Raw genomic sequence first — 288,358 nt, 5'->3', positions numbered from 1 at the left:
ATCTCTCGAAAGTTGTCCGAGGTTACCGAGAACGGGAGGTAAAGTGGGGGTAATTCAGTCGACTTGGCCAGCTTCGAGCGCTTCCGAACATTGTCGGCAAACGGACCGAAGTCAAAGGAACCGAAGTCGGAGCTGCTCTTTCAAGCGTGAGCGGCGAGATACTTCCCCTTTTGCTCTCTCGCATAAAGTGACGAGAGTGAGAGAGATAATGATATGGTTTTTCGCAAACTGAGATAGAACGAGTAACTCGGTTCAATTTCAGTATGCGCGTAGGCGTCCTATGGTCAACACGCATGACGAGCGCTGCATCGTGGTCACGTGGTCAAGTAATAATACCACATGCTTATCGGGGACTGCAACAAACTCTTACTGACATCTTTGAATATTTTATTGCACCAAAAGGGATAGAATTTTATTTTTGATGGTATATTCTTCTAATTGATATCGTTATTATATTTTTTTTCATATAAAATTAAATAATTAGTGGTACTTGATTTTGTTAAAAAAAATCGTTTCAAATATCCTTATGTATTTTCCTAGATCGGTTTATATAAATGTCACACCATAACGAATTCTTATTTAGAATCGATTACGACAAATTCTAGGATAGTCACAGATGTGGTGTTCGTATTCTGAAGTATAATTTTTATGCCTTATGGCATTTTGCAAAAGCCGACAAAGATTTTGCGTAAATTGAATATTTACGACCGAAAAGTTTTCACTGATATTGTATTGGTGAGTGCCCACACAAACTTTTATAATTATCAGTAGCGTAATTTTAATAATATGACAATTTAAAAATTGCGATTATTTGGCACATTTTTCGATCGCGCGCAAATATGCCAGCTGTACGTGACAGCAGCCGCCGCGCGGACGTCATTCACGGCCGCCGTCCGTACGGTATATGAAATTTGTGGCAGTGTGGCCGCTACTCGGAAGTCGCCGAGCTCGGCTGACTTCAGTTGAACTTCGGTTCGGACAACTTCCAGAGGGTGTAGTGCAATCATTAAAGTAATCATTTCAGCAAATAATATTAAATTGAGTTCAACAATGCTGTGTAGCACATATTATTTATTGAATTTTAACGAGTGTATTTGTATTGATTTCACTATTTTAAGTATATTTTTTTAAGTAAAATATATTATATTTTAATTTTTTAGTCAAAATCCTTTTATTTAATTTAATAATGTGATTTTGATAGTAACATATCATTAGTATGTGTGTGTATATAAAAATAGGCATTTTTCTAAAAATACATTTTATATGTATGTGTAATAATATCGACACTAAATGTAAATATAACTACCATTTAATAATAAAATATGAAATTGAAATGAAACAACTGTCAACTTACTAAATTATCAAACTTTTAATTAAGTTAGTAGCCAAAGGAAATAAAATTACTGACCTAGCAAATACACGTACATGATATTAAACTGTGGCTAAGACAGAATAATTATATAAGAATATTACAACGACTTAGATTTTTTGAGAGACATAAATATCATACATACATAGTATATATTTACAAATTTTATTGATTTAAAAAAAAAAACCAACACCAAAAAGCCTGATATTTTAAGTGATATTTTTTGCTAATAGCCTTTGCAAATATATGGGTATTAATATAATTGTTTCGGTGCATTGCAGTTGTGGATAGTTATTCCATAGAGCATCCACATCAACATCAGAAATTTCCATGTATTGCACGCTTCGTCTGACACCGACACAACAATTCTACGAAACTGTCTATCCATGCACAGATCAATAACTAGAATTGATATTTCGAAACCATCCATGAGTTGTCTTCGTTGCCAATGGCAGCTGGTTACCAGGTGATTCGCATCACCCCTCAAACTATGGGAACTGTGGGGTTGCGAGCGCCTAGCAGCACGCAAAGTCTGAAAACCAAAGCAGACTAGACAATTTTTCCCATGAAGGGAGACCCTGTTTCGTGTCACAGGTCATACGCACCCAGCACTTCTTTAGAGCTCGTGTGATTAATGACTATCAACTAGGAATAAGAACATACACATATCGTATCCTATTTCTCTCGATTGCAGATTCTTGTTTTATTTTTGGAGTCTGAGGATGTTGACTCACTTTAAGGGATTTCAGACAATTTCCTGTTGGTTAATCTTTTCGCTCACTTCATATAAATAAAATTAACCAGATGAACAACTATTCACAAATGTTCTAGATTGTTTTATAATGGTCTTAAAATAAGCAGAAAATAGAAATATGTTATTCAACAAAAAAGTATGTCGTCTAGACATGTGACGTTTACTTATGTACATTTGAGGGAAATGAAAAATAAACGATTGTACATTATTGGGCATTAAGTATATGTATATGTGTATATTTGTTTGCATTATTTCATTTGAAGTAAACTTTCAGTTTATATTACTAGGCTATAGATGCTCATTATTTTACATTCATATTAAAGTAAAGAAACAATACATGTTTCATATAGTTTATGAATATTATTTTTATTGTAGCATCGCTCCAATATAATATAATGACACAAATCTCTCTTGAGATTAAGAAAAGCTAATAGAATAATTAATTTGCATTTCTATCAATAATCAAATTACGATTTGCTGCCTATTTAAATCCAGTCCGTGAACTAAAAAGAGATTTTACATTTTCAAACTCTCTAAAATTTCAAAATATGCGGTATAACGATACGGTGGTACGCATGTGGTACTCCTATTGCTTCGCATTCCGCTGTGACGTTGCACAGATACAATTTTTATTACATAGTTACATATAATTACACTTCGTAATTACCAGACTAAGCACTCGAAATGATATACACAACTTGCAGAAAAGTTTAAAAGACAGATGTTACAGAATTATTTGAGCACATTGTGAATAACATCAATAGCCAATTTATTGGCAAAGCAAAATATTTCAAAAGATAATTTAGCTTCACCCAAATATTTTTTATAATTAGAGTGTAACATTAGGTAATCATTTTTAGAGGTTTATGCAAACAGTTAGTTACTGGTTTGCATCATATTGAATTAAAAATATAAATTATGAGCTTATGCAAATTTTATAATAGCGGCGCCCCTGCAAAGGAAGCCGCGACATATCAAGGCACGGTGGCGTATAATTTAGGAACCACTGGCCTTAAATATACTGCTTAATTGCTGGTGTTTTTGATTCATGTGACTGAAGAATTAACTTATATGAATAGTCTGCATGCAACAACTACAAATGAAAATATTTTTAATGAAGCTGAGATAACATTAACTTTTATTGAAATCGGCTAAAACATGTCACGTTTGATGGTGATAGTTTAAAAAAATATGAGTCTTGTGAAAATGCAATGTGTTCGAAGCTTCTGATTATTCACACGCAGGTGCTTCGTGGAAGATATTTCAATCTATCACGTGTTATTGAACCAGTTGTGTCAGCTGTGAACTTAACCGTTTTTCATCAGAAATGCAAGCCAAAAATTCTGACTATACAGCAGTTCGGTGGATTAGTCATAGTAATATTTTATTGATAATTTTTTAAACTCAAACTATTATTGAATATTGCCTGGCTTTATAAATTAGCTTTTGCTGCAAATATTATGGGATTTCTTAACGAATTTAACTTAACACTACAATAAAAAAGTGTTTATATATGAAAATTACATATTATTATTGAGTCACCATTAAAAATGTATAAATAAATTAAATCTCTATTCTTACAAAAAAATACGGCGGATATATTTTCCGAGCTCGAACTGTAAGTGAATCTTGATGTAAGTCTAGAGTACCTTCAATGGGAAATTATTAATCTGAAAAGTAATGACATGCTAAAAAGCATGTTAAATTTGTCCTTCATGTGACGATTGTGATGAATTAAGATCATATGCTTGGGGATTTATATTTGTATTTGGTAGCACCTATGTGAAAAGAAAAGATGAAGTACATAAAATTCCAATTTCCGGTTAGCATTAACAGCTGACTATTTGTAATAAATTTTGACGATAGGATATGATGTACCTTGAACCTCACTTTGATGAAGTGTTATCTCAAAAGAATCAATTACATTATTTTTATAAATTAAGCATATTAGCTAAAATATAACCATAATGCTAAAATTGTAAATTGTAAAAAATACGTTTTTCACTTTTTTTGAAACTCACTTAAATTTTGCTTACTGACTCGTCGAGTTTAAATTATTTCTGATTCGGTCTTTAACAAAAAAATATTTCCGACCCCTGTTCTAGATATAAAGCGATAAGTTTTTTTAATATTTTTGATACTTTTGATAATCGCGCGTGATTAATGACTTAATACACGTCTTTCGATTTTCTTGGCGATTCTTCCGCTTAGCATATGGCGTAATCGCTGTATTGTTATTAACAATAGATAAGCAAGTAATTTTGTATTTTTTTGCAGACTCTGCCGCCTCCCAAGCAACGTGACATTGAAGCAACAATCGTTCGAGTCGTGCGTCGGCACTTGGTACGTGCTTGCGAAAATGTCGGTTAAGCATAAAGAACAAAAACCTATATACCTATGCGCGAAGGATCCCAGACGTTGCGAAAGAGAAACTCGCGGCTTCGACGCATTGAAATTTATTTTTAGACTCTGTAAAATGGTAACTTCGCCCTCAGCGAGGTCCTTGTCGCGATAAAGGTTTTTGCCTCACTCAGAAAGAGGCAAATAAAAAAGCTTCGCGCACGGGTTTTGCCGGCTGTTGATTTTATTTGATTTTTGGGTAAATATGCATATGAGCGAGAAAATTGCTCATTGTTCAACGCGTTTGTCGGCTTTGAAGAGTGCAAAAGAGAGTGCAAGGGCTGAGCTTCAATGTATAATTAACCTTGATTATCAAAAGATTCATACGCATAAGCAATCCATATAGATTGTATTCGCATTACCAAAATATAGGTTTGTATATTGAATATTTAAAAATATTCCTGCTACGTTCATAAAACTTTTTAGTGATTGATTAATGTCAAATATTTCAATAAGTCAAGTCAATGGCACTTCCGTATATAAATAAATATGCACTTAACCACTTAACATTACTTCATTGCAATCTTCCCGTTGACAAATTTAAGTGCTTTGCCCTTTTAAAAACACGTAAAATTAAAAAAAGTATATACAAAGCTGTTCAATAGAAAAATCAATGGAAAGTATTTTCATGAATCCTTAGACTAAAGTTGTTAGCAAAAGTTAGTTATTAGCTTAAACTCTATATAAAAATTACTTGAGAGTAAATATAAAATAAATTTATATTGAAATTACGGTGCTTCTGAATCACTATTCAATTCATTAATGCAATACATGAATGCCTTATTATTATTAAAACATGCATATGCGATAATTAGGCTACTACAAACTATATTGTCACTGAGGGTCTATGTAATAAAACGAAATTAAAAATAACTTAACTTATACCTAACACCCTTATCGGAACTCTGGCTTTAATTAAAATGTATCCATAATGCTTTCTAATTTGGAAAACAGTTTGTCATTACTAAAAATCTTCCGTTGCAATATGCAATGCGTTACAACGATGTAAACACAATCAACAACTTTAAATAAACGATAAGACACCAGACTAAAATGAATATCTGTAAATCAATGACATCTATTTTAATAATGATAAATTATTTTAATTATTCATCACGATGAAAATCTAGGAAGCCCAAATCTGTGATGATTATTATATTATATTACAGTTATTATCAGTTTCATATTATTTATGTGCTGTTCAAAATTTTATTATTAATCAAATATACCGTTACAATCAGCAACTACTAAATAAATACCGAGACACCATACTAAAACCTAAGTATGTAAACCGTAATATATTTTTTTATTTAAATTATAATCACAATAATCAATAGACGTTACTATGAATAACCTGGCTTTATTTTAATTATTCATTATGCCTGAACTAAAATCTCTCAGAAGTTGTCCGAGGTTACTGAGAACGGGAGGTAAAGTGGAGGTGATTCAGTCGACTTGGCCAGCTTCGAGCGCTTCCGAACATTGTCGGCATTATTTCCGAGTCAAAGGGATCGAAGTTGGAGCTGCTCTTCCGAGCGCGAGCGGTGAGATACTTCCCCTTTCGCTCTCTCGCGTATTAAGTGACGAGAGTGAGAGAGATAATGATATGGTGTTTCGAAAACTGAGATAGAACGAGTAACTTGCTTCAATTTCAGTATGCGCGTAGGCGTCCTATGGTCAACACGCACGTCGAGCGCTGCATCGTGGTCGCGTGATCAAGTTATAATACCACATGCTTATCGGGGACTTCAACACTCTTACTGACATCTTTGAATATTTTAGGGCACCAAAAGGGATTAATTATATTTTTGATAGTATATTCTTCTAACAGATATCGTTATTATATTTTTTTTCATATAAAATTAAATAATTAAAAAATAATTAGTGGTACTTGATTTTGTTAAATATCCTTAAGTATTTTCCTAGATCGGTTTATATAAATGTCACACCATAACGAATTCTTATTTAGAATCGATGGCGACAAATTCTAGGATAGTCACAGATGTAGTGTTCGTATTCTGAAGTATATTTTTTATGTCTTATGGCATTTTGCAAAAGCCGACAAAGATTTTGCGTAAATTGAATATTTACGACCGAAAAGTTTTCACTGATATTGTATTGGTGAGTGCCCACACAATTTTTTTAATTATCAGTAGCGTAATTTTATTAATATGACAATTTAAAAATTGCGATTATTTGGCACATTTTTCGATCGCGCAAATATGCCAGCTGTACGTGACAGCAGCTGCCGTGCGAACGTCGTTCACGGCCGCCGTCGTGAACGACGTCGTGTAGTGCAAGCATTACGATATTCATCCGTGAGATTAGGAACATCTAGAAAAGTTACAATGTAAATTATATAGTTTACACTATTTCCGATCATCGAGACATGATATAAATATAAAAATACATTCCATGTGAGATTAAAACCCAGATTTTTCAGGTATTATTCATCTACCACTGGTCTTTTATGCTGTTATATACAGTAGACCCCCCAATAACAAGGTAAATTAAGGACGTGCTATTTGGATGTGTAAGCGAGCCAAAGGGAGAATATCTCACATGTAAAGTTTTCTGTGGATGCGTTTGTGTATTCCGGACGTCGAGTCGAACTAGGGGGTGCGAAGAGAGAAGCGGTTACTTCTGCAATTTTTGAAGGTCTGAAGTTGGGTAGGCTTTTTCATGGTTGAATTCCATACGAAAGCTCTCCACACGCTAAAACTGGCTTTAACATCGACGTTTATGATTTAATATGAAAATATTTAGATTCTCATACCTGTAAATTTTGTTAACCGTTTTAAGACCTCACTGATCACATTTAATTGGATGTAACATATGCCAAATTTAAGTAAAATATCAGATAATTGCTTAAAGTATTCATAGAAGTTTTTTTAAAAATGTAAAGGTTAATACAGAAAGAAAATGGTTTTAAATAGCCGTTTTATTGATTAAATATATAAATGCTTTTTAAGCTCCCATTTTCTTATGTCGTAAAATAAAGGCATTTTTATGAAATTTAAATGTACCTAATTAATAATAATACTAATAAAGCTAAACGTATTACTGTGACGTTTTTTAAATACAGCTTTAACGATAAACCTTTCAAGAACAATATAAAAAAAGTCAAACATACAATTTCATCGATTTTTTACTATTTTTTAAAGCGCTTTTCGTTTCAGTTTTGACCCCATAAATACTTTTACGGCTTTGAATTAAACGAGGGCTGAATTTACTTCCTTCGTACGTAACGAGCTTTAATCACGCCAAGTTAAAAAATATACAAATCAAAGGCTGCTGTTTCAGCAAAAAGATGGCGTTGGATTACGAATTAAAGGTAAGTATACATTTCATTTGGAGTATATTTTATATTTTTTTATGAAATGCTTAATCATATTTTTCGAGATTTTTCAACTGGAAGTTGAACTACGATCATTGGCAATAGAAACGGATCCATAGAAACCAAACTAGCTATATTTATATTGATATCTTTTACGTTGTGGACCCTTTAAATTGTAAATCATATCAACTGATCGCATCAATTTCAGGGCTGATCACTTTCGTTCCGCGGCCCATACCACACATGTGCATAGCAAATCGGCCCAAGGGCCAATCGGGTGGCCTCAGATAGGAGAGGATTCATGGTTTAAGGCAGGGGTCGCCAAACTTTGCGCTCGTAAATCATTCGCGCGAAATTAATACGGCGGAGCGTTGGAAAAGTTGGCGTTGGAGTTTTCCGCGGAATTTCGCGAAGGCTCCGGGCCGAGTTAATATTGCGACGTTTTTAATAAATTCTCTCAAGATGCAAGAGAGAGCCGAGGGTAATTAAATCGCTTTTTGAACTTTAGGACGCCTCGGGGTGGATGAGATGAGAAATTAACGCCGTATAATCATAATAACAGTTACATAATTTTATATAATAAAAAAGCAGCGTTTAAGAAAATCTTAACAGGCTATAAAGTGTATTATTAGAGCTACTATTAAATAAATTATATACTTTACATATAAACATTTGGTTATTGTTTAGTTTTTTTAATATTTTTGTTTAATAGAAATGAAAAAATGTATTGGTGAAACAAATTTACGAGATTCCTATTTTTAATTAATATTAAAAATAAAAAAAAATAATGGGCTAATACTAAATGCGACATATATTACCTACATTATTATAAACTATTATAAAAATGTGTTTTTATTGTAATGTTGCTAAGAAAATATGAAAAGCTTTTTATCGATATGGAAATGTCAAAAATACAGTGGAACTTTGGATTGGGGGTAACTTGATTAACAAGCAAATTTCTTAACAAAATACGAGGTATTTTGACTTTATAAACGAGCGATGTCTATGTCATATCTTTTCGAAAAGAATTTGTCCCTTTGTTAGTTATAAATAATGCTCCTGCTTATCCTTCAACGCTTTAGGGCGATTTACAGGAAGAATTCGAGTTCATTAAGATTCAGTTTCTTATTCTATTATTCTAGCTCATTGATCAGCAGATCATTTTGAACTTCCTTTCAGCAATGTGACCGAATTAATACAAATATTATCAATAGAGATTTCCATATCTTGAGCTGTGAGATTATCGATAAAGATGGGGTGGAGTTTTCAAGGGAACCCTTTTTCAAATTGTGTCTGAGAAAGAGCATGGGATCTGGAGGTACATGGCCACTGAAGAACTAATAAATCTGCATCGCAAACAACAGCACAAGGCTACAGAGGAGATCTCGTCTGTGGAGGAGTAGAAAAAGGTTGAGAAACCTGTCACTTCAAATGAGATTAGGGATATATAAAAAATATGGGAATCAGTGCAAAACTTCGTGGAAAAGCAACACTCGAGTGCTGTAGCACTACGAACCATAAATCTATTCAATGACAATGGAATGTCACATTTTTGCAAAATCCTCAAAAGAAGGCAAAAGCAAGTGGCAATAAATATGTTCCTAGTTAAAGTTCCATATAAGTAAAATATTTTATTGAGCTATCAGTAATAGACAGAAGTGATTCGGATATGATTAATTATTATAGTTGAGTTGAGAAATTAAAAAAAAAATGTTTATTTATTGTAAATGTGTCGAGAAAGGTCTGAAGTATTCGATTAAAAGCGTTCTCAGCTTCCAGGTTTATTAATCAACTTGAGTGACACAACTTAAAATAATTATAGTAGCGACTCGGATATTTTCCATGAGGGTCCTGACGGATTGCTTTTAATTCTGCTAATGTAACACCTGAGAATCCTTCATTTATCAGATTTTTCTGCAATATAGATATGTTGCAATTACACCACATGTTCAACAACAATATGTCATCATGCAAATCTTCAAGATTGAACTATTGTATGTAATATATATTAATTAACTGATATTTCAATTAAAATCCAAACAGTTTAATAGCTTAATAAACTTGACGCTTATTTTTTATTATTAATAAAGCGAAAAAACGTGTATGTTACAAAAACAAGAGGTAATAAAATCGAGAAATCGCCATTTTGCCGACAGTCATTTCGTAATGAGAAGTTTTCCTTTGTTGAACAGAAACAAAGAAACGCTACAGAGCGGAAATGCCGAAAACGATTCGCAAGCCGCAAGAGAAAAAACGACGCCTTCCGTTTGTCAAAAAAAGCTTCTCTTTATACAACACGCTTCGTGACGTGTGCTGCCATCGAACGGACACTTTGAAAATCAATATTTTACTAGTACATTTTCATCCGAGTTTCAAACCATTTTATTTAAAAATTAATATATATTTTTTAGCCTATACATAGATGTCTGTATAAATATATAATTTAGTGCAAACAAGCGTTATAATATTTAATAAATAGTAATATATGTAAACATCGTTTGACCCACATGAGATAGTACAATCGCGCAAATGTGCATGTTTTTTTTTGCGTTAACCAAACGCTGATGTTGCCGATAGCAATTTCGCAATTTAATCAGAGTTAAATATTTATTTGCAATCGCAAGCACAGAATTAACGTTCTAAATTTGTTCAATGCACGATCGAATAATGAGTTTGCAATTCTATTTGTTTTCAGTCAATATATTAGTATTGGGAAAGTCCCATTTAGTGACTCGTTTTTCTTGGCATTTTTTGTATTAAAATTTTAAATCAGTTCTGCCAGAATATATATTATACATTAATTATTATAGTAAGATATTTACCGAATACGATTATATTTATAGCTAATGAATCATAAGCTATGTTTACAAATATTGGCAGCAGTAAAAAATAAAAAGCAGGTGTAGAATATTGTGAAATTTACATACAATATATAAAAATTGTAGAAATTTATAAGTTCTACTTTACAGAATTATTTAAGTGGATCAAAAATAAAAATAAAATTAGCGGTTCTATATTTTTATCAAACGAATAACCATTTTTAAATATATATTTAATATAAATAGATTTTATTTTTTTATAGCATATACATATATCAACAGTTCAAGAAATTTATTTTTAGTTAATTTTTTTTGGTGCTCTATTTCAAACAGCTCATGTATTAATTTCAATCTTGACATTGATTTAAATTTAACTTTTTTATGATTTTATTTTTTATATAATAATATAACTTTATTACATATCTTTTAAAATTCTATTAACTTATTTTTTCTAGTAATGATCAAATTTTGAGTTTTTTAAATTGCAACATATGTATATATATAATATATAAAAATATATTTAAAGTGGAATTGATTTATTCTTATAATATAATATTTATCATTCATAAAATATTTTATTAGAATATTGTTGTTTTAATTCAAGAGAAAAACACGCATTAAACACTGCGGTTTGCCATAATTAGAACAAGTTTAAAATAAAATTTAAAATTAAATTTTGAACTGAAAAATCAGTAAACGTGAAACTGCAATTGGGTAGCAAAAAAATGTTGTAAGCCGTTCCTATTTTAAATAGCTCGAGAGCATTTCAAGTAAAAAAATTAGTGGCGCTATAAAACAAGTTAGAGCTTAATAAATGTGCGTATGAAGGACGATAGATGGTGATGGAATATAATAATAAAAAGCTGCTTGAAATGTTTATTATCTAAGATGAAGAGAAAGATTTTTAACTATTTTAGTTAGTATGACATAAGTGACGTATTTAGGCTAAATAAATAGCAGTTTATATGCAGTTAAAATAAAGAAACATTTATGCAGTTATATATTTAATAATTCATTTTTTTCAGCCTTAATTCTGGTTTTTCAAAGACCTCACATCATGGACAAAAACTAAAAATCATGTATAGGAAGGACAAAAAAATGTGAGCTTACGTCTATTAGTCTATGCATGTATTTCTTAATGCTTGAGACAAATATATTTCGTTCTGAGCCTATCATCATCACAATTGATTGAGCTCTCACAAGTCATGAGTCAGTCGCTCATATGCATATTTTTTTCCATGAATAAAAAAGTAATATAATAATACGAGAAGCTTTATTATGCACGGCTAATAATACATTCTCAGAACAACTAGAGTAGAGATGTGTGTTTTTTATCATTATATGTTTAGGATTATCTGCTATTTTGGAGATGTGTAATTATCATATAATATGAATCAGAATGGGGGGAGGAGGTGGCATTGTTTTATATCTCGTCGAAATTATGTTGTTTTTCTAAATAATCGCATAATATTCTAGCTAGTGTCCTACATAGTGGTTTACTTAGGAACTTTAATTTTAATTTAAAAAATATATTTTAATATATATTGTACTAATTTTATAGATTAGATTTGCTGAATTATATTCATTGAGAAAAAAAATTAGACAATTCATATACATAGGAGAATAGTGCATTATTTTTATAGTGCTTTGTTAATATATAACGTGATATAAAAGTTCATTGTCACTTGCCTTGAAACTTCAGGATGAGGTTCGGCGAGTACGTGTGCGAAAAGAGAATCGATGCGGAATATTTAGTGGCTTATTACCATAATGTCGGGTTGGAGAATGTCTTTTTCCAAAAAAAATCTTATGAGAGATTCACATACCTGAAAAAAAGAAAAATTGGTTAAATAAAAATTGAGTTATGACGCAGAAGCACTTTGAATAGGTACATATTTCAGTTCTTCTTACTATTTTTTTTGTAATTAAATTATTTTACTTTAATGAATAAAGTGTGCCTAATATATTACACGCTCTTCATAACAAGGTCGCAATTTTCGTAAACATCTTTTTATCATTCGCAAAATCAAACGAGTCTCGTGTTTGCTGTTGAGACAAAGAAAACGTTGCGCACTGTTACATAATGTTGGGAAAGAATGCTCGTGTGCTTTTTTCTTCATTCAAAAGCAAGTTACGTTAGGGGTTGTTGTGAAATTTTCGCTCGCGGACGTTATTTTTAAAGCAACTCAAGGTTAAAAATAGTGTCGCAAAATGTCACAACAGCGTTGATTTGCATAATTTCTTATGTAGTGAAATACATTTTAAATTAAAAGATTATTGAAGTCAATCGAACGTGAATATTCATCGACTATGGTAAAAAAGCTCACACGCCAACGTCGAGCAAAACACAATTTAATGGAATTTTATATTTATGCGACGACGTCGAACTTGCGCCGATAAGTCACGTTTCGTTATAAAATTACGAAGCTCTGAATAAAATATGTCGCAGATTACAAATTAAAGTCTGACATTTCTCTAAGCCCTGTAAGCTTCTAAAGGGCTACGTTTCAACATTAAACATTTAGTGCAATGTAACCATGTTTTTTATTATTGATCTGCGTTTTATTTTGACATGCCATCGACTTTCTACTTTTTTTACAATTATAATTAATTCAATAAATCGATTACATAGTGTTAACGTTTTTAATTTATTTTTAATTGGGTTTTTATTTAGTCTTACACAAAAAAATAGTAAGTTATAAAATATAAAAAATATTTCATCAAATTAATTTCTTATTCATCTGAAAATCTTGAAAAAACAGAAAAAGATGTAAAGAATATTTAAAAAGTGCAACGCGTACAAAAACTATGGATTATTATATATGGAAAGTTAATAAAAAAACCTCAGCAATTCATAGAGAAAACAAGGAAAAAGCTAAAACATTAGATAAACATCTAGAAGAAACTTTTAAACCTTTCCCTCTATTCTAAATCGGCCATAATTTTATCAACACAATTAATCTTGTAAATTTATTTTAGAATAGTTATTTATTTAAATGTATTCGCTTATTGCCATTTTGGGTGACTTTATGACTTTGCAATCAAAAATATATTATAATAAAAAAGTGACATACTATAACAAAATGTTTTATTCGACACTGCTTCAGTAAAAAATTCGGATGACTGTATTGAAGTGGTAAAATAGTATTCTGTTCTAAATAGTTTCATTTACAAATACATGTATGATAAAAGTCAGTCGTAGACGAGTACAAAAAAGGTATCGTCCTTGTCTCCCGTTTTAACAGATAATCTCCAAAAACGAATTAGAATTTAAATAATATATATAGTGCTACATTCAATACTGATTTCACTGCTATTGCTTGTGTTGCACAAAACTGGCGATACGTAATGCTATTTAGAGTCATACATAAATACAGTGATGAATATAAAATTAATGTCTAGATGAAGTTTTTGATAATAGGGTTGTCTACTAGAACTAAGTTTAAATAAGTTTAAAGTATTCAATGCTGTTTTGGAGCTCTTTAAATGTCAATAAATTGACATTTCCATGCTTAACAAATAATATAACCTCCCAACGGCAAGATAGATGAAGTGAATTTGTACTGCACCCTTTGTTTTCGCCTCATACAAATCTACTTTTAAGAGTGTCTTAGCGACTGCCGCGTTCCTTTATTGCTGACTAGAATCGTATTGTCCTACAAAGGTTAATTGAACTCGTAATTGCAACGGTGTTTTTCGAAAAACGAAAATTCTCGTCTCCCGCAAACAAACTATTATAATATTATCCATTATTAACTGTGATATTATCATAAGTAAATTTGATTATTTTAAGATTATTAATGCAGTAATGTTTCAGTTGATTTATTTATTTGTAGTTGTTCAAGCGTTAAGGTTTATATTTATATACTATAAAAAAATATGTAAAGGTTGTTTAGTCGTATAGAAAAATATGTACCTATATAAGAATCAGCGTAGTGAAAAAAATGTGTAGATAATAAATATCAGATTAGGGGTTACCAACCTTTTCACAATTTTTCAAAATATAATTCCCCCTTCCTAAGAGAGTATTATTCTAATTCAAAAGATACATTCGAAATAAAAATGATTATTTTTAAGTTTTACAAAAATAATAGCAATAGAAAATGTTGAATAAAATATTCATTAAGAAATATTATTTTTTAATATTCAGTACAAATTACTTAACAGACTAAAGTTACTGAAGCATACTTCAATGAACAAAAAGTTCAGTAGAATTACAGGTTAATTTAGTTTATTTTAGTCAATGAAGATTTCAAACAATGAGAAAATTGTGATTGTTTTTTCTTTGCCAATACTTTGATTCGCCTAGAATGCTTGAAAGGGTACAGCGCATATCATTTTCAGCATCCAATCTACTTCGTTGCTTCGTTTTCATTTGCAATAAAGTTGAAAAGCCTGACTCACAGTGATATGTTGACTCAAATGGAAGTAATATACGAATAGCTCTCCCTGCCACTTTTGGGTGAGAATTGCACATATTGGGACAAAATTCTGCGATTGATTTCGCATCGAATATTACCTTTCTATTCTTTTTGACAATCATCTGGAAACTTTACAACTGACTATTCAGTTCAGGGAAATAGTGGCTGAACTCATTTTCTAATACTTCCAAGTACTACAAAATTTCATTTCTTGCAAATTCTGGAATAACTATTTTCAGATTGTCAGATTTTTTGTTTCTTTTTGGTGCTCTCGTGAATTATAGTGTTGATAAATATGAATGTATCATGTTTTGTACGAGTTCAAACTGAAAAGCAATGCGGCAAAATTAATAATTTAGCGAAGGTACTAATAGTCAGATAAGTAAGGTGTTGGTTAGAGAAATTTCGCACTGGCGACATTCACCTTGAATTAATAAAGATTGAGAAACATTATTGAAGCTAATCCACAATAACTATATGGAAACTCGCAACATGCAACTGTTTCACAACATATGGATGCCATAGAAAAATAAAAAAAAATATGGACAAATAGGTACCGCACGAACAGCACGTTTCAAAGAATGCTTTTTATTAGTTCTAAAAAATAATGGGACAAAATTAATAATACCCGCGATAATAAATGCGTTCATTAAAAAAAAATATTGTGGTATTCTGAGGGAATTATTCATCAATCCTTTTTTCAGTAAAGCGATATTATTACTGCGCAGTCATATTGTAGGGAAATTGAATCCATTCATAGAAAATGAACCAAAAAACATTCGATGTTGGTAAATAGACTAAAGCGATATTGCTCCATAATAATGCGACAATGCAACTTCATTACTACTATTTCTAAATTAAACGATTTAATATTTAATTTCATTGCTAATATTCCCCTGAATTTTACAGATTATCACATTTTCTTTACTTCGAAGTAAAAAATTAAATTATAGTGGTATTATAAAAACGCTTTGACGACTTATAATGATGATATTTTAAACAAGCTATATAATTAGCTGTAAAAATATTTGTATAAATAGGAAAAAAAAATTACTAAGAAAATGTACATTGGGTAAATCACATTTTTTATATTTCGCATATTATGGTAAAAAACATAGATATAAAAAATACAAAATGTGCTTATTATTGTTAATAAATTTAAATAAATATAAAAACATATATGTATTAAATATTATTATATAATAATATATAATAAATTATTAAAAACATTAAAAATTCATTGAGACTAAGCCGACTTAATAATAAAATAAAATAAATGTCGATAGCTTGAAGCAAGGTTACCATTCTAATTTTATTTTATAGTTAGAAGCATTTATTTTGTATTTTTTGATTAATTATAAATCTCATATGTAAGTATAGAACTTGAGACCATTTACTACTAAATATTATTTTTACTCCGGCAATTACTAGGAAGTAGGCAACTAAAAGTTACTTCCGCGTGACGTTAACTTGATACAAGTTCTCAAAGTCTCAAGACAATAAAGTGCGTGATTGAAACATTATTATTACTAGTACATGTTAGGTACGTATACGTTTTTTATTGCCGTTGTTAACACACCATTAATTATATATTTTGCGAACAAGACCTTCAAATTAAAATTGGCAAAAACTTAAGTGTATAAATGCACTTGAAACTCGACAATAGTTTTGCCGACAGACCATTCACGTGGGCTTATGAATGACCAGCGATGGTCAAAGCTTGCGTTTATATAACTGCGGAAGTTAATGCTATATGCTCTGTTGGTTTACTACAAGGCCTTCTAAATTCATGACGACAAAGTTAAAAGAACGAGGAAGAAAGAAAATAAGAATATTAATTAATTGTTAATAGTTTAGGTAAAATAAAAACTAAATAGTTATTTATAAACATAATTATAATATTTTTTGCAACAGAAATTACTTTTATCACAATACATGTTCATCTAAATGTTAAACAACTCGTTAAGCACACATTATTTTATTTATTTTATTTTATTTTATTAATTTATTTAGCTTAATAGCTAATCTTTACATCTAACAAATTTAGTAAACATATACAAAAATATATAAAAAATACATAACAGAAATAAAAAATAAAAATATACAATAATAAAGTCTTAATATTATAATTTATTTCTATATGTACGAAGGTGTTTTTTTATTCCATTTATGAAACCCGTTATATTTTTGCTGTTTCGGATTTCTCTTGGAAGACTATTATATAAATCAAAACCTCCGTACATAATTCCCCTAGCCGTACTCGTTTTCTTATACTTAATTATCTTTAAATTTTCTCTATTTCTAGTATTATATTTATGTACATCTTTATTTCTTATTAAATACTTATTAAAATATTCTGGTAACATATTATTTTCTAACTTATATATAAATACTAAAACATTCATACTCAATATTTCTTGAACATTCAACCATTCTAATCTATCAATCATACTTTTACAATTAGTTAATCTATTTTTATTTAAAATTACTCTCATTGCCCTATTTTGTAATTTTTGCAACATTTGTTTATCTAATTTATTTAACATATTTAATAGTGTTGCACAATAATTAAAATGGGGCAATATTATACTATTATAAATAGAGATAATTACAGTATTTTTCTACTATTATTATACTTTTAAACACGATTGCAATATGACATATTTTTTAATATATATTATATTTAAAATTTATTTAATTTAATGTCATAATAAATATAAACCATATGTCTCTGTGATCTGACGTATAATTATTAAAAATATATTACGAGTCATAAATAGATATTAAAATAAAAATGTATAGTCGGTAACGAATACAACATGCGTTTAAGAGACCCGAATTAGTTATTATTATATAAATAAAATTCCGATCTAGCATCAAAGTTGAAGTTTTTCTAGATTTTCATAATCTTACGAATAAATATTTCATTTAAAAAAAATAGTAACACGAGTTGCTAGTTGAAGCGTCTTTGCCACACAATATATAGCATTGAATTGAGCAAAATCGATTAATTTGTTTTAGATTGTGAGTTGAAAGCAATGCTAAATAAGCTATATGGTGATTCTAAAGAGTAACATTTGGAGACAGTTGTCTTCCGTCATATTTTCTATTGACTTTTGTAACAGAAAAAAAGTTTTTAAAATCGCATTGATTTATGTTTTATTTCAGCCAAAACTAAATACTATAAATCGAAAATTTTATATTTTTGAGATGTATTGTTAAAATTTATTCTAACCACTGAGTATCAGGGGCGTATATTCAGGGTGTGCTAGGTGTGCGGCGCACACCCGCAAAACCATCTAAAATATAAATTTAGAAATTTAGAAAATTTAGGGCGTAAAGCGACATCATTTTGCATACAGTAGTATGCAAAATTATAAAATTTTAATATGCAGTGTATAGTATGCATTGGTATTTGTCATTCGCTCTGAACGTTTTCGCGCGAGCGATCGTTTTGGAACAACACATATAACGCGCCGACCTTGCGCGCGGCCGCCGACTAAAGTAAATTGTTCCGAGATTTAACGGCTGAAGTCGATCTGTCGGCTGGCAGCGCTCAGTAGTAAAATTGGTCTCGAATTTGGTGCACGTACTTGCGTCCGTCGCTGCTTTTTTATTACATTATATCACAATAACAGGTCACTCATTTTTTTATATTTTGGCGTAAAATAGTTTATTATCTTATTTACATATGATCAATATTTAATTTTCTATTCTAGATTATATTTTTTTATTTACCCCAATAATGATGAAGAATACTGTTGAAGATATTTTGAATAATCCATTTTAAAAAAGAAGTTATGAAATTAAATTGAAGATAATATTAAGGAAGAAGTAAATTCAGCAAATTTTGTCGCTATTATTCTTGACGAAACTTCAGATATAATGACGAACTCACAGCTCTCAACAGTTTTGCGTTTTGTTTATGAAGATAAAGTTTACGAGCGGTTTATTGGCTTTACAGACGTTAGCTCTGATAAAACAGCCGATGGCTTATTTTGCCACGTTGTAAATATAATTGAAGAATTTCAAATTCAAGAAAAATTAGTTGGACAGACTTATGATGGGGCGAGTGTAATGAGTGGGCATATTAATGGTTTGCGAGCCAAAGTACTCGAAGTTTATCCACTGGCCATTTTTACACACTGCTATGCTCATATGTTGAATTTAACATTACAACAAGGTCTTTCCAATATAAAAGTGTGCAAATCATTCTTTCAAACTTTAAATGGATTGTCTGCATTCTTTTCGAAATCTTCCAAACGAATAAATGCTTTACAAGAGTTTTTAGCTAGAAGACTTCCTTCTGTTACACCTACAAGATGAAATTATACATCACGGTTAAGTAACACAGTGCGAAAATACAGAAATGAATTTACGGACTTTTTTCGAGACGTCGTGAAAAATTGTGAACTATGGGACCCCGACACTGTAATAAAAGCACGAGGTTTTCTTAGCTTTTTGGAAGATTTTGAAACAAGAAAACTTCTCCACATATTTTCAAACTTTTTTGGAAAAACTGATGTGTTATACAACATTTTACAATCCAAATCTTTTGACATATTATATTGCTGTAAGAAAGTTACCGAAATTTTGCAACAACTCAGACATGAACAGGAAAATAATTATGAAACATTATGGGATTCTTATGTAACGGAAGAAAATTATCCAAGACTGAGTAATGATTTGCTTGTTGAAGAAAAGCACGCGTTTAGCCAACTATTTAATACAATAGTTGATAATATATGTAAGCAAATTGAAAACCGTTTTTCTTCAATGTCCAAATTGGAATATTTTCCCCTTCTGGAGAAAGAAAAATATGAGCAATATAAAGAAAAATTTCCAAATGAATTACTTACCAAACTGCAACAATTCTATGGAGCATTATTTGATTATATAAGTTTAAAAAATGAGCTTGCTGTTCTTTATCATTTACCTAAATTTGCAGAGAAATCTGTTCATGAGCTTGTACAATTTATGAACACAAATAATCTTGAGTCAGGTTTTCAGGAAATAGATAAATTAGGAAAACTAATATTAACTCTTCCAAGCAGTACTGCTTCAGCAGAACGTTCATTTTCTGCTCTGAAACGAATTAATAATTGTTATCGAAGTACCCAAGGCCAAGAAAGGCTATGTGGCCTTAGCTTGATTTCAATAGAAAAAGGGATCCTTATGGATATTAAAAAGAAGAGCACTTTTTGTGACAGCGTGATAGAAAAATTTATGATGAAAGAAGGAAGATTAGATTTTATATATAAATAATTATAAGTTTATGTTTATTGGAAATTTGATATTTTTATATAATAATATTTTAGATTAAGTTTGATGTTTATTTATTTATTTATATATGGGAAAAAGCTGTAAGTTTAGGCATGTCAAAACCTCGGCTAATAAAAATGAAAAAATGTACGTTTTTTTTATTTTTTATAGCACACCCAATATTAACACCCACCGTACGCCACTGCTGAGTATATAATAAGTACATCTGTCTCAATTACATGATGTTTTATTGTCGCACGTATTCAAAGAAGTAGGGATAAATAACGTCCTTATAGAACACGAATATTTCGAAATATGTATGCATATTTTATTTTAGCCAAAATTTGCACGCTTGATATTTCGCCCAATCCTTTCCCTAAATCCACTTTATTGCATGAACCGGTCCCGACCTTGTACGAGAATATCGAAGGTAACGGTTTCATCTTACAAACCAGCTTTTCCAATAACTGTTGATAAATAAAACCTAATTATATTAACGAAGTAAATTTGTTTTTAATAATACGTCTGAAACAATATTTTTTTTATAATAAAATATTAATGAAATTCATTAAAAATATTTTTTCAAGTATAATAGAATACAATAATATTGTCTTGATAATAACATGTATTAGGTCATAAATTTTGCTGCTGTATTATTAAATAAATTATTTTTTAATTAATACATATAAAATTCATGCATAAGTATTTTTTTGGTGTTTCGTTTACATTTTGTAAAATATAGTTCATATAGATATTTATAGTCAAGTTTCATAAAAACTTTCACAATCTTTTTCAATACGTGCGATTTCTTTCTAGAGCATTTTTTATGATTATATGCAAACTTTTGTATCAAATATAATACATATATATATATGCTTTTATGAATGACACTAAGTCGTTAAAAAAGTTAAAGAGGCTCAATTCAGCGGCTATAATATGTTAGGAGATAGGGGTAAAAACTAGGTTGTGCTTGTACTAAATAATTATGTAAATGTGTGGATTTACATATATAGAAATATAGGCGTGTTAAAGAATATTAAATAAATAATTGTGAACTATTTGACTACCGGCTAAAAAACACCAAATATTATGAATATAGAAAAGTATAAACACTATAAACCATTACAAACAAGTCCATGTTTTATTTTGGTTTACAATATATTGGTTATAATATATTACAATTAGGTCTGCCGAGAGAGGAAGGGAGAGAAAACGAATTCTCGGGGCCCAACTCTGGAAAAAATCATAGCAAGAATATATTCATAAAAAAGTAAAAACTGAATTAAACTATAATTGTATGTACATATGTATATACTGAGGTATTTCAGCTATAAGCTCCTTTAGTCCTTTTTTATATTATACATATTATACAATAATAAAAGGAGCGGAACATTGCCTTCAAAAGCACACACCTTCACAATAAATATTATTATTCAAAGGGACAGATTGTAGATTTTTGACGCAACTCCATTTGTGTTAAAATTTGTTTGCCAATAATTGTTGTCTTTATTGCTTTTTGAACGCTTAAAAATATTAGACATAAAAGCAGATATTCAACGATTGTAAATTAATAGCAGTAAATTTAGGTATTTGATCTGAAAATTCTGATCAAATACGAAAAATCAACAACAGCACCAGCTGAATTATAAAAATTTAATGTTTTTTATAGATTGTATTATTGGTAATTTGATAACTAGATATAATGCAGCAAAATAAATAAATAATACATTTAGTTTCATGTGGTTATTCTAAAAAGAAAATCTAGAAAAAACTGTCTCGAATCTATCCCGAAAATATTTTTTAGAATATGTCATTTCAGTAAAATCATATCGCAAACTTATCTTTATTTATTTACATCCGATGTATAAATGTTACAGCGAATGTGTATTTTTTAGTAAAGTTATATTTTCACTAGTTAAGTCTAAATACATTTTTACTGGTAGATATATATTTCTACTAGCGAAAATATAATTTAACCGATAGGCGCTAATATAATGTTTTAAAATGTCTATGAAACTCAATTTGACAGTTGCGAAATGTTCATTTGCTGTTCAAATTCAAAGTTCTAAAACTAATTATAGTTTTAGAACTTTCATTCGGTTCAAAATTCAAGCTAAGACAACTCATCTCTCAGAAGAAAATAAGCGGAAAAATAAGTACAGACAGACATCGCATCTCACATATTGCTTCACAGTTTGTCAGCATTTCGATTACACTATGTTTTAAATGATAGGTATCCTTACCCATATTACTAATATAATATAAGAAGGCTGATTACAGTATTTTCAAACCGAATTTTGGTCAATAGGAGATCGCAAAAACAATTATCACTTCTCAGAAGGCAAAAATTCACGTCAAAAGCAATATTTTTTTGCCAAAATTTGGTTAAAATTAATTATAATTCAGGTATTTATTACCAATATATACTACTGCTCTATGTCGGCGATTTTCTATACAACCAAAAGATGTTGTAGTATTTTTATTTATATAAATTTCTTCAGAAAGCATAATAAACAATTATTTAAAAATTGCAGATGACTACTTTTTGTCACATTTCATACTTCTCAGCATCAAAGTGTTAGTTGAACTGGACAATTATACGCAAATTGACGATTAAACCTACTCACGAAAAACGTGGAATTTTTATTAATTTATAGTCATTAGTACAATGTTGAGTGTTTAATTTAAGTCTTAAGTTACATTTCAATTAAGACGAAAAATATTTCAATTAAAAAGTTACTATGCAAAGCGTTTAGTATAATATTACAAAGGTTACGAATAATTTGATTTTATTGTTTTAATAAATGTAAATGTCTTCGAGAATCGCCCTGTACACTTTTGCAATGAAAATTGCAACATTGATTTTAAAATCCTGGCAAACGAATCTACAATGCGACCAAAATCCATAATTATGAATCATGAGATATACAATTCGCCTACACTGCGCAGAGTTAAGCCGGTTTAAACGTTTCGTAGGCAGATTCCGTTTGTGTGCAACAATTTTCGGCACAAAATCGCGTGGGCCTGAGATAATACGTGTCTAGAGGTCAAATCGAATTGCAAAACTCAGTTAACGCAATTATGAGCCAGTTGCGGCAGATCCAGTTTGTCGTAAAAAATCAATTAATAATTTAATTAAGATAAATCTTTTTTATTACTATCTGAAGGTAATTTTTGATGTATGTATATGATGTACAACTATGGCTTTGACATATTATACTATTCAATATTAATTATTGTCTTGCTAATGGAAATATTTGATTTATTTAATCATTAAATATGTTATCTACGATTTTATTAAACGATAAAAATACACATAAAAACTGAGCACAGTTTTTATCAGCGCAACATTTTACATATAAAAGAGCTTTAAAAAGTTTTGTAACATTGCGAGAGTTCGTGTGACGTTATGAAGTTTACCAGACTCAGTTGCAGTGTGTTTAAAATACTTAAGCGAGCTTTCGCTTCAGTACACGTGGACTGAGGGTAGGTTTGACCCCCTACCTGGGCTGTTGCGAGTGACTGTCGCTGTCAGATTAACTAGCGCAAAACTATTGATGGTTTCTAGCATCACTAATCAATTTAATGAGACAGATATGCGATAGCAAGAATGAAGGAAGAAGAGGAATTAATCTCATGAAGAGAACGAAAAAAAAATATTAAAACAAGGTTTGTTTTGATCTTTTATTAAAAAAAATGGTCTATTTCTTAGTCGTATTGTAACATGCATTAAAACTGAATTTTTTACGATGACAGAAAGTGGCAAAAGCATTTTTATATTATTATAAATTTATCCTAACTGAAAATTTAAAGGCAAAAATTTGACAAAATCTACTAATAATTGCACTTTCATTGGTCCAATTCTCTTGCACGACAATGTGCGATCACACATCGTTCAATTGTAACCTAATAATCTTTTATATTCACCAGACATCTCCCCTTGAGATTATCATTTGTTTATTTAAATTAAAACTCTAAAACCCTTCTTTTAATATTATACGCTACATATTTTATTTTACTTTTAAAATTTGCTATGATAGGACTCTGCACACATAAAATAGATGAGCATCATCCACATATTTTTTTCCAGCTCCTCATAACTATCACCGAAAACACCATTGTGTTTGGTAAGCTCGTTGAGAAGCTGGATGGCTCGTGCAAGAGGAGCGTCCTCAAGCGCTGACGTCCTGACCGCAACGGGCAAGAATAAGGGATGTGAATGCGACTCTAGGACACTCTAAAACTCATAGCTGAAAGTTGCAAAGCATTGATGGGTTGTCAACACCGCCCCTTAGAAACTTTAAAAAGTACTATAAGTAGACGCTATGCCAAAAATAAAATAAATTGTATCCTAACGCTTCTAGCAAAAGCCACTAATATACAAATACGAACTCGATCCGTATTCTCTATTGTGGAAAATTTTGTGTATAATTTTCTCTGAATTTTCTCCAACAACAAGAAGTACTCCGCTTGACTTCCAGACAATGTAATATTTGAGGACGCTACGAGCTAGCGTATCGTACAGAACGCGAATCGGCAATAAATTATTGAGCAAAGTGACATGAGCATCCTCAATCCATTATCGTAAATATTAGTGATGTGCATAGAAAATCTTCACTCCTGCTCGAACGTCACTTTCAATACATTAACGGAAGTATTTATGTAAATTAAAGTTAAAATGTGATAACGTGACACTTGGCGATGCTAAGAAGTAGTCAATTGTCGATCGACTACCTTCACAGTGACTCCAGATCTTTCTGTAAAGAGTGTGAATCAGAATTTAAGCGCGTTATTAATTGCCGCATGTATGTATGTCGTTAATAAAGAGAAAAAATAGCAGAGGGTCCATATTTTAATCCGGTACTCCAACTCATCAGAGCGATGATTGCAAATCTCAGAAAAAACTAAATTTAAAAATACCGTTCAAGAAACTGAAGTTGTTAAACTTCTAAAAAAAGTTTTTTGAAAGTCGGTATAGACTACATCGACTTGAATTTTAGGCGTATAATATACATCGGCCTTCGGAAGGCACAAAAGGACGCGGACGAAACCTGTGTTGTTGGTCTACTAGCGCTTGCCAACAGTGATTATGGATATATATGTATATAATTATATTAGACAACAGTAAAACGATGTCATGTAAATGATCCTTGTATTAACGCCTTTATTAACATAACTGGCTCTATCTGCATGCCGTTAGTTTTTTCCTAATAAATTACCAGGAAGTAAATAAAATTATTAATATATAAGTTATAATTATTATATATGACTTATGAAAAAAAAGAAAAATATGAAATATTTTAATTATCATAGCATAAATCAAACGATTTCTTCCTAAATTTATTTTATTGCATATTCGGAATTCAGTCAAATTAATTACTCTGATATTACCTAAATATTATAAAAGCAAATAATTGATAAAAATTACTTCTGGCATGACTTAACACAACATTAGTCTAAAAACCACTCTGTTTTTATAAAATTCACAATAGCATTTATTGGAATGAAGCAATTTTCATCGCTAAATATAATTTCAGTGCTCAAACACAGGTTCTTAAATTTCATCATTACGCAAAAAATGTTATTGAGAAACTGTAACGAAACGAGAACGATCAACTAGTTTTGTTTGGTTAATATGTATACACAATGGTTCAAAACATATCAAAAAACTTGCAATAGGATGTACACATTTGCTCAATTGTGTCAGTAATTTTATTGAAAAAAAGAAGAGCAGTATCATTATATACATATATGTATTTGTTTATATAATTTTAACATTCATATTCAGCATTGACATTAGACATCGATTAAATTATTTACATTTTTAACGCGGAATTACCTAATGAAACTAATTTAAAATGCAAACAACGAAACCGTAACATTGACCGACTTTTCAAAGTTTAAACGATGCATTTGCTAATGTTATCAACAAGTTCAAGAATAATTAAGACATTTTTAAGCTGAATTATTAATTTGTGTTACATTGTCGTTGTTTATGAGGGGAAAAAATAAAATATAATAATATAATTAACGCCTTGGCCGGTATGTTACTTCGCCGTGATTTCCTCGTTAGCTATACAATGATGTATTATTATTTTTTTCACATTAATGTTATGTTATCATTAAATAAGTAGCCCATAAAATTTATGTAATAAAACATATTTAAAAATATATAATGGGTTATTAAAAAAAATAACTAAAATTTATCACATTCTATTATTATAAAATGCTTGAATAGTATGTATAATAAATTAAGCATTAAAAAGGAGATCTACGATACAGTATTAAACGATGATAATAATAACAGTATTTGATACATTTAGTGCATAATCATAGAGTTTTATCATTTCTATTGCATCTGAGATTACTGATTATTATATAATTTTAATTCATAATTTCATGGTTGAATATCGCAATTAGTTAATAAAATAAAACTGATCTAGGTTAATAAAATATATGTCACTTATTTCAATCTGATATCTCAGTACTTAGTAGTTGTTGATTGTGTTTACCCGGTTGTTATGTTGTAACATAATAATTATTTACATTTATAGGACCTGATTATGTAAATTTTATTCTAAGCTATATATAAGATACTATATTTTTTTGTTAAAATACTTAATGGACATGAAAATGATTTACTGGTGTCACTTTACTTATAAATAAAAACGTTACATCTCTAAAAGTCTTTAGAAAAGTGTATAATTCAATTTTAATTGACCTATGAACAAACAAAAGAAGTAGATATAGTTTTTACCCTCCCTGTAAATTTGACATTTATACCATTAATAAATTTAGTACACTTTTTTATTGATTTGTTTTTTTTTTAAATTACAGCAAAAGTGCAATCAATTTTCTCTAACAATATACTCAATGGTTATAAATAATTAAATAATGTAACTTTACTCATACCACTCTGAATCAAATGCTGTAAAATTCTCTCATCTACAAAATAGCAAATAATCTTAATCGTCCCTACTTTCGGGTCTAAAGGCCAAATGATGTAGACGCTGGAAAACCAGTTTATTTTCAGAAATATATACAATTCACCACATACATAGATATGTGTAAATGTTGGTATTAGACAGTGAAGTTTAAACGTTATAAAATGGCAGGTATCATAGCTTTGACTAATAACTGATAAAGATAATTGAGAACCAATTGCATTAGCTTTAGAAAAACATCTTTATCAATTCACTCTCATCGGAAAAGAGCAGCCAAATTGTACTATTATGACCAAGAGGTGCGAATAATAATAGCACATGATTAACGCGTGTTAAGACACGCGTTAATCATAAATAATGGCTTTTGAAAGTTTGTGGTTATTGTTCAATACTTAGTGTCATACACGATTTTTATATCAGCTGTTGCGCTTCATTGCTTATTTTCATTCATCATGAACGGCAAAGGTACTGCCGCATTCAAGATTTTTTTATTAATGGGATCTCTAAATTAATCATTGAGACATTAGAATGCAAATTAAAGTACACAAATTATCAACAAGAATCTAGCCAGAAATTTCATTATTAAATAAGATACACGGAACATAGAAGTCATATTTAAATTGATTTCCACAAAAAAAAAAACAAGTAACGTAAAACCAGATTCGTTGATGGTTGTGCCACGTTACAGTCAATTAAAGTATATCATTAGAGATGCCGCAAGACCGATAGTGGTCTTATCTGCGGTAAAAGTAATCGACACTATCCCTAACAGGTCTAGACGACGTCAGTGGATGTTTTGCAAACGATTTTTATAGCTAGATGTGAGAGTGTGCCAGATTCGCAACGAAGTAAAGTGGGTGAGCAGGCAGCGTTCTCTAAGACAGGAATATAAACTTGTCTTGTCTATAATAATGAAAATAAATGTTCATGTATACAAGTAGAACGTAACACTTGACCCCGTAAAAGCGATTATCATTTTATCACATTAAAAGTATACAATAAACAACTATTTCATATGAAAATAAAAAAAAGTTAGAGTGTAAAACTATCAATTTGTAAAAGCTGTAGAAAGAGTGGAAATAATGAATATTTATTAATATAACTATTTTTTTATGATATGACAGTCTCATAAAGAGCAACATCTACTAAACATATTCATAGTGAATATTAATAAAAAAGCCAAACTAGACAGAAAGAATTAAAAAAAATATTAAAGTATGTCGCTCAATATTGACCTGAAAGACCTTAGTGTTTTTCAATTTCTGTCGTGTTCGGGAGATAAGAATTGATAATTATTATATTATTATAATTTCTATCGATCATCACAGATTATGTTTACCTAGATTTTTTTAATCTGATGATTAATTAAAATAGAGCTAAAAATGATCTAATAATGAACTATTTTATATGTATTCAACAACAATAAAATATACATGTGTTACTTTAACTTATACTACAGTAGACTAAATACAGTCTTCTGAAAGCTACGGATAAGATAACTTACACGCTCGATCCTTCTGCTCATCGTTTGAAATTAAAGAACTAGTCCTGAAGACGCCTTTCAATTATTTCTACGGAACTCGCAATACAAGTTCCGTGATTCGATTTATTTTCTGGACTTCAAAGAAAGAAAGGTTTGGTTTCATTATATCAAGATATTCGTAGCACAATAAATTACAAATAATAGTTAAAAAAACGGGCAATGGAAATATATACCAATGGGTTGCTTTTTCTAGATACAATACGATCCTTTGATAATTAATCGGTAAAAAATATATGTAATAATACAAATAAAAATATCTTAGTCAGATTATGCAATTGTAAGGAATTGTGTAATATTTTAATGTGTGCTCCATTAGTATTGAATATTATTTATTGGCCATCGTTTTTAGTATTGATTTGTGATACTGTTTTATTTTTTTCAGTTTTATATTACGTTGCCAGATCAGAGAAGAAGCAATTGAGAAATGAATTATATTTATTTAAAATAATTTATTGATAACTAAATGTAACCCAGCTTCAGTAACGATTTTATACGAAAGCGAAAGTCAGTAGTGAAAATTTGAGAGAGAATAATACCACTATGAAAATTGTCGCAAAGTGAAAGCAAACGTTTTTACTCACTCCACTCGCCATCAATATTAAGCAACTTTCAAACTTATCTGTGATCAAATCGAATCTAATTGAAAATATTGATATCGCACACTTCCTGTCACACAGTGTTCCTTATCGCTTTTCGACCTTTCGTAGTACCACACGAAATATGATAAATAAAACTTGGTTTAGATTTATAGCAAAATAGCATAAAATTCACCAGAATGAAGCGTATCGAACTGACTTGATGCAACATAGAAAATTCTCACGACATTATTATTTTAAACTCTGTTGGTAACAATGAACTAGAAATTCGATAAATAACTGTGTGAAAGTGTTGCATTGGGTATGCATTTGTAATACTAGACACACAACGAAAAATATATAATATCAATTGACGATTAGATGATGTTAATGGTAACGATTTTGCACTTGTGTTTTGTAATAAAGATGAAAAGATATAGCTGCAGGACTAAAATATTCAGGCGTATATCATTACTGGCTTTTTTAAAATAATGTGGGTAATTCAGTAATTGAATGGCATGTCAGAAAATTGAAGAGCTACAATAGCAACAAATGATAATCCGCATTCTGTAGAAGAAATGTGCTATGAAAAGTTTGATGATATTGATAGGATATATAATATTAAATGGTTTATTATTTGCATTATCTTAAAAAAATATTTCATTTAAATTCTGCATATTTTCACATCGATTGTTATTGCAAATAAGACTATGAGCTAATTTCATTATTTTATATTGTATATTTATTCAACGCAAATAATGTACAATTCTATTGCGATAACACGTAAATGGTTATCTCTAAGTTGCGCAGATAGGTCGAAACCATTCAATTTTTGACCTAGTTGCAATTCCACTGCTGCAATTCTAATGCAATTCTCTGAGCAATACTTCTCAAACATTTTTCTGATCGAATTTTGACAGTGTACATTGTTATTTCAGTGACTATATCGAAGTTTGTATTATATATTTAAAATATATGTACCTATACCTAAAATAAAAAATAGTAAAAAAGTTGAAGAAATGAGACCAATTAACATGCTACCGTGTATAGAAAAAATAATAGAAGAAGTAGTAATCAAACAATTAAAGGAATTTATTACTTCTCAAAACATAATATGTGAACAACAATCGGGATTCAGAGAAAAGCATTCCACTGAAACTGCATTACAAGTAGTGATAAATGATTGGCTGTTGGCTAAGGATACAAACAAAATCATTGGAGCAGTTTTCTTGGATTTCAAGAGAGCCTTCGAAACAATAGACAGAAAAATAATGTTAAAGAAATTGGAGAGTATAGGTATAAGTGATATAGTTTTAAGATGGTTTAATAATTACTTATATAAAAGAAAACAAAAAGTTAAAATAAATAATGTATATTCTGAAGAGAAATTAGTGTCTTATGGAGTACCACAAGGGTCTAAATTGGGACCATTGTTATTTGTTTTGTATATTAATGATATAGTTAATAACGTGAAAAAATGTAAAATTCATCTATTTGCGGATGACACATTAATGTGTTGCATAGGTGATAACATTAAAGAAATTGTAAATAATTTAAATAATGAATTAAGTATATTAGAAATATGGTTAAAGAATAATGTACTTAAATTAAATGAGAATAAAACTAAATGTATGTTTATTAATTATAAAAATGTGTTAGATAATAGTACCAAAATAGAAATAAATAACTCTAGTATAGAAATAGTGGATAATATAAAATATTTAGGAGTAATTGTAGATACAAAATTAAATTTTAAAGAACATTGTAATTACATATTAAAAAAAATTAGTAGAAAAATAGGTTTATTATCTAGATTAATAAATATATTAAGTATAAATACAAAAAAAATAATTTACAATAGTATAATATTGCCCCATTTTAATTATTGTGCAACACTATTAAATATGTTAAATAAATTAGACAAACAAATGTTGCAAAAATTACAAAATAGGGCAATGAGAGTAATCTTAAATAAAAATAGATTAACTAATTGTAAAAGTATGATTGATAGATTAGAATGGTTGAATGTTCAAGAAATATTGAGTATGAATGTTTTAGTATTTATATATAAGTTAGAAAATAATATGTTACCAGAATATTTTAATAAGTATTTAATAAGAAATAAAGATGTACATAAATATAATACTAGAAATAGAGAAAATTTAAAGATAATTAAGTATAAGAAAACGAGTACGGCTAGGGGAATTATGTACGGAGGTTTTGATTTATATAATAGTCTTCCAAGAGAAATCCGAAATAGCAAAAATATAACGGGTTTCATAAATGGAATAAAAAAACACCTTCGTACATATAGAAATAAATTACAATATTAAGACTTTATTATTGTATATTTTTATTTTTTCTTTCTGTTATGTATTTTTTATATATTTTTATATATGTTTACTAAATTTGTTAGATGTAAAGATTAGCTATTAAGCTAAATAAATTAATAAAATAAATAAATAATAATATGAAATGACTTTAGTCATTAGTTGTTTCACTCAATTTTGCCTAGAGCTAGCCTATTTGTGTTAACATAAATTTGACGTGTGGTACTAATATTTAAAGAATACTTATTTCACAAATTCAACAAAAAAAGATTCAAACTTTAAACATGAAAACAAAGTATTGCCTAAGTATGATTGTATTGTGAAATTATGATTATTGGTTAATTTTGCAATTGCATATTATTTAAATAACATTACATTATTACAATTATGGAACTGTCAAGAAGATTCGAAATATTAAAAAAATACAATGGATCGTTACGGTTAAAAGAAAGACTTGAACTTCCGTGACCCAGACCTTAAAGTTAATTTATACAATACCATTTTTGCAATACATAAAATATCCGAACGACAATTTGCTAATATCAGAACATTGATTGAATACACAAAATGCGAGGCCATAAATCACGAGTGGTTCTATACACAATAATTTTCATATAAAAAATGAACTAATAAACTGAACACGGTTGATGACCTTATCATTGGTAATGTTTAGGGGCGTTATTGTTTTATCAGGAAGCATAATATCGAAGTGAATGTCTAAGCTTACAAAAAAAAATTGATTTCAATAGTGTGAAGACTTATTTTTAATTATGAAAGGTATAACTTGAAAGTAGTAACATTGTATAAATAAATCAATAAAATGAAAATTTTAATACTGTTCTCACTAACGTAGATTAGATATTACCATAAAAGGTAACGAAATACTATGGAATATAAATGTCTCGCCTGTGAAACAATAGTATAGATTAACTAAATAAGATTGGTGTTTTTTCTCAAGTATTTTTCGAGAAAAATGCCAAATTAAGAATTTTCATCGAACCGTTATTGTTAACAATTTGTATTAATATTTAAAAATGTTTTACAATCGCTGCATTTTTTCATACTGTTGCATAAGAAAGGGTGGGCTTATGTCAGATGCTTAAAAATATGTATGGTTTCTTGGAAGCTTTTAATAGAGGTCGGAAGTTTTTGAATTGCAAAAAATTTTACTCTTTGCTTTGCTTTGGAATTACATTAATAATCAAATAAATGGAAATAGCTCCGCGTGGGAATCAACAGATTACAAAAATGAACGGGGGCTTTTCACAGAGTTAAGTCATAAAATTTGCCTGTCAGCGAACTTAAATCTCGTTTTTTCGATATCCTTAAGAGGCTTAAAATATTTATTCTGTTCAAAAATATTTTTTTTAATATGCGCGTGCTTATTCCTAAAAAAATTTAGATAAAAACAGTCTTGAATTTATCCCAAATTTTTTTTTTAAAATATGCCATTTAGTAAAATCATATCGGAATACATTTTCACCAGTAGATATATATTTTTTCAGTGAAAATATAAATTATCTGGCAGGTGCTAGTAAAATTTATTATTTTCACTTTTCTATATGTAGTAATATATATATTTACATACATATAATTATTTATTTACATATGATGTATGAATGTTACAATGTATATGTATTTTTTGGTAAAGATATATTTTTATTAGTTAAGTCCAAATACATTTTCACCTATAGATATATATTTTTACTAGCGAAAATATAATTTAACTGATAAGCGCTAATATGCTGCTCTATGACTAAGAAATTTAATTTGACAGTTGCGAAACGTCCATTTTCTGTTCAAACCCAAACCTAACCTAATGAAAGTTCTAAAACTATTTATAGTTTTAGAACTTTTATTAATTCAAGTCCAAAATACAAACTAAGCGAACTCATCTCTCAGGAGAAAATAATCTGAAGAATAAGTACAGACTTGCTCCACAGTCTGCATTTCGATATTACACTATGTTTTAAAAATATGATAGTTATCCTTACCGATAGAGGGCTAATCAAAGTATTTTTATACCGAATTTTGGTAAATAATATTCAAAACAATTATCACTTCTCAAAAGGCAAAAATTCACGTCAAAAGCAATAAATCGTGTCCGCGCCGTCGCAGTGGGAACGAGCGTTCTCACTGCAACGGCGTTATTATTATCTTATTTTAAATTATTTTTAATGCCTAATAAACATATTTCGCATAAAATATGATTTCAGAAAAAAATAAAAAGGGCGGAACATTGCCTTCAAGAGCACCCACTTTCATTCGGTTTTATGTGATTATTCCTAAAAGAAAATCTAGAAAAAGGCTTGAATTTATCCCGAATATATTTTTTAAAATATGTCATTTCAGTAAAATCATATTGAAATACATTTTCTCCAGTAGATATATATGTATATATTTACCTGTGAAAATATAAATTATCTGGCAGGTGCTAGTAAAATTATATGATTACACTTTCCTCTTTTGAATGTGTATTTTTGGCAAAGTTATATTTTCACTAGTAAAGTCCAAATATATTTTCTCTAGTGGAATATGTTTTTACTAGCGAAAATATAATTTAACTGATAGGTGCTAATATGCTGCTCTAAAATGTCTATGAAACTCAATTTGACAGTTGCGAAACGTCCACCAAGAATAACTACAGACAGACTTCGCATATCACATTTTGCTCCATAGTTTGCATTTCGATATTACACTATGTTTTAAAAATATGATAGTTATCCTTTCCGATATTACTATGGACTTCTAATATAAGAGGGCTAATCAAAGTAAATTCAAACTGAATTTTGGTCAATAGAAGAGCGTAAAAACAATTATCACTTCTCAGAAGGCAAAAATTCACGCCAAAAGCAATAAAATCTGGTCAGCGCCGTCGAAGTGCGACGACGCTGACCTGATTTTTGACTTCTGAGCAAGGATAATTGTTTTTTTGTGCTATCATATTATGCAAAATTAGGTTTAGATCTACTTTATTCGATTCTCACTCGTATTATTGTTATAAAAAGTCTTTAGATTTTATTGTTTTTGCCCTGGACTGGAAATTCAATATATGTCAACACTGAGCAGCAAAGAAAACACGACTAATTATCAAATAAATATTTTGAGTAGATATTTTTAATGCCTAATTAAAATATTTCGCATAAAATATGATTTCAGAAAATATGTCGCAACGGTGGCTAATTTTTATATTTATTTTTGGCATAAAAAGGGTTAACTCGTACCTATTATTATTTATTCAATAACTAAATTACGATGTTAAAAAATATATAAAATGCCATTTTTGTCATGAGAATTATTGTTTTCGCATTTTTATTACAAAATTTTTATATATATTTTTAGTTACATTTCGTTATTCAAGCGGTCGTTATGGTGATCGATTTTAGCTGTTTCATGCTTCCCATAATAATTAAATATGTCATTTTTATCATTAGGCCCGGAATCATTGTTTTTCTAGGGCCTGGGTTCGCTTCGATTATAAATAGCATAAATGTAAGAAGATTAATTTGACAAAACATAAAAAGGGACACAATTAGGTTGTATAAAATGCAACTGTACATCAGAGAAAGAAATCAAAAATGACTACCTTAGTTGTTGTTAAAACACAGCGATTAAAGAAATAATACACAATTGAATTTTTAGATTTAGTCGGTTTTTTGGTGCTTTTTGAAATTTTAAATTTCAAAATATTTTACTACAATAATAAACGAAAACAAATATTTGAGTAACGAATTTTTAAAAAACGTACGAATATATTTGGTATCCGAATATTTAAAAAATGCCATTAGAATCTCTAGTTTTACTAAATTATTATTCTTATTTTAAAAAATCATACATATTTAGGTATATTAATTTTAAAAAAAATCATAAAAATGATCTTTAAGCATTTAAGTCAATGCGAAGATATTAAACATTGTATTTATCTAAAAATGTGTAATGCTATATTTTATTTTGGTTGTGTTATTTAACTGAAAAAATTATGTTCATAATATGATATAGAAACAAGTAACAAACTGTCTTTAAGCACAGCAAATAGAGTATAAACAATGAGCTAAGTCATTGTGAAACTATTTGAAAAGAAACTCTAATACTCACAGCTTTCTTTTTTTTTTAAAGTATGTATTATCTTATGTGTACCCTCTAATGGATTAATATATAAATATGTAAACATATTTAACAAACGTAAACTTTTTAATGTAATTTTTATTTAAAAACGTTTTTCTACGTAACGTTTGCTTGGAAAATTTACAAAATTTCCTCTGTACACAATACATTATTGTTAAACGCTTAACGAATTCATAAACGTTCGTTGCACAAGCCGTTGTTATATCACACACAAAGTCTTGTCACCTCCGTTTAAAGATTCCCAATTGGAAGCGATTTCGTCACACTGCTGGTGTATTGACAGGCGTTACGTTACCGTAGTAACGTTATTTTCGCGCATTTGCGACAGTTTCCCATTTGCGCAGCTATGTCATGTTTATTTTTTACAATCAGTTGTTCTCATGACAATAAATATATCTTACACCTTGTCATATTATTTATTATGGCTATTACGACTAATGTATAGTAGGTACATATTAAATAAAAATTACTTTGTAGATATGCAAGAGATACTCTCAATGTCTAAAAAGTCTAATTAAAACGTAAATTCTTTGGTAAATGTTTCCGACAATAATGCTCTATACTGGCATAACAATTATCTAGAATTTAAAAATTAATCAATAAATAATGCGCGCGTTGGGTGCCGATAAAAAAATCATAGGCTAGATTTCTATGACGTTGTAATCTATAAACTCATTTCTAGATTTACTATATAGGGAAAGTACAGCCAAAATAAAATGCTTAAAAATAATTTCAGAACTTTTGAAATTATGATCCATTAAATATATTCAATAATATTTGAAAAATCTGCTAATGCATAAATATAGTCGTGATTGACACATACTGTATAAAATAAATATATAAACAGATTGAATTTAAATACATAATTTATATTTTTTATAAAAAAAGTGGGTCATGAACGTGCAAGATGAACACTGGTAAGAACGCAACATGCACTTTTGAGGTTTGCATTAAAAACACACGTAATAAATTATTTATGTCATAGGTCTTTGTTTAATACTATACAAGGTTGTTTTTAATATGCTCATATTTAAGAACTTTATATGCAAATATTTTTAAAAATATATTATAGCACAGTAAAAATATAAATATCACAGTATTAAACCTGTAGGTTAAAACTGGTTTTACCATTGAAGGGCGTCCTCTAAAGCCCACCAAAAATGGCTCACAATAGTCGTATATAATAATTTATGTAGCAATCCGTTTTGGCAGTGTTGAATGGCGGATTTTACATATTAACGAAGCCTGACCATTGTTGTTATACATATGAATCGTGTGTCGAAATGTCATTCTGGTCTAGACTCTTAAAAATGTATTGACAGAAACACACATTTGATTGACGTTTGAACACAATGAATTAGATCAATATAATAAAAAAATCTGCTTCAAGATATTCATATTAAGAAAATTGTATAACTTTAATTAATATATCGCAATGAACCAACTGTACATAGGGCCACGTATTTAACGTGCCTAATTTACACACTGAGTTAAGTCCAAAGATTCGTTATGTAAAATGTCAAAATACATATTGACAATTTGTTTAGGTGTTGCTACGTGCAATTGCGTAACTTTTATTTTATAACAATAATACGTACACGTGTAGATAATGTAATATAATACATAAACTAATTATAAGGTTATTCGTTATCGACGAAGCAATGTCAATTATTGATAACAACATATTTAAAATCAATGCTTCTCAATCGCCTTATAATAAAAATACAATGTTATTGTGTATTAGGAAATGCATTTAATGACGTCAGAGCAAAATCTACATTTGATAATTAATGCCTCAAGGTTATGCTTTGTAATATACTATATGCAAATAAAATATTTAAATTAATGATACTATTATAAATAAGCAGGATTTGATTAGTTTCATAATCGTGTCGTTGATTAATCATTCTGTTATTTTACAGGATTAGATTAGATTATATGTCATCTCCTCAGTTTCCTAGTTCAAAATTTATCGCGTTTCAAAATTTAAAAATAATTGAAAAATACTTATGCACACATAAATTATTAACTGTTGTTAAAAAACAATAAGAAAGTATCAAAACTATTTCTTTACATTTAAAAAATAAGCGTTTTAAACTTTAAATCAGTGCAAAGTTTTATTTTAATTATTCCTGCTACAGAAAAGACCCGGTATGCTCAAAAAATATTACTTTATACGTACATAATATTAAATATTATTCGTATTGATGTACAAGAGAAATTGTACTCCAGCCCTTTAGAAAGTCTGCAGATGAGCAATTTATGGAATTTCATCAATTACAGGGTGTTTTTGTTCATTATTTTAGTTGTTATGGTCATTGCAGTTATAAATAGAATATAGGTAAAAAAAATAATTTCGAAAAACAAAAAATAAAAGCAGAAGGAAAATGACTACCTGCGTTGTTGTAATATACAAAGACTTAAAATACACAAAGAAATAAAACACAACCGTATTTTTAGAGTAAGTCGGTTTTTGGTGTTTTTAAATTTTTTTTTAAATATTCATGGACACGAGTATGAAATGTGTTTATGCCTTAAAAATAAACGGTCCATATGGCGACTCTACGAACGTTAACCAAAGGAGAGAAAAACAATAGTATTATGCGCAGGGTAGAATGTATTGTCTAGCTAGCATTCTTTGCGCAGTATTTATGACTGATTAACGTTTCGAAGCAGATATGCTATTAGGTGGTAATTAAAGCAATTGTTTAGTCACGAGATCTCTTTTCTATTATTATGAAAATACTTGAAGCCTTACTTTCAAGACGCGTTTTCGTTTGTTCGAAATAGTCGTTGAATGACCTCTAAATTATAACAAATTGTGCAGATGGTTGAAACGCTCATGGTAAAAAACGTACTAATATATTCGGTTGGACATTATTGATCGATACTACTAGTGTTCTGATGGACCGCGTGGCACAGAAAGTTAATACCTATAATTTTTATAATTTTAATGTCAATCATTGCTTAAACTTCGAATGACCTCAACATAAGTCCACATAAATCATATAATAATACAGATAATAACAATTTGTAATAAAGTTTTCTCATATAAATTACATATAAAATAGCAAAATTATTATTTCTAATAACTAATAAATAATGTCATAAGCAGTTGATGTTATATATTATAGTTATTTATTTATTAATATTAAATATTATAATTTAGATATATATGAACATTTTTTTTAGATATATCTATGAACAAAAAAATAATATGGATATAGTTGCTGAATATATATATTATAAAAATAATTTTAGTAAATAATAACTTCATATGTGAATCACGGATCACCGTGTTTATAGTTATAACAATAAAATAAAATAAAATTTCAGTCATCATTTTCACGAATACAAAGAGGAGGTTTAATAAGATTAATTTTCCAAAACTTTAAAGCATGCATTATATTTTTTACTTGATAATAAGGAAGCTTATATTTTTTAATCTTAAAATCCTATTTCTTCGTCTAGTATCAAAAACCAGTTTTCAGTCATGGTCAACATTACGCACGGCTTGCACGAATGAGATCATTTCACTCTCTAATGAGGCAGATTAAGATGGAACGGAAAACTTTTCGGATGGGCAGATTTATGATGTAACGTAATATAATAATTTAACTACGTATTGGCAAACGCTCCGATTCGGCGCAATGAGGTTAAGTGTACACATAAACTATTTCTCTAGTTATTTTTGAGTTAAAAATCGCTACACAAATACATAAAACGTGTTTACGATATTTATTATCAAATTTATATTTTTTGGTAATGGCAAGGTCACAAGAAAACCGGTTGATTCGTGGCTTTTTTAACGTTGTGAAACACTCAAATAATATGAAACATTAAGACACACGTATGTAAATTTACACGACCGAGTTTGAATACTATACCCGAAATTTCAAGAATAGAACGTAACGTGGCGAGACGGTGAATAAATTTTCACGGTTACGTTTTCGAAAGACCGTTATGTAGTTGAACTATTGATTGGTTTTTGTCATAGGTTATGCTGCTTTATATTTTGAGTATTTGAAACGTTAATTTCATGTTTTTATTATTTTTGTGTCATCAATGACTTCTGTGCTTATAATATGATTGTTATGACCTTATCTTGGCACCGATAAAAAGAGCTTCAATTGGATTGTTGATTATACATATATAAATTAAAAAATAAACAACCAGCTAAAGGCATTCAGTTTTCACACCTTTGGCATTTTCATTGACCATCACAGGGACTTTAATAATATTTGTACTTTCTAAAACAGGTATTATAATTTTAAAAAATATACTAACATATGATGTTAAAATATGTACAGATTGTGTAAATTTTAATAATCATACCGTTAATATGAGCTATTTCTTTCAAGTTTCAAATATTATGCTAAGATAATAGGAGAATTATTAATATGTTATGTAGTTGAAAGATTTTGGCATTGATTGCTTTATGCTATTAATATTTTTTTACAAAAGTTCTTGAAATGAACTTTTAATTAATGTTTTTCTTATATTGTATTTTAATTGAAAATTAATATGTATACAGTTAGTATAAACTGAATGCCTTTTTTAAACGAAACAGACATTTTCCTTCTAAATATACTTTCTCCTACCTCTCAGAGATTTTTTTATTTCCATTAGCATTAAATGTTGGAGGTTTTGATGCAATATATTCCAATAACTCATTTTTTACTGATTTAGTATTTTTTTGTTCAGGAAGTATTGCATCGATTAAAACAAATATAGACGGAAGGAGCAGGGTATGGAGAATAAGGTGGATGAGATAAAATTTCGAAGCATTGTAAAATTATTCAACTTCTGTTGACAAATGCAGGCCTATTATTTTTAAATTCCTTATGCAAACGATCCAGCTGATCACAAGATAAGCTTGGTGTTATTGTTTGGCCGGGCTTAAGAGTTTCACAATGCACAAGTCATTATACACATACAAAACATATTTTTTTTTATAATGAGCCGAGGCTTTGAAGTAAATTTTGCAGCTTGACCTTTGGATAACCACTGTCTTTTACGACAATTGTTGTCTTACAACATCCAATTATCATATCTGGTTATCAAATGATCGAGAAAAGGCGAACAGCTTTGGATATGCGGATGCACTCCGACATGTTTAATTCGCTCATTTCGCGTGGAACCTATACACATTGTTTCCAAGCCTTCCCAATATTTTTAATATGTCTATGCACTATTGAAAAACTGGTTTATTTTCTTGGCCAGCCGATGCATAGTTTGAGTTGGAATTGTTTTCATTACTACATCCAGAACATCATCGTCTATCTTTGCTGGTCTCTCACATCAAGGAGTATAATTAATATGAAATTTACGGATATTAAATAAATTACCCACCACTTCACAACTGTTTTAAATGGGGGCAGTTGCCGATTTTTTTTAAATAAATGCATATAATATGCAATTTTGTAAAAATTTTGCCATCGTAAATTATGAAGTCCATTTTTTTAAATATCGAATAGTGGAGTCTTATAATTAGCTATCAATGGATTACCTATAATTAGTAATCCTAAATTATTTATTACATTTTTAACCGATCTTTTTTATTGACTGATGAAGGATGAAATAAGGACTGATCGTAAAATAAGCTTTTATTCTACGTTTCAGCGATTTTCATTTTGTGTTATACACTTTTAAAGCAATAGTTCTTAAAAAAAAATGCATTTAATATATTGAAGTAACGGATAAAATTAATTATTAATTAATAATAGTTGTTAGAATGTAAACTCTCATTTGTAAAAAAATAATCTAATGTGTATTATTAAATAATATATTAATAATAATAATAATATAAATTTAATCTAATTGTAACTGAAAATATTTTTTAAAATACACTTTAAAAGAGCATTTCAGCTACGTTAAATAATATTTTGTATTATATAATTTATTATTATATTATATAATAGATTGCTTATCATTATTATTGATTTCGTATGTAAACAAGTTTTTAGTAATTATTTGTTATTTATGTATTTTACAATCAATAGTGGGAAACTAACGGTATTATTTTATTAATTATCACTATCATTTATTTTATAAATCATTCGGTAAATATATAATAAAAAATAAAACACATTTATAATTGAAATGTATTGAGTTTTTCTAATAAATATATTATTTTTTATACTAACATTTATACAGTTCATTGACTATTTAACTAGCGCTTCTTGGTTTATTTTTATGTCAGTTGTATAACACAATCGGTTAACATTGACTTTGATTTTCCTCGTATGGATAGTCATATTATTTGACATGCAACTGAAAGATCGAGAACTCGAATTAAGATAATAAGCGGACAGGCTCACCTCGACACGTATCTTAATGAGAGTATGGTATCTCAGATATTGCAAACCTTTTTGAGATTGCATAAATGTGAAACATCGAACATGCAAATTTTCCTGGTGTACGGACCGCTTTTAAAGTAGATAAGGCGATGCTAATTAATGTTTTTAGTTACTTGAGTTATAAGCCACGAATAATAATTTTAAAAAAGTAGTATGAAAATTAAATTTTGACATCATTACTGACTTCACTGCGTACAATGGATTTATACTAATAGTGAATTAATAAAGGTTATAAATTAAAATCGTATTCACTACTCCTGACAATCGTAAACAAGCAGGGACAATCGCCAGCTGAGATTGTCAATTGAAATGGATGGACGTGCTCTCACTATGATTGTGGATTATTAAACAGATGCCATAATGATCGGGTGTTTCTAGGTTGTAGTGCACATACAGGTCTTTTGCAAATGTCATCATACGCCAGTTATATAATATTTTGAGCTCTAGTAACTAGGAATGCAGTATGCACTAAAATAAAAACATACCCATACTCGGAACGAGTATTTCTCCGTTGCCGTTCAGCGTATAAATTGTGACGATATTGTGTCATCAAGAAGTCTAATTTCTACCGTGAAATTGCAAAGCGAGTTTTATGACTATTGATAAACATAGCTACATACCGCAAAAAGAGAAATAAGTACACAACAAGCAACGTGCATACCAATTATAATGAACGCAGTTGAAAAGTGAAATATACATGATAATTGATATTTCATAATCAAAATCGTGCAATTTATGTATAACATGTTATTGCTATATCGTTTCTTAAAAGATATATTTAAAGTTAATTTTACGAATATTAGAAGAAAAAAAAATATATCGTTTCTTGTTAAAAAAAATTAATATTACAAAAAACTTCAAGTTTTCTTCTAAAATATCTTATTTTTAATTCCTTGATTTTATTTTTTAAAGACTTTGTAATATCTATCATTTTAAATATTAAAAATTATTTGATTATCATAAATAGTACAATTTACATTTAAAGTTTTTGGTTTAATGTTAGAATTATATTTTATAAAGATCATTTACATTTAAAGTTTTTGGTTTAATGTTAGAATTATATTTTATAAAGATCAACATAAAAATGTCTCAGTAATATTTTAAAAGATTATGATTTTTTATATGATACTAATTGTGGATTGTAAATTAGAAAAAAATTAAATGGTCCATTTTTTTTACCTTTAAATAAAACTGACAAAATCATTATTATTTTGTGGACAGTAAATAATCATATATAGTCAGTAACTTTGTCATAAATGTCAGAAACTCTAATAAACGATCAATAAAGCTCGTTCGATTGCTGCTATTAGCTGGTTATTGCAACTTTATGTACCTATATACAAATTTTACAGAGCAATTTCTTACGCGATTTAAAGTTTACAATAATTAATGCTTCGTTATTTTTGAAATGGATTCAAGTAGTCTTGATTGTTTTTATACCAAAGAATGATGTGTGTGCAGTGGCGTAGCGTAAGAGGGGGCAGAAGAGTACATATGCCCTTGGGCGCAAAATTGAGGGGGGCGCCAAAACGAAGTTGGCAATAATCCATATTCGAACAATTTAAGAATTAAAAAAAAGCTTTACCACTGACATTAAAACGCGATTTGCACAAGAATAGAAGCAGTCACAGCTATTCATCGTTAGTCGAAATTTTAGAAAATTTACCAAAAGATCAAAATATATCGTTGAAACACAATTGCTATAAATTTTAATTTCATTGTTTAGCTTAATTTCTGGGAAGTTATTTTAAAAAAGCAAATCAAAAGCGATTGCAAGATAATAGGGACGTCATTTTAACTTTTTCCAGGAGGTGGGAGGAGGGCAAAATGGGCCATGTAGCGTTTATATTAGGATTTTTTATAACAATACTATGACTTAAATCAAATTAAGTATATCTAAACAAAATTTCGACCAATAGGAGAGCGCAAAAAACAATTATCCTTTCTCAGAAGTCAAAAATCCACGTCGAAAGCAATAAAATTGTGCGAAACTGCGACGGCACTGACACGATTTCATTGCTTTTGACGTAGATTTTTGACTTCTGAGAAGTGATAATTATTTATTGCGCTCTCCTATTCGTCGAAATTTGATAAAAATGTATTCCGATATAATTTCACTGAAATGCCATATTTTAAAAAATATTTTTGGGATATATTCCAGATTGTTGGGAATCAGTGACATGTATATTATTAATTATAAATATAATTTATAATAAATAGTTGTCATTGCAGCTGGGGCCGATTGTTTAGTAATACCATTTTTTTATACTTAAAAATTTAAGTGCCACTGTCGGGGCTCGAGCCCGCTACTTCAGAGATACTAGTCTGAAACGTTATTGACTGCGTTATTCCGTCCGTCAATTTTCTAATTTTTTTATATCTAGATGTGATGCATCCACTTGAATTAAACTGCCAACAGCCTAATTTATATGTTATTTATACATTTGAAAAAAATATATAAAAACCCTAATTTATATCAGATTATAATTGAATAGCGCAATTGGTAATATGCTCAGCTAAAATAAATCAAATTGAGAATTCGTCACCTTAACATTTTTTCCCGTTAATCAAAGTAGCAAATATTAATATGCATAAAGCCATTCTACTTCAGAGGCAAATGAAAAAAACGTAAGGTCATATCCACATGAGGGTAATCGACAACGTCACAACTGCTAAAAAACATCACCTGACGACATCCAACTTATCTGCTGACCCGTGACCCTTTTCACATTCAGCGATAAAACGACCCGTTTTTTATAAACCACGAACTGTTAATTTATTATTAATTATCCTATCGATGATATTTTATAGCACGTTTCGTACAACCAGTTATTTGCACAGTTTCGATGCAGCAGCAGCCCTGACCAATTTAGTCTGGCAAATAAATTATCTTTCGACACAAATGCAAAGTTTTTTCACTCACCTTCAATCTCGTCACTGCCGTGTCTGCGTCCTGCCTTCAGGACACAAGGATGCTACTATAACGATGCACGATAATGATACATCTTAAAAACACACGTCACTGAGGGTCATGCGAACATCACAACAGGCACTGTCACAATAATTCGAGTTCTAGTTATATAACACATCAGTTTGCATTGACTTAGTTTTTTTTAAGATCTAAAAACAACACAAATAATTATTAAATATACTAGTTTTGACCCTAAGCTTTAACCGAGGCAATCATAATAACCATATTTTAAAACGTTTATGAATTTAAAACACGTGCGGCTGAAGTTTATATTTCATTGTACAGATGGCGAAATATTTAATTATTTAGTATCCAGATACTATATTTTAATACATAACTTAAACCTTTCAAGGAATAATATCAAATATTGTGAAGTTAATTCTTATAAACTTCGCGGACATACAGATATAATATAGATTATACCGAAGGGAGAAAATAAATAATATTTAATACAATTCCAACACATAAACGCAGAAGTAATATAAACCAAAAAAGATTTTATCTTTAAATAACAACTAACTATGAAGCGATATTCAATTATTGTGGAATTGGTAAAATTCATTTTATGAAATATTATGAATGGTTGTTTATAAGTTAAAACAATCAACATATGTTTTATTGATGTATACATCATATAATAAAATACCGTTTAATTTTATAAAATACAACAATATTATAGAGCAGCTCAGAATATTTTTTCTAAATTACTTATTAAACGCCTATAATACTATTTGATTCATTTGTGACTTACTATGAACTTTTTTTTAGTTAACTAAATTAATTTGAAAAATTCAAAAGAATGCGAAGATCTACATCTATAGAATCACGTTATTGCTTATTTTAATCAAATACTAAATAAGTTAATAACAACTAGTTTGTTTTTACTCCAAACTATCGCAATAGTCAAACCTGATTTCATTTAAATATACATTCGCTGTACCACATATATTAGGGGTACCCAAAAAAAGGACGTTTTTATACTAAATAATTTTGACAGTCAGTTGTGACTTATTTGTTGTTCATGTCGCATGTCTTTCTTTTAGTAATGTTTGGATTAACATATGGAGAGTGCGTTACAAACATTACAACAACAAAAAAGCAGTCCAAGTTTCAATAGCAGATTTTGTTCCAAGTAAGATGTTTTTACGCACTTGTATGCTGTATGAATTTTACAAAAAATTGACAACCACAGCAAACAAAAAAACTGAATCGTACACCCGAAAATTTTTGTTTGAAAGACAAGCCTAGAAGTTGGACACCAGAAATCATCGATGACACCAGAAAATATCGATTCAGGAGTTAACAGATAAGACAAGATATTCAAGGTTTAGCATTCAAAGAAGTTGAAAAAATATTGTGAAGGCGTGGAAACAAGGCGTGCGAGTTCCGCCAGCACTAAGCGACGAGAACAAGGCGACGCGCCTGCCTCATACTGCGAGAATCACGCATGAAAAAATTATTACTCTCGGACGGAAAACTATTGCTCACCCTCCGTATTCTCCTGATTTAGCATCATCAGATTACCATTTATTTAAGTCTTTACAACATAATTTAGATAGCAAAAAATAATATTAGTGAAGTTAAAATATTTCTTTTTGAATGTTTTAACTCAGTTTTTACAAATATGGGAGTAAAAACTTGAACTTAAAACTTAACTTAAAATAAATTTATTAATGAAAAAATACTTTGCATTAAAAAAACGTCCTTTCTTCTAGGTATCCCTAATATAATTGTAAGGATTTTAAAATTGCTTTTGAAGCTGTTGTGAATTTTAAAATAATTTAAATTAAAAACTAGCAATAAAAGTAAGTAAATGCATCGCAAAGTACGCACGTATTACATTTTTTATTAATACTGGTAAAAACTACTAATATAGGAGCATTTTAAACATTATACTATTATAAAATAATATGCAACAATATTTTACAGCAGTTTATATTAAATTATATATTTTAATAATATACATAATTTTTGGTTAATAATAAGGACAGAAAATTTAATTAACTAATAATATTTTAAAGTAACTCAAAAGACAACTAGCAGGGCTACATTTAAATGCTCCAATATTCATATAATATATGTAGTTTGTTCTCTTTCAAATTAATATTCGCATAAATATGCGTTTCTCAATCGTATTTTAATTTTTTTTAGAAGGTTATCAGTGCAGGTTAACGTTATTTATTTATTATTTAATTCGTTTCACAATATAATTATATTTACGTTCTATCTACATTTTTGTGCTTAATTGAAGATTTTTCTCATAATAAGCCGTTTATAAAAATAAATATTTTTTAATGAAAACATGCAAAACAATTACGACGTAAAACAAAATAAACAAAGAAAGGCGTAAGCCTATTAAGAGCTTTAAAGCTAAAAAATGTTTGTTCCATCGTTAATAACCAAGCCGGTCGATATTTATAATATCTTAAAAATAAATATACATAAACATGGTTTTAATACAGTTTTAGCTTTAACTACACGTGGGATCGTCGCTCCCTAAAAAGCCACATGTTTTCAAATGCTATTTCCGTCCAACTTAGTACAGGGTTTGACAATAAATATGTAAGATCATATATGTAAATAAATATTACGAAATGAATACTCTTATTTAAAAAGGTTCTTCTTCCAAATTTGGTAAAATATCTAAATTTCAATGCCATATTGATTGTTCAGCCATGATTACAACATTCAACGATGAGGATAACTACTATTGAAATTAAGCAATGTATATTTTTAGAAAGAAGTTCAAGATGTAGAGAAAATATGAGTGATGTAAATAAATAACTTAACTCCTCAACAAACAGTTATCGAACATCAGATAGGGGCGAAATGTTTGGAAGGGTCAAAGTTTGTTGAATTCGAAATTTTGAACCATAGATTCCATTGAGAGGTCCTTCAGAAGTCGAAGCGAGCGGAAACTCGATAACTACCGTTCAGGTTAATAATTTTGTTAAATGTGCACGCGAGTTAATGGATTTCTAACCCAAGATCGCACATATGCAAATCTAAAATAGCGCAGTGTTTGTTCGAGTGTTGGTGAACCAAAAATACCGGTAATTTGGGCTTTAAACCGCCTGTAAAATGTATGCACAACTCATTCACGGAGAAAAGATAAATGAGTTGGCGCAAGCTGATTGATTTAGGTTTTTTGGTCTTATTATGTTAATGCACGAATGAAATATGAGTTTTGGATTAAAAGTATTTTTTTTGCTGCATGCAGACTGGTTATATTTATGTGTATATTATATAATTATGTTCATATTTGTATATAATATAATATATGTTATTAAAAATGCTTAATTTTTTAGGCATGTTAAAAAGTATTTAAAAATCAAACAGTTCCTGTAATTCAGTTACTAGTAAATATATGTATTAAAAGAGTAACTAAGTACAGTTAAATAATAATAAATATACTTGTGTTGTAAAAAAAATAATTTTCTAAATTATGTAGTGGCATATGTACATATATAAATATCTATACACTTAGGAAAACATATTGATTTCTACTAATCTAATTCTAGGTAATTATTATAAAATAACCCGTGGCAACTAAGCCGATTCACAATCAAAATTTTCTAGAGATTTACTATCAATATAAAATCTTTAACTAAGCTCAAAGGCAAAAATAGTACGTGAACATAATTATACAGTGAAACGAAATTAATAAAAATAATAATATTAACCTGCATTAATAACCTTGAATATATATTAAAAAGATACTATCGAATAAGATTTATTTATGAAAACATAATATTTAAATTACAATAATGAGTCTAAATTAGTGATCTCAACTTGAGTTTCCAAATATTCGTTATTTTTAACTATTCGAATATCAAATAATAATGCCTGCACCTACGACTTCGAGTAGGCGACCACACTGTCGCAAAATTTCATATGCCGTCCGGACGGTGGCTTCTGTCACGTACAGCCGGCATATTTGCGCGCGATCAAAAAATATACCAAATAATAGCAATTTTTAAATTGTCATATTATTAAAATTACGCTACTGATAATTATAAAAATTCGTGTGGGCACTCACCAATACAATATCAGTAAAAACTTTTCGGTGAAAATATTCAATTTACGCAAAATTTTTGTCGGCTTTTGCAAAATGCCATAAGGCATAAAAATTATACTTCAGAATACGAATACCACAATTGTGACTATCCTAGAATTTGTCGCCACCGATTCTAAATACGAATTCGTTATAGTGTGACATTTATATAAACCAATCTAGGAAAATACATAAGAATATTCGAAACGATTTTTTTTAACAAAATCAAGTACCACTAATTCTTTTTTAATTATCTAATTTTATATGAAAAAAATTTAATAACGATATCTGTTAAAATAATATACTATCAAAAATATAATTAATCCCCTTTGGTGCCCTAAAATATTCAAAGATGTCAGTAAGATTCTGTTGAAGTCCCTGACAAGCATGTGGTATTATAACTTGACCCGTGACCACGATGCAGCGCTCGACATGCGTGTTAACCATAGGACGCCTACGCGCATACTGAAATTGAACCGAGTTTGCGAAACACCATATCATTATCTCTCACTTTTGTCACTTAACACGCAAGAGAGCGAAAGGGGAAGTATCTCACCGCTTGCGCTCGAAAAAGCAGCTCCAACTTCGGTCCCTTTGACTCGGAAATAATGCCGACAATGTTCGGATGCGATTGAAACCGAAGCGGGCAGAACCGAACTCGACCGAAGTAACCCACTATATTTTCCGTCCTTGGCCAACCTTGGCCAACTTCCAGAGAGTGTAGTGCAGGCATAAAGGATAAAATATTAGAATGTTCGAATATATCCGTAAAGTTATGAAGAATAAAAAATACTGGTTTATAAATACATACATAGTTTAATGTTAATAAAAATGATCAAGACTATTTATTTTAATTGATTATTTAATATCCCATCCTTTAAACATGTAAGATGTGTCGTTTCAATTATTGTTTCTGCCGAAAAGGTTAATTTAGTTTCTTTAAACGTGGGCTTAATTGTAACTACAACTCGAGATTCTTAAAAATTATTACCATAATAAATTACTTTACATTAAACATTATTCGAATTGATTTAAAAGAGATTTTTAATACTAGCTAATGAAAAACTCCACAGCTGTAAAATACTAATTCAAAAAAATTGGTAATTTCTGATATTTCGGCAGTTACAAAGTATTATATTTTCCTGCAATTTTTTGTTATGTCTGTGGGTCTGAAAAACATAAATATTATACATATTTGCAATCTGCCGATTCTCACGCGAAGCGATCTCTTCTTAAGTATTTTTAAGATTAGCAAATCAATTTTTTTGCCATTCGAATACTGTCGGCTTCCAAGAAAGCATGTATATTTTCAAAGGTCTGGCACGGATCAACCCTTTTTTATGAAGCGGTATAAAAAAAGAGCGGTTGTAAAACATTTTAGGCGCTATGAAATTCCTTAAGAAATCAGAAAATTTCTCGAGAAGTAGGAATACTTGAATTGGCATTTTTTTGAGAACAAAAAATAAGTCTTAGAATTATTTTAAACGTATCTCTATGTTTATTTTAATATACTTAATATGCTTTTATTGTCCAAAAAAATATGCAAAATGACCATACACATATAGAGGAGCAATTTTAGAGCAAATTTAAGTTACCAGAACTTTACCTTAAGATACAATTTGAACGGCTATCCCTGGAGTTTTCAATGAATTGTATTATTGATACTCTTTGAAATAACATAAAAACTAAGCAAATCTTTTTATGACTATTCTCAGGACGAAAAATCTGTATCTTATACATATAACATGTTGTTAGATCTCAAGCTTAAATCATTGAACTAAGTCACTTTGTGGTCGATATTTGTATTGATTAATTAATTGTATTTACACAAAAGTTGGACTCTCAACATCTTCAGCGCGCATCACCGCATTATCAATTACATTCCAGCAATTAGCTTAAATCGCAGACTTTCAAACTTTTCCCGCATCGATCGACCCAAACTCCATGTAGCAAGTGGCTTTCGAGTCAAACTGCGGCAACCTACAAATTTGTAGTTTGGCACCGCGAATTTGCCTTGATGACGTAACAACCCACCCGTTTCGGGGTCAAGGTGTGCGAGCGGCATCTGTGCCACGAAATATTGAGAACCGCTTTTGCTTGCGACATGGCGAGTCAACGGCTCTTGTGCTTGCTCACTACATGTGTCGTAATCGAATGTCAATTTCTTGCAGACGGAACGAGTTACTAACCCGATTGCTAACTGCACGCGGCCAGCGTGCGCTTCGAGCCATAAACGATTGGCATGGTCTGGCCAAAAGCGGCCAATAGGACTGTGCAATCTGGTAATAATCCCAAAAATAACGCCTACTATGTACAGACAATTAGATTTAAGTGGGTTGTGAATTATTAGTAATAATATGCACGATGATGTTGGCAATGGATCTGGACTTAATTATAGGAGTTTTAACATTTAATCATTCCGGATTTAAGTTTATATGAATATCAATGGCTATAATGGTTACTTTAAAAGAAAGACAAAAAACTTAGTTGGCTACTTTTATTCTAGAATTATTAAGTAGGCGACACGTTAGCATTTTTGTGTTAGTTCTGTATAATAAATTCAAATAATGAATCTGAACTAAACTATATATACTGATGTATTTCAGGTACAAGTTCCCTTAGCCTTTTTTTATACATATTATAGAAGAAATAAAAGGAGCGGAACATTGCCTTCAAAAGCACCCACATTCTAGGTAGTACTTTCACAATAAACATTATTATTCAAAGGGACAGATTGTAGCTTTTGGCGTGACTCCGCTAGTGTTAAATTTTTTTTGCAAATTATTGCTTTTTTAACCTTTAAAAAATATTAGACATGAGAGGAAATATTTAACGAATGTAAATTAGTAGCAGTAAATTTAGGTATTTGATATGAAAATTCAGATCGAATACATAATACAAAAAAATCAACAACAGCACCAGCTGAATTATATACATTTAATGTTTTTATAGATTGTATTATCGGTAATTTGACTACTAGATTTAATGCAGCAAAATAAATAAATAAATAACTCAGTTTCACATGCTTATTACTAAAAAAAATCTATAAAAAAAGAGTCTTGAATTTATCCCGAAAATATTTTTTTAAATATGTTATTTCAGTAAAATTATATTGGAATACATTTTCACTAATAATAAATTATCTGACAGGTACTAGTAAAATTATATGATTTCAACGTTTATATATGTATTAATATACATATTTACATACTTATATAAATGTTACAGCAATATTTTTAGTTACATTTTAATAAATTCAAAATACATTTTCACCAGTAGATACATATTTCTACTAGCGAAAATATAATTTGTGTATGACATAAAGAGAACAAGCTTCGAAATTAATGTATATTACCAAACAAATAAGTAACCAATTATTATATATAATTAAACTATATTACTGTGGGCAAATTTATCGCCTTATTTGATACACCTGAACCTCAAATCAGATTGTTTTACAACGATACAATACAAAACAAAATGCGCATTTAAACGGTCGATTTTATTACTTTTTAGCACGAGTTTACATTTAATATAACTCACTTTAAGATTTTAAAATAAATCTATGTTAACACCCAAGCTCAATAGTGACAACATCACCTGCGAAAATGATACGTGTGTGTGTGGCCTTGCAATTTAATAAATTATTACTTGCGTTACAAAAATTGCGATTTCGTTAGTTTTCGCGATGTTTGCTCAATTCATCATTATAACAATAGAATAATAGGGAAAATTCTCATATATATAATTTAAAACGAAAGTGCCGTGGTATTTTTCTTTGCTAATCAAATGTTTGTTGTTATATACATATGAGGTGAACACTCTGCAATCTGCCATTTCATTATCTGAGCGTTTTGTATTAATCTCATTTAAATCTGTTAATTAATGTAGTGTAAATACACTTGCAATATTTAATATGTACATAAGTTCTAGAACGAGATCGTAAAAAAAAAACATAATAAACAATAGGGAAATTCAAACGAATCGCAACAAAGGAGAGAGAGAGGAAAAATTAAACGTATTTTTAAGACAGATCTTTGAAGATGGGATTTTAATTACGTTCGTTCAAATACTGCTGCGTAAAAAAGTTTTTTCAGAAATTCGGTTTTTTATTTATATTTAATATAAAACAAATAAAAAACATTGATATAATATTTTATCATTTGATTTTCACAAACTAATTAAAAATATAAACTTTGTACAAATTTACTTTCAGTTTAACGATTTATATTAATTATTTGTTCAAGAATGTTAATATTAAAATGGTTTAAAATATAATATATTAAATATTTGATAATTTTCTTAATTATAAGAGTAATGTGAATTTATAATGACCTGAAATAAATATTGCTGTAATATAATTTAAATAACATAATTCATTTATAAGATATAAAATCAATTTTACATTTCATAAATGAAGTTAAAATTCAGTGTAAAAAGAATAAAAATATTACTATGATGGAAGTATAAGTTTAAAAAATGTAAGTGTAAGATTGAAAAACACACGAGGGCAACATAATTTACTATAATTAAAATATCATATTACCGTAATTTAATTAAATAAAAATAGCATAATCTCACAATAAAATATTTTTTATATTATTTAATACATAAAATATCAAATAATATTAATTTAACCTTTAATTTAAATTTAAATAAATATTACAGACTAAAGTAAAAATAGCCTAACTAAGATGAAATAATTTTACATCTTATAAATAAAAAGCCAAAAAAAAAATACCCCAAAATTTTTTTCATAAAGTTATAAAAAATAAATTGAACCATTTCTATTGAGCTAAAATAATTATTACCATAATTAGTAAAATATATTAAGATAAAAATAGCATAACTTGAGAAATTCTACATCTTGTAAATATAACGTCAAAATTAAAATAACTAAATAAATTGAAAAAGTTCAGTTTAAGTTAAAAAAAAATAATTTATCTAATATTAATATTAAAATAATGTGAGAAAATATATTTTTAATTAGGTAAATATGAGTTAATATAAATTTACTGTAGCATAAGTAAAAGGGTAAAAAGATTTTTTAATTTGTAAGCATTGAGCCAAAAAATTAAATTTCTTAACTAATAAAAATTGCAATTTAAAATTTTAATAAAAAAAAATAAAATCGAGAAAAAAATCACGATAAAATAAATTTTAAATAAAGTAAATATGGGTATAAATAAATATTATCATAATTCAAGTAGGAGGTTAAAGTTTAAATAGCCTTATAAAAATTATACCATGATTTAATATGAGGTTAAAATAAAAATTAACTAACCTTATAGTATAAATATGTGTGAATGTTAATTAAAAAAAAAATATGCGGTTAATATAAAAATAATTAAAACCTTTATTATAAGTTAAAGTAAATATGACCATAACATAAGTAAGAGGCTATAATTAATATAACCTAACTTGAGAAAATTAATTTTACATCTTATACATATCAGAGCAAAACTGAAATAAAACCATGATTTAATATGGAGTTAAAATAAGAATATCCTAACCTAATATTAAATTAAATTACCATAAATAATACAAAGTTTTATTAAAAATAACTTATTCCCACAGTGTAAATTTGAAAGTATGAGGTTTAACTAACAAAAAAACAGAATAATTAAGAAAAAGTATAACCTAATATTGTGAGGTTAAATTAAAAACAGAACTGTAAATATGAGGTTAAATTTAAAATAACTTAAGAAAACATTGATTAAAAGTGTGCTTAGAAAAAAATGGCATAAAAAAATATTAAAAATAATAGCAAGGTTAAATAAAAAATTCAAAGATCATATCGCTCTTTTTTGAGAGCCAAACTTTAGTATTCTATTGAATTAGGGATTTTTATTTATTTTATCGCTTTTAAATACATAAATATGTATAATATAATATGCATAACCAGATACCGTAAGTTTTAATATATAGACTACACTTTTTATCATGTGACATAATTTTATAATTTAAAATATATATACATATGTATATTATGATTTAATTTATATGTACTTTCTGTTAATGTGTTATAATTATAATATTTTATATTATATAAACTAGATATTATAGAAGAAAATAATGGCATAGAAAAAATCGTCGCATTATCGAATAGAATGGCGAAATAGCAATAAATCCTTGATCTGATAGTCCATTGATCAAACACATAACATAAATATAGATTTGATACAATTTATTTATTTAATAAAATGTTTATTTGTGCGTTTGCGCTCTTTGCTGAGAAAGTATCCCCAAGTGAAAACATGCGTGGCTTCTTTTGAAAAATCCATTATAACTTTTCGCCTTTCCCCTTGAACATTTCTGCGCATTTTCCGGAAAAAATAATTTAATTTACAAAAAGAAAAAAAGTATCACATTGCAACAGAAAGAAGAGAATGCGCACATGTGCGATTTAGTATTGTATTTTATTATTATTTAAATTTTAATTTATGTTACATCCCTATTTACGACACTGGTCAGGCTTCGTTTATTGCCCCTCTTTTAAGGAGTCGGTATTAGCGCGTGTAGAAATTTAGACGTCTGCACACCCAAAGACCCGCATAACACCGAACGTCTGCGAAATTGCTCTCGATCAGCCGAAAATTCAATCCCGGATCGGGTTTATTGACACCCAGGGCAGACCCAGAGGTAATCAATCGCGTCTATCAGACCCTGGTAGTAGTGGTCTTACCTTCGTCTCTGAGAGAACCCATCCACTTTTCCATTAACCGGTTGACATTTTCGTTTACCGGGCGCGGTGTGAAAAAAACATCGAAAAATTCTCACTAAACGTCACATATCAATATATTTTAACATATTGGTAGAAATGAGGGGAGAATAAAAAATAATATTATGATCTATGAATACATTTAAGCATCGTCCATATTTGTTAATATGGATATTGAAGATAATACATATCTTTAAATATATTTTTCTATCATGTCTATTATCTGTAGACATTGTTTTCAAACGACTTTAAAATATGCACTTCTGTTCTAATGATCTAATGAAAAATGCATTAAAAAGGTTGTTAATTACTGGAAAAATATTTAATTCCACATAATAAAATTTAATATCCGCGTAGAAGACATCTACATACATATGTAATATATTCACAGTATATATTTAAAATTTAAATCCAAGATAATGATTACCGAGAACCACTGTCTGAATAAGATACTGTTATCATTGCCTCCAGGATATATCGATTTTCTTACGGCCGAAAAACGAATATCAAACTTTCGATTCTATTTATATATTTTTTATTATAATTCGATTTGCAACAACCGAACACTTGCGCTGGTTTTAAAATAAGCGCATGCAACTTTCACTATTATGACGAATTTAGCGCAATTCAAATGAGTTAAGACCGTAGACAATGACTGACGTTGCAAAAATATGTATACATAATATGATAATGATACATGTAAAACAATTTTAGCAGTAGTTTCCTCAATTGAATTTGCGTAAAATTAAAAAAAATAAAAGCGTTACTTCTCGTGAAACATATGTTGAGCATACATGAGTTTTTGGAATAATAAGGGATTATTGTAATAAAAGTAATAATTTTATTATTCTTACATACATATATGTAAACACCCTTTGAGGATGAGATGAAATTAGTTACAATGAGCTATACAATTAATTGTTTTATTTATGTGTAGCTTTTAAAGAACAAAATATACGCATAAATGTTTCGTCTTTTTTTATTCATTGAAATGATACAAGCACGCGTGCTGATCGCATATTTGGGCGGATTGAAAAACACTATAAAAATTACGTAAACAAAGGATAAATTCGGTCTCGAATGCACCTACAAGATTCGCATAACATCACTGCCGAATCTTTTACTGTTTGAGTCATCGCCTATACGCAGAAAAGCTAACTTGATATTTAATATATAGTAAGAAATAGTCTGTTTCCGCCTCGAATCATCGCATTGGCCAGACGATCTAGAATAGGAAGAGCAAAGGACCTCTCAGAATTTTTTGAGAATGTATACGAGTGTACACGGCATTATTTATTTTATTTATTTCTAAGAACATACAATACATATATACATTATCATATTTGAGCAGACATACATTTAATGGTCCATAAGGACCTGATCAAAGGGTACGGTCGGTGCCAAACACAACATATTTAATGTACTAAGTAGTGTCTCTTAAAACGTAATTTCATAGAATTACACCAGTGCCAATCTTAATCGATTTTTATTTATTTATTATTACAAATCTGACTATTAGGACTTGACAGCTTCCCCAATGAATCATTATGGCCATTATATAAACAAGTTTTATTTAAAATTTCACGTACATTCACTTGAGCAACTAAGGGTAATTAACTTTTGAAAAATAAGCTCATCACTGCCTTTGAATGGCACAAGCGGTTAGTGGCCGTAGAACGACGAGCCCAAAAACCGTTTTTATGAATAATTATATTAAATAACTTAGTACGTGCCAAAAGTTTAAGTTTTCGAACTCTCTGTGGATCGTACATCTCCACGAAATCATTGTATGCAAATATTCTAACCATTTATTTATGAGACAATAATATATATTCTGTTTCCGCTCAAAATTGGTGCATTGGCTAGACGATCGAAAAATAGAATAGCGTTGCACCTCTAATTCTTAATGAGTACATAACCTACTTTTACCAGTAACTTCCATCAAGAATTCATTTCAGTCAGAATTTGATAATTTCACCACTTCGCTTTCGATTTGGGAGAGACGAGAGTGAGAGTTGAAGACGCGTTAAGTGAAGCAATGAAACGATCTTTAGAAGCCCGATAAAGCAGTCGTTCTACACATCAGACCAGGTTCAGATAAGCAGTAATCGGAATCCAAGAGACAATAATACACTCTAATTCTGAGAGAGTATGTAAGAGCGAACAGAACAGACTAAACTCAAACAATTTTCATTGATACATTCAACACTTCGCTTCCGACTTGGAACAAACGAGTGTTCAGTTGAAATAGCAAAATTGGCGAAATCCAATAAATAGTGCAACTTGGAAAAATAAAATAAATAGTGAAATTAGCAAAATAAACACGTAATATATTCTGATACTAATTTAAAGAGATTTTGATCTATGACATTTGACAGCCATTTCTTATGTTATCGAAGATTTTAGATAATTTTTAGTAAAATTTAAGAAAAAAAAATGATAATACTGTAAATTACACAAATATTTTTTGTCCCGATTTCTTTATTGAATATTTAAACCTAATCCATTACAAAGAAGAAAAACGAAAAACTAGAGTGAGAAACTAACAAAAGTCACCTATCATCTCTTCATCCCAAAATCTCTGATGGCAAAGTTCCATGGCATTCATTTGCTGGTGAAAACGTTCACCATGTTTATCACTTTCATCGCCAGTATTTTCAGGGAAGAAATCCAAATGGGAGTGTAGAAAATGAATCTTTAACACTTTCACCGCGGATGGCTTCTATAGAAGTCATCAAGAAAATGCCATAAACCATTGCGCCTTATAATATGGTTATGTAGCATAAATTAAAGCTGTAAATCACCTGAATTTATTGAACCATAATATTTTTTAAAATATTGCATGAATAGGTGCCCCCCCACATATTAACAAATTTCGAAATAGCGCAAAAAACTGTCGCGGTGAAAGGGTTAAAGACATCTTCACGCCTATTTCTATAAAATGTAAAGAATAAGAATAAAGTAAGTAATGGAAGTGATATGGGAATCATGTAGTATATATTTTATCATAGTTCGTAATCAAACGTTCGATGTAATTTACAGTACAATAAAAAAATTCTTATGATCTAAAATCGTCGATAAATTTATAAATAGTGCTTAAACCAATAACCTGATTGAAAAGTGTAGAAAATTTAATTACCTTTAATTTGATATAAAATAATTTGCAATCGGTCAATTTAAACAGGAGATATTTGCAATTAAGTAAAAACACTTTTTTCAGAATGAAAAATACGTAAATTTAAATCTCGAAAACTGTGCTACTTATGTATTAATTTTAGACATTTTCAGATTCAGCGCGATTTTACATATTAAACGACTGTCAAATGTTATGGGTCAGATTTTTTTTTAAATTTATAATATTGTGTAAATATACAAATTAGTTCACTCGCGAGTTTTCTTATTAGGCTAGAAAAAGTTTAGTTAGATTTGCTTTTTTATTTGTTGATGAAAATCTACATAAACTAGTCAATTTAAGTTATAGCTTAAAATAAAACATTTTTTTGAACTAAGCATAATCAATTAATGTTTTAAGATACGTCGCATTTTATATATCATAGTTTTGTTATCGGTCATGTGCCGCAAATGTCACTACGTTTCTACATACAATGGGAATAAAATTCGGAGTGGTCATGACCGATAAGTGCACACTTATCTACCGAACCGTTTTCATTAACTAATGGCTCTAAACAACATACGTATATTATAATATTTTATAATAATAATTGATTATTGATACCTAAATTTAAAATGAAAATGTTGAGAGGTGTCGGTTAAATTTATAAATTATAACACAAACCTTTGAGTTAAATTTTGTTAATATTGAAGTGTGTAATGTTTTATGATATACATGTTAAAACATACAGGATTTTATGGTGTCACTTATAAGCAAGAATTAAAAAATGATCACTATAGTCAATTTATGTGAAACATCTGAGAGTGAGGCGTTGCAGGTCGGGTGCGTTCATTGCACTCGATATCTCTCTTTGCAGTTGCACTTCACGTGCCACGTTGAATCAGCTTCCAAAACCCTCCTGAGACTATATTGTTATATAACAGACATACAAGAGAATCTGGATCGCTTCGAAAACAGAAAATCATTTGAATTCCAAATAAGCCGATAGAACATTAATTCAGAAACAGTAGCCGCCGGCTGCACCGCCGCGGGCTCTTTTAATGTATGTGCATGTGTTATTTTTTTGTACTCGAAGAACGGTTTCTTGTCGAGCCAGGGGTGACCAACCAGTGTGACGGACGGCAAGGACGACGTTCGCACGCTCATTCTGATAATTAGACAGCGGCTGATATGAGAATATACCAGAATAACATTTCCCACAATACACACACTTAAATATTTTTTTAATATTCAGAAACATTTGAGAAACGTCACTTTTGTCATAAATTATGCATATTTAATACATATTCATAAGAAACGCGTTTTGCATCGATATAAAAAATGATGCATATTTGCATGTTATGTATACGCTTACAATGTGGCCCTAGAATTTTTAATGTTGATATGAAAACTATAGAAAAATAGTTAAAATCATGAATTCAAGGTCAAATCAACATTATAATATGCACGATAGCTGTATATATATAAAAAACATCAATTACTTTATTATATTGCTATTTAACTATTTTAGGAACATAATTTATTTAATGTATCTCAATAGAGAAAAAGTCCTTTCTATTGAGATCTGATTTATTTTCTGTAACATCAACAATTTACGAAACATCTTTTTACGTAATTTTTTCAATCGGTCGTTTTAATATTACAAAATTTTTTGTAAGGTTTTAATATGACCTTATTTTTTCCTACAGCATTTTTTGTTCAATTCATAAATGTGATAAAATATAATAAATTCTGCAGCAGCAAAATCTCAAAATTATTTCTTAGAAGCAAACTTATTACGCGAATTATCTGCCGAATATAAACACTATTAAAAAAAATTCTGGCCTACTATTACTAACACAGCAGAACTTAATAATTTATTTCCAATGCATTTTCAATAGAAAACGAAAGTCAATACTGTTTTCGATGTCTTACTAAGTTTGCATTTAAAATATTTGTATTATAGTAATTTATTATCTACCCATAGTATTTAAAAACATTATCATAGGTTATTAAAAATGCAATAGACAGCATTTAATAATTGTAACAAAATATCTATGAAGCTGCAACATTATTAGCGATATAATAATTGAGCAATAATTATTGTAAATTATCAAAATGACACTACAATACGAATCGACAAAGCGAAAGTTAAAGCAAAATTACGAAGACGATTGCAGTCGATTCTATAGCCTAAAGGTTAATTTACACTAATTATATTGGTCAACGAGGAAAAAAATAACTGAACTATATATCACTTATTTATCAGTATTGTTGTGCCTTATACAAATGCTAATAGTTAATTGGTTCAGTACATATTTAATAACCATCTATATATATATCTATATATAAATATTTATATTATTAAAAATAATAAACATGTAAGCTAAGTCGAAAATGTGTCAAGACTTCAAAAATAATAATGTAACAATAACATCCACTTCTAAGAGTATTTTACACCATAAATGTAAAATAGTACATTTTAACACATTCACTGTATTTGTTAGTTGTACTGTACATATTATTAGCATATAGTAAAAAATGCGCTTTTTAACGATTCCACGCACAAATACGTACTAATGCGTATATAAATATACTGGTATTTTATAATTATGATACACTGGTCACCTGCGGTTTAATAGTATACTGGTATAAATTATTTTATACCCCCGAACGCGTGCGGTACGGTCGCGTATCAACCGTGTACTGAGCCAGAAGTAAAGCACCGGTACAAAAGAGCCGTTATGCGCTCCATCCACCAGCTGATGCCTTGACAGCATTCGTAGTTTCACTTTCAGAGTTTACGACCCCTTCATTTGAAATGTGGATAAAGTGCTGTCAAAGTTATGGGGACGAGGGATGATCGCGTGGGTCTGTGAAGGACCCTGAAATTTTATTATTTATTCCAGTGGTTTCCATTAATATATGAATGCGGCTCGCAAAGTATATTTTCAGTGGAAACATTAGTTGACAAATACATAATAATATTACACCGTTTAAATTTAAAGGAATCACTTGAACTGAGCACTGATAATTAGTTATCTCGGTCCGTTCTTCCTCATTATATACACTAAAGATATTAGTATTTAAAATAAATTGTTATAAATATTCGTCTCAAACTAATTGCAATTAAAATACAAAACCATTGTGCAAACCCCTTAAAAGTAACAAAACTACATAAAATAGAAAGTGAGCGTAAAATATTTGGGTATACATCTCCAAGGACTGCTAGTATAAATTTAATGAATATATTACGGAATTCAGATCTTAATGCCTTGCTGCAATTGCAGCTGAAAGACTATTACTAAACATTATAAAAAAAAATGTCGGGTTCATCGATCATAAGCGTATATCAGCGACAGGACTCAAAAGAAAGTTTAAGCACAAGCGCGAAAATCTAAATATTACGCTATTAAGTCATACGCGTAGGCGGGTACTTGACACAAAAGTAACCCGGCAGGAACGTCTTTAGTAAAAAGCATTCGTTATACTACGATATTTGAATTATAATATATTTGGCGTTGCATAAGATTTAGATTATTGTACAAAAATACTTTTTAGAACAATTTCATCAATCATTAATTGTTGCTCTTTAAAGTAACTATTACGCAAATTCTGCAGCGTTTGAATATATTTTAAGAATTCTATTAACTTCAGAATGACATTGGTGCGAATACTTATGAATAAAACATTTCAACGTGAGACTTTTTTGCAGTTTATAAGTACATTAGCATAATATTTAAGAAGTCAAATCGGTAGAATTACGCAAATGCCATTCGCTACTGAGAAAATTAAATTTATTTTTTACAAACCATCTTACGGAGTGACGATGTATGGAAAAATTAGCGCAGACAAAGCAGTAATGTTACAGTAAAGTGCAATACCAGTTTCAGTAAAATCATTGCTGGATACAGTTTTACCTGTATATTTATATTCCTACTAGCTAAAATATACTTTAACTGACAAATTATATGATACTGTAAGCTGTAGTTAAAAGTCCATTTTCTAAGCAAACTCAACCTAACCTACATGAATTTCCCAGACCCAACATAACCTAATCAAAGTTTTAAAACTAACTGCAGTTTTAGAAATTTTATTAGGGCATGTTACGTTATTTTTTGTGATTAATGTTCAATTTATTCAATGGAGTTGTGGATTCTAAATATTATATGGACCCTCGGGAGTCCATAGAATCCATGGAGATATTAAATAGTCTGAGAATAATTTCCTTACATGTTCATATTTTAATTATTTAAAGATTCTAGATAACATTAAGTTCATGTCTTTTCGCTTATTATTTATTTATTTAATTGCAATCTGAAATTTCGAGCTTAATCAATATTTTCTGTTGCTATTTTATATGTCAATAGTCGAATGTAAATATTACTTAATAAAAAGTCCATCTAAGAGTCTCATTGGCCGCGAGGTCAACCACCCCTAGGGCTACGCCCCCTAATAACTTAAAGGTAAAAATATCTATTTTGTATATTGAAAAAACGAGATTTAAGTTCACTGAAATGCAAATTTTATGGCATCTCTGTGAAAAGCCTCCATAGATTTTTTCAATCTGCCGATTCCCACACAGAGTGGTTTCTTCTTATACAATCATTATTATAGTTCATAGATTACCAAAGCAAATATAAGAAAAAAATCGTGAACAATTTTTCGATATTTAAATACTTCTGACATATATTAAAAGTTTTCACGAAACAATGCATATTTTCAAACATCTGGCATGGAGACACCCTTTCTTATGCAACGGTATTGAAAAATGCAGTGATTGTAAAACATTAAAATATTCGTACAAATTCAATTTTTAACAAAAAATAGCTTTATGAAAATTTTCGAAAAATCAACAAATTTCTCGAGAAATAAGTATTATTGATTTTGGTATTGTTTGAGAATTTTTTTTAATAAAAACACTTATATAAGTATAATATAAATAAACTCGCTAAATATATTTTTGTATTAAAAGTATCCAGTGTTAATAAAATACCACTGGTTCATTTTGTATAAAACCTAAGTAATGCAGTGGATTAAAGAAGTTAAGATATTTAGTGGCCAAAATATAATGATTGATATGGTTTACATTTTCTTTGATATTAAGTATTGAATCATATAAACATTGCAATGTCCCTTTAAAATGTATTATAATGCCTGCACTACACTCTCTGGAAGTTGTCCGAACCGAAGTTACAACTGAAGTCGACCGATATCTACGACTTCGAGTAAGCGACCACACTGTCGCAAATTTCATATGCCGTCTGGACAGTGACCGTGAATGACGTCCGAACGGCGGCTTCTGTCACGTACAGCCGGCATATGCATATACATATGCGATCGAAAAATGTGCCAAATAATCGCAATTTTTAAATTGTCATATTATTAAAATTACGTTACTGACAATTATAAAAGTTTGTGTGGGCTGTTACCAATACAATATCAGTGAAAACTTTTCAGTAGTAAACATTCAGTTTACGCAAAAACTTTGTCGGCTTTTGAAAAATGGCATAAGGTATAAAAATGATACTTCAGAATACGAACACCACATCTGTGACTATCCTAGAACTTGTCGCCATCGATTCTAAATAAGAATTCGTTAGGGTGTGACATTAATAGAAACCGATCTAGGAAAATACAATATCGGAAAAGATTTTTTTAACAAAATCAAGTAACACTAATTATTTAATTTTATATGAAAAAAAAATTAATAACGATATCTGTTAGAATAATATAATATTAAACATTTAATTAATCCCTTTTGGTGCCCTAAAATATTCAAAGATGTCAGTAAGAGTTTGTTGAAGATTGAGTTTCATAAAAGCATGTTAACAATCAAGTCCTCAATAAGCATGTGATATTATAACTTGACCACGTGATCACGATGCAGCGCTCGACATGCGTGTTGACAATAGGATACTGAAATTTAACAGAGTTACTCGTTCTATCTCAGTTTGCGAAACAACATTATTATTATCTCTCTCACTCTCGTCACTTAACACGCGAGAGAGCGAAAGGGGAAGTATCTCACCGCTCGCGCTCGAAAGAGCAACTCCAACTTCGGTCCCTTTGACTCGGAATATAATGCCGACAATGTTCGGGAGCGCTCGAAGCTGGCCAAGTCGACTGAATTCTCCCGTTCTCGATAACCTCAGACAACTACCGAGAGATTTTAGAGCGGGCAGAACCGAACTCGACCGAAGTAGCCCACTATATTCTCCGTCTTTGGCCAACCTTGGCCAACTTCCATAGAGTGTAGTACAGGCATAAAGGTTTATGCGTCGTGAACAACCAAACCATTTTTATGTTGTATTAATCTATATATATATGAGTACATATTGAGAGTGCAATATTTAACTTACAAACTAAGTTCATGAAACGCATAAACTATAATAGTAAAAGATCGTTAAATCGCTGAAATAGGCCATTCGGATGAGTCGATAGTCAAATGTTTATGTTAAGATGATAGTAGAAGGTGAAGTAGTGAAAATTTGATTTAAGTGAATTATATTTATGTTTAAAAATTTACTATGTTATCATATAATATAAATATTAAAAATACGCAAATGTATTTTATAAGCCTTGACTGTTGAATAAACAAAATTATCAACATAATTTTATGTTTAACGTTTTTTTGACATTGAAAATAAAAATTAGTTTCAACATTTTTTTACACAAACAAGACATGAGATTATATTAAAAATTTACCCAATTGTTTGATAATCAAATATTATATAGGAAATTTTCACAATTCCAAGAACGATATTCTTTTTAATGTAATAGGGGATTTTTATTCAATAATTTTCCGTATGTTCTTAAATTTTTATCCTCAAGCAAGATATTATGCGTAAGTGCCGCTGAGAACACATACAACTTAATATGTTTATCTCATCTACATATAATTAATATGCACAAATTTGTTTAACGTTCACTTGAATTTTGATTTATAAGTATACTTATAAATTGTTAAGTAAATGAAATTGGATCAAAGATACACACAATTAAAAAATATAGCATTCCTATACAACGCAATAAATTGACCCAAAAATACATACAACATAATTAATTATTTTTTAATAAATTAATTAAACACAGCCTTGAAATGTCTTGCAATTGGAGCTAGTACATTTTTATTAAAGCTGCATCGATTATTGCAATATAGCACGAAAGCCATTTAATATAAATAGCAATACGTCATACATAACAGTTACTGACAGGCGTACTAATTACCGGCTTTTATAATCAATCTTTTAAAATTTACCTGTGCACTCAAACGTGACACATTTAACTGAAATTTAATTACTTTTTACCGCTATATTTGGATAGCTATCGACTGAGTTACCGCCCTAGAAAGGGCTTCGACCTCTCACTTAAGTTATATGACCATTAGTGTAAAAAACTTAACCTTGGTCAATCAAAAGCTTATTATGCATCGACCGAAACATTTCTGGTTTTAAACAGCATATTGATAATATCCGTTTTAATACTAAGTTAATTTTTCAAGAGACACGGTTTTATATTTATGTACTCAATTCGAGTCATTAACCTATGTTGATTACAGCTGATATTTATTTGCTCTCGTTTTCTTCATTATTTAAGTTTTAATTTTAAGAGTCGCTGTTCTAAATCATTTCTGTTTATTAAAAATATTTATATGCATACGTGAGAACAATAAATTATGATAACAGATTGTTTATAAAATAAGTTAATAATAAATTATTCTACGATAAAATATTTTAAAAACAATCTTCAAGATATGTGTTAATAAGTTTTACACGTGTATGTTAAATTAGCACAAATATTTTTATCGCAAAATATAATATAAAATGTATGTTTTGCAACCTAAATCTTTCATGTGTAATAAATTATACAGTGGTTTTTAATTAAATAAGTAAAAACATTCTTATATAATATATAAAATGTCGACAAAAGATTATAAGGTAGTTGATTATGATCCCTCGAGCGAAAATCTGCTGACTTAATGGGAATTCAAATTGCGTCATTAATAAACCCTTTAGGTACCCCAGATTGAGATGACGTGAAAGATTATCTTCTTGGCATATTTTATAATATAATACACATGCACACATACAAATAAACCTACATAAACGTTTGCTAGGAACAAACGTTTCTAAACAAGTCGTACAAAAAAACTTTTAGCAAAATTACAAAAGCAAATAATACATTGTAAACATCGATGTAGATTATGGTGTATGTATGTTCCACAGTTTCTCAAAGTGTCGGCACACAATAAAGCGTGCAACGTTAGAGGCAAACATTGGCACAATCGAGTGAAGGGACTGCGGCTCTAAGACATTGAACTGACTCAGTATTGCAAAATGATTGTGTGTTTGTACACTATAATGTAGTTTTAGAGATTTATCTTGGTCAAGTACGATTACGATATGTGTGCGTTTGACAGCGTTGTGCGAAATTTGAGATGACTTAGAACGCGTCAGAAAGCATTGCCAATTAGTGCTGAAAGATTTATGATATAATACTAGAGACAATGAATAAACATTTTTACTATCTATAATACATATTTATTTTTATATATTCTAAAATAAATATCCTGCAAATTGTGAAAAATATACTTTTAAATATACAAAAGTTTTCCTAAGTTAAAATTTATAATAATTTCTTAAGCGCTGATTTATTCTCTAAATATGTTTTTATTTTATTAAAATAAAAATATAATGATACAAAAAAGATTTACACAATTACTAAATAAAACTAGTTTATACAATATGTTGTCATATTAAAAAACAGTTTTAAATTATAATATATTTAAAATCAGTATTGTAAAAACACATGTTTTTCATCAATATTTGTTATTATTTTATGTATTTATTATACGACGCATCGTATGTTTGGAGTTTTTTTATAAACTGATTAAAAAGTCGTCAAGGTTCACTTATCGTCGATTTTTTTAATACATATTAAAATTGTCGTAATTGGTAAATTCAGGGATCAGATTGAATAATACAGATTGAAGTCGTTTGGGGGTGTAAATTAATATAATAAAAATCCAGGACCCCATAAAATGCACAAAATCATGAATATACATATATTATTAATGGTTTTAAATTTAGCTTTGTTTAGATAGTGAATCTGTATGACTTTATAAAATACGACAATATTTACAAGCGGTAAAAAATATGGTTACGACTGTATATATAATGTTATACATGGCATCCTTATTTGTTTTTCAATAGAGTTAATAATATAACTATGTAAGAGAATTCAATTCCTTATCATTTAATAAAAAAACAGATCCAAACTGCATGTCAATCGTTGGTTAAAATTAATATAATAAACACAGATCCATGTAAAACGCACGAAGCTAGTCGCGAGTGAAATAATGAATATATTAATCATGTTTTCAATAAAAAACAGTTTTGGATACTTATTGCTTTTGCTCATATAGTTCATAGATTATTAATAAATATTATAAGCAATTATTAAAAACAGATGTTTTTTATGCCAAGCTTTGAATATTTGTCTGAAGTATTGTTACACTCTGTAACGCTTTGGCTTAACACCTGTTATTTACAACAGTGTCAATCTAATAATATATTTTTTAAATAGCTCGTCAGTCATGAGTAAATAATTAAATATGATAGAGCAGCATTGTTCAACTTCTCTTAGTTATCAGACCAAAAAATCATTTGCTGTTAAGAGCTAAATTTGAGCTATGATATTGAGATTTGCTAAATTACATTTATGCTATTTATAATAGCCAGGGCCGCAGAGCGCGAATTCGGGCCCTGGAAAAACAATGATTCCGGCTTAATGAAAAAATGATATATTTAATTATTATGGGAAATATAAAACAGCTAAAGTCGATCATAATAACGACCGCCTGAATAACGAAAAGACAGATCTCCCGCAAATGCAACTAAAAATATATATAAAAATTTGTAATAAAAATGGGAAAACAATAATTCCGGACCCCATGACAAAAATGGCATTTTATGTATTTTTAATACCGTAATAGAATTTCTTGAATATATAATATTAAGTACGAGTTAACCCTTTCTATGCTACAAATAAATATAAAAACTAGCCACCATTGCGACATATTTTTTTAGTCATATCTTATGAAAAATATTTTAAATAGACATTAAAATTTATTAAAAATATCTATTCTATCCGAGCGTTCCCACTGCGACGGCGCCGACACGATTTTATTGCTTTTGACGTGAATTTTTGCCTTCTGAGAAGTGATAATTGTTTTTGCGCTCTCCTATTGACCAAAATTCGGTTTGAATATACTTTGATTAGCCCTCTTATGTTAGAAGTCCATAGTAATATCGGTAAGAATGCCTATCATATTTTTAAAACATAGTGTAATATTGAAATGCAGACAAACTATAGAGCAATATGTGAGAAGTGATCTATATGTCTATACTTATTCTTCCGCTTATTTTCATCGAGAGATGAGTTGGCTTAGTTTGTATTTTAAATTCGAGTTCTAAAACTATAATTGGTTTTAGAACTTTCATTAGGTTAGGTTTGGGTTTGAACAGCAAATGGACGTTTCGCAACTATCAAATTAAGCTTCATAAATATTTTACAGCAGCATATTAGCGCCTATCTGTTAAATTATATTTCCACTAGTAATAATATTACATCTACCGGAGAAAATATATTTGAAATTTACTAAAATTTACCAAAAAATATACTTTCACTGTAACATTTATACATCGGATGTAAATAAATAATGATAGGTATGTAAATATATATATATATTATTACATATAGGAAAGTTAAAATCATATAATTGTATTAGCACCGGCCAGATAATTTATATTTTCACTAGTAAAAGTATATATCTACTAGGGAAAATGTGTTCCTATATGATTTTACTAAATGACATATTTTAAAAAATATTTTCGAGATAGATTCAAGACTTTTTTTTTTATTTTATTTTAGGAATATCCACATGAAATTTAGTGTATAATTTATTTATTTTGCTGCACTAAATCCAGTTGTCAAATTACTGATAATACAATCTATAAAAACATTAAATTTATATAATTCTGGCATTCGATCTTAGTTAACAATAATTTGCAAACAAATTTTAGCACAAACATACCGCGTCAAAAAACTACAATCTGTTCCTATAAATAATAATGTTTATTGCGAAAGTACCATCTAGAAAGTGGGTGGTTTTGAAGGCAATGTTCCGCTCCTTTATTTTATTGTATGTATAAAAAGGGCTGAAGGAACTTATACTTGAAATACATCACTATATACATCTCAAACAATTAGTTTAATTCAGATTCATTATTTGAGGTAGGTTTTTACTTTTCCCAGAGTCGGGCCCCTTAAGGAAAATGGGCCCCGGGAATTTGTCTACTCTTCCCCCTCTCCTCTCGGCAGGCCTGAGTATAAATACGGGTTAAAACCGCAAGCCGCTAAAAATACATTCTTATACGAACTAAAACATATTTATTCGAGAAGTACTATTTGGAATTAAATTAACAAAGTTATATTTCCGTAACTAAATATAAGCATTTTTTATATTAAAATATTTGTATTGACGATTACGATTGTATTTTAATGAAAAAGGTTAAGAATCAGGTGTTTTACAATGTTTAAGTCATTTATTTATATATAAATGATATATATCATAAAATTCAGAGGTGAAAAAAAACAATGAATTGATTCGTACATCTTTTATCTGTAGGTGAGATAAATATTAGAGAATCAAAAAATATTTCAGGCACTTTCTGAATTCAGTGAAATTATTTAGTTTCATAATATTCCGCTGTAATAGAATTTGCATCGAATAATTGAATGTTCACAGCGTTAATACAGTGCAAATATGAAACATAGTTTGCGTTTATAATTAACGATGCAACCTAAGGCAAAGTTTGGCGAAGTTTTCGCAATAATTAAGACAACAGCGGTCGATAACGTAACGGGTTGCACAAAACACCCATGTGAGGCTGAGATTATCATGATACATACCATAAATATTCATTACATAATACATTTCAAATTGAGCGTATTTTAATTATGTCGAGAGCTTGAATTTATGATCGAAGATTTTAAATACGATTATGATCCAAGAATTTAAATAACCGCTCGCAATTTTCTTCGCGCACTAAATTATATTTTATGACGGGTTAAATTCGAAACACTCATAAATATAACAAACGAAAACAATCCGCAAAACGTGCGATACGCATGTGTATATATATAATATAACTTATTCCTCAGGGATGCGGCTTATGTGTGACTTTTGAGAATCCTGGCTTTGAAATCACCACGAATTACGTGGCGGAGTGAGAAATTGTTTTCTTCGCCGCGAAAGAAAAGCGCTACGTGAATACTGACGAAAAGACGTGACACGTCGTCGTACATACGTACACACATATGTACGTCGAAAGCGATCACGCTCTGAACGTGAACGAAATGATGAAAATGTCGCAAAATGCAACAATGGAAAGTAAGAGTGTGTATGTGCAATCAAATGACCCATTCAAAGTAATCGATCGATCGATGTGATGTCGGTTAACTTTATCAAGTGTTGTGATTTTTTTAAGAATTAACTAAATGACGTATTTTAGAATTCTTCCTTCTACAAACATTTTAATTTAGATCAATTTTCCGGGTTACTAATGCCGGGGAAAATGGGCATAAATAAGCGATAAACACTATTTAGTTTTAAAATATGTATAATATAATTACGATACAGATTATCATTGTTCATATAAATATTAAAAAGATCTGTGATTCTCGTTTGCTTTTGAGAATCTCTCAATAACTTTAGATTATCGATACGATTTTTTTTCAGAGCTTTTATATCGATATATTCGAAGCCCCTTTGCTCGATGTAGTCCAATAAAGTTTCAACAGAAATCAATGCTGTCTTATAACTTATGTAATTATTAGTTTTTCACTCACTATCACTCACTGTTTGAGTGACAATAAGTATTGAAAACCCGTATCATTTGAATCGCATTTACAATTTTCCATTATTCTGCGTATTTATAATAGATATATCAGTTATCTTAGTCTCTTCAGAATCCAATACACAATATTTCTTCACAATCGAACAAGTGTTACTGGCATTACTTTTGACCAAGATTGTGCTTTTCCATGTCATTTATTTCTAGAAATTGCTTAAGCCATCATCTTCTTCAGAAAGAGTTTTGATAGAAACAGTACGGTAAAGCAGTTTCATTAATGATATAACACCTTGATCCATGGGTTGAATTAAACTTGTAATAGTACGCGGTAAAAGTCGTTCATCTATTGCAAATACTACTTTCTGTGGCACCTTTTTTAAAATCTCTCACTTCATCAACCCATTTATTTTGAACCAATTTTCGAAGATATCCATCCATGTTAATTTTTGGTTATATTAATTTTTTTAACGACTTTTAGATGCATTTACACAATACATGGCTGTATTGTGCATTATTAATAATATAATTAATTTAAAAAATTGATTTGATTTTAATCATTAACCCTTGATTATAAACTAAGTTTTCAATGCAGATTTTTCTGTATTCCAAGCATTTTCAACACCAAAATACCAGTATTTTTACGAGCATCTGGAATATTTTATATACATATATTCCTAGAATAAAGAATGCATTCATTAGCAAGATTGAGTTTATAATTGGTATTTTTGCTATATATTGTAGGATAGCATAACTAACATCCATAAGTAAACAACAGCCCGAAATTATTTTACGCATCGACAATTGATAATAAATATATGCTTTATAGATAACGCGCTGTTTGGTTTTGGAATGTCAATATCATACGCGAATTTTTTACAAATATTGTCGAATGTTATCTAGAGATTTATTTTGCAATGTTTGCTTTTTATTATATATGAAATATTAAAATATAAAACGTTTAAAATACAATACTTTTTTTTATACGAAAAATAAACATTTTTCTGATCACGAGAGCCACGATTAAAATTTAATTTTTGTAACATGTCTGTTTTAAAAATCTCGCAGCACTCGTTCACTGGACACCATTGAATATCTTTCCTATTTCCTGAAGGTCAAAGAAATGAGTTTTTATATAAATTTACAATATTAAATTTATTAAGATGTCCCTTTAACTATTTCATTATTCCATCTTTAGATCTCTAATGTCTGCATTACACTCTTTGGAAGTTGTCAGAACCAAAGTTACAACTGAAGTCGGCCACTGTCGCAAATTTCATATGCCGTTCGGATGGCGGCCGAGAATGACTTTCGGATGGCGGCTTCTGTCACGTACAGCCGGCATATTTGCGCGTGATCGAAAAATGTGCCAAATAATTGCAATTTTTAAATTGCCATATTATTAAAATTACGCAACTGATAACTATAAAAGTTTGTGTGGGCACTCACCAATACAATATCAGTGAAAAATTTTCGGTCGTAAATATTCAATTTACGCAAAATCTTTGTCGGCTTTTGCAAAATGCCATAAGGCATAAAAATGATACTTCAGAATACGAACACCACATCTGTGACTATCCTAGAATTTGCCGCCGTCGATTTTAAATAATAATTCGTTATGGTGTGACATTTATATAAACCGATCTAGGAAAATACATAAGGATATTCGAAACGATTTTTTTTAACAAAATCAAGTACCACTAATTATTTTTTAATTATTTCATTTTATATGAAAACAAATATAATAACGATATCTGTTGGAAGAATATACTATCAAAAATACAATTACTCCCTTTTGGTGCCCTAAAATAATCAAAGATGTCAGTAAGAGTCTGTTGAAGTCCCCGATAAGCATGTGGTATTATAACTTGACGACGTGACTACGATGCAGCGTTCGACATGCGCGTTGACCATAGGACGCCTACGCGCATGCTGAAATCGAACCGAGTTACTCGTTCTAACTCGTTCTATATATAAAATGTTAAATTGCAATGATTCAAACCCAAAATTTTTCAAAAATAAAATCTGCAGCATCTAAAATTTTACAAAATTATAATTTATGGTTAGAAATGGAAACTGTTGCATATTATTTTTTTTAGGTAGGTATTATAAAACATTTAAATTAGCGATACTTAATAATAAAACAGAACATTTATTATTGTAATATGCTATTCTTATTATTATTGTTTAGGCCATATTTTGTATTACAATGTGGGAAAATGCGAGAAAGGGTCCCGTCATAATTGCCTTGCAAAACACTGTTTATCACTCCCTTTTACACGCTGCCAAACGACGTTAGTGCGTATTATATCATACAATGTAATAAAACTCTAAACTGAATCTTTCAAGAGCACGTTAATAGTCGTAAATTTCATCTAAATTATATTTAACTACGCGAGCTTTCTCGTTTTCAAAAGAGAGATTGACAAGCGACAATGTTAAAGCTTTTTCAGATTGTACATATTATAAAATAGAATACAACATAATATGCAATTAGGCAGTTTTAATGGAGTACAGCATTGCATAAAATTGTAAAACACAGAATTAATTAAATAAAAAATGCGTGTTATGCGAAAACGCTATCCGGAGTTTTCAGTATTTATTTTATTTTCTGTGCTTATCCACAATTGTTATGAAATGTAAAATTGTAATTCCTATGCATAAGAGCTTCGTATGCACTCATACATAATATAAATATAACTATATATTACATACATTTGCATTCATTTGTACGAATATGATTAAAGATTATCTCGGCAATTGTAAAGTGCCTTAAGTGATTAATAATGTTTATAATTAAATGGATTCCTTGAATTATTTGTATAAAATAACTAAAAGTATACTAAATAACTAAAAGTATTTGCAATTAGATGCATAGCATACAATCAATAGTTTATGGTCTAATAATTCGTCAAGGATCCCTTTTGTAAAATGAATAATTATGAATGTATATATTTTATATTTCTTATGTAGTTTATTAATAAAGATTTAATGTAGATTATACAGATTGAAAAAATATTTAATAAATATACTTATAGTTGCTTTTTAGTTTACTACGTACCTGTATACAAACTACAAAATAAGTAAAACCTGTATTTCCAGTACCTGTATTTCTAGTACCTGTATACAAACTACAAAATAAGTAAACCTAATAAATACATTAAATTGTACTAAATGGATATGCCATTTATTGTATATCTATCGTTATAATATGACAACAACTAAATAAGTAATGAGACACCAGACTGAAATTATGAAATCATTGACATCTATTTTATTAATTATGAAATATTATAATGCCTGCCTACACTCTCTGGAAGTTGGTCACGGTTGGCCAAGGACGGAAAATATAGTGGGTTACTTCGGTCGAGCTCGGTTCTGCCCGCTCTAAAATCTCTCGGAAGTTGTCCGAGGTTACCGAGAACGGGAAGTAAAGTGGGGGTAATTCAGTCGACTTGGCCAGCTTCGACCGATCCCGAACATTGTTGGCAAAAGGACCAAAGTCGGAGCTGCTTTTTCGAGCGCGAGCGGTGAGATACTTCCTCTTTCGCTCTCTCGCGTGTCAAGTGACGAGAGTGAGAGAGATAATGATATGGTGTTTCGCAAACTGAGATAGAACGAGTAATTCGCTTCAATTTCAACATGCGCGTAGGCGTCCTATGGTTAACACGCACGTCGAGCGCTGCATCGTGGTCACGTGGTCAATTTATAAATACAACATGCTAATCGGGGACTTTAACAGACTCTTACTGACATATTTGAATATTTTGGGGCACCAAAAGGGATTAATTATATTTTTGATAGTATATTCTTCTAACAGTTATCATTATTATATTTTTTTTCATATAAAATTAAATATTTAAAAAATAATTAGTGGTACTTGATTTTGCTTAAAAAAATCGTTTCGAATATCTTTATGTATTTTCCTAGATCGGTTTATATAAACGTTACACCATAATTCTTATTCAGAATCGATGGCGACAAATTCTAGGATAGTCACAGATGTGGTGTTCGTATTCTGAAGTATCATTTTTATGCCTTATGGCATTTTGCAAAAGCCGACAAAGATTTTGCGTAAATTGAATATTTACGCAAACTTTTAAAATTTTAATAATATGACAATTATCAAAATTGCGATTATTTGGCACATTTTTCGATCGCGCGCAAATATGCATTCACGACCGACATCCGGACGGCATATAAAATTTGCGGCAGTCTTCAGTTGTAACTTCGGTTCGGACTACTTCCAGAGAGTGTAGTGCAGGCATTACAATTTACAAGCAATAAATGTCACTGTGTACGATCATGAGATTCTAAAATCTGAGAAAATTTAATCGATTAATTATATAATAAACCCTAATTGGGACCATATGGGATTCGAACCTAGGTTTTTGATTTATTAAAAAATAGGGTCATTTTTTTATTATATTCAATTCTTACATTATATTATAATGTTATGTAAGAATTAAATATATTCACTAGAAACACCTTGTAAAATATACAATGATTATACCTATAACTAATTATAAATTTATGAGATAATAATAAACGTAATTAATTATAAAATAATATTTATTTAAACCGTTTTGCATTACGTTTTATTACTTGTATTTCATTAATCATACCGTATTAATATAATTGGAAGACTTGCTTTGCTACAAAGATGAGACTTATTTTATATGCAATAATTATAATAATAGCAGTGTTTTTTACATAAAACAAATAATTTTCTACTACATAAACACCAAATATATAGCCTAAAACAAACATAATTATTCCTCTTTAAAATAGGCAAATGTGAAAGATGCTTAAATTGTCAAAAAAAAAATAATATCAATATAAATAGTATTAATTGAACGCAATTAAACAACTTTAGAACCAGTTTAGTTCATTATAACGCTTTTGAACAACTTTAGAAACAGTCTTTTAAAATCAGAATAATTGATTATTAAAAAAAATATTTTAAGTGTCCAAAGAAAAGTTCTATTATACAAATCAGAACAGCGCCCATCATTAGGTTATTTACTCCTCTGATTAATATTTTGATTAAGAAAATTCCAGTAACGTTAATTTCATTTTTAGTATCAAATTAAAACATTTTAGAATACAAGATTTAGAAATACGTATAAAAAAATCATCGTAAGATTGATTGAAAATTGCTTTATTTTCGAGACGAAATCGTCATGAAAATGGTTAAGCATAACCCTTGAAATACCTACTTAAAGAAAGAGATAACAATTATAGTGATGAGACACCACTTGCTGAACCCTATGAACATAATTTTCGTGTCATTTCAGTATTCTAGACAGAGCAATTAATATAAATAAAAATATATTTAAAGAGGTTTAGGATTATGTTTAATTTTTTTATATAAAATTGACAGCTTTAAAATATTTTTTCACTGTTACAGTTTTAGAGTTAAAGCTTTTTGAATAATTGTAATTATTTTGTGGATTAGTTTAACTGCAATGTGTTTTAGCACACCTGTAACTAGTGTGTATGATTTCTCTCTACGTTTATTAATGTCACATTGATTTATCAAAAAAAGTTTTATTAAATATTTTTTAGGTTATAAGAGCACTATTTTGTATTTGAATGGCACCACCTAACAACATTTGCTTATGGTCCATTTGTAGATAAATTTAATCTAGGATCGCTACGTACGTCAGCATATTATAGTTTTTTATTATATAAATGAAAAAAAATACTTGACTTGATTGTCAAAAATAAAATATTTTTCTATAATGCACGTATTCCAAATGGAGATAATTTAAATACTTTTTCCATCTTCTTAATACACGTGAGTGTTTTTTGCTTCTGGATATCTTTGACCTCTATATTTTTAAAATCAGAGTCGTATTCGTTATTCACATATAGTGATAAATAATCCTCAGAATCGTCATCTTTAGTAAATGCCAAGATATTATATATATATATATATATAAATCGACTACAGACTCTTCTTTGATCACACATCATGACGTAAGGCAGCGGTCTTCAAACTGAGGGGAGGCGCTTATTCCTATTATAATTTTTTGACTAGTTACAAGAGAAAATATACTAAAAATAAAAATACTAGTGGGAATAGAACCATAAAATACGATTTATCCTATTGATCATCTGGGTTCAAATGTATACTAATAATTAGCTTTGGTTTGTCATCAAAATCATATGCAAGAAAAATTGTTGATATATTATATAATTTTAATTATTGTGCAACACTATTAAATATGTTAAATAAATTAGATAAACAAATGTTGCAAAAATTACAAAATAGGGCAATGAGAGTAATTTTAAATAAAAATAGATTAACTAATTGTAAAAGTATGATTGATAGATTAGAATGGTTGAATGTTCAAGAAATATTGAGTATGAATGTTTTAGTATTTATATATAAGTTAGAAAATAATATATTACCAAAATATTTTAATAAGTATTTAATAAGAAATAAAGATGTACATAAATATAATACTAGAAATAGAGAAAATTTAAAGATAATTAAGTATAAGAAAACGAGTACGGCTAGGGGAATTATGTACGAAGGTTTTGATTTATATAATAGTCTTCCAAGAGAAATCCGAAACAGCAAAAATATAACGGGTTTCATAAATGGAATAAAAAAACACCTTCGTACATATAGAAATAAATTATAATATTAAGACTTTATTATTGTATATTTTTTCTTTCTGTTATGTATTTTTTATATATTTTTATATATGTTTACTAAATTTGTTAGATGTAAAGATTAGCTATTAAGCTAAATAAATTAATAAAATAAATAATAAATAAATAAATAAATAAATATCTGTATCTTTGCGATCAGTTAATTTATTGACTGCGTACTTCAAAATTAGCAATACAAGTAGATGAGGCATCATTTGTAGCTAGAGATGCTTATTTAAATGCATATGTTCTAAATTATTTTGCAACTTAATTGCAGGAAAAGCCAATAACTGAATAACTGCATTGGATTCATAGTCAATGCTGGGATAAACGGCAGATCTTTAAACAATAGTTTAAGATAAAGCACCCGAAGCTATATGGACTCACTCTTGTGGTAAAAATGTGAGCGAGGAACCTAAGAATATTTTTACAAAAATTATTTATTCCACCAAAAACAGTCCTTTAAAACTAAGTTGTATGAAAGTTGTGTCAATATATGAGAGATAAATACATATCACGTCTATTCTATTGTGAAGTGCTTTGGCTATCTCGTGCAATTGTGATTCATCAGAAATTTTCAGAAAATTTTCCTTGATGAAAATCACAAGAAATGGGTAAATTTATTTTTAAGCTAACCCAATTATTTTATTTATTTTTAATGAATGATTTTAATTATTCAATGCAAAGACCATGACAGATATTGAAGTGAGCAAAATTATTTTTATTTCACATTTTCAAGGTTTGATAATGCATTTTTGACATTATTTCAATGATCTTGATTACACAATGTTCATACTGTGCACATAATTTATTTGTCGATAAACAACATGATGCATTTGGATTGACAACTTACTAAAATTAACAACTCATAATTGTCATGCGATACTTTATTGAAGCAAAATACTCTACCTCAATCAAAGTGGCTTTGTCAAGCAAAGTGTTGTAGCCAATTATTACGATTTATTAATGCGAAAATGGATTTTATGCATAATAAGTATTAACCACGTTTTGTAGCGAAAAATAACCCTGAGAAGTTCTTTCATCGATAACATTACAATTTTATTTACTTTGTGCTGATAAAATTTATCCATTTCATTTAACAACAAATTTATTTATAAATACTATATTTATGAGTAAACATTATTTTTATTTTTCAGACATTTTTAGTATTTTAAAATGTGCCTGAATAATTTTATGAAATCAAGATTTTTTTCCTAAAATAAGGGGCATATTTACATCAAGTTTGGAAACCAATGACGTAAGGGTAAAATGGTCTTTTATTTTTTTTCATTGAAGTACTATTTCAATTATGACACTAAAGGGTAAAAACCATAATTTTGATAATAATAATAAAATTTATGGAATATTTAAAAAATATATGGCGATATATAATGTGCGAAAAAATGATAAAACATACCATTAGGATTCGATTACATTAATATTTTATTGATCTATTTGCATTTACATAGAGAAATGATATCACTGTTTGCATTTTACTCCAAAGTATGTATACATACGTTGGATCTGATATTGATTTTAAATGTCACATTATATTTATATAAAAAAATACATAAATAATTTGATAGACTTTCAGATATACTTTTATCGTAAATAAATGTTAAAAACACAATAAAAAAACATGTAATTAAATTAAAACTTTACACCTACCTACTGTTGCTTTTTTATTGCCAAATTATGTCGAACGATCAATCGTTTTAATTGGCAATCGTTACGCGGGTTTTTTGCACAAACTCTGCCCGTATTGCGCAAACTTTAACGCGATTATGATAATCAACCCTCATGTGTGCAGTTAAAATATCGATTCGCGTCGTTCAGCGCTTGTTCAATGCTATTTTTGTATAATTTAATATATTTTTCTGAAAGTGTAATTACAACGCGACCGGAGTGTGCCAATTTAACCGAGTAAACACAAATTTAATTAACATACAAGGGAACAATTTGCAAAACGCAAGCATATATGTATAATTAAAATAATAAAAAGGGGTTTCTTTTGACTACCAACGTTTCTTAGATTGAGTAACGTAAATATGTGTGCTTTACATGCACGCTTTAATGTACATATTTGTGAACATTTTAGTAGACATGCCATTTTTGCTAAAGGCTACTTCAAGGATAAGTATACTATTGAATATCAAAGGTTATAAGTTGAATGTTAATTGAATGTACCAAATAAGCTATGCGATATGCGATGAGTAACCAGCAATTTATAAAAAAACGATTATTGTATCATATAATATTTAGATATATGTATTAAATTATTATGCCTGCACTTCACTCTGCGGAAGTAGACGATGGATGGCCAAGGACGGAGAATATAATGTGTTAATTCGGGATTATTTCGGTCGAGCTCGGTTCTCCCCGCTCTAAAATCTCTCGGAAGTTCTCCGAGGTTACCGCGAACGGGAGGTAAAGTGGGGGTAATTTAGGTCGACTAGGCCAGCTTCGAGCGCTTCCGAAAATTCCGAGATCAAATAAATAGTCGGATTGTTTTTTCGAGCGCGAGCGGCGAGATACTTCCCCTTTCGCCCTCTCGCGTGTTAAGTGACGAGAGTGAGAGAGATAATGATATGTTTTTTCGCAAACTGCGATAGAACGAGTATATCGGTTCAAGTTCTTCACGATCGCTGCACTTTGTGGTATTTGCCCGATCTGAATATATGATTTTATAAGTGTTAAAAAATACATTATAGAAAAAAAACTTTTTTTAAAAAAAACTAAAAATTTTTTGAAAAAAATTAACTTTTTTTTTTATTTTTCATGAAATAATTCATGCAATTTTATTTTAAAAAGTATTTAAAGTATTTCTTTAATTGTAGGCCCGAGGAAGAGGAATTCCGTGTTGAACGGACGTGCGAATTTCGCCGCGTAGCCTAAAAAAAATTGTATATGTCACAAATTTGCTGTTTTTTATTAGGAAAAAGTATTTGACTAGCATTTTATCATACTCGGTATCGTTTTTTTTAAATATGTGTATATTTGGTGATTCTAAACAAATTTTTATTTTATTTTATTAGTACGCGATCCACAATTTGACGTTTACTGATTTACCACGGTAACCATATTATTAAAAAAATACAATCATTACAAAACTGTATTTTAAATTTGACGTTAACGCGTTACCTATTTAAAAAGTTATAATGGTTTAAAAGGTTTAGGTCCTAACTTTCGCGACTAAGCCCCGTCCCATTTTTAAGGTATGCAATGTATTAAAAACCGCAAAAATCCGCAGTCAATTTTACATGTATCATAAAGAGAAAGACCTAAGCTATATATTGTATATAAAATCTAGATTAAAAAGTGGTGGGAAATATAACTAATAAACTCAAAAAAAAAAAAATATAGGAAAAAGTACTAAAAAATGGTACTTATTCAAAATAATATTGTGTGTTTAATATGACAGCTATTGCAAGAAAGAGCTATGAAACGTAGAAACAATTACCTGCTTTATCACAACCAATGGTTTGAATTTTTCACTGTACTCAAATAAAATAATAATAATTGCTCAATGTACGAGTTGCGAAAAATTATCAGCTTTACAGAGCAACTTTTTTTTTTATTTGCGCTTAAATTTTCATAGTCGATTTTAATCGAAATACCACACCGTGCGCAATTTATACATTTTGGGGGCAGTGTGGACGCTACTCGGAAGTCGGCGACCTTGATCATATTCGGTAGACCTTTGGGTTCGGTAACTTCCAGAGAGTGAAGTGCAGGCATTAGAGTTAACGTGTTGCTATGATTTTTTCCAGAATTGAGCCCCATTGAATTTGTCCCCTCTCGGCAGTTCTGGTAATACATCTAAATGGGTCAACTAATGATTCACACAACTTAAAAGCTTTGTGTCATTTATTATTAGACCAGCTTTTAAAGCCGATAAACTGTACGCGAGCGTTTACATACATACATACATCTATTATAGTTTTAGATTCGATGTATAGTAACTAAAATAGTACCCAGGGAATATCAGAGGAGATGAGGCCCTGTGCCTCATCTTTGTAAATCAATATGTTTTTAAAAAAAATAGATCCCATATGAAATTCGATTAAAATTATTTGTACGATATCACGAAAGTTCTCTTACACATTTATAAAAAAATGTTCAGCTGATAGGAATAGAAAATCTGATTCCAAATGAAACTAAAGACCAGAACAGCTGCTGGAGCGCTATCTTGGTATAATATTTTTTTCTGAAAAAGGGCTAGTGTTTTTTAGATCTGATGCACATTGGAAGTCAACATAGCAGTTCTTGGATTAGTTGCACTGATAAATAAATATGATCTAATATTAGCTGAGCATGTTTCTATTTGCTGTTCGTCTTTTCAAAACGCGATCATTGAGGAAGTTAAGAAGAAAATTTTTGACATGGTATTCCTAAACATATTACCTAAAATGGCGATTGTGCTTAAATTTATAGCTTTGTCTGTGAGTGAAGCAGAAGGTAAGAGATCATTTAGTGTTCTGAATAGAATTAAAAACTTTCTGTGATCCACAATGAGTCAGTAGCGACTGAAATATTACTATTCTGAAACAATACCGAATTTGTTAATCTAAAAGCGTGCAAAGCTTCTGTGAAATAATTAAATGTTATAGTTGCCCAAGTTTTTTTTTAATTCTAAAAGGCCCCGGGTCTCTTTGAAAGACCCTGATTGTATATATTAAAAAATCAATGAAACGTATATCTACATATAAAAGTAGTATACATAAACCAAGAATATTTATAAATTTATTCATAATCTATAAGTATTTTTTTTATATAAAGCACTCCAATCAGAAAAAAATCTTTCTGTTTACATCTTAAATATTTAAGAATGTACTACTCATTATAAAATGCGAAGAAAAAGACAAATAATATAATTAATCTATTGTCAATACACACGCATTTGATAATTAAGTTGTAAAGGAGAAGCTAACGATTTTTTTAATATTAACTAAAATGTTACATGTTTATTTAACGTGTAACAATATTGGACGTGTATTTCATATTTAACCCGGTCCAAATTAACATTTGAGGACCTAATGCAAACATTTAATTTCGCTTCGTAAAACGCCCGACAATGGCCGTTAACGACCTGTGTGCCATTTTCGACGGGACCAAGAAAATTGTTGTCGGAAAATTGTCAGGTGGAACGACCCGGAAAATCATTTTCCACTTAATCTAAATATCATAACAGCAGCGAACCTTCGTTCGCAACTATTGTTGACGCAGTAATGTGCGAATTCCGACACACGTAGTGAGCTTAATGTTATTATTTTTATATATATATTTTACAGAGTTGCCTAAAAAAAATTGCAACGCAATTTTAAATGTTAAATTGATAAAAAAAATATCGGCATTCACCGAAATTTTTCTGTATATTTAATAAATGCTTATAAAATGAAAATTTATTATTATTAGACATATACGTATTTTTTGGGCTTCCTGCTTATAAAAACACTACTACATATTGAAAAATCAATGAAGAGTACATAAAAGTAGTATAAATAAACCGAGGGTATTCTATATACAATATAGTATTTTTCATAAAAATACATTACTATATTTTATAAAATACAGTCGACTATAAATAATGATAACATATATGTTGTATTTTATAATATATTGTATTTTATAAATATATACAGTATATTATAAAATAATATATATACAAAAATAGAAGCGGTTGAATGGTAATGTATCGGTTAAACGCTGCTGTCTATTTTTTTTTAAATCTGACATTAACCCAATGCGTTACAACGGGATAAACACTAGCAAAATCTAATCTTTGATGATAATAATAATGATTATTTCCGATCTTCAATACACAATATATTTTTATTCGTATAAGTATCGTCGAATATAAAAAATACTAATATTAATGTTGTATTTTATAAATATAGATAGCGCTGCTATTTATTAATTTACTTTTTGTAAATCGGACATTTAACCCAATGCGTTACAACGAGATAAACACTGACTAAGGTCAGCGAACCAGTGATGTAAATTTTATAAATATTAAATTATTATTACAGCTTACTATCTATGTATGTAACTATGCACGATCTAACTCAATTTTATTTTTCTTATTCATAAGTGAGACTAGGAAAATCTAGAAAAACCTAATCGTTGATGTATCGGTATAATGATTAGTTAATAGTCACTAAATCCGATCGAACACTATAGTTCATATTAGATTCAAGCCCAGATCTTTAATGTATTAGTCACCGACTTTACAAGGAATAAGTTGCAGCAACGATATACTTGCAGTGTGTATTTAAAATGGCCGATATTCCAAATCTCGTGAAGTGCAAGGTTTTTCTTTGAAGAATATCGCCGTACATGTACGGCGGTCGATATTTCACTGTTTTTAGGTACCCAGATAGTTAAATATTTACATATATATATAACTGAAGAAATAATAAATAAAAAAAATTAAATTTGTTTAAATGATTTCTATAGAAAATAATTCAAAAGTACGAAATGAATTAACTTAACAAAAAATATTTTGTATTATTTTTATAAAAATATTGAAAGCTTCTGTATTGATTTAAAAAATCTCAAAAGCCGAATAATATATAATAAATATGTAAAATAAATTAACGAAAATTATATGTACTAGAAAAGTGTTAAAATAAATTATTAAAACATACTAATAAAAAAATGTTTTCCATAATTTATTATATAAATGCAACATAAAATAATAATAAATAAATAACGAAAAAAAAAATACTAACAAATTAACAAATTTTTATAAATTAACTCACTACTCAAAGGGTTAAAGGTCAAACTGCTATTAAAACACCAGTTGTGTATATCGATGATTAATACATTAAATACCTGGGTTCAAATTCCATATGAACTTTAATGTTTTTCAATTTACTAATGATTATTATAATTATATTTTTAATAGATCGATCAGCACAGATGTTTTCCTAGCTTTGCCCACTCTCATGGATGAATATCGAATTACATAGATTTTGCATATATAGCATAAAAATATAGAATATCATATAAGTAATAAAAAAAAAGTTTTTGTTTATAACAATGACAAAATGGTTTTATATATTTTTAAATTGAAAGAAGTGAAAGCCATCCATTGTCACTGATGCACTTAATTTAATATTTAAGGGATAAAAAATAATAGACTTTCCGAATTCAAGCTGTTTTCGATATTTTATAAATGATTTTATGGACCTTAATAAGAAACCACTTTAGCTAATTAAATATTTTCCTAAAACTTTGATATCTACAAGGATATAAATAGTTAATGGAACATTATTTTATATCTTTGTCATATGAAAACTTGGTTAATAAGATATTTCTTTTACATTATTATGTATCTACCGTTTTCTTTAAAATTTATAAATGACTGATTTAACAATTATTTCTATAAAATATAAATAACATACATAATAAAAAAAAAAAAAGCTAATATTTTTCATGGATACAAAGAATACCTATAAGTAAGTATTGAGTCTGGGAGTTGGCCATATCTATATAATAAACTATAAATGTAAATTTTAATTTACATTATTGTAAATTTTAATTTACAATCAATGTCACTTTTCAGCTAGGGCCGATTTTAAAAAATCGCGAATTTTTACAAATAAATATTTGAGTCTGCTGCATGGAACAGAACCCGTAGCCTCTGGGTTAATAGTCTCGGCCATGCGGACTACGTTATTCGAAACATTATCAAGAAAAGAAAAGGAAGCGTATTATTCAATAACATCTTGATAAATTTATTGCATTGCATTATAAAATAAATATTTTACATTACTCTACATTCATACACATTTCAGAAACATATTACAGTTGGGAAGTAATTAATTCAAAGATTAAAATATGCATTACTTCACTCGTAGATAACTTAATGCGTTAGATGCGGATTTTTGTGTTCATATAAATATAATTGGATACATAAGAGCTGTTTTTAGAATGATATTTAATCACTAAGTCTTTCAGATAAAATATATTTTTTCATACATCCGTATTGGTTCAGAGTTCAAAAAATGTTTCCTAATCCTAGCATTCTAATATAATGTATCCAATCTCATGATCTCGGATGATATACAAATGATTGATTAATCAAGTTGAACTTTGAAGCAATTTAAAAGATCGATACACCTGCACTTGTCATGTGCGGAATAGCCGGATGTTCACAGGTAATAAATAACTCATTAATGGTGCAAAATGCAGTTAAAACAACCACAGAGATTTTATTATGAAAATCAATTTAATACGTAAACAATTTAATAGGAAAAAGAGAGGTCATTAATAGTAATAAATAACGTTTTAATATACTTCGCGCATATCATACAAAATAAAATTGTTTAACCTTCACATTAAGAATTGTCAATCTTATGATGTAATTGTATATCTAAAAAATATTTACGTGTATGTATATAATAATTCAAAATAAATTTCAATAAATATTGTTTTTATTAATGTTATAAAAATTACATTATATTTGTTTTTCTAATCGAGCTAAAATTTTATAACATAACAGATCTATTCAACGACTGTCAACGTAATAAATATCCTAAAATAATATAATGAATACACCTGAAATAGAAACCCATTTCCAATATCAATAAAAGCTTTAGTAATCAAAAATCACTATACATATATATGTAGATCTAAAAATAGAACATTTTTTGCCATAAAATAGATTTGTCGCATTTCAAAATGTGATATATTTTATTTCACACACCAGATTTGTTAATCATATACGAAATGGAGTGGGATGGACACAATATATGTTCAATTTAATATTTGTTCGATATTTTTTTATAATAAATTTTAGTTACAGATAGATATTTTAAAATATAATATAATATTATTATATAACTATGCAGTAGATTGATATCTCTAGTGGAATTCGTAGGAACCAGGTGCAAGGGATGTAGCGACCCTTTTCGATCGTTCGAATGACCCATTTCGTTCGAATGCAACTGCATCCCTCTATAGCTCTACATATTTTGCATAACCTCAAAACGATTCAACAGCTATTATTTAACAAATTAGATATTATTGTTGCATATATAAATTACATATGTATATATGAAACATCATTTTTTCTAACTGAAACGCTAGAATCGAATAAAAATGGAGACGCCGCCTCCTGACCTACCCTTGTGCTAAATTTTCGCAAATTATTTTCAAAAGGCGAGTATTGACGTTTCGTGAAAACTACGCTTAAAATACATGATAATGAAATTTTTGTATGTTCATCCCCTACCTTCGTTTTCGCGACTCCACGATGCCGTGTTGAGATCACAATGTTGATTTCGGGGCGGTGCGCGGTTGTTGCATTTTATTTTGCACTTTTACGCTTCCGGGTACGCGCGACGCGTCAAGAATTGCGGAGATGAGATCGTTGGCGTTTTGGAAGCGAGACGACGATGCAGTTGTATTCTAGCGTCGAGGATGTGTCGCTCGCGACGGGAGCGCTTCCCGACGAATATAAACAAAACGAACTCGACGCATGCGTGTCCCAGACAGGATACGAGGGGTCGATTAGTTTCGCCTTTTGCGAACATCTGTCGATGGGGTGCAAAAAGAATTTAAATTTATTATTGGTTCAAAGTTTTGCTAGATTAAAAATATTTTATAAATAGATAGTATTCAAAAACTGCCATCTATGAGAATATAACATAAATATTCTAATTATTGGTAATAATTTTTTTACCTGAACGCTAGATGTCAAAAATTGAAATTGAGATATAATACATTTATTTTATGCTAAATTGTACTTAAATACTAGTGTTATCTATAGTAGCGTTTCTCAATTAAATTTATTTACGAATCATTTAAGAACTCCAATATGTTTAGTGTGAAACATACTCACTACCAGGGTTTTTATTTAAACAAAAAATATGCCGGAGCTCACTTTTTATCAAGTTTTTGAATAAAAAAAGGTATTCAAATATCATTTAAATGAAATTTAAATATGGTTTTCCTATGCCACGAAGCGCATAAAAAATAAATTTCTCTTTCGTTTATGGTAGTCTAATTGACATGTTCCTAAATTCCATTTCTCAAGTGTCAACTAAACATTAATATCTTCAGACCAATATTTTTAATCAAGTATTTTAAATTGACTCTTTCTATATATCATCCTTTCGAATCAAATGAAGGATCATTTCTTAAAAAAATCGTGGTGTAAAATATACAGCAGCTGCAGCACATTTATAATGGGGTCCAAAATCAGGGACGCCATTTGTGTGGGGGGATAAGTAGAAGCACTTATCCCTCCTTGAATTTAGCCAGAAAAATCCATGTCATTTAATGATATACTATGAATTTTAATTAAATCAAAATATTAAAGAAAACGACTTTTGCCCGCCTCTCCCTGGAAAAAGCAGAAATGACGTCCTTAATTCCAAATCAGAAATTCTCCGGTTTTCTCTCAAAGAAACATTAGAAAACGAATTTCGAATCTATTCCGAAAATAATTATAAAAATATGTCATTTCAGTGAAATCATATCGGAATACATTTTCACCAGTAAAAATACAATTTATCTGGCTGGTGCTAGTAAATTTATATGATTTATACGTAGTCATATATAAATGTACGTACTTATTTATTTACACCCGATGTATAAATAGTAACGCGATGTATTTTTCAGTGAAATTTTATTTTCACTAGTAAAGTCCAAATACATTTTCACCAGTGGATATATATTTCTATTAGCGATAATATAATTTAGCTGATAGGCGCAAGTGAAATTTTACGCTGTTCTAAAATGTCTCTGAAACACAATTTGACAATTTTAAAACGTTAATTCTGCTGTTCAAACCAAACCCTAACCCAAACCAAACCAAACCAAATCTCGCATAGATTGTCTGCTCTTTTATACTACACCATGTTGTAAAAATATACTAGTTATCCTTACCGATATATAGACTTTTGATACGAGAGTATATATTTACAAACTTATCTTTATTTATTTACATCCGATGTATAAATGTTACAGCAAATGTGTATTTTTTGGTAGTTATATTATCACTAGTAAAGTCCAAATACATTTTCTTCAGTAGATATATATTTCTACCAGCGAAAATATAATTTAACTGATAGGCGCTAGTGAAATTATATGTTGTTTTAAAATGTCTCTGAAACACAATTTGACAGTTGTGAAACGTCCACTTTCTTTTCAAAGCCAAAAGTCGAAAATACAAACTAAGCCAACTCATCTCCCAAGGGAAAATAAGCGGAAGAATAAGCGCAGATAGAAATCGCATCCCACATATTGTTCCACAGTTTATCTGCATTACTATATTATACTATATTTTTAAAATATAATAGCTATCCTTACTGATATTAGTGTGTACTTCTAATAGAGTGCTGATCAAAGTATTTTCAAACCAAATTATACTTAAATGCCACGACCGCACTGAAAAAAAACACAGGTGAAGCTGACGAATAAAAATACTATGAATAAACGTTAATAATTGCGTGACGAAAATATAAATAGATAATATAAATTATAATTTATATATGATTGAAACTCAATTTCATAATTTAACTAGCAACTTCTGACATCTGTGGGCATATGGTATAAATATTATAACAGTTTATTAACTATTTTTTCAGTAACTACTAAGCAGCTGGGAGATAAAATAAATATTTTTTAAAAGTTATGGTTCACAAAATAGATAATATGTTAAAAAATAATTTTTACTTTATTATATTATATTATTTTAGATACAAGAATAATTAAAATATATTTTTTTATATTTTTATAATAATATTATAAACACTGTTCTAATAAAAATAAAATATACAGTTAAATAGATCATACATTTTAAAGATATACATTGTATATTTTAAAATAAGTTTATTTAGTTTCAGAAACCATTAACAGATGTCTCTAACGCATATTTTGCACCCAGCTGAATTGTGAAATAAATATAATATGTACAATACATGTATGTATGTACATATTCGGAAGGAAAGGCAATATAAAAAAATATTAAAAAAATGGTTTGTACCAGAAATTAAAGACAAGAATAATTTTACATACCACTTTCTGTAAAATGTATTTTTTTTTAAATAAAATACACCTATACCTACATTTTATTTATTTTCTTTTACCAAACATCTTTAATACCACTAGTTTATCTTGTGATTGACGTATGAACGTCGTTTGTTCATTATGAGTAAAAAAATCCATAGCTTATCTTAATTTACTCTAGATATTAATATGTACTACATAGAAACATTCATATCTAATGTTTTTTAAATGATTTCCAGCTGAGAAAATGGCTGAAACGCAACCGGCATATCGGAGGGTATATTTTTCTCGAAGAAAACTTTTCCCACCTGCGATTATGTATATAAAAACGTCACAATCGGTAAGGTAATCGCATCCATCAAGTGCTTAGCTTTACCATGCACAAATATTGGGCCGAGGAAAACGAAAGTGGATATTGCCGTCAGAGATGGTAATTTAGATCTAATCTAAGACATTTAATCATCGTTACGGCGCAACACCGCTTCCAAAGTCTCAACATCATGCTAATGTATACCAATTACTGTTATTTATCGGCCAATGCTAGGATTAAGGGCGATTTCGGAGCTTTTTAAAAAAAATACCGATTAGAGAATTTAACGTTAACGAAGGCAATGGCAATTTGGCGCATTAAAACTGCGTATTATATATACATACTTTAATGACACGAATGCGTATTTTAAAACGTATGTAATAACATAACAGGTAAAAATACAACCTATTACATATATGTAAATATATCATTGCCTTTTTTCTGTAGTGATTATTTTCATAAGAACAGACCTTCCTATATTTAGTATTACATTAACGTTGGTTATTTTATTAAAAATATAATGACAATAAGAAAATGTTAAAAATGTTATGCAATTAATCCTTATAGACATTTTATTATTTTTATGTTTTTATGGCTAAATTATATATATGAATTCATGTTTTAAAGATTGTAAGATTAAAAAATCTAGGAAAACCATATCTGTGATGATCGGTCGGAATTGTAATTAGATCATTTTTAAAATTAAGTCCAGGTTTTACAGGTATTAGTCATTGACTATACCGCTCTTTTATTGTGTTGGTGATTATTACAATTATTAAATATTGAAGGAAAAAAAAGGTTATTAATTAACACACGAAACACCTTGATCCGAGTATACGCAGGAAGCTAGACTTGGGTTATAAGCTTGGCTAAATTTATTTATCAATTTTATTAAATTTATAGATATTGTACATATATAAATTTATATTTTTCTAAGATACGATTATATTCGAGCAATGATTTAATACTTAGTTTTGGATTAATATTAATAATTTTTTTTATAAATAAATACAGAAAGCATCCATATTATTTTTTAATTCAATTTTATTTTGAGTTTAAGAATTTAACTGATATCTGATAAGCTTTTGATTAATACAATTACTACAACAACTACAGTTGACAAATATAAACACACTAATAATTCAAGTGATTGCCGAGAACAGGGCTGAATCAGAGAAAATATTTTTTTAATCATTTGAGAAAAAATAAAATTTAAAAAACACAATCTAACTTCGGTAAATCGTTTTCAAATGTGTTTATCGCTAAACTTTTTGGGTTCAAAAGTGTTCGCAACAATAAACTAATACTGCCCTGTGTATTTACACGTACCGACTCACCCCTCACGGCGTTCCACCGATCACATATCAGAAATTTAAGAGAACTTGATGATTGCGCATTATACTCTTGAAAATAAATAGACTAGTAATATTTTTTCTTTTACTACAATGGCGGTAAATCTATACTAAGGAAACTGAATAAGTCAATCAGACATAATGAATACTTACTATTAAGTATTAAAACCATCAGACTTTTAGACTCGGAATCGGTGACATCTATGTATATAATTAGTTTAAAATTATTTTTTGCTTTATAATTTATAATCAATATATATAACTTTGCAGCTGAAGCGTAATTTTTATTAATAAAAATACGAGTCTGTTGCGTGACTCGAACCCCCGGCCTCTGGGTTACCAGTCAATACCGTATGAACTACTCTATTCTGACCTTTTCATACTAAAATGAGCATGAAAACTGTCCTGTTTAAGAACCTCTTAAAGTTGGAAAACAGTACATATAAATCAATATTGAATTAAAAAGACTAATAAACAATTTTTAGTTTACGAGCACCGAATATAATTAGTTATAACCAATTACCAACGAAGCGAAACGGAAAGTCGCGGAGGTCAATCATTAATAACAAAATAACAATACTGAGAAATATAAAGCTATTTATTAAAAAAAGTCTAGGAAAAAATGAAAATGCTTAGACCAAGTGTAATGCCTGCACTACACTCTCTGGAAGTTGTCCGAACCGAAGTTACTACTGAAGTCGGCCGAGATTTCATATGCCGTCCGGACGTGAATGACGTTCGGACGGCGGCTTCTGTCAAAAACAGCCGGCATATTTGCGCGCGATCGAAAAATGTGCCAAATAATCGCAATTTTTAAATTGTCATATTATTAAAATTACGCTACTGATAATTATAAAAGTTTGTGTGGGCACTCACCAATACAATATCAGTGAAAACTTTTCGGTCGTAAATGTTAAATTTAAGCAAAATCTTTGTCGGCTTTTGCAAAATGCCATAAGGCATAAAAATTATACTTCAAAATACGAACACTACATCTGTGACTATCCTAGAATTTGTCGCCATCGATTCTAAATAAGAATTCGTTATGGTGTGACATTTATATAAAGCGATCTAGGAAAATACATTAGGATATTCAAAACGATTTTTAACAAAATCAAGTAGCACTAATTATTTTTTAATTATTTAATTTTATATGAAAAAAAAATATAATAACGATATATGTTAGAAGAATATACTATCAAAAATATAATTAATCGCTTTTGGTGTCCTAAAATATTCAAAGATGTCAGTAAGAGTCTGTTGAAGTCCCCGATAAGCATGTGGTATTATAACTTGACCACGTGACCACGACGCAGCGCTTGACATGCGTATTAACCATAGGACGCCTACGCATACTGAAATTGAACCGAGTTATTCGTTCTTTACAAATCTTTAAGCTCGAAAAAATTAGTCAATTGTTAAAGTACGGGTATAAAATGCTCGGGTCTAGGATAGGAATAAACAAAAGAGCAGAAGCAAGTTAATTCCTTCTTGATCGAACATTAGATCGGCTGATATCCGATCTAGTAAAGTACAAATATCTCTCGAGCGATATGGATCAATCAGTACATCAAAACAGCAATTACTCCTATATGTTCAGCGAGCGTTTAGGTAGTCAAATATGGAGGGTCTAGAAAAATGTATAAAATAATAATAATAGAAATAATTTTCCCGAAGCGAAAGTCCGCGTTCCGGAAGCGCGAGTAAGCGTGGCGTGCCCGTCGGATGGGTCACGCCATCTTTATTGGCTACATTTATTACTAAGCTCCTTTTTATTTTTTCCTTGTTATTGTGCACCGGCCAGAAAAGATTTTATGACATCGATAAGAGCTCGTGGAAAATATATAATATCGGCTCCGTTATGGACGTATACTTTAATAGCTCTAACCCAATTATTATTGCGTTATCACGATGGCAGCCGGCTTGTATCCCATCGGACCAAGGAGCCTATCGTTCCTACCACGCGACCGTTCGTTTACATACCACATAAAATACGTAAACTGATCGTTTGGTCACGACGCCGGCCGTCGAACACCTCTTCAGGGGTCGGAGGGAGGACTCACCCTTAATGTGCGGGCTCTCGAGCGCAAATCTTTCGAGCTGGTCACGGCCGTGCATCGATCAATATTAGAACCAATCACGTGACATAGCATCGTATCTGTGTTATGATTGTAATGAAACAGTATTCAAGGTCATATAAATCTTAAGATAAAAATGACCAATGGCCAAGGTGTGTCCAAGGTGCAAAGCCTTAACGGTGTGATTCTCGACTCCGAATATATCTACCCAAATTTATGACTTACATTGCTTAGTTAGTGTCTTTTGACGCGAAGTATTGGATTAAATACACTATTGGGAGGAAGAAAGAAGATATTCCGCTCATTTTCTATTTATAAAAATCCGTAAAATATCGATCTATCTATAAAATGCACCTGACGCGAAAGGACTGTTTATTTGTCGCTACATAATTAATACATCGCGGATGGCAACGTACGATTTGTGTATGCAATTTTGTTTGAGAGAGTTTTTTATGTTGCAGCTGCGCTTCGAAATTTCGTAATTAGTTTTAATTACATTAAACAAAGTTATTTATTTTTACTAGCTTTATATCCTATTGTGGGATATATTATTTCTACATCCTATCTCAAGAAGGATGTCCGAACAGGCTCGGGTGCGTGTCCCGCCGTTCTATTTCTGCCCCCAGGAATCCGCTCACGACCCACATATATACGAAATGTTTACGTCGAAACGTTTAACATTATTTACGTATTTAGTGTGTTTCATCACGCACGTTTGCGGCAAGCGACATGATCGTGTCGGCAATCGCCTCCCTCTTCCACTGCGGACTGGCCCAATCTCAATGGCCGAAAATCTTGGCCATTCGCCGCTGTGTCAATGTAGTCACGCTATGTAGTGCCCAAAGTCGCTACTGGCCGATTAGGCTTTTCAGCTAATTTTTTAGGCAGTGTTAAATTAATTCGCGTCTTCAGCGAGCATGCCGGAAGCCTATCGTTTCCAACCCTCAACAGAGGCAATCAGGCCTACCAAGAGGAGGGAGGGAGAAGGGACAAATTCCCGAGGCGCAACTCTGGAAAAATCATAGCAAGAATATATGTATAAAAAAAAGTAAAAACCGACCTCAAATAATGAATCTGAACTAAACTGCAGTTGTTTGAAATGTATTTACTGATATATTTGAAGTATAAGTTCCTTCAGCCTTTTTTATACATACAATAAATAAAAGGAGCGGAACATTGCCTTCAAAAGCACCCACTTTCTAGGTAGTACTTTCACAATAAATATTATTATTCAAAGGGACAGATTGTAGTTTGTGTTAAAATTAGTTTCCAAATTATTGTTGACTTTATTGCTTTTTGAACGTTTAAAAAATATTAAACATTAGAGAAAATATTCAAGGAATGTAAATTAGTAGTAGTAAATTCAGGTATTCGATCTGAAAATTCAGATCAAAGAAATAACGAAAAATCAACATATTATAGCTATCCATACCTATATTACTATTGACTTCTAATATAAGAGGACTGTTCAAAATATATTCAAACCGAATTTTGGTCAATAGGAGAGCGCAAAAACAATTATCACTTCTCAGAAGGCAAAAATTCACGTCAAAAGCAATAAAATCGTGTCGGTGCCGTCGCAGTGGGAACGCTCGGTAACGAGCGTTCCCACTGCGACGGCGACGGCACGATTTTATTGCTTTTGACGTGGATTTTTGACTTCTGAGAAGTGATAATTGTTTTTGCGCTCTCCTATTGGGCAAACTTCGGTTTAGATGTGTTTTATTTGACTATCATTCGTAATATTGTTATAGAAACGCTTGAAGGCACGATTTTATTACTTTGATTGAACTGGAAATTCACTATATGGCAACACTGAGCAGCAAAGAAAACACGAATTATCAGGTAAATATTATGAGTAGATATTTTTAATATTTTTCTAGATAATATATCTAGTCTGGAATACTTTGTTATAAGACTGTTGCTAAACAAATAATGTAGCGTTTCTTCTGAAAAATTATGATTTTTTAGAGTATTCGCATAAAATGTCTTCTGTTAAAGATTATATTTATACCAATATTTTGAAAACAAGTAGTGGTCCAAATCCAATAAATTCACAGCTGCATCCAGAACAACTTCGAAAACATGTTTGACAAAGTAAGTTTTATGACCGACTCTAGGAATTACGATTAGTAATTATTATTTAATTTCGATTTCCTCAAATATTGCCTGATCTACAAAAATTAATAATGCATGGATCAATGACTAAAGAATGATTATATTATTAAGTTTTTGAGAGTGATTCGTTCACTGTTTAAAATATACAAAAGTCAATGTTTTCATGTAAATGCTATATATGTATATATAAATTATCGAAACTCAATTCTAAGTAATATATGACATTAATTTTCAATTACGCAAATACTGTTTTTAGTAATAAAGAATTTGTCCATGATTATAATATAATATTTAGCTTCAAAAGCAATTATTTTACAAAAAATAATTCATAAAGTGAGATAACATGAAGTGAGCTTAAAAAAATCAAGTTTAACTACACATGTGAAGGAAAATATCACATATGAGAATATTTTATAACCGAGACAAAAAATGATAACCCTTCATAATATGCGTATCCGAGATTCTACGTATTTAACATAAAATGTTGCAGCTATTTTATAGCTCTTTTGCTCTTGAAAGTCATAAAATAATCTCCATTATCATTATGAATGGTGTCTTTGTTTATTAGATTTTTTCCTATATTATAACATATTAAACCCAATCCTCCCTATAGCGCTTATAATATACGTACTAGCTTATAGGTACTTAAGCCACTTTTAAAAAAAATATAATAAATATCATATTAAGATAATAAAACAATAAGCTTTCGAGACGCCCGCCTGTCACTTTTATGATATTTACAAAAAATATATAATTGAGCGCAAAAAATTCATTAAATAAAATGTTAACTTTAATAAAAATTTGACAAAAACACCTCTGCTCTTGCATAAGAAAATATAAATTTGTGAAAATATGTATTAAAATTTTCGCGACCAATTAACCCTCGACATTTTATTTAAATAAAGTAACACAGTTTATAAGTTAAATAAATAAATTGTAAGCGTTACGTTTCTAATTAATCATTGGCATTTATTAACAGCTTAACGCCCGAGGACTCGTATACGAGTCTTGAAAGAATATGCGTTTTCTTTTATTAAAAAAATACTGGAATACCATCAAGTTTGCCTCTATATGATAATCAGAGATAGTAGTATGCTATTTCTACGTACTATAAAATGAAAAATAAATTATATTTTACTTCAAATTTTATTGAAAAGAGTCGTCTTATCCCATTGTGACGTCGTCTTTTTGGGGCACATGAATTTTTTTATATAATAAATGAACCATAATTATTTAATATATTTTATGTTAAATTTCAGGGTCAAACTGTCTGGCTAGGTAAACATAAAACTAATCAAAATAAATCGAAACATCCTGGTTGATAGTAGATTAATTATGTTGCAAAATTAAAAAGTAAAATCGTTACGGTATATGTGGATAAATTAAATAATACAGCAGACAAAGAGCTTCCAAAAAATATCATCCATTCATTTACGAACATTTTTACAGGGTGTTTGTTATTTTGAAATTTCCTCACCATTTGGAAAACTGCAATTATTCACAGATTAAGAAACCAGGGGGAAAAGCTACAATTCGGATAAATTATTGCCGTATTAGTTTATTGCAAAATAATTAGCAAAAAAAAATTTATGGCACTTCTAAGGATCTCCGAGGGATAAAATCATGATCAAATAAATATGTATTTTTCATTCCTAATATTTTATGTAAATTAAAAATGGTTGCAATGGTCCTAAACCAGCTATTTATAATTTAATAATATGCATGTTTAAATGCTTTTATAATTTTTTGTGTAAACAATTTATAAAAAATATCCGTTTATAATATAATATAATTTGCACTTACCAAAATTTCGGCGTCCTTTTTGCTGCTTACAACTGTCACTGACACATTTATTTTAATCACTACACTTATAAACCACACTATATCACTATTTATATTTATTTTTATTATTTACACTTTTTTGCCTACTTCAATATTTTTTGATACGTATAAAAACACTCGTCAATATGAAGAAGAATTTCACAACTTCTGCACATGTATGCTGTATCTTTCCTTATTACATGTGCAGAACAAACACTACATTTTCTTCTCACATTTATCCCGACACTTTTTATTTTTATTGGCTAACGATTTTTCAGCTTATCCGAAAGCTTTTCTAGTGGATCGACAGCACTGACAAGACAAATTATGGTAGAAATTCGTGTAATGTCGTCAAAATCGATAAATTTCACTGAATTCTGCATCCATCATTTAGCCTTACTCAAAAGAAAATCTTATGAATTTAATTTAACCGTTACGATTCAAATTTTACCGTGAATCAGGCTGACTAACACACTAAGTCATTTATAAGGTATATTTTCAGAACAAGTTTCATTTCGATATATGTTAAAACCACGGCAGTTATCATCTCCTCAAATTTTGTTACATCTCACATTTTTTTATTTTTAGACAAAATCGAACTTTTGTGTAAATTTTATTGAAACTATTGATAGTATTAATATTAAAATTAAACTTGCGACGATTTACCCCAACCGCAAATGTATCAAATGTGAATTAAAAGGGGTGGATCTGATGCGCACAGATAGTAGCGCATCGTGGGCGGTCTTTTGGCTGTCTTGTCCACGCCTACAATCTTCCAGCCTGAAATGATACAAAATGGCGGATCGGATCGATTCGATCGTATCATATATTTTTTAAGGAAATGATTCTGACATGACAAACTTCTGATGATCACGACACTATCGTGACTCTTAGTTATTTCCACGTGATGTTATCAATTTCGCTGATTATTTATTACTGTATATAATTCACCTTATTTCCTTATTAATAATAATCGCTTTCAGTCGCGTGCTCGCTGAATAGTTTTATGTGTGCGTATGACGTATTATTGGGCGCATATATATTTTGCGAACACAAAAAAGTACACACGCTCACTGTGAGGGAAAAAACGTTTATCAGATCGCAGCGGACGTATTTATATGTGTATTTGTCATTTTTATTTTTTAATGCTTAGATTTAAGTTTACATGGGTTAAAAATTATTTTAATATTAAAATTTTATATTTATTTCAACAATTGTTTGAATAAAATATTAATTTTATTAAAGTAACGTATTTTGTACACGATACTCACCGGGGGCGTAGCTCAGATGGTAGAGCGCTCGCTTAGCATGTGAGAGGTACCGGGATCGATGCCCGGCGCCTCCAAGGTTTATTTTTTTTTATTATTAATTATATTTTGATTATTTTAGTAATAAACCATATTTATTACATATATATAAAAAAAAAAATAATAAAATAAAATCTCTTCTGAGACGATTGTTCATTATCTGTCGAAAACATCAAAGGGCGGTTCGCGAAGCGAATAAAATTAGCCGGCTTCAGTATACTGATGCGGGATGTTAATTTTACACTGCGTTAATAAATGTTTGTCGGCTCTGTTGCTCGCAGACATCTGTTTGAAGCATCGGAAATATCCGGTCCAGTGCTTCTCAATATTTTTCTTATAAAAATATTTTTAGCTAAGTTTCAATCCATTAAAAATATGTTTTTTCAGTTATATATTTTTAATAATTTAAAATATTTGTAAGATTTGAAATATAAAATAAATATTAATTATTATAATAATAGGAAATCGCTTCGAAAGCTGGCAAAATATTATCAAAATATTTCATTTTTCCGGCTTACATATTTTGTCAATTGCAATAATACTGAAATTTTCAATACCGGTATTGAGAATATTATTTTAATTGACATAAAAAATAATCCAAGTATCGCTCACACGATTCACCATGTTTATTGATTAGCAACACCAAAGCGTTATCCAATATTTTAATTACAAATTATTTTAATTAAAATAATTATTATTTATAAAAAAGAAATATTAAAATATTGATAATTGTGATATTTTTTTGATGGAGAAGTGATTTATTTATATTATTTACATTTTGAACATTTAATTTTGAAATATCGCAATAACATTTATTTTCGAAGGATTTATCTCTCGTATACTTATTTATTTCTACTTATGTTAATAGTAACATTAATTAAATTTGCGTTACAAATGTTTATGTAAATATTATAGAATATAAAATACTGCATAAACCTTTTAGCCCTAGACAATTTGGACATATGAGATTTTTTAAATCATTGATATGTATTTTCAAATGAATATTTTATACATATGTTTTAAAAATTTGCAATAATAATATTTAGTTGTTATAACAAAAAAAAATTTTTTTTTTAAATAAAATATAAATCAAGTTTGATTTAAAAAAATACACCGTCAAACACATTTTAATTTTATCGCTTAGTACAACCTATCTTTATTTTCTCACAAAAATATAACATTGCATTATTTACCAATAAAATCATTTTTTTAAAAAAAATACATTTCGCGCAATTTTTTCAATTACGTTTTTTATATAAATATAATCTTAGAAACTTACTTATTGCTATTATTTAACACCAATGTTTTGTAAAGTATATTCCATGAACTATTTGGAAAAAAATATGTCTGAATGGATATAAAAATGTACAAATAGTATGCAATACCCGCTTTTGTTTTCACTTCGCCAGCCATCCTTATCATAAAAAGGCGCGGTTATTTCTCTGTTACATAACAAAATTACTAGGTACCGTTAGGTACTTTTAGATTTGCATGAGATAAAGCAAATATATTCCTTTTATTTTTACACTTCGCGCATATACAAACATATCGAACATGTTAAATTAAATTTAAAAAGTTTTCGCTAAAATATTTTTTGCCGGTGGGATTTTTCGCATAGATAGGGATTGATAAAACAAATAAGATGGACGACTTTAAAAAAAATTTTTTTGGTACTACTGATATTTTATTTTGTAATACCGGTAGTACTGAATATCAATTTTTGCCCCAATACCGGTATTACCGATATTGAAATCTCGTCAGGAGTCGTTGATTGTATATTTTTTCAACCTTTTAAAACGGTAACTGGCAAACAATTGTTTTTAAATTAGCATACTCAAGTTTTTATTTTACATTTTATAAAAAATATTATTAATTAAAACTAAAATATTCCTCCTCCTCCGGTTGTTATGGGATGCATTAGACTGTAAGATGACATGTCATGACATGGAAAAAACTGATGGGGTATGCGGATTTTTTTTGTGGGCAAAAAAATGGCGGATTGCGATGGTGAACTGAAAAATTGGGTAAAAGATTAAAAATTTAATGAAAATGTATTTATAATAGTCAAATGAGACATGTTTTTGACTTATTTGTGATTCCATTTTTAGTACGTGATATACCCCTAATTACATTTCATTACAAAGCAATGTTGTAATCTGACTTATTGTTCTCTTAAATAAAAAAAAATTAATAAAATGAATCTTGTTTATATATTTTATCAATTGTAAGCAAAATAATATTTATTAAAATAATTTAACCGTTATTATTTCAGTGATGCATATTTTCTATTTCACAAGTAGCAGTTTATGTTATAGTTAATCATAAAAAAAAACAATTAAAAATATTTGATGAGTATTTTCCTAAAGCAAAATTATTAAAAGCGGTGGATTTTAAAGAAAAAATAATAATTAAATAAAAAAATAATATTAAAAAATTACTATTTCTTTGTTATTATTACAAATATATTTTATCTATAATATTCACAAAGTTTTAGCACTACGTTTGTTGACTTTGCGTTAAATTTACACGATTTCATGGCACACATGTTTATCATATCGGAGATCAAAATGTTATAGAAACGGGAAACATCCGCGTTAGTCATGCATCGAGCAAAATTCGTTACGCTCAAAATTAAGTAGGAATAGGGAGTCACATGACATATCGGATATAAAGCTCCTTGTGAAAGTTTTCAATTTCGGACTTCTTTTCCGGATACAAATCACTTTAGTTCGAGAGTTAGTTGGCGGTTCCAGATGTCCGGATCTTTCGCGCGAAAGACCATAAATTACCAAAGTCGACCGGGGAATTGGCCAAAATGTAGTACATACATTCGGATAAAAATATCCGCATATGTAATATTATCTAAATAATTAAAAATTAAATATAATATTCGTATTGTATCAAAATACAGGTTTGTCCGTCTCTCGTATATGTATAAATGTCGTAAAACGTGAACTTTCATAAGTTTGTTCTGCGGAATGTTCGCAAAACATAATATATAAGTAGTTCGTAGGTAACAAAGGGGTGTCGAAAGTTGTGGGGGGGTGGAAACCAGCAGGTGCTTTTATCAATAAACCGACCCAGAACACCCGCTGTCCTTTATTGGTTCTCTTCTGAACTTTTGGACACGATTCTTTTTCGGTTTTTGGTCAGACGGAAAACTGCGACGACACGATTTGTCACGACCTAGGTATAATGATATATTGTATAGAAATATGATGTTAATAATTAGCCAATTTAAATATAAAGGCACGCTTATAATTCAATATGCAAATAATACATTAAACATTTGGTCAATTGCTTAAACGCAAACATTTTTACTGCTTTAAAAAATCTGTCATGTTAGGGTAATAAATAGAAACTCTATTTAAATGTAACATATATTAAATATGATAACTGTGCGTGTCAAACTTATACACATAGTATAAGTTTTACAGTTTTTACTAGGTCAAAAATAAAAATTAATGACAATGTTATTTGAAAGCATGTAATCAAAGTTTGATATTAAAGTATAATGTATTTATTATTGTATTATTGAATTGTTTATTTTAATGCAATTTAATAACGCATGATATTCTTCTTCTTAGAATGCTTTCACAGTCAATCAATCGAGTTACAGTAAACTAATTTTGTTTTCTTTAAAAAGGTAATGGATATTAAGAATAAATTTCCAAAGGGAGAGGCATTATTGTCTAACGAAGTTCTCATCTCCTATATTTTTAAAAGCTATTATTTAAATAAACTAAATGTTCCGCTAGAAAAATTACTGCGCAAAATCTCCTTTTTGGTCTTTCCTTTTATTCATCTTTATATAATATTAGACACATGTACTACATTCTTTAAAATAGACAAGTAATATGATTAAACATAAAATACGTTAAATTTCACATTCTTTCTTACGCTCCTCCAAATTAATTTTTCGTTCAACATTTATCTGACAGAATTTCGGATATTAACAGTTTTTCATTGTTTCAGGCAAAGAAAGCACATTGGCTAAATTATTGGAAGTAAGGTTGCACGCGTGTAGATCTTTTCAATTTTTAAGAGATTTTTTCTCTCTATCTTTGTCTTACAGTCAATGCAATTTTTCAAAAAAATATCTTAGTTTCAGTTAAAGAAAACATGCTAATTAATTTTTAGAAGTAAAGTTGCATATGTTTGGTTTTCTTACATCTTACATCGGTATCTATCAGTGTTCTATTTTTTTAAATTTTGTTGCTATATACACATTTTTTATTGATACAGATAAAAATCGGTAAGAGGACCTCTGATATAAATTATGTTTGATCCGATACTAGGATGTGAAGTATTATTTTTAATTATTCCCAGTCGCGATAGAATCAGGGATTTGAGGCACGTTCCTACACTTAGTAAGCAATGATTTATAACAGTGATTTATCATACCGGTCAATGTTAAAATAAAATATTTATTTTATTTCATACAACAAGCCCACACAAACTAAATCTACCTTCAATAAAAAAATCTGCAGCACAGATATCCGAAAATTGCTATATTTTATTCCTGTCACAGAGCCTCACTGGGTGGGGCAAGAGGGCTATATTGCGGCAATAAAATATATCAAAACGTGTGGGGTTATCCTGGACGACCGTGTATGGAGGCAGATCTGGGGGGTTAGAATAGGAGTGGGCACTTTCTTGGCGAGTCCTTGAAGCAGGACATCGGCGATATTTCAACCACCACGCGTGTCCAACGGCCATTGTTGGCACGTGGTTCCTACGGACACGTGTTCCTGCGGCCCGATTCGTGCAATGCTTCTCTCTTATTAAACATTTTTACGATTACCCCCCCCCCCCCCCTTCGTAACCTTATCCCCGGCGATAAGTAGATATATTATATTGTGCTTTTTGATGTCACTTGAATTTATTTATTTAAGATCTTACCATCATGGCGTTACAGGTTTTTAATACATACTTATATGATGACTATGGTGGATCAGAATTCATTCAACTTTCGCATATTGTCGTGCAAGAGAATAGTACCTTTTTGATTTGCTTGTGCAAGGATCAAACATACCATATGTAATGGTCAGTCAGGATTAAAAAAAATTAATCGAGTATATACTGAGCGTTTTATTTTTGCTTATTACTTTAGGACTTCATTTTTTAAAACGTACTACGCGGCTCACGAGCCGTATGCGGCATACAACACCCGTGTGTGCGGCCCGATTAGCAATATTGTTGAAATTAATTTAATATTAAAATTTCATAAATTATCATTATTTTTTGCATGGTTTTTCTATTACCTATTAATAAAACTCATAAAATTAAAAGGTAACATATACGAAAAACAAGCGTTTCATAAAAAAAAACTGACGACTATTTTGTGTTGAAAAAATAAGGCATTATATTTAATTGCATTTCAAATTTTCTACATAAGAAAAGGTGGGTCCATGCCAGATGCTTTAAAATACGAAAGCATTAATTAAGGTCGAAAGTATTTGAATAGAAATAAATTGTTTACGTTTTTTTCAACTATTATAATCGGCATTATTTTTGCATTGGTAATTTAAGAACGACCTAAACATAAAAAAAACTTTTTGCGTGAATTTCGGCAGATTGCAAAAATGTGTGGGGGCTTTTCACAGAGTTACGCCATAAAATTTGCCTGTCGGTGTACTTAAATCTCGTTTTTTCAATTTTTTAAAGAGTTTTTTTTATCTTTATCGTGTTCGAAGTATGAAATTATAATGTAGCAATAGATGTAGTTTGTATAAGATTTGCATCCTTTACTTAGTTCAACATTTACTTACATTTGTAACTGCGTCCTAATATAATCAAATTGAATATTTATTTTTAAAGTCTCTCTTCAAACCACTTACAGTTGGTAGCATTCACTATACTTGTGATATTTGGCCAATTTCGCAAATCCCTCTTGATTTTTTTTATATATATATTGTTCGACTGTATTCCGTGGAGTAACGGTCTTGAATTTCCAGATAGCATCCCCGCAAGTGGTCGGTGAGCTGAAGGACGCCGTATCCTCTGGAGCGAGATAATTGCCAGGGGGTGGTGAAAGCTTTGAATCCTCGTCGGCTAATAGAAACGTTAGACACCGGCGGCCCACCCCGCTGTACGTCAAGTTGGGTACGTGAACGTACATAGAATGTACGTGTATATATAATCCACGGGTATGTATGTGTATACGCTTCCCTGGTCCCTACCCACGTTTCTCCAGCCTTCTTCTTCCCCATCCTGCAAAAAGCTAACTTTCACGATTCCATTTAAAAAAAGGCACATTACGCTCCAAGGAGCTTTGAGATCCCACATCACGTCTGTGCTTTAGTGATCCAAAGGCAGTATTACATCGGTTAATAGCGTTTATATTTTTAATTTAAATATAGTAAAAATATATGCGTTTGAGAGATATTAGAAAAGTCCATGTCAATGGTTCGATTAGTGATCCATTTCTTCTAAGCGAAATGAGATACTTTTCTTGCCATTTTTTTTGTCAATGAGTAAAAAGAGACGTTTAATACGAAGAAATGAGTTGAAGGTCATTTGTTGTCACTAAAAACTGATATTTAACTGGATACTCTACGCGCGTTGGGTGCTGATAAATAAAGTAGGCGTAATTTCTGAATACCGTTGTAATCAAGAACTTTGATCTCATATACAGGAGGGTGGTATATATATTTTAAAACATAAAAAGATTTTAATTCTATCTCAAAAAAATATTATTAATTAGATCGTTGATTGTGTTGAATTATTTCTGTACATTTAATTTAAGGTGTCATTATATATATTTAATTTAAAAAAATATGAAAGAAAATATTTTTAATGCGATTTCTTATTCTTAAAACTCTTAAATTTCTGTTTTTATATATTATTTTCATTTTATTAAATTTCAACACGCCAAAGCTCACTGTACAAGAGTTTTTGCCGCTTCATATTTTTCTTATTCTTTTTTTCAGAAATTTTAAATAATCTTTTTGTTGATATTTTTTGTTTTTAATTTATTGCATTTACTCAATTGACAGGATTTTATTGCTTTTGCCGTGAATTTTTGCCTCTGAGAAGTGATAATTGTTTTTGCGCTCTCTTATTGACCAAAATTATGTTGGAAAATACTTGTATCAGCCCTCTCATATTAGAAGTCCATATTAATCAGTAAGGATAGCTATTATATTTTTAAAAATACTGTAATATCGAAATACAGATATGTAATATGTAAACGTTGCCTTCAAAAGCACTCACCTAAAAAGTTAGTACTTTTGAAGGCGATGTTCCGCTCCTTTTATTTATTGTATAATATGTATAAAAAAGCGCGGAAGGAACCTATACATGATATACATCAGTACATTGGTACATCTTAAACAACTGTAGTTTAGTTCAGATTCATTATTTGAGGTCGGTTTTTATTTTTTTTATAAATATATTGAGTTGGGCCCCTCAATGAGAACGGACCTCAGGAAATTTGTCCCCTCTTCCCATCCCTTCTCGGCAGGCCTGTGTATAATTCAAGAATTCACTCTCGGCGAACTCGCGCCAGAGACCAGAGAGATTTTCTTATTTGCCACCGCCTCTCGACACTGATACCTGCATTTTTATTGTACATATATCGGTATAGATTATATATTTGTAATATTCCGAAGAATGATTTATTGTTGGCGATATCCAAATGTATGATATTGTAAATATAATTATGGAATTTTCCTATAAATTATGACGATGGGAGAAAAAATAGGGGGAGTTTTGTTCTTCTCGTTGGGATTTTAGTATACGAAGATTCAGTCGAAGTTCAGATCTTTAGGCAGATATTTTCGGAGTTCGGACATTGGAAGCCGAACCTTCTTTAACATTTGATGTAGAACTACGTTACGTAAACATTTAAATACACAAATAATTGTAAACAATTACTCAATAAAAGCTTGGACAAACATTCATAGAGCATAACATTTTTGGAAAATGGAATAGGAGCTCCCTAAAATGTTATGAATAGCTACAGTTTTAAAACAATTTTCATTATTCGTCAGTATGCTAATACAAGTTTATAGCCTTTTTATGTATAAAATATTGAAGTAGGGTTCAATACAGTTTTTTCATGACACTTAAAGTTTCTACCAACATAATAAAATCTAAATAATTCTCTATATATTTATATACATTTTGCAACTGATGTAATACAGGCTTTACAGCGAAAATGCGGATAGAATGACAGATATATAAGAGTACAGTTTACCCTTATCCACTCGGTGGGATTCGCTCGCAAAATACTGCGATGTTTGCAACACTAGCACACGACCTCCCGCACATTTTCCTAGGATCCTTTGACTTTTCAGTTTAAAATCCTATATATCAGATTGAGGCGTTTACGACGTTTCAAAATCGCTTTAGTCGATATCCTCTTTGCTCTTCGAGCGAGCAAAAAGCCAGCAGCCGATTCCACCACGAATGTATGAAACGCTCAAAAAATTATCCATTACCGCGAGCTTCTGACTAACCCTCAACATGGCGGCGGTTGTGCCGAGAGGTAATTTAATTATTTAATTCAATAATAATAATTAAATAATCAATAGTTTCTTGCGGTTTGTTTTTTATTTTTATATTTTTTTACACACGATACGCTGTGGTTAATTACTGGACTATATTTATCTATTATGTAATGAACATTTTATAGCATCCTATTATTAAAGTTTACGCAATGTTAGCATGATAGTAAAAATATAAATAAATTAAACCATATACAGTGTATCATGTACATGAACTACTCAATACAAGAAACCCAGCTAAATCGTAAAACCAATACACTCTCTTTTTAGGAAACATGTTATAAAGTGATAATAAAATTGGGCTAAAAATAGGTAAGAAAAAAATTATGAGGGATATTCGGAAAGTAAAGATACAATCCAGGAAACGTCATTTAAGTTTTGCGTCTACTCTCTTTTAGGCACCCAACGCACGCAGAGTTATTGAAAAGCTATTCTTTTCATTACTATTTTATTTTTAGAGCACTCTTCAATACACCTTGACTTCTTTCTTTGCCATAAAAGGTAACATGATTTGGCATGTTAATTGCTATAAATAAAAACAAGTTGGTAGAAATATTTATGTATCAGTTTTTAAAGACTTAAATTCTTACTACCCGGATATCCCAATCATATTATGCTAAAAATTCGTTTAATATGTACATATATAATAAAATTAATATTTTAAATAATAAATTTATTTTAAATAGATATCTTTCAGCAATAAGAAGCAATATTGATAAAGCTTCTGAGGGCAGTATGATTGACAAGAAAGAAAAAAAGGGCGAAGAAAGCTCGGCGGCATGAGAAAAAGGGGGATGAAGGAGACAAATGGGGGCTGAGCCCCTCACCAGGAGCGGCCAGAAGACGAATCGATGATGCCGGGAGATGAGAGCGAGACAGACGCACCTCCTGACGTCTGGTCTCCATGGCAACACCGGCAGACTGCTCTTCCCGCATACATACACACACACGTACAGATACCAAAACCAACACACACAACCAAGCATGCCACATACATACACGAGCAGCGAGAAAATGGGAAAGCGGCCCGGGAAAATTGCTACGATTTTAATACGTCAACTTGCGGGAATGGTGTGGGGGAGGGGATCGAGGCGGGGAGAGGGAGTGAGAAAAGTGCGCGTTTACCAACGCGTTAATATATCATCAGATACGCGCTTAGACTTCAGGTAGGTGTGTCTACCTGTTAATTGAATAGAATATCTTTTATAATTTTAGATACTATAGGTTATACTTCCCTTTTATATATTACAAATATTGTTGAGATTTAAGTTAAAATTTAATTTGTATTTTATCAGTTATATATGATTGTACAATATATATTAGAACCTTCCAAACCTTCCAAAAATATTGTAAATTACAACGAAAACTCTCGAGAAGGATATCACTAAGAAAGCAAATCACCTCAAAAAGTGATTTGCTTTCTTATTTCAAGTATTCTGGGACGAAATATAAAGAAAAAAAAATCGCTTTTTAGTGCGCAGAAAAAAAAGTTTTATACCTTTTCAATCGTCTTCCTAACATTATAAGAATCGTAATTCCCCAATTTTTTTGCCAACTTTTTTGTATAGGTGTAATTACTTCTTCATCATTTGGTGATTAATTTATGCATGTACCCAGGGCTTTTTTTAAATAAAAAGGGTGCCTGAACTCAATTCTTGTCAAGCTTTTTACTAAAGAAAATTATATTAAAATATTTAAATGAAATTTAAAGCAGCTTTTTCTATGGCATAAAGCGCATAAAGAATAAAATTTATCTTTTGCATATGGTAGTCTGATTGACATGTTCCTAAATTTCATCTCTCCAAATGTCAACTGAACATCAATAACTTCAAGTATACGAGCCCAAAGTGCAAACTCAACATTTTTTCGATTTAGCATCCTATTTTAAATTGACTCTTTCAATGTGAAATAAAATCCTTTAGAGTCAATAGGATCAATTAAAAAATGGTGTAAAATGTACAGTAGCTACAGCACATTTATAATAGGGTCAAAAATCAGGAACGACATTTGGGGGGGGGGGGGGGGCGGGACAAGTGGAAGCATTTGCCGCTCCTTGAATTTGACCAGAAAAATGCATGTCATTTAATGATATATTATACATACTATGAATTTTAATGAAATCAAAATATTAAAAAAATTAGCATTTTGCCCCCCTCCACTATAAAAAGCAGAAATGAAGTTCATGATTCTAAACCAGTAATTCTTAGATTATCCCTCAAAGAAAGTAAAAAAAACAATTTCGAATCTATCCCGAAAATATTTTTAAAAATATGTCATTTCAGTGAAATCATATCGGAATACGTATTCACCAGTAAATATATATTTTTAGCAGTAAAAATGTTATTTATCTGGCAGGTGATCATAACTTACCATACATTTACATATTTATCATTATTTTTTTACATGCTATGTATAAATATAAAAATTAAATTTTCAGTGAAATTATATTTTCTTCACAATTTGCTTACATAATTTCTATCCACGCTCATCTGTTGTAAATCAATATGTGATCAATTTAATTACACACATCTATATAAATTACGACCCTTAAATTTATTATTCGTAGTAGTATTTGTATTTTAGTTTTATGGTATATAGTTTCTAGGGTGTCAGGATAAAATTACACAGAAAAAATACTCGTGATCAAATTACAAATTAAAATAATTACACAAGAAAAAAATTACACACGCAAGTACTTTCACATTCTCCAGTAACATGCTTAGCTCTTTCGATGTGCATATAAAATATTTTATTTTATAATATTTTTATTTATTTACAATTACCAAAAAAATGTATATTTTTAGTTTCACTTTTAATGTTTTATGAAATTACTCAAATATGAAATTTTTGCGCGTGTAATTTTTTCTGTGTAATTTTTACCATGTGCAACTTATTCCTTGTGTAGTTTTATCACGTGTATTTTTACCTTTATAATTTCATTATGTAACCAGTTTATAAAACAATTATAAATATTAGCTGTATTGTTCTTTGTGTATTGTTTTATTATATTTTTTGATATGTCATCTACACATTATTTGTTCTAAAAATGTGATGATTCTTGATTTGTGAGTAATAAATTTACTGTAATGCCAATCAGAAATATATTATTAGGTTATAACGACGTTATAAACCGTATAAAATAATTTAATTTTGTATTGCTTTGTGGAATCAATTATTAGTATAATTATAATTCTGATCGATCATTACAGATTAGGTTTCACCAGATTTTCCTAATCGCAAAGATGAATATCGTGATGATTAATGAAAATCGAGCTAGTTTCTACATATTAGATATCAAAAATTCTTTAATAATAAGCTACTTAAGCTCATATAAATATATTATTATTATTTTATAGTTTACTAATATAAATGCAATAATTATATTAGTAAACTATAAAATAATTCAAGGGTGTATTTCAAAAATATACACACTACATCACTTTTATTATGTGCACAATTAAATATAGTAGCATTGTATCAAAAAATTCCTTTACGCATATCGTATCCACCAATTTGACGGGAAAAATCTGGAAAAATTACATGTAGTTAGCTCATAATATTTTTTGTAATAATCTTATATTGTTGTGTATACATTATTTATATATGATACTGAATCGCTGAAAATATATTATTTAATTTGCATTTATTATAATAATTACATATATGTATTATATATAAATATATATAAGGTCAGAATAGCGTAATCAGTAAGATTTAGACTAGTAACCCAGAGGTCGCGGGCTCGAGCCACGACAGCAGACTTATCTTTTTATTTATAAAAATTCGTCATCATTAAAAAACTATTGATTATACATTTTAATACACATAATATTTTTTAGTTAATTATACAGATGTCACTGATTCTTGTCTTGTGGTTAATACTTACTTTTATAGTCATTAAGTCTGATTGACTTAGTTAATAATAAGTTCATAGTGTCTATCTATTAGTTTGATATAAATCAGTTACTTTCCACATTTAATATACCTAAGTGTGTACACGTGTCAGGTTCGATTTCATCGAACGTTGCCATTAAAAAGGTGGAATTTTCATGACTGGCAATACGTAAATAGCTTTAGTAACAAGCCAAAGAAGTTGTATGATTGCCTCAATGAAGACCTCCTACGACCCGTGAAGGGAAGCGTACGTAAAACCTTTATAGAGCTTTTTTGGTTTCCCTTTGAAACGGCTCGCCTTTATGTTGCCATGGAATTGGAGAAAATGGCTGTTTTGTACTGCTCGTGTTGGCAGATGAACTGCGTCACGGAAAATTGTGTCCCGGGCTCAAATCGATTTTAGACGAGGGAAAAATTCGGATTTGATCTTGCGAAGGTACTAAAAATATCATAACTATATTATTACCCGTAATCGTTCGACCAAACGAGCGGAGAACATATCCAGTTGCTTTAAATTTTCTTATAGTTACTGTTAAAAAGTATACTTCCTGGTGACTTATTTAAAAACGATGAGTAAAAATACTATCTCACGCCTCGATAAAATGTTATCCAAAATGTACTCGACGTGTAGTGCACGGCAAGTTCAATGCATGTCATTAATCATGGATGTCAACTGCAGTCTTTGCACAGCCAATAACATCATAAAGCTGGGGTAACCAACTTGCGGACGTCGAACGTCATAATAGCAGTTAAACACATTCAAACTTTCCATCGTCTATTCTATGAACGATAGTGCTTTATGACACCTGTCGTTAATATTTGAAATAAATAATATACTGAACATTATCAATAATTAATCAAAATTAAATGACTATCGTATGGAGACATACGTTTAATTGCTATTGTATATTTTTCCTCTTCCCAATGCATTCTAATTTATTGAAAATAAATTAGTATGTTTACATTATTATAACTAATTAAAAATAAAAAATTAGAAACACTCGTCTAAATTTTGCAGTTATTTTTTTTTATTGTTTGCCTTAAAAGTTTAGAATGAAAGTAGAATTTAAATGTATATAAATCTAGTAGATCCTTAAATTTTATTTATTAATTGTAGAAATATTTAAAATAAATGTGTACAATCATTATTTAATGTAAATGTTTATCATCCCTTACTTGTATGTAATACAGTTTTCAAAGGGTCATAGTGTCAAGTATTGATTTTCATTATCATAATACAACAGCTGTGTTTTATTTTATTACAATTTATCAATTCTGTATTAAAATACTATTGTAAATGTATTTTTTGAAAAGCCAATAACAAAAAAACAATTGGATTTGTCGAAAAAGTGACACAATTAAACTTAGGTAGAAATCTGTCAAAATGTCAGGTACTAATAAAAGTATCAAGACTATTTATTTTAAATTAAAAAATAAAATAACTGTTTTAAACATTAAATCAATACAAAGTTTATTAATCTCAATTAAACTTTCTGCTGAAAAATGGTAAAATATATTATAACATACGTAAAAAATAAATATTATTCGTATTGATTTAAAATAAATAAAAAATCATGCTATTGAAAAAGTCCAATAGCGATTTTATTGCTTTTGACGTGAATTTTTGCCTTCTGTGAAGTGATAATTGTTTTTGCGCTCTTCTATTGACCAAAATTTGGTTTGAATATAATTTGATCAGCCCTTTTATATTAGAAGCCTTCTTATATAATCAGTTAAATTACATTTTCGCTAGAAGAAATATATATCTACTGGTGAAAATGTATTTTGAATTAACTAGTGAAAATATAACTTTACCAAAAATACACATTTATACATCGGATTTAAATAAATAATGATAAGTATGTAAATATATATGTATATATTACTACATATAGAAAAATTTAAATCATATAATTTTACTAGCACCTGCCAGATAATTTATATTTTCACTGGTAATAATATATATCTACTAGTGAAAATGTATTCCGATAAAATTTTACTGAAATGACAATTTAAAAAAATATATTCGGGATAGATTCGAAGTTTTTTTCTAGATTTTCTTTCAGGAATAATCACATGAAACTGAATGTATTATTTATTTATTTTGATGCATTAAATTCTCAAATTACTGATAATACAATCTACAAAAACATTAAATTTATACAATTCAGCTGGAGTTGATTTTTCGTTATATCTTTGCTTCTTCCCTAGGTATTCCATTTGAAAATCCAGAACGAATACCTAAATTTACTGCTACTAATTTACATTCGTTGAATATTTTCTCTCGTGTTTTATGTTTGTCAAAAACTACAATCTGTCCCTTTGAATAATACTTTTTATTGTGGAAGTACCACATAAAAAGCGGGTGCTTTTGAAGGCAATGTTCCGCTCCTTTTATTTATTGTATGTTTAAAAAGGGCTGAAGGAACTTATACATGAAATACATCAGTACATACATATCAAACAACTGTAGTTTAGTTTAGATTCATTGTTTAAAAGCAATTTACCTTTCTTATAAATATATTCTTGCTATGATTTTTTCCAGGGTCGTGCTCCGAGAATTTATCCCATCTTCTCCCCCCTCTCGACAGGCCTGATTATGTTTAGGAAATTTAAGGATTCAGCTAGTAGTTCGTCGTCTATTATATTGTCGAAATGAAGCAGCTACAACTGCCATAATCTCTTGAACAAATTTTTTTGTTTGATCGACTTTCACTTAAAGTATTCCTCATTTTTTAAAACCACCCAGAAATTCTTATAATTTTCTTTGAATTTCAGTGAAAGATCTAAAAATCTGTCATGCGGTCCACTTCCTGTTTTTTTGTAAAACTACCTGATTTAATCAATATAAATAATTACTGTTAAGCTTCAAATCGTTAGATGTTTTGACCCATTTTTTTGTCGGAGCCAAAGAGTCACGCGTGTTAACGGTCACTTAGCTAATTCGAAACGATCATAACAATAATTCACAAATTGTCAAATGCTACAAATTTAACAGCGCTATATATTGTTCATGTATGATATTTATTCAACGATTACTGCTATTAAATACGCACTTAACTGCGAAAGTGTTGTTCAATTCGCGATTATTATTACCTACGTATACTCGTATCGCATGAGTGAAAGTCGCGAGGTGAGTGAGTTTTATTTGGTTCAAAATCTGTTACAAAATTAGCTGTAACTGTTGTCTTGTCAACGGGGGCGTAGCTCAGATGGTAGAGCGCTCGCTTAGCATGTGAGAGGTACCGGGATCGATGCCCGGCGCCTCCAAAAATAATTTTATTATTTTTTTGAGATGGAATAGAAGTCCCTTATATCTCGGAGCCTCGTTGTTTAGCAGTAATTGAACCATTTTTTTTCAAGACTCTAGTGTAACCTGACAAACATGGTTTTGAGGTTAATATATTTTTGTAAATATGCAATAAAATTTATGTTTAGTTGGTGAGGAAACATGGCCAGAAGCTAACCAGTAGATAACTGATCGATCTGCTTTGCATGCAACAGTACGAGGCTTCATAGGAAATTAGAAGAGGAGGAGAAAGAGGCTGAGAAACCCCTTACTTCAAATGAGATCAGGTGAATAGGGATATCTGTAAAATGTTGAGCACAGTGTAAATATCGTAGAAAAGCACAACAATGCAATGTCACATTTTCGACAAATATCAATAGGAGGTAAAATATAGGTTCCAAATTAAAGTTCCACGGAAATAAAAATATTTCTTAAAGCTATCAGTGATAGACAGCAGTGATTCCTATATATGAATAATTAATCAATTTACTTATTTTATAATATATTTAAATAATTAAAAATATACCTGTATTTTGTAATAATCATTTTTATATAAATATTTGAAGGAATCAACTTACTTACAGAAAATTTGCTTTGATATACGAGTGTATTGTAAGACGAGTACAAATTATGTTCGTATTAAAAACGTTCATTTCAGTGTACATGGTTTATATTTGCCTTATAAAAAAAAAATGGCAATTATTGATTCATTTTTATCAGCATATATGTGATTATCAGTTATAATTATAATATAATTTAATATAATAACTGGTATCACGCAATGTCAGTCAAAAACGTCAAATGATTATGAACGAGGAATTAATAGTTTTAAACTCTCCTTCGCTATTGTCGAAAATCGTGTTGTGGGTTAAAGCATTTTCGCGTTTTCTTCCCAAAACGCCACTATCTGAACGTTAAATCAAAGGATAAGCGATAACCCGCGACATGACTAAGTAAATTCCGCCGATAACGCCCCTTTGAAATTTCACAAAAAGCATGTACGATAAATAATTACGTGTAATTAGCGGTGTGGCGACAGTGACGAATTTGGTCCCAAAATCGGTCTTATCTGCGACCCTCGCGTTGGCCGCCCCTGGTGGAAAGCCGTGGCCGGTAATTAACTCTAATAATCGACGGTGTTCGCATTTTCACCGCTGAATCCGGGCTAGAAAGGAATTAACCGCCTTAATAGTGTCCGTGTATTAGCATATTAATAAATATTTATATACATATATACTTGGCTTTGTAGAGGTTGTGTTGGTTTTCGTTTTCAGACCTCATTCGTCTTTCGTTTTAATTATGTTTAATTATACAATTCGCCGAAATGATAGGCGCTTTTTTGAATTACGTGAGCAATTATGGAGCTTTTGATATATTAGGAAATAATACCAATAACCAGTTTTTCCATTTGTCTTTAAATATTCTTTGTTTTGTATATATAATGTATATTCGTCTTTTGCTCAGTCGCTTCCTTTTCTTTGTAATTAATATTCAGTATCAAATATTAAGAAATTTGTGCTCTCAGATATTACTCTGAGAAGTTGAAATTTAATGTGCTCCTTCAGTTTTGAGTCACGATAACGTATTTTGATGATCGTTGGCTGTCCCCATCCAGCTCCTTAATTTAAATTTAAGCTACGAGGAGCTGGTCCGTTTCGTATTATTTATTTTAATGTTTTATGCCTGCATTACCCTTTCTGAAAGTTGTCCGAACCGAAGTTACAACTGAAGTTGGCCGAGACCTACGACTTCGAGTAAGCGACCACACTGTCGCAAATTTCATATGTCGTCCGGACGGCTGCTTCTGTCACGTACAGTCGGCATATTTGCGCGCGATCGAAAAATGTGCCAAATAATCGCAATTTTTAAATTGTCATATTATTAAAATTACGCTACTGATAATTATAAAAGTTTGTGTGGGCTCTTACCAATACAATATCAGTGAAAACTTTTCGATCGTAAATATTCAATTTACGCAAAATCTTTGTCGGCTTTTGCAAAATGTCATAAGGCATAAAAATGATACTTCAGAATACGAAAACCACATCTGTGACTATCCTAGAATTTATCGCCATCGATTCTAAATAAGAATTCGTTATGGTGTGACATTTATATAAACCGATCTAGGAAAATACATAAGGATATTCGAAACGATTTTTTTTTACAAAATCAAGTACCACTAATTATTTAATTTTATATGAAAAAAAACATAATAACGATATCTGCTTAAAGAATATACTATCAAAAATATAATTAGTCCTGCTTTGGTGCCCTAAAATATTCAAAGATGTCAGTAAGAGTCTGTTGAAGTCCCCGATAAGCATGTGGTATTATAACTTGACTACGTGACCACGATGCAGCGTTCGACATGCGTGTTGACCATAGGACGCCTACGCGCATACTGAAATTGAACCAAGTTACTCGTTCTATCGCAGTTTGCGAAACACCATATCATTATCTCTCTCACTCTCGTCATTTAACACGCGAGAGAGTGAAAGGGGAAGTATCTCACCGCTCGCGCTCGAAAGAGCAGCTCCGACTTCGGTCTTTTTGCCGACAATGTTCGGAAGCGCTCGAAGCTGGCCAAGTCGACTGAATTACCCCCACTTTACCTTCCGTTCTCGGTAACCTCGGACAACTACCGAGAGATTTTAGAGCGGGCAGAACCGAGCTCGACCGAAGTAACCCACTATATTCTCCGTCCTTGGCTAACCTTGGCCAGCTTCCAGAGAGTGTAATTTTTTTTATCTATTTTATTTGTATTATTTTTATCAATTTTTTTAGTTAATTTCAATAAGTACATATGTATTGTTTTTTACTATCGTGATGCATTAGGGGTAACTTGTTATGTCACGATAGCCTTGATTTAAGTTTTTTAAGAATGTATGTATGTGTTGCGAACTCACAGTTTGGAAAAAAGAGAATGCGCTGGCTTTGACGTAATGATTTGTTTGAAACTCGCCCTATAGAAATATATTTTTTGTTACCTACATATTTATGCAATTGCTAATTCCTTAATGTAGCTAATTTGTGGCTTGATTGAAAATTAACGATTGTCTTCGAGAAAGCTTCTGAATACTTTTATATTTTAGTAATTATGAATTATTTTTGGCTTTATTTTATTCATATTAATAAAATACCTTTTATGCTGGCAATTTTTTTAATTACAGGCTCCAAAATGTTTGCAAAACTGATGCTAGATCAATTAACATACTTATCGTATTTTATAAAATATAATAATATTTAGGAAATATAAATAAATGTAAAATATCACTCAGTAAATTAATTAAATATGCATTATAAATAAATTATATTTAACGTAGATAATTTAAAGTATCTTAGCTAATATTATTTACCATCCGTTGATTGATCAGAGTTTATAATACTAAAATAGAGTCATTGGAGTTTAAACGTTAGTTAACAGTATTTTTAATTTAATGTATGGATTATTTATATATTATACATTAAGCTGAATTCAATGTATTGAAGAATTTTACAAAAATGTGTATTTTTCACTCGTTATTGTAGACTGTATAATTAATTACTGAGTTATAAATTTTCCACATTGAGTTAAGTGATCAATGAAGTTTCGATCGACGATTCGAGTAAGCTTGTCACATTTTTTTAGGGTAAAAAGATGTCGGAATTTAGAGGTATGAGGTGGAGATTTAGGGGGGGTTGTCAGGTCAGATGGGGGGTGGGTCGCGGTCGAATTTACATAAAAAAGCAATGTAAGAAGGCAGTAGTCCGTATGTCGTGTGTCATAAAGAAGGCGGGCGACCAATCGCGTCACCTGCGCTCGGGACATTAATCATAAACGTAATGATAGGCCCGCTGCCCGGAGAATGTGCACACACACACACACTCATGACACCCTTAACTCCCACCCATAAAACTTTTCCACCCCTTCTTACCCCCGAGGAGCGGTCAAGATGACCAACTTTAAGCCAGTGATCGTCAAATATAGATATTCTGAAGAGCTTATATTTTCTTTGTAAAAAAATATGTACCCGTATTTATGATAAACTTTAAAAGTAGGTGTCGCATTAGCTACTTGTAGCAACGTATCTGTCTTAAGAAATTTTGCTGGGACATCTGCGACAGCTGGAAAATTCTGCGTGAGTCTTGTTCCTAAAAAGAGCAGGTACTGTATTTTTAAGGCAGGCAATATTAAAATATTTTAATAATTCATTATTAATTAATCCGGTAGTTTACTTCAAAATAGTACTGATATTTGTTTCTTCTTTTTATAAATTCAAGTTTTATTTTATTTTATTAAAGAGCTATAAATTATGAAGGTAAACGTTCATGTTGCTTAATTCCATTTGGAAAATCATGTCACTTATCGGCAAACATAAAAAATATACATACGTACATTACTATAATTTTTCCATTGTAATTCTATGACGTTTTGAAATCACTGTTTTGATTTTAGCACATCGCGTGTCAGCTCAGGTTTAATAGTCACGACACTATTGAATGTGACAATTCTTACGGTGGGCCAAAATATAAATGTGTGTGTGTAATACCTGTGTACGTGTAGCAAAATTTGACCTTAGGAGATGACAAACTTCGTGATTGTATATTTTAATAACATGAGCAAAAAAGTAATAAAAAACGATATGAAAAATGTCATGTTAAAATTTGAATAGGTATTGAACGCATTATAAAATTTTACATACAAATACATATGTATATAAAGTAGGGTTTCTGAACAGTTTATTTCGATATATTAATGTTTTAAAAAATATAAAATAAATATACAATGGATATTTAGAAGGCAAATATACAACGCCCAGAAAATATTTCTTACGCACTATATTTTGGAATGACGTATAATAAATACTATTAAAATACAAGCTTTTATTTTTTTATCCTTATCACATTGCACAATTTTAATGTATTTGGTTAGTCAAGAAAAAACTTTTGATTCCAACATGTTTAACTTCTGTTTTAATTTACTGAACCTAGCGCGTGCAGTTTTTCAGTAACTTTTGTATAAATAACAATTCTGGAAATTTTGCAATATTTATCTTAAATTCCATCAATCGTTAAACACATTATAATTTTTTATTTATTTTGTAAATAAATTTATTAGATTTGACATTTTTCTCGAAAAATAATTCTAAATACTAAACATGCTTTTTTTGTTATTGATTTCTTATTTTTACAATCACTTTTTTAATAATTTGGTGAACGATACCTGTGACTACGAAAAAAAGTTTTTTAATTAATGATAAATTTCAGATGGGAATTATCCAAAAAATATTTATATATTCGCAAAAGCTTCGTAAAAAATCTTAGTAAATCGTTACAATAAACGTATATGTATATTATAGAAACATTATTTATATTACCTTCAGTTCACTTAAGTTTCAGAACAAAAACTCTTAGATTGTCTGTTTTTTAATTGCTGAAATCTTTCTTATATAAACACGATTCTTTCATTGCTAATTGGGAAAAATAATTTTGATAGAGTTTAGATTTTTATATTGCTTCAGTATAAACCGTGGCTTCTTAATCGTATTTTTGTAGTCTACTTCTTGCTTTTCTAATTTAGTTTTAACTCATTTGCCTTGAAAATTTCAGTTGCAATTTTATTTTGAACAATTAATATTGTCAAGAAGAAATTTCATACCTAAATAACAGTAAAGTATGACACAGGTTTACTCATGAATGCTGTACTTATTTTCTGACTTTATAAATAGACTATCTGACATATTCCTCTCTTATAATTAAAGCATTGCTGTTTTTCCACTCAAGCCAATCGTAGCATCATCGACGTGACGCAGAAAGAACAGGTCCGCAATGGTTCAAACGCTTTAAAGAAATACTATATCCAGAGGTCCAATCAGTAAATTTTAGCAAACAGCGTTTAAAATATTTTCGCCATAAGGACGACCGACAAATAAAATATGAATCAAGTGGAATCATCTGAATTCAATGGAAAAAGTTTTGAAGTTTGGTGTATGGTGTATGGATCTTTATGTGAGCATGAAAATGGTGCTTTATGTGAGCATGAAAAAGAATGGTAATATAAAGACCAATAAGAAAATCTCCGGGTATGTTTTCATTTTGACTTTAATTAACTATCTCTTCATATTTATTAGCCAGTCATTTTATCAATGTGGCGATTTGTTCTATATGTTTATAATTAATCATATTACATTTTTCATAATGTAACTTGACTTCACAATATATCATAAGACACTAACGAAAAACATATTAAAATTCCCAATAATGGTTTGATAAATTTGTGAATTAATAATTATTTGTCAAAAAAGTACACGATAAAGCTGCTTGGTATAGAATAGTTATTGGTAACATATGATTATTTTGATAGTACCTTAGATATTCAGACGAAAACATATGTGTCTTTGTTAGAAACAAGAGAGAACTCCACAAATTTCAAGGTAAAAAATACTCTCCGATCTTGTCCTCTGCAAACATTGTTCCACTTTTTGTCATAAAATATGACAAAAAGTGGAAGAATGTGATTTTTTATTAAACCGATATACATGTAATTAGAAATTTAATTAACAGTAATTCGATGATGAAATTTATGATGCCAGTTTACCGAAAATCAGTAATGTATACCTTATTTAGTATGACTTGTTTCAATAAAAAAACTTGAGAAGCACTGATGTATTAGATACTATATGTACCTGTTTATGGTTACATTTTTTAATTACGGTCGGTTTTTTTTCGGCGCCCTCATTATAAATGTAATTATCTACGCTATTCCACAATTGTGTCCACCCCCGTGTCCGTAAGGGGTGGCGTCACAATGGGTTCGTGCCGGAGGTCGGAGGACAGCAGGAGGGTAATTGCCTCTTTCTTGCCCACTTCCTTATGGTCACGTAATGAGTCTCCGACCGCCTCACCTTTTCGCCCCCGGGCTGACACCCCCACAGTTGATTCACCCACCCCCGTTGTAAACACAAAGGACATATTCATTTACGACACGACATAAACGTCTTCCTGTTTGGCGTTAAACCCTCGCCTAATGCCGAGATTTATTTTACTGCTGCCGCTCAGTTAACGACGGGATTTGAATTAATTCCAAACCAGTTTTAGTGTCAAAACAATTAAACCGTAATCGCAAGACATATAATTGATTCGATTCTTTGAAAATGTGGCGGCAGAGGCGACTGTGAAATTGGTGTGGGATCGTGAGAATATGAAACTACTATATATTTTTTTATTAATTAGGAAATTGCGGTTTTGAGAAAAAACATACAAATTTTCAACGTAACAATGAAAAATTATTTCGTAGTGAATTAGTTATATTATTTTATTATCTTTTCTCTTACTTTGCGAAGCTTTCAAAATAACTGATTTTATTTCGGGAAAAAATCTGGAAAATTTAATAGATTCTAATTGGAGTCTATTTGAAATAATTTCCAATTTTCACATAGATCTTTATTATGTATATCTAAATATTAGTATAAGCTGCGCAAATAAATACATGTAAAATGTTAAATAAAATTAACATTTTACATTTATTTATTACAATAAATTCAACATTTTACATGTATTTATTAAAATTTAAAATTCTATAATTTAAAGCAGGGATGACCCAACCATTTTTTAATAATGGCTTACAAAATCATGAAAAAATCTGAAATAATATTTCGGATAGTTTCCTTTGATGTAAATAATATTATTTAAAACAAAAACATTGAATTAAGTAGCATAACTTTTATTTTTTTAACATCTTTACTATAGCTATACGAGTATATGTAGGTGCTGTTATTGCGGGGGTGCGTTTTTGTATCTCTGTCCTCAAGAGGATGATGTAGCCTAGACTCCTGTCTGACCCTATAAGAAAGGCCTCGCTACTCGCTCCGTTTCAGCAAAGGGTGCCACTGAGGCCCCTCTCCGTATGATGCCTTAAGTGGGACAGCCGGCCAAGGACTAAAGATTAATAAATGATGGTCAGAAATCCGTAGTAATATCGGTAAGAATAACTATCATATTTTTAAAACATGGAATGTGATATGGAGCAATGTCCAAAATTTAACATCTCGTTGTACCTATTCTTCCGTTTATTTTCTCCTGATAAATTGGTTTAGTTTATATTTTGGACTTAACCTAATAAAAGCTCTAAAATTATAATTAGTTTTAGAATTTTCATTGGGTAAAGATGGGTTTAATTAATTCGTGTACGTTAGGTTTTGGTTTAAACAGACAATGGACGTTTCGGAATTGTCAAATTAAGTTTGATATACATTTTGGAGCAGCATTTAATTTCACTAGCACCTATAAGTAGAATTGTATTTTCACTAGTAGTAATATATATCTACTGGTTAAAATATATTCAGACCACTAGTTAAAACGTATTAAAAACAATAATAGCGAGTATAGAGAGTATGCATAGAAGAGATATTATATTATGTTACTAGATACTATTTTTTTAAATTAAAAATATGTGAAAATAAATTATTATTTATGTCAAAGTATTGTTTTTTTTTAAATTACATTAAAGTGTGTATAAACTACAAAAATATGAAACATTTTGTCAAAATTAAAAAAAAATATTGTATATTATTCAGAGCTATTAATTCCGAGGCTATCAATATTTTTTATAAAATTAATATAAAATATTTTTTGTTATGTTAATTTATTTCGTGTTCATTATTTATTGTTATTATTTTCCATAAAATGTATTTATATTAAATCAAATTTGAAAAATAATGTATTAATATAATGTTTTTTATTTATTACGTTGATTTTTTTAGGGGGTTACGCTAATCATGACTACGCCAACAAACCCAAAACGTTGAAGCACCTAAAAACCAACATCCGTCAAGTGATAGCAGAGATATCGCCTGAAATGTGTGAAAAAGTCATCGAAAGGATCAGCAAAAGGTCCACCATTTAATTGATATTATTTTCCATAATTAATTAAATACTACTAATGTTAAATTAAAAAAAAAACATTCTTAATTTTTTTCTTATGTTCGGTAACTGAAATTTGATCAACCTTTAGAAAGTATTATAAAAATAACAAACGCACACTGAACGTAAACACAAATTGTTTTGAAATGACACTCAATTTCGCGTGAGTCCGAGTAAGGGGGGTGGGCGTGGTTGGCGTCTTCTATCTCGCTCTGACTCGTTCGGCGTGTATGCTTCCGTCTCTCTCACGCGGCTACTTCTCGAGACACTCGCCAGAGACGTGCGTCGCATCCGACACGACTGCGAAGGAACGTAACTAACATCCGTCTTTTTCTTTTTGACAGCGAGAGAGCGAGACGGACGACGCGCTGTCCGCGTGGTTCTTTTTCGCTCGGCGGTAGCGAACGCATATATACTATATACACAGCCTGACAATAATTAATTATTAATAATATTTTTTTGTTCAAATATGCGTTTTGTATTCGTGCAGAGAGAGAAAAAGAGATCGAGAATATTTCTCGCGACCGAAGCATCCATCTTTCCATGCAATGAAAGTCGAAAGGTGTGTATGCAAATGTGCGTATTTGCTCTAGTCGCTGCACGCTATTTGATGCCTTATGGTATATTGCTCTAAGGTCTATAGTGGGTTGAATAATTTGGTATACCTTCCGAGTTATGTTTCGTGCGGCGAGGTGAAAAACAATCAGCGCGTTTGTTTGACGCCTCCCGCGGGGCCGAGAGCAGCTGGCAGCACCGTCGCTCTGCGTATCACTCACTTTTGGCGAGCACGTGCTCGTCCGCTGTCAGCTTTCACTAGATTTGTCCAAATTTCGCGAAATTTCCGCTCGTTCCGGCTCGGGGGCGACCGTGTTATAAAATGCAAATGAGACATTTGAATATCGGACGCGGCAAGAAAAAATATGATAAAAGACCTCTGCGACACGCGGGGTGAGGTGACTCGTACCTGTGTTTGCGTTCGAGCCGCTCGCTCTGCATGCGGTGGGGTGGCGCTCCAAGTTTCTCCACGTTGCGTGATTTTTCTTCCAACCTTAGTCAAACCGTAACATCACCTTCGACAGAAATGACGTTTATGTTTTGTAACAGAACACTCGCGTCACATTTTGACAATCGCGTTTTGTTATTGAATTGAAAAGTGAATTGCGATTTCAATTTGTTATGAACAAGTGTTAAGATCGTCTGTGTTGATAAACATTTCCGCAAAGACGGCTCCGACGTGGAAGATGAGATCGAAACCTGTCGCCAGGAGGCTGCCGGCACAAGGTTAGTAGATACATACATATATTCAGTGATGTGGCTAAATAAGTGACTTTATCTACCCTCAATAAATTTAATATAGAACGTTTTTGCTTAAGATGGCTAGCAACATTCCCGATATATTTACAAAATAATTTAAATATTATTTTTTTAATTTTAATTTCTATTAAAAAATATTTTTGACCTCTTTATTTTTTTCTTTAAGATTTTTGTAACAAGATAGCGAATCAAATTAGCTAAATAAGAACAAATTTGCACTTTCTACAAAGTTTGAGACAGGTTACATATTTTTTAATAATAGCTTTAAAACAATGTTAAATTATTAATTCTTAAAAATATTCACTATTATTTTTGAAATATGTTTATAAATTTTTGAAGTGTACTTGATTCTAATTCATTCTATCTTTGAATTCAAAGTTTCCCAAAATGTTCCTGTATATGTATTTTAGTGAGCGGATTATTGCACACACGAAAATTCTGATTGTTACATTGTCGAATATATTTTACTTTTATTTACAGCTTTATATATTTTTCTATTTTTAAGTATTTTATTTGTGTTATTATATAAATATAAGAGCTGCATACCTTCCAACGTAAATTACTAATATAATTGTAAAATATTTTTTAAACATGATATTTTTAATTACAGTCATATCAATAGATGTTACATATATACATTATTTTTTATTTTGATGTATTCTTAAATATAATGTATGTTATATAGAATTTTTGCAATTTGAAATTTTCGCTGTGCGCAATTTAAGTCTGCGCAATAATAACAGAACCATGTATTTTGTACAATAAATTAAGGCTGCTGCTCTCTCAAATTCTAATCCAGTTATTTTACAATACATCTATAAGGTCAAATTTAATATTACAGTGGCCATTTCAAAATAATGCGTTTTTATATTTATATAAAAAAATATTAATTTGCTAAGAATATATTCGCGATTTATTGCTATCAAATTAACATACATTTTTCTTTACTAATAATTAATTTTATTAATAAAATAAGTTTTTTAATGCTTTATTTCTAAAGATCCAGTCATATCATAAGCGGTCGCGCCTTGTCGTGCAAGAGAATTGTACCCTTTCAATTTTTTTTTGTATTATTTAATCGATTTCTTGACAATTCTCAGCTGTAGTGATTTCGCTAAGATTCAAAAATATTATTTTAATTTAATTTAAGCTTCATTTTTGACAGCCTGTTGTTGCCATAAAGCATGGGTTGTGATTATTTTTACTGCCTGTTTTAAAATGGCTGATATGTTTTCTATTTTGGTCAGAACCAAATGTTCCTTAATTAATGTAATTTTTTTTTTTAAATGGACCTTTTCTATTGCATAAAAGAAGCACAGAATATTTTGTAAAGGCGATTATTTCGTGCGGTACCCATTTGTTATTATTTTTTATTACTAACACCCGTGATCTTTATTTTCAATGCTCTCGTACCCAGTACGAAATTTTTAGAGCCACTATTGCTTTGTTAACGAGCGGTTTCTCTAATTTGCTTATATTATATGTATATTCAAAAATTAAATTAAATAGTACTAAACACAATTAAATGCCATTTTTATTAAATTATATAAATAAAAATATTTTGATTGTGACTGGCAAAAATCTAAAAGAACTGGGTTCGAATCTCAAATGCACCCTTTAGTTTTTTAATATCTATTGTGTCTGTGGATTGGGATTAGTGATTATTATATAATAAATTTCCGATCGATCATCTCAAATTAGGTTTTTTTTAATCTCACGGATGAATATTGTAATACATATTTTAAATTAAATAGTGACACCTTGATTTCAACTGTCGTCTCACTACTTAGTAGTTGTAAGTATTGATACTCTATATACACTCTAATTTTTTTTTTAATAATTATTGTTTTTTTTACATAAATTTGTCGATTATTTTGTATGCTAGTTTTTGTCAATTCCAAATTATTGCACAACTGTCATAATGGGTTTTGAAAATATAAATAGCGGAAATTCCCGACTTTACTCAGACCCTTTGTTATTGAAAACTGTATAAAAATAACCTATAATGATTTTAAATAATATAGTTTTTTAACCTTTTAAACGCCAGCGACTTTTTAGTGAGTCACTTGTTATTTCTCTATACGCGTCAGTATCTCTTTCTAAGAACATATATAAAATACTTGTTTAGTGATAAATATAGCTAGTACAATAATATTTATTAATAAATAAAATTGTGAGTAATTCGTTAATTTGTTTTAAAAGAATATTTTGTTTAAAAAAATATCAGCAAGTGACTCACTGGTGAGTCGCTAGCGTTTTATTGGTTAATATATTATATATGGCAATACATCCCATTTATTACTATTTATTGTAAAACAATTACAAAAATAACACTTTTTGCTTTGTTATCTGTAGTAGAAGTTATTAATCCCTTGATACGTATATATATACATATAGGTATAGTTAACCATGAGAAAAGCAAAGTGATTCTAAATTTATTCCATCATTGAGAAAGAAAGTCTTACTGAATAATGCAATATTTTGAAAGTAAAAGGCATGTCAGTTAGTATTAAAGAAATGTGAGGAATGAAAACATATTTGCTCCATAAAATAATATTAAAATGTATATCGATGGGCTTAAGTGTAAATTTGTTTACTCCATTTTTCGATTACTACTTTTAAATAGGTGCTTTGAAAATTTGTACTCCAAATTAACAAGTATCATAAAATAGGGTCTCATTTTAAAAAAAATTATGTCACTTAAAGTTAAAAAATAAAGTAAACGTCAATAAAAATTGTGTGTAAAATGATCAGAATACTATTATATTTTTCAATAAATTTAAATAAAATAAACATTTTATTTTAATTTTTTTCTTTACAAAAAATTACGATTTATAATCTCATGTAGCGTACTAAGTACTGCTGTATAATTTTCGGTAAGCATTCTGGATTTTCAATGATTTTTATTCCTCTAGAAATGGGATTTATTCTTTACCCAAATTGTAGAAAAATTAACTTTGCATTTTTTATATTTCGAACAATATAAATATAAAAAATATCTTTGAAAAAACGAGATCTTAGTTCGCCAACGTTCCCATACAATTTTGCAATCTGTCGATTCTCACGCGGAGCGGTGTCTTCTTATTTGCATATTTATGTAGTTATTCGATTGTTAAAACGAAAATAATGCCGATAATAGTAGTTCTGAAAAATATAAAAAAAAAATTGCCATTCAAATACTTCTAACTTCTATTAAAAGATTTCAAGAAAGCATGCATATTTTCAAACATCTGGCACAGACTCGCCCCTTCTTTTGCAGCGGTTGTAAAACATTTAAAAATATTCGTGCAAATCTATTTTTTAACAAAAAATAGAAATGTACTGATTACTGTGAAATGAGAATTCTCGTTCTGGCATTATTTTAGGTTACTTATAAATAGTGTAATATTTTTATTATTTTCAGTTCTTAAATTTATTATTTATAAGTTAATAACTCTATGAACTGTAGTGATATGCAAGGTTATAGTTTTCAAAGAGACAGTGAAACTTGAATATAAATTTTATATTTATTCAATCCCAGTGTCAGATTTTTGCTTGTTACGATCATATGACAAAACTTTAAAATATAAATTAATCTTTATTTCACGCTACTGAATTTTAAATCAATGTTTGAATTATACGTTATATGTTTGTAAATTTCATAAATTTAAGTATATTTATCTATTTAAAAAAAATTGCTTAGATAACAATATAAATTTGGAAAAAAATTCACCTATTGAAAATTAAAAAAAATATTGCGAAATATATCAATTAAAGTTTTAGAAGCGCGTATCTGATTTTTTAGGGTGAATAAAGACACTGATGCGCGCGTGCCATCAAGTGTCTTCGCTCTTTCCTGATTGGTAGAGATTGTTCACGCCCTCACCAATGACAAGATAGGACAGCAAACAGATAACAAGCACATCGCACGAATTTCACCTTAATACCCACCTACATAAATATTATTTTTGCTTGAATTTAGATTAAAGATTCTCAGCTCGTCTGCGCATGACTTTTTGAATCTTTGATAATAATAATAATATCAAGAACGTTTGTATTGTACAGGTGTACCACGATGAGTAGATGTCCTGAGCTCAATAAAGAGGTGCGCCGGCGCGGTGCTCTTCCAACATCTCTGGCAGGGCGTGGTTGTTTATCTGACGGGCTCAAATATAATACAAAAATGTTTTTTTAGCGATTGTTGCAGCGTTATAGCAACAATGATAATACAAATTATATCTGTAGATAGGTATAGTTGTTTTACAAATTAGTTTTTTGATTGAATCTTATATACAACCATACATTACAATCAAGCCTTTGTGGTTAAAGGTGTTTATCGATAAAGTTGTTGTTCTGTGGCGAATTTAATGGCGTTCTGCATAATTGCAGCGCATTGTGTCTATATGTTTAGAATGGAGTGACTTTTTTCGCATTGTGTCCCACAAGGCGAGGGTTTACTGTTCTATATATACTTTAATACGAAAGCTTCTACTATATAAATATACATCGTCTGTATTTGAAGTTTAACGTGTATTTAAACACAATTTAGTATATATATTGTATACATAATAACAATTGTTCATTCTTCAAAGATGTTATGTATATTATATGGGTTTATTCAGAGGTCACGAATTTGAATGTATGGTTATTTTTAAGACGAAATGCCTTCTCCTTGTTTTAACACATTCTGATTAATATACTGTTATTTAGTACATATCTGGGAGCATATTCATATAAAATTTTGTACCAAACAGTAATAATATCAATCTTTAGTAGAGTCGCTCATAGATCGTAGAGAAATTATTTTATATCTATAAACTGGAAGCTGGAGTCACTATGAGCTTAATTAGAATATTCCACACCGCCACTTTTGTGAAGATATATCCGTTTCCTAAAAGTGTAACTATTTATAAACTTAGCTTTACATTTTATAAAAGTGTTTCTTTGAAAACCAATACATTTATACAATTTTTTTATAGGAAAAACAAATATCTCATATTCCAATTTATGCCAAATCAATGTATAAATTACTGACCCATATACTGAATTAATCGAATTTCTATTATGCTCTATTTAGTTTTAGACACGGTTTGTCTTTAATAAAAAATGCACACCATTTAACCGCAAATACTATACACATCCAGATAAAATTTGATATCCCTGTGCCCGGGTGAATTTCCGGCACATTATAACTGAAAGGATCTCTTCCTTCGGCCCTTCATTGTCGATGATGTGCTTTTGTGCGTCAGTCGAAAGATGATAAAGGGACGTCTGCATCCGAAATATAGAAACAAAGCAAAAAAATATTCGCAGATTCACCGACAGATAGTACAGCTTCCCGCATCCTCCTTCCTGTCGATTCTTTCGCGCGACAATACCCGGTTCCTTGGCCCTGTTGAATTAACGATGATGAATGAGAGGATGAATGGTAGTTATGCAGGGGAAAAAGGTTGATCGACCATAATGAACGACCCTGCGCTGCTCTTCTTACAATATACTGTATGTATTTGTGTTTTGTGGGTCGAATAATGGCGCTCGTTTGTTCTTGCGGTTTGTGTACACTAAAATGTTTGAACGATACGCTCTTTGTATCCGACATGAAAATCCGATTACGCCAGCAGTAGAGATTCCTTATTTTTAGTTGATTCCTAAATACTAAATATATATATGATAATTTTCATAATAATCCAAAAATTTATATTATATAATATATCCATGAGCAATTATAAAATATAGCAATATATTGATACAGAAAGCAAAGCTTCAAAAAAAAAAATAGAAATGCTCAAAATACGTGTCTGGTAATAGGTGTGCTTTTTTTAATAAAATTTCATCAAACTGGTGTTCGAAGTTCGTTACTTCCTATCTGTTAATGCTACACTTGCATCAATATTCTAAAAACGTTGTTAGAACTGCAGAGCTCCGCCGCAATTTTTTTGTAGGAATAGAGATTACATTTATTTTTAAAATTTTATTACCATGAGAAATATTATATATATATAAAGCAGGTTGACATGAATGATGATTCAATCAACGCCAGTTGTCGTCGAAATGACTTTACATCAGTGTAAGTTTGATATATGAGCCCTGTTTTAATCTTAAGTTAAATTCGTTGAGAAGTCCCATGATATTTGCAGCAAAGTCTAATTAATAAAGCCATTAAGTATTTGATAATAAAAGCCAAGGGCGGATTTTTTCGTTCAGAATTTTTTTTATCGCTCTTCTGAGTTCAAAAAATATCAATAAGACAATACTTATTATATATATAATAATATATTTATAAATTTATATGTTTAGATCAAAAGTTTATTATCTGAGTGCAAATCATTATATTGTTATTCGGGTTGCTTTTATTAAACATTTTAAAATAGGAATAGGTATGTAACAATTCATTTACAACAATGGTTTATTTTTTCTTGGAATTCTATATATCACAAAATATTATATAATTCTGAAATTTGTAATATTTAAGAAGAACGGACATCTTATAAAGTCAATTTTTATTCTTTCCTCCCTTTGTGTTTTCGCTCAATGCAATGGCTTTCTTTGATATTTTTTCTATGTATTTACGCAATTATTTGACAAAGATGTTTTTTTATGCTACGCCTCTGAATTAGATCAAAAAATATTTTCTTTAATAATATTTTTGGATCGGTACTAAATATACACTTTATTATTATTTTTAGTACACAATCTATGTCCAATATTGCTATTTTAGAGATTATATTTATGTATTATCCAATACGATTCTGAAGCGTTTTAATTAATTTGTGAATTTATTTCCGCTCGCTCTTCGTTCCGGTTCGTCCCGTTTTTTAGGGTCCATATCACCGGGTTTCCTTTTCCCAGGAGCTTCGCCCCCTTCGGCGGCAAAACAATGCTCGGTGGCCGTAACAAAAACATTAGAAACAATAACTCGAACAAAACTTCGATCGCCTCGCGTCGAGCTCTTTCAAATTGAAAAAGTTTTTATTTGAAGGAATCAAGATGGCCAAAGAAGAAGGAGCCTCTCTCCTGTCGGTGAGGGGAGAAAAACGGTCTCCACAAAGGGTCTCCTTGTGTTGCGTGACTTTACGGCTTCCCACCGCCTATTAAAATTAATTTGACATTTTTTTAACCCCGCTGGGGAATAAAAGCTCTGAAATTTTATAAATAACAGACAGGAATGTGAATAAAAAGTAAATGAAACAATAATATAACAACAAAACATATATAATGTAAAAAGGCTGTTTATATAACAACATCAATGGGATAATTATTGCTCTTGAAAATAATACACAGCTTATTATTATTGGATATTTTTAAAACCTTACAAGTCTATATTGAAACGTTTATTGTTTATTGTTTGTCATCTTGATTATTTGTATTAAATGTTATGAGTTTTTATATTTATATTGTATGATCTATATTTATCGAATCTTGACTTTTACAATAGCTTTATATTTTTTTATCCCTTTCTGAATTACACAAAGTTTAACTAGGATTAAAATTATTAGTCATATAAAAATAGCGATACAATAATAATATATTTTTACTAAAATAAAAGAAAGACAATAATAAAACTTGCACAAGCTTTATATCTCAATATTATGGAGATCTTAAAATGAGCTTTAAAATGCTTATATGTATATATATTTTAATAGAAATACTACTTATTACAAAGAGTCTAATGAAAGCACAAAAAAAAGTTCAATCCCCTCAGAGACCTCAAAATCACTTACAGTCAATATGTTTTACTTAAATTTCTATTTAAACTGTTTTTTTTTAAAACAGTAGTTATTAAAAAAATCAAAGAAAAAAAGTTGGGATTTAAAAAATGTTTCATAGCATATTTATTAACCAAATAAAAATACAAGTCTTTCAGCATTTGCAACTAAGAATTATTTTAATGATCTAATTTTTATTGTATTAGTTCGAGGGTTTATTTTAGAATAATTACTTTTAAAGGCAGAAATTATTTTTTAACAGCAATTTTATAAAATAAAAATGACGACAACGAAGTGTTTGAGTTGTGGCTTATTTAAATATATTAAAGGAACTAGAAAGTTATTATTATGCCTACTTTTTGCAATAATTATATTTTATATGCATTATTGTTGCAACATGAAGATTACCATCTGATTACTCTTAAGTTTTGGCAAGTCCTTTTTTGCTTTTATACATATGCTATATCTAGATCCATCATAGTATAAGCAAAATCAACAACTATATAAGTAGTGAGACAATAAACTGAAATCAGCTAATTTGCATATACTTTTTGGTTGTGATAATCTATGTTTTTTTTTGCTTTTTCAATCACAATCATAAGATGCACTTTTGCAACATATGACTGTAATTATGCATTCCAATATAATTGAGTGCTTATTATGTTATTGTACTTATTTTTGTATTACACAACTTCTAACTGGACAATTTTTCTTCTTCCAAATATCATCATTGTTATTCGTATTAGCAATGATCTCTATAGTTTTAAAATCATTGTCTTGTTCGTTATTATATTCCAACTAATCCATATTTTATTTTAATATGTTTTGAATTATTAAAATTGCATATATTTCGGAAAATTTATCAGGTATGAACACATACTGGAAAATAATAAAGAAAATTTTGAAGAGTACAGAAGACTGAATGAATGCATGATTCTCGGAATTTTGCCTGAATGCAAACAGTTGGTAACCACTGTCGTTCTGGGAGCATGACCCGTCGTCTCTGGTTGCTCGGGTTACGACCCATTGTTCTTACATCGACAATGCTCCATCCAGCCGGAGGGACACTGCAGGGCGATGTAGAGTCGTAAAAGTCAGCAAAAATGTCGAGGTGGCCAAGTTGGAGACACGATCCGTTCTTTGACATGTCTCGAGAAACAACGCCAGGCGAATAAAACAAACACTGTCGAGTCGCGAGATGTATTTCCGTCTGCGTTTATTGACTGCGCCTCGTCGGGCGCGATCGATTAACCCTCGTCGCTCTGGCGACTTTTATATTAGCGAACGATTCCTTTTCTTCTTGGCACGTCATGCAGATGGACATTCCTCGGGTTGCAGCCAACCGTTTTATAATGCAGCCCGGGAGGAGTCAGGTACGGTACGACGGTCTTATTTTATTTATAGGAGCTCTGTAGCATTGGGTCATGCACTTAACAGTGAAAATAAATATGCGAGAACCATTGCGCACATGTCATAAACATTTTCTCGGTTGTCACACACGTTCGTTGCATTGTTTGCAAAGAAAGTTCAAGGATCTGCGTTTACGCGCGACTTGGCCGCGAAGAAACAATTTACACTTAACAGATTTTGTGTTGGCAGAGCGAAATGTGTTGACTTACTATTGTAGATTCAGCAGCACAATAATCTAAATAATAAATAAAATTAAATATTATTAATTTTACATGTTTTTAATATGATTTTCGGCAAGGTTTTGGTAATATCTCAAAATCGAAATTTGATCAAAACCAACAGTTAAATATATCAACTAGCTTAGAATATTGCCTTATTTTTTTGCGTAATCACTCATTCGTAGCTAAACTTTGATTAACTTTAAATATATTTAATATGGTTATTTTTCAGTATTGAGTATTGACTAGTATTTTCGCCGTGTCTCATTTGGTATATATTTGTGGTTAGCAAATAATGCAAAAAACTTTAGATTCAACTAAATTTATGCTAGCATACTGGTATATGAATCTTTAGAGTAGCGTTGACGTGCATACATGGTTAAGTACATTTTCAAGCTACTGGTAGAGAAGTTTTTTAAATGTCTTCTTGTACAAAAACCCTAGAATTAGTGGTTAAAAAAATTATTATTATTTATTTATTTATTTTATTAATTTATTTAGCTTAATAGCTAATCTTTACATCTAACAAATTTAGTAAACATATATAAAAATATATAAAAAATACATAACAGAAAGAAAAAATAAAAATATGCAATAATAAAGACTTAATATTATAATTTATTTCTATATGTACGAAGGTGTTTTTTTATTCCATTTATGAAACCCGTTATATTTTTGCTGTTTCGGATTTCTCTTGGAAGACTATTATATAAATCAAAACCTCCGTACATAATTCCCCTAGCCGTACTCGTTTTCTTATACTTAATTATCTTTAAATTTTCTCTATTTCTAGTATTATATTTATGTACATCTTTATTTCTTATTAAATACTTATTAAAATATTCTGGTAACATATTATTTTCTAACTTATATATAAATACTAAAACATTCATACTCAATATTTCTTGAACATTCAACCATTCTAATCTATCAATCATACTTTTACAATTAGTTAATCTATTTTTATTTAAGATTACTCTCATTGCCCTATTTTGTAATTTTTGCAACATTTGTTTGTCTAATTTATTTAACATATTTAATAGTGTTGCACAATAATTAAAATGGGGCAATATTATACTATTGTAAATTATTTTTTTTGTATTTATACTTAATATATTTCTTAATCTAGATAATAAACCTATTTTTCTACTATTTTTTTTTAATATGTAATTACAATGTTTTTTAAAATTTAATTTTGTATCAACAATTACTCCTAAATATTTTATATTATCCACTATTTCTATACTAGAGTTATTTATTACTATTTTGGTACTATTATCTAGCACATTTTTATAATTAATAAACATACATTTAGTTTTATTCTCATTTAATTTAAGTACATTATTCTTTAACCATATTTCTAATATACTTAATTAATTATTTTAATTATTTACAATTTCTTTAATGTTATCACCTATGCAATACATTAATGTGTCATCCGCAAATAGATGAATTTTACATTTTTTCACGTTATTAACTATATCATTAATATACAAAACAAATAACAATGGTCCCAATTTAGACCCTTGTGGTACTCCATAAGACACTAATTTCTCTTCAGAATATACATTATTTATTTTAACTTTTTGTTTTCTTTTATATAAGTAATTATTAAACCATCTTAAAACTATATCACTTATACCTATACTCTCCAATTTCTTTAACATTATTTTTCTGTCTATTGTTTCGAAGGCTCTCTTGAAATCCAAGAAAACTGCTCCAATGATTTTGTTTGTATCCTTAGCCAACAGCCAATCATTTATCACTACTTGTAATGTAGTTTCAGTCGAATGCTTTTCTCTGAATCCCGATTGTTGTTCACATATTATGTTTTGAGAAGTAATAAATTCCTTTAATTGTTTGATTACTACTTCTTCTATTATTTTTTCTATACACGGTAGCATGTTGATTGGTCTCATTTCTTCAACTTTTTTACTATTTTTTATTTTAGGTATAGGTACAATAGTAGCAATCTTTAAATTTTCAGGCATTTCTCCTAAGGAGAGTGCTTTATTTATTAAATAATTTAATTTAGTTCCTATTATTTCCCATGTTTCTTTAATTATATTTATATCTAGTTCATCAGTACTAGTTCCTTTTTTAAATTTACATATTATGTTATGAATTTCATCTAATGATACTGATTTAAATTTACTAAATTTTACAATTATTGCTTTATTATTATATTGTACTAAATTACTAATCCTTGGTATTGAATTCACAATTTCTTCTATGCTCTCAATGTAATATGTATTCATTCTTTCTGCTATTATATAAGGATCTTTTTTTTTAATAATATATTATGACTAATATATTATTACAAAAATCTGAATAGGGTTAATATACCCCGTTTCGCTGGAACTATGGGTTTTTTTCGTTTCGTATGGTAATGGTTAATATAAACTTAAATTAATAAAATACACAGTGTAGATAGAAAAAAGTATAATAAACAAATTTAACCTCCTCAGACCTGAATTTTTATTTTTCGTAGATTTTTTTTATTAAATTATTTTTTTTAGTACAATATAGATGCATAATTTTTTTTTAATATTTGTAGAAAATACAGCAATCAAATTGTAATACAATAGAACTTCAGTGGTACAAATTGCTTTTATACTCTTTATTTGCAGCAGATATACTGATTTAGTTAATTGACAAACTTTTCTGAAAATATCGCCCATATAAATAATAGTTGAAAAATATATCCATATATATATTTTTTAGTAATAATAAATAGTAAATGATTACTCATGATTTTAATACGTATCATTTCACGTCTGAAACGAATCTGAAGCCATTGTTACGATTGTATATATACTGATAATTAAGTTTTCGTTTTACGACTACGTGAGTAATAGCTCGAATTTTTGCGGAACGAATGGAAAATAACGGCGATGGACAAACTTTAGATTTAATGGTTTATAAGCGACTTTTATTCGACTTTTCTTCAGGGTTCAGCCACCCTAACCTGACCGATGATGACGTCATACGTAGACACATAATCGATTTTCAGCCAATTAATGTGTCACGCCGAGCTTCATAAAAATAAACAGCTTTTTCAGTTTCAGTACAACATTTTTTTTATATAAAATCAATATTCAATGCAAAAATATGAACACGTATTTATTTTCTCATCTACTTTATAGATATTTTTACGACTTTAAAATATTATCAAAACACGTGCCAATCGCACGGAGCGCGTGCAAAATAATTAAAATCCTCTACGCGAGCTATTTTATCGTATCTGTGCGCGCTTTGATTTATAGATTGGCAAGGCGAGACTGCGCCATTTGCGCCAATTTATTATTCTATATTATTTTACCAATTTCGTTACGGTGTTTGGTGAGTATAATTGCATTATTTGCACACACCATGCAAGCGGACAAATGCTTGCTTATCGTAGCTTTTGATAACAATAGAATACACGCGCATTGATAACGAAAACTTGAACGGGAAATAAACTTTTGTTCTGGTTTATCAGCAAGCTAGCATGAAAACACAGTTGACATTTACGAAGAAAACGCAGGTGATATTTGTATATATTATATATAGTCAGGCCTGCCGAGAGGGAGGGGGAGAGGAGAGGACAAATTCCCGGGGCCCGTTCCCCTTGACTCTGGAAAAAATCATAGCAAGAATATATGTATAAAAAAATAAAAAACCGACCTCAAATAATGAATTTGAACTGAACTACAGATGTTTGAGATGTATGTACTGATGTATTTCAGGAATAAGTTTTTTCAGCCCTTTTTTATACATATAAAAAATAAAAAGAGCGGAACATTGCCTTCAAGAGCACCCACTTTCATTCGGTTTTATGTGATTATTCCTAAAAGAAAATCTAGAAAAAGACTCGAATTTATCCCGAATATATTTTTTAAAATATGTCATTTCAGTAAAATCATATTGAAACACATTTTCTCCAGTAGATATATATGTATATATTTACCTGTGAAAATATAAATTATCTGGCAGGTGCTAGTAAAATTATATGATTACACTTTCCTTTTTTGAATGTGTATTTTTGGCAAAGTTATATTTTCACTAGTAAAGTCCAAATATATTTTCTCCAGTGGAATATGTTTCTACTAGCGAAAATATAATTTAACTGATAGGTGCTAATATACTGCTCTAAAATGTCTATGAAACTCAATTTGACAGTTGCGAAACGTCCACCAAGAATAACTACAGACAGACTTCGCATATCACATTTTGCTCTATAGTTTGTCTGCATTTCGATATTACACTATGTTTTAAAAATATGATAGTTATCCTTACCGATATTACTATGGACTTTTAATATAAGAGGGCTAATCAAAGTACATTAAAACTGAATTTTGGTCAATAGAAGAGCGTAAAAACAATTATCACTTCTCAGAAGGCAAAAATTCACGCCAAAAGCAATAAAATCGGGTCAGCGTCGTCGCAGTGCGACGGCGCTAGCACGATTTTATTGCTTTTGACCTGGACTGGAAATTCAATATATGGCAACACTGAGCAGCAAAGAAAACACGACTAATTATCATATAAATATTATGAGTAGATATTTTTAATGCCTAATTAAAATATTTCGCATAAAATATGATTTGAGAAAATATGTCGCAATGGTGGTTCATTTTTATATTTATTTGTAGCATAGAAAGGGTTAACTCGTACCTTTTATTATTTATTCAAGAAATTATATTACAATGTTAAAAATATATAAAATGCCATTTTTGTCATGAGGCCCAGAATCATCGTTTTCCCAGGGCCCTGGTTCGCTTTCGGCGGTCCTTAAGTTTAGTTTAAACTACTGTTTTTATTTGAAATACAAAAAACATGCACTTTAAAAATTAAAATACATGAAATTACAAATTTATCTGTAAACTTTATATTTTAGTAATAAATTGTAAAAATATAGGTACATTTGTGAATGTCTAAATATCTTAACTACGCTTTAAATTGTTGCTGTTGAAAAGTTTTGGTTCAATCACTGCAAAGCATTGAGAGTGCTTCATAGGCTTTTAGTTCAAGTCGATAAAATTTGAAAAAATGAAGGCACTTGGTATCAGAAAAGGTTTGGTTCGATCGCTACAGATCATTTTAGGGGCTCTTTGTCTATCTTGATAAAATAAAAAATAATAATTGGAGGCGCCGGGCATCGATCCCGGTACCTCTCACATGCTAAGCGAGCGCTCTACCATCTGAGCTACGCCCCCGGTGACAAGAAAAGAGTTACAATTAAATTTGTAGCAGATTTTGAACCAAATAAAACTCGCTTACCTTGCGACTTTCACTCATGCGGTACATATATGTATCCACGTAAGTAGTTACAATTTTCGTATTTAACGATTTTTAGATATAATATAAGTATTAAAAACAGACCGCAATTATAAATTTAGAATTATAGAGATGCTTATGAATACACAAGATAGAATTACATTTTAAATTTCTTGATCAGACATAATACACTTTGCCTAACATTTCTTTTAATCTTCATACATATTCTTAACAAAAAACGTTAAAACTCGGCAAGTCATGATGATCATATTTGTATTATAAAAATAAAATTAAAATAAATTATTTATACATACATTTGATTTTAAAGTACTTATTAAAAATATGTAGTTCATTCTTAAATATATGTAATGCTTACCTTGTAGTCCTTTTCTTCCTAAATAAAATAGAGCATGTAATAGGATCATTATTTCTATTGACGCTATCTCAAATAGTTTCCAAGCATATTTAAATATTAAGCTATCTCTTTTTTGATGCATATCTTCTTGCAGTTCCGAGTATTTTTATAGTTCTGAAATTCCATCAGAACATCGATGCTCTTTTCCATTGAAAACATAATTCTCTTCTTCCTGATATTCTATTTTTTTTGCCATTTTAACAGTTACAACTAAATTTGCAAGAGATTTTGAACAAAATAAAACTCACTCAATTGATATTTTTGGCCAAAATAAAAAAAATAGTGGTGTAAAAACTAAAACCTGTTTGCTTACAATTTTCATCATTTTTAAGACAGATTTGCAACTGATTTTGAACCAAATAAAACTCACTCAACTCGCAACTTTTACTCATGCGATACATGTATACTCATGTATGTATTTATAATCTTCATATTTCACATGGATATCAAACGATTTTTTGATACAATATAAGCCTTAACGGAAACAATACTGAAAGCCGAAAAAATAGCACGCGAATATGCATTTAGAATTCTAGGCTATATGATTGTTTTGATTTCACATTTACATGTAGTATTTCACTGCAAATTAAATTATAAATAAATATAGTAAATATGATTTTGATCTTGTAACTTAAAAAATGCTATAAAAATATTCATTAGTCTTGAAAACTATTAAAGTAATAAGAAATATTTTTAAGAGATTTTTATATGATATCTTTTTAGCAATAAAATCTGCAGTTTAAATGTTAACAACTAGCTAGATATGATGAAGGAATAAAATAAATATCTGAGTGGCAAGTGATTAACACAGCAGCTAAAATTTTGACTGCAGATAAGTATAAGCTAAATGCATTTCTAAAGAAAAATAATAATAATACTCGAAAGTGACTATTATTTAAATATGACGATTTTAAGAATATGTATAAAATATTATTATATAAAATATGTTTTTATTACTAATATGTTTAATCATAACTATGCACAGCAATTCGATAACGTGCACAAAAGTTAAGCGTTAGTAATCAAATAGTTTTTAATCACGTATAACGACTAAAAAAATATAAAAGCAAATGGGTACCGCACGAACTGAATGAAAATAAAAAAGTCGTCATTGCAAAATTTGATCTGCGCTTTTTTTACGCAATAGAAACGGTCCATTTATCGACATATTGTAACATGTGATGAAACGTGGATCCATTAAAAAAACAGAAAAAAGCCTGAACAATGATGAAGCAATTTAAAAGCACCAAAAAACGAAACATTTACATTTTTTTTGTATACTCGTTTATTACAAGATTAAAAATACATGCAATATAATTAAGTACAAGTTGCTTGTTTATAACCATGTTCTGGTTTACAAAAGAAATACCATATAGATAAAATAAGACTAATAGTAGAAAAAAACATAAAATAAATAAGAGTAAATTTACAAAAATCTTTAAAAATAAATAAATTATTTACATAACCTGGAGCTACTAAATAAATAAATCTGTGCTTCTAAAACAAGCTGTGTTCAAGTATTTTATGTTTATACTTAAACTGATTCTGGAGAATAATGGATTAATATGGTCTCGCGTAATATTTTTTAGTATTTTACGCTATGTTATGGCAATGTTATCTAATTGTCGTTATTACAAACTATTATGAAGTGTTTAAGGTTAGTGTAAGAAACTGTGTTATATATTATTTTTACCGCTTTATTTTGAATGTTTAGATACATTTAAATTACTAGTGTTACTCTATACTATTATTAGTTGTTTATATAGTAAAATTTTATTTCTTCCTGTTAATGCGCTTTTTCTGTTAAATATCGGTTTTTCAGCCGCAATAGCAGCAAGTCAATTAAACGATATATGTAATGAATTTAAGCTTATATACCTATATATTTGATACTCGCCCTCTATTTAATGCAGTTGTCTTGCTTACTTTTAAGAGATGGAAACAAGGGTTGTCTGTGTGTTGTAAAGAATTATGCTTTATTTTTTTATTTTAATTTTTCATTTAAAAAAATAGTTGTCAAGTTTTGTAATGAATTCAGAGCATATGTTTAATTATACATATATATTAAAAAATATTTTTATTTTGGTATTTGTTTTATGCTTTATGTATATAATTGTATTTTTGTATTAGAAATAAAAAAATATAATATTTTAAAGCACTATAGTTAATCATTCAATCAGAGTCTGATTGTCTTTGTCTCCGACTCGCTGACATGGTGTGCTTTGTTTGAGAAGGAGGCTTCTAAGGTGTTCCTCCCTTCGGTCACCACCCTGTCGTGTCCGATATGAGTTATGGCGTCGGAAGGCAGTGGCGTGTCCGTCCAGCGTGTGTGATGACGAAATTGCATGTCATTCTTTTCCTTCGAGATTCATGTGACCTGTTTAAGGCAGTGTCGTGACGGACGACCGGAAGGTGGCCAGCTCACACACACATGAGGGTAATTTTATTGACGATTATGTCTGATATGTTCAAAACTACCCCTTCGTCTTCAATACTCCATAAATAAAATTCATATACTATGTACATAGGTCTCCAAGATAATTGCAAATGGTTGTAAATCTTTACCTGGAGACGAGGCTATACATAAACTGTTTTCAGAATGTAGTGAAAGTTAAAAATAGCAAAAGCTGTGTCAATTTGCTTGAGAGCGATATTCATGAGTAAATATATTCGCATATACCTACATTTTGTAGTATGCATTTTAAACCTGAGCACAGCTGCTAATAAAGTTAAGTTATTATGTTACCAGTATTTTTAACGGGACGTTGATGTTATAGGCAATGGCAAAGCAGCAGATGACATGATTTGAAAAAATGGAATTCGCAGGAACAGTCCAAGAATACATACACTGAATACATATTTTTTATTTATTAAGAAAATCTATTATTCATGTGTGTTTATGAGAATCTCTCAATAATTTTCGAATAGCAAAACGAATTTTTTCAATAGATTTTATATCGTTATATTAGAATATTCTTTGGTCAATGTAAAGTGCAGAAAAGTTTAAACATAAGTTAGTGTCGTATGCGACTAATGTAATTGTTATTATCTTCCTTACTTGTATTTGCACTACCACTCCCTTCCTGTTCTTTTTGAGTGACAATAGAAACGATATCCCGGAAACCCCGGGTCATTTGAATTGTGATTAAGGCCACCGAGAGCAAACCCGGACCCTACGAAAACAATGATTCCGGGCCTCATACAAAAATGCCACTTTATATATTTTTTGATGTTATTGCAGCAAGAGCTTTAGTTACATACCTGAACATATTGGGAGTTGCATCTAAAGTTCTTGGTATAAAAAATCTAAATTATAATGTATTTATTTTGACAATTTTTACATATTTATTCCATTTTTTTATTTAATCTTAACGAACTGTGAACGTAACATCGATTTAATCAATTTCATTGAACAATGATTCAACATATGTCGATCCAAAAAATGACGGTAAGTTCATTGATTGATTTAGCTGATTTATGTATAATGATTCTTCTACCATCTCAATTAAATATAATTTAAAAGTACACGTTTTAGTAATTTAAAACCATAGTTAATCATATCGATTTCAAAAAAATATAATAAAAATTAAACTGATGGTTTTTATGGTATTAAATCAGCAAATCATTCAACAGGTTCTTAAATTTTATTTGATAGTTAATGAAACGCCATTTTAAGCGAGGAAAGTGATTGAATGTCTTTTCTATTATATTCTTTTGGAAAAGTTGTATTTTTCTTTTTAATCTAAAAATGCTCTGACTTAGTTCTGAAATATTCTTGTTCCTATCTTACGGTAATATTTTTTTTATAATAACATAGGTTTAGAAGGTTGAACCGGGTCGAACCGAAGAATGTCGAACGATCGAATTAATCATACTGTATGGCTCGAGTGTATATAACAATATTCAGAAATTAAAAAAATAACAAATATTTTTTATTTATTGGTTGAGCCGCATGCGGCTCGCGAGCCACAGTTACCGTCTTATAAAAAATTAAATCTTATTTTTGTTATTCGTAGAGTATATCGATCGTTAAACGCATAGAATTGCCATGATAAAGTCTGCTATTGTCATGTGGAGCAGCGTTGCCAATAATATGTAAAAATTCCATTTTTACAGCCGTTCTGAATATCCCTCGTGCATTATAATAGTATAACAATAATCCTGAGAGGTGACCGTGAGATTTCGGTCGACTCTTAATGACACAATACAATAGTCAATCTCCAAACAATTAACTCTATATCAATTCCATAATCAAATTCAACCCTTCGTCCAATAACGAAAGGGTCAACTCCATTAAATCTGGTCAAACAGTAGCTCTATGGAGTCACGCAGATACAACCATCGATTTAGTGTCACTCTCCATAAGCGGTCTAGCGCATGGGTGGTACCACCCACGCAACCACCCTTATTTTCCACGACGCCGCGTCGGATTCCGCAGAAACAATAAAAAATATGAATATAAGGTTATTATATTCACAATCTTATCACTGGACGTTATCACGGCCATTAAGGCAACCCCTCCTTGTGTTGCCGGACAATATGACCCCGTCGCTTTCTCACCCTTTTCCACTTCTTGCACACCATAGGATTTGAATAAGCCACAGGGCGACTAGGAATCTCCTTATCGCCCGGTTCAAATCGTACGGCACGGGCCACTCGAAAATTGGACCGCGACACTGCCGCGTGGTAATTATGAACCCGAGTTCGTGACTCGACGGAATTATCTGAAATGATAAAAGTTACATTAGGCGACATGACAGGGCGGTCCGAAAGATCGCGGCTCGAATCTTGAAAAATGAAATGGCGAAAAAGGGTGGATTTGATATTTTTATTTAACGTACTGTTAGATGTCTTATGAATTTATCCGTTCTAAAATATTTAATTGCATTGATCTTATATATTTAATAACTTATCATATTAATCATATTACGATCAAGTATTTAAAATTATTCATATTAATAATAAATAATATTAATTATGAATTAATTTGCTGGCTCTTTTTATTATTGTGAGGTAATACTTTTAGGTCTAAATCCAAACATTTACTACTATAAATACTTTTGATTGATAAAATTTTGAGAAACATTCAATTTCACCCATATCTCAAATACATTAGCGATATTCCTGGAAGTCATTTCTGTCAAAGGGACACACCGTTTGAAGTAAGCGGTCTTCTCAGTGACTCTTCACATTGACATTGGTTCCGGTTCCTCAAACGTGAGCGAACCGTTGCAAATTTACAAGAGCAATACGCTATCTGAATGGTTATTTTCAACTGAAGTTATTTCAGTGGTCATGAGTCGCATTACCAATTGTCCACGGTCTGGTGCTCCACAACCGACGCCGAATATGAATTTGTTTCCGCTAGAATGTCGTTCACTTCACTACCCCTACACGAAGGGGTTGCTAAATTATCTAGCACTGAAATTGAAACATGAAAAAAGGCTCTTGTGTTATTTCATCATATTTTTGTTGTAAATTTATTTCATATACATATATCCTCATACATATTTAGAGAATAGTCAACAAGTATAAGTCGTGAATAGGGATTCCAATCCCGGGCCAAAATTTTGATCCCAGGATTTCGGTATTGCAATTAGTCGATCCCGGGATCCCGGGACCAGTCCCGGGATAATTTTCATGTTATTTTATCGATAAAAATAATTTAAAATGAATAATACAATATATTTTTACATCTGTTTTTTATAACGTACAATGTATAAAGTACGTATAATTTTAGTCTTGGACTTAAAATAAAAAATAATATAATAAAAATAAAAAAGGGAAGGTCTTATATATTTATTTGAGAAGAAAAAAATGAGCTTTTGACAATGTATGTACATACCTATGTACATTCATAGACAATTAATTGAAAAGATTATTTTGAATAAAACTCACGAAGTAACATCAAAGCATCAAGTGTTTTATCATTTAGCCTTGATCTGATTTTGGTTCCTAAGCAGCCTGCTGCTGAAAAAGCACGTTTAGACTCACAGCCTCAAAGATTCACAGATGACACGTGCAACTCGCGCAAGTTTGTACACGAAATATAACGATGTTGTCAATAATAATTCGATTGTGCTTGATAAATCAACCAATCCGAAAAATTCGGGATTATGTTTTATAATCCCGGGACTCATCGGGTATTGAAAATCGTTCGGGATCCCGGGATCCCGGGATTCGGGGATCCCGAAATTGGATTTAAATTCTATTTAAATCCAATTTATCATCATAGATTAGATTTTCCTAGATTTTTTAAATCTCACAGATGCATTTGCTGATGTATATTTAAAATAGTTATAATTAATAAATTATATATCACTGATTAACTTAATCTTAACGCATTGTTACAACATAATATGTAAATGTACAATAAATTGATTTAACGTAAATCAATTTTATTTTCGTATCAAACGGAAACAGGTGATTTTTTCTTTGACGCGTCTATAGATTTAGCTCACCAACTATATCCCCTTTTTCCTTATTCGTGCTTTTTCCATCACCACCCCCTATGTGCTTTGGTTGCGAGTCGGGTCCGACAAAAGGACATGCGAACTGTCCATTTCAATCTAGGCAACCGAGAAAAAAGGCCCGGTTAAGATTAGATAGCCGCCTTTGTTGCTCACCCCTATACCGCTTAGCTCGTAAACGCTCCTATCCACGCTCGGAAAATCGAAGGAAAGCCATTGTACACATCCATTTTCTCTTTTACCTCTCGTTTCATTGTCGATCGGCCTTTGTTCTGCAAAGCAGTGAATAATATCATTTCGGTTTATATTAACACATAAGCGGATCGGCAGTTAATTGATTAAAACCTTAACAACTTAATATCATCATGAAAAATATTTTTTTTTTACGTTGAGTCAAATTAATTTTATTTATCTTTTGCTCATTATGATTTAATTTAAAGCTTAGTTTCAGCCTTTAGAAGTATAACAATGTAAAATCTTGATACTCATTTATACCATAAAATATAAAATACATGTCTGTCTTTCTGTCACAAGAACTTCTCCCAAACGGTGAACAGTAGCGACGTGACATTTGCACATACCATTCTGGCTGTCATTTCTGTGGGTCAACTATGCTATTTTGAACTTTCAATGAATTTGAATCTAAGCCGGTTAGTATGTAAATAAAATTAATAAAGAAATTTATAAAGTAGTTTTTTGTAAAGGTTATTATTTTATATGATTTATACTAAAATTGAGACTTATTACTGAAAAAATAGTATTATCATAAAAATTCCAGTTTTTAAATGCCATATTTTTTCAGAACATGTTGTACTGTGTTAATTATAATTATAATATAAATAAACCAATACTATCATCGGAGAAAATAATTTCTGGTAATTTTGTCAAATGCAGTATTTGTTTTAATTTATTTTGCCGAATTAAAAAATAAAAATTTCCGACGATATATAAGTAATAAAAATAAACTAATACTGTCATTAAAATCAGCGATTATAAATTGTATGTCTTTGTGGCAAAAAAACAATAAAAAAATATTTTACAGTATTTTGCATAGTTCTTAATTCTATTATATGTATATCATTTGATAATAAATGTTTTCTTTTTTGTCTGTTATTTTTAGATGTCACGTTAGTTCTTTAAGCAGTTCATGAAATTAAGTAGTTTAACTGTTAAATTAGTTAAAATAAAGCTTATAACTGTCTGGTCTTTTTGTCAAATTTAAAATAATAAAAATGACGAATTTTACCGAAATATTTTTTTTTTAGGTAAATAGTGTTGTTGTATCTTTGTGTAAACCGCAAGTGAAAAAAAGTTTATATTTCTTTATCATGAAATGTTTAATGATATTTTTTGCTATTTACTGTATACTAAGAAGTGATATTTGTTCTTAAAACACTTATTTTATACAATAATAATTATAATTATAACACAATTTAAAACATTACGAATTCATGAATATAAATTTATTTACTTAACTATCTAAATTTAGTTAAAATAAAGTTAAAAATCTTAAAACGTTCTAATAAACTATTAAATTGAATTAAAAATAAATTCTGTTCATCATTCTGTAGAATCCAATTTTTTTAGTTCGTTTTTCATTTTTTTAGTTAGTCAATTCTTGGCATAATTGTAGATGATGCAATTCGAAGAGGTGCCTCTAATTGAATGCGAATTTTGGTTTTTATTGACACCATTTTCAAGAATATTTTTTCACAAAGATAGGTTGTTTGGAATGGCCGAATTCCGGAATTCCGTAAATTCCTCATTATCACCCATTTTGATCCAAAAAACATCCAATGATTCATTCTTAAATATTTTTTTAAAAGTGATAATTTCAGCTTAAAATCATAAGGAAAATGATTTCATGCTTCTTAATCTAATAGCTATTAAGGTGTCTATTTTCATATTATCAAGATAATGATTTAATCCAACTTTAACGGAATAAGTGATACCATCAGCGATATTTTAAAATAAACAACCTTCAAATTAAAAATAATAGTAATCAAAATAATCGTTCCAAACCGTTATTAAGCACCACTTACGCTTGTACAGATAAAAAAGCCAATTTCATACGAATCGTATTAATGCTAATTTATTCACATTAATTTCAGAGTTAATTTTTCATCGTACACATTTATGGGTCAAGCACACGTAATGTGTAATTATTAACGTTATTTCATATAATATATAAAAAATACAGGGCTTGTATCTAAGAAGACACGAAGGGTGTAAATCGTGAAGGCCCGTGGGCGTCGGGGTGTTGAAGTGGGCGCCAAGGGTCGTGGGTTGGGGGCTGGTATTTTGTGGTGCCCAAGATAAGCAGTGTCTTGCGTGACTCTGTGACAACAGGCACTGCCTACCTAGGATGTAAGTTATATCACGGCTATTGGCCGAAAAAATATAATATTCATTAATGAAAAAAACCTCGGTGGAAACATTAAAAGTGACAGGGGCGCATTTCGCATTTTTTAATTAACCCCAATATATTTTGTCCGGTGCTTTGGAGGGTGAGAATAAAAACTGCGGATATTGAGCGGATTCTTTTTATTTACTCTTTGTTAATATTAATGTATCGAAAATAACTTTTACGAAGTGTTGATGAAAATGTAGCTGGATGACGCAATGTTGATGAAAATGTAACGCGAGCGTAGGTTTAAAGGGTGGTTAAAAAAGACAATGTCACGTAACGAGTTATAATTTTTTTTAGTAAAAAAGACGGATTTACCAGACGCATTTAAATTTGAGGGATTATAAAAAGGACAATAGATTTATTTTTATAATTAATTAAAACACATTTTTTACAGTATATGTATATATTTATTTACAGTGTACAGACCTTGCTTAATAGTTGGATAAGGTTTAAGAGTTTAAGCTCACTAGCAAAAACTATCTTTAGTTGCGATTTCATTATAGTACACTATGCAATTAAGGCTAGACTTTACCTCCTACCTGGGCTCTCGCGAGTGACAGACGCGGTCGAATTTACCGGCGCGAAACTATTAATGGTATCTTAACACAGCTAGCCAATTTAAGGTGGCTGGTGTGATACAAATAAATTATTGTTTCCAACATACATAGATAGTGATGCTGGGAGACCATCAATGTTAATCGACAATACGAAGTCTGCAGGATATTCAATCTTCTGGTTATTTATGGGCCGGTGGGTAATGGCCTATGCTCGACCGTTGGAAGATCCGGGCTTTCTTATTATTTTGTTTTTGACCCCTCTGCTTACAGTTTGTGATAAAATGGATTGCCTTCGCTTGTAAATATATTATCAGCTAGTTTTAAATAAGTGTTGCTCTGATTCATTCTTTGCAAATCTGATGTAAATATGTATTAGATATTGGTTCTCTAATCTCCACTTAAATTGAAATATATTAAATGTTTAAAATGCGTATTTAATCTCAAAATAAATTATGCATAATGTTGAAGGGTCTTGCTCAGTTATTATTTAATATTTTCTGTGTATGTATAAACAGCGTGATGATACAAAACACAGAACATATTTATGGTATTCAGTTAAATAGCGCAAATAACAAACGATGAATACAAAGCGGCAGTGGGACATTAATAGGGGACATCTGCTTATAGAACGCGTTACCCCCATTATCCCATTGTCACCCATCGACCCTTGATTGCGCCCTCGCAAAAAGGGACGAAATTATACCTCAACACGAAAATTAGACAGCGACGCACGCAGATTTAGACGTCAGCAAATCTATATATATGTGCAAATATATATATATATATATATATATATATATATATATATTTTTTACACTATTGCGCATTTTGGGTGTGAATTTGATTAATTTGTCCCAGGGTGTGCGATGGTAAAATTAAGGGCGCTCGCTGTTCAATAATGGATTGTAAATAACACACAAAAGTGGCCCTTTGTGATAGATACGTGTCGATTTCACGGTAGTCGGGGATGATGCAGGCGACACATTGGATCATATTGACAATCGTATTGGTGGCGCAACTGTTCGTAGAATTCTGTTTGTTGTTGCGATTGTTGCATACACCTGGATGTGATCGATAACACTGTACCCATTTTGCACATTTTTTGGCACAATGATAAAAATAACTCGTTTTATATATAAAATGATACATTGTTCGATTATTTAATTTTATATTTTTTTTTTAATACAAGTAATTTTTTGGTTGTGGATTATAATTATAAATTTTTAAAGTAAAAAAGCTAAAATTTCTGTATAAAATCGCTCCATAAAAATGCTACGCATTTTTATATTATTTTTAAATGATTCAAGTAATACGAGGTGTGATCAAAAAGTACGGTGAATAATTTTATTACGATCAAAGTAATAAGCTTAGATCTAATTTGCATTAAGTACTCTCCTTGGCTAGCGATGCACTTATTCCAACGTTGATTCCATGATTAGAAGTATTTTTGAAAAGCTTCTTTCGGAAGGACCTTCAGTTGCTTCGTCGTGGTACTGTCAATGTTGGGAATGGTGGCAAAACGTTTTTATTTTATTTTTTAATTTAATAATTTTTATGGCAACTTGTGGCGCAAAGCCATGATGTCCATTACTTTGATAGGTATCTTTTCTGACATAAGTTTTTTAAATACCATTTATATTTTCTTAAAAATCTTGAAATTTTGTAATGTAATGACGAAAAATACAACCGTAGATTTTAATTGAAACATTAAAATAGATTTATTAGATAGGCTATTGAATCATAATAGCAATTATTATATAAATGTAACCTCATCGAAATATTAAAAATATCTATGTATAGAAATAAACCGTAAAAACTTACTATAACAATAAAATCACTGATATAATAAAAAATGTAGTTTTATTTATATGATTCTAATACAGAAAAGTATGATTTAATTTGTATGATTCAGAATAAAGTACATACGTTCGATATTCTAATACATAGTTTCCCAAACTATGTTCCGCGGAACACAAAATTGGTGTTCCGCGGAGCCTAAATAGATATTTCACAAAAATTTATAGTAAATTAAAAAAATTTAACATATTCTACTTCATAATGAAAGGCGAATGACGGTTAAACTTAATTGAGATTTATGACGTCAAGAGAAGGCGAAGATTTTAGTACCTAGAAGTTGGGTACAGCCAGTGGCGTAGCTATGAGGGGGCGGGCCGCCCCAGGCGGCACTTGCTTAGGGGCGGCATATTCGCGATGGGATCGTCTAGTATGGTTCTTAACCCTTAATGCACTAAAACATATATAAATCCACAAATAACAAGAGCTTAATAATAACCAATTTATTATTTTAAGAAATGCTGATTTTATGACTGCAAAAAATGTATAGGGGAGGGGGCGGCAATTTTAAGGATCGCCCTGGGCAGCACATACCTTAGCTACGCCACTGGGTACAGAAAAATAAGCTAAGTGTTCCGTCAAAATTTTCGGATTTGCCAAGTGTTCCGTCGCTGAAAAAGTTTGGGAAACCCTGTTCTAATATATCAATCATAAAAAATTGTAATAATTTGCTGTGTATAAGGAAATTTTTGAACTTATAATTATAATATAGAATCCAAAAACTAGCTTTAAATACATAATTTTTTTATATATATATATATATAATGATTTTGTCAAAGCAATTAAAGGTGTTGGAAAAAAAACCCCACTAGAATCGATTTACATAATTCAGTTAGTAATTTATTTTAATGTTTAGTTTTTTAATTAAATAATAATTGTTAAAGAGCCAGTTTTTTTATAATATTTTTTACCTTTTTTATATTAACCAATTACGTTGTATTGTATTTTTAAAATCAGTATTTTTGAAGGTCGAATAAAAATATGCCTAATAAAAAACTACGTGTAACTATTTTTCTATGTATCTGAAAATTATATGTATAATTTGTATTTATTTTATTATTTAACTTTTATATTTTAATACAAAATAACGAACATTTTACATCAATTGAAGATATTATATCTTTACCCAAATATTTAAAAAAAATTAGGATTTTACTGCACTATTCTTTAGCGCAAAATTTTTCTCGAAACTGTTTGTATTAAAATCAGGGCTGTGGAGTCGTTAAAAAAAAACACGACTCCGACTCCGACTCCGATTCCGATATTTACCAACAACACGACTCCACTCCGACTCTGACTCCGACTTCGACTCCGACTCAAAAAAGTTTAATTTTATCAGGTATTTTTGGTGTTTTTCTACGCGTTTAATATTCATACGCTATACACATTCATTATTACGCAATTAAAAATTCATAAATTTCATAATTTAAAAAAATGCTCGGAGTCGCTCATTTTTCACGACTCCGACTCCGACTCCAACTCCGGCCAAAACACCACGACTCCACGACTCCAACTCCGACTCCGACTCCGACTCCACAGCCCTGATTAAAATAATAAATTGGTAGTTTTGAAACACTAAACGTTTGATGTGTTGTTATTTTAAAAATTGCAAAAAAATTAAAAAATACTTTCATCTTGTTTTCTTACTTTAGATTATATTTAGTATATTCGAATATTTTTTTAAGCTTGAAAATTATTCGATATCTGATAATAGTTTATAATATCGAATAGCTGGAGTCTTTAATTTTTTTTTTTAATTAATAAATAATATGAAACTGTAAGAATCAATTAAAAAATATTATTATGTTAAAAACTTTAGTATGTGTATAAAAATGAAATTAGTTTTACTAATAGACTATTTATTATAAAAATAACTGTCATGTCTGTCTGTGTAATTATTTCTGTACACAAACGTCTTACACCTTTGCGGACATCGATTCGAAATAACATTGTTTATAACATAACAGTACATATATGAGTCCTTAATAATATTCTGTACATAAAAAAACTATTTAAATGCTGTTTTATTTCAAAATCTTTAAATTATACTAATTTTTAACAATGATTGATTCTAGAAAACGGATTGGCTTTTTGGTTTGTTTCATATTCATATAGGAGCTTTTGAATTCTGGGGTACTTACCCTTTTAATATGGTTCGACTGTTATTCAACGGGTGCTAGTTATTCACAGTGACTTTCTATTATTGTTCACAGATCCATCAACCAGATCGATTTCCCATAAATAAAGATTTACAAGTCAACCGCTGCCGAGTCCTGCGCGATAACGTCATATGGACATACGCAGGCACACATCTCTTTTGTGTCCTTTCGAGAACAAATCGGCTGGTTATGCCCGAATCGTGTGCCCGATGTTGATTCAGGGATTACGCCAACCTCTAATAGTGGCGACACGGGGATGGCATTAAAAGCTCGGTTCATCCGTTTGTGCAGGGGCTCGTTACATCACACCCCTAAAGGCCCTCCTGCTGTGACCAAAAGGACGTCTCAATCAGACGATTTTGCTTCAATGGGCATCGGATACCTCTCGGCTGGGGATTATCTGCGTCATTAAACAATGTGTTCATATTTGATAGCAACGGGAGAAGCTACCTAAAAAAAATATTTTTGATATCAGCTGTCAGTCTTTTTTCATTATTTGCTTAAACATATTTTATTTAAACTGTACCTACTGGGTGAGTCAATCAAATATAATAAACCTTCAATAAATAATAAAAACTCAGACAACGTCTAAGAATCGGTGACATCTGTATAATTATACATTATTGTATGTATTATAATTTATACACTTTGCAGTTTACATATATAAAAATTTGAATCTGCTACTGTGAATCGAACCCGCGGCTCTGGGTTACCAGTCTGGACCTTTCGAACTATGCTATTCTGACTTTATACATTTTTCATTTTAACGTTTAATCATCCTTTATTTTAGTGCCTAGAAATATTAAATAATTTCCTTCTTTTTTTTCATATATTTTCTTGTCATTGTAATTTTTTTAAAACTAATTTTTTGAACATTATTTTTTAATATATTTAATTTATTATTATTATACATAACCTAATTTCATTATTTTTTTAACTTTAAGCTGTAACTAAAAAGCATTATATATCGCATATTTTGTACTCTTAGATTATGATGATTCCTTTTGATATTCAGATGTGTTATGTGTGATTGTGATTTGTCCCGCCACTTGTAACAAGTTGGTAAATATTTTTGCTATATACTATTTCTTCGTTTTCTCAAATTTATTACACATAAATTATTTTTGAATAGGAAAATTATATATGTATGTATAAAATAATATGTAGATAAGTCTACCCCATATTTTCTACATACACACATAATGAAAATTTACTACTTACTAACATGTCAATCGCAAATTGGCCACAATTTTTGATTTGTCACACGATTCGTGCGATTTTTTTTTCTCATCCCACTGTGGCCTCGATACTTCGAAAAATTAATGACCACACGGCAAAAAAATACGACGCGTTAAATAATAAGCACTTTTTCATACTGAACTTAATCAATTGCTTTCGTGTAATGTCACGATTTTAACCCATTCTGACACAATCTAACTCTTGCCGAATCGCTGGGGTCGATGTCTAATCATCGCTTATGAACACGCACAATTCTGGGACTGTGTCCAAATACGGCAATATAAAAATTATACACACATGCATATGTAATAACATAAATATTTTTTAAATAAAAAAGTAGATCTTATTTATGTGATATATATACATAGAAAAGCTGTTACTATTAATTAATCTATGTATCTAAAAATAATTATTTCTGCATCTATAATGAGAGCAACCTGTACATAAATTTGTAATATATAGCTCAAGATACACGCCTGCGTTGCGGATATTACATTAATAATTTACATGTGATGTAAATTAAATCAGGACACAGATTAAACGTTGCGAGCTTTCCATAGTGGAAAACCTCCCACACCCTTATCTATTTGAAAAGCGTAAATTATTTCGGCGGATAGATTTGTATCAGATTTTGTGGTATATAAAAAATACACACACAGTTATACATAAAAATATATATAAGATTTTATCTTCAAAATAGAAAGTAAACTGAATATTAATCATAAAATGTGACTAACGTGCTTATGCCGCACAGCATGGGAACTTTTCCGTCCACCTAACCGCCTACCCTTACAGGGAAACACCCTCCCACGAAAACCACTTCAAATACACCTTCGGCCCTCCCTGCCACCTTCCAGGTCTGTGTCGAAGCCCTTTATGGACGTTAAAAGGGGGTGATTTTACGATAGCGAGAGGAAACAATTCAACCGCAATCGTTGTAATGACATTTAACTTAATATGCTGAGGTTTTGTTCGAAAGTCAACAGATAACGATAGATGAGCCAATTGAGCTAAATATAGTATATCTGGTTTCTGGTTTTTCTTACTTTATATCAATACAATAATTTTGGGTAAAAAATATTGAATCGTGTCGTATTTAGTAATATGTATATTATGTATCTTTCTTATTCGCACGAAGTAGATTTTTTTATTACAATAATATGATCAATTTGAAGAAGTGTGTAAAATTATTCTATTGTATATAAAGCTATTATCTAATGATTAGGCTATCGGAATAAAAAATGTAAAATGCGTGAGATTTCTAAGTCAATGGAAAAATGCAGGTTGAAAAGGGGGTATTCTAAAGCTTTTATAAACCAATACAAAAAATATGTTTTATGGTCTTTTAAATAAGCAAAAGCTTTTTTAGTATAATTTACATTGAAAATTAAAAAAAAATCTATTTTTGTATTTATTTAATATGAAACGCCGATGTTAAGATAATTTTACAATTATTACCACTTGCTCCACCGTCATAAATTCGTCTATATCTCAACACATCGATATGACAACAATATGCGCAGTATTCGCAATTGTCTGTCATAATATCATAAAGTGTTATTTTGAGGGTGTGATGTAAATATCGGTCATTACGGGGGTGATTTTCACCCCTGACCCCATGCGAGGCAGCACCGTGACGGCGAGTGCCCCGTTCCGTTGTCTATCTGCGATCTTTCAAATTTAATTAACAATAATTTTATGTAAAAATAGTATAATACACTGGCATTATATATAATACATCAGGGTTCCTAAATCTGTATTATTATTATTATAAAAAAATTTCAAAAATCAAAGAATATAAATAAACTATAATAGCTATTTTAAAAATTAATTTTGTTTTAGTAAAAATATAAATTTTAGTGCATATTTTTTTATTAAAACCTGATAAGAAAAATGGTGCTGAAATTCGATTGCTCTTATGAATGTAATATTATTTTATTGCTTAATGCTTTAAACGTAAATATAAAATTACGATAACAACGCCCCTATCTAGTCTCAACAATGTCCTTTGATTAAGTCACCCCCGTGTCGGTAGCCTAAGGGCTACAAGACAGGGGACAAGTGCAAGTGTGCAAAGTGCATGCCCTATCCCACCCCATCTTTCATAGTTCACAATCACGATATCATCAGTCGACTGCAATTGATTCCTGGGAACTGCTGTAATCGTCTAGGAGGGTTATACCTACACCCTTACACTGTGTGACTCTCGATTGCCTAATGTCGATGCCTACTTTGCCGTTTTGTTGCATGCCAAACGCGTCACGACTCCCTTCCTGTCACGGAAGACATCGTTGACTCGACTTGACCAACTTTCCAGGCAATCACAAGTTTTTGATTACATGATACAGCTATCATAGATGATAGAGCAGGCGGTAGGTGTGTTCACCCACTCGCTTGCCAAGTGGCTCGTTATGGTAAACTACCCCGCAGTGGATGGTTCGTGGATATATAGTTGCCTGAGGGGGGTGCTATCAGTGCCTGGCCGTAACGCCAAATTATCTATTATTGTACGTTACTGTTTTGTGCTTTCGCTAGAAAAGTAATTTTGTTTTGTGAAGCCCCTTATTTGTTATATTATTCGGCTCAATTTAAATACGGATATGGAAAAGTGGGCGATACAAAAGTTTAGACGATGCATGAAAGAGTTTCATATTGATTTATTTACAAGATTGTTTTGAAGTATTCTTTTGGTATCATATCTTAATACAATCATTTTTGACCACATTGATAGTTTTAAGTATTGCTACACGATACTTTTTCGACTGACATCTCCAACCAAGACATCTTTTTACTTAAATTTTCCCCATTATTAAGGTATGTGTGCATCTTCCATTAGGGTACTCAATCTTCTTCTATTTGATAGTCAAAAGAAGTTCTCGATCGTATCATATCATAAATATACTCTTAGCATATGCTTATATAGCCACATCTCAAAAGCTTTATGTCCAAGTATCGCATCTATACTACAGCACTAATACAATATCACTTTATTAATTTAAAGTCTAAAGATGTAAGTGCTTGTTTATGAGACTAGCTTTAAATTTTATAAACTGACTTCTAGCACTTGTAGCCTCTTCGTCTGGTGTCCATTTCACAGTTTAACCAACTACTCAAGTATTTGAAATGGTTCACCTTTTTAATGCATTCTTTATTTACATTATCCAGGGATCTCTGAAGGTCATCAACGGTCTCAGTAAATATTGCAATGCATTGCAATCAGCATAACGAATGTTGTTAATTGCCTCACCACCGACTTTAATTCCTTTTTGTCAGTGGCGTAGCTAGGGTATGTGCCGCCCAGGTCGATCCTTAAAATTGCCCCCCCCCCATACATTTTTTGCAGGGTCATAAAATTAGCATTTCTTAAAATAATAAATTGATTATTATTAAGCTCTTGTTATTCGTGGATTTATATATGTTTTAGTGCATTCAGGGTTAAAAATCACAGTAGATGATCCCATCGCGAATATGCCGCCCCCAAGCAAGTGCCGCCCGGGGCAGCCCGCCCCCTCCGCCCCCCCATAGCTACGCCACTGCTTTTTATCCCTGGAGTGCTTCTTTAAATATGGTTTTGGAAGTAACATAGAAAATCTCAAATACTTTTACGTACTATTTTTATTATATATATATATTTAAGTAAGATTTTACATGCTAAAGTAATTCTTTGTTCGCGATTATTCATGAAATATTATTAATCTTACATTTTCTGAAACAAAATTGATTTTTCAGAATAGTATTTTTCGCTATTGATGTCAAACATTTACAAAATAGTGGGTGTTAAGGTATATTTAGTTATTATGATTATTAAAAGTTTAAAAAGAAAATTTTCTTATTGTATGTAGGGATGCAAGATTTATTCATACATGAATAAATTATACATTTGGGATAAAAGGGGTAAGAAAGACACTGAACTTGAAAAAATATTTTTTTATAATCTCTTATTTCATTATAAATAATAAGATATATACTATATAATCCAACTTTTTGTGTTGCTTGACAAAAATTGCAAAGGTAGATTTTTAATAATTTTTCAAGAGTTATTAATAATAAAAATTCTATATGCACTAAATACGTTTATTTCATCATTTCTTTTATCTTTAGAAAGAGTTTTTGTTAAGATATTTTACTAGGTTTTGTGATAAATAATAATATGATTTTAATATCGTAATTTCTTACGTTACTTATGTATCTACAGATAATCAGTATATTTCAAATATAATATTTTTACTGGTTTTTATATTTACTTTCAGAATATTCCTTGCATCTACGATATTTATTCTTATAATATTACATATGTAAATATAAATATTATTAACCATTATTCAACAAGTTTGTCAAAATACATTCCCAATCCTTCTTCTAAATAATCTGCTAGTCGAAATCTGCGGGGTTTTTTTTGCCGAACTCTAGCAGAATAATAGCAAACAATTATCTTTTTTAGTAAATTTCTTATAACTTGTAGCTTCCTTATGATTTTTTTCATAAATATATTGAGACATACTTTTTGAATGCAGTATATTAAGTGTCTTCTGAACGATCGATCGAAACGTATTGCGAAAATTGCTCTTCTCTCTTTTGTGATTGATTTTTAATTTAAAAAAATATTTTCAATCACTCCAAAATGGACAGAAGAGATAAAACCTTTTTGATTTTTTTTGATAACGCGTTGTCCAACGCCCCGTGATTGTGAACATCGTGATATGAGCGAAACAGACCGCGTGTGATAAATTATTTTCATCCAGTGATGGTGAGTGTGATAGTAATATTATCCAAGAAGATTGGAGTGAATTTGATCCAACAAGGGATAATCAAGATTTCGAAGATATTCCAGGGGTACAAAATTTTTCCAACAATAGTGAAAGCATCGAAGAAGTGGCCAATTTATTTATTGGCGATGATTTTTTCGAAATAATGGTTTCGGAAACAAATACAATATTATAGAAAAAAACCGCACAATGGAACGATATGATAGTAAGTGAACTGAAAAAGTGGTTTTCATAAGGGGCGTTTAAATGATAATTTGGCAACTAATTGAGACGCAAATATTAGGAAAAATAATATCAAGAAATAGATTTAGCCAAACTATTTCAAATAGTACATACCTTTTCATAACAGCTAGATGATAGACACGGAGAAAAACCAGAACGACCGACCTTACAATGTATAAGCCTCAATGTATAATGAACTGTAATAAATATATGAAAAGTGTTGATCGCACCGATCAATAACATACATAATAATATTTCGAAAAACAATTGAATAAACAAAAAAGGTTGTTGTTTATTTATTTCAATGCGCGTTGTTATTTGTTCAGTGTTTATCTAAATTTGAATCGTAACGGCAAAATTAAATTCAGAAGATTTTCTTTTGAATAAGGCAAAAGGATGTATGCAGAATTCAGTGGAATCAATCGATTTTGAAGACATTTCACCAGTTTCTATCATATTTTGACGTGCCCGTGCTGTCAATCAACTAGAAAGGCTTTCGGATAAGCTGAAAAATCATCAGCCATTAAAAATAAAAATGTGGAGATAAATGTGAGAAGAAAATGTCGTGTTTGTTCTGCACATGGAATAAGGAAAGATACAGCATACATGTACAGAAGTTGTGAAATTCTTCTTCATATTGACCAGTGTTTAATACGTATCAAAAAATATTGAAATAGGCAATAAAGTGTAAATAATAAAAATAAATATAAATAGTGATATAGTGTGGTTTATAAGTGTAGTGATAAAAATAAATGTGTCTGTGACAGTTGTAAGCAGCAAAAAGGACGCCGAGAATTTGGTGAGTGCAAATTATATTATATTGTAAACGGATCTTTTTTTATAAATCGTTTACATAAAAAATTATAGAAGCATTTAAACATGCATATTATTAAATTACGAATAACTGGTTTGTAATCATTGCATCCATTTTCAATTAACACAAAATAATAGGAATGAAAAAACATATTTATTCGTTAATGATTTTATTCTTTAGAGATTCTTTTAAGCGCAATAATATTATTTGTTTCCAAATATTTAACTTAAAGACGGCAATAAAATAATTTATCCGAATTCTAGCTTTTCTCCCTAGTTCTTTAATCTGTGAATTATTCCGGTTTTCCAAATGGTGAGGAAATATCAAAATAACTAACACCCGTAAAAATGCGATGATATTTTTTGGAAGTTTTTTGATTATTGTGTTATCTAATTTATCTATAATACATATCGCGGTTCTGATTTCTTTTGATTGGATTGATTTTATGTTTACCTAGCTAGTTTTGCCCATGAAAACTATTTCTGTTCAATGAATGTGATATAAAATATTATTTTCTAAATGAAATAAATAATTGTGGTTATGTAAAAATAGTATACTAACATCTCTAATTTTCATTTAGAGGCAAACTTGATGGTATCCTAGTATTTTTTTTAATAAAGAAAACGCATGACGCAGAACTCATACCTGAGTTCACGGCCATTAAACAATGTTCTTTCAAGACTCGTACACGAGTCCTCGGGCGTTAAGCTGTTAAAACAAAATTCTTTGCTTATGATTATTTATAATAAATTATTAATCCTACACTAGCTACAACAAAATTGATTTTTCACTATAAATAAAATATTTTTTTGCAGTGTATGTCGACTCAAACACTTTTAATGTCTAAGCTATATTTATTTGTAAAAATATATACAACAGACTTAACAAGCATTTTATGATTGTTCTAGTGTAGTTTTTCTACAAAAAATTGTAAAAATGAATAAAATATTTGACCGCCAAATATTTTTACGTTTCTTAAGAAACTATTCAGTTTTTTTAAATAAATAAGAAGTAATTTTTAAATAAAATTGTTGATAATATTATTTATATGGCCAGTTAATAATTATAATGACTCAATAACTTTGTCATAAACGTGCAGTAACAATACCATAACTAATTTATTTGTTCATAACATATACATCTAATATAATACCAGTGACTTTTGTGGCAAAATATTTCATATTAGATTTTTTTGCATCCATTTATTTCCATGTTGTAGTAAAGCATATTATTGTTATGTATTTAAAAAACAATATTGAAATCCATTCAATATAAAAACATACCCTTTAATAACCACTGACCGTTAAAAACTGACTATTTAATAAATTTACTTACCATATAATCATGTTTGATCAAAATAAAATAATGGGTGATCCAAAATATATATAAAAAAAATTAAATTAAAACAAATTAGGTTTTCCATTTATGTCTAATTTTCTTTGAAACGTGCTAAATTATATTGTTTTATTGAAATGATATGAAGCTAAATTAAACCCGTTGATAATTTCTTTGAAATCTATTTTTTTTATTGCCATTGAGTTTTGAGATATAAGACATGTTTTCTAATTTTGTTTCCTTGTATAGCTTGTAAATGAAAAGGATTAAAAAATACTTTAATATTATTGCTTGTATGTATCTTTTACAGGATATATTTAAAGCTCAACTTTTTTATGGTACTTCTATTCTTTTTTAACGGTGATGAGATTGCATTAATATTTCATGAGATATCAGTATTATTTTATTATTATATATTTTAATTTTGTTCCTCTTCTAAGGCATAGTTATTGTGATGACAACACATACAAGCTCGATCGAATTATATGACCTTATATATTACAATTATTCACGCTGTTATTATGAGCATAATTCGATTTGATATCCTCCGCACTTACCCTCGGCTGTATCAAAATTGACGTGAAAGGCAATTACAGTCACGTGAGCTGCGTGAGGCAAAGCAGTCAATGTGAAATTGACGGTTCGAGTGCCAGAGGGCAAGACACCGATCGACCCTCCTATCTGTTTATAAGTTATTGCATATTTACCTGCGCCGCCTTTGTTTGCCGTAGTTTAATAGCTAAGCCGGAGGAGGCTTCCAATTTACTCGAGTCGAGGCTAAAATGGCGGCGGCTCTCATTAAAACCGGCGGCAGAAGTTCACGCCCTTCTGCAACCACATCACATCATGATCATCGTCAGCCAAACGTAAAGTTGAATAAAAGCTTCATCGTCAACCTGCGCCTCTCACGCAGCAGCTCGTTATCTTAATGATTTATTTTTCGAACCATATTACTGTGTGAGAAAAACGCAATGATGATGAAGATCTCCGAAGATGTTTTGTCTTTGAATTCGCTCACATTCATTCCGTATTTAAGTTCCCACGGCATTGAAGAGCATAGGGACAGATAAAGACGATTTTTTTGGCGTTTTGTACTCGTACGTATTCGTTGGGTTCGATAGACGGATGGTTCCCATGCTAATGAAGACACTGACGTGTCTCAAGAGCTCCAGAGTCAACTCAAAGATGAACGATATTATTTTAGTTATCTGTTCTATTGAGCGTGTTTTCGAATGAGAAGTAAACATATGAAAGAGAAACATACCTAAATGTCTGGCCTTTCATATACGCTATTTATGAAAAAAATAAGAAAATAATCCTTACTGAATATTCAACTACTGTAGTTAGCTTTCTTTCCGGTTTTATATTTGCGCATTGTAATATTCAATTAGGCACATATGAATTACAATTGTATTCAGTGATGAATTATTATATTACTATTAAAAATTCCTGGAATGTGGGCAAATGATGGCCCAAATGATATAGCGCACCTGTTGTCTCTTCTTTTTTTAATACATCTTTCAGTTCAGTATGAGTAGTTTTTAGAGGAATTAATAGCTTAGTTTAGTGGTAGTAGCTGTAGCACATCATATTTTAGCAACCGCGTCAAATGTGACATCAACGATGATGTATTTGTCATCAGCTTGCATATTTTAAAATCAAAATTTTTCTATCTGAGAGTCGTATTTTTTTTCACAAGCTTGTGATGCATTTTCAGTAGTATAATAATATATCAAAAATGTTCACCCCATGACTTTCTGATAGCAACAAACACTCAGCTTTGCAAAGTAAAGAAAATGAGACAAATTTAATATGTATTTTCTCATTTCTCAAGAATTCTCGTAAAACATGTTTTTAGTAAAAAATATATTTATACCGATATTTTCAAATATATTCATTTTTGAAGACAAGTATTGATTTTAATAAATAAATAAAATTCACAGCTGCATTAAGAGCAGGTAGTACAAAAAGGGACACAAAATTCCAAATAACACTACGAAAAACATTGTTTCACAAAATAAGTTTTATGACCGACTCTAGGAATTACGATTAGCAAACAATTTGTTTCAATTTTCTTAAGCATTTGCTGATCAGCAAAAAAATAAGAATGCATGTTCAATTATTTAAAAATGACTTTATTATTGTATTTGGCAAAGAAAAAATTTTCATATTTCAAGATGTCATTTTTGGAAAATATGAGGAAAAATATCATGTGATGGAATGTGACTGGTAATAAATATTTTAGTCAGACTAATAATATCGCATATAACAATTAGAAATAAATACATTTTATATTTTAATTGTTAAATTGTTGTTAATATAATCAGTAAAAAGGTTTTCTATATACAAACAAATGTATTGTAATAATATAAATGCGTACTCGATTATACATATGTATGACTAAATTTCTTGAGACATTTGGATGAACTTCTCACATCTCGAGAATTATAAAACATCGAGATAATGGAAACTAGTCACAACTTATTTCAACACAAAAAAATCACGCATTAACTAAAGGGCCGGTTGTAACATGTGCAGTTGAGATTTGTAAATTGATAGTAAGAATGTCATGAAACATTTCAACAAAGGCTACTATGTAATACGACTCGCCTTTATTCATCTGACGAATAAAGTTTTAAGCGACAAAGTTTCTCTACATAAGATCGTTGCATGCGACAATTGCATCTCGGGGACGAATCTTTAGCTATCGCGAAAGCAAAGAAAATTAATTTGCACGTCAAACAATGTCACACGTCGACCGAAGTAACAACAAAATATTGAAAGGGCTTTGTGACAACAGCTCTCTCTCTCTCGGTTGTTTCCAGAAACAATATTTCTCCTTTGTGGGGCTTCACCACTCCTCCTCCTTCGCTCGACTCCCAATTGCCTTTTGTTTGACAGATTGTCACTTTACTTTGAATTTATGGTTAGGGGTTCCGCCATTATCGCCGCCGAGTTTCGGATACTCAGATACTACCGTACTGACTGCCAAAGGGGGCTTCCGGGGGTGGCGAATAATTATCAAGGAGCATTGTGTGTGTCTTGATAACATAATAAAACGATTCGAGCGTCAGATGCTAACTAATTGTCGGAGACTTTATAACCGTAGCGGGTGTGAGGGTGCTGGGAAGTAGGCTCCTTTATGCGTTCCCAAAAATAAGACTTCGCAAACCTTAGCAATACCTTACTGTGATTTATGAAAGTGTGTTTGTGTATCAAAAGAATTTATGTATACATATGTAGCTTTGATATTTCACGTATGTATGTAATATATTCGATACATATTTTTTATTCTTCTTCTACCTATACGATAATCAATCTATATCGGTTGTGGATAAATATTTTAGACTCGTGGGACACATTTGACTAGTCGATTTTTTTTATTATTATTACTGACTTAAACATATTTCACAAAACTGGACAACAAAATTATTTGTAACCCAAACCATTTTTATTGAAAATATTTTCTAAATTTCTGAACAAAAATTTGAAAAATAATATAATAACGCAGTTAGTTAACAATGTCGAATATATTCTGCTTAATAGTTATTTTAACGAGTTGTAAAGCTGCCATTCTATTTTTTTTTAATATTATGTTGCCAGGCCTAAACCCAATGCGTTTCAACTGGGTAAGCAGGGCTGTGGAGTCGGAGTCGGAGTCGGAGTTGGAGTCGTGGAGTCGTGGTGTTTTGGCCGGAGTTGGAGTCGGAGTCGGAGTCGTGAAAAATGAGCGACTCCGAGCATTTTTTAAATTATGAAATTTATGAATTTTTAATTGCGTAATAATGAATGTGTATAGCGTAAAGCGTGTAGAAAAACACCAAAAATACCTGATAAAATTAAACTTTTTTGAGTCGGAGTCGAAGTCGGAGTCGGAGTCGGAGTGGAGTCGTGTTTTTTTTTAACGACTCCACAGCCCTGTGGGTAAGTCACTATTAAACTATTTTTTTCAACCTTAAAAATATTTTTTATTTTTTTATGTATTTCAAATGTTTTTATTTAATTATAGATGTATAGTTTATTATAAATTTTAAATAAAGTAAAAGCTTTTTGCACGTACTAATTATTAAAATATATAATGTTGCGCAGAAAAAGTTTTTAATTAAAAAAATATTGTAAATCAAAATATTTTTTAATAAAAATAGACAAAGGTCTAAAAATTATTAATATTTTTAGGACGCATATTATGCTTACTGTACACTTTTGGTCTAAAGCAACAGATAATATGGTGGATATTTTCAGTTTCTGTTTTTTTTTCTAATTACCTAGTAAATGCAATTAAAAACTGGCTTTTACATATTCACATAAAAGTTGTAGCGTCAGTAAGGTGTCACAAAATATTTTTTTTATGACAGTCATACTTTTGATGCTATTTATTATTATTATTTATTTAAACTGCAAACCTACTTTTATATGATACAAAATGTTACGTTTTAATATTATTTTTCATGTTTTTTTCACATTTTGGTATTTTTGTTCTATTACCATTTAATTAAGTTGCAAACCTATTTTAAAATGTAATACAATGTTTAGTTTTATTATTATCTAGCTAAATTTTAAACTTAATCTTAAATGATAAACAATATTTAGATTTATCATCAAATATCCAAGTTTCAAATCTAACTTTAAATAATATAAAATGTTTTCTTCTGGAAATATTTAGTTAAGTTGTTGTTTTTTTAAATGAATTGAAAATGTTAAGTAGTTTTTTATAAATTGAACCATTTTGACTATCATTGAAAATCCTAAATATTCGTTTATATAGTGCGCAAATTTACGCAGTAACGCGGTAACAGTAAAAAATACACTAGGATCAACTGCATATTTCTCGGACCATCTCTTACCTTTTATATTGTCACAGCTACATAATGGTTTTAATGTATAATTTCAACCATTAAATTTAAAAATAGATTTAAAAAAATCAGAACGAAGCAAGAATAATATTTAAAGCCCAAAAAATCGAGGGTCCGGTATACGCTCACTCGCTAGCTTTGGTACCTCATGACAGTGAGGTACTGACAACTAGTGTAAAATAAATTAACGTAATTTAATAATAGGCCTGTATTAAAACAAATTATCTGGTTCTAATACAGGTGCATTCACTTTTGAACCTATTTTTTACATCTTTATTCTTTTTTTTTCATCTTCTTCTTTTAATTGCTCTCAACTACATACAAATGTTCAATCTTCGTTAGAGAACTCTTCCTTAACACATTCCACTATATGAGATCACAATATTTGTAATAATAGTATTAGTATAATTATATTGACAAAAAAATAAACAGCGGACAGTTAAAATTAGCAAATTAAATTTCACATTTTCCCCTAAAAATGATCCTGTGCTCATTGCAGCGACAATATCTCAGAGGGCTTCGGCGCAAAAGAGGCAATTTTAATTAGCGTAACGATAATTAATACATTTTACACGTGATCCACCCATTACAAACACCCTGCATAAGTTATAAAAGTCGAGCAATTAAAAAAAAGTGCCGAGAGGCGAGAATGCATCCGCAATCGGAAAAGTTGTCGTCGCCAGAAAAAGTGCCGGCCTAACGCCGAGATGAAACGGCTTAATTAAGGAATATAAAAATGCTTATAAATCCCGGTTGATATTGCTTCGAGGAAAGGCAAAGGCAGCAGCGCCCATCTGTCCCTGGGCAATTAAAAAACACATTAGCGCAAAGTTGTCGGGTATCACGGCCCTGGCGCTTAATGAGAAAAGAAGAAATTATGCTCCCGCCGGGGGTCAGACCCTCGACGCTCTTCTTATATCAAACTCGAGTATCAATTAAATTTCTGCCACACTCTCGCGCGAACGCAGCCGGAAGGGATGTCGGAAACGACTTAGGACTTTCGGATTACGACTGTGAAATTTATTCCTGGGCACGGTTGTAAAGTCTATGAAATAATTCGCAACGCGGCCTAAACGAATAAGAAAATTATGTTTCAATAGCGCAATCAGTACTTTTCAAGTTTAAGTCTTCTGCGCTAGATAAAATATATTTGGTTTCCATTTCTATATTTAGGGAGCAGTATAGTAAATATTGTACTTTGATATCCTATCCCGATAAAAATACTTAGGTTAATCCCCTACAACGAGCATCATTTTATTCTGCGCTTCTTCTTTTTAGCAATATGGGCATGTTCTAATCCAGTGTTTCTTAACCATATTGAAAAAAATCGCCCATTTTACTACAGTAAAATTATCCAGCGCCCTCCTCTCGCACAAAAAAATAAAAATATTTAATTACACTCTTCTCTATATACATATATTTCATGCAATGCATTTCCTATTACAAATAAAAAAATATAAGAAATACAAATAAGACATAATTATTTAAAAAATATTATGTATTTATTGCTATTTATATCATATTAACATTACATACATACATCATTATAATATTATATCAATAAAAAAGTAAATAATTCAATAGGAAATGTGAAATTTTCATTAAAAAATAATGAGATCCTTGAGCCTCATGTGACCTCACTATTTTCGTAATATTAAGTTCAAGTTTAGTTAAATACAGTCTCAAATCTCCTCTTTGGTTTATCTGCTATCGATTTTATGATTTTTTAATAAATGCATTACTACGCTAAAACCCTTTTCTACTAAATACGATGAAGGAAATGTTTTGATGGGTAATTTTACCTCTTTCTACAGAAGAGTGTATTGATGGCGAAAATGGACCCAAAAAACATCATAATAATACATATTTATTGAATATTATTTTAGCTTCACAGACATTTTGTAGCTAAATAAACTGCTCTTTTAAAGTTTGACTGACACTTTCTACGTCTGATAAATCCAATCTAGTATTAAAAGTTCATGCAAGTCTTTGAATCGTTTTATCACATCTTCGATAAGAGCTATAGTATGTTTCCAAATCAGAATCCTTTTAATTGTTGTAAAGTTCTCGCTGACAAAGACTATTTTTATATAATTTGAGTTTGTTGATAAAGCTCAGTTTCAATAAGGGTGATATTGTTTCCTTGAAGCTTCAGAAAATTATCATTTATCTTTCATTGTTTACATCCATTGTTTTCATTGTTTACATCCAAAAACTTCACAGTTGTATCAAATAGTGCATAAAATCATTTTAAACAATTTCCTTCCGATAGCCATCTTACTTCTGTATGTAAGATAAGTCGTTAGAATTCTTCATAATTTTCTTTACACAAGATTTTATGGATTGATAACATTTATAACAATACTCATCGATTTGTGAAGTCTTCCATTAAGATGTTTTGCGACTAAATATTGACGGTGAATGATTCAGTGAACATTTTTTATCTTGATACAAAACCACGATGCTGACCAACCATAGCCGGTGCTCCATCACCAGCACAAGCAATCACATTAATGAAGGGATTATTTTTTCGGCGAAAAAGTTTTCAAGGGTTTCAAATACTGACGAACCATTCGTGTTAAAAAATCTAAAGTTTAGATTTTTTAGATTCTAGACATATTTCATGACAACCCATGTTATTTAATTGTTTTTTTTTTTTTTTTTAAATGTAAATTTCACCTTGATAATGTGTTTAAATGTTTTGATTTCTTAATTTTTATTTATTTAAAATGATATTTTATGTTTATTCACAAAAAATTTTTTTCTGGAAAAGCATTTTTTTTTACTAATTTTTGCGTAAAGAGATAAAAAAAATGAATTGGGCGCATTTAGTCGATTTCCGCGTTCAAAGAGTTAAAGACCTTCTCAAAGTTCGTATATTTGTTAATACGATGAATTTCCGCATTGATTGATTTTGTCAACAGTGGGTCCATCCTGTTGGTCAAACAAAACTTACTGAAAATGATATCACGTATCTATGAATAATTATTTTGAGAAATTTATCAGGAGCTGACAACACTGTGATTAGTCTGTAGTTATTTATTACCATTTTTATGTTTTTTGTGCATTTCCAACATATCAAATATTACATTGTTTTTATCATTTTCTACTTAAGCTATCATTTTCGATAAAGAAAATCCTGAAATTTAATTACACATTTAGTACAAAACTTTGTTTGACCTCAAACGTGGTATTTAAATATACAAATTATACACGGCACTTTAAAACTGAACTACCCTTTTATTAAATATAAACATTAGTTATATAATCCTCGACTTCTACTCATACTTTGTTCTCGATCGTTTCCACTGCATAACCGTAAAACTAGTTTCACACTTCATATTTTGTTTAATTTCGTATCCTTCCTCATATACAATATCATAAAAGCTTGTTTTAGTTCTAAAAGGAGACTTTCCTAGAATTTTCTGAGCGTCTTTGATATTCATTTTTACGCTTCATTAAAAGTGCATATTAAGCGTCAGAAAATATCACCTTATCTCAACCATAAAACAGTTATGCCATGTCATCTCGGATGAAATAAGTATGTTTTTTTACTGCGAAGGCAATTATATTTCTTTACGATCCCTTTCAGCGCTGAGGTCGTAAAAATAACATAAAACCTTTTTGATACTCGAGTATTCAATTACAACCGCATGGTTCGATTGCGATTTAAATCATGTGATAAAGGTGCAATATGATTATGCGATCGAATTATTAAGTATAAATGTGTTTAGATCAGTTAGTTATCTATTCGTTTGGCGTTGATCGAAATTCAATCAATTTGTAAACATATTTCTATGGCGATAGACACATTTAGGTCGTTTGCCAATAAAAAGGGCCTATTATGGCTATGGGAATAGATTCTGTAATGGCACCGAAGCGAGGGAGACACGTGGCACACACGCGAATCATACGGAATAGACCAATTACGCTTCGGATAGCACGTGCTCTCGTCACTAGACACGAACTATAACATCATATATGCTTTAGATTAGTAAACAAAATAATTATACATTCATGAATACAAATAAATAATAATAGAGTAGTAAGAAATAGTTTGAAGAGTGCTGAGACGGGTCGTTGTGCCCGTAAACTTGACCCAAATTTCTCCGACATCGTGACATATGTTTTTTTTATGAATGAGTCGGTCGCCTTTATAATTTATGCGTTCCAGTATTTTTTCTGAGAAGTCCTTAAATAGATTTTATTGTTTTCTCTTAGTGTAAAGTTGAACATCTTGAGTGCAAGGTTGGATTATACGTGTTTAGATGATGTATTTTATTAACGACTACATGGGTCACGTTTTTGTAATATTATTCAAAATTACACAGTAAAAGATTTGTACATCATATATAATTCAATTTTTAAGTAAAATTAAAGGAAAATATATAATATTTGAAACCATTGCATAATTTTACAGATAAATTAGCAACATTTCTAAATAAGTTTAATTGCAACAAAAATAATGTATAATTGTAACTATACCAACAAATTAAATATGCTATAAAAAACTGCAATAAACTAATAATATATCAGTTTTTTATTTATAATATTGTTAATGTATTTAATTTTTTTTATTAAGAATTTAAAATATGAGATTAAAGTAAAAAATTTAGATAACCACTACATGATTTACATGTCACGTTTCTATTGTATAAAAATATTCAAAATTATCTTTCCACTTTTGCAATACAGATGATCGATCAAACTTGACTATTAAACATTCAAAGTTGCGTAATCCCGATCGTCGTCGTCATGCCGGATGATAAATTTGATACACGCGTCATAATCGCCGACGAACGAAAAAAATATCCACCCCTTTCATCCCTTTATTAACGCCATAAAACATCCGCGGCCTTTGTGCTGGATAATATCCATTATTCGTGACGTCATTTGTTAATCGACACAATTTATGAATGGGCGTGTACGCGACAAATGACGAATTACTTACGAAGAAGACGTTGATTGTAGTCATTAGGTTATACATAACTGGGGATAGGAGTTAAATTTATGTCCTCGATCATTGCTGTGTGGTGCCACTTTTACACAATAGTTAACACTTTATTATTTACCTTATCTATTATTTATATAAAATATAAGAATTCACGTTGAACGTATAAAGTTAAAATAATAATTTGTTCTTATTATAGATATCTTTACAAATGGCTATATTTATTTAATAATTATTTTATAATAAAATAATTAAATTCTATAAAATCTTGCATGATAAATTGGCGACTAATTTATAAAAAGACATTTATATATAATTTTAATGCGGATCGATCATCACAGATTAGGTTTTTTTTTATTTAACTAATCTCGCGAATGTATATCGTAATGCTTGTATTACACTCTCTGGAAGTAGTCCGAACCGAATGTGACAAATAATCGCAGTTTTTAAATGTCATATTATTAAAATTACGCTACTGATAATTATAAAAGTTTGTGTGGGCACTCACCAATACAATATCAGTGAAAACTTTTCGGTCGTAAATATTCAATTTACGCAAAATCTTTGTCGGCTTTTGTAAAATGCCATAAGGCATAGAAATGATACTTCAGAATACGAACACCACATCTGTGACTATCCTAGAATTTGTCGCCGTCGATTCTAAAAAAGAATTCGTTATGGTGTGACATTTATATAATCCGATCTAGGAAAATACATAAGGATATTCGGAAAGATTTTTTTTAACATAATCAAGTACCATTAATTATTTAATTTTATATGAAAAAATATAATAACGATATCTGTTAGAAGAATATACTATCAAAAATATAATTAATCCCTTTTGGTGCCCTAAAATATTCAAAGATGTCAGTAAGAGTATTGAAGTCCCCGATAAGCATGTGGTATTATAACTTGACTACGTGACCACGATGCAGCGCTCGACATGCGTGATGACTATAGGACGCATACGCGCATACTGAAATTGAACCGAGTTACTCATTCTATCTCAGTTTGTAAAAAACCATATCATTATCTCTCTCACTCTCGTCATTTAACACGCGAGAGAGCGAAAGGGGAAGTATCTCACCGCTCGCGCTCGAAAGGGCAGCTCAGACTTCAGTTCCTTTGACTTCGGTCCGTTTGCCGACAATGTTCGGAAGCGCTCAAAGCTGGCCAAGTCAACTGAATTACCCCTACTTTACCTCCCGTTCTCGGTAACTTCAGACAACTAAGATTTTAGAGCGGGCAGAACCGAACTCGACCAAAGTAACCCACTATATTTTGGCCAACCTTGCCCAACTTCCAGAGAGTGTAGTGCAGGCATAATGAATTATCAATATTAATTAATTTAAATAGACCTAGGTCGTGCATAGTTACATATATTGATAGCAAGTATTTATATTATTAATAAAAATTAGTGGTTGTTGATTGTGTTAACCCTGCTGTAACGCATTAATATGTTGCAAGAAAATATATTTATAAAATAAATTTATATAGTCTGATACATTATAATGGTTTAGTTAATTTATACTAATTATATGCTGTTAATTTTTAGCTGATACTTATTATGAATACTAAATATTTTTTATTCAGTTTTTACTTGATAAATAAGCGTTTCCTTGCTATACAAGATTGCGTCCCAACTGAGCCAATAATTCTTCTTGACTCTCGATGATCTTCTTACAGTTAAAACATACTTTTTGAAATAGAATTTGTCACTCAACGCCTCGTTGGTTATGGATAATACTTCTGCTCATTTTTCAGAGCTTGAGTAGGATTTACATGAGAAATTTGAGTTCATTAACATCAAGGTTCATTCTACCAACACTACTCCATTACTTCAGCTCATGGATCAGAAAGTAATTTTGAACTTAAAAAGCTTTATAACAAAATTATTATTTCAGCGATGCTTTGAAGTGATCTAAGGAGCAGGTCTGATCCTCAGAAACTTTCGAAAAAGCATTCGTGAGCTACCTCAAGATAATAAATAATAAAGCATCGGGTAGAGTTACCAAGGTAACCAGCAATTCTTCTTGGGGAAACTGTAGCCTAAATACATTGACGAGTTTGCTCATTGTGTCTTGGGAACGAACATGAGAGGTTAATGAAGACGATATTAAAGAGTTGGTGAATGAACATGGCCAATAGCTGACACTGAAGATACTGAAGAAATTTGCTTTGATATACGAAGTACATATGTTCCTGGAACAAATTATGCTCGTAAACTGAGGTTTCACTGTGTCATCTTTTCTACTTGCAATTTGTCGAAAGTACTAATATTGATTACATTTAATCGATCATGATTGATTGCTCCCGACAGGTAGCAATTGTCTAATGTTTGCGCGAGTTGCCAGTAATATCCATATACACCTAATTGCCACACGTGTATTGAATATTTAAAAACGACCGTTTATACTTCAGTTTTAACTATTTATTCCTGACAGACCATTTGTCATTTGGTAGTCAGTCGGTGTGATCTGAAATTCGAATTGTCAATAGATAATTCTACATTAGACATATTCAGTGGTGGTTCTTGAAAGGGGCACCCCAGTAATTTTCTTAAAAATAAACATTCACCCTCTCCTCGGTATTTATTGATTCAATTATGATCGATCATCTCAATTAGTAAATTAACCGCAATCGAATTCTTAATAAAACTTACCACACGCTCCCAATCAGTGATGCTAATCTATTAACCCCAAAACGCCCACCGAAACATCCACGCGACACAATAAAAAATAGAACTCTGCCATTCGTAATTTATACATCTGCCCCCGTGCTTACAATGGAATATTATTTAATATGTGTGTGACGTATGAACTATCATTTTTTTCATTTCGCAAGGGAGGAATAATCCCTTGCACATATTTTTACCGAATGCCTTGGAAAAAAACACATTAATACTCGTTTAATAGAGACATTCGCGCCTGCCATACAATTCGTTCCGTATTGTGTTACGATTCACCCCAAATATTATTTTACACGATCCGGCTTCTGTTGCACGGACAACTATAAATATTATTTATGCCCCCCCCCCACCACCACCCCCTTGCGCAGAAGCAAGATGTATGATTTATGTGTGTTGTAATATTTTTCGTTTTACACACAACTACAGTCGTATAAATGCGGTTCTTTTTAACCCTACCGCATTAGTTACGGAAGCATAGAAAAAATATGTTTTGCGTTTATTATATAATGATTTGACCTCTTTTTAAAAATATATTTTTAATATAATATAAATTACAGCTTTTATAAACTTCATTTTAATCTCATGGTTATTTAAACAAAGACATTGTTAAAATTGATCAGTTTAATATTTCTGAAAAAGGCTGTTACATTACATTATTTAATTTATCCATCTAAAAATGAATAAGATATACCATATTTTAACTTAGCCTATTAATAGTTAAGAGGAGAGTTAAAAAATATTTGCATTACTTTTAAAGATAGAAAGTAACAAATTTGGTTTAATATTTAAAAAATGGGTAAATATATTATTTTATAAATTGGTTTTATTAAAAAAAAAAATGGTTTCAGAAACCAATAATATTGTTAAACTATTAAAACGTTAATATGCCAATTTTTTTGTATTATTTATTATATATTTGTATGCATTTGAGTTTTGTTGCAAGTATAAAAATTGCTTCTATATTTAAAGTAAATATTTGCTCATTAATTTATATTTTTAGTTTAAAAAGAGGTACATACTTATTTTGAATACAATTAATATTTAATTAGTTTACCATGAATTAATTATTAGGAAGAATAATTGTTTTACTTTTTTAGAAATTTTTGACACATTATGGTCCGTTCCCGCATTTTCGCGTGATGGCAATACTTTGCAACCAGTGCGCGCTTTCGAGGGTAAAAAGATGACTCTTAAACGTGTGAAAATATCGTGCAAATGTAATAAATATTTAAAATTTTATCTAGAGATTGCACTATATACTTTTAAATCGTGAAAAAATTTTCTTAAAAATACATACAAATAAAATTCCTTGTAAATAGCAAACCGTAACATGTTAATGATTTTAAAACATTCTTACGATTTTTTTCTTAGTACTATTTTGTCATTATATTCATACAGTGTATTGTAGTGAACTTAGAAATCGAGACTTGATATTTTGTATATACACGTGTGAGTAAAAAATAGTTGAAAGCATATTTTTGTCTTATTTATTTATTATTCATAACAACTATAAAAAAAAACAATAAATATAATATAAAATAATAATAATATATATTATATTTTTGCTGGGCAAAATAAGTTTTTAGACAAATCAGTTGTATTTATAAATTTCGTATGCGAATATTTCTGCTTTTGAGAATACTCGTTCGCTTTCAGTTAATGTTGGCTTAGTTGTGAGCAATGATTTATATAAAAGACTTAGATTTTGAGCCTGATCTCTGGTTGGTTGCTTATCTTCAATTAACTTCGTCGACTTCTATTATTATTATTTTTTATCAGAGAAATATTTTGATGGTTGATTAGTTGTTTGCTTAATTCTTATTCGATTAGCAACGGCATCTTAAAATCATAATCAGTTAGTATTTTAGTATCCGATTCTGATACATCTAGATTAGAAAAATTAGTTTTAATAAATCTTCTTCATTATCCAAAAATAATATATATTTTTGGAAGCAGAAAACATAGTTTAGCTATTGTAAAAAATATAATAAACCAATGAGCTGCTTATTTTTTCGTTCCATAACTTTTGATTTTAGCGATACAATTGTGTTAATTTAGAACTTTTTCAGTAGAAAATCAAAATGTTTTTCAGTAGATTTCGAAAAGTCTCGGATTAATTGTTTTAAAAGGAATTCCCGGGTTGTCTTAGCACAGAATCCTTAGTGCCGTAGTTTCTTCTTTGAACGTATCATAATTATTATGACCCTAATCCTTATGATAAATTGAAACCCTGGACCATTTTAATAATTCCATGATATACTGATTAATTTGCTTAGATATTTCCCTTGCTTCACGTTTGGCGAGATCACTTTTTACATTATAATATTTTTTTCTCTAAGATCCAAGTGTCATTGGCTTTACTTTGGACCAAAATTCAGATACTTTATAACAATATTTTTTCCCAGAATTATATCAAGTTGTCTTATTCGTAAATAAGGATGGGTCTTATGAAGAACATTACGGTGTCGTTTCGTTGCTGAAATAATGTCCTGGTCCATGAATCAAATTAAAGGTGAAACATTTGGCGGTAAATAATTTTACAAACATTGGCATAATTTTACAAACAATGGCGGTCACTTCATTTTAATCTACTTCATTTGAATGATAAGCAGCATTATCTAATAGCACTTACTAGTTTCTGTTGTAACCCTTTACTATTTTTAAATAAGTTTATGTATAAAAATTACATTTATAACATCTTTTCTTTGTAACTATCAAGTCGTATTTTTTGTTAGCAAAAGTTGTAAAAATACCAAAGCGTACGGTATTGTCGTCTCATTGATTAAAAAAAGGTTTTTACACAAACATTAAGCAGTAACTTTAATTTGGATGTAAAGGAGCATTACCTAAAATAAATTCTGATTTATATTTAAAACATATTCGAAGTACCTTTTACCTATCCTTGATCCTCTCTGGCTGTTTTAATCAACAGAGAGATTTTTCATATCAGTTTTGCTGCTATACCAATAAAATATTTTATTATATATTTTGGAAAATGAATGCTACATAATTATCTTTAGTCGATAAGATTAATTATCATAACATGGGAGTCTCTTTTATTATGGAGGGCATTAGCATATAACATTTCGTACCACATGGTCTAACAGAATACTGATCGAAATTCTTGAAACATTCTGCGATAAATTTGCCGAAGAGTCACCGAGTCTCATGGAAGACTAGAGTCTTTTCTAAACCTTCATATTGACATGATTTAATCGAGACCCGAAAATTTATAACATGTTTTATATATAATTAGAAAGCTCTCAAGACGCTGAGATTTAATCTTTGCTAGTTTAATTAACTAAATAGCTTAAGGAAATTGTGTGCCATATATTCAATTACTCTGCTGGGTTTATAGAAATAAGTAACTTGTCTGATTGCATAGATAAAAAAAGCGTGTTTTTTTAGTTCAAATTTATGATATTCAGTCATAAAAATAACCATAATTAATTATTTGATTAATATTATTATTATTATTATTATTATACATAATAGTAGTATGAGATAAGATGCAATAAAATAATAAATAATAGGGTTTGAGGTAAACAAATAAATGGTTTAAAAAATCTCAGCGTTGATTTATGTAAATCCAAATATAATCAACAAATGACAACATATCTAAACAGTACATTTAGTACATAGATTGTATTTATTTTGATTCAGCACCGTTGCGGTTTTATCGCAATTCTATTGCAGTTTTATCAAATTTTACCGCAGCACTCTGACTAGCGATTAGATTTTAATTGTTACTATAACTTCAGTCGATCTACACACATACAACACCGCACACATCCACAATAAAACTTGCGGTTTAACGTAGATTGTCACGCTATTCCTAGATAGTTACTAACCCTCGAGCACTATAAATAACCATCTCAGGCCCTCTTCACGTCAACGCGTCATTTCACCAAAAAAATAATAATAATACATTGAAGCTCCTAAATGCATTAGCGGGAGTGCGCTGGCTTTTTCTTGGGCACGCGTCCATTGTCTTTGGCCCTCTTTTCTGGGACAAAACAAACTCGAAATTCGAGTTCTTCCACGCTCCTTGGGCGGCTCTCCCGATCCTTTTTACCTTAATGATAAGGGACAAGCATTCAAATCCCGGTGGAAGATAATGACGCCTCCAGCCCTTGGCACAATGTCCAGGAAGCGGGCGGGACAAGGCAGCTGCTAAACCAGATGTAATGCACCACTCCAGTTCCTTGATCTTTTTTGATACCGTTAAGCGATATGTATATGCTGCAATAAGGGGATTGAGAACTAGATGCACTTATGATTGACCCCCAGTCATTTACGAATGAGGTGCCCATTGTGTGTGGTATTCGATTGGTTGCGGGGCGAAAGCGAAAAACCATTGAAATTAAACGACAAGCGCTTCAGAGAGATTGGAAATTGAGACAATGAAAAATGCGATTGAAAAAAATTGCTTTAAAAATATAAAACCAGTAACTTCAGATAGACAGACTAAATAAGGGATAGTTGCGATAAATAGAAAGTTTTGTCATATAGATTTTATCATAGAAATATAGACTTTCAAAAAACGAAAAGATAATTTTATTATATATTAAAAAATATAAATACATATTTTATTTTTTTAATATGAAAGACCAAGGCACTTGGGGACGAATCATATTTATTTATAAATTTCATAGTGAATATTCCTGCCGTTGAAAATACTCGCTCGCTTTCCGTTGATGTTGGCTTAATTATTTTTTATAAAGGACCTATATTATGAATTATGTAGTATTCTGGTGGTTTATTACTTGTTTTTTTTAAATTCTGATTTAATTTTCATCACCATATTAGTTAAATTTTCATCAGTATTCTGTCCATTAATTATTTCAGTATTCGATTTCATCTATCTAAATAAATCAAAACGACATGATATCTTATAATCGTTCATATTTGCAAAAATGCTTTCCAAACACATAATTTTTGCCCCTCTAAAATTTGTTTAGAATGTAATTCAAATCACTATCTATATAGCTTCAAAATCGAGAAGTATAATAAGTCAATGAAATCAATTTTTACATTCAGGATTTTTTTACGTTAATTTTACACAACTAGCATATGCAGATAAAGAATATGCAACAAATTATACAACTGAGTTCTTAAATTCACAGATTACTATAGTTCAAACTAACCTTTTAGTTCGGTAGCCTTATGATGCTGAGGAACTTAGATACACTTTTTTCTATAGAAGGTTGGCTAGCATATTGGCGATTGTATTCCGCTCATTTTTTCCTGGATTATCAGTTGGTTTAGTTTGTATTATGGTCCTCTCGAAATATGGCCAAAAGTTTTCTTGTCTTGATTTTCAGCAAGACCTTACTTAATATTCATTATTCTATTCACACAGAAAATTTCGGATATACGTCTATAAGGTCTCTACTTTTCGAATTAATTATTGATTTAAGGTCCATACCTCCACTATGTATAGGAGAATGACGAAAATATAACAATGAACTATGTGCTTTCAAAACTGAAGTCTTAAATCACATTTAAAGAATAGAGGTCTTTTGAGAAATGCACTTCTTGCCATTTCTATTCGAATAAAATAAACTTTCTCAATTATTTTATTTAACATAATATTATTTACAGGTGCAATTGATACAATTTAACTTTAGCGTATAGGTAATATAAACTTTATTACGTGAATATGAATTTAGTATGCTATCTATGTATAAGCAGAAAAAATTTTGACAAAAACCTATTGAAAATGTTATCATAAGTTATAAAATTACTAACTTACTAGAAATAGCATTTATTGGAAGAGTCATTGGAGAGTTAAAAGTGTCTTCTTCACTCTTACACTAGTTTTATAACAAATTATTTACAATAAAAATGCGACTGCTTCAACTCTCCAACCATTTTTATATGGTGTCTTACTTTTAGTCTTTTTCTATTTTAAAAAATTTAGAACTTTTATTAGGTTAAGTTCAAAATACAAACTAAGCCAACTCATCTCTCAGGGGAAAATAAGCGGAAGAATAAGTACAGACAGACATCGCATCTCACATATTTCACATTTCACACTCACATTACACTATGTTTTAAAAATATGATAGCCATCCTTACCGATATTACTATAGACTTCTAATATAAGAGGGCTGATCAAAACATATTCAACCCAAATTTTGGTCATTATGAGAGCGGAAAAATAATTATCACTTCTCAGAAGGCAAAAATTCACGTCAAAAGCAATAAAATCGTGTCGGAGCTCGGTAACGAGCGTTCCCACTGCGACGGCGACGGCATGGTTTTATTGCTTTTGACGTGGATTTTTGACTTCAGAGAAGGGATAATTGTTTTTTGCGCTCTCCTACTGGGCAAAATTCGGTTTAGATGTCTTTTATTCGATTCTCACTCCGTAATATTGTTATAAAAAGTCTAAAAAATCTATTGTTATTTATTGGGTAACTATTCACTAGTATCCCCAGAGTACTCTTATCTATAGCTTCTTGAAATATTGATTCTGAGTAAATGTTTTTTATATATGGCTTTTCGATTTCGATTAAGGCAAATTTAGTTCGCAAGTCGTTTTTCTTCGACATGACAATGAAAGTTTGCTACAAGATTAATGCTTGAAGCTCATCTTTAACACATACTATGTTTATATGAATTGTTGAATACAATTTTACTGAAAACGTTAAATATTTTATAATTAATATAAATAGCTCTGAATGATCGTTTAGAATTAGAATTTCTTTGAGCTACGTACCTATTTTTTATTATATAACTTGATACAAAGTTTTTGGTTTATATATATAAATTATAGTTCGATAATTCAATTATTATATTTATGAAAGCATTACTAAATTAGACAAACAATGAAAGTTACATTATAATTCTTATTTAAATTTTATTGTTAAGATAGATAAATATAAATGTTTTTGAACGTACTTAAAAAAACATTAACTGCGAAGTTAAATTGATGTAATAAATAGAGAAACCGCACTTTACGCAATCGAACCCATAGCTAATTTTATTAATTAATTTGCAAAAGAAAAAGTTCCAACGAGCTTGATATTGTTATGTTCAGCTTTTTTAATCATACGCGTAAATAATTCACAAAACATCAAATATTACTTTATATAAATATATTTGCAATATAAATTTATGCAACTACGTTACCCGTGTTTTTAGACATTTTATATAACTAAAACCAATACGTAACATATTTTTTTAATAGGTAAATATTGGTGTTGCTTAAGTTCTTAGAAACTAAACACAATTAAAAACTTTATAGCAATTAGCACGTTTCATACCGCAAATCAGAGTTGCGTCATTTTTGTGGTTTACTTGTGACTTGTTGACGAAGCAGCGTTAATTGGGTGTACTAAAGAGTGATAGGGTACTGACTGAGGTACTTTATAAAAAGATAGGCATCTAAAGCAGCTGGCGCGTGCCACTTCCTCTTTATTGTTGCAGGAAGGAGAGCTAGGTGATGAAAAGAAAACCAGTTTTGATCCTTTTAAATAATGACCGCGACACAATGATCTTGGCTTCATAATAAAACCGTTAAAGACCGAACCATTCGATTGGAGTATATCAAAATACATTTTTGTAATTTGACTCATGTCTATTTGTCTTTTCTAATATTTTCAATTTGCGATTGAAAATATATATATGTATATATTATAAAGATTATTTAATTGCATCTAAGAGAATGCTTTGTGCATATTTTTTTATCAACCCCCTTATATTTTTTTAAATATGATATTATAAAAAGGTTGTTATTGAATCCATGCAGTTGTTCTTTTTTATTTACTATATAGCTCTTATATAAAAACATCGTTTTGACGTGTTGAGGAGGTTTTCCCGAAATGGGCGTAGCCGTATGTTTGGCGCGTGCAGTTGTAGTTAAATAGGACTTCCTCTCTCTAATGACATGTCATATGAGATGCCATCAGCTGCATGCGCTTCCAGGTGACATTGCAATATTGTCTTGTAGACACGCGTCTTTTGCTACACCTTTCATTGAAGGGTTGATTTTTTAGAACAAAGCAAAATTGCTATTGACATATTATGATACACATCCTTGGAATCACCTGGATGAATTTAATATAATATTACTATATGGATCTACATCATAGGATCGTTCTAATATGATACTTACAGAGAAATCTCGGAATTTTATTTTATAAATTCTCAAGTGTGGCCATTTAAAATACTGTGTGATTTCCTACAAGAAATCTTAAGTAGAGCATAAGATAGGATTTTTACTTTGCTTTATTAAAACTTATCTTATTTGATTGTTTGATTATGCACTTATATTAAATCTCTTATTATTAGCTGTTTTGCCATAAAGTACTAGTATTTTACTTTTGAATTTTAATCGTTAAATAACAACAGCAAATAAATATCATTCTTAAAATTTCCGTAATTTTACAAATACAAAAAAAATGGTATACAATGTATATGTTACAGTAAATGTGTATCTTCAATGAAGTTATATTTTCACTGGTGTTTCGGTGAAATCATATTTGAATACGTTTTCACCTGAAGTCTAATGCCTGCACTACACTCTCTGGAAGCTGGCCAAGGTTGGCCAAAGACGGAGAATATAGTGGGTTACTTCGGTCAAGTTCGGTTCTGCCCGCTCTAAAATCTCTCGGAAGTTGTCCGAGGTTACCGAGGGGGGTAATTCAGTCGACTTGGCCAGCTTCGAGCGCTTCCGAACATTGTCGGCAAACGGACCGAAGTCGGAGCTGCTCTTTCGAGCGCGAGCGGTGAGATACTTCCCCTTTCGCTCTCTCGCGTGTTAAGTGACGACAGTGAGAGAAATAATGATATGGTTTTTCGCAAACTGAGATAGAACGAGTAACTCAGTTCAATTTCAGTATGCGCGTAGGCGTCCTATGGTTAACACGCATGTCGAGCGCTGCATCGTAGTCACATGGTCAAGTTACAATACCACATGCATATCGGGGACTTCAACAGACTTACTGACATCTTTGAATATTTTAGGGCACCAAAAGGGATTAATTATATTTTTGATAGTATATTCTTCTAACAAATATCGTTTTTATATATTTTTTTCATATAAAATTAAATAATTAGTGGTACTTGATTTTGTTAAAAAAAATCGTTTCGAATATCCTTATGTATTTTCCTAGATCGGTTTATATAAATGTCACACCATAACAAATTTTTATTTAGAATCGATGGCGGCAAATTCTAGGATAGTCACAGATGTGGTGTTCGTATTCTGAAGTATCATTTTTATGCCTTATGGCATTTTGCAAAAGCCGACAAAGATTTTGCGTAATTTGAATATTTACCACCGAAAAGTTTTCACTGATAAAATATTGGTTAGTGCCCACACAAACTTAATAAAATGACAATTTAAAAATTGCGATTATTTTGTACATTTTTCGATCGCGCGCGCAAATATGCCAACTGTACGTGACAGAAGCCGCCGTCCGAACGGCATTCACGGCCGCCGTCCGGACGGCATATGAAATTTGTGGCAGTGTGGTCGCTTACTCGAAGTCGTAGGTCTCGGCCGATTTCAGTTATAACTTTAGTTCGGACAACTTCCAGAGAGTGTAGTGCAGGCATAACCCAAACAAAATAAGCAAACCCAACTTGACATAATAAAATTTCTAAAATTAACAATAGTTTTAGAACTTAATTCATTTTTATTAGGTTTGGGTTTAGTTTAATTTATTTTAAATATTAAAGTATTTTGTGGAATGGTGTGATCGATGTGGAAAAACGCGTGCTGGATTATCCGTTTGTAAATAAATACAGTTTTATTGATACTAAGCAGTGAAATCTTAGTTTTGAGATTAGTTAAAATTAAATGTATTAGTGATTCAATAACATATATAAAAAATATTTAATATTAAACAATAAATGGAGTTAAGCCAAACTGACACATCGGAAACTGCTGCCTTCGGGCGGAAACGGATGTTCAACAGATTTGCTAACATCGCCCAAAATACTTGTTTGGTCGATTACCTTGTTATCCGTTTACTTGTCTTCCTTTTACTCATTTTGTATCCCACATACATGCATCAGTCATAAAAGATTAAAAGGACCCACGGAAGCGACGAGATAAGCGGAGGATGAAACACAACATGGGTTGATAATGACAACTTGCAGCACGTATCAATTTCCTGCTGAAACCATACTGACATCTTCATCACTATGTGTCATCCTGCGTGTGTTATCTCATAGATAATTGTTATAAACGCATTATGGCTATCTGTAGTGAGTTTAGATATAGCATTTTGTGTGCATGACACATGAACGTATATAAATAATATGTTTTTATGAGTGGATAGCGCACATGTCTATTGTCTGGAATACACGAGAAACAAATCAAAGGATTCATTCTAACGTATTATTCCAATGACCACTCCCATCGATCTATTGTTCTTTCATGTTATTGTTTTTGGCATTGTTACACGCCCACTCACCTCTGCGCAAATAGTTGCAGGAGTTCAGAAATGATTCATTCCTCATTAGCAACGATCGGCGTTGTCGAGGAGAGAAAAAGAGCATTCAGAGAAAGGCACTTGTCCCAAAACGGTTCATTGTCTAAGCCCATGGACGTGAGTGGTGAGCCTCTTACCACCCCTGAATCCCATTACTGTCCTTTATGTCCCATGCACCACTTTATAATATAATATTTCCATCGCGAACGGCAGTACTAATTTGAGTGCCGAAATCTGTATTTGTTGGGTTCTTTTTTGGGATCATGGCCCACTCGTTGAAGGATCGTTGCACCGTGTTTCATTGTGAATATGAGCGTTATTAATCCTTTACCACAAGGTGACCAGATTTCTAAAGCTTCAATTCGGGACGTATAATTTTGCATATGTATATCAATTTTAAGTTATAATTATCTGACAAGCAGTCAATTTAACTACTTATGGTATTTTTTTAATATTCCACAAATTGACGTGAGAAGACGTGTTTTTTATCTTGTAATTTATTAAATGAAAATATGCAAATTTACAAATTACCGTTTTTAATACTTCTATCTTACCTTTAGATCTATAAATAAAGTTATTTATAGATAGAATTATTAAATAAAGTAATAATATTATGACGAAAGTGTACCGTTGAATTTCTAAAAACGGTTTGCTAAATGCGCACACAACCCCCCACAGTTTAGTTTATAAAATAGTATTGAGATTTAAAACCCTTGACGCCCTCCTTTCAAACGCGATTGCCACCCCATCATATTGCAGTAATTGCGCCGTTTAGGTATGTGAAAAATTAAACTAATATGTTATGTACGTAATATGCATATGTGAATTTCAGTATGCTGTGATAAAGTTTATTTTTGCTTCGGAAAGATGAAATTCTCAGCGCCAACAATCGATTCTCGAAGAGTAAATATGTAACTTCACATCGTCTATTTATAAATGAAAGCTGCTGTGGGATTGTTATGATTCAATGTGAATGTTGTTGGTTGTTAGCAAACATAAGCAATTTGCATTTGCAAAGTATTGTGTGTGACTTTCTGAGAATAATAAGTGCAGGTGTGCTTACTGGATGAGTTACCAATGTAATTTGTGATCTAGAACTTTAAAGTAAATTAAGTCCAGTATGATATTTAAAATTCCGCGAAATGTTCTCAACCGAGAATTTTGCGAGCTTCCAAAGTCCATGACCATTGAGTATCAAGTAGGGATCGCAAACCAATGAATTTTTTCTATTTATATAAAAAAAATACAGCATCAAAGTTTGCTTAATATTGAGCAGTACATACTAAATGGTGTTTTCAGATTTTTCTTAATAAAATTTATTTTATAAAGACAACAATGAATAAATACTAATAAAAAAAAATCCGAATCTTTAGTGGTAAAATAGGATATGTATATTCGAGCGATGCTTAAATTATCTGTTATATATAAAGACTCCAATGTGAGTTATATTGCAATATATACTAAATTAAGTTTTGTATGCTTTTTGAAATTTGATTTGTTTATAAATGCAAAGTACTGGGGAATGTAAAATTTAAAGTATATGAAACTTTTTGAAAAATAATTTTAAATAAAGTGAAAATCACTTCTGTTGAAGAAAAAGTTCTCTGATTATACACTAATTGGCTCAGTAGGGTAATCAAATGTTATTGTAAATATTTTCTTTGATTTTTTCTTCATTGAAGTACAGTGCAACATCGGTTTACAAAACATTCGTATATCAAAGCAAATTTCTCCATAAAAAAATGAAAACTAAGATTCATTCTAAAAAAAATCATATAAAAATGATTAATATACGTATATTTTTAATATTTTAATTTAATTTAAAATATTCAAATTTAGAAATAATTCATATCGGAATCACTGCTGTTTGTATATCACTGATGGTTCAATGAAATATTTTTACTAGAAACCTATTTAACGATACTTGATGATTTTGAGGATCTGGCGAAAATGTGACATTGCATTTTTATTTCATAGATTCATAGCTCACACTACTTAAGCTTTACTCGAGTGAGTCTTTTCCACGAAATTTTGCAATGTCCCACATTTTTTATATATATCCCTTATCTCATTTTACTTGGAAAATTTTTCAGCCTCTTTCTCCTTTTCCTCCATCTTCTCTGTAGCCTCGTGCTGTTTCTCACGATGCAGATCTATTAGTTCTTCGTTGATCAGCTTCTGGCCACGTTCTCCACCAACTATTGAATATCATTCTCATTTACTTCTAGTCTCATGTTCTTCCCCAAGAACACAATTTAATAGATTGTTGGCGAATTCCGCTCACGAACAAACCCGTCAGCACAATTAGGCCACCATTTTTATTCAAGCTTTATCGCAGATTTTGAGGCAGCACACGATGTGGAAATGATTTTTTCAAAACTATTTGAGCGTAAGACTTTATCCTTCGGTTACATTAAAACATCGCTATTGAGTGTATAAAGCTTCGAAAGATTGTATTAATAATAGTGATTTGGTGGAAAGGTTTTTGAAGTTAGAAATGATCTGTTGATCCATGAACTGTAGTAAAAACTTGATCTTAAAGAACTCGAATTATCCTAGTAAGTCGTCCTCAAGGTCTGGATGATAATATTTTTTTTCAAAATATATGTCTTCACTGCAAAAAGAATCATCGGCTCAGTTTGAGAGAGTGACGCTATACGTACTAGTCGTATTGCGAAACATCGCTCGTTTATCAAGTCAAAATTTCCGTTTTTTTGCTCGTATTGCGAAACACTCATTAACCAAGTTAATTATAATTTGATTTCCATTGTATGCCATTTCTCTTCTTACAGTATTTGGCCAAGTTATGTGCCAAATATTATTGATAGCTTGATTTTTTTTATTACATGTTTTGGCTTATGAATTACAGAAAGTTTTACCTTTATTAATACTTTAGTTCCTGGAGATTTTTATTGCCTAATAAATAACAATTTCACTTTGTTTTATATTAAATATCTCCGCGTATTTACCAACCAAACGTTTTATCAGATTGATACTTTAATTCATGATTTTATTTTTACTGTGTAGGTTAAATTTTTACAGTTAATAAAATTGCAATGAAACAAATTAAACGTTACTGGACTTGACTAACAATTAGTTAATGATGGGACATGTAGTTTGTAAATTAAAAATTATTCGGCAAATAATTATACGCTAATATATTCATTATTTTTTAGGAATACAGTAGTAATTAGTATTGAAGCTAAGCTTGACCTGTAACTTTTATTAGTCTCCTGGATTTCCAGAATCAAACATCTGTGTCATTGACAGAAACAAGTCTGTGAGAAACCCATAAATTTATATTTTTTATTTATATTAAATTAAGACCATCGTAACAGGTTACCCCAATGCGTCACGATGGCCGAAAAGAGATATAGAAGTAACACTAGTTCGCTGCATAAATGTTAGTTGCAAAATAAATTATGCTAAAAACATAAAACGTTTTTTATTCTTAAAAAATATGTTTAGGTACATAGATAGTCACATGTTTTGATATTTTTTTTTTTATAAAAATTTACTTCAGTTGGAGAATTCAATTTAAGAACTTATTTGCACCATTTTAACAACCAAATATTCGGTTGTAGTTTTAGGATAAGGTACAGTTTATTTTTCAAAAATCTATAATGTATATTGAAATATTTAAAAGAACGAAAGATTGATGCTGATTTCAATCATCATCCCTTAATAAAATTTTATATTGATAAAAAAACAGTTAAATAACCAGTCTTTGTCTTGGGGCTTTCTTGTTTAATTCACACAAAAAATAATTAAATCATATTTTCTCAAATATATAATATATTACTACACTTAATCTATGCAATGTTTTTAAATTCTACATTGACCCAAATATAACACATTATCTGAAAAGCGGTGAAATATAATACTAAATCTACCTTTTGAATCAAATTTTGCATATTCACTAATATTATTAGAAACCATAATATGCTGGAGTGATTTTTTTTATCTACAATTTAAAAATATACGATATCAAAAAAAAGCTGGTAACATCTAGTAATTTAAATTTTAGTAGAAGTCACCGAATCCTTGACATTATTTTTAATCTGGTATTGTCACAGAAGAAAATATAGTCGCTCGACTTTACCTCTCGATTTAAATGTAAATGATGTAGTTTTCAATATTTTTTTCTTTATTATAACTTTAGTTTACTTTACTTTTAGTTTATTTATTAGTTATCAGTACGATAGACCAATGGTATAATCAGCGCGATAGAGCGCATATCCATATTTTGCATTTTATTTTATTGTTTATACCACTGTGTAAGTCGGTTGAATTCATATTTGTTTTCTAATGCTATTTTTCTAGAAGCGTTGAGATACAATTAATTGCATTTGAGGCTTAAGGGCGGTGCTAAGTTGGTAAAGGGCGGTGTCGACAATACATCAATGCTCGACGACTTTCGGCTGTGAGCTTTAAAGTGCCCTAGATAGTCGCGATCGCGTCCTTTATTCTTGATGTTAGCGGTCTGACTTCTCAACGAGCTTGCTAAACACAAGTAGGTTTTCGGCGATAGCTATGAGGAGCTGGAAAAAATATGTGGAATGGTGCTCATACATTTTAGGTGTGCACTATAATTGTTTTTTTATATGTTTAATTGTATAATGGTCAACATGACACATTGGGGAAAATTAAGTCATGACGGTCAGATTTGTAATAAAAAAAATCTTTATAGATTTTTTTTAACTGATATTTTTTTTAAATATAAAATTATATATATTTATAATTAAAAAATATAATCAATAATTTTGCCGTTTTTGTTATTTGTGTTAGAGATATACATATATTATATATAATAATAATTTTTAGTTGAAAACTCCTGACCAAGTCAACGTTAATAAATTACACGTTTTTATTGGATGGCTGTCAGGTGATACGTAGGGTGTAAACATTGACGAACAAAATAAAACCATTCAGAATTATTACACTTTGAACGGTGCAGAATTGCAGAACGAGTATTTCTCTGTTAACGATGGTCGTTCTTTAACAATGACCGGATGCTGTGTAGACTTCCAACTTACATAAAACAATTCACGCCTCACTTATTATTGACTGTGTCTCCATTCTAGGAATATGTAACAATTTAAGAAATTTATGTATTTGTACATTTAAAATTTCCGAGAAGGTTTTGATACTTGATTGAATTCGATTTGCTGATACTCAAGTTAAAATTTAGAGGACAATTTTCAGAATACGTTCAATACAATCCAGATTCGTATGACCCCATCTCTCTCGCGTGTGGCACGCCATGTTAAATATTGGCATAGTGCAGCTTACTTATTAATCCAGCATCCCGGTTCACCCCCGGGATACGGCCGGATTGTCGGGACACAATGTATCTGTTACCACAAAGGCAAATAGCCACCGACAATGTTGTGATACAGCCTGATTGTTTCCTACGGCTTCTGCACCGGTTAGCGCCAGATATCGGCAACCATTTAGAGTGATATTAATATGATAACAATACAGAGTAATATGATAACAATACAGTAGAACCTTAGTTTACGAGTAAATCGTATTTAAAAATACTCAAAGCTAATTTACCCACAATAAATAATGGAAACTTAAGTTGGTTCTTTCCAAAATTCATAAATATTAATCATAAAAAATAATTAATACATAATACACATATATTTTATATAATGTAATTTAATTTAATAATTATTAATAATGGAATCATGTTCAATAAAATATTTATTTTCTCGTGGGACTAGAACTAGGAACCAAACCATTTGTTCTTGCCTTCACTCGTTGTGTGGTGCTTTTCCCCAAAAAACTGGATTACACCGAAATAAACATAATCGCTAACTGTTTAAAAATAACCAATCTTTAATGTACAATAAATTAAAACCAATTTTTGCGCACCTCTGACCGAACGAGGGAGGGTTTTGTCGATGGCCTCGGGATATATGAAATTAATTTAACAATTTTGTGTACGTACCACGTACGCGGAAGCGATTTCCACCCCCATCGTTGTAAGGGGTGGACGGTGCGTGCGAAAAGCTCGCCGTGAGCTTAGCATACGCTCAGTTAGCGTCTCCGAGCTTCACGAAAGCTCAGATCTTTAATCAATGCATTAATTCTTAATTCAGACACACACACTCGCAATCATCCCCTCATACTCGCAGCTTCCGGTCATGTGATTTTTTGGCATTCTCTCACTTCCGTCCACCTTTTGAGCGAGGTATTCAACGAAATACTGGGGTGTAACTTGGCCGATGTGATATCTTATTTTCAATTAGATCGAGGGTATTTTTTTAAATTTACGAACATAGCGGTACTTTAGATCGTGGAACGTGCGATAAATTTCGATTGTCTGAAATATTTTTAGAGCACTGATATAATTTAGTGTTATGTAAAATCTGTAAAAAATGTGAATGTAGTATTATTGTTTTTATCTTGCTTATATGACGTGAATGATTTATTTTTAGTTGTATTAATATCAGTATTTACGTCATTAAGAAATCACCATTACAACTATTAATTACCGACACATACACATCAGTTTACGAACAAAGTGCCATCTCTATTATATTACAATATATAAAATATACTTATATAATTGAAATAGTAGTTGTGCATGGTCGTTGAACATTTATTTTTATTGAAATGTATACACATAATGCCAAATTGGCGAGAAGTGGTTCATTCAGGCAAGGGCTCATGCGGAGCGAGCACAAAACGATTTTCAATGTCAGTTTCCAGATAATGAGCTAGCTGACTTCGCTTGGCTATACTCTCATCAGGCATTACATACACGAATAAAAGATTTGTTCTTCGAGGGCTTGTCTGGAGGAATTCAAAGACTGTTTATTGTTTTGAAACTCGCGGCTCCAACGATCATCTTGATTTGCGCAAAAGGGGGAGAGGAACAAAAATAATATATGTGTAGTACCTACATATTACATGGGTATTTCGAGTATGTGTGCTTCAATTTATTGCACAAATTCGTATCAGTACCAATAGATATTCAACGGCCGTAACCGGCGTCTTTCGAGAAAACAATTCATGTCTCGGCGACAAAGGAAAAGGCAAAAGGTAAGATCCATTTCATGAGTTGTGTTGTTATTTGCCAGAGTTTAACGGCGAACTTTTGTTATATGAACATTTGATTGTTTGAATTTATTTTTTATTTAATAGCATAGCTATTTCATGAGACAGGTACATGTATTACATTTGATATTGTGTACTTTCTTATTTAAATATAATTAAAAATACACCCCACCCCGTCTCTGAACTCTCTTTTATACTCCCTACAGTCATATATACTACGTTTTCCACATAAGTGTCTTAAAAATATATGGTCTAGCAATTTAAGTATTTGATCGCCAATAATGTGTCGATTTGAAGATCCTTCTTAATACTAATTTCGAAAACACTAATTGTCATTGATAAATATTTAGGGTGTATTCCGATAGTAGTATATTATCTAGTGTTTATTGCAGGGATTCGTAGCATTTGATAACACGATTATTTTGCTTCTTGATTATTTAACTTCAGGAGTTTTAATTCACACTGGATCTTTTTTTATTTTTCTTGCTTTAACACGAGAGTTTTCTTAATCCTTATATTTAACTTGTCGAGCTTCCATTAAAGGCCTCTTAGTAGTTCAGCGGCATAGTGGACCGCCATGCACTAAACTTTTGTACTTGGCCGGTTGCCCCTATTAAAGACTACGCCCAGCGAAACTCTCCTTAAAAAATAAGACAAGAGTCTATACATACATAGGCTTAATCTAAAGAGGGAACCAAATATGTCTTCCACCGAGACTGCAGCCTACAAAGCTACCTCCAAGGATTGTCTTGTCGACCAACAGCTGGCTTATCATTGAGGACCTGTGCCCCCGGATAACGTGCTCCGTAAACCATGTCTTTCTAAAATGTCAGTTATTATTTTTTTTATAAATATAATAAATACATTAAAAAATATAATCTAACTTAAAAAGCTAATAATAAATATTTTTACACCTTGAAATAATTATTTAAAAAAATATCAGTACAGGCGGCCCTCTACTTTCGCACATAATTGGTTCCTGAAAATGTGTGCGAATGTTGAATGTTCGAAAGTAGAGGAAAGTAAAAAAAAATTAAAATTGTATATATTTTAAAATATTTATTTATCAAGTAAATATAAGATGTTCAAAAGGTGTTTAAGAGACATGTTTAAGTGGGGTTTGCGGGTGTTTCCTTTGAAAAGTTATCAAGAGTTAACTGTTTTCCACTATTCTTTTTCTTTTCTTCATATAGTATTTTATAACATGCTATGTATCTATTGATCGCCCTACGCACTTGAGATATGCGTTCTCCATTGGGATCACAATCTTCCATAATATTTAAGAATTTGTCAAGATGCGTGAAGGCTTCATTAATATTTTTCATTGTTAAAGAGTTTTCCAAAATAAACCTGTCTCATCTACATTAAATATTTGGCTAGAAGAATATTCTATATCTTCAATAATTTTGGATAATTAGGAAATAAATTCTTTTGCAGCATCTTTATCCGCATCTGCCGATTCTCCAGTAAATTTAATATTATAAAAAGAATACCTCATTTTAAAATTGTAAAATCAACCGTTACTTGCTTGAAAAACTGTGTTAAAATATATTTTTTAATCTATCCTTCCAATCTTTGTGCAAATTAAGAGCTTTTGCTTGAATAATTGAAATACTCAGAGGGACATCTTTTTGATGTTGGTCATCGATTCATGTTGACAAAGATTTTTCCATTTCATCCATGTTTTTTTTTTGCAATAGACATCGGTGTTTTTTTATAATCAAATCTTTAAAGATTGTGGAAATATATCTTTGATTTTCACAATTTTGAATGTATTCCTTAATTATATTTTTATTTTGCAAAATTGAACATATCGTAGACCTGATTGTATCATACGAACGTCCGAAAGATTCATCGCTATCAGAACGTCTAATAATTTCCATCTTTGTCTCGAATTGTGTAGAGTTTATGAGTCCTTGATTTCGTTTTGTTTGTGTCAACACTGAAGTTTTCCGTTCTTTTTTTTTTTTTTTTCGTTAGCTGGTACATCAAGTAATACATTCATATGACAACCAGTGTATAGTTATATCTACATCGTTAGTATGCGTTAAAATGAGACTTTCGTTGCATGGTCTCTATATATCTGACTCGATCGATCTGACATTCCCTTTACTTTTGCAAATACTGGATGTATTTATGCATTTTATTTATTATTAAACTAAAAATTATAAGAAACTTCTACAAAAATAAAATAAATGTATTACTTTTTGCCATACACAAAAATAAAACGAAATATAAATCACATTTATGATTCATTTCCTTAGCCTTTTACTTCAATTATATGTATGTATGTACATAGGTTAAATAATAATAATAATAAAAATGTAACTAGCTATAAAACTTTCACCTGCTAAAGTCGGTTAGGTCTTTTCGATAGACATATTATTTATTTTTTATCATAAAAGATCACATTTAAAAAATATACAATGCACTTTAACCCTCCATTGCTTCAATGCTAATCAAAGGGCGCAATATAATTGTGGGTCTCGCGACGACTGTTAACAATCGCGAAGAACCGGTAAAAATCAATCACAATGCACGACAGGTATCTGCGAATTTACCGAAAAGTTCAAAATTTCGCACGGTTTGACACCGCGCGTCAATTTTTGTGAAAAGGTCTTAATTTGCGACCCGCAGATAGCTGCAATCCTTTTTCGCCTTAAAAAGGATCTATTAATTCGACAATCGACCGCGTTGACCCTTCGACCTTTGACGACAAAAAAGGGTTTCGATTTTTTTATTTAACCTCATCGTATTTTTACCCAATGATTATCTGTCCGGGAGTACAATGGCGTCTTAACCCTTACTGTGAGAAATTTTGGTCGAAAGTGGAATTTTTAACCCATCCGGATTCGAACTAACAAAGGGGTTCAATATTTAACCGCGCCCCGCTGATTGGTTAACAACAATGAGGCTGTTACTCAGCGGGGAATATTTTATATTATTATTTATTTTATTGTCATTGACAGCTTTTTACGTGTCCATAAACGCAACGGACTATTCGAATATTTTATATTCTAAATCACCCTTAATCCAAAATTAATTTCAAACGGCGATAAATATCTTCACGATCAGGGTGGTTCAGAGAATGCGCAGACAAAGGGGCAAATTGGATAAAAATTGTTAAATAACTACCGCCTGATTTATGGATGCACCGAGTGTGTCTTCACTCATCCCCTTTTACACCTTTGTAAGGGGAGGAAATGCGAAAAAATCACACACGTTTGCATGCTTTGGTACGTACTTATTAAAGGCGTGCAAGTGACATTAGAGTTATATCAATTTTGTATCTGTTAATGTCGGGAGTTGTGATCAAAGGGTGTTTCGCATTATGGATGTCCTTTGTATAAATATCAATAGGCGTGAAATTAATTAATATTAAATTTAATCAGTGCTTATATTTATTATTTGATATTTACTATATCAACTTAATTTGTATTATGGTTAGTTAAATAATGCAATTTTATATAAATATAGCAACACAAACGGTTATTCCAATGTTATGTTTAAATTGTCATATGCCCGTATTTTTACATTATTTTATATTTACTGAAAAATAATAATTAAAATAATACAAATTATTAAGACACTTTTGCATCGTATACATATTATAAAAGTTAAACCAAAAAAATTAAATGTGACAATGACAATGTTTCATGATCTGTGGAAAATTAGTTAAGACAAGAATTTTTATTATTATTTTTTGTTATAAAATATAATAAAAACAGGTAAATTTGCATTTATCTATATATTCCAAAACCACGTTAATTTCAAGAAACATATTCTAATATATATTGAATTAATATATAGTAAAGTTTTGGGCTCTAGATTAATTTTTTATTGTATAAAAAGTATTTTTTTTAGTATGTAAGATAAGTCAGTATTAAATGGTATTTTTGCTTGGTGGTACTTAGTAATTTAATTATTAGATCAGTAATTCTACCAAATGGTCAGTAACTTAACTTAAAATTTATTAGTTAGTTATATTTTATGACAATATGGTATTTTGGCTTAGCATTGTTTAGTTATTTAATTACTAGGTCAGTAAATTTAATAGTCTAGCAACTATACTTGTGAACCAAAAGTTCAAATCCAAAAAGTACGTTTAAAAATAGCTCCAAAATTCAGCTTTGTATATTTTGTATATATTTTTACAGAAAAATAAAATTAATTAGCGCTTAAATCTAATTATAAGAAGTGCAGATTAAATAATTAGAATGTATACTTAAATGTATCATGTGTTTTAATATTTTGTATTTTTTAAAGATAAATTATTACTTAAATTATGGCATTTAAAATAAACTTTATTTCATATTATTATATTTTTTTTTTCCTAAAAGTAGCGACTGAAAAATAGCAAAATTGGGATAAATGCATATACAAGTTATCTATGTGTTAATATTTTTATTATGTATTTTATAAATATGTAGTATATGTAACCTGAATTAAAAGTAATATGGATCTGTTTTATTTTCGCATATTTTTCAATGTGCTTTAATTTTTATGTTTTATGTTTTATTTTTAAAACATTAATACGTAAACTACGTATAAAAAAGTTTATATCTTGAATTTATGGTTTTGTGTTTGCATTTTGAATGCGAATATTTATATAGTAAAATATATCATTAATTAACGACTTAAAATTAACAAAATACTACGAGAAATGCACTTAAAAGTAGTTTGAGTACATATTTTTCAATGTGCTTTAATTCTTATCTCTAATTATTTATAAATTTAAAGTATCTGAAATTCATAATAATGTGCATACAATTTTCGCATATTTTTTTCTAAATCATAAAAAAATAATAAGAGTAGTGCACTTAAAAGTAGTCTGAATATATACATTTCCATATGTTTTAATTTTTATGTTACATTTTTAAAACAGTAATTTGCAAACTATGTATTATTAGAAATGATGATATATCTAAGACAGGGTTTCCCAAACTATTTCAGCGACGGAACACTTGGCAAATCCGAAAATTTTGCCGGAACACTTAGCTTATTTTACTGTACCCAACTTCTAGGTACTAAAAACTTCGCCTTCTCTTGACGTCATAAATCTCAATTAAGTTTAACCGTCACTCGCTTTTCATTATGAAGTAGAATATGTTCAATTTTTTTAATTTACTACAAATTTTTGTGAATTATCTATTTAGGCTCCACGGAACACCAATTTTGGATCCGCGGAACACCAGTGTTCCGCGGAACATAGTTTGGTAAACCATGATCTAAGATATCATTAAGTAACGACTAAAAACAAATTAATACAAAAAGTGCGCTAAAGTAATATAAATACATTATTTTCACGATGCTTTGATTTTTATGTCATGTTTTAAAGACATTATGTATAAATATAAAATATCTTGAATTCATAATTTTGCATATTTTTTTTGGTAAAATATAGCAATAAGTAGCGACTAAAATAAGTACAACTAGTCTGAATACATACATAGTTTTATGCTTTCTTTTTAAAATTTCACAACAACTTTTTTTTAAATATAAGCCCAATCGTAGTTTTACTTATTGTTTGTTATAAAGTAACGGATCATTTTTAATTATTATCTGATCGCAAATCAAGAAAACTACTGACCGTTATATTTTAAAATTCATTTTCAATATTAAAAATTTAATTTGCGATCTTTAAAAAATGCTCAATATTTTATTTCATTTAATGATTATGCGTAGCTAAATTAATTATTTCAATTAAATTAAAATTGAGACGTGTCTATTGTGTTATTAGTTTTGTAATAATCGATTAAACCAATAATTGATATGTTAGTGATTTTTTCATTTAATCAATTTGTAGATAAAAAATTATACATACTAATAACAAATAAGCGTTTAATTTTACTTATAAATCGAGTTATTTTTTTCTTTATAGAAATATCATAATAAATTATATTTCACAAGTTATTATTATATTTTAATGCATTGCACTTATAATTTTTTTATAAAAAAACTTGGAATATTCAAGAGATTTATATGTATATGTATATAAACAATAAGTTACTTTTAAAACTGCATAATTTAGGCAAAACAAATAATAAAAATAAAAATAAATAGATTGGTGTAAACTTTGAAATGATAAAACGGCTCGAGAACCCGAACTTAATGATTCGAACATTAAGGCATCAATACCTCATCCCTTCGACGTCCGCGTTTCAATTTCGCACCCCCAGACTTCTGAGCTTACACCCCGTGACGGCACGCGGCCCTGACATCCCTTTGCTTTTGGCACATCCACCCTTCAAAGGTAAAATTCGCCACTTCCTTTATCAGGAGGCGCGAACATTGTGGATACCACATCCATCAATGACACGCCGTTAAACCGTTAGTCTCGCACAATATCGCATAACATATAAATAGATAAGAATAAACATAAATAATTACAAAATGAATGAATTAATCAAGAAAGGAAAACCTCAAACGAAACAATGCAATTATCATTCCCCATTTTTTGACGATGGTTTTCCTTGTACGCCATCATGAATTTCCCACCGCCATAAAGAAGTTATTGTCACTTCAATAAGAGAACCTCTCTTAGCTATTAATACTCGAAACTTGGTCATAAATCAATTACCGACACCCTCGTGTTTATTTAGAAAATAGCCCTTCTGCAGATAAGATATAAGGTTGCTTTTAATTTAAGAGTCGCTCGGCTTACGATCGTTTTCCGGCGCTAACCGCTCGAACACTAGGATATAAAATTTATAATTGAATCTCGTAAATTAAAGTGACAGTAACAGTTGCCTCTTCCCTTCCCGGGTGGATAATGAGGAAACTTTTGGTTTTTGGCCGAGACGAGGGTGGGTGGGCGAGGGGTGGCGCGTCAGACCTTTCGCCAGTATACCTTACAAACTTCAAATTACACGTTTATAAATAACATTATTAAAAGTAATGTTAAGGTTACAACTACAAACATTTTTGATTACAAATTTACTTTGAAACAAATTGGTGAAATTTTAGTAACCATCACTTATGCTTAGAAAATATGATATTGCGATTGAAAGCTGTGGAAACTATTAAGCTACCACTTCAATAAATAATTCTTCTTATAAAACTGATTGTTCGAAAGATAGAGGAATAGATTTATAACGATAATGTAATTTAATCTTAAGCAATCGCTAATTTGCATATATATATATATATACTACTATCAAAAATAATATATTATAAATAGTCTTACGTTCGCGATAGATGAGGTAAAAATAAATAGTATAGAAGATAATAAAGTCATATTCAGGATAAAACTTGTAAATGTTGTACTACTAGCTGCCTCTGATATTTGAACGGCAATGTCCATATTTGGTCACAATATGAAATAAAATGAAAACCGCAGTGATAAAATATATTTTAAGCTAAATAAATGTAGATTGCATAATATATTTTAGACTGTGATTCTCTCGCAATGTGACTTTTCACCCTTCCATGACCACTGACTATTCAATGAGGGTGAGATGAGATCCCCAACACCCCGACAAACATATGTTCCGACAATTTTACACTCTATTATATTGATAAATGAAGCATCACCCTTAACCGATTGTTCCTGCCAAAATCCAGAGCTCAACTTATTATATATTCCCTTATTATTTCATTTTATATTTCTGTTGGGTATATATAGATACATATGTATGCACACAATGATATATTGATAGATAATTTGCGCTGTTATAGAGCCGACAAGATGGATGACCATAGTCCAGTCAAGTTCTGTCAATATTGACAAGATAAATAGTCTGAAGAACGAATGAACATGGTCAACTGGGATTTGCGACTGTTATTGAACGTTTTATCTAGATGCATAGAAAGGAGAATGAATTGAAATGTATATTTAAACATTATACAGTTATTCGGGGATTTTTTGCTATAATTTGTTTTTGCGCTATAAATGATTTTATAGATGTTATTGGGATACCATATTATCCACCCATACTTTTGATTTTTGTCCCATATAATTAGTAGTAGTTGCTTATATTTATTGTCCGTTCTATTTGCATATTTAAATTCAATCATATTATTATATAGTTAAAAATTGAAATTTTTTATGTATCGTAAAATAGATCACTCTAATCTCATCATTGAATCGTGGATCTTTCAAGTCACAATCCTACGTTACTCTGGATCTAATCAAAACTATTTTCATGATCGAAATAAATCCACGTTATCCGATCCCTATACCCATTACCTTCTTCATATCGGTCTCGATTTCTCTCCACGTCGGTCTCGCGAGCGGGCGGGTTTAAAATTTATGTGATCCGTCCATTGTCCCGGTCCGGTCAGATAGCACCACTTTAGTTTTTAAATCGCCTCCCATTCAATTTACCCGGCCCCTTTTCAATCCATTGTAAACTACAAAGTATTGAAAATGGAGAATCGGTTCAGAACGTAACCCTACCGCCGTTCAGACACACACGATCCGAGATCGACGGTCACATTCTCTCTACCGGACGGGACTTTATTTGACTATTTTCGAAGTCCAATGCCGTAATCTTTTAACCGAATCTCGATCGGATGATGAGAAGGACTTCGTAAAAGACGTCTTGTATTTGATTATGTATCATTTACTTGCGACGTGCCAAGTACAGAATAAATATTATTGGATACTGTACGTTAAAAAAATATTCTTGAGGAACTTTTTTTATATAATATTGCACGTGCTAATTATTACATTAAAAGCTACAAGAAAAATAAATGTTATGTATGCATATATATAAAACATATATACAACGTTATAAAAAAGGGAGTCTCATTTATTCTGAGGGAATTATCATATAACTTTCTGTACCACACGGTCCGTCAGGAGTGTCAGAACACTTGATAATATCAATCTTCTCGTAGCGATAACAATTATTTTTTGTCATGTGAATTAGTCTCTTTAATAAACATGTAAATTAAAATAACAAAAAGTTTAATTAGAATACCTCAAACTATATTTGAAACTTTCCATGATGAGCATGAAAACAGAGTAGCCGAGATTTTCGATCATCGAAAACTTCAGACACTACTTAAAATCTATAAAACTACAGGATTTATCTACGACATAGCTGGCCTATTATATCCGAAATTCATAGCCATCTCATAGAATAATCAGTAATCAGTAAATGAGTGAAAATGTTGTTTGTGGAGATAAGCTGTGTATCTGTTGCGGACTCCTCTCTACAGAGGGATTTAGATTCTCTATGGATATCTGATTCTGTTAAACCTCTGCCCTTTAGTGCCGGAAATTTTCTCGATCCCGTTCGCCATAAAATTATTCTTCCAATAAATACATATATCGGAATCACTTTTGAGAGCAAGTATAGGTTCTCTCTACACGTAAACAACATACGTGATGTATATTCCAAGATGCTCGGCTTGTTATGAGGAACGCATGGCGATCAGTTCTCTATGATTCTTTAGTTCGCAGCATTCTTAAATCGAGATCTATAATTTGGAATTCCCGAATAACCAAATATTCCCCTGAATAGGCATTTGCTGATTTTTTTATCATCTTTCTTATTTCAATACTAAAATTGTGCTTCAACTTTATAACTGTCTGGAATGTTGATTTTTTATTGTACCCGAATCACAAGCTCTCAATGTCTAATGTGCCCTTGTTAGATACATTTTTTGATCTAATGACCAGCAATCGTTCAGGCTAGCTCTTCAAGATCAGCTTGAGACTCAATCAATCAACTTGCACCAATTTTTCCATATTTTCTGCCGTTGTTTCTGTTATTAATTGGTGTTTTTATTAGAGAGAGATTAAGAACTATCTAGAATTTTCTTTGGGGTAAGACTTTTACATTAAAAAATAAAAAAAAAATAAAATTCAAGTAAAACTAAGAATTAAATACAATAAAAAATGTGCCGGAACGCCGTTCCACAGTGTTACATGAAAAAAGTCCTGGATATACATATATTATATATTTCGGCGTTAGGAAGAATATTTCTTAACGATGGTACAAGTGTTTATTTTTGGCCAAGATTGTGCTATTCCGTGTATATCATCCAATATTATCAGGTTTTTTATAAATTGATTAAGCCATCATCTTCTTTAGCAAGAGTTTTGAGTATACTAGCACGGTAAAGCAATGTCATTGATGATTTAATACCTTGGTCCATAGATTGAATTAAACTTTTACAACATTAGGCAGTAAAAAAATTGCAATCGTAATGCCTTCTCAACACTCTCTCGAAGTTGCCCGAGGCGAAGTTAGCCGAGATTCGAGTAACCCACTACACTTTCAGTCCTCGGTCGACCTCGGGCAACTATGCGAAAGCTTAGAGCAGGCAGAAGCGATGTCAACCGAAGTAACCCACTACACTCTCCATCCTCGGCCAACCTTGGGCAACTTCGAGAGAGTGTAGAGCAGACCGTCGTTCATTTTCATATGCTTTGATTCGGATGATCTATTAACAATACTGTTTTCTGTACAATTCTCTACTTTTTAAAGTACTCATTTGATTTTGAACCAATCTACGAATATCTTTCTATCGATCCATGCTTCATTTTGGTTGTAAAAATCAACAGATTTTTTTTTATTTCAGTTCCCTTACCTTACCACGTCGTTTGTTTCGTATGTCACAAGAAACGCGCATTCTCATTTAAATAAATCTTTAATGTTTATTTATGAGAATTTATTTGTCAAAATAATTAATTTAAAATAAAGTTCTATCTCTTTTCTTTTATGATTGCCTTAAGTATCTTGCTTCTCACCGCGTTTTAAAAATATCAATAATTTGATGTATCAATGTAAAATAACAATAATAACATAATATCTAAAAATTATAAATTAAAAATATTAATTATGTTAGTTAAAAATATTTATCTTCAAACGCATCCTCATTGTGTTTTGTTGTTTTAAAGATAATATTTCTAATTAATTTTGTATGATATATTATTTTGCGCAATGTTTAATATTACGCAACGACCGTCACAGTTATCGTGGTATGACTGGTATGTTATGTGAAGTTTACGATTAGGACGATTTGCGTAGGCGGAAAATATTTCCCACGAGAAAAAAATAGAGATGCTTAATAGGAAATTACACGTGTATTCATATCATACATGTATATTTAAAAATGGTTGTTTTATATATAGTTGGAAATAAATAGGCGCGGCAGAAAGAAAGTGAAAGGCCGCTTTACTGGCAACTACCTTGAGTGAATATTTATCATGGTTACAAAGGCAGAATGATAACGAGTTTTTAGCAAGGGAAACTGGGTCATACGACAGAATCACCTGAATTAATATCTTCGGAAACACCTGAGTTAACACCGGGGGCGTAGCTCAGATGGTAGAGCGCTCGCTTAGCATGTGAGAGGTACCGGGATCGATGCCCGGCGCCTCCAAATATTCTTTTGGGATTTTTTATCACAAAAAAATTACTGTTTTTATGATCTTTTTGATCAAAATATTTCGTATGATTACGCTAAAACAGACATTTAATGGAAATAATTAATCAAGGGGTTCAATTGTAATTTTACTTGATCCATTTCGTACAATTTTTTTCTGCTATTTTTGTCAATATTATTTAAGGAATATTGACAAAAATAAATAAAATACAGATTAAAACAAACAAATCATAAAAATTATTGATTTTTAATAATTTATTTATGTATATTTGGCTATATGTTTATGTATCTGGATATCTGGGGGTATATGTATTCTGTTCGTTCAAGTCAAAGCTAGTTTCGCATTTTCTTTAACTGTGTTTTTTTGATATTTTAATTGATATTTACTTTGAAACTTTCGTTGGCTAAGTTATGTCAATTATTAAGTTATAATACTTTTATTTTCATGGTTTATTGTCTATAACTTTTAATTGATTTTTTTTACTAATAATTGTATTCATAAAGTTAATAGTTTTAAAGTTGCCTTATTTATTTAATAATCATTTTAATATTTTTTTCAACATATATAAAAAAATATATTGATCAACTAGTGTTTCTTCTTTAGAATTATTTTTCAAAAATTTCTTAAAAAATGCCAGATATTTATTTTTAAAGAAATTTTCTGATTTATCGATAATTTTTGTGGAGCCTTTCTTTGAAAAATTGAATTTGTACGAATATTATTTTGTATAAATACAATTAAAATTGTTAAACACAGACAATTAGAAATATATGTTTTCATTAAAATGAGATCAAGGTATTGATAATAAGACTTTACTTGTTTGATAAATTCTACATAAAATAATGTATTATATGAAGAGAAAATGCACTATCAAACGTTGCAATAAAATAGTTTTTATCTATCCATAAACCTCAATCGATTGATAATAGTGATAGACCAAAGTCCGTTACACTGCTACATAAAAGAATACGAAAACTTAACATATTATCAGGAGTACGTTACATATTATATGCATACGCCTACGATTGCGGTTAAGTTACATTACATACATACAGTAAAATGAATATTACATACACGATATAATAATGAGCAACAACGATAAAGGCGTTTTTGCAATGTCGAAAAAAATACTGTGTTCTCAGCACAATCACGGTAGCCGTTTTATGTAAATGTAATTGGGGCAAAACGTCGTCAAAGTATGATGAATGAGGATTTTATTGTTGAGCAACCTCCCGTCGTCAAGAAGTTGATGATGACGCTTTCAAGTGGTAATGTCTTCTCAGCGGTGCGCAACCATTGTCACCGTACAAGGGGGATGCTTTTTCAAAAGTCACCCTCGGGAGCTTTTGCGATGTCCCTCTAGGCGGAGGGGGCCATTTTTGTGCGCAGTGTATGAGTTCAATAATATTTTGAAAACGCTCAATGGTGCGTATTGAATTACATCGCTGTTTAAGATTTGTTTTGGAAACGAACAAACAGTTTTTCTAGATAGAATACATAATGTTTATAAATATGACACGATGGAAGAATGGCAGTTTACGATAGTAAAACGCAAAACAAATTTGTTTGAAGTATACTGAAATAATAATCTGAGATGTCTGATATAATAAAAAGGGCTGAATCAATAATTTTAGTAAACTTTATTAATTATAAAAAATATATATTAAAATTTAATTATTCTATTGATTATTCATTCTAGATATGAATATTGAATATGATCAGGAACGTCATTTCTGCTTTTTACAGGAAGAGCAAAATTTGACCAGACAGTGGTCGTGTTTTTAATATTTCGTTTTCATTAAGATTCATGGTATTTCATTAAATGACATGCATTAACCTTAAATTATACAAAAAAACATGATAATTTTAGGTGCTCAATTGCAATTACACTGGCGAATTTCTTGATGACTATTATTGGTGTCATACGCGGTCAAAGGGTTAAATAGTTTCTGTCCTTTTTTGAAATTGTCTAAATATCTAAAATCTTTTTTTAGATTATTTGAAAAAATATTTGTGGTTTCTACGAGATAAAATGGTGCTTCTTAATTCAGGTTTCAATTTGGACTGAACTCTTCAAATAAGTAACAGGTATTTCTTCCACGTCCAAATCAGAAACCTAAGAATTATTTAATATTTCATCCTTAGAAAAAGAGCTAGAGTGACATTTTTCCATTACACTTTGTAACAAAGAGACACGTACATCTTCTTTTTTGGTTGTGTATTTAAAATATTCATTGGAAATTGGAACCTTTCTGCTTTGTAAATATGTAAAACAATAAAGTAATTTTTTCTCATTTCGCCGATCAATTATTATATTTTTTACTGCATATAATAATTCTTTACTTGAAGAAGTTTCAAAGCCTTAAACTTTCGCTTGCTCTCGTGCTCTATATACACATATTTTTAATTGTATCTTAGTTTGTAAAATAACTCTTTAAAAATTAGTATGAATGCTATTCGAATAATTGCACAACTATTCGAGTATCGAATATTAGAAAAATGCCGAATATATTCGAATATTCGGGTTGAAATCTCTATACTTGACCTAGTGAAAGTTTTAAAACTATAATAAGACTTAGAACTTTCATTAGGCGTGTTTAGTTTGGATAATTCGTGTAAGTTAGGTTTGGATTTGAACAGCAAATGAACGTTTCTTAGGCGCTTATTAGAGCAAAAATAATTAAATCAGTTAAATTATATTTTTGATAGTTTTTACTAATAAAAATGTATTTGGATCTCACTAGTGAAAATATTAATTCATTGAAAAATACACATTCACTGTGAAATAAAAATACATAGCATATTTTATTTTGTATGGAAAATTTGGAAAAACACTAATTTCAAAAACCATAATTTCACTGAAATAAAATATTAAAAAAAAATATTTTGCGATAGATTTGAGACTGTTTTGTTTAATATTTTCTTTGAGGGATAACCTGAGAATTTCTGGTTTAGAATCAGAGACGTCATTTCAGATTTTTTTCAGAAGAGGAGGCATGGAAAAAAAATGGCCAGTCATTGCTCATTTTTTTAATATTTCATTAAAATTCGTAATATTTCATTTAATGACACGCATTTTTCTGGCCAAATTCAAGGTGGGTAAATCCCCCCCCCCCTAAAATGATGTCCTTAAATATTATTAGCAAGAGCTACTATATTATTATTAAATGTTAAACATGATTAATAGCTCTTTTATTTATATTTAAATAAAATTATGACCATTGTAACTTAACAGGTTACCCCAATGCGTCACGATGGTCGAAAACAATAATTATACATAACGATATCAAAACATTTTGTTCATTTTTATTTAAATAAATCATTATTTACTCACAATAGTTTAATCTATATATCTTTAACATCTGTATAGAAATAGTTTACGATGACATTAAAACTAATTTAAAGTTAGGTACAGTACAATCTTGGCTTAAACTATTATTTGTTCTGAAAACGTGTTCGTATTTAAAAACACTAGTATATCAAAGAAAATTTCTCCATAAAAAATCCACTTTTCTTATGGGGATAGTTTATGGGATAGTTATTTTTAAGAGATAGTTTATGCTGTTGTAATCTTCAGGAGATTAGGGAAAATTAATATATTTTAACTGGTATCATACATATCTTAAATCGGAAAATTAATTTGATCGACTCTTACATTGCTTGGTGAAAGTATTGCTATTTTTATGTCACTAGCTGTAGGTATTTTTACAATTACATATCTACATATTGTTTCTAAAAATAATTTATGTTAACTTAAAAACTCGCAGTTAAAATTTAATGACTATATAGAATGTTCCATTCGCGAGTTTTTAGTGAATCAGACCAATAAAAACATATGTATCAAATATAACACGTCATTTTAACCTAAATATAAAATATTTTATTTTATATATATATATTTATAAGACATAATAATTAGTTTATATTATATTAAAAACTATCGCGAAATAATAATAATATTTCACTATCACACGATTTTCCCTTCCCTTCAAAATTCAGCGAGGTAGATAATAACAGTGTTTAACTTGTCACACTGTTGCAGAAGGAACTTGACAATAGACGGACAAGAATTGAAAACAGTGGCGAAGAGAATTTCAAATAGTCTACCGCTGTTTCAGTCTCAAAGAAACCAAGGAGTCGAATTTCTACATGGCAACACTGTTGAAATTCTCTCATTGTCCTTCGAAGCATGTGACGCAAACGAGGGGAACATTTTTGACTTTTCACAAGTCAAATAAAAGATAGCGATTGATGTATAAATATATTATTTATATGCAACGCATGAGAACTAATACATCTGTATGCTCTACAAAATTCTTTATCGCTTCGGGTTATTTGTATATAATACAGATACGATGAAGCTAACTTTTTATTATTTTAGATAACGCCATTATTTGTTAATTTAATATGACCCTTTTTATATCGTATCGTAGTACCGTTACTAAAATATTTTGTCTAATTATGTTTAATTAGCTATGTTTCTCAATTGATATTTTTTTATTCTTAATAATGTAGATAGCGGTTTCGCTCTCATTCAAGTCTGATTCAAACAATTTGCGAGGTAGACGCCTGAGGTGAAAGAACAGAGTCGAATCCAGAAGAGGGTGTGTAATTACCCTTGTCTTACAGACCACAATAAGGCACTTGTGTAGGAATTTCGCCACCCCTGCGTTGCTCCACAAACCCGCCTCCCAAGCACATAAATCTTTCAGAGAATAAGGGTTCTGTTATCCCATCTCAGTTTATATACATCTAGAGATTAAAGATCATCTAATGATATTAAAAATTATCTTAAATTTGGTGGTCAGTGTGTCGATGAGACATTTTCGACCCTCGTTTCGTGTCCGGTTTCAAATGCGAATGTCACCCCCAGCGGTGGGTATCTGCCTACTTTTAAAATTGGAAAACCCTCAAATAGAATTACATATTGATCACACGTCCCGGGGGCTGGAACTCGCTACGCCGTAGTCCTTTGATCCGGTTTGGCAGACCGATCTGGTACTTTGGGTCTTTTCTCTTACATTCGGGGTGGTTTCGCACAAAGGATTGTAGTATTGGATTCAATTTTACTCGGCTCGAATCTTATTTTTCAGTCGCGCTTGTGATGTCTTCTGAAATGTGGCGGCCGTTGTTGGGGAACGATGGAAAAAATCGGTGGGTGTGACTTTGCAGAATGGATGGGGGAGAGATAGAATTCGAATGTGGTTTTCGAGTAGCGATTGAATTTTTCATGTCATTAGCACTCGATTTAAAGATAAATTGGTTTTGTGTTGAACATACTAATATTTTGAAGTGATTTATATATATTACAACGTTTTTATAAATGCATAAAAAAGTACAAAATATTAGTTGATTTAAATTAATCTTTGCTCCTTTATTTTTACTCATCAATTTCTGACAGTTTCACGAATAAAAGAGTTACTTTTTGACATTGTGTAGTTTTGCTTTCAATGACAATAGCATATGCGTCAAAATATTATGACGCAGAGTATTTGGCAAATTTACAATATTCGTATGGAATATATACTATGAGAAAATGAAGGAGCCACATAATATCAACATACATAGTACAGAGAAAATATTATAAACATGAATTTCATTAAAAAGTTAAGACTCAAACTAGGTGATGTTAATCATGCTATTATTAAATTAAAATAAAAAAATATTTATTACGCGATCGTAGAAGCTTGAGTAATATATGCTTTGAACTTAAATACTTTTCTCATTTCGTGTATATTATTTCCATCTCATTTAAATACTTTGGAACCTCGAATAGTAACTAGGTTTACGATTTTTTCGCAATACGAGCATTTAAAAAAAAGTGACTTGATAAACGAGCGATGTCTTGTATTACGAGCAGTACGTACTGCGTCACTTTCTATTTAATTGAGTCTACGGTTCTTCGCAAAATTTGACGATTCTTCTTGCAGTAAAGGCATAACTTTTGGAAAATAATTTGCCACTCAAAATCTTCCATGTCATGGCTAATGTTTCAGACCTAATCCAGGACGACTTACTGGAAAAATTAGAGTGCAATAAAATCGAGTTTCTTAACCCCAACACCACTCCATTACTCAAGCTCATGGATCAGCTAATTATTTCAAACTTCAAAAATCTATACACTAAATCACTATTTCAGCGATGCTTCGAAGTGACTGAAGGAACAAATCTTACCATCAGAGATTTTTGTAAATTTATTAACACATTGTGAGCTGCTTTATGATCAATAAGGTGGGGTTACCAAGAGAATCTTAATTGTGTCGACAGAATATAAATATTTTCATGGTTTGGAATGAATTAACTTAAGTTTCCATTTTTTTCTTATGGGGAATTTTCTTTAATATACGAGTGTTTTAAAATACGAGTACGTTTCAAGAACAAAGTATGCTCGTAAACTGAGGTTCTACTGTTTTATTTAAAAATATAAAAAAACGTATTTTTATATTATTAGCATTTTATTATCGTACCCATTAAAAATCATAGGAGAGAACATTGACGTAGTATAAATTAATTATATATTATATAATCATTTATAGGAAATATAATTAACTAATAATTAATAACACAATTCAGTTAATATATATTGTTGTATTTTATGTTGCTAAAATAGAATCTAATATTAATGCTCAATATAAATTTGTGTATTGAATGAATGATCAGCAACATTTAACAAAAATATACGTTTAAACCATTTCTCTTTATTCAGTCATGGAAAAATATGTAATCATATAATAGTCAGATATGTGAAAAGTGGCGTATATGCAATATATTATGCATTCCGTGTTATAATTCATATGTGATGAAATTTCGCAAACATTTATGAATTTCAGATGTGTCTCATTGTGAAAAATATCCTTCTCCTATATTGTGGTAATGTATTCACATTACACACGTCGGGGCGGCTTGGCTCGAGACAATTTCTTCAGATTTATGTCCTTGGATATTGCGAATCATACATTCACATACATATAGTACATATATGTATGATGCATTTCGCACGGTTGTCCCGAAACGATGATATGTTAGACGCTTTATCCTAGCCGAGTATTTATTAGACATTGAAAAAATAAATTTGCACACCCATTTGCAACTAAATGTCCGAAGGTGGAATTTAAATGACAAAAAGGATATCTTCTATTATTCATTATGTATGTTATGAGACATTTATAAACATGATGATCTATTTAATGCAAGAATAGTTTTGTATGAATATAAATTCAATAAAATATATATGTGATAATAATATTATTATCTATTTGTGGCTTAATGGTTGCGTATTCTAAACCAATGCTTTTTTAACTCGCTTCACTAATGATGAAATATTGTAGATAAATTATTACTGTATATCAATTAATTTAAAAAAAAATCTTTTCCGGCATGCGGTCGTTTCCATGGCTTAATTTTGTGTTTGAACAGATTTGGAACTTGTCAAAAGCTTCCGGGGATGTTCATCCCGGCCACCCCTTCTAACCCACATTGTTGTCCTTCAGTGGGCTCTTAAACCAATTCCGCGTCACGTGACGCATGTGAAGGGATCAACCATTGTCAACGGCAAAGAAAGGGAAGCGATCCCATAAATAAATTATTTCGGCTCGGATACACACCCACTTTAAGATTTATAAGGTGTTTTGTGAATCTATACCTTATGCTAAAAATTATAATATATTCAAAACGCAATTTGAAATTTAAATGAAGACATATTTTTTATTTAATATTATGTTTTGAAATCAGTTATTTAGTAAAAAATTATATAGTATGAGTATCAAATTTAATTAAAGACTATAGTTTTATTGTCAAAAATCTAAAAGCATGTACATCTGTGTATGAATCTAGAATATTTTTATACATATAAGATATTCTTTATGAGCTGAAAATGGCTTTCAATACAAGATATGTACAACCTAACTCGATTTTAATTAATCATCATGATATTAATCCGTGGTATTAAGAATATCCAGATAAACCTAATCTATGTTGATCGATCGGAATATAATTATATAATAATCACTAATATCGATCTCTCAGATACGATAAAAATGTAACACCAAGGTCCGCATGGGATTCAGTTCAATAGTCAGAGATTTATACCACTCGTTTATCATAAGCACCAAACAATATTTTTTATCATTTTAATATTTTCATCTTCATCATACAACTTTTTAATTTTGTAATTAATTATAATAAAATATACGTATTCAATTGTAATAGGTAGTTGCTGTTGAATAGTTTTGGTTCAATCACTGCAAAGCATTGAGACGCTCTTAGTTAATTTTAATAAAATATTAAAAAAATTAATCGGTTAAATTATTTCAGAGCAATGAAGCTCAGTGATATTAGGGCTCCTAGTTCATCTCTAAAAAAATATTAAAAAATAATTGGAGGCGCCGGGCATCGATCCCGGTACCTCTCACATGCTAAGCGAGCGCTCTACCATCTGAGCTACGCCCCCGGTGATAAAACAAGAGTTACAATTAAATTTGCAACAGATTTTGAACCAAATAAAAGTCACTCACCTTGCGACTTTCACTCATGCAATACATACATATGTATATACACACATTTAACTTGACTATCAAACGATTTTTAGATATAATACAAGCCTTAAAAACAGCACACTAATATAAATTAAGAATTCTAGAAAGGTTTATGAATATACTAGAAATGATAAAAAAATGACAATTTAATTTTTTAATGATAATATTTTCTAGATCAGAAATAATACACTTATGCCAGCGTTTAATTTAATATGAAAAACATTTGTGAAATTCACTTTTTATTTTACCTGTGGGGACAAGGAAAACTTGCATATTTGGCAAATTCTTTAGCTGCGGCATCACGACAGTGTCGTTTTGTCCCAAATTTTAAGAGGGTGGTGCATTATTTGTTTATCATTTCTAATCTAACCATCATTACTTGCCAGATTTTCCCAATGTTTTATATTACATTTCGCTTCATCTCAAACATTAACTAATAATAAAATATTAAATAGCAGGTTATTATATTTGAAATATTTTTCTACTAAATTATGACAAACCAGAATTTAAAAATATTTTTATTCATCAATGACTTTTGATTAGATTTTCTTATAGCAATGTTTTAGAAATATTATTAAATGGCCTTTGGTTTTCGCTGTGTTACCTAAATAATAAGTAGAAATGTTATTCTTATCATTATCCTTAAATACTTCTAAGCCTGATGAAGATTTTTAAAGATGGGATATGTATCTATGACTGGTTTAGCATATTTTCCTTTGACTCTTTCTGTTATTCAAACTCTGCTATCGTGTACAGCGAATTAAAAAAATATGACACATTATTTAATGGTTCTTTATGGACGATTGGACCTTTGTTTCAACGCCATAACCATACACATATGATTCGTCATCTGTTGTGACGTGTTAGAGCATATGTTCTCAATGTGGGCATTATTTCCCACTGGTGGACGATGGACGAATCTTGGTGGGCATGCTTATTCAAATGAGTTTTGTGGACGATAGAAGAGATAGAGTTAGAGTTTAGCAAAAGTGGGCGATAACAATTTTATCATTGAAAACTGAGCATTGGGTCAATTAAGTTTAAGAATCCATGTGTTAAAGCAATTCTAGATCGTAAGAGACTTTATTTATCAATATTTTTTTACGATGCTGTTTTTGTTCAAAATTGTTGAAAACTGCTGCTTGTTTCATCCTCTAATTTGTATGAACTTTATGAGATAACTTCTTTAGAAAAAGCGGCTACTTTACACAATGTCCTAATTTTTTTCAAATTTACACGTGGTCGATGTATTATTTTTTGCTCATCTTTCTGGTTATCTTTGATGTCTGCATAACGCCAAAAGCATTTATAAACAGTTGTACCACTTAACTGTAAAATTAAAAATTCTCTGTTCCATAATTTTCTAAATAAAAAAATCGTTTGGCGTGACAAAATGCGTCAATCATACTCAGCTGTCAAACACAAACTATGCGTCTAACATGCGCATCGTGCATATGAATATTATTAAATGTAATTTATATTAATTTTTTATACTAGCAGCACCACAAAACTATTTTGCATGAGTCGCTGGCAATACTGATAAAATGTAAAAATTGGTACATATCTTGATGAGTCAAGCTTTCTTAAAAGAGTGGTATTAATTGTAGAGAAATAATATGCTAATCTTATTAATTTTAATTTTTAGTAAAGAATAATTTTACTGATACAACTCCATGGCTGCTTTGTATATATTATATTCTGATTAGATTTTTAGAAAATCAAGAAAAATTCTAATAAGATTTATAAAGATTAATTTAATATTTTTATGACTATCGTGTTACACATGCACACACACAACCGATAGGACCAGCATCCGACCGCAAGTGTCCCAACGCTGTCTGATAGATACCCCCCTCTCACTCAGCACAGGCTCCGCCCACGGTCCGCCTCCCGCCCACGCTCCCCCGCTTCTCTTCTCTTCAAGCGAGCACATCTCGCTAAATTCATCTCATTTTATCTCGGGCCTGAGATTTTCGTTCGCTTTCCGAATCGATAAACAAACTCACTCATACAAACACGTTTCGATATAGTTTTGTTCTATTTATAGCTAAGATGTTATAAATTGTATACAAATTAAATCTGCAAAATTGGGTTAAATAAACTATTGCTAATCAAATATTCACTCTAATTTATATTTATAAATGAGAGCATTTGGTTCATATTTAAAAACATATATAAAAAATGTAGATTGTAGATTTATCAGTGATGTTGGATTTTTTAACAATAACTCTCAGATGTAATTTTTCGCCAGGACTCAAAAATTTGTAGTTGATTATACCCAGTATAGTTTAGGGTTTAATTTTTGTCTAACCATTGCGGCAAAAGCTGTTTGTTGTAATATAAGATCCATTTTATATTGCACGTTACAATACGACCTAGAAATGGATCGCTTATGTTGCGTAAAAGAAGCACATGAACGTATAAGAATAATTCGTGCGGTACCCATTAGTCAATTTCTATTGTTACTGCAAAATATAGCAGATAATAGAGTGTACGTAGACGACTTATTGTTATTTTTATTTTTAGAATTGTTTTTATACGATTGATTTATTATCTAAGCTCTAAGGTCTTCAATTCTGCGTTACTTATCGCTATTTTTTCACTACTTCAATTGGGAAAAAATGAAGCTTTTCTTGCCAATTTACACAAAGTAGATGCTTAGAATGATAAAAAAACGTCACAATACTTTTTCTGCCTTCTACTTATTATATTATTTTTAGTAAGAATTTGTGGAATAAAACATCTTTTGATTAAGGATAAATTCGATGAGTCAATCTTAATAAATATTTTAGATATAAATTATATCGAAGGCTTGAGTGTGAATTTTGTAAAGAAAACATCAGTTCATCAATGTATAGAATGATGTTGTTATATTGTAAATTGATAATTTTGCAGATTTAGTGATAATTGAGTCAACTTTTATTATAGTATTAACTACTATTTTAAAGGTGTGTAGCTTAAAATCAGTTTATTTATTTAATAACAGCAACTTAATAATATAAATATTTATTTTTATGTATGGAAAATTGGATTTAAAAAATAAAAAAAATAGGACTTGGCTTAAAATTAAGTATTTAATATCTATATGGTAAAAAATTATCGTAAATGCTTCCGGAGTGTACATTTATATATGTACACTTATGTAAGATATATGTGAGTATGTATTCTATAATGTATTTTATTTATAAAAAAAAGCATACATATATAAGTTACTTGGTATAAAATTTTATATCAATCACCTGATTATATTTTTTGATTACCTTTATATTTTCATAGTACAAATCTACTATGTTTTCATGTCATGGTATGTGTGTAACTTTTGCACAATTGTCACACACGTTGGTGGGGTGTCATCCCCGTTGTCGGGCGTGGTCCTGGCCCGCGTGCCACCGTTGGCGCCGCTGAGGGTGTCCCTCGGTTATTCGAGCGCGGGACGCGGTCACGGTCGCATCTACACACATCTCAGATCGCGACACACACTTTTGCAACCAGTTCTCAAAATCGCGATAATTCAAACTCTCAAATCGACATAGTGATATTCGCGCATGTATCAGTGAATAATAATAAAAATAATATACAAATTAAAATCCATCTACTGAGGTTATGTTGACATTCAATCAGTGATCAGTGCATTTGATGACGTCAAGCAGGAAGTGCATATTATGACAATCTCGGATAAATAGTGCTTCAATGGTCGATTCGCGATACAGGATGTCAGGTTAATACATTTATTTATTAACGTTATAATGTGTTATGATAAAATTTAAACTGAGCTTAAATGCGTTCGCGATAATATTTTCGTTTGAACTAATCGCTATCGTGCATTACGTCCGCTTGTCTCGCAATCGTTATCATTTTTTTCGCCCTAAAAGGGTTTGGGAAGAGTTGTGCGCTTTTCGTAGCTGTCGAGATGTGTGAGTGTAATATTTGAAAACCGCTGGGCAGCGCTAATTAGCTGACCGCAGTCGCCGGCGGTACTCTTATCTCTTGATCCAGTCATAGTCAACCCAAAACCAAAACCGCGGAGTCGACTTTTTTTAATTGGGATCGCATATTTCGATACATTGTTCAAACAGCGATAGCAATAAGGTTTTGCGATTTTTTTTTAATATAGTAATAATTAAGTTTTGAACATAATTCTGATTTTTGAGAGTGTGACAGTAAAGTAGATCTTTACAGACTAAACAATACCTTACTTACATATTATTCTAACACAAATCTATCTAGCCAGCTGAAAACACATTTCACTTTGTTTCAGTATTTTATATTGTACAATATTATATTATATAATATTTTCTTTAGGAACCTAATTAATTAAAGTTGCATTTAATTTAAATAATGACCGTATTTATAGTAAGTATTTATTTAATTTATTTCCAATAAAGGATTAGTAAGATCTTCTATATTCATTTTCTATAAAATATATATTCTTCAGTGTTACTTATTTACTTAAGATTGCCGTTATAAAGATGTATCAGTAACATTATATTTTTCACCCAATAGTAGGGTTATTCATTTTCTAATTATTTAATTTAAATTAAATTAAAAATATATTAACTAATGATAATGAATTTGTATATTTACTTATGGTTACTATTTTTGAGATGTATTATAAGTAGAAGTGCATTTTTTTACCCAAAAGTAGAGTTAAATAATTTATAATCATTATATATTAATCATGTTAATTTTAAGTTGGCGTAAACTACATTATTGTTGAATTTATACAAAGGAACAACACCTATTTGATTTATTTAAATAAAGATACAGTAAGATCTTCTAGATTTATCAGATCTAAAATGTATCAAATGATGATAATGGATTTGTATATTTTCTTATGGTCTGTATTATAAGTAGAATGGTATATTTTATATACAGAAATAGTGTTAAACTATTTTTAATTGGTCTTAAATTATCGTTTAATAAAAATTGTAGTTCAGTTCTTAGTAAATGTATAAAACATAGTGATTTTAATTATATTTTTTTAGATAGGTATAATGCTATTTATATTGTACAATATTATCTTTATGATCATATTTAATTTGTTAAATATAAACTATAAAATACTCAAATTTACATAAACTACAACAAGCTGTTTAATTAATTTTAATTAATTGAAATAAAGTAATAGTAAGATCTTCTAGATTTAAACCTGTAAAATGTATTTATTAATGATAATGAATTAGTCAATTTATGGTTATTTTTTGTAGATGTATAAGCAGAATATCATATTTTTGGTTCAATTAATACAAATAGTTTTAGTTCAGCTATCAGTGATTTTAATAACTATTATATAATATATGTTTTTTAAGATCTTGTTTAATTTAATTTATATATAGACTATATAATTATCGAATTTACAAGAAACACAAAAAACTTAGTGATTTATTTAATTTTATTGAAATAAATAATAGATTTATTGTATATTATTTTTATTGAAGTCTGTAATTATATATTATCAAAAACTACATCAGTTATGGTTTTAGTGTCAATAGATTTGTAAATAAAAATACCATATTCCATAGATTATAATACTGACTAAAATAAAAATATAGTCTTTATTATGAAGATAAAATATAATGACAATTAAAATTAGTATATTATTTATGTAATATCATCATCAATGAATCATATTCAGGTATTCTATAATATTGTCTTCTGTGACAAGGCGCTAGTTATTTATTTAGCATATTTTTAACTGATATTCCAATACTGACTCTGGAATTTGCTTCTAAGCAGCTGATTTTTGAGATTTCATAAATTATAACATGCTCCCACAAATTCAAAGACCCCAAAATCAAACAAAAAACATCCATTTTATAATCGATGGAATGCGGTATAATATGTAGTTTATGTTTCGGAGATGTATTATATATATTTTCACCCTAATTATTATATTTAATTAGCTAAATAAAAAAATAAGCCTTTGTGTTTCATAATGTGATTTAAAAAAAATAATATTTTTAAATAAATGTATATTGGGCTACTTTTAAATGCGTTAAAAATTAACTCAATAAACTTATTGCCTCTGAGTGAAATTTAATGGTAGTTCTAAAGAAAATAATACATAAAAATTTAATTAGTTAAACTCCTATTCTATGCTTCGTGCTTCTCTGTTGCATAAAATAGGACATAATATTTTTTTGAAGCTGTACAAAAATAAATTCTTAACTTTTTCATAACATCATGTCACCGTTCTAAAAATATATATTTGTTGGTCAATAAATTGCTTTTTGCGCTTCAGCTTTATTTATTGTATAACAAAGATGTACGTTCGTTAAAGTATTGGCAAAATCACTATTAAAAATATGTCAAATATCGCTCTAAAACCGTCAGTTATCTACTGCTTCGTGACGCCAGTAAAGCGTTATTTTTACAAAACGGCATTTGCGGTTTTGAACGGTGAAGGTAGATATGGACTGATACGCATCCATTGAAATCTACGCAAATGTCCTAAAAAACAGCAATTAAAACGGTTACTACTATCAAGGACTGTACTCGTGTTCCGGTCGTGCGTGTCTGCGTAATAATATACCAGCGGAAAGTTTCTATTCGCGAAAATGGCGCGAAATCGTTGAAACAGCGGGTGAAGATTTTCGTTTCTGTTTTCAATTTACTGTTTATTTAATGTGTTGATTTTATTTTATTTATTATTCCCATTTTTTGGGTCCTTGTTGTTGTTTACGCGCGGATTCGACACCGACAAGGTAATCTTATCGTATGTAAATAGATCTTTTACAACCAACCCCCGACCCCATTGGCGTTTGTTCTGCGGTTAGCACCCGTTTAAGTTTGCCGATCTTTTGTTAAGTCTGTGGTTTTCAAATTATGAACCGCTTCTCACAAATCAAATTATTTTGGGTTTCGATATTTTCGAACCATATTTGTACTTCAAATTTGATATAATACCTATAATTTAGTGAACTTTGAATAATCCATAATAAAACAGTATAGTCGATTTTTAATTTTTTTTCAATACTCTAAAGTTATATTTTTAAAGGTAACTAACTATACATATATACTGTTTAGTCATATTCATTCGAAAACATCTTTAATACAATACAATTCAGTGATTTAAAGAAGTGCAAAATCGAACTAAATAGTTGTATTATTGATTACATATTAGCATATCGACTACAATAAATTACAAATTATCTCCACAGTATATGATTTCTACAATGTATATTAAATATCTGCCGAATATTATGCGAGTATTTTATTACAAGTAAATTATGTCCCTTTGGATTCGCAAACAAAAGGTCCGTCGGCATTTTCGAAAGGATTTTCATATGGTCTCTAAATTCATTATCGATCCTGGTCCATAGCACTAAAGAAACGTGCCTTTCCGCTGTAATCCGATTCCCAAGCAGATGATCCTTGCGATTCGTCACTCTCCACACCTGTTTGTCTTTTAACCCAAACAAAGGGCACAGCCTCGGACTCGAATTTGCATACGCATGGGCCTTATGTTCACATGAATGGTTCTTCGGACCTTAAAAACCGCGATCGTTAAACTTTATATGCAGCAAATAATTTAACCAACGTCTCGAGCGACGTTAGCGTTCCAATTGTATTAATTTTTTTCTCAGAGGTACGCATTTCTACAAAATCGATTTCATGAGTGATAAACAATGACACACATCTCCGAAAATTATTCATATAAAATGGTTCGCAGCTCTGCTAAATTCGATTTATTCTTCGAGTGTTTGTACTGTATAGTCCTTATCAGTAATTACATTCGTAATAATATTTCGATAAATCGCAGAGCAAACAATGGGCCTAGATCTCCGTTTGCACCTGCGACTCACCTGTGGGTGTCATATTTATATTTCGCTCAAGCAAATAAAATACTTCACCGTTTTATAACATCCACTTGTGATAAGCGAAGCGTGTCGGTCATTTATATTATACGTGTATACACATAACGCACGATAATAAAATTAAATGGATTTTTCTTGTATTTTATTCAATAAAAACACATTGAGACAATTGAGTTCAAGTTATTGCATACAGATTAATTATCAGGCGCGTTCAACTTATGCTATACTAAATTATTTTGAACATGATATTGTTCTTAGATGATGCCACAGAAACAAATATATGTACAGTCATAACCATTGTAGTAAGTACAGAATCAATAACGTTGAATATATATATCTATATATTTAAACTACTGTATATTAATATTTGTTATTCAATCAATCAATATAAAATAGTCATATGACAAATCTTTTCAGTATATAAATAGTAATTTAAATTAACTTATTGCATAAAACTGAAATTGAGTACAGCTGATATCCAAACATGAATTTTTTTAACTTGCCGCCATTGAGACCGATTTTTAACAGAACAAGAGTTGCAAGAAATAGTCATATTGCAATATACATTTATTTATTTATTACAAATCTGATCATCATTACTTTTATTCAACATTTCATTATAAATACAATACATACGTCCATGTATTATACTACTATTCATCAACTCGAAACTGTACTTAAATTATAAATTTTTATTAAAAATCTTGACAGTTTTCTTTTTGTATTGAAAATGACAGGCGTTAGCCTAATGCATTACTACAGGATAAACACAAGACATACCACTCTAAAATTAAAGTTCATAAATCAGTGGCGTTTATTTGATTAAATATAAGCTACTATTAAAGCTCGCAATAGATACTCGATTTTATTTTATTTATTCCTCCTTGAGATTAGGAAAATCTAGGAAAACATAATCTGCGATGAACGATCGAAATTATAATTAAATAAAAATCACAAATTTCGATCTCTCATACATGATTGAAATTGAAAAAGACTAGGGTCCATATTTTTTTATTATTACGCACCTGCTTATTGTGACTTGACAGATTTTCCCAATGCGTCATGATGGTCATTATCCAAATATTAATTATATAATTATTTTTTCTACCTCCTCATAATTTTTACACCGAAGCTGGGTGGCACTCAAGTCCTGGCCGTAACTTTAAACCTTTTTAAACGTCCTTAGCAACTTTAAAAAATGCTTCTTTAAATAGACGCTACGCCGAGAATACAGTGAATTAAATTCTAACTCACCTAGAAAAAGTTACTACTTCCTATTGTATAAATATCTAAAACAAAAATAAGAACTTTCTTAAATGAGATTCCAGACAATAGAGTAATATTTAAGGATGCTACGAACTAGCGTATCGTATCTACACGCGCTCCGCACAACGAAGTTGAGCATACTCGGTGCCTTATCGAAAATTTTAGCGATGTTCTTACTCGAACGTAACCATGTCATCGATAGAAGTATTTAAGCTTAAAACACTTTCGCCTAAACTGAGAATTCCTCAGCGCAAAGGATCTGAATATTGCAAAAACGTGACACTTGGTAATGCCAGTGGTCGATCGACCATTTTAACAGCGACTTGAAGTATTTTTGTGAAGACGGCGAATCAGCATCAGCGAACTGCAGTTTAGTTTAGATTCATTATTTGTGGTCGGTTTTTACTTTTTTTGTTGTAAATATATTCTTGCTGTTTTTTCCAGAATCGGGCCCCTCATGGAGAACGGGCCCGGGAATTTGTCCCCTCTCAGCAGCCCTGCATATGTATATTATCTATGCATAACTTAACCTTTATTTTTGTTCTAGGGAGCAGCGGTGACGAACTGGAAGTATCCGGAGGCATGACAGGAGAAGAAGATCTTGACTCTGTAGATTCCAATCAATCAGCGCGAAATGCGAATCAAGATACTTTAGAGATCATACCCATAACTTCTGATCAGAACCAGATCAGTACGGAGCACGTCCAATCTAGAAGGAAGAAGACTCCGCAGCAGATCATAGATTCGTCTCTATATCAATCTAACATATCGATGAACGAAAGTGATGCTGATTCCGATGGTACAAAACCTACGAGTCCCGATGATAGATATAGTCCTAGCGATCTGTTTAAGTATCAAAATGATCAGAAGATAAAGTTGGATGAGCATCTGAGATTGAAATCGTCTGATGTTTTGATGAAGTCTCAAGATGATACAAAGAAGTCTGGCGAGATGAATGTGCCTAGTGAACTGTTGGTGAGGACTAGAAAGGAACGAGACGGTAAAGAGGGTGTTTGGGCGAGGACCTCCATTGCCAGGGGAGTTCGATACGGACCTTTCGCCGGAAAGTGGGCTTCGCTTCCTTCCGATTCGAGATACGCATGGGAGGTTAGTGGTTTTGTTAGCAAATTAGACATTTCACGCTTCGTGAGTTCAAACGCGAATTTTTGTGTCATAATGGCACATTTGAAATTAGCATAGTTTGTCGCTGAGCACGTTCGTCTCGAGACCCTGAATCGGAACCATTGTATGCGGGGGAGACGGCAATTATTGACCAAAGACCATTGTTGGTGAATGCACGCGGTTTGGGTTCGTGTTTACGAGGGTAAAATTATATATGTGGAGTGGGGGATGAAAGTGATATTTTTGCATCAGATCAAAGATCTAGCAGTTAGTACATTTTATTTTTTTAGTAAATTCGCACACAGGGGTTTTAGAGTAGTAGTTGAAAAAGTAGAAATTCCACTTTTATCGTTACTTTTAGGGGTTTTCGAGATGAATAAGAATAATTAGAATTGGAAGATCGGGAGGGTCACACAAATGGGTGAAATTATGGCGTGAACCCACCGATAGATACGTGACAATTGTCAACAGTTTTATTATTATTTTTCCCTATTTTCGCATTTTTTATGCTCACCTGAATATTACCTGTATCTTATTGAGTGGTTTATTTCGCTGACAAGGGAACGTTTGTGTCCCTAAAATGTTATTTATATAGAGAGGGCATGAACGTTATTTTTCATTGATGGTTAAAAAAATATAAATCATCCAATTTCAACCAGTATATATTGAAACCAATGAATACAGCATGAAATTAAGAATTATAGCAATCTAATTTGATTTTATTTCATATTTTGTGTAGATTAATTGGGTTCATTTTAAACAGTGTGTCTTTACAGATTTTTTTTACTTAAAACTATATGTAAGTTTTAAAAATATTTTTCACATTATCTATAATAGTTTTGCGATTTATATTTAGACGATAGATTTATTAGTTTTATATTGTAGTATGATAGTAATATTTGGTACATTGTTTGAGCATACATTTACCTTTATTATTTATTTCAGCAAACCCTGAGTTTTAAGCTATTTTTTTCAGTAAAAAAAATCAATTTTTTCAAGTTCTACATATTTTATATATATGTTTTAATGTTTAAAAACAAGATTTAGTTTAATAATATATATCTATATGAAGTGCTTTAATTGATACATTTATGTTACAGTAAAGTTATATTTTCACCAATTGCTTAAATATAATTTTTTAGTGAAATCATATTTGAAAACATTTTCACTGATTTTTTATTTTTTATTTCTACTAGTGAAAATATAAGTAAACTGTAAATAATTATATTTTCGCTAGTACAAATATATATTTACTGGTGAAAATGTATTTGGATATGATTTCACTGAATCGTCAGTGAAAATATAAGTTTACTGGTAATACATATTTTTATAAAATATGTGTTATACGCATAAAACAATGACAAAATTGAAATCAATTAACTTATTTTATTGCTTATAATAAGCTAAGGAATATAATCTTTTCATATTCATTAAAATATTAAAGAATGTAAAACTTATTGTTTACGTTTCTTTTTATTTAAACTGATTATTAAAAATATATATATTTTGCAAAAAATGTATTTAAATTTGACTGCACAATTTAATCTAAATGCATAGGAAAATAATAATATTAATTTAGTAAATATATACTGAAATTCCGCTACAAAAATTCTTCTCGTACCACATCTTCAAATATTTGTATTGCTGTCCTTCATTGTTGATCTGCCAATCTTCCAATCTACCATCCTTGCGTTTATTTGTCAAAAACGCCGAAGCAAAAACACTTAAGCCTATTTATACAATACGCATGTGATGAAAAAAATGTATCCAAAAAGCTATTTCACACGTCTGCCGTTTTGAGTCCTTTCCTTTTGTGAGAGCCGTCCGTGTACCATTGTAACAGATACAGCTTTATCATGCATGTTCAATAGTCACATATAGGGCCAATGTTACATGTGAGTAAAATTAAAAATAATAGATATAAATAATTTAGATAAAATATTTTATAACTATTTATATTTATATAATATCTTACTTACTTTTGTGTTACTATAGAAATTCGAAACGGAATCTCGCAATAAAAGATCATTCCTTAACGTGCGTTAATCCTTTTTCGGGTTGTGTCGGCATTCCGAAATGAATGATCATAAGAATTGAAGAAAAAAATGTTTGTCCGTATTTATATGTAATATAGATAATAAAAGAACAGGAACATGTGTGCGTATATAGATCGGAAATATGATAGGATTTCAGCCGAAGTAGTAATCCTTATTAACGCAAAATTTAGGGGTCATTAGACACTGTTGAGGGATCGTGAGATTTGAAATATCATTGGGGAAGATTCGTGATGCCGATGTCGAGCTCTTAATTTATTTTCAATATTTTTTATTCTTGTTATACCAGTAGCGGTTATGCTGAATATTCGCATGTATCTCATCAGGAATGCGTGACATCAATGGCTTCTAAAATGTATTATTGTTATGCATTGTTACGAGAATAAACGTTATGACTACCTGTTTAGTGACAGCCGAATGTCCGGCCGAAGAAGAACTGTCAAAGAGGCCATTGTTGGGCCAAGAGTGGAAATATCAAGTTGTTCCCGTTGTTCTCCGGCACGGTTTGACCTCTGAGAATCGGGAACAATCGGTAACAAACGAGGGTCCGAAATCGAAACGAAAACGAGAAAATATACAAAGCGAATTTATTGATATTGAAATTAAGACATCGGATGCTAAGCTCACAAAAAGAGGGGCTCGGACTTGAAGTAGTTTTAGGGGTATTTGTACTCTTGAACCGTACAAGCTAGTTGACATAGATCAAATTTTGCACTTCACATGGTTAAAATTCTTCATTAACCATACATAATCGAATTTGTCCGTAAAAACGCATCGATTGCACTTGATCTAGTCCCCAAAAACAACCCTCTTATGACATTAATTCAGCGTAAAACTCGTCTCTTTTGTATTTATTGCGACATTGACAATATCGGTTCGTTAAGGGGGAGAAAATGTATTTTTTCCACCCTGTCGATATTATTATTGCATTATAATTATTCAAATGTATACTGTCATGTGTCAATCATATTTTTCGCGACGGTAATCAAAGAAGTGGGTTTGGTAATAAATATTTTTTAATACTGTATGACGAATTAAAATTTTATTTGGTGGTGGGTTTGTCAGTTAGTAAGAATCGAAGTGCATCGAAATAAATTATTTATGTATTATGCATAGTAATGTCAGAGAAATAAATTTAGGATAAATTTCTCACATAATATAAATTAATAATATATATATTTGCATAGATATATTGAATATCTAATGCATAGTTCATCAGTTGTATAAATCAATCCTATATTTTTTTTATAAATTAAATAGTATAATTAAAATCAAATTACAGTGAAATCTCAGTATAGCGAAGCTCACGGGACCGAAGAGAAAATTCGTTATATTGAATGTAAGGAAGATGATATATTTTTATTTTATTTTTAATTACCATATTAATAAAATTTGTTAAAAAAACACCTTGAATATCGCTTGTAAACACATCCGGCACACGCCAAGTCAAGGACGAACTAAATTCGGAGAAATATTGTGGCAAGTTGTAACGTCTTCGGATCAAAATTTTTCGTTATACTAAAAACAGTCCTTGTTACAATGAAAACATTTTGTATGAAAGTTTTTCGGGGACAAATTGAAGATTCGTTGTACTGGGAATTTCGTTATATCGGTATTCGTTATTAAGAGATTTCACTGTATTCGGTATTTCTCTTTCGGAGAGTGCTTTGTTTACTAAATTATGTAATTTAGTTCTTATATTTCCCATGTTTTTTTAATAATATTTACATCCAATTCATCAGTGCAATTTAAAAATTATGTTTTGAATTTATTCCTAAGACACTAATTTAAATTCTCCAAATTAGTATTGCGTGTCATGTGGTCCGTCAGGACATTGATAATATTGATTTTCACAATCACAAATTGTTTATGCCGTGTCAATTATTTAGTCAGATGATTTAATAAGATGACTTCAAATCCTCTTCGAAGCCTTTGAACAACGACATGCAAAAAAAATCTGGCAATAAATTTATCTAGTGGACCTACCCGTTATTGATACTCACGCCTCGTCTGATAACTTTGAACCTAAAAGTAAAATTAATCCCAGCTAATTGATGAGATAACATCTGATGCTGTGATCATTCATATCCAAAACGTCGGACCGCCGACTGGACAATTAGTTACGTGACGACTGTTTATAATTGCCGGACATTTATCACGAACCGCGGACAGGGGTAGTTAACATTTTTATGATTAAAACTTCGCATTCACTAATTAAAAGTACACATACATATATATGTATGTACCTGGTTGATTGGATGCTATTTTTATGTATTGAAAATTTATTATGATACAAAATTTCGTCCGGGCGAATTTTGTATAGCTTCAGCCATTGCTGGCTATCCAAATTAATCGTACATAATTTAGCTGGCGCGTGGCTGTGTTTACATTTTAACCCTCCTACCCCTGTGTTGCTAAAGGCTATTTCGGCTGTGGTAGATAGCGAAATTCAAAATGTATATTGCAGTTACTCTACTATATTTGCTTATGTAAGTCATCAGATATTTATTATAATATTTAATAAACGTGTGGATTATTAACTATGATAAATCTTTCGCATTCTCCATTTGTCTTGTCTGCCGCAGCCAGAATCACGCTACATTTACTCCTCATCTCGTAAGAAATATCTCGTTTTATACAACCCCACGCCGTTAAAGCATTACCCAGATATATTTATGTATACCTATAACATTTCAATACATATCATATATTTATTTTGAACCTTTCATATTTTTATATGAAGTTTTATTCGATTTTGCTATCACAGAACAGATGTTATGCGATGTAGTCATATTCGTAAGTGAAAATATGTGAAGTGAAGCGAACTTTAAGACCTAACTGCCATAGCCACATGTCGGACCATCGCTCATCAATTTAGCTCGCGGTCCACGGAGGACGAGGGTTGCTTTTTCTCATTGTAATGTCTCTAAATCTTATCTCGGGGATGTAAGTTATGGCTTTTGGGATAATCTGTTCTAATTTAAAGTTAATCTATTCAATTAAAACATAATTTTTATTGCAAATAAATTTACTTTTCTTTTTATACTAAAGAGGTATTAGAATCTGAGTATAACGCATTATGTTAAAAGCTTGTAAAATAATAAAATACTTTAGATTTATAATTAAGGTAGATCTATTATATATAGTATATATTCAGTGACAGTGTTTGGTTTAAAAAATACAACAATAGTGTTTCACTTTTTACCTCAAACAAGATTGTTTTAAATCATTATCGATGCGCATATTTAATTTACAAATAATTATTTAATTTAACTGTAAGATACTGTCTATTATGTTTTATATTATAGATATGGATATAATACATCTCTTAGTGGTTATTATTAAAAATTCTAAAATTCTAAGCAAGCCATTAAAAATACGATATAAATCGATGAAGTCATATTAACAAATGTACAACTAAATTAGTCGATATTTTGACGCTTTAACGCAGCAGCCGCATCCCCTCGTATTAAACATCCCCCAAGTTTATTTTTTATGTGGGCGGTTGGCTATAAGAGCCCGTTAACTTTAACTGGGGATAGTGGTTCACTTTTTCGGAAAATTGTTTTATTATTTCTTTGTGCTCGCAATCGTGTGGGGAGAAAAAGAAAACGGCAGTACTAATATCTATTTGCGATTTGTGTAATCGCACATGCGATCTGCGCTCAACGGCGCATTATTATATAGATGCTGTTTTTAGCTTTAAAAAAGTATAATTTTCAAGTTGCAAATTGCATTTTTTCGTATAGCAAAAAAAACGGTTCACAGGAAAGGAGCGGAGCTTTGGCATTTGCTAGCGTTGAGCTTTCGTTTGAATTTCCGCTAGACAAGATCGCAGAGAGAAACTCGTTTCGAAATAAAAACTTTTCGCGCCGTTTCCTTTTTATGAAACGTTGGCATGTGTGTATGTAAATATAACAACTTTCGAGCGTTCAAACATTTGCGTAGTAATAAAATTAAAAGCGACAAGAGCTGTGCTTTCTCGCGTTAAAATTCAGTTTTATATTTTTAATTTGATTAATATTATAATGAATATTAAATTCGATTACATTTTATTATATATATTGAAAGTTCAATATGAAATATCTTTCATGCGTATATTCCAGTATAATATCGTACGGATGTTTTGTTTTTTTTGAGCTTTTTCTGAACGGTGCCTGTAAAAGTTCGAGCGGCTCCTGTGGAGCGTAAAAATTTGAAAGTTTCATATTTCAATTTGCGTATAGCCCATCTATAGAGTAGTTTTCCAATGTTGAGCATTTTATAGATGTATTAAATTTAATATGAATCAAAAGAACGACTGTATGAGTATCAAGTTTTAATAGAATAAGCAATCCATTATCTCGTGACCCCCGTCACGAGTGCCTCTATCCCTTCAATGCCACTTACCCAACTGTTCTTAAACTTTATATTAATTAATATATATTATATCAAAATAATATTATAATAAATAAAAGCGATGTTTATACTTAACACATTTATTATTATATATTACAATATTACGGATATATAAAATATATATCGAAAGTTTGAAAAACACCTTCATATAAAGGTCGTGCCCCCACTTTTTATGACAAGTCTCCCCCAGTCCTCTGACATCCTGGCAAAATGGCATCGAGGTCATCACTGGAAAAAGCAAGGAAAAGCTTTTAATTTCCACGACATCCTCGCTTATCGTTCGTCCGACTATGACCTCTAGAGCTTCTCAAACATATTATATTTTTTCTAATAGAAAATTCTACCCTTTCCTATGCCGGAAGCTTTCTATCTACAAGACACACGACTCGTGCGTTCGAACGGAAAAATATCACTTCCTTTTCGTTCGACTTCCGGTCGGCGAGGCCTATACGTGTCTTTAATTGAGTTGTGTGTTTTTTAATGGGAAGTTCAGTATCCACATGAAGCTATTTTATGGGATGTAAATTATATTAAAATATGTATATATTACGTGAGTAATAATGTGACATAAATATGATATAAATGTAATCATTTATACTTTTTATTTAAAAATATTTTTATATTTACGAAAAATATCACTATTGAATATCAAAATTTCTTAACACTGATATTAGAAACATTTTTCCACAAACGTTGAAGAAAATTTATGTATTAATAATTATTATTATTAATACATAATTTTTTTGGATATACAAAAATAGCTGATATTTTTAAAAGCAATTTTGAGGCGTTTGAAATTTTTTTGTGTAGTGAGAATATTTCTGGAAATGCTACTTATAAATAAAGCTTATATAATGCTTGACAAGAATGTCTATGGAATTATCTACTTTGAGTTTATTTATTTCAATTATTGCTTTTAGCCTTATATTATCAAAATAACCCTTTAAAAATTTTATCTGTCATTTTTAAATCATCTTTTCGTAGTAATTTTGCTCCCATGTATATATTTGATTACCATTTTAGTAAAATAGATTTTTATAATCGCTAATATTGTATTGAGTCTTAAATGTATCTTCATGCTATTTACCACGTTTTTCATTAGAGCTTTCAATGTATGTTATAATAATAACAACGTAAAAGTTCGTTTACCAGCCTGATCCGTGATTTTGTTTCAAAATAACGTATATAAAATAAAATAATAAATAAGATATATATTAAATTGTTATTATTGGGGGTTTTTAGGGCACGATAACTGCCGTATTCTTAAAGTTATCGTCATGAAATAAATTCTAAAAATAGATCTTTACAATATCTGAACTAAGTTTGCAAGCCAGTTTGATCCGCCGTCTTTTTTCAGACTGTATAAAATAATCTTAGAAAAAAAAAAAAATTTAATAAAATAAAAATAAAATATACAACATTTTTTTACATTTCTATTATCATTTGCTTGAGATATAACGATATTCAAAGACACGAAAATAGCCGTAGTTCTAAATATATTGGTATAAGACAAGAATCTCTGATTAATATCTAGGATAAGTTAGTTACTCAATCTTATCTTATTTTAAATAAAAAAATAAAAAAAACATTACTTTTTTAAAAAAGTCTAAGACAAAAAAAGGAAATGTTTAAAAACTTTAAAAATATAAATTTCAATAAAACAACAATATTTTTTTATATTTTGCGTAGGATATATCGAAATTTGAAGCACGATAGCTGTCGTAGTTTTAAATATTGACATGAAACTTGTTTTAAAAATGACACATATTAAAAAAAATAGAAATTCAAATAAGAATTAAGGATTCGTAATTCCATTTAACCCTTTAAACGCCAGTAACTTTTTAGTGAGTCACCTGTTATTTATCTTCACGCGTCAGTATTTCTTTCTTAAAATAAATTTGAAATACTTGTGTTTACTGATAAATTAAACTAGTACAATATTTTTTAATAATTAAAAAAAAATGTAAATAATTCGTTAGCTTGTTTTAAAAAAAATAATCAACAAGCGACTCACCGGTGAGTCGCTGGCGTTTAAGTGGTTAAGAAGTCTTAGAGAGAAAAAATAATTTCGATTAAAAATGTTCTATAATAATTATCGCCGGAAGGTTTTTATTTCAATGCTTATGAAATACTTACTGATACACCGGAGAACTTCTTATTTAAATGTTTCTTATGTAACTTACATGTGTTGCAATTACACCACATGTTCAATTGCGCATTTGTGTGATATTTGGAAATACAACAGAGATCAATTTGTGTCATTTCAGTTGTAATTAAAATTTAAATTAGAATAATACATTGTATTGACTTTTTCTTTAAATACCAATAATAATAAATATATACTTAAAATTATGCTGCTGACAGTAACCGTGTCACGCAATTCTGATACATATTTCTATATATTTACACTAGTTCTCTTTTAAAAAAATATTCTTGAGCAAAAAGCGGGTCGTTTAAAATACAGGTATAGCGTTTCAAACGACCGCTATCTATCCGTACACCCAAATTTGATATTCAAATTGGACATTCCTAAATTACACGCCATAAAGAAAAGATATTCATTCTCGGGGCGAAATAAAAAAAAAAATCACCGGAAAAACCGGGTTTTCCGGCCGCGATGTCTGCGGCAGCAACACATTATTTCCGGCCGTCTGTTTACATTTCCTGCTCATTTTCGCTATGCTATCCCACCCACCATCTTATCTAAACAAACCAACCCCATTCTGTGTTTCACACGGCCATCCGTAAGTGGCCGCTATCAACCCTCGCAAGACGTTTCCTGTTCCGGAAGCATTTCCACGATGCGATTAGGACCCCAATTATCGGATTTAGTGCCATCAAATTAGGGGCAGACGGCTCGAGTGTTTTCTGCGTGTTTACAGTCGATTTTGTAGTTTTTTTCGTGCCGAGGATAATGGGGGATGTATCCTGGGGATGATCCGTTGTCGCGACGATCTAGCAGGGAAGAGGGTGTTGCGAGTTTACACCTCTTTTGAATGGGAACCCCCGCTGCGACCGTTTAAATTCAGCTTCCTGGATTATCCCCATGAATTCATCTGCTGATTTTGTCGCGAGGGTGATCGAGCGTGTGATGCTGTAAATATAAAAACATGTTATGATAATAAAGCTATGCGTTAATATTATTCATTGAAATATTTTTAATACTGTGACAATGTAAAGAATTATAGATCATAATAATGTGATACTATTTTTGACATATAACTAAAATATTTTTGATAAGCTTGTTAAAAAAATACTTTAATTTAAAATGCCATCTCAATAATCATTATAAGAAATAAGAATATTTTAACTGTGAAAAAAGCAGGAGATAAATCTGGACGATCTTACATTTTGATGAATTAATAAACCTCACATTTGCTATCTTTCTTGTGTGAAAAAAGCAGGAGATAAATCTGGACGATCTTACATTTTGATGAATTAATAAACCTCACATTTGCTATCTTTATTGTGTATTTTACACTTTCATAAAACTCAATTACACTTTGATAAAACTCAATTTTAAATATATTTTTTAATTTATTTTATTTACGCCTCCAAAGAGTAAATAAATGTTACACAGATGTTCTATTGATATAAATTCCGTTTAATACGCGCAACAAAGTGCATGAGTGTGTGAATAGATCGATTATTCGCTCGGACACTTATTATTGAACATCTCTAAAGTTGTAAGCCGCAGGTAGGCCAAAGGCCATTGAGTAGAAGATCATCTCCGAAAAGTGTAGAAAATATTGACGTAATTCAATAGTTTCGGATGTGGAAAGCCGTAATAATACGTCCGGTTGGGATGTCTTTAATTGTTGTATTTATATCGAGACTACAATGGTGGACATCCTCACACTTGGCCTAACAATAAATTGAGATTCATTCATATTTTTTTCTTGCATGCCTTTCAATGAAAGATTTGCTCAACGAAAGCGCGAGTCATCTATTGACGATAGCGTATAATAATAATTTTATCCAAGTTTTCTACCAATTTTAAATAAAGTGTATGATTTGATAAAACTTTTAACTTACGTCGGCAGGTGTCTTATAATAAATAGCTTAATATTATATTAATTTTTATTTTTTTCAACCTAGCAAAATAAAATACTTATTTGGGTCTGATTTATTTATATTTCATTTTACACTATTCCATCTATTTTGATTACATATTATTTATTTTAATATATATATATATATATATATATATATATATATATATATATATATATATATATATATATATATATATATATATATATATATATATATATATATATATATATATATATATATATATATATATATATATATATATATATATATATATATATATATATATATATATATATATATATATATATATATATATATATATATATATATATATATATATATATATATATATATATATATATATATATATATATATATATATATATATATATATATATATATATATATATATATATATATATATATATATATATATATATATATATATATATATATATATATATATATATATATATATATATATATATATATATATATATATATATATATATATATATATATATATATATATATATATATATATATATATATATATATATATATATATATATATATATATATATATATATATATATATATATATATATATATATATATATATATATATATATATATATATATATATATATATATATATATATATATATATATATATATATATATATATATATATATATATATATATATATATATATATATATATATATATATATATATATATATATATATATATATATATATATATATATATATATATATATATATATATATATATATATATATATATATATATATATATATATATATATATATATATATATATATATATATATATATATATATATATATATATATATATATATATATATATATATATATATATATATATATATATATATATATATATATATATATATATATATATATATATATATATATATATATATATATATATATATATATATATATATATATATATATATATATATATATATATATATATATATATATATATATATATATATATATATATATATATATATATATATATATATATATATATATATATATATATATATATATATATATATATATATATATATATATATATATATATATATATATATATATATATATATATATATATATATATATATATATATATATATATATATATATATATATATATATATATATATATATATATATATATATATATATATATATATATATATATATATATATATATATATATATATATATATATATATATATATATATATATATATATATATATATATATATATATATATATATATATATATATATATATATATATATATATATATATATATATATATATATATATATATATATATATATATATATATATATATATATATATATATGTATATAAATATCACATATCAATGTATTATATATATTTAAAATTATAGTTATTGGCAGTGAAATAATATTTGAGAAAATTTATTACATTAAATTATAATTATAAAAAAAAAGGTGATCCAAATAAAAACACAAAGTTAGTCTCCTTGTGTTTGTATTTGGATCATTGATGCATATTCAATAAAATCACAAAAAAATTACAAATTAAATTAAAAACATAAACATTATCGTTAGTAAATATAACAAAGAATATATTCAGGCCATTTGACAAAAATGCATATTTAAATACAATTTATTATTTTGTCAAATTTATTACATTAAATTATAATTATAAAAATAAAGACTCGTTCCTAATTATTCGCTAGTAAATTTCTAGAGCTACTTGAATATAAAGATCCATTCCCTTAACTCCATAATTTTATTTTTACGAGAAAAAAATGCATGGTTCACTTAAATTTCGATAAATATTTTTTTCTATGAACAATACTTTTCATTAGCAAAATCTCATCAACTTTTTTATCTAACAAGTTATTTAGTATAGTTTTAATTATACGTATAGTATTTCAATTACTCCGTATTGAAATATTACATGTAATTATTTAAAAAAATATTTATTTAAGTAATTTTAAGGAAGAATAGAAACTTTTTAAGGTTATTTTTTATGCTTATATTTTAAGTAAAAAATACTATGTATGTAATTGTTTGAAATAATCTTATTTTACAATAATTTAATGCAAATAATATTTAATTATATACGTAATTCAGTAGTTTTAACGAAAAACTTAAAAAATTTCAATCATACTATTAAAATATTGAGTTGGTTTCAAATAAAATTGCAGTTAAAAAATTACATTAATATATACATATATACCGTTAGTACATATAAAAAATATATTTGGGTTACTTTTAAATGCTCTATTTAATAAAAAAACACATTTACATGATATTGTTGAACAATAGATTTCAAAAGTTACATAAAGTAAATATAATTTAATCTTTTTACGTTTTAATTTTGGTCTTGGCTAATTTTCATAACTTCAAAATTTTATATTTAACAGGAAGAACTAAAAACCAAGTAATATATTTTAATTTATAAAAAAAAGGTTTAGATTTTTCTGTATAGATGGACAAAATCAAAAAAGTGCAGTATTTTTTGCAGTGTTTTAGTTTATTGATTTTAGTGGCTATGAAGTCAAAATTATTTCCTTTATTGGAAATACAATCAATTTTACAGGTTTACTATTCATTAAAACGTGGTTAACAAATTTAGATTTATTTCCTGTTTATATAACAGGCAGTTTATCTTCTTATGGTGGTGCTTTCGATGACAATGGAGCTATTATTTTTTTAATGTTATGTAAAAGTAAATTGGCATTATAAAATCTCCACTTAAAAATGGAGTTTACACAAATTTAATTTATACTAAAGCTTTTTCTACTCTTTTTTGATTACTTACTTAATATTTCTCATAACATGTTTTTATGATCTATCAGAATAGTGGAAGGAAATTAGAACTATTAAGCCATAACCCAAAAATGGAATTATCTAATTTAAATATGTATATTTAATATAAATATGCATAAATTATAACTAAATAGGCATATTGATATTTCTTATAAAATAATAATCAGACTATAGCGTATAAAACTAAATACTATTAGTGGCTTGTCCTTTTTAGTAATATTTTTAGAAAGCATTGTTTATTTTATATTATATATTTTATATGTAAAGTGGTAAGCAAAGGCTTAACGTTTTCTCTCTCTTTGCATCGTTATATGTTCTGGTATAGTTTTGTAATGCTTTAGTGAAAAGAATAGGCGAATCATTGATGCTTTTCGCTTCTAGAGTGTCTCTGAAAGGTTTACCTTTTATTTTTAGAAACAACCTGCTGTAAGTTATTTTTTTGAGAACAATAAATGAGAAATTATATTTTTTAATTTTGAGGAAGAATAGAAACCTTTTAAAGCATAATATAATTATTAATATAAATTATTAGACTATTATTAAAAGTATTAAAAACCGCAGTAAGACTGTAAAAAACAAAAAAAAAATGTATGACCGAAATGATCGACATGAAAACAACTTCGATCGATAAGAAAAGAAAAGTAGTGCCTTTTTTTGGAACATCTTTTCCATTTTATTTTAGATTGGTAAAAAAATTTTTCTCGATAATATTATAAAAAAACACTCACAATTGTATGTGACAAAACACAAAACTGCAACGAATCGCAAACGCGCCGTGAAGCGTCGTTGGACACGCGCAACGGCCGTTACACCCCCATAACGTATACCACCAACGATGTGTGTTCTTTTATGATAACGAATTTTATTATTTACCCATTTCACATGTATTTTATTAAACAATTTCAGGTGATAGCTGGTAGCGGTGTACGCGGATGGTTAGACGCTTCTCATGAATCTACAAATTGGCTCAAGTACATTCGATCCAGTAACCATAGTCCAGAAGTGAATATTCATCATTTCCTGCTAGCTGGACAGGTAAATAACAATATTAAAATAATTTATATATAACGAATCTATATGTTAATATGTTTCTATTCATAGTTGTGGTATTGCGTCTCGCGCGATATATCGGCTGGATCTGAATTGGTTTTGGGACCGCGAGAACCTCTTCTTCTTCAAGAGTTATTACAAGCCCCTCAGGAAGACAGACAGGATAGAGATGCTGGTAAGTTTATATTTTATTTCGTTAACGTCTTATAAAGCATAGCTGTTTAGCATACTGCCCCAAAAGTCATAAAAGGGATCGAATATCATCATAAATCAACTTTAGGCCACGGTCCAATCATGACTCGATTACCAATATGCAATTACGACCACAGCGATTGTCCATATGTCAGGTTCGATTTTTTTTAATCGTAAATTATTACACATTCGTGTGTGTATAAATAAATAAATAAAAAGGGGAATGCTATAAATTTATACAATATTTATGATCAATAATTGGTCTTTGTTTATTGCCATTGCGATCTGTTTGCTTTTGGCACGACGCGTGTCACAACGTTTGGTTGTAAAGTAATAAATTTTAATAATTCACAATTTATTATTAGAGAAAATTTGCAACTTAACATGTTAATAAATTAATAAATTTATATATACTGATTTTTAGAATACGTTAAACGAGCAACGTGCCGTGTCCACTTAACTTTGTCCGCATTTTATTATTTCATCCCCCGTCATCATCAACCCTCCAAATGACTTTTAAATTTGATTTTCAAATCGGTACATAAAATCACGAACGAAGCCAACGGTCACGCCAAAAATAACAACGCCCCTTCGTATACGAAGAATTTCGACTCTTCGACTGAAAATTGAATGGGAAAGCTTTCGAAATTTATACACGAGACTTTTAACCGGAAGTAGGCACGCGCGGCTACCGGATGTCGACGCTGCGGAAGTTGCCATCGGATGGATAAAGTTCCTCCCTTTCGAGTGGCGTATGAAATAATAAGGGTGGATTGTATTGACAACGGACAACTTTTTTAAATGTTAGGAAATAGTTTTTTTAATTTTATATTTAAAAATATGTAGGTTAAAAACATGTAAAATAGTTTAAAAATATGTTGCTGTAAATTATTTTAGTAGATGTATAATTCTACTAGCGAATATATAATTAACTGATAGGCGCTAATATGCTGCTCTAAAATGTCTATGAAACTCAATTTGTCAGTTCAAACCCAAACCAAATCCAATGAAAGTTCTAAGACTAATTATGGTTTTAGAACTTATGGTTTTAGTCCAAAATACAAATTAAGCCAACTCATCTCTCAGAGGGAAATAAGCGGAAGAATAAGTTTCATATATTGCTCGATAGTTTGTCTGCATTTCGATATTACCCTATGTTTTAAAAATATGATAGCTATCCTTATCGCTATTACCATATACTTCTAATATAAGAGGGCTGATTAAAATATATTCAACCAAAATTTTGGGCAATAGGAGAGCGCAATAACAATTATCACTTCTCGGACGTCAAAAATTCACGTCAAAAGCAATAAAATCGTGTCGGCGCCGGGGTCTTACTTTTGGTAGCTTTCTTTGTGGAATATGTTATTTTATTAGTTTTTATCGGCTCATCTTTAGCATATATAATGTAATACTAAAATAAAAAACATGTATGAGATTTATAATTAAAATTATTCATAGTCAATATCACAACTGAATTAATACATTAAAAAATAAAATAATCTTTCATTGAAATGCAAACTGGCGTTCATGATACACTAACACTAACCCTTCCAGATTGGAATCTGAACCAAGATAAAATCTCAACCGCCACGCGTCTGTACACAAAAAAATACGGTTATGACAATTGACTCTGGAAATTGAGGGGTCAAAATTTTGCCACGTATCGCGTGTTTCTTTGATAAGGTTCACTTTCTAAAATCGCAGTTAATTATCGACAATAAGCAGATGGTTTTCTGAATGTACCCTCGCGGACTGGAAGAGAACGAGAGCGTGACGATGGCATCTGGCAGCAGGTGAAGAATCGGAGACTATAACGGATTTGATAGTTGGACATAGTGTCCCGCTAAATATTTATGAAGTTTCGCCTCAGCCAGGTGACCGTGAACGCAAATGGGTTAAATGTTAAGCATCGCTTGCCTCACCGGGAGGGTCGCGAGCCCTTTGGGGTACGTGGCCACCCTTACATGAACTGTTGTTCGCGGCTAATTATTATGGGAACTACTGCCAACAAGCCGACGGGTTATTAACGTATAGATCCCCTTGGCATATGTGATATTTTTGTGATTTTCGCGTTAGGTGTATACGCCTACAACGATTTATGTCGTATGCTATAACATATTTAAAAAAAAACATAATATCATATAATTGTACTGATAACATTGTAGAAAAATCTCAATGATAATGTAACTCGATATATTATATATATGTAAAAAAGTTGGATCCTTTTTCATTTAACGATTGACGCATTGATCTTAACATTGAGCTACTGTCCTGAAATGCAAAGCAAAGGATATTCTTTAAGAATAAATGAGATTCTCGTATTTATATCTGAATATTAGAGAAAATTGTAACAACTGTTTTTATACATTTTTCATATTTCCAGCAAGATTGAAAAACCTCTTTGGAGTATTAAAAAAATGAGGTTTATGTTCGCCGACAGGCAAATTTTATGGCGTAAGCCCCCATACATTTTTTAAATCTGCCGATTCCCATATGTAGCGTTTTTTTCATCTGATTATTGATGTAGTTCTTAGATTACCAAAGCAAAACCATAAACAATTTTTTGCCATTCAAAAACTTTCAAAGTCTAATAAAAGCTTCCAAGAAAGCATGCATATTTTCAAACATCTGTCTCGCAAAATTCTTGAGAAGAAACACGAATACTGTCCGACGGAAAATGTCAGATAGCTGTGCTTATTTTGGAATTATACCGAGTTGGTTGTCTATATCGAGATTTTTCGTCACAAAATAAGGAAAAAGAGCAGATTTGTTGCTACGAAAACAATGCTTTGAAGCATAAGTATGATTTTGAATACTTTGGCTAATGCTGATTAAATCACCGTCATATAATTTTCTATCGCATATTTGCTTCCCTTTTTATGTATGGCAATCTCCTTCATCATTTTCCAAATATGAAAAAGTGTATGTTTTTAACGATAGATAATTTTTTGCAATCATTTTTGTAAACAATTTTTAACCATGGATACGGATATTATATAAATCAAAATGTTTTACTATTTCTACTGTGTTTAAAAGTTCAGAATGAGTGGTTATTATATAATTATAATTCAGATCGATTAACACAAATTTATCAGTGATATAAGAGAAATCTATGAATATTATGATTAACATATATAATAAAAGTCCATAATTAATAAAATTTGTTATTGCTTTACAGACTTTAATTTCAGTCTGGTGTCTCATTATTAGTTGATAATTGTGTTTACGCAGTTATAACACATTAGACTAACGATTGTCATGGTTCAATAATTAAATATGTTGATACATAACTATTTTTTTGTAATCGATTTTATCATTTTTTATGTTATTATTTTGACATGGAACTATGTATGTGCAAAATAATGTAGACTTTAAATCTGATTTTTTGCGGTTTGTGATACTATTAATATTGTCAATTTATCTTAGATTATAATACTTTCAAAATTATATAAATTACATATAAGCCCTTTCTTTAATGTATCACAATCATAATTCATGTTTCTGAATGTTATACAAATCGATCTCTTTGAGGTTAATAATTGTATCACAGAACGATTATTTAGAAATCTCACTAATGTAAAAAAGCAAATAAACAAACTTTCGATTAGAAATCTCACATAATATCGAATCAAATCTGTTTATCGAATTGTAAAGGAAAATTGTCCAATTTCGTACGCACGCATCGCGAATTCGACGGAAAAAATATATTAATCTCGGAAAGAGCGCTTTCTCTCACGTACACCTCTGTAAAAATGCATTTGCGTAACGATTCTGTACATGCACCCAGTGAGACTTTTTCTTTCGTTAAAATTCAATATAAAATTATGTCTTGATATAGTGAAATTAAACGCGAAAATTTGCCTTATATATTATGTTTATGAGTGGCGACAGCGGGTGTTTAGAAAATAATTTCTTGGCAAACTGTCCGTCATCCCCTTGGCAAGTCTTTGGAGAAAGGGTTTACGAGCGATTCACCCCTTTCCTTCTTACTTAACGCGCCGAGAAGGGAAGTAATTAAAGATTTAATACCGAGACGATACTGGCAACACTTGTTGAGCGTTTTGTATGCTATAAAGATTTTCATATGAAGAGATTTTATTATTTAAATTAAAATACACCTACCGTATATTTAATATATATATATAAATATAATGAGTTTTATGTAAGCTTTCAATATGCATACATTTATTTATATATATAAAAGCTTATTGTGTACATATGTATTTATTTTTTCTTTAATTTCATAATTGTCATTATAGTCGAGGGGGTGCGTCCGAGTCACTACAATACAACCCCCGAAAGGATTAACCACCCTTGTGTGAATCGATTTATTTTTAATATTTCCGCACGCAATGTATGGCCAATTGTCCGCGAGATTAAACTTTTGGATGTCATATAGCTTAATATCTTATCAACTGTGCGCCGCTGGGGATTATAAAATAAATAATATAATATTCATACGGTCGATTTGCATATGAGGCTTGTTTTGTGTGCACGCACATTATGAACACCCTGTGATTGACAAATCCCCATATTAAATCCGTACGTCTCGTTTATCGTCCAAGTTGTCCGATTGGCGTCATCTGCTTGCGATTTCGGCAAGTCGTTGCCAAGTGTTGTTAAACGTCGATAAAGGCTTTATTATTGGCATGACCGTAAAGTGACAGGGTGACAGGAGTCGTTCCGTTTCCTTAATTGCTACTGGTTTATAGCTGGAAGTTATGGACTTGATAATGAATAATGTGGATGAAAGGGCGCAGATGTTGTTGAAGTTATCTTTAATGTTATAAGACATTATTGTCACAATTTAAAAATAATATTATTTTTAATTTTAATCGATCGCTTTAAATAAGGTTTTTTAGTTTATTCTAATCTTATTGTTGTATACTTCAAGTTGAGATATATTTTGGTAAAAAAAATTGTTCATTTCGAAAACAAATAGACACTTTAATAAAAAAAGTTGATAACGTTAAATCAGAATAAAAATCTATAAATATTAATTGAAAAATTAACCAATAATCCAGATAGTGTGATAAAAATGGGGCACAAATATAATGCATCAACATCCCCGATCGTCCGCAAATAAGATGTCAAAAGTTACACAATGCATTGGGTTGATTTAACCCCTTCGCTCCCAGCCGTCATACAAAACATATGATGTGTCAAAAATTTTGCCACGATTAGCTCTGGTCCATTTATCTCCAGGTCGCTTCAAATGAAACGACGTATGTCACATACAAACTGCGTGCGCTTTGGACATTTTGCAGTTGTGTCATTGCGTATGTGGCGTGTATAATTTTAAATAAATGATTTATATACGATTCCTTTTTGTGAAGCGGGCAGGGCGTGACTGATAGATTTATTTTTATTGCTGAATGCGTTATTGTTATTGTGTTTAACTGTTAATGTTTGCACACGCCCCCTGCACGGTGCAAATTGTCAACCCCATTATCTGATCTTTGTGCGTGTGCATATATATAATAAATAGTAGTACCATAAGTAAATCTTAATTTTGATATTCTTAAAATATATATTTGCTAATATTATTAATTCAGTCCAAATATATCATTATTGATGATCTGCAATTTAGATATAATGTGTTTTTGTATATAAAAGTTTAAGATCCATTACGTAATGTGTTTAACCCTATTTTGTTTGTACCGATGAAACAATCAATCATTCTAAGCTGGCAAAAGTTAATGTGACAATTGGTACGGGCATCGACGTTTGTTTAATGGTTTTTTGTTAGTCAGCATGATATATGTATGTTTGAAATGGAATAAATACATTCCATATAATATAGCAGCTTTAATTATTTTTTTTATTAAATATTATAATCATATTTATGTTTCATTAAATATCAAACTCGTATTCTTTCTATATTTAGACAGTTTTGTTACAAAACATCCATAATTATAGTTAAAAACTTCAATCCGAATTTTTGAATAATTAAATAGTTTTATGAATATTTGTAAAGTATAAAAAAATATTTTGAAGAAAACTCTAAAAACACACTTGTATCGGTGCAGTAGGAGTTATTTATGGCAGTTATTACCAAGCTAAAAAGCTCTTTGTAATTGCCGAAATTCCAAAAAAAAGACCATTATCCATATATGTACTTCTCAATGGCTGGTATTGAATTTTCTATGTCCTTTAAATTAATGCGAATCATATTTAATTTATTTTTTTAATTTCTTATTTTTTTTGTGCATACTGATTTGGAGTTGCTGCATCCTATTGTTGACAATAAATTCCACATCAACAGCAACTAAATGAGTCATTTCGGAAGTACGAATGATTAAAATGAAACTTACTTATTTAATGCTATACTATTTTAAAAAAATACCGAGAAAAATAGTCTTGTTACATTTTATTCGAACTATATTTTTCAATGCTTCATAGCTCGACAAATATATTCGAAACTTCGATTGTTGTATCGTTTTTTATTTAATATTAGAATGGTTGAAAATAACGAATATTTGGATATGCCAAATATTTACATGGATAGTTAAAGCTTTTAAATAAAATCTTATTTTTGCCCCCTTTATTATGATTTTTCTACTTAATTGTTGAAGCGATAGACACAGAAAACAGTAAAGTAAATATTACATTAATCTCGGAATACTAATTTTAAATGATGTATTTGATAATAAACATAATTTATATTAAAAATTACAGTTCAGGGTTTTTGAAGTTTATTTCTATCGTAAAATTATAAAATCCTCTCCTCCTATTTTATATCCCAATGCTAATTTTACAAATTTAAATTATCTCAAAATGTAAATAATATAATAATAACATGTATGAGCTATCAATATATAATAAATATAAAAATTTTCACTTAAAAAAACACCTTTTCGCGTGTCGAGAAATTATTGTAATATTTTACTAATTTTCTGTTAGTAAATGTTAAGAAATAATTGTCCATTAAATTCATTTTTTTTGAGGTTTTTTATAAATTTTAAAATAAAATATTAGTAAAAGATAAAATAAATATCTTATTAGCGAACTAAAATATTTTATTGCATGCATAATTTTATACGATAAAGTTAAAACGTATTATTGCTAATTATTAAACAAAGCCAGCTATAGACACAGAAAGATTTTGGTTACAATTTTGCCAGAATTATTTTAAAATAAAAACGTTGAGATAAAATTTAAACTTTCACATATGTATATTAATAGTGAAAGGAAAAACCAAAATCTCATTAGAAATTAAAAAAAATCATTGCATACATATTTCTTTAGTTGTTTTTGGTTTTTTTGTGTAAGAAAAATTTAGTACTGTCTTTAATCGATATTTGTACACTGTTTTTATGATAATTACTTTTTTAAATAATAGATTATTGCAAATGGAAATATTATTTTTAGGATTATTTCTGTGTAATTTTGTAAGACATAAAGACAGTTCTGCTTTTTTATGAAATTCAATGAGTAGCACAGGTATTATTTTTACTCCAGTATTATTTGCTAAAAAAATAAGATAAATGCAATTTTGGCTATTAAAGTTCTGTAACTCGGCAGGTATAATGTCGATATCAACTGAGAAAAGAATAACACATATACTAAAATGTAGTTGCTCTTTATATAATCTTCTCTAAGAGTCATGTGATAAAATAACAAACAAAGCAGCATATTTTTTGCTATTTATTTGGCTTTGTTCCGACAGTGTTTTAAAGTCAATTAAGTTACTTTTATTATTATCAGCTAGTCACAATTTCGGTTTAATTTTAATTGCCGGTATTGTTCAAAACATTTAATTCGTCAATTGATTTTCTGCTTGAAATGTTAGATCAGCAATTTTTAAATTTAAGTGTAACTTTTTCTTTTGAGTTCATGACTAAACCACGGTACTGCAGTAAAATACACAATGTCTCCATCATAGCTAGTTTTGTGAGTATTCAGAAACTCGATATCACCAGTGATTTAATCCTTTTGATTAATATTCAATTTATTTTGGTAACGACGATGGTTATGATATTATCTATTTTTGATGTATAATGTATAAAAAATACTGATATTTTTTGCATTGTCTTTACCTAGTTTTGCTAGCCTTTCTTTTATTAAACCATCAGTGGCTATATGATATATGTGATGGTAGCGAAATCTTGCTAACGTTGCTTTTACTGATCCATATTCAAAAATCTAATCTGTTTTAAAAAAAAGTGTCCTTTAGTGAAAATACGAAAGTTAGTATATGTAACATCTTTACTTTCATCCAAAGCTATGGAATAAAACTTAAAAGTATCTGTAGATTTTGGGACAAATTATTTCTGCTACGCTTTTAAGACATTATTTAATACATTTATCATCAGTAATTGGATTTTATTTGCGCAAAAAAAATTTGCTACCACAGAACTTACCTTAACTAATGAATGAGAAGTCAGTTTTCGAAACTGTTGTCTTATTTTTTGTATACAGCACATTCCTTGCAATTTAATAAATTATAAAAGCAGTTTATTTTGCAAATATAATGCTTTATTTTTTTAAACAAAATAGTTTTTTTGGATTTTCTTTATGAATCGCTCTTTTTTATTAAGAGATACATAATACAAAAAATCAATAAAATAATATTTTAACAATATTGAAAAGCGGGTTCGTCTCAACTAGTTGTAAATACTAATCTAGCTCTTAAATAATTTTATATTATATATTTAACAATAATTATATAGTATGGTAAGTTACGTGCATACATAATAAACTAGATTTTTAGATTATGGAATTATAAGTTAGCTTTTTAATAAAATTAATTTTTACTGACAATTTAAATATATGTAAATATAATAATTCTGTGTATCGTATAAAAATCTTACCAAGAAAAATGTATGTATCATATGTTCAATGCAGATTCAAATCACTTATTATAGTGTTTTTTACATCATAATTTTTACGAAAAATAGTACAAATCTTCATTGTTTGGCCATACTAAAAAAAATCAATTTTTCATCCATCATCATTAGCCCAGAACCCCGCTGACCCCGCGTTTATGTGTTTACGTGTCTGTTTGCCCAACAATCGTTAGACCATCCGCCGAGGAGCTTTGTAAATAGAAAGCTTTCCGCTTTCCTCAAAACTACGGACGCGTAAATTACACACCACGTGAAATCCGAACCCCCATAATTCACACCCAGCTCGAAAACTTTGATTAGATTCACCCCCGTCGCTCAAAATTGCTGCATACTGTGGGAATCGCGAGCAACCGACTTTAACGACTGACGCACCTGTCGCTTAACCTTTTGCGATCGTTTCTGTCCAAATCGGTCGCGCCTCAGTGCGTAGAAAGCGAAACTCGAGCGCACTGTGTTAATATATTTCATGTAAATTGAAAAATCAAGTGTGCGTTCTTTTTGGGGTTCGTTTTCGCGCTCGCCCGAACAGGTGAGGGTCACGTGACTTATGGTGTATGGTGTATGGTGTATGGGGGTGAGTCAGTATGATTGTCGGTAGAGAGGGTGGGGGTTAATGTCAATTTGACACGCCTTTTGTTTTCCAGTATCACTCCACTTTATGGCACATCAAAGTTGCGTTCACAACTCGACTATTGTGTATGTAAAGCGTTAATTGTTTAGTGTCGTTCCTGTTGGTTGTTCCATCTTGTTTACAATTGTTGATAACAGGTATTTTGAATCAATAAATCTGTATTTTTTTTATTATTTATTTGTGCCTCTCTTGGCTTTTTTTAATTTAATTTTAATAAATTGAATCATTAAGTGTGTCATATGAAGGTTTCAATCACATTTTTAATAAATTAATTTTATGTATTATTATATTTAATTTATTAAAAACTTTAGTTAAAGAAATAGTAAATTTTACCCATGTAAATATGCGTTACTTTTTAATTAAAAAATGTAAAGATTTTGTAATTGTGAAATGTTTGTATTGTTTAAAATTTTACGTTACACTCGTATGATATTTGAAAATGACATTGTTGTATTTTATGAAATAATGCAGTGTTTTTATTATATATCAGTTTATTAAAAATATAACATAATTTTATTGTCAAGCACACGAATCAATTTTTTTAACATATAAGTTGTGCATCAAATACTTAAAAGCAGGACCTGTCTATTATTATATCGGTATTAATAAAGCGAATAGAAATACATATTTTATTCAATCAATTTTTTATTTTAAGGTTCTCAACATAGTGGCACAGTAGACGACGATCGAGAAGAAGACGATCTAGAAGAAAATGGCGAGCTCAGATGCACCGCATGCGATCTTCTATTCCAGGATATAGACCAGTAAGTAATCTTTTACTACTTATATAACAAAGCTTTTTTTGAACGATCAATTATGGTTTCAACAGACATTAACAGACACATCCTCTCATAAAAAAACATAACAATAACAGGAAGCTGTCGTTCGTATCACACTCGATATATTACTTTAACCGTTCGACTCATTGATCCAGAGATTACAGTGCATTCGAAACGCATTTAGCATTTTTGATATGTTCGAATGTGGAGCGCTGGAATCTATTATTCATAAACAGTCAACTCTCACCTGACGATGGACACTTTGATTTGTCGAACATGCGATGTGCTCTTCACGTCGATGGCACGAACGTTTGCCTTTTTTATAAATTCATAATTGCCATTTACCCCATGTCGATGAAAAAAATATGCATACGATTTGTAAATTATTAAAATGAAAGGCGCGACTCTGTTCGTGTATATTGTTGCGTATCCTCAAGAATTAATCGCCCGGGGCGAAACGCATAATTGCATCCTATCCGAATCATTTAAGTGTATATTTTAATAAGATTCTTATTATGTGGATATAAAATGATGATGTTTTGAATGTACCACGCCGTCGTTGGTGCAATGTATAATTTTAAAGTTAATTATAAGGCAACTTAACATGTGTAGTGTTGTGTAAGAAGGAACAAAAAGTAATCAAAAATAGTAAGTCCAATCTCTGCCTGATATAAAATAGATTTTTTTTTAATAATTGGCAATTGAAAATTTAAACAATTAATACAACTCTATTTTATACATTTTACATCTAGACTTTCAATATATTCTCAATTTTCCAAAATAATGCTGAAGAGAAAGGGCGCAGATAATAAAAAACACGGATAATCAGAACAAGCAATTTTAAAATATGTGTATAATATTTATTTACAATGCAGACTAATTTTTTTGCTTTTGACAGTCTCTCGATAATTTTAGAATATCTCTTTGGTCGATGTAGTCCAGTAATCAGCATAAGTCAGTGCCGTCTTGTGACTAAACTAATTATTAGTATATTCTTCACTTGTATTTTCACTATCACTCTCTTCCTATTCTGTTTAGTTGACAATATATGTAGATGATATCCGCATTATTAAAAAATTGAAAACCCGGATAATCTGAATCACGATCTTGATGTTTACTCGATTGACATTTTAAAAGCATTATAAATGTTCCAAAAATCTGCATATTTTAGATATTATATATAACTTGCCTCAGTCTTATCAAAATCCAATACATCCACGTTGGATGAATCTGTCTCTACAGATTCAAGATGTGCTATTCCATGATATTTTTTCTCAAAAATTGAGCAAACCATTATTTTTCTCAGCAAGTGTTTTGAGAATTGAGTTTCGTTTGATGATATAACACATCAATCCACTGGTTGAATTAAACTTACTACATTAGACGGTAAAAAATAGAATCATAAGAGCATCGTACGTTTTTAAACTGTCTTCATTCGGATGAGTACAAGCATTATCTATAGCTGATACTGCTTTCTATGACAACCCTTTACTTAAAAAACTAATATTACTTCAGAAACCATTTGCATTTGAACTAATCTTCAAAGATCTCTCTATCCATCCATGCTCATTTTTGATTAAAATAAGCAGCAATAAGATTTTTTTACTCCCCTTAAATGATCTAGTCTGTTTGCTTTTCTTAGCATGATACATCATACCGTTTGTTTCATATGACACATGGCAGACGCGCATTCTCATTAAAAAAATTGTATTTAATTGAATCAACGGAATAATATAGAGTTAAATGTATTAATGATTACTTATATATACTGTGATATAAACCTAAACAGTTTGTCATAACATGAAAACATGTTGACACAGTTTTTTTGACATCAGAAATGAGTTGTCCTTTATTGAAAAAAGTAACGTGCAATCATTTCAAAAGCACTTCCATGGAATATTTTTATAGGAAAACATTACTTTTTTAAATTTCGTATTTGCATAAAAATTTATAAAATACACTTATGGTTGTCTCTTATTAGTTTCTATAAATACAACAAACTATTATACATAAAATGCATTTGCCAGTTAAATATTAATATGCGCATTATTCCCATGCAATTATTCAATAGAAAAGCTATTGTTATTTAAAAAAATACCATAGTATTATTATTACAGTCTAAAATAAATTAATACTATGTTTCAATTAGATATAATGCTTCTTCTCGAGAATTTTCAAAAATGCCAAATCGAGAATTCTTATTTCTCGAGAATGTATATAGAGTTTAAAAATTATATTTGTACGAATATGTTTTACAATCGCTGCATATATTTTTTACTTCTGAATAATAAAGAGTTGGTCCATGCCAGATGCTTCTTGGAAGCTTTTAATAGGGTAGTATTTGTATGGCAAAAACTTGTTAACGATTTTTAAGCTACTCTAATCGGCTTAGTATTTGCTATGGTACGAACTACCTTAAGAATCAGCAGATTGCAAAAATGTATGGGAGCTTTCAACAGAGTTACGTCATAAAGTTTCTATCTCATTTTTTTAAAATCTAGAGTTGTTTTATTCTTATCTTGTTCGAAATATGAAAAAATAATATTGTAGCAACAGCTGTTATTGACAATATTTCTACGATTCAGGTATAAATAAGTAGCCTGAAATGAAAATGCTCTGCAATCAATCGAAGTAGATCGATCCGCTCTGGTCCTTCGATTATTCGCGTCCATTATAACAAATCATTATCTTATTGTAATTAATTCTCTTTATTGATCATCCAGATCTATGTTTATAATAATATACTGTATTATTTTAATCATATATTATATATTACATATATTTTTTTATTTATAAAAAATTCTCAAGAATTCTGAAAATAAGAAAACATTGAGGAACCAGAAAGGCTTTGTTTTCATTTGGCATTGTGACGTTTTATTATATAATTTATTATTTGTCGATTATACATAAAAAGGCATGATGATACACATGACACGACCGGCGTCACGAAATCACAAACGACGATCAATTAACAACCCCATCATGAATCAGTTTGTTGTTTGAAGTGTGGCCTAATCTGTGTTTGGAATCGGTTATGGGGTCGCCGATAGGTAATTGGCACGCGAAATAAATCCACAAACATCCCGACTTACATAAAAGTTTGCGTAACGCGGGATGGGGCGTGAGTTTATTTTTTTAATTAATACTAGCACATGTTGTAATTTGGGCGCTTTGTTATTAGAAAGTTATCATACGTATTGTTGAATGAACACCGCTACAGGCTGACCATTGTGTGTTTTATCCTTGACCCGGTGATGCAAGAGAGGAGAGGAAAAAAATCGGCGGCTATTATTTTCTAATAAGATCATTTCAATTAGTAATTTATAACTCTGATGATTTATTGCCGGCTTAAGTGTAATGTTAAATGGTCAACTCACGTTGCGAATGTGTATTGGATATTAGTTATAGATCTATGATGCACACTTTTTTGAGATGATATTATTAAATCAAACTGTTATATTATTACAAAATAAACATAATAAAGAGTTTTTAAGTTCGAAATCACTTTATTAATACATTAATATCATTATGCATCTTTGGTGTCGTTTTGATTTATTTTGTCTCAAATTGTTAGATGGATTTCTGTACCGTAGCAGTAAAAAAAATATAAAAACAAACCGACGCGTGTGGTCTAATCACTTAAGACTAAAGAAATAGACATTAGTAAAAAAATAGAAGATGGATTCTCCTCGGCGTTCGTTTGATTTCGTTTGATTAATGCGGCGTAATGATATGCAACCCAATACGTAACGTGTATGGGTCGCGTATGCATCGCGCGAAATCACATTTATCATTTTTTTCCATCCGGATTGCTTTCAATTTTGCTATTACACTCGGACGGTGGCGTAACGCTTCTGTAATTTGTTCTGGTTTATTGTCTTGGAATGTATAAACCTTTTTATAAGTTAATTCAAGATACAAACAATGATCTGAACTTAAAACCTCGAATTTTAAATATACAATTTTGTGTGTAAAAGTTTTAGACTATCCCATTAGATTTAAATTAAATTAAAAAAATATATTAAAATATACATAATCCATTATAGTTGAGTTTTAATTAAGATTTTGTACAAAATATATATATTTAATACAACAAATTCAATGCATGTAAGTAATTTTTAAATTAAACAGCCAATAACATTTTAACTAACGGGAAATAAAAATTTGGTAAAAGATATATTGATTATATAAGAGAAAAATATTGTTTAATTATATAAAAATATGTGTTTTTTGTACAAAAGTATTTTTTATGGAGCTAATTTATTTATTATCAAGCAACGCATATTATTGTTTTCTAGCAAAATATCAATATTTGCGCAAAATATAATTTTTATTAAAACTGTACAATATGCAAACATATCATTTTATATTAAAAACATACTTTTTAATGACCATTTTTATTATTTGTTAAAACTACCAACAATTAAATTACTGTCTAAAATCAATCATCAATCAATCAATCCATTCAATAGTTAATTCAGAAATTATTATCGTTTTTTTTATGTAACTAAAAATTACTTTTGCATGTTTATTTTAATTTTAATGATTTAAAATACAATCTTATTCTTAAGATATAAACTTCTCTCGTTTATCAGACATTTTTTAAATTTTATTAGCATAAAATGTTTAGGGCTTTGATGCAAACTATTCCGATAGTCCCCTTTTTACCTCGTCTGCGTTTTAATTTTTTTACATCTAGGAAGTGTGACAACAACCCAAATACATGGTAGTCGAAAGGAGCAATGTCTCCAAGCCTTCCCAATTTTATTTTTATGTGTCTATGCAGAATCGGCCAGCTATTGGATAGTTTGAGTAGGATTTGCTTTTATTTCTGCAGCTAGGACATTATCATATATATTTGCTGCCATACCCAGAACTATTCTTAATATATTAATATTCATATATTAACTTTCTTAACATTTATAGAAATCTAATGAAGCATCGATTACTTAAAAAAATTTTTAGTAGCCGTAGTTGGCAAACTTTTCATAAAGCATTGTTCACATTGTAAATTTTGGAGCCCAATATATTTTTAAATATTGAAATGTGGAGCCCAAATATGCAACTTAAATTAAAAAAACGACCTTTATTTCGGGATTAATTAACACTACCTAAAATTTTAATGAATCTTTAGAATAAGTAGTTTTTATACATATACTATAGGATGGTTTTTATTTTATCGTAGACATTATAAATGTAAGATATATGCTGCATTCTTATTTTACATATCTTAAATGTAATCAATATTATTTTTATAACATTAGTTTGATTAGCTTTAATATTGAAAAACCTTTTTAAAATATTTAAAAAAATATTTTTTTTAAGGGGCTCAACGCTCATTTTTTTTTATTTAATATTTCATTTATTACTTTTCATCTGAATTTTCGAGGGATTGAAATATATCATTATAATATAATGATCTCTTTCACTTATGATGTCATTATATGAGTATGACGCATTTAAAAGTAGCCTTCGCGTATATAATTAATAAAAATCTTTTGTAACGTTTATGTAAAACAATATTATGATTTAATCGTTGAAAATTATTTAATATTTTTGATCAGTTTTAATTAAGAAAAACCTTTAAAAATCAACATTATGCTAAAGGAACTATTAAATAATCGATCAGAGATTACACTGTATTTTTAATTTGTTTTATTAAATATTTCATTGATTACTTTTTATCTGATTTTTTTGAGGAGTGAAAGAGTTATATAAAGTTATAAGATGACACATTTAAAAGTAGCCTTCGTGTACATCATTGATACAAAACCTTCTGAACGTTCGCAATGTTGTTATTTAATAATTTGAATCAGCTTCAAATAAAATAGATTTGGCTGAAGGAACTATATTGTCTCGAATAGATTACTCTGCATATTTATTTTTTATTCAATACTTCGTTGATCAATTATATCTGAATTTTTGAAGAAGTGAAATAGATTTTTATATGAGTGGCTCATTTAATAGTTGTCTTTATGTATGTAATTGATACAAAACATATGTAACGTTCCTAGTGTTATTTTTTATTCGTTGAATATTCTTTAATGTGTATAAATAGCTTTATATTAAAAGCTTTCTATACTTATTTCATATGAAAATTAATTTATTTTAGTAAGTATAAATTTAATCTTAAATTTTTATAAACCGCTCAAATATTGTTGTATTTTATATAATAAGGCAGTTTGTTAGCTGTTGGGTGTTTGCTATATAAAGTTATTAAAATTTTATAATACTACTCTTTCTCATATATCGAATAATAAAGGCATACAAATGATGTGTATTGATTTATTGTTACTTTATAAACAGGATTTGTTAATTGGATAAATTAAAAAAGAAAACTAGGTAGATTTTTATACAAATAATGTCACGCCATAACTTAGATTTTATTTTGATGCAGTTTCTTTGACTATAATTAGGAGACCGCAAAGCAAAACAATCATGAGTCAAAATGTTTATTAATTATTATATTTGTAGACAGAATAATTTTCGTAATTTTCATCAGAATCCAAAAAAACTTTTCTGAAAAATAATCTTGTTATAATTTTTTAGCTGGTCTAACCCATAATAGTTTTTTAAAGTAGTGACTATTTCAAAAATTAAGAAAATGTAACTTAAGAAATAAAGTAAAAACGTTAAAAATATTTAAAAACGTTTTTATTACCAAAAAAATAAAAATTTAGGAATACAGAATTAATTTTTGATATTATTATTACAAGGAGGATTTTTTTAAAAATGTTTTAGAATTTTTTGTACAAAACTGCAGTTTTATAAGATTATTTTTGCAATTACAATATTTTTTTGTAGTGATTACAATTATTTTTAATAGTGTTATTCAACTGAACCTAATTTATATTAAATTCAGTTTAATATAAATTATCCTTTTCTGCCATAGTAGGTTTATTTATCCATCATACTTTTGCCAGCGCAAATATTTATTTTAGATTTTTTATTATTATTATTTAATTATCGTGTATATTTAATTCATAGCCCCCAAATACAGCTATTCATTAAAATACTCCCGTAATTCAGATTGACAGATTGCTGGGTCGTTAAAAGTCTTAGCTTCGCTCTATTTAATTTTACGAGCTAATAAAAAAAATCGCATTAGAAATGAAGACATTGGAGTCGGCGTTCGATGAGGACACGACCATCGATTGTAATCCATTTTCCTTTGAAATTGCTCGGCTATTTCGACTTGGCACCTTTGACTTTCCGTAGCCTGAAATTATGGTTAACTGCCGCGCTTTGGGGCCATCGATAAGTGGCGGGACGCTGCCCAGAATGTCAAACCGTGGCGCGGGATAATTTATTATCGAGTCCAATCGATCGAGTTTGTCGACTCGAATGCAAATGAAAATGGAAAAGCGTATTTTTCATTCGCTCCGTTTCGAAAGCGCTGATGCTTGGATGATATCGCTCACCGTTTGAAGTTAATGTTTGTATCACCATTAGTGACACCTGTGATTTTTCCCTGACGCTATTTCCTATTGGAAAAAATGTTGAATGAAGGGGTTGATGGATTGAAGATACGTTTGTAAAGTTTTACGTTGAAATAGCAAACGATCATGTCGGAACTCATCAATAATAGCGTACGTGTGTAATTTGCGCCCATTATTTTTTTATTATATTAGATAATTCACAAAGAACACATTTTATTACAAAAATAACATTAAAAGAATTTTTAATAAAAGCTGTTAACATTTAAACTTTCATTTTAATACCACAGCTTATGTGATTATCTGATAATATTAAATAAATAGTTCACAGCAAATTTATTGAACAACATTTATTTATCAATGCATCTAAAATCAATAGATTTTTTATGCAATCATAAATAATCAACGCATGATTTTATAATCAATATATGATTCATGACTTCACCAAGATCATTAAGTTCATGATTGATTTGTTTTTGCCCGATCGTATAACACATCAACTGATTAATGAATCATTTGTATTTAACAGTGACATCATACAGTCAAATTAATCGAGATCTAATTATTTTTAATATGCATTTTATATAATATAAATAAATACAAATATAATAAGGTCAATAATATTAACCTTTAACTATACCCTTCATAGAAAAGATGACTTTCAAAGAATTTAATTAAACCACTCATGTATTTAACGTAAAAAATATAGATGCGTGTGTTGCCAATTACGGTGTTGAATCAATATACCACCATTTTTTATACTAATTGTTAACCTTTATATTTGAAAGGTGTTAACCGGAGGAGTTCAATTAAATTTTACGTCAGTCATCCAGTTATCAATCGGTCCAATCTAGTTAATTTGTATGATTTATCTGAAAAAGCATCTGTTCTCGAATGAGATGATGGAATGAATCTATTATTTAAATTTATGATTATGATTTAAGCAACCAGTTGCTACTGTTTTGTACACTTAGGAATGCATCCCACGAAAGTTGGATGATAGACGTGAAATATCGATCGCAAAAATAGATATTGTAATACGTTGTTCCTTTTGGGGTTCATGAATAATTCATCAGAGTGCGATTCATTAGGAAGTTGTATGGATAAAAAAACATAAAATATTGAACGTCATCCAAGACCTCTTAGAAGGTGTCTAGTTTCGGTGTCCAATTTTGACTTCTGAGTTATTCGATACGGTGGATGTTCTGCAATCACAATGTATATAAATTTTGTTTTACACTTATATAGTTAAACTAGTATTAGACTCCAAAGGTAGACCAAGAGAGCCGCGCCATTAAACTGGTGCATAAATCTCCCAACACTTTCCAAAGAGCTGTCCGTTTTTTATTATTCGTCTATCGATACCACCACCGTCAATGTGTAACGCAGAAAAGTGGTCAGGGTCGGATTTTGCTTTGGTTCTTCGTCGGATAATGCTTAGATTTTTTTCGGTTTAATTTTTAATGACATTGCTGCGGCCTCAGCGCGATCTTGAACGATAAAATAATGCGATGTAAAAAAGGTGTAGCCAATTTGAAATGATCTATCCGCACGATTTAACAATGCCTTTAATGGCGATTTCAATGAAAAATAAAATGTTAGGATAATGCAAATAACTACTTGGGTTTGTAATAAAAAACAAGATGATTTAAAAACAATAAAATTATATATTAAATCTCATCTGAACATGTTCCTAAAAATTAAACGTACATATTTCGTGGAATGATGGAGAAATTTAAAATTAAAAAGTTAAGCTATGCATATTTAACGGCTATATAAAAGTTATATAACTTTTTCAATAAGCACAATAGGTGTTGAAAAATGATATTAAACAGTTTTTATGCATATCGTGAGTATTTTTTTATATAAAAACGATTGAAAAAATGCAGTTTTTGAGCCCTTTCCATTATAATGTACAATAAATTTAAATAAATTTGCCACTAAGATGAGCTTAATTAATCATTTGTAAGCATTACACATTATAAAAATTTCCAAAAATGTTTTAATACTTTTTGAAATTTTTTTTAGTGTAGCAACAAAAAATGTTAAAAATATTTTTCTGCTTTAAAAATTTATTAAAAATTTAAGCAAACTTAGTATTATCAAAATTTTTTAAAATTAAAAAATAAACGCTTAAAACATATTTAATATGTATCATAGTACAGCAAAATCAATAATTAAGACATGGTTAAAAATTATTTTTAAGTATTTTCAAAAAATATTCTTTTGAGGAATTTGTCATTTACCACTTTTTTTGCAGAAGCTAAATGGATTTATTATAATATTTAATAATCAGGCATTTTAAATAAACCACATATTATATTTAATCTTATATTTTAATAAAAGGCTATTTAATTTTTTTCAAAAGTAAAAGTGTTGAAAAATGATAATTATATAACAAGTAATGTTACTGTTTGACATAAATATTGAGCTATCTATATGTCTATTATGTCATTTTGTGACAGAGAAATCTTTAATACTTATCATAAAAATGATTTATTATAAGCAATTATTTTCCCCATAGTTAAAAATATAACATTGTTTTCAGTAGCAAATTTTTAAAACCATGTATCTCTTTGCATTAATTTTTCAATATCCATTTTTTATTCTTCTCGGATATAAGATTATTATATGCCTCTTTATTTAAAGGATGAGCTTAAAATTTAAGAGTGTTTAGTATATCACTTGATATTCAGAATCGTCCAAAAGTTTTTTGGTATTTATTCACATAAAAATTGATTTTTAATTACTCTTGTTGCAAAAAGAAGATAAAGTTTAATTTGTATGATAGATAAACAAATGTCAAAATGTACTTTAAGATGATTTTACAATACCGTCCCCTTTCAATATTTATTACTATTTATCTTGAAATTATGTTTCTCTCTGTATTTAATTTTAAGTAAAAGTATTTTCCTATAAATTCGAAACAAAATCTTTTTGAAAACACGTATTTTGCATTTAGTAAAATTATAATTTTTATAATTCTCATTATCTTTGAAAGCGAAGTTAGGTTTAAAATTTTTTACACTATATTTTAACAATAAAATTTTATTATACTGTAGGGGCTCATTTATGTATTTATTTCGGTTTTATTATAGCCAAAACCGGCACTCTAGTAATACTGACGTGACGGACTTGCAACGGCCGGTGCTGCCTCATGCATCCATTTTTATATTTTAAATATGTAACTATATTTCAATAAAATATTTATGCAGCGGCTAAATCTCTGTCTAATTTCCACTTTTCACCATCTGTCGCCAAAATGCAGTTATGTTAAATATTAAAGTAAATTTTAATTATTATAATATTCACTTAAAAATAAATAAAACATAATAAAATATTATGGTATTTCCTACATGAAAATTAATATTTTTTTGTTAATATTCTGTTGAAACATGACAGTCGTTAGCCCAATGCGTAAAAGGGAGGTAAATACAATCAACAATTAAGTAGTGAGAAAACCTACTAAAATGGAAGGCTATGTATTAAAGATAGCTATCTTATTAATTATAACTACTATTACAACTTACAATCAATAAATGTCACTATGCATAACTTAGCTCAATTTTATTTTAATTATTCATCCGTGAGATTGGAAAAATCTAGGATAACCCAATATGTGATGATCGGTTGGAATTGTAATTACGATAGAAATTAAAATAATCGTTCATATGGGATTCAAATCCAAGTCTTTTTGTTACCACTACTGGTCTATTGTGCTCTAAAAAACGATATATAATATTTTTTTATTGTAATTTTTGACATCAATATAATACTGCTTGATCTTTTAAATTTACAGATATTTCTGAGTCTTATTCCATAGTTTTGTATTATAATACTAATGTTTACTAATATATGTTTATAATACTAATGCTTAGAAGAACTGACTTCCCTAGTTTAACTTTTTGCTTAAAGCACTAAAAGAAACATTAGCAAGATTTTGGTTGAGTAAAAGAAAGACTAGTAAATGACGATGTAAAAAAATCTGTAATTTCCATTTCATTAGAGTAACTCTAAAAAACGATATGTAAGGAATTTTTATGTAATTTTTAACACCAAAAATATTGCTAGATATTTTACTACTTGTCCTTAAACGAATAACAAACTTGAGTGGCACAAAATAAATGTTCATGGTATAATTTTATAGTTTTAACATTATTAGCGTTCTTGGAACGTTGTTTCCTCACATTTCTCACCACTTTGATAAGGCTCGACTTCCATTGCGTAAGGACGCTCTAGTTTACTACGCAGATCGGAAGTTAGTGTCCGTTTCTTTACCGTTGCGTCAAGAGTACCAGACCTGTTTTCCTCTTCTCTCAACTCAACTGGTTCGATCGCATATCGGCTGATTAATGACGGCTTCACACTTTATGTGTTTACACAATCGTAAAAATGCGTTATCAATTTATTGTCAACGCGATAGCGGCGACAGATACGAGACGAAGCAGCCCCATAAAACACGAATCGTCATATCGCAGCACTCATTGATTATATTATTATGTACCGAAGCACTCTTTGGCGCTACGGTAAAAATTATATGACGCAGGAGAAAAAACACGAGCGATCTAATAAATCCGGTCGCGAATGTGTAACGAATCTGGTCGCGTAACCGATGTTGAAATTTTTACATGTGTACCGAATGATAAAAAATATGTACCCATGAGTAACTTATTGCATTCATAGATATGTGCATCGGTAATACAGTCTGAACCTTTTACATTGATCTTTGAGCATTAAGTAAAATATATCAGTTAAATGAAATCTGTCCATAATGCTTCTTATTCACATTTAAGAATTTTCTTTCAGTTCTTGCAATAAATTATTGAAAGTTTGTCACCGGCATTGGCGCGCGTGTAAAGACTTTATTAGATAATGCAGTACAAGATGTCCACCGTGACACGAACGTAAATCAAACCAACCATGGCATCGTGTGACACTTCGGTTGACAGTCAAATGCAGTCATGTACGCGTGGATCGAATATCAAATCCGGATTCTGTCGCATATTCGCAATATGCGAGTCTCATTATAAGCGAAAAATCGACGCGACTCTTCGGCCGACCGGTTTGCGCCATTGTCACGCTTTAAATATAATCATATCGTCTTCATTTTAAAATTTATTCACAACTAGAAGATGTACCCACTTTTTTTACAGACTGAAAATATATCAAAGTGGGAAAGAAACGAGTTGAAGAATATTTGAAAAAATGTTATATGGATATATATTATTTGTCATATTCAAATCACATTGCAATTAAATATTAAGCTTACTAGATAATTTCAATGTTGTATTTGCTTTTATCTTTAATAATAATTTATAGTGAGTTCATTCTGTTCAGGTCATTTATTTTCTATTACATTTTTTCTATTGTATATGTTGCGGTTTCTTCTCAAAAAATGACAAATAAAGGATTCTCATTCAAAGATTTTTTTATATAAAATTTAATTTGTACGTATATTTTTAAAAGGTTTACAACCACTGCTATTTTTATAACGTTGAATAAGTAAAGGTGGGTTCATGGCTAATATGACAAAACATGACAAAAAATTGTTTGCAAATTTTTAACATTCAAACTTGCCTTATTTTTGCTTAAATAATAAAAAAAGATACTCAGATAATAAACCATTCCGAAGGTGTTCGTGCCAGATGTTTTAAGAACATACCGCAAATATGCATACTTTCCCGGAATATCGAAAGTATTTGAATGACCAACAATTTTTGCGCTTTTCTATTATTCTAACCGGCCGCTGGATTTATCTTAGCTTTGTTGATCTATAAATCCGCTCCGATAAAAATAAATTATGCATGGGAGTCGGCAGAATGCTAAACGATTTAGGGCTATTTTTCTTTTTCGATAATATAAAAAGTTTTTTTTATATTGTTTTTTTTTTAAGTAGCATCAGCTGTCATTGACAATTGTCTCACGAGTATTATTGCCAGCCGACGGGGCCTTAAATTTTTTAATAAATCAATTGAAAAATATCAATTCTGAGCTGAGCTCCAAATTTCATAAATTAAATATTTGCAAAATCCAGAATCTGTCACCAGTCAAAAAAATATTGAATTCTTTAGTTATTCTTCAAAAGCAGAAATATGTAAAATGGGAAAAGAAACTATTCGCAGATTATTTAATGGCTTGACGAATTCTAAGAACCCTCGCGACTACATTAAATCGTTATGCCTGCTTACTTCGGGATTACTTCGGTCGAGTTCGGTTCTGCCCGCTCTAAAATCTCTCGGAAGTTGTCTGAAGTTACCGAGAACGGGAGGTAAAGTGGGGGTATTTCAGTCGTCTTGGCCAGCTTCGAGCGCTTCCGAACATTGTCGGCAAACGGGCCGAAGTCAGAGCTGCTCTTTCGAGCGCAAGCGGTGAGATACTTCCCCTTTCGCTCTCTTGCGTGTTAAGTGACGAGAGTGAGAGAGATAATGATATGGTTTTTCACAAACTGAGATAGAACGAGTAACTCGGTTCAATTTCAGTATGCGCGTAGGCGTCCTATAATCAACACGCATGTCGAGCGCTGCATCGTGGTCATGTGATCAATTTATAATACCACATGCTTATCGGGGACTTCAACAGACTCTTACTGACATCTTTGCATATTTTAAGGCACGAAAAAAGATTAATTATATTTTTGATAGTATATTCTTCTAACATATATCGTTATTATATTTTTTTCATATAAAATTAAATAATTAAAAAATAATTAATGGAACTTGATTTTGTTAAAAAAATCGTTTCGAATATCCTTATGTATTTTTCTAGATCGGTTTATATAAATGTCACACCATAACGATTTATTATTTAGAATCGATGGCGACAAATTCCAGGATAGTCACAGATGTGGTGTTCGTATTCTGAAGTATAATTTTTATGTCTTATGGCATTTTGCAAAAGCCGACAAAAATATTGCGTAAGTTGAATATTTACGACCGAAAAGTTTTCACTGATATTGTATTGGAGAGTGCCCACACAAACTTTTATAATTATCGGTAGCGTAATTTTAATAATATGATAATTTAAAAATTGCGATTATTTGGCACATTTTTCGATCGCGCGCAAATATGCCAGCTGTACATGACAGCAGCCGCGGTCCGGACGGCATATGAAATTTGTGGCAGTGTGGCCGCTACTCGGAAGTCGGTGACCTCGGCCGACTTCAGTTGAATTTCGGTTCGGACAACTTCCAAAGAGTGTAGTGCAAGCAAAAATCAACACCTTACAGATTAATGGTGAAGAGCTTTTATTCGAAAAATAATAACAAATAAAATGACTCTTCTAGTTAAACAAAGTATTATACAATATATAAAAATCACTTTTTGCGCATCTATTGTGCTTGTACAAAATTAAATTTGTGAAACTATTTAATAGAATATACTATTATTTGCTTTAAAATTGCAGTGATTTTTAAATGTTAGCAAATACACTGTAGCTATTTGATATTTTACGCACGTCTTGCTATATTAATCCAATTTATCTTCGCGTGCAAAGCTGCTCGATATGCAAAGCCGGTAGCCGATGGTGCAACGTTCCTCTAACAAGACACAGCTTCTATTTCTCTCTCTTGGGTGGATGGATACATTGGATAAACGATCAATTAGAATAATCGCAGACGTTGGGCACGAAACGTCGGATATTATTGATTCGAGAGTTTTTCTAAGGTAAAAATCGCGTCGGCAATTAAAAATTGGAACCGTTAATGATCTGTGCGGGATGTTAATCGACGAAAGGTGTTTAACATAAGGCTATCTATCAATGTCGAACGATGTTGCGTCAAACGTGTGTATACAAGAACTGGTGCGTTTTAAATGGAAGCCCGTCTCGACTTGAAATGTCTTCTGAGTTGTGACTCGGAGACGGTAATGGTATATCACAATTAATTATGTTAATGATATTAGATACAGAATCAACACTAAAATAAGGATATGTTCTTAAAACATATGTTCTTTAAAATGTTAAATCATAATAGCAGCACACTAAACTCAAAAAATTACATACATATATAAGTTCTGACCTAATACTTTCAGAATATTGAATTTTAAGGATCAGGTTACATGCGCCGTTGAAATAACTGTTTTTCGGTACAAAATAAATAATAATAAATATTTACGTTACAATGTATACAGCTTTCAATAAATTCAAAAGATAATAATATATTTTTTCTGAACAGTTAAGTGAAAAGGTTAAATGTAATATAATCGTATTTATGTATACATAATTAGAGGCTAGAAGTCGTTTAATTGTTTAAGTATTTTCACTGTTTAGTGTATAATGTGTTAAATATACAATGCACTTGCGAAATGTGGCTTTTGAAGCCTACAACTGGAATTTGAAAATATAATTTATTGTTTAGCGTTAAACTGAATAATAGTTAAAACATTTAAATGATAGATTGTCAGTAAATAGTAAATATTTTATGAGTATGTTTATTGCGAGCTAATTAACTAATAAATCCATAATAGTTTTCTGTTACATTCAATTTTTATACTATGTATCTGTTTATATATTAATAAATTAAAAAAAAATAATGGCTATCAAAACAATAGTTATTTAGCAACGAGCGTTCCCACTGATTTTATTGCTTTTGATGTAGATTTTTGACTTCTGAGAAATGATAATTGTTTGACGCCCTCCTATTGACCAAAATTCAGTTCGAATATACTTTAACCAACTCTCTTATATAATGAGTCCGTAATAATATCGGTAAGGATAGCTGTCTTATTTTTAAAACATAGTTAAATATAAGTGCAGGCAAACTATGGAGCAATATGCGAAATTGCGACATTTTCTTTTTCAGCATATTTTCTTCTGAGAGATAAATTGACTTAGTATGTATTTTGGTTGAGTTTTGGTTTGATCCTCAAATGGATGTTTCGCAATTGTCAAATTGACTTTCATAGGCGTTTTAGAGCAGCATATCAGTTAAATTATATTTTCGCTAGTAAAAATATGTATCTACTGGCGAAAATGTATTTAAGATTCACTAGTGAAAATATAACTCTACTGAAAAATACATAACATAACTAAATAAATAATGATAAGTATGTAAATAAATGTATATATGTATTATCTGAAATCATATAATTTTACTAGCATCAGCCAAATAAATTAGGCAGTCGATTTTAATAAGATTCATAGTATTTCATTAAATAATATGCATTTTTTGGTCAGATTCAAAAGATTTAATTTTAGTCATAATATATAAATTTTAGAGTCCACAGTGAAGATTAAATTGTCATGAAACTAAATTAAGATAGAAAAAATGACAAAGAAGTATTTCAGAACTACTCTTGTTTCATCTTTTTGAATCACATTTTCTTATATTTTTAAAGTAAAGAACAAATATTTCTTGTTACATATAAATCGATGATAAATATTAATTATCTAATTAGATAATTTATTCTGTGTAATTTGTATTACAGTATTAAAAAATTCTGTTTATATTTTATGCTAGAGAGCTTACCATCAACCGATGGATAACGAGCCATCAAGACTTATCGATCATAAATCACTGGCAGTAAATAATAACAATTAATTTTAATGTTTTTTTTTGTGTACGACCGTCCTCCGAGTATGCCGTGAATATTTTGTGCAAATACTTGCATTTTATTGTTTTTGCTAACCGGCAAATGATTGAGGATGCCGAAACGAAATGTGTCATAAAACTTTATAAAACAATACTTTCGGACGGTTAAATAGGGATTTTCTGTCTCTTTTTGGTCCACCTGTCTCAGTACCCACTTTATCTCAATCCGAAGAATTTTGCATCTTAAAATTTGTGAGATATTTATTTAATATGGAAAAATCCAATGTTATGTTTAAATTAAAATAACTGGGTATTTGTTATAAACAACAGGATATTCGGTTATTTTAAAAATGCGAGGGTACCCGGACTAATATTTGCATAGGTAGTTATATATGTATTATACATATTTAGACTTTTATTAGTAATATATATTCATATTATAAGATATACAAACGTTTATCTTTAATCTGCCGCCCTTTTGACCCACATCCATTGTATCTACACCTGGGGTATTTGCCTCTCGAGATTCGCTAAGATTGTGCGCATATGATTAATCACGTCTCGGGGATCTGTCAGTTTGTTACACACTCCACCTGACCTTTGCGTTGCACAACCGTATCAAGTGCAGACAAATGGTTCGAAATTTCACGAGAGCTTCTCTAACGTTTCGGCGCACCTGACTCGATCACCGTCCGAGCGGACGAGATAATTACCACATAAGCTGGAACGAGTTCAGCTCACTGTCAGTTTACTGGAAATTTGCTTCTCATCATTTCCGACCCAAGGGCAACTTTCTTTATTTTTTTTTGTTAAAAATAAAACCGATAAAATATTTATCAAATAAACTCTTTTCGATTACGCTTGTGCAAAAAAACATTTTCTCAGCTAAATACCCAAATTATGGCAATCTCGCCGAGACCAATGCGCTCATTAGCGAACATTAACCGTTAAATTGTGGTACACCCCCAAAAACGAGTGGGCGTAATCACAAAAAGTGGATGTGTTGTAAAAATATGTCAATTGACTTTTGTATATTACCAAATATGACAAGTGATCTAGTTTCGGTGACGTCAGTCGATCACTTGGAGATTTCACTTTTTTAATGAATATTCATCTCGCCGGCAGCGGTCGTTAACTGTCGGTTATCGGATCATTTTGCAATTTATCGATGATTTTAAAGCAGGTACTTTCGCAATATTTACGTGGATATGAATAATTTAGATTTGTTTTTTTATGTGCAATATTTTAATTAAAATAAATATGAGACAAACATTAAGATTATAAATAGAATTCAAGAGATTAAGACGCACTACCTTGATTTAAAGTCAAGCATTGTCAATAGGAGGTTTTTGACAGGATTTTATTAACCTAAATACAGATAGAACTATTCAAAAAAATATCTGTAACAAACCGTACGTTTACGCAATTAAGAAAATAATTTTAAGTACATATATGTAAATAAAAAAATTGTTAATATATTCGTTCTTCAAAAAAATGACACACATAGTATTTAAATTATCTAATATTGGTATATTAGATTTTTTAAGAAATTATCTAATTATTTGAAGTCTTAGATGAAATTCAGCGACTTTTCTCATCGTTGACGTTTAAGTTTATTACGAAAGGAGAGTTTTAGGCGTGTCGTTGATGAATCTTGTGGTTTCAAGGAGAGTCTAAAGTTTTCGATGAAACTAGGAGACTTTTCTCAGCTTAAGGGTTCAAAGTTAATCGTGGAACGTTTCGAGAAGGGTATGAAATCTAATTAAACTCTTAGTAACTCAAAAACAGACATTATAGACATGATAAAAAATAATTTAATTTCACTACAAGATGGCTGTGATCCGTCTGACTTTTTGTTACGAAGTTTTAAGATAAATGCTCTCTAAACAAAGGATTCTCATCAATTAAATATATAGGAGTATGTTCATTTAAATGTATTTAAAATATTGTGAAGGCCTGGAGACAAGGTGTTCCATAGAAAAAGAGCGAAGAAAACATATCCCAAGAGCTTTGGGAACTTAAAGCGGTCACCTTTTTTCGATAATTTCATCAGATGTTTTAGCATATCTAAGTGACATATAAAACATTTTTTTTGACACAGCTATTTTTTTTTTAATTATATTTTTTTTAATTGGTTTAATTTTAAATTTCAGATTGGACGACCACCTGGTTACAACTCATCGTTATCCAGTCGCCCAGCATCGCTGCGAAATCTGTCCAAGGGCCTATTGTTCAAGGCCTGGTCTTTTGAGACACAGAGCAACAGCCCATCCTGACCTCAGGAGATACCCATGCGAGAACTGCTCTAAGGTAACTTGTCAATTTCAACAGAAGATTTTACTGCTTAATAGTAAAATCATTTATTGTCTCTACGTAGTGTGCAATTTAACAACGCTCTGCGAAAACGTTTTATGATCCAACGCACCCCAACATGTTCTAATAATATATATTAAAACAAAGTGAAATCTCGTTATAATTGCTACTTTTAAACCCATAAATATGTACATGAGAGATTCTATTTATATTGATAAATATGATTTTAATATCTGTTTCGACAATCAATCAATCACTTATCTTTAAAAATCTATTTAAAAGATTTTATCTTGTATATGTAAAAATATAATTGATTTTTATACATTGCGCAATATTTATTGTCGATCATGTCTTTTCTTCTGGGATAATTGGAATGGTTCGCGATTATGGTAGGTATTTATACCTATTTGGACGATAGATTTATACAGGGTGGCTCAATACAGATTGAAGGATGTAAAACACGTGTAAAATTTGCAAATTAATGTTATTATTTAATCTATAGTTATGCATGAAGTATGTCATGAGATATAAAATACAACATTATTATTTTCACGCAGCATAATCAAATAAGAAAATGATGTGTATGTGGTTTAAACATTGAATATATAGTTTTATGTACTTTCAGTTAATCTTAACATATTTCCCAAATATTATATCGATTGTTTTATTATTGTTTCAAATCATAAGCCAATTACTATTCAGTTTCTCATTGGACTATATTCTAATACATAAAATTTGGTAATTTTTAATAATTTTGTGTTCCATAATAGTCAATCAAAACATGTAAATAAATTTATATTTGCAAAAGTAAGAGGTACGTTTTTACATCATTCATTCTTTATTGGTCGACTTTGTCAAACAATTACACAGGGAAAAGACTGATTTTCAGCTTGTTGTTATTTAACAACAAGCTGTAATAGGGCACATATTACAATATTACATTTGTAATAGTGCACCATATTTTTAAAAAATATATTTAATTTGCAGTAACTTTTACAACCTTCAATCTTTATTGGCCCACTCATTGTTGGTGTCGAATATTCGAAGAATTCGAATATATATTTATTACATCAAAGTTAAATTGCATACTTATGATTTTCAGGTTTTCACCGATCCTTCAAATCTCCAGCGTCACATCAGGACTCATCACGTAGGCGCCAGGTCTCACGCTTGTCCCGAATGTGGCAAAACCTTTGCGACGTCAAGTGGTCTGAAACAGCACACTCACATCCATTCCAGTGTCAAACCCTTCCAGTGCGAGGTTTGTTTTAAGGTGGGTGTTGTATGTAGATTCTTACTTATATGCCCAGATGTATTTTAATCCTATTTTTTTATTATTTTCAGGCGTATACCCAATTTTCGAACTTGTGTCGCCATAAGCGAATGCACGCCGATTGCCGAATGCAGATTAAATGCGTCAAATGCGGCCAGTCGTTCTCAACAGTTACGTCTCTGTCCAAGCATAAGCGCTTTTGTGACTCAACCGGCCCTACAGCTCAAACTCATCCGAATCAAGTGCACCAACTGCCGCAACTGCCTCAAATGCCGCAAATGTCCAACATGACCGTTAACAACCCGTCCGGTCAGAACCCCTTCGCCATGTACAGACCTCCCACGGGTCTTCCGTTTCCGTTTCCGCCCAACTTCGGACCGTATCCGGGACTGTTCCATCCTTCGGCCCCACCAGGATTCTTGGCGAACCATTTGCTATTCAGCCCTCACGCTGACAGGAATCAGCTCAATCTAGACAGTCACAAAAATGGATCAATGATGGACAGGTCCGACTCGAGCAATTCTGATGCGCAGAAGCGCTTATCAGACAGCAACGATAGTCTATTACACTTGAACGATTTGAAAGAGCGCAATATTAGAAATCATCTAGAAAAACTGACCCAGTCTAGAGATAGATTTACACCGCCCAGACAACAGAACATCATGAGTAAAGTCTCACCGCCTACGGCCGAAGAAGCGAGTTCTCAATTACGCCCATCGCCAGCTCGTCCGCCACTTCGCAGCTCCGGCGGAGTTTTCAACAATCCAAGAGATACGATTTCATCTAAAGATTATAGGAATTCCACAGAGAGCAAAGAAATGGATCTTTCTAAATCTACTAAAACTGAAGAATCTAAGAAAGATGAAGCAAAGCCTAAAAATGGCGAATCAGGAGGCGAACAACCATTAGATTTGAGTGTTGCTAGAAAGAGATCTAGAAGCGAATCTTCTGAAAAATTGGAAGATGAAGAGGAAGAAATACGTGATAACGCTTCAGTTAAATCTGCTGTTTCTATTGATAAGAATGATAAATATGAAGTTGATAATAAAAGTGTTGAAAATGAGACAATGGATATTGACGTTGAAGAGATCAAACAGCCTATTTCTCCTAAGTCGACTATTTTAGAGAAAATCACAGCCACGCCACCGATGGCTTATCCTCGTCCTATACATCCGATGTTTTTGGAAGCTATGTATAGACCTGGTGCCTTTTCTGGATTCGCAGGACCAGGTGGAAGATTGTTGGGACCTCCGCCTTCACCGTTCGGTCCTCCTAGATCTTTTCCTTTTTTAGAGCCCTTATTGGGCGCGAACGGTGCAAATAGAGCGAACTTCGACTTACTAAGAGCGCCGATGCCTAACTTTGCCGCTAATAAATTCCAAGACGTGCTGATGGGCGCAAATCACGGCGGCAAGTTGAAAGATAGATACGCATGTAAGTTTTGCGGTAAAGTGTTCCCACGAAGTGCGAATCTGACTAGGCACCTCAGGACACATACCGGCGAACAGCCGTATAAGTGTAAGTACTGCGAACGGTCCTTCTCTATATCGAGCAATCTTCAACGTCACGTGAGAAACATTCACAATAAAGAGAAGCCGTTCAAATGCACTTTATGCGACAGATGCTTCGGACAGCAGACTAATTTGGATCGACACCTTAAGAAGCACGAAGCCGACGAAAGCGGAGTAGGGCCCATAGCCGACTCTCCTGGTAGTTCGAATGAGACGGAAAGGGAAGACGCTTACTTTGATGAGATAAGGTCTTTTATGGGAAAGGTCACTTATAGCGGTCAGGATCCTTACTTGTCTTCGACCATACCACTGCACCTCTACAATCCGCACCAAACTTCTGATTTGTCGCACAAAGAGCACGACGAAGACTCCGAGAGCTACGCCAGCGAGGATCTGAACTCTGACCTGCTCAATAGAGGGTCGAACCGCTTCGAGAGCATCAAGATCAAACAGGAGAAAGAAGAAATGCTGAACAACAACGAGGCGGCAATCGAAGTTTCTACTTAGCGCCGAAGGACGACAAAGAGTCGACGTTTGATATAAATTTGTATAAACTATAAAACGATAAGCGAAGAAGTTCCTAAACTTTTGTTTAAAAATTAAACACTTTTATCTTCGACTAGCACACGGCAAGAGATCCCTTAGCTCATTATTTTAATATAAATTAAATTTTAACGAGTTGATGCTCAATTAGTTAAAAATGGTCATTTGTACTTATTGTTTGTTAGGTATATAATCGATCATAATATATTTTTTATTTATTATTATTTTTTATAAATTGTGACCCATCAGATGGAAGAAAATACTTTTCGAATATGTTTGTGATAGTCAATTTTACCAAAGGTAATTAATCTTTAATTTATCTAAATTAATTTGAAATTATTTGCGTTGTTTTGGAATACTAGTCAAAATTGGTTACTTAGGGACGGATTTTTTGTGTAAATAACACTACTTAGACATAATGTTCTAGTTTTTTTCTTGACAATTGTCACACATTGTGAGAAGTGATAACACTGAAAATTCCTATAACGTCATTTCACTTTTAACACCACACAATCATCACACCGTAACTATTGAGTAATTGTAGATGAAAATATCTAATTTTTAGATGTATATAATAAATGGATACTAAATAATAAAACTTTGTTTTTACACGTGTTGACTGATGTGTTCTTTATGATAATACATATACATATATTAGAATGTTTTTATCTTAATTTTACGCATTTTTAATTTTGTGTTTATTTCTATAAAAATATGTAATGCATTTCGCAATTTAATTATTTCATTTTAAGAATGACTTTTTTGTGCGCTTTTTCTAAACATATGTATCATGAAAAAATCTAAAGAAGTCATATCATTAATGTAAGAATGAAACGATGAAGAGAAATGTATTTAGTTTAACTTTAATATGTACACAATATGCAACATATATTTGTATAGGTTAAGTTATTTTACTGACTAATTTTTAATCAAAGTTAGTTGATTGTTTGTTTTATTAGTTGGCGAAAGGGAGTATTATTGTATTATATAATAATAAAAAAAAACACATTCTTTGTGTATTGTTATAAATGTAAAATTGAAGGAAATTGTTTAAAAATATGTTCAAATTAACACGTTAATCACAAACAAACACACTTGAGCAATTTTTAATTATTACTTGAATAAAATTATTATATATAAATCTCAGCAGTCGATTATGCGTTTTTATTTCACTGATTTAATTATAATAAATACACATATCCACATACATACATATATAATATATATGTATTATTTCAATAATTGAATATGCGACGCGAATAACGTTATATGAGTGATTTTGCGATTTCAATCAACTTCTTAAAAATATGAAAAAAAACTTAAGTTGGCAAAATATCTACCGGCAAATGAAAAATTTAATTAACGAGTTAAAAAAAACTATTTTCTCATATAAATATCATGAATTTCTAGTTAATTATTTAATTTTTTTAGGCATATTAATAATAAGAAAAGTAAAATGTTTATACTAATACACTACTGATTTTCAGTTTATTTAGTGTAAAAGTGTTTTCTGATTTTAATGCGTAACATGCATAATTATTAAGTTTATAATACAATTTATGCACTGTGATAATAGTTAAAATAACTATCAAAATATTGCGATACTGTAAGATTTAAACTGCCATAAGAGCAACAAATTGTCAACTTAAAAAATCTTAATAGTTTATTTCCAATAATTAACTATTTTATTATGAAAATATCATAGATTTTAAGTTGATTATTTTGTATTACTTATGCATATTTATTATAAGTTAATTATATATGAGTATTAAGAGTTATCAAAATAAATAATGAAATATTACGACTACGTCTCAGTATCGCCAAGCGATGTTAGTATATTGTTTAAAAATATAAAACGCCTTTCTTTGGGGGTACATACAACACAAAGATGCTTTTACTGAAGGCTAATAGCCCAACAATTATCCAATCAAATTCTTTTCAAGTGTCAGCATCCGAACTCGGGGCTTTTAACGTGTCAAGCACGAATCGACATGTCAGTCAAGTTTTTTTTCTTGCAACAAATATAATAATAATGATCGCGGTACTGATCAAAATATTGCCCAATATATTGGTATAATTTGTCTTATAAATTTATTCATAAAAAAGCTTTAATAAAAGCTCATTGAGCTGACGTATTAATTATTATTTTTTGAGAGATCAATCTTGGTTTATTTAAAAGGAAAATATTGTATGTACAAAGTATATATTGCATGTATGTAATTAATGCCACGGTGGCGCGAGTTTGCTATTAACCAACCTAGAGACCTTTCATGGGCTTCGTTAACGACTTCATAAAATAAAACATCTCGAGTGGACTGGACACAAAGGAAGACAAATGGGGTCGTAACAGATTTGATACACATCTCGATCGTAAAATGGCATTAAAATATTCAGCACAATGTTACGAACAATGTTGCTCAATCGGCTAAAAAATTATAACATTGTGATATTAAGTTTTGTTTGATGATCGTTTCGCAAGGCGCGTGCGGTAATATCTTTATTAATACGAAATTCACGTTTCATATGATGTTGCTGCTGTTGGCTGCTGCTGCAGTTGTTGCTGTTATTGTTGATGATAATGATGATGATGATGAATAGCTCTATCGACATCTGAGGCGGCTTTTTACCTTTTTTGAGGGCACGCGATACTATCATTACACACCCATCACGTACGAAAGATTGAGTTTATTTCGGCTTCTTCTTATTCTCGCGGATCGTCTTCAGTTTATTTATTTACAGTATAAAATATTTTTGTAATAATAAAAAAGTACATTAAAATAGGTGTTATATTTTTTGTCCTAAAATCTTGTACTATAAATATCCTCAATAAGTTGCAACTGCAACGTTGAAAAAGTAGCCTTGAATTATGATTAGTAATTATCTGATCTGTCATATTAAGCTAACCTGTTATGATACCTTGTGTTTAATTCGCAATAAAATTTATAAAAAAATATAATTCATCTTATAGTTTAATATACATTTTATTTAAAACAAAAATATTTTAATGGTATTGTACAAACTGTGGTCAATCACGACGATTTTTATCATTATTAAAAAATATATTTATTTATCAATATTGATATTATTTCTTAAAATTCACAAATCATTGGCATAATTCATTATTTGAAGAAATTCTTAGCGACATATAACTTTTCGCAAGAACTTAGCGAATCATATTCTAACGCTCCTATACTATATTTGCGTTAGCACAGTCAGTTCGAGAGCTATCTATTTCATCATTATTCATAATAGAGAAAGAAATGGTAAGTTTGCGTTTACTACTATTAGCTACTATTAGCTCTAAAGCACATGATACAGATACACGCTCAATATACTTATCATTACTCTGATTAATTGATAAATTAAAAAAATATAGTAATGATTTTAATTTCTATAAATGTGTTCAAAATATAAATAAGAGTAATGAAAAGTATATCCGTAGTTGCCATCTCTTTCTCAATTATGAATAATTATGAAATGGATAGCTCTCGAACTGACTGTGTTAACGCAAATATAGTATACAAGAAAGGCGCTTAACCAAATATCATCTTATGAAGGTTTACATTTATTGAACTTTTTTATTAAGATGAATTATTTGGTTTTTATGTCATTAATAATATACCCCAATTTTAAGAATGCTGCAAAATAAGGTTTTAAAGAGGACACGAATAATTTACGGGTCGTAAAAGTGAAATGCGTTCCTTACAACAACGATTTATTGCAGACGTCGTTTATATTTTAAAGAGAACCTCAACTTGCTCTTAAAAGTGATTCAAAGATCGTATAAGTTATTATAGCTTAAGTGGAAGTTTTTCTAGCTAAACTGTTCCCACCGAGATTGTATAAATAATTTGGTGACGAATAGGATCGATAAAATCTCACTTAGTTAGTTACATTTTGCCACAGGACAGACGGTTGACAGAAGCCCATATCTACAGAGAATCTAAATATTGTTTAGAGAGAACTAGTCTGTAAAAGATCGCATGCATTTAAACAATTTTAAATAATCTGTATATAGAAGGAAGCTTGAATTTGTATTGTATTATGTCAATAATAAATAGCATGAAGAACAGAGGGCCCAGATTGAACCCTTGAGGGACTCCCGAAGACAATCTTATGCAAATAGCGTGAAACTGTAACATATTGCTCCTATTTGATCCTACGGCTCGGTAGTCGTAGTAAAACATCGTAGTAAATCATTTGAAAAAACTAGACCTACTTTTTGGTGTTGTATTTTTGGATTGCTTCTATTGATGCAATCAAACTTTTATTTTAATAGCATAACCCTACTACTAATGATTCATCCCCTGTGTTAGATAAAGGCTGTCAGCCAATAAAATTTGCAGATTAAATACTTATCGATGCTGTCTTTTTGAAAATTCTACAATTTTGCCATAATTTTGGCTGCTTTTCGGTTGAAATCGTTTTGCATGAATTGCAGTTTAATAAGCAATCTTTCTTATAGCGTATCAGTAATTATTTAACGCAATGTTCTGATTTTTTATTAGTGGTTGATGTACTATGTCTTATATCTATCTTTTTGGCATCTTAAAAACTTTAGTACCATATTTAAAAAAAACACTGTATTAAGACATATTACAGCTTTCTTTAATATTTTCATCACTTAAGATTTTTTAATAAAAAAATTATTGCAATTTTTTTATTCCGTTCGTTTCAAAATAAAGAATCACCGAGCTTGGCAAATTGTCAATACTTAGCTGACAAACACAAACTACGCTTGCAATACGGCTGAAAATTTATATATGCGTCATAAATATTGCTAACAACATAAGATCAAAATATGAACTGAACCAAAAAGGTACAAATAATATAAAAAATCATTTTTATAGAATTTTATTTATTTATTTAATTAAAATGAGAACTATAAAATATATTGCATTTTAATTGTAAAACGACAAGTTATAAAATTAGTTGTTTTAGTAAAAATACATGAAAATAATTACATTTAATACTTATGGACTATTTGCACATTTTAAGTAATGAATTCGTGGAAAATACGGTATAAATACAGTAATTACAAGATCAATTTCAAGAAAATTATAATAAATTCGATAAGTTTGCTCTTAAATATGTAAAACTAGAACGTTATTTACAATTAGGTCAGAAGTGTATTGAATTTCACTGATTTATATAATTGACAGTAATTTTATTAAACGGTCATTTATCTTAAGATAAAAGATTTTAATTTGTTAATAATAACTTTTAACATATTTTTATTGTAGATAGCTTTCCGTATTTTATTGCAAGTGTAAAATTTTAATTATTTTTTGATTAACAATATGTATTATTCTGTTATAATAAATTAATTTTACATACAAATGTAATGCCTAGAGTTTTTTTTATAATGCATATTAAAAAGCTTGATCTCTATATAAAATTATGCACTGATTTATATTTGTTATTAATTTATTTATAGCATCTATTCTTTTTTGCTATAGATAATAATATATGATTAGAAAAAACGCATAATTATATTAAAAAATATTATTAGATATTATTTAAGATTATTTTTTTAGGAAGTCTACAATATTTGACTTCATAAATTATAATTCTACATTTTAAACAAAGAGGTATCTTATCTATTTAACCAAATATTATTTGATGTTCAATATAGTTACATTTAATGATTTATAAATAAGTATTATTATCTAATTATAGTTTATTATACTATTATATACAAAATTTATGCAATATTATTATCAATTTAAAGCTGTACGTAATTATTGTATGTTATACCACAAAAAACTATTTAGCAAATCTGTCATCGCACATGTAATATAAAAAATACAAACAGTATTAAAATACATAATTAATATACTAAGCTATGATTAAAAAAGTCTGCTTAACCTCATTGAACGTTCAAATTCAATGAACATTTTTTTTATTGCACAGTGCAACGCAATATAAAAAAATAGCAAAGTTTTCGGTTGAATTGCGATGTGTCATAACAACCTTTAAATTCCACGATCAATAGTGCCAATCAGAAATGTTTCAATGTCTTATCCATAGTTGCAATTCATCTTTTCCATACACACAAAACAAACATCTGTGTAACTATTCATTATAGACCTATTATAAAGCTATCTCTTAAAGCCTAGATATAAACGTAAAACAGCTAATATATCATCAATGACCTGAGGGCACTTAGATGGCCAATGGATGACTGCATACTTGTAAGAAATCCAATCGATGAGATGTATATTATAATAATGAGAGTAAATCAATCATACCTACGAGAAATTTATACTATAAAGTGCATACATTTAATATATGTGATTGCAATTATACTGGAAATAAAATAAGAAGTAAGTGCCTTTTTAAAAATATCGTTGTTAAGCACATTAACATATTTTAATAATAGCACTCGGTGCCCATTCTTCTACTAGTGTTCATATATAGATAAGTAATTATATACGTCAATGTGTTAAACAATGGCAATTTGTAGCAATTGTTTGCAGGTAATTGAACTCATAAGAAAAATGTTTGAGGTGGTCCATATAAATCTCACAACACAATGAGTCAAAAAAACATAGAAAATACGATGGCTAGAGATAGTATTTCTTAGTCTACGAAGAACTTTATTATCATTAAAATTTATACGACCACATTATGTAATTTTATATAGTGTGTGCGTTTGTTATAAATGGTTATAATACAAAAGCGTGCTATAAACTTTGCGTTCTACTTTTGTGAGATGTGCAACGCGTGATTCGTCACAAATCATATGGCATCAAATACTTCCATAAAAATATATTTTTATTTAAAAATGGTAATAAAATCTCTGCCATTATGTCGGTGATGTATTATGTTTTATTTTAAAATGTAAAGAGCTACTAGATCATATTGCGCTACTCATTGTCTTACGGTCGAACCACCCACTGTTTTATTGTGTTGACTATGTTGTAATTAATGTTGGAGCGGGCCAAATCAATGAGCTAAACCTTGGATACCCCACTGCGGGTCAGATGGGCCTCATTCGTCTATCGACCAAATAATAAAAAATATCTGTCGATACCCTTCTTCAAGACAAATGAGCTGTTTGTGGTGCGGTATTTGAAATTAGTTTGCAAGGTAGATCATAAAACAGTATAATATAAATGTGATATTTTATTAGAGCAATATTCGGCTAATTACTGTATGAAATGAATCGGATGTGGCTTAACAGGTATTAATTAATGTTATAATAAAAAGCAGTTTAATTTCCGGACAGTGCAATAAATTTTCATGATATAATTTATAATTATTAATAAATACCACATATAATTGTCCTTGACAATTTTCTTCACAATCATATTTATAATAAGGCAGTGATTAAATATATACTTTTAAAATAATAGTATGACATTTCATTCAAATTTCTCAACCTAATTTAATTAAATTTTATACGTATAATTTATGTATTATCATATATAATTACGCTTGTCACCAGGAAAAATTATAAATTTTGTATTTTTTATAATATAATATATAACATACAGTATAATTATCATGCGGCAAAAACGATTAATTATCTGTTTTTACAAAGTAATAAATTTATAATAGCACTTAATATTAAAATATTTAGAATAAGATTTATACTTTGTAAATTAAATTATGTATTAGGAATGAATTGTATTTTTAATGGATAATAAAAATAGACAACTTCTAATTAATTTATTCTGCCGTTGATAAGAACTAATGCATTATAAAATTAGCCGCACAAGCAAAAAAAAATAGCTTTTAAAATAAATAAAATCCAATTTACCCAATTGAGAGCAAATAATATATAGAAATTAAATTAATATGCTTTTTTCGTTAGTTATTACTTTAAATTAAAAAATACACAATAAATACACATAAGTATAAATTTTATATAAGCGCATAATTACAATACATTATTATTTAGCGACAAAACAAATATAAGCTTAATTATAATATATCACTTTAGAAGCTATGCGTCACACGCAGCCCAAATAAATGATGGAGTTTAATATAAGAGAAAATATAATATACAATAACAAAAAGATATTTGCAGCAGTCGATTGAGTATATTGCTAAAAAAAAAAAAAAATTTAAGCTATTTTATATTAGAAAAAGTATTTATTTTATCTTAAAAAATCATAGTATAATCCATAATTAATTTTTAAATATACTCAATATTTACTATGCGTAAAATATTATCATGATACATTGCAGTTAAGAATTGCAATAATACCGGTATTACCGAGAGAAAAAAAAACAGTCAATACCGGTACTACCGGTAGCAGCATAAGTTTCCCTATCAAGCTCGACGGTTTACCGTTACATTCTAATTAGAATCCACTACTATTTGCCTCTCAGCCATACACCGTGGGGGTGTTACCCTGCGCTTCTAAAGAAATATTTACCATTTTATTTTTATTATATAATAATGCTCTTTTATTATAATAAATATAAATATTTTATTGCTTTTGGAAATAACAATAGTAGGAATACATTTAATAATGACTATAATAATTATATTTATTTAAAAGATCGTTAAAATTTTGCGCAAAATTAAAAAAATCAGATACACGAGTAGCAAAATTATGGAATGATGAAGTTAGTGGTATTGTAGGTTAATCAAATTTATTCATTTAAAAATCCAGGTCTGACGCCGATCCCCTAGAAATAAAAGTGGGAGTGGTGTCGCATGCAACGAAGAAAGAGACAAAGCATGCTATTTCGTGTAACGGTACTTCGTCCAGATGACATGGGAATCTTATGAAGCCTACCGGTATTGACATTATTAATACTTTAGGGGGCGTAGCCCTAGGGGTGGTTGACTTCGCGGCCAATGAGACTCTTCGGTGAATCCTATTAGATTGTTTATAATTACAATTTTGTCTATGGACGATTACGTAGGTGTTCCTCCGTAGGTTCCTCCGGATGGTTGCTGGTAGATCTTGGCTCTCTGGTTGTCTGCGTCGCTGGCTCTGCTGTCTGGTGACGTCTCTTGTCTCGTGCCTTAGCCGTCTCGTATCTCGGACCGTCTGCCATCTCCTCGTTAGAGTTCGGGCCTATATCCTTTAGGGGGTATGCACGCTAGCTAGCCAATCGTGATTGTGCATCGATCTCGCTGCAGTGGCTTCTTAGAATTCGAGAAATCGGATGTGTATTTCCGAAAGCGAGTTTTTTGCTTGGCTCCAGACTTTCGAATTTTTCGGAAAGGGTTTGCATTGCGGTGATTGATTGCGTCCGTACCGTTTTGCCACAAAAGAGATTCTTTTAACCCGTGTTGTGGGTGGGCAAAAGAAATCCCTCTTGTGCCATGATGTTTGTCTCATTGTTAATGAATGAAGTTTTTGGTCACGGTCATTCACAATGAGACAATTGTCCTTCTAAATGTGCCTATATGTGTGGTCGCCACAATACTTTTGTCTTAATTGGTAATAAAAAAGACTGAAATTATAATTTCTATTCATTCGAAGTCGAACTGAATTGTTGAATGTTAATACATATTGAAAAAAGATATTGTCGTCTTTATATTTTTTTTTGGAATAGATACTTGACCCTCGCAGGAGTGTTGAGTATCGCGATGCGATCTTGTGATGATGCTGGGATATCCACTAATGTGTTCTGTGCTGAGACTCCTTGGAGTTGAGTCTAAGGAGCTCGTCTGCTTGGTGTGACTAAGTATGGCATTTTTTATATTGCTAATTCAAGACAGTATTGACGAATCGCATATGTAATAAATATAATTGAATCGCTTCTTAAACACACTCACGAAATAAATTATAAATTAAAGTAAAACTTTCAGCTGACTACTTTCGGTGATCCTTAACAAGGCGTGAAAATAACAATAGTATTTTTCGGTAGGGTAGAATGCATTGTCGCATATCGTGTATCCTTTTCACACAAAGGGTAGTTTTTACTGCTACGTATGGGTGATTACACTACATGAGTTGTAGGAGGATTGTGAAATATTAACAATTATACACGCAATTGCTCTGTCTCGAGCTCTCTCTTCCATTGTTGTCTATTTTCAAAGACAAGTTAGTATTTTTTTATTTGTTCGAAATGATCATAAGAGTTCTAAATTAATTGTGCAGGTGTTTCGAACCCTTACATAATTTAAACAATATAATATTAAAATATCTTTGTATGAAACATTTTCACGAATACTAAACCAATAAGAAACTGTGTTAAATTGCGTCTAAATAAAATATAACAATACGATTTTTAGCTTATTACAGTCTTGTTACATATTTTATTTGTAACAATAATATATTTGATATAGTCTATTAGTAAACATAATTATTATATAATACATTTAACTGATATTGCAGCCCTGTTTAGCGGTCTATCTTTCGCTATCATTAATAAAAGTACGATCATTATTCTAAAACATCGCGTGCTTCCATTGGTGAGCGCGTGCCTGATGATGCAACCGAGAAGGTATCCGATTAACCAACACTGACCGGTGCTTTGTTCCTCGTTAACTTTATGACCATATAACGAGAGAAGAGGAAAATCTATTAGAATACTATCTGAATATACACTGTTTTTAAACGAATGAAAAAATAAACCACATATCAATAACATAAAATATTTTCTAATTGCTTTTTTTGCATTCAACACTAAACGATTTCAATTGCATTGTGGTTAATTTTTGACGTAAGCGTTTCGCAACGGTAAACGGTAACTGATGGCGGCGCGTGCTTGTAATTAGTTAAAGCTAAACGTAATTGACGACGATATTTAATTAACAACCATTCGCGTTGAAATTATTTTTATTCCTCCATATTTATTATAATAATAAAATAATTCTTCAAAGAATGATTATGTCGTTACTGATCTGCAATTTCACTTTTCACTGTCATTATCCGGTTATTTATTCGTGTATAAAATACTTAAACTGTCGTGGTAAAAGTATATAAATTCAATAATGATCAATTTTATGCAATGGATAGAAAATGCCCAATTGAGGCAGGCTCTTATAATATCGAGTAAAAAATATCGAGCACAACCGGTAGTTGTGATTCTCAAAAACTCTCGGTTAAAACCCCTTGGGGTCTGAAATTGTTTGAATCACTTTAACGACCGCTCCGTAAAACAATAAATATCGGTTATATTTAAATAAGAACAAGCGTGTAGATGGTAAAAAATGATATAGGAATAACCATAGCACTTTCACTGATGACTGTCTATATGTGTACGATGTCGATAGTTTTTTTTGCATATGAATCTTTTACACAATGGCCATTCGCATTGGAAGGACTCGTAAAATATACTTTATGACATTTATTAATAACCTCAAAACTTTCACCAATGATTTTAGAAAATTATTACTGGCAATAATGTGCAATAAATTAATCACTAATCGGGGTAATTATTTCGTAATGTTATTATTTTAGAATCTTAATAATGGTTATTTTAATTAAATTTTGTGAAATATAAACGAGCAATGAATAAAAAAGGATAGTTAACTGATTGTTATAAACTGGTTAAATTGTTATTAAATTTACTACCATAAAATATTATATTCACCAGTATAAAATCACGATACTTTATTAAATAAGTAATAAACAATTTGATCCTTTTTGTAACAACTATAGAACCGATAAAATCAATTTAACGATATAACGCTTTTAACAAGTGCTGTAAAATATCTGTACTGTACTAATTTTAAGTTACTTTGTAGATTTTGGATTTAGAAATTGAACCAATTGTGAAAAGCATAATTTAAACTAGAATAGCTTAAAAACGTCTACAATTTTTAAGATATCTATTAGATCATAAAGAAAGATTTTTTTATACGTTTATTTCAGTAATATAAATAATTTTACAAATATACCAATTATATAAATGTTTCGCGAAATATTTTTATAATACTTTCTGGTATGAAAATGATAGTGTTCTTTAATTGTTGGTATTTGAAGGCTAATATGCATTTTTTAAGACTAGTACAAAAGTGTGTATTGTATATTATTTTAGTAATTTAGAAAAATTAGTATTACTGGTGTTACTCTACACTGGGCAGGTGTATGTTAAAATGGGTTTTAATAATTGTTAATAGATTATATTTTTATTTTTTATAGTACAAATGTATCAATGGACATTTGCTGTATCAAACACATACATATACATCAATATAGATTGAACTACTACTATTCTAGTTGTTGTATTGAAAGTATTAAAATTTGCCTCTTGACAAATTAACAGTTAGATACTAAAATAATAAAATTGATCAATTTTAGTTTTACATTATATATTATATAATCTACATATTTATTTTAAATTGACACTTATCGGAAATACCCGATTCATCATAACCGCCATTCTTAGAAATTCTTACAAATAACCCGCAGTATCCTTAATTTAAATGCTGCGTCACAAAAACTGTCTCATCTCGTTGAAAATATTATTCCGTCCAGCGAAATTCATCAATAATTCATCGCGTACGAATTAATTCCACCACTATGCTGTATAAATTAATTGACAATTAATTGACTCACAACAAATTATTACACGATCCGCATTCTGTATCATAAATCCTCTCTCGTAGCACAACAGGTGGTCTATATTAAAAAATAAAATGTCTAAAAAGGAAAAGTTTTTCCAGGAACTAGTTGCACGCGGATTCATTTGAATCGAACCTGCAACGCCCTACTAAACCGATTGATTTACTATCAGAAGAAGGTTGAATTTATAATGGGCATTAAAAGTGAGTGACGTTAACCCTATAACCGCGATTAATATATTTAGATGAAATATGGATTTGAGTCGTACTGCATTGGAGTGTTTTGCCACGAGCGTTTTTCTTAACGTACGAATCTGAGAAGGAACGGATTTGGTCATGTCGAGATAAGATCGCACATCCCTATTATCTGTGGCGGCTAGCTCTATAATGAGCGTCGGTATGTAATAACTCACAAAAATGGATTTACCGTATCGAAATCGGACTAGCGATTAAAGTGTTGTATGCCGTATCGAAGCGAAAGCTCCGGATTTTTCTAAAAACACAACAAATAACAATTAATAAGAAACTTGTAGTACATTTTATCTTAGAAATGTAACGAAATGTTAAGTATATAAAATAGTAAAAAACATGTTTTATCGTGTTTTTTAGTATTACAAATATAATATACTACTAAAATGTACCATTAAGATTCTTATTGCAGTTGCGACATACATTTTGAAAAATAATTTGCCACTCTTGTAATGGATAATGATCCTGCTCATCCTCTAAACCTTAAAGATGACTTACTGAAGAAATTTAAGTTCATTAAGATCAAGTTTCTTTCATCCAATGACATTCAATTACACCAGCCTATGGATCAGCAGGTCATTTAGAACTTCATAAAAGCCTTACACTAAATCACTATTTCAGCGATGCTACGAAGTGAGCAAAGAAACAAATCATTGGAAAACTTTTGAGACTTTGGGAAAAATTGAAAGAAGGTGAGTGAGGACGATATATAAGAGTTGGTTGATGCTTAGATATTTATCAATTTTTTATTATTATTTTTAGCCTGATTTAACATTTACCTAGTAGTAGTATCCACTGGTATTAAAACGGTTATCAAACACCAATCAATGTGATTTTTCACATTTTTTCGCATGTTTTTAAATGTTGTTTTGACACTGATATATATAAATAAACTTTTATTTTATTTGATATATCTTAGAAAGGGTTAAATAATAAGGTTGCAGCGCACACTTCCTCGGCCCAACAGTTGTGAGAGGTTGGGTGTGGTCGCTGGAGGCTCCCAGCAAGGCCGCTCACAAACTTAACAATATTTGTATATATCTAAAACGAACGCACGTATATTTGAGAACCATTAAACTCGCCGCTCAAAACGGTATTCGCGATCGCATAAACTCGCAAGTCGGATGCACGCAGATTTACGAGCCACTATTGTGGCACGCTTCACCTATTAATGGTCACGCAATTATTTCTTATATTTATTAATTCAGACGCGCATGCGCGCTGGGTCTATTTATTATATATTTACATATGTAGAGTATAGTAATGATATTAATATTAAATTATGGTTGTCAGATATTTATTTGACCTAGCATATGAAGCTGTATTTGTCGTGACAAATTTCGCCTGTGATAACATAGTTTGACAGCATATTTTTCTGATATTTTTTTCAATTATAATATATTAACATAATATTATAAAAACGAAGAATAATAATTTATTTATATGTATTTACGCTTAAATTTTTTTTTAATATTGATTATGATATCTGTAAAAATCTGGCTTATTTATAATACAAATACAATATTAGAAAAAGTGTTTGCTACTTATTTACCGGAAACTAAATAACAAACATGATATTTTTGCTAATATAATATATACTTTGATGTCAAACTTAAGCTACAATGCTAAAAAAACTATAGAAATAATACAACAAATACACATATGGGAATATAAAAAAAATGTATGTAATAGTGAATGTGTATTACCAGTAAAATTGTATTTTCACTGGTATAACTATAATTTTATTAACTGTTTCAGAGAAATCATATCCGAATACATTTTCACTGGTTATACTATACCAATAAACGCAAGTGAAAAATATATATTGCTCTTAAATGTCTATAGAACTTAATTTGACAATTAAAATATCAGTGAAACGCAATTTTAAATGTCCATTTATTGTTTTAACCCAAACTTAACCTAAATGAATTAAGCAAAGTTAACTAGGCTCAATGAAGGCTTAAAAACAATAGTAATTCTTATAAAATATATAAAAACTAATTCTACAATAAGTATATAGTATGTTACAGTGAATGTGTATTACAAGTAGTTATGTATTTTTTTAGTTATAATCTAATTTCACTAACTATAGTTTTTCTACTCATTAAGTTAATTTGTGTAGGTTAAATTTGGGTTTAAAAGGCAAATAATTGTTTTTGCAACTTCTAATTGACCAAAATTCGGTTTGAATATACTTTGACCAATACTCTCATATCAGAAGTCCGTAGAAATGTCATTAGAGATAGCTATCATATTTTTAAAACATCGCTCTTATTTTCCTCTGAGAGATAAGTTGGCTTAGTTTGTATTTTGGAGTATAATTAATAGAATTTTTATTAGTTTAAGTCTGGTTTAGTTAATTTTTGTAGGTTAGGTTTTGGTTTGAACAGTAAATGGATGCTTTGCAACTCTCAAATAGAGATATATAAACATTTTAGAGCAACATATATTTTTACTAGCGCCTATTAAATAAATTATATATTCCCTAGTAAATATATATATATACCGGTGAAAATGTATTATATTTGTATATGCTTACACTGAAACGCTAGTATAACTTTAACTTAATTTATAATATGAATTCACTGTATCATATAATATAATAATATGTACCATATAATATGTATAATAACGGAAACATTTTCTGCGAATTGCAGCAAATGTATGTTAGTAAATTTGCACACAATGCATTTATCATATTTCCCATAAAAGTAAAGAGAAGAAAATGTATGTTTTCACTGAAATATAATTTCACTATTAACACATATTCACTGTAACACACATATATTTTTTATACATGTATAATTTAAAGCATATTTTTTGCAGGATGCCTTTTTGTGTATTATACATATTTTTTTGTTTATTTTTAAAGTTAAAATACATAATTTATTAATATAAAATATCTATGAATTTATAAAACTATCTAAATACAAGTATTAAAAATAAGTTACTATTACAGATGTAAAAAAATTTTTTTACGGATTACAAAAAATATTTAAGAAAATAGCTTACGATATACAACTGATTATTTTTTAAATATAAATTTAACTGATTTGTTATTCATGTTTTGAATATTTTTATCACATTTTGAAGAATTTTGATTATGTTAATGCATACATAAATCAAAGAATATTTGACTAAAAATAATATTATTTCTGTTCATCCGGTTGTCTATGTAAAAAATATGCTGTAAAAACATATGAGGATGATCAGCCGTCATAAATCTGATATAATTGGGCATTAAGTTCAGATTTATACGATTGCATGAATAAATCATCACCGTTTGACGTACATTAGTCATTATAATTAAGAAGGCGATAACAAGATAATCTGTCAAATATCTTCTACGGCTATATTATATTATAAATAATTTAAATTATGATTATATACGTATATATGTATTATGTATTGTAAATATATTTTTTAGAGCTGCGCAATTCCATCAAAGAGAGATGTTCAGAATTCCTTTGCGTAACTTGACGTGGGTTTTTATTATTGTTTAATTTTACAAGGCTCTATAAAATAGTATTTGGGTCGTTGTTTCGACACGATAGAAGCAAAGGATGTCAGTGATTTTTAGAGCAGTTTTATGAATAGAGGAATGCGGCCCGTCGTATCGGTCGATTGTGATCTGTTGTTCGTGACTTGGCTACTGGCCTCGACCTTAGACCTTAAACGTCTCACCCGAATATATTTTTTATACATATTTGTATTCCCGTATTCACGGTGCCAGAGGTCGACGCGTTATTGTAAATTTTATTGAAAAACAATGTAAGGCGATTAAATTTTATAGGACGTTCAACACATACATTTGCGAAACGTTACACATCGAAACATTGACCCAAAATAATGATTGACTCTAATGTAAAAAAAAAATCATTGCTAAAATATATAACACGTGCGTTACTAGACAATGAAGCCATTATTAATTGCGCGACATTGAGCGTTGAAAGTGTGAAAATAAATTATTTTATATATAATTTATATATGGCATAAATGCCAAAGTCTTCATTTTGGTAGCAATGAGTCTATTATGCTATATATACCACGCAATTATTGCATCACGACCGTGATTGCTCTATCAATCAAACATTTCGGTGGCGATACGTAACTTATGACCCCTATCTATATAATATAAACGTTATTTATAAATTGCCAACTGCAAAAAGTATCATAAATAAAATGTTGTAATTATATATGTATTGACGTTGAGCTTTTGATTGATTCGTTAATAATAATAAAGAAAAAAAATAGTAACTTGAAAATTTTTTATATTTTATAAATCGAGTGATATCAATGAGTGGGAAAGCTCAAAACCCGGAATTATTTTTTCCTTAAAAATAATAACACTAATTTGTACACTATTTTAAAACATTCAAGTCAATTGCTGTAACGATTAAAATATCAAACATTTGCTTATACTAATCATGGATTATTTTTTAGTGTCTTAATTTGTTTATTATTAAAACTGAAGTATATGAAAAAATAAATCATGTCAAAAAAATGATACAACAATTGTTGTTGAATATTTGTTGTATATATGTTACAGTGATCATCGTTCGTTTTCAATAAGCTTTCATTATATATTTAAAATTCGGTTTTCTATGGCAACTCTTTACTTAAAAAAAAATATTTTGCTTTAAGAATTCATATGGTTTTAGACCAATCAATTTAGACCAAAAGATTTGTGGCGTTTTCGCTTTTCCAATCACCAAAATATCAATTTTATGAGTTTTAGGTACATTTTTGCAATACATGACAGTAATAGCCGCTTTAGATGATTTTAATATTAATTAAAAAAAATAAAATGAATAAAAAAGCACGTATACTAAACATCCGGATAATTGAAAGTATACTGTATGTATAAAAAAGTTGAAGTTGAAGCAAAAATTTTGAGACAATAGATTTTCAAAAACGCTGTTAATTTGTATGTTTAATAATTATTCGTTTTATCTTGTGCTTTATAATTTCTATTTTCTTAACTTTTACTACAACCGTTTTACTTGGATTTGCAATAAATAATACTTTTGATAAATATAATACAATAATCGTTTAGGAATTTGTTGAGCAAACATCGAAAATGCCCACGAAAATATTTTATATTATATTTACAGCGTACAAATTGAATTGCATTATAAACGCATTCTATGCAACACAAATTTTCTATTAACTTTTTATGGCGATTGTAAAACATTTACTAGTCTCGGTATAATTCTCTTATTTATTTTACACCGCTTAACCGACGAGAGTTTCTCGCTATTGCATTTTCGAAAAACAATAAAAAAGTAAGCAAAGTTCCAGATAAACTCTCGTACCACATTCGGTAATTCGTGTGTGGAAAATCGATTTACATTTTGAATGATACGAATTTTCGGAAGGCAAAAGCACCGGCGGCACGTGAGCTCCGCATACTATAAGAAGAAGCAATTAAATTCAACGAGAAGAAGAAAAAATAACTTCATACATACATATACACATGCAATCGCAATTATGGCATTATAAAATTCCGACACTTTTTTCACCGACATTTTCCATTACAAATCGCCCATCCAGCGATTGCCCCAAGCGAACGGTAGTGCACTTTGAAACGAAAACGGCACGCTTCGCGCGACCTTAATTGTATGTTTCATAT

The 288,358-nt window shown here is 30.0% G+C and overlaps 2 protein-coding genes and 5 non-coding genes across 11 annotated transcripts in view; 4 read left to right on the top strand and 3 right to left on the bottom strand.

Moving 5' to 3' along the window:
* gus (splA/ryanodine receptor domain and SOCS box containing gustavus) overlaps positions 1 to 61,808 on the bottom strand; it is a 176,352-nt gene extending 114,544 nt beyond the window's left edge. For 2 of the 3 annotated variants that reach the window (XM_088198307.1, XM_088198306.1), the window contains exons 1-2: positions 61,725 to 61,808; positions 45,162 to 45,358 (exon numbers count right to left, since the gene is read on the bottom strand). The gene's annotated coding sequence lies outside the window, so the exon portion shown is untranslated. Of the gene's footprint in view, positions 1 to 45,161; positions 45,359 to 61,673 lie in introns of all 3 variants that reach the window. The other variant, XM_088198305.1, reaches the window with a different exon arrangement.
* Positions 61,809 to 99,645: 37,837 nt separating this feature from the next.
* Positions 99,646 to 99,718, top strand: TRNAA-AGC (transfer RNA alanine (anticodon AGC)). The gene has a single exon. It is a non-coding gene; the product is annotated as a tRNA-Ala (tRNA).
* Positions 99,719 to 115,281: 15,563 nt separating this feature from the next.
* On the top strand, positions 115,282 to 115,354 carry TRNAA-AGC (transfer RNA alanine (anticodon AGC)). The gene has a single exon. It is a non-coding gene; the product is annotated as a tRNA-Ala (tRNA).
* Positions 115,355 to 124,988: 9,634 nt separating this feature from the next.
* Positions 124,989 to 271,148, top strand: LOC148229903 (transcription factor hamlet-like). 3 transcript variants are annotated; one of them, XM_088198294.1, is made up of 8 exons: positions 124,989 to 125,555; positions 221,916 to 222,475; positions 236,797 to 236,925; positions 236,992 to 237,115; positions 247,271 to 247,379; positions 266,510 to 266,666; positions 267,772 to 267,942; positions 268,014 to 271,148. In XM_088198294.1, the coding sequence occupies exons 1-8, from the start codon at positions 125,516 to 125,518 to the stop codon at positions 269,958 to 269,960; spliced, it is 3,237 nt and encodes a 1,078-aa protein (XP_088054420.1). In that variant the 5' UTR covers positions 124,989 to 125,515; the 3' UTR covers positions 269,961 to 271,148. The 3 variants fall into 3 exon arrangements, with proteins under 3 accessions (XP_088054420.1, XP_088054421.1, XP_088054422.1); XM_088198295.1 differs by lacking the exon at positions 124,989 to 125,555 and adding an exon at positions 215,846 to 216,003; XM_088198296.1 differs by lacking the exon at positions 124,989 to 125,555 and adding an exon at positions 218,758 to 218,868.
* TRNAA-AGC (transfer RNA alanine (anticodon AGC)) lies at positions 140,027 to 140,099 on the bottom strand. The gene has a single exon. It is a non-coding gene; the product is annotated as a tRNA-Ala (tRNA).
* On the top strand, positions 203,675 to 203,747 carry TRNAA-AGC (transfer RNA alanine (anticodon AGC)). The gene has a single exon. It is a non-coding gene; the product is annotated as a tRNA-Ala (tRNA).
* Positions 212,128 to 212,200, bottom strand: TRNAA-AGC (transfer RNA alanine (anticodon AGC)). The gene has a single exon. It is a non-coding gene; the product is annotated as a tRNA-Ala (tRNA).
* Positions 271,149 to 288,358: the final 17,210 nt, after the last annotated feature.

This window comes from Plectrocnemia conspersa, unplaced genomic scaffold (genome assembly GCF_051122295.1).
Source record: "Plectrocnemia conspersa isolate PC_06_02 unplaced genomic scaffold, ASM5112229v1 ptg000011l, whole genome shotgun sequence".
NCBI classification, from domain to species: Eukaryota; Metazoa; Arthropoda; class Insecta; order Trichoptera; family Polycentropodidae; genus Plectrocnemia; species Plectrocnemia conspersa.
This window is presented reverse-complemented; position numbering and strand designations above follow the sequence as displayed.

Excerpts from the sequence above, each read along its gene's own strand:
- LOC148229903 (XM_088198294.1), top strand. The coding sequence starts at position 125,516 with ATGAGATCGAAACCTGTCGCCAGGAGGCTGCCGGCACAAG. Across the intron at positions 125,556-221,915 it reads CAGGAGGCTGCCGGCACAAG|GGAGCAGCGGTGACGAACTG; the intron begins GTTAGTAGATAC and ends TTTTTGTTCTAG. Across the intron at positions 267,943-268,013 it reads AGTGCGAGGTTTGTTTTAAG|GCGTATACCCAATTTTCGAA; the intron begins GTGGGTGTTGTA and ends TATTATTTTCAG.